Source organism: Phoenix dactylifera, chromosome 12 (genome assembly GCF_051530095.1).
Source record: "Phoenix dactylifera cultivar Ajwa chromosome 12, Ajwa_hap1_PhDact_Kaust_v1.1, whole genome shotgun sequence".
Classification (NCBI taxonomy): Eukaryota; Viridiplantae; Streptophyta; class Magnoliopsida; order Arecales; family Arecaceae; genus Phoenix; species Phoenix dactylifera.
In genome coordinates, this window is record NC_143201.1 from 21776070 (window position 1) to 22060390 (window position 284321).

General features: G+C 39.7%; 24 protein-coding genes and 1 pseudogene across 44 annotated transcripts in view; 10 read left to right on the top strand and 15 right to left on the bottom strand.

Annotated features, from left to right (window-relative positions):
- The first annotated feature begins 244 nt into the window (after nt 1-244).
- On the top strand, nt 245-14271 carry LOC103701917 (Di-glucose binding protein with Leucine-rich repeat domain-containing protein). The gene is made up of 9 exons (XM_008784135.6): nt 245-531; nt 614-1666; nt 1762-1912; nt 3729-3800; nt 4725-4793; nt 10322-10390; nt 11819-11896; nt 13084-13292; nt 13673-14271. The coding sequence occupies exons 1-9, from the start codon at nt 456-458 to the stop codon at nt 13792-13794; spliced, it is 1899 nt and encodes a 632-aa protein (XP_008782357.5). The 5' UTR covers nt 245-455; the 3' UTR covers nt 13795-14271.
- A 667-nt stretch (nt 14272-14938) lies between these two features.
- On the top strand, nt 14939-15698 carry LOC103701866 (large ribosomal subunit protein uL24z-like). The gene has a single exon (XM_008784078.6). The coding sequence runs from the start codon at nt 15011-15013 to the stop codon at nt 15464-15466; it is 456 nt and encodes a 151-aa protein (XP_008782300.1). The 5' UTR covers nt 14939-15010; the 3' UTR covers nt 15467-15698.
- Nucleotides 15699-20457: 4759 nt separating this feature from the next.
- Nucleotides 20458-29901, bottom strand: LOC103701867 (lipid phosphate phosphatase 2-like). 10 transcript variants are annotated; one of them, XR_015972231.2, is made up of 10 exons: nt 29550-29828; nt 28908-29467; nt 26725-26949; nt 26523-26610; nt 26318-26427; nt 26093-26186; nt 25251-25439; nt 25113-25172; nt 21309-21520; nt 20458-20979 (listed from the first exon to the last, which is right to left on the bottom strand). XR_015972231.2 is itself a non-coding variant. In XM_088709078.2 (9 exons), exons 3-9 carry the CDS (start codon nt 26938-26940, stop codon nt 21372-21374), a joined length of 906 nt encoding a protein of 301 aa, XP_088565204.2. In that variant the 5' UTR covers nt 26941-26949; nt 28920-29467; nt 29550-29901; the 3' UTR covers nt 21130-21371. The 10 variants fall into 10 exon arrangements, 5 of the variants coding, with proteins under 5 accessions (XP_088565204.2, XP_088565205.2, XP_088565202.2 ...); XR_015972230.2 differs by having other exon boundaries at nt 29381-29467; nt 29550-29732; XR_015972233.2 differs by having other exon boundaries at nt 26725-26944; nt 29381-29467; nt 29550-29725.
- A 2405-nt stretch (nt 29902-32306) lies between these two features.
- On the bottom strand, nt 32307-40781 carry LOC103701868 (lipid phosphate phosphatase 2-like). 5 transcript variants are annotated; one of them, XR_015972234.1, is made up of 10 exons: nt 40536-40680; nt 40320-40392; nt 37101-37322; nt 36903-36990; nt 36689-36798; nt 36476-36569; nt 35816-36004; nt 35645-35704; nt 33991-34095; nt 32611-32744 (listed from the first exon to the last, which is right to left on the bottom strand). XR_015972234.1 is itself a non-coding variant. In XM_008784086.3 (9 exons), exons 2-9 carry the CDS (start codon nt 40353-40355, stop codon nt 32587-32589), a joined length of 957 nt encoding a protein of 318 aa, XP_008782308.3. In that variant the 5' UTR covers nt 40356-40387; nt 40536-40781; the 3' UTR covers nt 32307-32586. The 5 variants fall into 5 exon arrangements, 3 of the variants coding, with proteins under 3 accessions (XP_008782308.3, XP_008782307.3, XP_008782309.3); XR_015972235.1 differs by lacking the exon at nt 32611-32744 and adding an exon at nt 33790-33915; XM_008784086.3 differs by lacking the exon at nt 33991-34095 and having other exon boundaries at nt 32307-32744; nt 40320-40387; nt 40536-40781.
- An 8460-nt stretch (nt 40782-49241) lies between these two features.
- LOC103701918 (uncharacterized) lies at nt 49242-51845 on the bottom strand. The gene is made up of 2 exons (XM_039130123.3): nt 50450-51845; nt 49242-50361 (listed from the first exon to the last, which is right to left on the bottom strand). The coding sequence occupies exons 1-2, from the start codon at nt 51676-51678 to the stop codon at nt 49593-49595; spliced, it is 1998 nt and encodes a 665-aa protein (XP_038986051.3). The 5' UTR covers nt 51679-51845; the 3' UTR covers nt 49242-49592.
- Nucleotides 51846-62217: 10372 nt separating this feature from the next.
- LOC103701869 (reticulon-like protein B1) lies at nt 62218-64135 on the bottom strand. The gene is made up of 5 exons (XM_008784088.6): nt 64000-64135; nt 63133-63313; nt 62841-62985; nt 62671-62740; nt 62218-62578 (listed from the first exon to the last, which is right to left on the bottom strand). The coding sequence occupies exons 1-5, from the start codon at nt 64091-64093 to the stop codon at nt 62409-62411; spliced, it is 660 nt and encodes a 219-aa protein (XP_008782310.1). The 5' UTR covers nt 64094-64135; the 3' UTR covers nt 62218-62408.
- A 6115-nt stretch (nt 64136-70250) lies between these two features.
- Nucleotides 70251-70859, bottom strand: LOC103701870 (non-specific lipid-transfer protein 2 pseudogene; annotated as a pseudogene). Its single transcript, XR_015972236.2, has one exon. The product of XR_015972236.2 is annotated as a non-specific lipid-transfer protein 2 pseudogene (transcript).
- A 6007-nt stretch (nt 70860-76866) lies between these two features.
- Nucleotides 76867-91405, top strand: LOC103701871 (uncharacterized). The gene is made up of 3 exons (XM_008784090.6): nt 76867-77121; nt 77220-77425; nt 90654-91405. Exons 1-3 carry the CDS (start codon nt 77029-77031, stop codon nt 90949-90951), a joined length of 597 nt encoding a protein of 198 aa, XP_008782312.2. The 5' UTR covers nt 76867-77028; the 3' UTR covers nt 90952-91405.
- A 1-nt stretch (nt 91406) lies between these two features.
- On the top strand, nt 91407-94383 carry LOC103701873 (putative glutamine amidotransferase GAT1_2.1). The gene is made up of 4 exons (XM_008784091.6): nt 91407-92489; nt 92639-93363; nt 93503-93709; nt 93846-94383. The coding sequence occupies exons 1-4, from the start codon at nt 92399-92401 to the stop codon at nt 94083-94085; spliced, it is 1263 nt and encodes a 420-aa protein (XP_008782313.4). The 5' UTR covers nt 91407-92398; the 3' UTR covers nt 94086-94383.
- Nucleotides 94384-105690: 11307 nt separating this feature from the next.
- LOC103701919 (LEAF RUST 10 DISEASE-RESISTANCE LOCUS RECEPTOR-LIKE PROTEIN KINASE-like 2.1) lies at nt 105691-122433 on the top strand. Its single transcript, XM_089926785.1, has 6 exons — nt 105691-106300; nt 106454-106548; nt 110531-110698; nt 118591-118647; nt 120105-120229; nt 120966-122433. Exons 1-6 carry the CDS (start codon nt 105691-105693, stop codon nt 121783-121785), a joined length of 1875 nt encoding a protein of 624 aa, XP_089782911.1. The 3' UTR covers nt 121786-122433.
- Nucleotides 122434-126274: 3841 nt separating this feature from the next.
- Nucleotides 126275-127203, top strand: LOC149751560 (uncharacterized). The gene is made up of 4 exons (XM_089926845.1): nt 126275-126391; nt 126476-126577; nt 126665-126982; nt 127089-127203. Exons 1-4 carry the CDS (start codon nt 126362-126364, stop codon nt 127143-127145), a joined length of 507 nt encoding a protein of 168 aa, XP_089782971.1. The 5' UTR covers nt 126275-126361; the 3' UTR covers nt 127146-127203.
- A 3844-nt stretch (nt 127204-131047) lies between these two features.
- Nucleotides 131048-134581, top strand: LOC148700485 (LEAF RUST 10 DISEASE-RESISTANCE LOCUS RECEPTOR-LIKE PROTEIN KINASE-like 1.1). Its single transcript, XM_088709081.2, has 4 exons — nt 131048-131887; nt 132149-132181; nt 132706-132975; nt 133190-134581. The coding sequence occupies exons 1-4, from the start codon at nt 131101-131103 to the stop codon at nt 134122-134124; spliced, it is 2025 nt and encodes a 674-aa protein (XP_088565207.1). The 5' UTR covers nt 131048-131100; the 3' UTR covers nt 134125-134581.
- Nucleotides 134582-135639: 1058 nt separating this feature from the next.
- LOC103701876 (16.9 kDa class I heat shock protein 2-like) lies at nt 135640-136371 on the bottom strand. The gene has a single exon (XM_008784095.6). It carries the CDS (start codon nt 136281-136283, stop codon nt 135813-135815), a length of 471 nt encoding a protein of 156 aa, XP_008782317.3. The 5' UTR covers nt 136284-136371; the 3' UTR covers nt 135640-135812.
- Nucleotides 136372-138259: 1888 nt separating this feature from the next.
- LOC103701877 (putative calcium-binding protein CML18) lies at nt 138260-139060 on the top strand. Its single transcript, XM_008784096.6, has one exon. The coding sequence runs from the start codon at nt 138352-138354 to the stop codon at nt 138886-138888; it is 537 nt and encodes a 178-aa protein (XP_008782318.4). The 5' UTR covers nt 138260-138351; the 3' UTR covers nt 138889-139060.
- A 2728-nt stretch (nt 139061-141788) lies between these two features.
- Nucleotides 141789-142621, top strand: LOC103701878 (18.1 kDa class I heat shock protein-like). The gene has a single exon (XM_008784097.5). It carries the CDS (start codon nt 141936-141938, stop codon nt 142404-142406), a length of 471 nt encoding a protein of 156 aa, XP_008782319.2. The 5' UTR covers nt 141789-141935; the 3' UTR covers nt 142407-142621.
- A 1820-nt stretch (nt 142622-144441) lies between these two features.
- Nucleotides 144442-146769, bottom strand: LOC103701879 (uncharacterized). Of its 2 annotated transcripts, none has more exons than XM_088709082.2 (5): nt 146596-146769; nt 146412-146515; nt 146202-146327; nt 145796-146118; nt 144442-145016 (listed from the first exon to the last, which is right to left on the bottom strand). In XM_088709082.2, exons 1-5 carry the CDS (start codon nt 146714-146716, stop codon nt 144878-144880), a joined length of 813 nt encoding a protein of 270 aa, XP_088565208.2. In that variant the 5' UTR covers nt 146717-146769; the 3' UTR covers nt 144442-144877. The 2 variants fall into 2 exon arrangements, with proteins under 2 accessions (XP_088565208.2, XP_008782320.4); XM_008784098.6 differs by having other exon boundaries at nt 145796-146079; nt 146596-146766.
- A 3897-nt stretch (nt 146770-150666) lies between these two features.
- LOC103701880 (nicotinamide adenine dinucleotide transporter 2, mitochondrial-like) lies at nt 150667-163174 on the top strand. Of its 5 annotated transcripts, none has more exons than XM_088709089.2 (9): nt 150667-150982; nt 151091-151186; nt 153917-154023; nt 155979-156027; nt 156160-156272; nt 158681-158775; nt 158874-158962; nt 159054-159148; nt 161861-163174. In XM_088709089.2, exons 1-9 carry the CDS (start codon nt 150913-150915, stop codon nt 161864-161866), a joined length of 720 nt encoding a protein of 239 aa, XP_088565215.1. In that variant the 5' UTR covers nt 150667-150912; the 3' UTR covers nt 161867-163174. The 5 variants fall into 5 exon arrangements, with proteins under 5 accessions (XP_088565215.1, XP_088565214.1, XP_088565213.1 ...); XM_088709088.2 differs by lacking the exon at nt 161861-163174 and adding an exon at nt 161811-161834; XM_088709087.2 differs by lacking the exon at nt 161861-163174 and adding an exon at nt 160494-160992.
- A 133-nt stretch (nt 163175-163307) lies between these two features.
- Nucleotides 163308-171139, bottom strand: LOC103723598 (uncharacterized). The gene is made up of 5 exons (XM_039130126.3): nt 170700-171139; nt 167443-167479; nt 167078-167314; nt 166931-166978; nt 163308-164058 (listed from the first exon to the last, which is right to left on the bottom strand). Exons 1-5 carry the CDS (start codon nt 171005-171007, stop codon nt 163591-163593), a joined length of 1098 nt encoding a protein of 365 aa, XP_038986054.3. The 5' UTR covers nt 171008-171139; the 3' UTR covers nt 163308-163590.
- Nucleotides 171140-172320: 1181 nt separating this feature from the next.
- Nucleotides 172321-176101, bottom strand: LOC103718841 (protein SAR DEFICIENT 1-like). Of its 2 annotated transcripts, none has more exons than XM_088709084.2 (8): nt 175752-176101; nt 174979-175045; nt 174572-174624; nt 173878-174371; nt 173246-173406; nt 172956-173150; nt 172728-172853; nt 172321-172648 (listed from the first exon to the last, which is right to left on the bottom strand). In XM_088709084.2, exons 1-7 carry the CDS (start codon nt 175838-175840, stop codon nt 172752-172754), a joined length of 1161 nt encoding a protein of 386 aa, XP_088565210.2. In that variant the 5' UTR covers nt 175841-176101; the 3' UTR covers nt 172321-172648; nt 172728-172751. The 2 variants fall into 2 exon arrangements, with proteins under 2 accessions (XP_088565210.2, XP_026664995.4); XM_026809194.4 differs by having other exon boundaries at nt 172757-172853; nt 175752-176099.
- A 6023-nt stretch (nt 176102-182124) lies between these two features.
- LOC103718827 (delta(7)-sterol-C5(6)-desaturase-like) lies at nt 182125-190340 on the bottom strand. The gene is made up of 3 exons (XM_008807816.6): nt 189940-190340; nt 185683-185988; nt 182125-182657 (listed from the first exon to the last, which is right to left on the bottom strand). Exons 1-3 carry the CDS (start codon nt 190160-190162, stop codon nt 182365-182367), a joined length of 822 nt encoding a protein of 273 aa, XP_008806038.3. The 5' UTR covers nt 190163-190340; the 3' UTR covers nt 182125-182364.
- An 18494-nt stretch (nt 190341-208834) lies between these two features.
- On the bottom strand, nt 208835-211292 carry LOC103718828 (putative leucine-rich repeat receptor-like protein kinase At1g68400). Its single transcript, XM_008807817.5, has 2 exons — nt 209766-211292; nt 208835-209671 (listed from the first exon to the last, which is right to left on the bottom strand). The coding sequence occupies exons 1-2, from the start codon at nt 211162-211164 to the stop codon at nt 209016-209018; spliced, it is 2055 nt and encodes a 684-aa protein (XP_008806039.4). The 5' UTR covers nt 211165-211292; the 3' UTR covers nt 208835-209015.
- An 11400-nt stretch (nt 211293-222692) lies between these two features.
- LOC103718829 (glycosyltransferase BC10-like) lies at nt 222693-229150 on the bottom strand. The gene is made up of 3 exons (XM_039130127.3): nt 227445-229150; nt 225981-226792; nt 222693-223666 (listed from the first exon to the last, which is right to left on the bottom strand). The coding sequence occupies exons 2-3, from the start codon at nt 226527-226529 to the stop codon at nt 223022-223024; spliced, it is 1194 nt and encodes a 397-aa protein (XP_038986055.3). The 5' UTR covers nt 226530-226792; nt 227445-229150; the 3' UTR covers nt 222693-223021.
- Nucleotides 229151-230546: 1396 nt separating this feature from the next.
- LOC103718831 (Metallo-hydrolase/oxidoreductase superfamily protein) lies at nt 230547-261177 on the bottom strand. The gene is made up of 12 exons (XM_039130129.3): nt 260805-261177; nt 259371-259518; nt 257305-257459; nt 255892-256074; nt 254191-254266; nt 252869-252940; nt 251198-251283; nt 244205-244278; nt 239788-239833; nt 236435-236544; nt 235654-235828; nt 230547-230963 (listed from the first exon to the last, which is right to left on the bottom strand). The coding sequence occupies exons 1-12, from the start codon at nt 261060-261062 to the stop codon at nt 230802-230804; spliced, it is 1545 nt and encodes a 514-aa protein (XP_038986057.3). The 5' UTR covers nt 261063-261177; the 3' UTR covers nt 230547-230801.
- A 1062-nt stretch (nt 261178-262239) lies between these two features.
- On the bottom strand, nt 262240-268375 carry LOC103723590 (ribonucleoside-diphosphate reductase large subunit-like). Its single transcript, XM_008814547.6, has 17 exons — nt 267878-268375; nt 267715-267776; nt 267498-267585; nt 266505-266768; nt 266181-266421; nt 266022-266098; nt 265273-265443; nt 265100-265192; nt 264871-265020; nt 264692-264778; nt 264452-264616; nt 264255-264374; nt 263371-263573; nt 263135-263284; nt 262891-263038; nt 262676-262759; nt 262240-262566 (listed from the first exon to the last, which is right to left on the bottom strand). Exons 1-17 carry the CDS (start codon nt 268103-268105, stop codon nt 262462-262464), a joined length of 2436 nt encoding a protein of 811 aa, XP_008812769.4. The 5' UTR covers nt 268106-268375; the 3' UTR covers nt 262240-262461.
- Nucleotides 268376-270315: 1940 nt separating this feature from the next.
- The window catches only part of LOC103723589 (plastidic glucose transporter 4-like), a 14875-nt gene continuing 869 nt past the window's right edge, over nt 270316-284321 (bottom strand). Inside the window, exons 2-14 of the mRNA XM_008814545.6 lie at nt 283894-284187; nt 282740-282851; nt 282448-282515; nt 282003-282135; nt 281812-281911; nt 281607-281719; nt 279995-280088; nt 279722-279875; nt 275845-275991; nt 275659-275732; nt 271975-272063; nt 271754-271868; nt 270316-270980 (exon numbers count right to left, since the gene is read on the bottom strand). Coding sequence (XP_008812767.3) covers nt 270798-270980; nt 271754-271868; nt 271975-272063; nt 275659-275732; nt 275845-275991; nt 279722-279875; nt 279995-280088; nt 281607-281719; nt 281812-281911; nt 282003-282135; nt 282448-282515; nt 282740-282851; nt 283894-284170 — 1659 coding nt within the window. The 5' untranslated portion in view covers nt 284171-284187 and the 3' untranslated portion in view covers nt 270316-270797. The remainder of the gene's footprint in view (nt 270981-271753; nt 271869-271974; nt 272064-275658; nt 275733-275844; nt 275992-279721; nt 279876-279994; nt 280089-281606; nt 281720-281811; nt 281912-282002; nt 282136-282447; nt 282516-282739; nt 282852-283893; nt 284188-284321) is intronic.

The window sequence follows — 284321 nt, forward strand, 5'->3', positions numbered from 1 at the left end:
TGGGCCCCGCCACCTTTCCTACCTCCTCTCCCTTGGTAAGCCACTAAGCCCCACATCGCATCTTGGGCCCAATACATTGGCCGAGAAGTCTGGCTGGTGTTTAGGACCCAGCAGCTAGGATAGCCCCTCTTTCCCCCATCACGAATCTTGTAGCTGTCATTTCAATCACAACCGACCATCAACACATGATGCCACGGCTACTTCCGTGTCGTTATTACAAGTGTGCCGTGTCCAATCCTAGACAGCGGATCCTCCCTCTCATAAAAAAGTTAAGCTCACGTTAGACCTCGTTGCCTGCGCCCCGCCCTCTCCTTTCCCCCCACCGTCCCCAGTCGACGACCTCCGCCTCCTCTTCCTCCTCCAATCACGCCTTGTCCTTCTCTCTAGTCCGCTTTCTCTCCTCCCTTTTCTTGCTTTACTTCTCTCTCGCTTCACATCGCCCCACCAAAGCCGAAATGCCTCTCTTCTTTCTCCTCTCCCTCCCCCTCCTCCTCCTCTCCACCCCTCCCTCCCCCGATCCCTTCATCTCCGGTAAGCTCACCCTATTCTCATCGTCGCCGAAAACCCCGCATTCCTGTCCTGATGTCTGTTTCTTCTTTCTGTCGGGCTGCAGGTGTCTCCTACAACATCGACTGCGGTGGCGCCGCCAACTTCACCTCCGAGTTCGGCCGCCACTGGCTCGCCGACCGCTTCTTCTCCGCAGGCTCCCCGGCGGTGGTCGCCGAGCCCCACCGCTTCCCCCAGCCCCAGGAGTCCACCCTCCGCTTCTTTCCTCCCAACTCCGCCGGCAAGAAGAATTGCTACTCCGTCCCGGTCCCTCCCGGCCGCTACTACCTCCGCACTTTCACCGTCTACGACAACTACGACAGCAAGCTCCGCTCCCCCAGCTTCGACGTCTCCGTCGAGGGCACCCTCGTCTTCAGCTGGCGCTCCCCTTGGCCCGAGGTCGCCTCCCGCTCCGGCGCCTATGCCGACCTCATCGCCTCCGTCGCCGACGCCACCCTCGACGTCTGCTTCTACTCCATCGCCACCGACCCCCCCGTCGTCGCCTCCCTCGAGATTGCCGCCGTCGACCGCTACGCCTACGACGGCGCCGGCACCGGCACCGATCTCATCCTCGTCAACTACGGCCGCCTCTCCGCCGGCTCCGCCCTCTTCGGCCCGGGCTTCACCAACGACTCCGACGCCTTCTCCCGTATCTGGCAGTCCGACGCCGACTACCGGAACCGCAATGTCAAGATCAAGGCCCTGTCCGCTGGCGGGCACCGGATTCTCGGCACCAACCATCCGCCCAATTACTTCCCTGCTAAACTCTACGAGACCGCCGTCACCACCGTGTCCCCCGGTGCTGCTCTCGAGTACCTCCTGCCGGTCGACACGAGGCTCGACTACATGGTCTGGTTCCACTTCGCGGAGATTGATTCGGGGGTCGCGGCGGCTGGGCAGCGGGTGTTCGACATCTACATCGATGGGGAGAACGTGAGTCGGATCGATATATTCAAGCAGGTCGGGAGGTTCACTGCGTTCAAGTGGCAGTACATTGTGGAGAATTTGACAAGCTCGCCGCTCAGCGTGAAGCTTGAGCCGGTCGTGGGGAAGCCAATAATCTGTGGGCTGGAGAACTATGCGATGGTTCCATTGGATCTGGCTACTGTCCCAAGTCAAGGTAAATGGATCAGGTGACTGCTTTAGTTTGAAGGGAACTGATGACTTGAATTGGTGGTTTTGAATTTTTTTCCCCTTTTGTTTTGATATCGATAGTAACTGCAATGAGGGCGTTGAAGGAATCGCTTCGGATACCAGACAGAATGGGCTGGAATGGGGATCCTTGCGCTCCTTCCACCTGGGATGCTTGGGAGGGGGTCACTTGTCATCACAGCGAGGATGGATCGGCGCTCGTTGTTACCCAATTGTAAGTAACGCAATCTCTTTTTAATAGTTTCAGTTCATGCTCCTTGTTTTTCCTGTCGTTTGGCAGTATTTGTTTGCTTCAAATCTCCAGGAATGTTAATTCTTTGGTATCGCTGGTATCACAACCATCCATCAAATGATTCTTTCTCTTGGATACATATGCGAAGCACTAGTATCTGTAACTGAAACAAAGAGGTCTAGCTGCCAATGGCTAAGCACTACCCGACCTTGTCCTGAAATAATTTTTTTAAGGTCTGGCGTGCATATCTTCACGAGCAAACTGCATTGACCTTGGCTAGATTTAATCTTGCTGAAATTTTCTGACCCCAAGTCTTAAGCATGGTAGCTGCTATCAATATTATCAGCTGAAAATTATTCTCCATGTTTATAATCAGAGCAACATCTTAATTAGCTTCTGCACCTATCTGGATGGTATTGACAAGGTGCAAAATTCTGATGGGGCATTCAAACATTAGTAGTGGGGCTCTTTTAAGAAGAGTGTCCAAAAGGCATTAAATTCAAACAATAAAATAGTCTCTTCTCATAGCTCATTTGTACTTTTCTTGACTACTCCGTTGGTCAAATTTATAGCAATCGACTTGAGAAGTTAATCCAAAATATTGATTTCATTATAAGCTCTTGCAAAAGAGAGCCTATATGTCTTTTAATGCTTCAGTATTCACGTAAAGGAGCTTTGCCAATGACATGTCTTCCCACATCTCTCTAGATGATAGATTAAATTATTATTTCTTTTGGACTTTGCCCAAATGAGAATGGAGTGGGATAAGTCTTTGTTGAAACAATAAAATCTGCTCCAGAAGTCCATGGGCTGCTCTCTAAGATTCTTTGAATATCTTCAGTTATGGCAAAAAAAAAAAAACCCCATTAGGCCTGAAAAAAATAAGAGCCCCTCCCTCTATTGTATGCCCCAAATAGTGTTAGTAAATTTTGCCAAGAATTCATGCCTGGTCTTACCGCTCCAATGTCCTCTAAAGTCCAATTGTATCGTGATTGCACCAAACCTTGTTTTTGTTGACTATGAATTCTTGCAGCTGTGTGCATATGTTGGCATTTCCGGATCCTTCCTATCATCTTGAAAAACTGCCATAAGATGGGACTTCCTTTCCTGCCACGTTTGACATCTTTAGGTAGTTTGTTGCTAATTGGCACTGCATGCGTGCAGATTCCCACATCATTGCCCATGGTATTCAGGCCAGTTTGGCTTGTGTAAAAGCAACTTCATCCACTGAGTCTACTTTTTCTGCCAGTATATTTCGCAGGTGTTTTCTCTTTATTTCCAACATATGCTGGGAACAACTTGTAGTTTTACATTAAAGGCAACATTCTAAAAGTTCACCTGTCTGTTGTTGTACGGTGAAAGGCTTCCTTTGTAGGTCTATTGCTATTTGCTATGACTTTTATTAGGTTTTGTTCATCATATAAGCTACTAATACGTTTTTTCCTAAAGTAAGTTCTACCTCTCAATACTATGTCAACTTGCAAGTGTCGCACCCTTTTAGCTCTAGTCATCAAATATTGGTATTTCTCCATTTATTAGTTTGTTTTTGATTTGCTTATTAAATTTGTCTTGTTGTTTCAATTTCTCACGACAACATATTCTCGAATTTGAAGCAAGAGATGTTGGAGAAAGCATACTTGGCTACTTATGGTATTTAATTAATGACCAGAACATGCATTGTGTGTTTCTCAGCTTGTATAGTTTTTCAAGCGGATTGTCTAGCATGACTTTTATTCATGGGTTCTATGGAGGTATCTTTTGGTAACATGCTTTAATTTTGTGTTTCTGGCCTTTACAGGGATTTAGGGAGTCAAGGCTTGAAAGGTTATATTAGTGATCAAATAAGTCTTCTGACAAACTTGGTAAGCTTGTAAGTATCAATTTAATTTTTCTTCAACCTATCTGTGTTTGCTATTTTAACTTTCAAGGTTGATATTTCCTATTATATAATGTTGAAATTCATTCTTGGCCATAAGGTCGCATGATGTGATAGAACTTGGCATGCCTCTAATGTTGAAAGAAAAAGGGATGGCTCACTGATGCTAAGCTGTTTCTATATTGTATGGAATTGAAAACTAACATGAATTAAAAATAGAGACGCACATACAGATGCCCATTGAGTCTTTAATTTTACCGTCTTTGTGAATCTTACTTAACTGAAAAGTTTAGTGGAAGCAGAACTAGTGAAATGCAGGCAAGTAGAGACTCATGTTCAAGTAGAATCAGGTAGGAAAGATCTATATAGCTGAGGCCACCCAATCCATGGCTTATCCTGTATGATGATTTACTTAGATGTCTATAATAGTAGAACTTACTATTTGAGGATGAACAAACTTTGTTCAGTTTTTTTTTGCGTTTCCAGTTCTATCATACATGAATTTCAGCTTTTATAGAAGAACTTAAATACTATTCTCTGGTAGTCAGTGTGAGCAGTTACAGTTATAAATAATTCTACTAGGCCTTTTCTAGTTGTATCTATCTGTTCAGTTCTTTACACTTTGTTCCTTGTATAAATCATTTGATATGCTTTTACCAATTTGTTTCTTTTGCCCCAACCTAGTATCAATTATTGATTTGCTGAACTTATATAAATTCCTAACTGATTCTTTATCAAAATTACCTCTTAAAGTTACTCTAGTATGGTGTTTAGCCGAGCTAAATATTTGAAATATGATTGTAGTTGTGGTACCATAGATTGTTGCTTATAATTTTTTTATATTATCTTATACTTATTGGTTGTTTGGCCAGCCATTATGCAAACAATGTTTATGCATGTATTGTTTCTATTGGACAGGAACTTAAGCTCTAATTCTTTGGGAGGAACTTTGCCGTCAGGTCTCGGTCAAGGATCTCTCAGAAAATTGTGAGTACATATTTGCTTTTTTATATCCTAGTTAAAAAATCGCTCTTTTTTCTTTTCCTCCCATGTATATTGCAATTTCTTCTTGCCAAATGTTTCTTTAGAGTAGCTCCTTTATGTTATTATTAGAATATTGGTTGTTGTTTGTGATGTTTATTCACTCAGCTTTGGCACGGAAAAAACAATTTTCTACAACAACTACCTGCCTCCCCCTGTAGAGATGAACTTAATATATCAGTTTGATATTTTCGTTTTGTAGGTATAAGTGATTGGTGTTGAGTGTAGACTCAGTCTTCTTTTAATTTTTCATTTGGTACACAAAGTACCTTAATAATATTTATAGTCTGGTGATGTACATATGAAACACATCATGGTATTGAGCGCATATTTAATGCTGGTCATCAACATGGTGCAATATGAAACTCAACTAGTATTCTGTTGTCATTGTGACAATCTTGCTGGATAGAGGTTGAAACAAACTGAACTCAAGCATGCCGGGCTTAGCTTGAGCTCATAGCAAGCCAGGGGTACACAGCTTGAGCTTGACTCATTCATAAATCTACCTAGCTCGAGCTTGGTTCTCTAGCTTATTACATTTGCTTGAAGGGATGGCTAATGAGCTCGGCTTGCTGGCTTGTTAGATCAGACAGAGGTGAGTCCTGGAAATACCATAATCATCAACATAGATGACAACCCAGCCTCACCTTAAATGTTGTTGTTAACCTCCATTTGGTCACCATTGTTGTCTTTCACAAGGAGAAGAATGAAGGGTGGGAAAGTTGAGACCACCTTTGAGGCTTGAGTGATTGGGGCTGCGGACGAGCTATTAAGATTTGGAGAGGATGGTGAGATTAGAATTGGGAGGAGGGTGGTGGGGTTAGGCTTCTAGGGATCAGGAAACAAAAGGGTAAGAAGAGAAGGAAGAGGAGAGGTGTCATAACCGATCAAGAAAGATAGTGGTTTAGGGAATGAAGATTCAGGTCATCAATGGGTCAAAAAAGTAGTTTTTCCCCTCAATTTGGGCCATTAGATCTTGTTCTAACAGCTAGAATGGTTATCTATAGGTATGGAGCCATCAGGTTAAGATCTAAGATAATGTAAATTTTTATTATAAACATTTAATATTAATAATTCTAAAATCTGTTTATTGTGGTAATAAAAAGTAATATATTACATTATTTATATATTTATTTTATATGTTTCAAGCTATCTTGAGCTGCATATAGGTGAGCTGGGCATAGCTCATATTCGGCTTTTCTACTAGCTGAGCTAGCCAAAATCCAGCTAAATTTTGATTTAAATGTGAGCTGCTTACGAACATCTCATTTGTTTAGAAGCCCTCCTGCTGGATAGGCAGGTCAAAGATGCTTTATATTCCCATTCAAATGTATTAATAATGCCATATGTATTTATCTATACGTTTATGCATTTACCCACTCTTATCAGATATTATACTCTTTGTTGCTGCTGCATGATATTTTACTGATTTTGGCTTATATAATCTTTGATATGTTCTGATCTGTCAACCAGTTTTTTACCCTTTCGACAGTATATAACAATTACCAATTCTAACATCACTGATTTAACCTTCACTGTAATTACCGATTCAACATCGACATAGAGGATGATGACATCATGCAAGAACAAAAATTAATGATTTCCTTTCTATGAAACTTACAGAGAGTTATTGCCCTGATTAGAAATCTTATCTTATACACATGGCTGATGTAACATTATACAATATCAAAGAAAAACTGCGAAGCCTGAACTAACCTTGAACATCTAAGAATGAAAAATTGCTTTGTCAAGGAAAAGCTGAAGATTTTAAAATCAGGAAGCTCAAATTTCCTTATGTTAAAGAAATTAGGCAAAAACTTTAACAAACCTTTTATGGAAAATTGTGGGGGATCATGTATGGGACTGTTTAACAGAGCATAACTTGTTCATGTGTCCCATTCTTTGTAGAATCAGTATTATCACCCAGATATCCTCTAAATTGACAAAAGATGCAAGTCATAAAAAGTTGGTTACTATAACAACCTAGGACCTCATCCAAAAAAGTTAACTGAAATGTATTATGTGGAGTCCTTGGCCTTGAATAAGTACCCCAAATTTATCTATTGCATAACCGATGTGGAATTAAATATATGCCTGCATGGATCCTCATATACTCCCCCCATTTAAGCCCTATTGTCTTCGCTAAGCTAAGAATATCACAAATTTAGTCACAAACACCACGATCAACCTATAGTCAATCTAAATGGGTCCATATTGCAGTGTCCTCTAGTCCACATAGCCACGGGCTAGGTCCGTTCTGATACCATTTATAACAACCTAGGACCTCGCCCAAAAAAGTTGGCTGGAAAGTGTTATTTAGATTTTTTGGCTTTGTATAAGTATTCAGGATCTGCCCATTGCATAATTGATGTGAGACTAAACACACGTCCGTATGGGTCATCACAGACAAAATTGTTGGTCGTTGGTTATAACGATAAAAAATGGAAAATAAGGGCTCCCATATGGTTTGCTTACCGTTAAACTTACATGGTGCCATAGGGTTGTAAAAAGCATTGCCTTTTGAGTTATGAGTTAGAGAGTGGATCATCATCGATGAGGCCATGCCGTCTTTTGGACATAAGGTTAAATTATAAGTACATTGTCTATGCTGCTATTTCTAGAGCTGGATAACACCTAGCTTCCTCTAATACACTGACTTCAGCTAGAACTAGTATAGCCTTAGCTCATGCCAAATGAAGAGGATTGATTAACAATCTGCTTGTTGAAGAGAAGAAAGACTAAATGTTTTTGAGCGGAGATAAACATGACCAGGTGTAAAGTAATCAAGTCCAGCCTGTGTTGGAAGGGCCCGGTGAGAAATCATCACATTAGCAATGATTTCAGAATAAAGAGAAGCGAAAAGACCATCTGTTGCATGATATAACGTATGAAATTCATATATAGGATGGTAAAAACTAGATTGATGTGTATATATCAACTTGAGTTTAAAGTCTGTACTCAACATCAGCGTATAAGATAACATCAAAACCTATGTGGGTCTAGAAGACTTTATACCAGAGGACCTGGAGTCGAGTATGAGACATACTTAATGTTGTTTATTAGTTTATTTTCTGTTTGAGACTTATTTTGTGTCACTAATTTACCATTCTTCATTAATTTTTGAGCTTAAATGTAAAGTCTTGAGGGATCTTAACACATTATATATTCTGTAAGGGACTTCTTTTGCAAAATATGTAATCAAGCAGCTTAATTTAACCTAGTTTCTTCCCTTTTCACTGGTGCTGGAGGTGCAAGGTGTGCGTCTGAGTTCAGGAGAGTGATTATCCATAACCTCATTAATATCTATCCTTCTATTTTCTTCTCTCTTCTTTCTTTCCATTGTTATCTTCTCTCCTTTTCTTGTGCTTCTTCATTTTTTCCTTAACCCTACACAAGAGAAATCCTAGATTAAGAGACTGCAAAAGCTAACACTTGTGGCCGCCAATACCTACCTCCCTTATTGGATTGGTGAGGCATTCTGCAGCAGCTGTCTGTTTTGGTTGCTGTTCCTAAAAGCAGCAACTTTTTAAGGAGCTATCTCAATGTGGAACAACTTAATTGAATCTTCAAAATTTTGCTGTGATGTTGCTCAAAACACGAACAAATACCAGCCCTTTTCTCACAAGAAAGTCTGGATTTATCTGAAATCTCGGATTGGAAAACTGCTTCATTGTCCTTAGCTTCTTGAGATTATTTTTTTGAACTCTTTGTGATTCTTGAGGCAGAGTCCTATGCACTTTGACTTCGGTGAGTTTTCAACTCATTGGTGTTTACTATGTGCATCAGACTGCAAAAGGAGCATAAAGACTACTCTGAAAGCGATTTGCAATGATTTCTCTTCAATTGAACTTCAATGAACTGCCACTGAGCCTTCTTAGAATCTCTTAGTAACCTCTTAAACAATGCACTTGAAGATTTGCTGCTTAATTGGCTGAAATTTCTTGTGATGATATATCGGCACCTAGACTTTATAGATCTGAATGTGTGCTTTTATGAATTTGCAAGTGTACTAGTTCCAACCTGCATTCTTGCATCTGTTGCTTTCCCATTACTATGTTTCATTATTGTGCTTGTGTTTGCATATTATGTCGTTCCCTAGGTCTGTCCTGCATCAGACAGTATGTAAACAAAGAAAAGTTCATATGCCTGAGACATTTACATTTTGAGTCAGTTGCTTTATTGCTAGTAAATATTTCATTCTTTGGATTCAGTAGATCATTGACAATGTTTTGAGGGATTAGGCTGCATCGGCTAACAAATTGGGAAGATTTTTTACCAGGAAGATAAGCAGCAATATTGGAAATAATTTGTTGGACCAAAAAAAAGCAAGTTGACCCATAGCATCAAGAAATAGACTTTAGAGTGGTACAGAATTATAGGCTCAATGAGTTGTCATTTAAATGTGCAGGCCTTTTTTAAACGGAGCCTATTCATGGCAGCAGTCATCTTGTGTGAACACAATTAAGATTAGTTGAAGTGCAAAAGTACACACAAATGGGATGAGTATCTTATGCTTTGAGGGATTTTGGTCTTTTCTGCTTGTTCTTTGTTGGAAGCGGGGAGATTTTGTTTAACGGAAAAGAATAAACAGTAGCTGACTGAACATATTTAGTTGAGGAGAACATTGGATTTGCAAAATCCTAGAATCTAAAGCTAATATTAAAAAATGAAGCAATTGTTGAGGGAGGTAATTCTGTTTAAAAGATGCTATGACACACCCGCAAGCTTTTTGTGATATTGTTAGCATGCATGAAATCGTCTAATACTGACTGCAGCTGTTATGCTGAGCTCAAGGTTTTAAGTACCGATCCATACTTTTTGGTTGGGGTTGTACCATACTAGATACTGGTATGGTAACAGAGGCTTGGTATGTCACCATATCAACACATGGTATGGGTGTTGTGCTGACTCCATCAGTGTACCATGTATTGGTTTGGGGCGGGGGGGGGGGGGGGGTGCTATATGGCTCTATGAGCACTTTATATGAAGAAATTAGGAAATGATGGTAAAAGAAAAGAAAGATATAACTATGAAATAAATTAATAGTTATAATAATAGAAGAATAGATTAAAAAACTTACGAGGTGAAGAAAAAAGAGAATAACTTGTGATGTTATTAGATGTCTGAGTAATGAGATGCTGAGGACAGAAATAATCATTATATGCCAAAAGGATCAAAGAAAAAAAAGGAAGACTAGAAAAAATGTCTTGACCGTTCATAAGATTTTTTTTTTTTTTTTTTTTGTTTGAATGCATTGACTTGAAAGACTATTTTCCTGCCACTACAAATGTCTAAAAAATGCCTCCAGCAATTATGTGATGTTATTTTGAAAGTTTATAAAGCTGCCAGATGTTCTTGATGTTAAAAATATGAAAGCTTTTGTTTCTGCTGATAATTAATCATCAAGCCATCTCAAGTTAACTGTTTTCATCTTATACTTATTAATCCATTTTGTTTTTCTTTGGTATGTTCAGGGATTTGTCATCCAATTTGTTTTCTGAGAGTATTCCAGATGGCTTAGGCTCATCCAGTTTGCAGCTTGTGTAAGTAGATTCATTTGTTATGTAGCAGCCTTTTGGCTGTTTATTCACTATGGTGGTTATAGGGTTTTTTTGAAGAATAGAAATTTCGTAGTCCTCGTTGATAGCTTGCCAATATATAGTTGTTCATGGAAATGTAACCATTGGAATTCATTATCATATCTTCAAATTCAAATTATCAGTTATTGTGATATTCAACTCCGTAGCTTAGCTATCATGTGGTATTACACAAAGGTTAAGCTAGAGAATTCTCATAGGCAATAATAAACAGGCAGTAATTTTGTTATTAAATGAAAATTTCAGGTAAGTATGATTCGTATGCTGGTTTTGCTTCAGCTTTGATCATCATCATTCTTAATATTTGCTCTACTCTGGGTGCTAAATCATCGAATGCTAGCTTTATCTGTTCATGTTCTTCATGAAATTGTTTGCTTATCCGATTTGGTTTCTTGAGTGCCGGTTCTTTTTTGTTCTTTTAGAGAAAAAAAATGTTACCCTTTATACAATATGATTCAAAGATAAAATAGGCTACCCCTTTATAAAATATGTTTGAATGCTAGCGAACAACTATAAATAACACCTCTTTGTATATGTATGAAGAAAAACCATGAAATACATATCTTAATATGCCTCCAAAATAATTTGTCCATGAGAATGAAGCTTCTTGTATTTGATGTGATATTGAGAAAGCAAGATAGGCTAGTGGAATTCTTGCAGTGGGAAGACGAGATCACTTGCTAGCAATAAGCTCATTAAAAATGTAATGGTTATTGTACACTATTGTTAGCACGGTCAAGTATCTCCAACGCCTCATCAATTTGTCATCATAAATTAAAATTTTGAAGTACAATGACTAAGCAGGTACAGTTGACAACTTTAAACACGATTGCTCCTACAACTTCTCATTAGTTCTTTTCTGGGGACCACTGCATTCTGATTCTTACAATCACCATATCCGGCTGATGAAACTCCTGGTACTTGCTGTGAGACATTAGCAAAAGACTTGCAAAGTTCATTGCTAATATATAATTTTCTTTGAATTTCTGTATGCAAGTTGAGACTGTGATGATCAAGGGATTCAGGAATTTCACAATGCCTAGATTAAGGAGATAAAAGAATATGGTCAACGGGTTTAGCAACTTAGACTGTATGACCTGGTGCTCAAATAATAAGACCAGCCAAGTTGAGATTCAAATGATATGCAAATTGAAGAGACATTAATTTAGGAAATCTAGTTTTGAATTCAGAATATAGTTCTTTGTGGTCAGACATTAATGTGTGTGATTTTTAATATTCATTTACACTATGATCTTGAGACTTCTATGAGGTAGTGCATAAATTATTAGAATATGAACTTCTTAAAAATACCATAGCTGAATATAATCTCTTTTTATTTGCAGAAATTATAGTTATATTTGTTTTGTGTTGCAGTCTACTAAACAACAACCAATTGGAAGGACAGGTTCCTGAAAAACTCTACTCAATCGGTGTACATGGTGGAGTAATAGAGTAAGCTACCTTCAAATGCATTATTACATATTTCGAGTTGTTCTTGCAAAAGTATTTCTTGCTTATAACTTGATGGATATTTGTTATTTACTTTCTCTAGTAAGAAGTTGTAGAAACTTGGTTATATTCCTAGTACTATAAGATAGTATCTAATTTAGTTTAAATATTTAAAGAACTGCTCTCTTTTTTTGTAAATTTAGGTCCAGTCGCTCGAGTATATTATTGTAAACTGACAAAACTATTACTGATTTTAAAACAAAAAAATGTTTCCATGGTGACATTGATCTAACAACAATGTCACTAATATTGTAAATCAATCATAGTTGCCCCAAAGTTTGGGGGCTTTTTCCTCACTTTCACTAACAGCAGCTGTTAAAATGGGGGAAAAAGTGAGAGAGCTTCATTTTATTAGAGCGTTGCTAATTAAATCCTAAGCCTTCCAAACCTTCTCATGCATTTTAACTTTATTTGCTGGGGTCTTAACAATTGTTTATTTGGTATTGGAGACCATGTTTAAAGTTTGAGAAGCTAGAGTAAAACCCACTTATGGAAATGGCAACCTAATGGGCCAAGATTTTTTGTGGAATTTCTGTAGTGGGATTAGAGCTTGGTTACCAGAATTGAGGGTTGTGCAGTAGTACAGAAGTGCTTTTAAAATAAAATGTGTGCATGAGAGAGAGAGAGAGAGAGAGAGAGAGAGAGAGAGAGAGACCAGGAAGTTGGTGCAAGATGATGATTTTCAGTAGAGTTTCCTCAGTAAATCCAGTGTCCTGGCTAGATGATTCTGAGTTCTAAGCGATAAGTGTACAGTTGATAGTCATTGCATCAAAACACATAGAGAGCCATCACTGACTGACTGGATTGCCCAGGACATGTATCAGGATGGGGCTGTATTCCTAAAATACGCATAGAATCTTGACAAAGTGCAAGTTCTGCCTTCTGCAGTGTTCTTCAAACAAATCCCATCTGTCCATGAAGGAGCTATGCCTGGATTATGGATCCTTCCAATCAAATACACACACACACCCAGATATATGCGTTTATATGTGTATATGTATTCATATACTTAATTCGGATTTTTCTGCTCATGTAACATCAATACACAAGCGAGTGAAGACTTTGCCAGCGTGCATATAATTTGCTTTTCTTTGTGCATTTTTTCCTTTCATAATTTCGTATATTTCCAGTCTCTCAGGTAACAAAGGCCTGTGTGGTGTACCTACTCTACCTGCTTGTCCTTTCTTCTGGGAAAAAGGTGGTTTGTCGATGGCTGGCAAAATTGCAGTTGGTGTTTCATGTGGTATTGTTGTCGTTGTGCTACTCCTAATGAGTTACATATGCTGCATTAGAAGGGGAAGCAATGACTATGATTTTGAGCTTCCTCAAGATTTAATCTGTGAGTATAATATCTTGAATGATGTTCTTCCATTTTTCTTGCTTTATCCTTGCTTTGCTTTGAGATATAAGTTATCACGTCTATCATATAACTTACTCTGTTGCATTAATAATTCATGACTTGACAAGATCTTTGCTCCAAGTTGATCTAGGATTTAGCAGTAGAGAAGATAATAATTTAGATAGGTTTGTTTCCTTAATGCATTCTTCAAAATAGGCAGCCTTTCTTGGACAGATTATTTTAATTGAATTAATCTGGTTAGCATATGTGCCTATTCACATTAGATTTCTTGCAATATAAGTAGGCCAAATTATAAATATCTGAATTTTGTGATGTCTTCTACCTTTCCTAATATTTGCTCGTGTCTGGCTCTTTCTCAGCAATTGCATCAAAAAGAAATCGGTACCAGAGGCAGAAGTCACTGATGCTTCTTGAGATGGAGACTCAAAATTCTAATGGATTCCCAAATACTCTGAATCCTATCAGCAACCTTTCAAAATGAAGATGCTCAACCAACTTTTTGTGCTTCTTCTTTCAATTATAAGAGTTTTAATCAGATGGCTTTCATCTTTCCCAAATGGAGCATCCAGTGGCGTTAGCATGGAATTGATTGGTTCAGTGACCAACGTCCTTTAACAGGATGCTCGCAGTTGATGTACGAGACGACCACATTCTGGGCATTCCAGTATGGCAAAAATATTTCTGTTAGAAAAAATGGCATAGGTTGTAGGATGAAGCATGTGTATTCATAACATGTATCTTTCAGTGAAAGAAGCCAAATTTTGTTCCAATCAGGTATGTATGTTATTGTTATGTACATTAATCCAATTCTCTCGATATGGCCAAGATGAAGACGTTGCTGGATGAAGTCCTCTAGTTAGCAAATGCAACCTTTGGATATAACATGTAATGAGCATGAGGACTTTCTGATATGCTGTAGAATGAACAATTTTCATAATAAAGACTGTTTGAATTATCATTATTTGTTGTAATCACATTCTGCCTTGGGAAGCTTACTGGTTGGTTGTCCTTAAACCTGGAAGTTTCCCAATATTTTTTACTGTCTATATTCTCACATTATGTATATATATATATATATATATATATATATATATATATTTCTTCTTCTTCTTTCAATTGCTAGATTGGTAGTCATTTCTTGTTGAGATCTACAAAAGGGTTGCAAAAATAACTTGTTTGTCAAAAACTATTAGTGTCCCCTGCAAGTGTTTTCGGCTCGATCAGCTCAGGAGCTGTGTATACGCATATGGGCTGCAATAGAAATAGTATTGCACGTAAGTAGGAAAATGAAATACAACCAGTAGAATTACCTAAAGGAGTGTAGAAATAGATGGGTGGGGGTTGGTGAAAAATGTATTTGGTTTCAAATAGGATTTGCATTGCATTGCCACTTGCCAGGCATATTAGTCAGAAGTCATGAAACAAATTACTTCGTCACTATTTTATATGGCCCGCTACGAAGGTGTTAAATATATTTAGTAACCTAGGGAGGGGCTAAACTTAAAATTTTCAGAGCGGAGGACTCACGTCGATATTTCAGGGAAACGTCAAGGCTATTATAGTCATGACAAAGTTCATATTCCATCAAAACCCTAGCCCCCTTTTTACCTCATCTCCCTTTATATAAGGGATCCTTTCCGCCGTTCTCCAAGAAAGAAACCCTAGGTCAGCCGAGCCGCCGGAGAGAAGAAGGGACGATGAAGTACAACCCGAGAGTTACGAGCTCCCGGCGCAAGTGCCGGAAGGCGCACTTCACGGCACCGTCGAGCGTCCGGCGGGTGCTGATGAGCGCGCCGCTCTCGTCGGACCTCCGCAACAAGTACAACGTCCGCTCCGTCCCTGTCCGCAAGGACGACGAGGTCCAGGTCGTGCGCGGCACCTACAAGGGCCGCGAGGGCAAGGTCGTGCAGGTGTACCGCAAGAAGTGGGTGATCCACGTCGAGCGCATAACCAGGGAGAAGGTGAACGGCGCCACCGTCAACGTTGGCATCAACCCCTCCAAGGTCATCGTCACCAAGCTTAAGCTCGACAAGGACCGCAAGGCCCTCCTCGACAGAAAGGCCCGCGGCCGCGCCGCCGACAAGGCCAAGGGCAAGTTCTCCGCCGACGAGGTCGCCGCCGCCGCCGCCCCCTCCCTCCAAGAGGTCGACTGATCATCCGATCGTCCTATTCGTCAGAGTAATAGATCTATCAGATCTCGTTCTTTATCTGCTTGCCTGGTTATCAGCTGTTAGGGTTTTTTCTTTTCTTATTAGTGTTGAGAGATTTTGGCTCTGAGATGGGAAAAGTTAATGTTGCGAAGTCTATGTTATTTCTGCTATATCATATGTTGATTTAAGACGATATTTTTCTTATTCGTCAGGTCCTATTCGGATTTGGATTTTATGGTTTTGATCTGCATCCTTCTATGCCTCAATCACATACATGGGTTATTATATTTGTTGTGTTTGCTTTTATATGCTGTCTGTTGGGAGATTTGAGTTTTATCCCGCTTTGATCTAGAAACCTCATATTTTGATGCATTATAGATGAGATTGTGGTTTAGGGATTCCACGAATATGAAGTTTGATAGAAAGATAATTGGTGATGTCGGACAACGAATATGCTTGTATCGTACTAGTCCTAAAATTGGCCTGATGAGATTACTTTGCTGGAGTTTTATTTTGTGTTTGAGGTTAATTCTGTCATGCAATTTTTCTTTTTGGATCTTCTTTGTGGAGGAGGAAATTGAAATATGTATGAAAATGACAGGATGCAAGTTTTAATGCTACTTATTTTGATAAATTTTACTTTGAGAACTAGTTTGTGCATAATTAAAATACCAGCGATTCCTCTTTGAGTTGCTGTCTCTAGGTTCTATAACTATTTTTAACCAGGAATATATGTTATTAGCAATCAATGTTCATTCACATGGACCAATCTATCAGGACTGTTATGAAACTAGTGGTATTATCATATGAAGCCAGGTATATAAGAAGGGAACAAGAAGTCAGGCTGCAGTTAATGTCCTCAGCATGTACTGTTGATCTGGTGCTAGAGTTGGAATCTGGATGGTGATCGGCGATTCTTTTTTTAATAGGTTTATCTTTGTCATAGGATAGTACGTTACTTGTTCGTACCAGTGATCAATTGTTTTTTTAGATATTACATCTGGTGATATCTAGTTGATCATTCTGTTATATGCTTAACCGACCAAATAAAATGATTAACTGTTTCCAGGGATATGGATCTCCACATTGTGATATAGGGGCCTACGATGTCCAACTTTAAATACTTTTATCTATTGGTTAGTGTGATTTTTATAGGCCATGTTTTAGCATGTTGATTGTTGCATATTTTAAGTTATAATCCTCTATTGGGCCTAATGTCAGTTTTGTCCATTTCTGTTTGGGAGAGCAGTGGGTGATGTAATTCATTCTTTTAATTCCCATTTGCCAACCATGGTATTCATCCTCTTGATAACTAAGGTGGCAAAAGAGGTGAGTGGATAACAAGTATAATTTGGATATGAGTGGGAGCGCCTTTCTTCATTAACGTGTTGAGTATGTTGGCATGTAGAAAAATGGGATTTTGTTGTCATGTATTAGTTCAATTTTTGCTTGTATATCCACTGCTACTTTTGCTGCCTCCATCTTGTTGATCTACATATACTGAGGGCTCGTTTGGTTCGCTAGAAAAGAAGGGGGGAAAGTGTGGTCAACGGGAAAGTAATGAGATGCCTCTTGTTTGGTTGGAGTTTTCAAAGGAGAAAGATGGAAAAGTTGTATTTCCATGGGATTATGATTCTCATATTTTATGAAAAAGCCTTTCCCATGAGAAACATGAAAAAGTTACTTTTCCATGAGGCGGGAATCATTCCATCGTTATTTTTTTTAAAAAAGATCCTTCAGCATTAAAGAGACATTAAAGACCTAATTTTTATTAAGAGTATAATAGGAATTACACATAACTTTTCTAGAAAAGTGGATGGTCAACCAAACATAAGCACTCTGAAAATCTGTCACTTTTCCATGTTTAACCAAACATGCCAAAAGTTCATTTCCAGGCATTTTCTTCCTAGGAATTTTCTTCTTAGAAATCATATTTCTAAGAGGAAAAATGCTTCCTGCGAACCAAACGAGCTCTAAAAAGCTTATGTGTGATGGATGGGCCCTTTCTGAGCTGGGTTTATATGCCTTACTACATGTTCATGAGCTAGGTAAATTTTTTGATTTCTTGATATTGTATAATAATGTAAAACGAAATTTTGCTTAACTATTTTGTGCTCTATAATCAGTGTTTTAAAACAAGGCAGGTAATTGTTCCTTCCTGGGATTTCATGGTCATGTTTAAAAATTAAAATAGTTGAGAGGTGCTTCGCCTCTTCCATTTTAGACACATCCCAGGTTCGAGAAAGAAATTGCTGGGATCAGTATTGCTGTGAGTGAGATCAATCCGTTCTGTGGCTTGTTGAATCTTCATCCATATTGTTAATCCTCTGTTTGGGGCTATTTTAATTTTAATGCGTATATATCTTTCCTTGAGGGGTTGCTTTCTGCTGTGATTCTGACTTTTGATTACTTCTGACTGGCACATATCACTTACGTTATTCTATTCAAATTGCATTGACTCTAGATGATATATTTGCAATGTTTTAGTTTTAATTTTCATGCGTATATATCTTTCCTTGAGGGGTTGCTTTCTGCTGTGATTCTGACTTTTGATTACTTCTGACTGGCACATATCACTTACGTTATTCTATTCAAATTGCATTGACTCTAGATGACATATTTGCAATGTTTTAGTTTTCATGAACGGTGTAATGATTGGCATATGGGAAGGTGTTTTGAATTATTAGGCTTTTGAAACACCAGAATGTTCAAAAGCCGTTCCCTAGTGTCTCGTGCTTGATACATTCAAGATGAAAGTAAAATGACGATCTTGTAATATAGCATTCTATAGATATTGATTTTTGTGAAACATGGGCTTGAACTTATTTAGTCCATACGATCTTTTATCGAGGTGTTGGTGGATTGTTTTGTGTGTTTAGCTAGTTTAATTTATATAATTCCGGGATCTGGATTTCATGCCATAGTAGAATAGTATGAGCACTTATATTAAACTTTTTCATATAAACCCCTGCAATCACTTCCATTAATCATTAGTTTATTCCCAGTTTAATCTCTCTTCAGGAACCTTTCCCCCTTCCCCTTCCGACCCCCTGCATCGTACTTTTTGAGATATAGGAAATTGCATAACCTTTTGTGACATGGGCAGTTGATTATGTGATCTCCAAGGGTCACACTTGTACTGAAAGTACTTGATGCTCGATCTGTGGATTAAGCTAGTGCGCTTTTCATTCTTTCGAAAAAGAGCACCCACCTTATGATTTCTGGATGATGGCATTTTGTGGATAGGTAATTGCATTTTTTTTGTTAATCTTCAAAAAGAATTTTCTCTATTTTGCATGTTTGTACACTTCAATTAAATAAAGGGGACTTGATATTTCATCTGGGGACGACAGGTGTTGTACAAGTCCCTGGCTTTTCCTGCTGATTAAAGCTGCATTATCTTAGCACGGTAATAGAGCTACAAAGCTTTTCGCATGCTGTCTTACAATGTAATGTTAAACCAAATACCTAGTCAAGGTTTTATACCCACTTTCCATGCTTGTCTTGAGCTGATTAATCAGGCAGATATAGGATGGTCATATTTCTGGAGAACTTCTGAAATAATTATGAATGTCTCTAGTGCCATGAGATGAAACAACCCGGATTGAAAATAATCTTTTAACATGCATAAATCTCAACCAAAAAAGATCTTTAGTCATATTGTTTTAGTATTTTTCAGGCTTACACAGGTTTTTCCTCCTGCACATGCATCCACTTGATCTTTCTCATGCCCGTTCTCCCTTACTCCTAGGATGTTTGAGTTGTATTGTAATGCTTATCTATGGTTGTGTAAGTATTGTATTGTATATGTGATCAACTGTGTGATTCGCTGATGCATTTTATTTATTTATTAATTTATTTATTTGGTACATATGCGTTGTATGTTGTTGAAGTGGGATCGTGTCATTGAGTGGGTCCTCAATATTATGTATCCGCTTTCTTCGGCAATGGGCATTTTGGGTTTAGAAATATTTGATATGAGCAGATTTGTAACATCATTCGGACAGGCTGGGGTTTTAGAGGCGTCCATAGGATTACTTTACACTTTCCAATATCAAAAATTGATGCAGCATGTTTCTTGATGCCATGATGCGACGAACTATAGAGTTTTATGTAATAGGTAACGTGGTTTCTCGCTCCCTTGATCCCCACCAGAGAGGGAGAGATGGGGAACTCGGGGGGTTGTGGTTTGGGGTTTTGGCAAGAATCAGGCTGATTGTATTTGTTTTTTCCGTGAGAAAACTGCTGTTCAGGTATGGAAGTGTAGGATAAGCACAATATTTGATGATTTTTTTTGAAATTTTGTAAATTATTCATGGTATCATGCTACAAAGAATTGGTCTGCGATTTATTCGCCGGCTCGCAAAACGGATTGTAAGTTAAAAATTTGTTGGTGGCAAACCACGTGGACTATATAAATGGAAATAAAGGGCGGAAACAGACTGATGAAATAAAAGGCTTGTCTGGACTTGGGCAGGGATAGGAAAAATCTAAAAGATCAATGTTCTAGGGCTTTTTTTTTTTTTTTTAACATCTTCCTCCCGAACATATTCAAGGGAAAGTGACCGTGAAATGTTTAAAAATTTTAAGTTTTTATCAGCTTTTTATATATGAGGATATATTTGAAATATTTGTAATTTTAGCAGTATTCATAAATTTAGTTTTTTAATCGTTCTGAACTCGTGATTATGAATCTTTTATGAATGTGTGCAAGTTTGTCAACAAGTTAGCTTTGGACTCATATATTATCCTCTAATAAATTATAATATATATTTATTATTGATTAATTATATAAGCTAGTTATCATGTTAAGTGTAATTTTGAGTTGTCGTTCCCAAATTTATGTAAATCCTTTTCAGAACCTGTATAAAAGGCATTAAAATCGTCTGCAGGTTTTCAACATACCAATATAACAAAGGCAAAAAATTCGAGCTGTAAGGGGTACAGGTAATTTTGTCCTAGTTTCAAAAACTTATAAAAAATCATAAAAGAAATTTAAACAATACTGAACTTATAAAGACTGCATTTTCTTGCAAAATATTCTGAAAAATATCCGCCATTGCACAACTTGTAAGAGCATTCAAACAGGCCCTAAGTTCATGAAGTAATCTTAGCCAATTTCAATCGTCTGCTCAACATTCGGCAATGATAGATCATGGTGGGTGGGTATGCTTTCTTTTTGTCTGGCGGTGGGTTTTAGGATAGGGTTGGCGCTCAAAACAGCGAGTTTGCCAACTGATGTTTTTTCCCTTGGTTATGTCCATTTACAAGCAAGTTTGAAGAAAATAGTATTTGTGAAGTAAACAACGGCATCCCATCCATATTTCTTTTTGGCTGCAGAAGCATGTAGAACTTTGTATATTGCACACATATAAGGACAACAGGCTTTTCTTCCCCCTTTTCTGCTCTACTTTTTAGTCCAATACAAGCTGCTAAATCAAACTCATCCGTTGAAAGAAGGTCCCTCTTTCAAATCTGCCCAGCTTCCAGCCCTCATCAATCCAAATTTGTGTACGCTGAAAAAAGTGAGATCCTTATAAATGCCCATGGATAGGAGAGAAGAAGGGGTACACCAGGAAAGACTATTATCTCATGTCCACACCTAAAATTTGATGAGGTACATATCCTAATGGCTGTTGTAAATGGAGAAGACTGAAGTCTTTAGATGGTCGGAGACTGAATGAGGTATCAGTCATTGCAGCATTTATTATAGTTTTTTTCAATATTTGAGATGCTTACCAAGGAACCAACAAGCACTTCATACATTGTGAAACGAGAATGCAGGACTGGAAAAATTTGTACATTGATTTCTAATCCACACTGTCAAGAAGGGACTTCATATTACCTCAGGTGTCCAAAATTAATCTCTCCTGCCAGCTTCCACTATCTAGAATTGTGTTTGCATCTCTCATATGCGGATCCCAACAAGATGTTCAGATGAGATGTTAAAAGTTCCAATATCTGATTGGCGCGAAGCAAGAGCATTTGTATTAGTTGATCCATGAATGCTATTGCGTGTCTCTGCCAACATCTGGAAATATGCAAAAGGGCCCCAACCTGCACCAAGAAAAATGAAAAGATGAACTACCACACATAACAAAGCTAATGTGTCAGGAGAGGTCTTGAGCACAAAATGAGAGTGTAACAATTGCTGCATCAGTTTCTTTATTTCTGATGTTCCAGACTATCTTGTGACAGCATTGACAAGGTTATGACTCGAGCTGTGGATGTCCTATAAGTACTAATAGATACAAACATTTGATGATGCTGCAGTTACTGAGCAACTCAACAAACTATAAATACGAAAACAGCATGGATGAGTACATACATTATTATTCATCAATTATGCAGCTGTCAGAAATTATGCGCGTGATGCAGGAACAAGCTGCAAATTAACAATACTTCCAACAAGAATTGACAGAAGACCTATGTTCTTTTTTGTTCACTTAATTTTGTTTTATTTATTGTCTTTGTAATTCAGCCAACTTGTTGCAACATATGTTCCTACATATGCTCCCTCCCAAATCTAATAACTCATCATCTCAATAGGAAGCCAGATTCCCAACCACGTCCAAATTCTTTCTGCAGTTTTCCAGTCAATCAGCCATGCTATTTTCTTCTCCAACAGCATGCAAAATCAGCTTCCAGAATCAACTTGGAAGGTCATGCAAAATCTCCATTCAGGAATCTAGCAACTCTTTTAGCATATCCATTTCAGCTCATACTTCCTACACCCCACATTCTTTGCCCATCCCAATACTTTACCTAGAGCTGATATTTTAACATCCATACGTCTTTACCTCGGACCGGCTATGCCTCAGAATGAATTAGCCACCTATCACCATCCTAACATGCAACTCACACAACTGGAGTCCCATTATGTATAATAAATCACACAACTGTAGCCCTGTTATATATAATAAATCAAGCACCTCTAAATTAACATTGCGATGTTTACACTTCCAAATGGTCCAACCACTTGTCTAGTTTCTCGTCATCGATAAACTCCATATACAGGAATTTGGTTCAAGCTTTGACTTTGAAGGTTAAAGAAGGTGACTAGTACCTGCATGTTGCTCATCTTCGTCGCTGGATGGTTGATCTTCATTTTCAAACATTGGAGACAGCTTCATCACAAGAGTTGCTAGTGCTCGAGTTGAAGGTGCCAGTCTAGACACAAGCTCAGTGAGCTAGGCAATCTTTTACTCCAATTGTGTGAGATATCTCTTACATCATCATTTGCTAAAGTAGAAGTAGGGGCTAATCCCATCTTTGTCCTTTAATGTACTTGAAGCACTGAAAATTATTCTCTTATCTGCTTGTATTGGTTGTGGTTTGGACCACAAATTAGGGCCTCCGCTCATTAAAGTACCAAAGCTTGGATAATTAATTGATACTATAAGGAAAAAAGTTTTATTTAACCCGTTCAACTTGACTATGTAAAAATAAAAAAATAGAAAATAAGAAAATTTTGAAAGTCGGATACTATAACCTTTTTCATTAATGAAACAATAAAGCAAATTATAATCCTTTGATTTATTAGTGAGGGTTCCTCTAATTGGAAGAGGTCATAGCTTTTCCAAAAAAACCGTGAATAATGAAAATAATCATGAAAATGCTAAAGTTTCCACAAAGCTAGATCTCCACTTCTATATCGACTTTGTCTTTAGTAACTTCACTTAATTCTTTCCGAATTGTGAGTTATGAACAGTCAAAGTTTTGATTAGCCCGTTTCAAGACCCAAACATCGTCATATGCCCTCAACCACTAACTGCACATTTAGGGATGGATGCACCATTGTAGTACTTGTCTAGAGCTTCATTTTGATGCATGGCACATCAAAATAGGATGCTGAATGAATGTTATGGCCTCCAAAAGTTGGGGCTCACGATCGTGTTATATGGTGAATATTGTTCCAGAATCCTATTTAGACCTATCCGAAGTGGCCCGAATAGTCCATTATGGGGCCATTAATCCTCCTAAAGTAGCCCTCCCGCTCCAAATCACCTTCTCTCTCTCAATGCCCCCCTCCCTCAGAGTGATCTATCTCCATCTACATTTTTTTCGTTTTTATATAATAGTACTTTTTTATTTTTATTTTATATGGTATTTTTATACTATTTTATAGGGCCTCCAAAAAAATTTTGGCTTAGGTCTAGGTGCAAGCCCGAAAATTTTTTCAGACCGAGACTCGAGCTGTAAGAAAGCCCAGCCTAACCTAGCCCAATTTCAGCATTAAGGTAGGAGACCTCCCAAAAATGGGATTCATGTATCTGATTTAAGGAAGCACCATCTGATGTGTGGTTGTGATTTCATGAAAGGCTTTAAGTAAAAGGAAGGGAAGGCATTTGGGCTTTAGAAGGCGTGAGGATTCACAGCATATCAGATGGGAGCAATGGCTTTTTGACACTAGAAATAGAAGCACATAGGCTCCAGATATCATATAGAAATTTAAGAATTTTAAAACCAGGAGTCACACTTTGTGGGAAAAAATGAAGGCACGTGACATAAGAGTCATGCACAAAATTTACATGCTCAAAGATTTTTCTTAAAAAATTATGTAACTTGTTAAATAACCCATTTTTGGCTGGTGCCATGCTCTTATTTGTCTCCCTTAGAGACCAAGGACTAAATGGATGCAGCTCAAGAGATGCGAACAGCATAGTTATGCTGAGATGGTGAATGTATACAGTGATTTTTGATTCCAAGGTTAATTGGATTAGGGTGGAAAACTGTAAAAGCCTCTTAGAAGATATAGATTGACTCAAGGCAGGAAGCAAGCTCATCCTTAAAACTATATAAATGATCTGTTGATCATAAACACAAGTTCATAATTAAAGAATAAATTCAGCTACAAGTATCCCATCTATGTCATTTAATTTCTTTCTACCATATATTTCCAACTAGGCCAGCTACTTCTTGCTATTATGAGCTTTATATACTGCAATCATTTCCTAACTATTCCAATTTTCTCCACTTATTCAATATAGCAGCATCTCACCTGACTCTCCTCTTCCTTGTTTAACATATAAGTTGGGTGGTCCCATGACTACAAAAGTGCGCATATTCTCATCAATTGAGCTAGAGAACAAATTATGCTCAAATAATTATTTCTGCTGCTGCACAAAGCAATTCCTGTCTAATAATCCTCTCATGCTTTTTTCCTTTAAGCCTCTATTAATCGACTATCCCACAATGGTACAAAAGTGCATATATTCTTATCAACTGAGCTAGAGAACATACTATGCACAAATAACTATTTCTGCTGCAGCACAAAACAATTGCTGTCTGATAGTCATCTCATGGCTTTATCCTTTAAGCCTCTACTAATCCACTACCCCAAAATAGTTACATGCATCTCTAGTGCATAAGACCAGCCCTCGTTATATTGAAATTGAGATGCCAAAAGTAATTACACAGCAAAGGCATTGCCAACAAATTAACAAGAAAGAATTATAGTTTTAGCAGTTCTATTCAGAAAAATAGTATTCACATAATTATTTTTTTAAAAAATAATTCTGGAAGAACTCTTCAATGTTAATCATTTAAGTTCTACTTGGAGTGGTCCCAGAAGGAAGAAAAAAAGATCAGCATATTTAAATCATAAAGAAGCACAACGATGGGCAAATCAAAGATATAGGAAACGTACCATCTGCATCAGAAGGTGGTGGGAAGAATTGCAGATAACAAAATGAAGCAACTATTAATCCTGCAAAAAAGAATAAAATTCTTGACAGATGATAAAGTAATGTAAAAAAGATGATATGCCAATTGTGAACATACAAACCTAAAAGGCCACCAGCAAATACGTCTTGCCAATGATGCCAATAATCATCCACTCGAGAAATTGCAACAAGTGCTGCACCTAGTAGAGGAAGAAACACAATGCAAAGTTTGGCAATGTGCCCTTTGCGATCAAAAGCTTGGATTTTGCCTGAAAGATACCAGGCAAGAAAACTGAGGCCTGCAAATGACCCTGCATACATATGGATGAGAAGCATGGGTAATCATTATTATAGAAGACAAACGGAAAAGACCTGATATGGAAATGATCCCATAAAATTCTAAATTAAAAATGACTAGCGTTATGAAAAACAAGAGGATCCTCTTGCCGTTTCAAGCATTGGCCAGGTGCAGGTACAGAACAGACAAAATCAATGCCTACAGAAATATATTTGTGCATTCATACTTCACCATTTTGCACATACAGAACAGACAAAATCAATACCTTTAACATTCTCAAGACCCAAAGATGCATTAAAAGACTTAAAAGCACATAGTGAAATTGCTCTATGCAACCAATACATTAGACTGGCATGAGTTAGTCATGACTAGGACAAAGCATGGCTCTAATGGGCTAGAAGCTCCAGACACTGCAACTAGATGAAATGGATCCACATGCAACTTAGACTCCCTCACAATGCACATTCACTAAGCAGCAACATAGGAGACAGGTGATATACATGATGTTAAGATATCTTGTGTTAAATAAATGAAATAACAGATGATCAGATATTGAATATGGCAAGAAATCTCCAAAATGTGAGCCAAATTGAGATTTACACAATCAACAGTAAAGATCACCAAACCAACAATATACGATAGGTGGATGATTACTGTATCACTTACATGAAGAATGCCCGCTTGGAAAACTTTTGTGCCCTTCCTTGATAACACCCTTCTCTCCATGACATATAACATTTCTTGTGGCATTATCGTAAACCTATAAATGACATGTGGATCAACAGTAACTTGTTAGGCTATTTGATGCAGAACAGAAAGAAATATAAATGGATTTCTGGAATAAGAATTTATATTCTAAAAAAAATGATGACCACAAGAATGCTGACCCACCTCTTTTCCATCAGGAAAACAGCGCCAAAAGAAGTCAGGCCGAGGTCGACCAACAGCATCCTTGATTGCATCAGTTATCACCGCAGTTATAAGCACAGAATACAAAAGCCCTGCTTGCAAATGTCAATGATCAAGTGCTACATCCATCAGTATATTACAAAAATGCACCTATCTAAAAGAACAGGGACCATAAAAATAGATATACCCAGTATTGCATGATGCAAATCATATACATCCCTCCTTCTGAAGTATACTGCAATGAAAATAGCAGAAGGCAGTACAATTCCAATCACCTGTGACAAAGAAAGAGGATATCGTCATGGTACACAAATTAAATACAATGACTAAAAGATACAGATCCACTTTCCAGGAGAATTAATATTAGTGGATTAGAAGCAAAAACATACTGGAACAGCCCAAAATGGCACTGTGTTACTCTTCAGTGGGTACTTCAGATCAGTCATCATGTCTCTCCCCACAAAGCGATAAAATGGATCTATAACATTCAGTATCACTACTATCACCCCAAGGACTAGTAGTATAATCCAGTCACGCATGTGAAACCTTGCCACCTTTACTCCATGGGATTTTATAGTATGAGCACCCAACTGAATATCGGCCATAAGCCTGTACTGGTAGGCAAATAAAGTTAATTCAGTAAAGAAAAGCCTACAGGTGTCGGAATGGAATATTAAACATGTTATCAACAGCAAAGAGAACAAGAAAACGATGGTCAAATAAAGATGGTCATAGACCAAGGACTTTCCGTTTTACCTTATAAAAGACAGTGTAAGAATACCATAGAACTATCGAAGTAAACTCTTCAACTGACAACAGAGATGACATTTACAATACCATGATCTCTTAGGATCTTTGGCCCATTTGATGCTAAACGCTCAGAAACTCAAAATAATGTTTTAGAATTTTGGAAACACCTAAACAGTGAACCATATTTTTACTCTAATATATAAATAAAAAAACTTCAGAATTTTCCTTTTCATTAGGCACAAGTCACATCTCTAATTCCTATTAGTTTTTGGCCAAGAATGTAGTTCCTTTCTTAGAACAATCATCCTATGTAGCCTAGTAGCCAAAAGTTCAACATTCTTAACTAAATGTTTATAATTCTTGAAAAATAAACTATGCATATGTATTCATTAAGTTTTGAATTCCAGAAAAAACCATGAAAAAAAAATTCCATCAACTCACTATCTCCAAATAGCTAACTGTGCTGTACGAGCCTAATCCTTGTGCTTTGTGCATAGACATAACACATGAGAGGCCTGAAAGCAAAACATCCCATCATTCCCCAAAACGACCCAAAGGAAAGAACAATTGTTAACATCTCAAATTCTAAATAATAGAAGAAATACTATCCTAATTTACACGCATTAAGGATACATGACTTATCTCAAATTACTACGTGGCACACCAACAGCAACTACAACAAAGGGTAATTTTTAAAACTTGACATACACAGTCACAGCCTATGACTCTCCTTCAATGTCAAAATATTTTAGTAAGATCTTTAGATGATCAAACCACCATCAAATTTCTCTTTGGAATATTGAGCATAATCATTCTAGTCTAAATACTTCTCTGAAAAAAAAAGATGAATAACCCCATCAATGATATTGGGCCCAGGATCACCTAAATATGCCCCATCCAATGTTGTTAAAACCAGGCAAGATGTTAAACCCAAACTGCATGTAGTCCATTTTTTGGGGTTTAAATACCACTTCACCTAGGCCAAGTGGATCACGACTTTGGTTACATAATTGTCATTTATAATCATCCTTCTTTTTGAGTAAGAAGTATATTGAATAAAAGCCTCTGATTACATTTAGTTCATATATGTCACAATAGAAAAGCAGTCTCAGTAGCGTCAAGCATATGTCAATGTTACTAAAGGACCACCTCACAATACAAGAAATCAACAGATAAATAACTTACTATTCCATTTGTCTTTATCCAAGAGTACTTATGATCTTCTTTATATTCCTTTAGGATTTTTTTTTTATTTATACCTTTATAAATATGGTTTATAATGTATTTATCCTTTGAAAATCAATATTTGCATATCAACCTGTCAAATCGTTCTGTTTTTGCAACAATAACCCTCCTGTTATATTTTTAGTTGACAGTGCAAATAAATAACTGTTTTAAGCGCAAGAATGATTTTATTACCCTTATGCATTAATAGCCTTGAAAAATTACACAAAAATATAGCTTTTACAGCATGACTAAATGCAAAAATTTTCAAGGATATTAATGCAAAATAGTAATACTTTCATTTTATACTTAAAATGGTCCCTTGGTACCACAGTCAACCAAAAATGTAGTGGGAGGAGCATCATTGCAAAACGAGAATGATTTAAGGGATACATACGTACGTACATACATACATACACAAATACATATATAATATGCAAATAATAATTATTGGAGGATTAATATGCAATAAGCCAACTTTGCAGGGGATATACATGGTTTAGAAACAAACTAATTCCAAGACAAATGCAGTTGAGACAAGAATTCAGTTTAAATGCCTTGTGAGAAGAATTTCGCAACATGAAACGCAGAGTCTAACCCATTTCCTTACTGCTTTGCCGAAGTTCTTTAAAATATGCTGTCTTTGTGAGCCAACAATTTCACTTTTGAGACGACTCAACTGAAGTTCCAATCATACAGTGCCAATACCCACAAATCTAAATCCTTTTTCCGGGTGCGCTATCTATTTGTTTTTTAAACATCTGGAGCATCTCATGGAGTTTTTTTTTTTCAAGCAGGAAAGCAACTCATGTTAACAATAATAACAGAAATGAATCAGTAAGTTTAGCCAACAATATATCCAAGAAAAAATTCCAGAACACAGAAAACACACGCATCTAAATAGCCGTAAGAAATTAATTCACAACATATTCATGATTTTTAAAAAACAGGAAACCTAGATTTTACTTGACCCAATCAACCAGGCTAAAAAGAACTCGATGCATAAAACAATGAGAATAGGTTACAAGGGCGAGACAAGAAAAGGATTAGGAAAAGAAGAATCATAAGTACAGATTCCAATAGACAAGTAAGGGATTCTTGGAGTAATGCAGCAAGGAACCAAGATCACAGCGATCATTTCTTCATAAATCTAAAAGACTGCAAGAAAAAAAAAAAAAAGAGTAGATGGATGAGAAATGAACTGACCCTTACAATCCTGGGAGAGAGACTGTTTTTTTACCTTATTTGGAAGGAAAGAGAGAGAAATATCTGGCCTCGAGTGAAGTAAAAGATATGGGAAAGGAGGAGGTGGAGGCACGGCTTCACCAGGAAGTTGGAAGATAAAAAAAGTTCGTTGCAAGCGACGTAGCTGGACTTTGAGTTCCGTGCAAGACGATTAGGAGAGAAGAGAGACTCTTGTCCCTCCCTAGCGCGGATCGGAAGACTAGATAAGGAGAAGAAGAGAGAGAGAGAGAGAGAGAGAGAGAGAGAGAGAGTTATATCAAGGAAGGAAGACGACGGCGCCACGATGGAGAAGAGTGGGTGTCTTTATCCATCCAGGCGCCAGCCGGCTGGCTTTCGATTTTATCGACACTTATTACTCTTACGGCCGGGTGACCATAACGCGGGCTTGAGGGAGGGGGGCCGTGGGCGCGAGTGGGAGGGAGGGAGGTCGTTTTTGTGACGGTCGATCGAACGAGACCCGACCGGTTTGAAATTTGAAACCGGATGAGATGGGATCAGGGCCCTCTCCCCGCCTTAAACTCTGCTTTCAATGTTGGAGCCATCGTATTCGGACCGTACTCGCCAAAAACGGAGAGAGGCATAATGACATGACATGTTACTTTACTTTATTACTTATAAAGTGGATATGGAGATAATAATATGATATATTCCTCTACTTTATTATTTATGTAATTGCTGATATATGAATGCTTCATGGGTGTCGCTGGGCTGGAACTTGGGACGGTCCAGATGCCGGAATTTTGTGTCGGTCACTTTTTTCTTTTCTTTTTTTTTTTGTGTGGCAACAGAGAATGTCTAAGCACTACCACAGGCATCTGCTGTCATCAGATGAGCCAACGATGGGGGAAAGTCTTCATTCCAGAATGTTTCAATCCGGTTGGTACTCGCCATATTCGCCAAACGATCAGATTTGCCTCCCTTGAGAGTATGGGTACAAGAAAACCGTGAGAGAGAAGAACACCTTCTCCGGATATTCGTTAAGGCTTGCCATTTATTAAACTAACCGCAGTCTTTGAATCCTCTTCTAGCAGAATATTATTATCCATGTGCACTCTAATCCATTGCTATTCGAAGTGATAAACCTCCCCTACCTCTCTTTTGCGCTTGAAATTGGATCCCCAGCAAAGAATATCACCGCTTGGCTCGGTCAGTTAAACCTCAGGTTGCCTAATCATTACTTGGGCCCGGGGCTCAATCCTTTTGAGGAGCTCAGTTGAACCAAATTTGAAGTCCGGCTCAGTGCTCTTGAGGAGCCCAAGCTGGGCCCAGGGCAGTACTTGGGCCTAGGATGTTTGGGCAAATTCAATGCAGACTCGGCACGCCCATGCAACCCCGACCGAGATGCCTAATACTGGAACCAACAAATTTACGTCTCGCTGAACAGAATATCTAGAACCTGAAAAGGCCTCACCGGTAGTGGTAGAGCTCAGGATGTCAGCTGCGACTTTTTCTTCTTGTCTGAAAACAGCGAGAATAAAGACATGAATGATGTGTTTAATTACCATAAAAAAAGGGCACAAAATGGAGCTGTGCTTGCCAAAGAGCTTAGGGGCTCGTTTGGTTCGCAGGAAAAGGAGGGGGAAAGTGTGGTCAACGGGAAAGTAATGAAATGCCTCTTGTTTGGTTGGAGTTTTCAAAGGAGAGAGATGGGAAAGTTGTATTCCCATGGGAATATGATTCCCACATTTCATGGGAAAGTCTTTCCCATGAGAAACATGGGAAAGTTACTTTCCCATGAGGTGGGAATCACTCCTTTTTTATCTTTTCCCAAAAAGACCCTTCAACATTAAAGAAGCATTAAAGAGGCATTAAAGAACTAATTTTTATTAGGGGCATAATAGGAATTATACATAACTTTCCTAGGAAAGTGGATGGTCAACCAAACATAAGCACTTTGGAAATTTGTCATTTTCCAATGGTTAACCAAACATGCCAAAAATACTTTCCTAGGTATTCTCTTCCTAGGAATATGATTTCCAGGAATCATATTCCTAGGAGGGAAAATCCTTCCCGCGAACCAAACGAGCCCTAGGTGATAAGCTCGAGGCAATCTGCTGGGGCATCTTCATTAGAATGAAACAAATACAAAAAAGGCATTAATTTCATAGGATGTGCGATTACCATGCAACATATATGCTTCGTGATGCTTATTCTACCAACTGTTCCTACAAGCAAAGGTGCAATACGAACTACTTGGTTGATGAAATCAAGGAAGGCAAGTATTCAGTTAACCGAGAACAGCAGAAGCAATAAAACCAGTTAAATGGTTTATCACCAAATTATGTTTGGCACGGCAAGTCTACGTGCTTCTAATGGAAAAACATACTTGTTGGCAATTTCACTCCACAAAATCATGGATTCGTTGACTCTTCAGCAATCGCAGAACAAAGCTCACTAACCAAACCAAAGCCCAGAGTCCACGTGGTTAAGTTCCCTCTAGGGTATAGAACACTGGGAGGAAAAGAGACTAGCAAGATTTTATTGAAAAATAATTAAAAAAAAAGAAATAAAACTGCCAAAGGAATGGATGAACACCGATGCTTCTTTAGGACAATCAGATTCCAAGCTATCAAGATCCTCTGTTTCCCGCGTCCTCCAAAAGCTTGCAGAAACTTATGACCTTGAAATTTGGAATGATGAGCAATTTCATGACTGATTTCCATCCTCATCACAATAAATATTGAATAACCATAAACTTAAGACGTGGCTCTGGAAGAGAGCTGTAAGGACATTTCGCTACAGGGGAATCAACTTTATGCATAAGAGCAAGCACTTCATTCATTTGGGAACTCTTTACAGAAGCAGCGGCTTGAACAGTAGTTCCACACTAGGACCATGACATATCCTAAAGTTGTTGGTGGAAGTACCAACATTTTTGAGTACCGGTTCATCGGAATTCATTAACTTATTCACGACTACATGACTAAACACTTCTTGTTCCAACATTTAGCCTTGTGAACATATACAAGAGACAGGTTGGAGATGCTATCTGTAAACATCAGTAGTTCTACTTGTCAGAGTAGAGCGTTACTTCACATTCTCCCAGACTCCAAGTCATTTGGTTCTGTCCTATTCTGATGGGTTCTGGGTAATCCATTGTTGTCGCTACCTTCAGGTTGCTGGTTTGCTGCATTAGTTGGATTGGCTCGTGACTCCGCCAACACCTGGAAGGATGCATACGGTCCCCAACCTTCATGACAAGATAATGGAGTTGTTAGATGATCAAGGATACTCTCAAGAAATCACCCACAGAATTAGCTTAGCTTTGTCAAGTATAATGAGAAAGATATTCTATGATGTCAGCGCACAAGATCTTACTCAAGATGATTATGGTCATCTGATGGAGCCTTGCTCCACTATAAAGAAGATCCATCCATGTAATAAAGAAATTTCCTCACATAACACAAACTATTAGTTTAGTCATGTCTCATGTTAATTTACTTTATGCTTTCAACCAGTACACGATAGTGAGAGAGAGAGAGAGAGAAAAAAAAGGGGCGAGGGGGTGGAGAATGATGAGCACACAGAAGAAAGTAATTGAGCCACAAGTAATTGAGCCACAAGTAGTTTTTTTCTCCCTTCATGGTTGGAGTTAGCATTGGGCTAGACCCACAAGTAATTGAGCCACAAAAGTAAATGGTAGAACATCAAATAGAATTATAAGAAAATAAACAATTCTAGAAATAACTCTGTCCTTGATGATAAGCCTAGAGAGCAGTGTGAAGAATTGCACACTCCACATTTGAGGGGTTGTCCCTGGAGGAAAGCAGTAACTTTTTCTTGCAAGCAGGATTATAATTCGCATCTTCAAAAATCTCATGCGCGCTGATGCTTATTCTTTTTCTTATCATGATGCTTTATTTTTTCCTTGTAAGGCTTCTTTATTTTCTTATGTATAACATATAAGCACATACTGGATAATTATGTCTTGCTCAATACTCCTCTAGAACTCTCCCCTAAACAATAAAGAACCCTGCTCTCGGTATGAATACCAAGTCACAAAACAACCTTTGGGACATGAAGGGGGGAAAGATGAAAAAGAGGAAAAAAGGTTACGCAGAGACTCTGAACATCAAAGTGAAATTTCACCAGGTATAAGTGGCTAAGGTGCAAGGTATGGCAGTGGTGAAGATTAGAACTCATGATCCTGTTGAAAGGTTTAAATGCTACCAATATGAGACTTTCTCAAGATATCACTGCTGAATTTAACTCAAGATAGAATCCCCATACAAGAAAACATTAGATCTGGTGCTTGACATGGATTGAGTAGTTAAAGATTTCTCAGCACAAACCCATGGCACCGGACTAACCTCACTTTCCTGACCAGACATTCCATCCTCCTATTGGGTTGTGCTGGCAAACTAATAACCAGAAACAATTCAAATTAGATGCTGTGCCAACTGGCTTTCCAATGACAAATGACAGTAGTGACTTACTGTTACAACGTTATGATCCTCGAAAGTGAAGTTGCGTGGACTGGCTTGATCTCATCTAACCCAATCAGCAGTTTCCAACGACGAACTCCACAAGGAGCAGTGATTCTGATATAATGCCTAAACTTAAGTAAAAGACTCATGTTTCATATGGAAAACCATTTTATCTAGCTTCTCCAAACCACAAAATAAACAACTCATGTAAAATAAATCAACTCATGTAAAGTTGGCCGAGGAACTCTACAAAGGACCTCGCAACAATAACGAAAATACAACAACAGCATTGCAAGAAACCTTCAAGAACTACATAAGATCAAACTGAAATGGTAAACATTATAACAAAGAAACATTGTAAAGGGGCTCTATTGTAGGTACTACATTGTTTAAATCTTAGGAAACTGGTGAAACTATCTATTTTGTGGCAAGATAAGAGAGGTCAATGCATGAACCCTGGCCAAGAAATTCTCTCTGACCACCATGCAGATCTTATCGAGCCAAAGTAAACTAAACCAATAATATTTTTTACCATAATAACTGAGTACATATTATAAGTTAGTCGAGGCACTAAGATAATACTATGATGAATACCCCAGGATACTAAGGCAGGCTAATATCATACTGGTGGTGCAAAACAGGTACAGATAAACTAATTAAATATGATACAAACTAATATTCCAACCACGTAATGAAAGAGAAACAAGCAGGCATAACAAAGACATCACTCAAACATTACATGAGAGATTTGAGAACTTCTCAGAGATTGTTGTGGTGGTAGCCTAGATGCTGTAAGAAGAACCAGTGAGGCGAAACAAGATAAAATCAAAGCAAACCAGCACCAGATATATGCATTATAAATTTGCACCTTTCAATTAAAGAGTAACTAGAGGCACAGATATAACAAAACATAATGTCCAAAGACCTAGGTAATCTGTTATTGTTGAATGGATATTATAAATTTGCACCTTTCAATTAAAGAGTAACTAGAGGCACAGATATAACAAAACATAATGTCCAAAGACCTAGGTAATCTGTTATTGTTGAATGGCAATCCCTCATCTGATTATGCCATGCTTGATGCTTGCACCATCCACAGTGCAGACATGCATCATCCACATGCATAAATTAAGAAATTAACATAAATTGAGGGCTGCATGAAATAGTTCTACTATGCATCAAGCAAAGCATGTATTCGTAATTAAACAAAATTTGCAAAGGAATATCCTGTAAAAAGCAGTTACAAACTCAGTGATAAGTACCAGTCTGTCAACAGGGGATGGGCTTAAATCAGTCACAAAACTTCAGTTACAGGTCTAAGGGCATGTTTAATGTTGCTTTTACTTTTCAAAAAGCTCTCCCACAGCCCGAAGCCAAGTTTTCTAGCTTCTCCTAAAAGTCTTTTTTGAGTTTTTCTTCCTGTAGAAGCACTTATCAGCTAATATTGGTCAATTTTTTTAAGATTTTTTTTTTTTTGTTTTAATAAAAAATACTTGTTTTAAGCAACACCGAGCACACCCTAAGCGAACTAGTAATCAGGATATCAAAAGAAAGCACCAGTAAGTTTTTTATAGTTAAATATGCCCGTGTAACTGAAAATATGAATAATGCAAAAACAGTGGCAATTACATCGACATTTAGAGTTATGCATATAGCTTATTACCATCAGCATGATAGGGGGCAGGGTAGAACTGCAGATAACAAAAGGTAGCCACTATAATACCTGCAGGAATATGTTGTAGGAGGTAGTTAGGCCAAGCATGAAGGAGCATTATTTCTTATTTACAGCTAAAAGTAATTGAATTCACAAGCAGACTAATTCGGGTACACAAACCTAGAAGGCCACCAGCGAAAACATCCTGCCAATGATGCCGATAGTCATCCACTGCTGATATTCCAATAAGGCATGCAACAAGCAGAGGAACAAATACAATGCAAAGTTTTGCCACATGACCCCTTTGATCAAATGCTTTAATTTTTCCTGACAAATATAATGCAAGAAAACCAAGACCTGCAAAGGACCCTGAATAAAAGCATATTATTGTTGGGATCTTCTTTCTAATTAATATAGGTGTTCAAACCAAGCATACAGTGACTGAAAACCATCCAACATTCAGATCCAAGTAAAAAGAGCAGGAAAGCACATATATATCTAGATAATTGAATTTTGTATCATAATTGTCCCATGAAACACTTCCTTCATCTGTATTATCTTTGTTTGATAGAAAGTGCAGGTACCAATAATTTCCCATTTGAAATAAATATTCAAATCGAACTATTAATAGCAGTCAGTATGCACCATAGACTAATCAGCAAGTTTCATTCCCATCATTTCAGGTTGGGTTACCTCTGGATAGAAAGACACATATGCAAGGTATTGAAAGTGCATTATCTAACACTGGAATAGCATTTCCATTGCACAGTCAACAATCAAGATTCGCTATTTATTAAATGTGGCAAAGAAAGGAGAGGATTTAAGTACAGTATTGCTTACATGAAGTATGACCACTAGGAAAACTTTTGTGTCCATCCTTTACGAGATTTCTATGTCCATGACAAATAACATTTCCTGTTACTCGATCATACAACTGAACAAAATGCACACAAGTTTTTTGATCAAGCACCCTGATGAAAATGGCATCAACGAAATACCAACCAAGAACAAGATTATATATACGAAAAATATAAGATGGTTTGAGAATCAGACCTCCTTTCCATCAGGAAAACAACGCCAATAAAAGTCAGGACGAGGTCGCCCTACTGCATCCTTAAGTGCATCAGTTATAACTCCAGTTATCAGCACAGAGAAAAGGAGGCCTGAATTTCAGATAATTAAAATCCATGAACCGAAGGTGTAATCTTTGCCATCAAATGCATCACAAAAGAAGAATTTCTTAGCATATCAAGGAGAGGAGAACTACCTAGTATCGCATGATGCAGATCATAAACATCTCTCCTACGAAAATAGACAGCAACAAAAACAGCGATTGGCAACAATACTGAAATCATCTAAAAGTATAATAACAAATAAAATTAATATGAGGATATATCTGTATATCACAATGCTACACTGATTTTATGAAGAATAGCAACTTGCGAAAAGATATGGAGAAACCTACTGGAACAGCCCAAACTGGCACGGTGTCACTCTTCAGTGGGTATTTCAGATCTGTCATCATATCTTTTCCAACAAAACGATAAAATGGATGAATAATATTCAAAGCCACCACCAGCATCATAAGAAAAACGACAATAAACCAATCATGCTTATGTATTTTTGCCACTTTGACTCCGTGAGATTGCACTGTGTGAGAACCTAGTTGAATCTCCCCCATATTGTCCTGTCATGACATATACCCAAGTAAGAGACAATCAACATGATGCCTTTAAAATTTTGCATGAAGCATCCAATGGACTTTATCTTATCTATCTACTAATATCCAATACCTACAAAAGTAGATTTCTGAAATCTGAACACAAAGAAAGGTCCCAAATGTGCCTTTGCAAAGTTTGGATTATGACAAAAACTACTAGTACTTTCAACACGAGTTCAATAATGCGAAGTGAAGGTTGAAATTAAGGAAGTCATGAAAGTTCGGACTACCTGAACAAACAAATTAAGTACAAAGGATTTCATGTTCGCCGGATAAGTCACGTTGATTGACTATAGATGAATTCATAGAGTGAGAGCAGACATTGTGGCGCAAAGATGTGTATCGACAAGTTATGGAGGCCTAATCAACAAAATCATTAAGAGGAACACATTTGAGGCTCTGCTAGCTCCCAGCACTTATAATACCCCTGCTCTCTCTCTCTCTCTCTACATCATATATTATGTAGGGTGTCCACATCATCACACAGGTTGTCACTTAATAGTTAAAAATATGGTCCACAAGCAAGACAAGCATACCTTTAAATAAAATCAAGTTTTCAAGCGAGCTCCATGAGCAGACAGAAAGGGGACAAAAAGGCACCAAAAAACCTAATCCTCCCCCAAGACACCAACTATCCTCTCTGCTATCCATGATAATTGCAACACCCCACCCCCCACCCCTCCTCCCACTTTAAAATTGATATTTATGATTTGAAAATTTTCATGTACAAATGAAACCTTCAATGTTTCTATAGCTAAGAAGTGCAACAGAAGAGAAACAATAAGATCTAATAGTCACTACTCAACAGTAGGGCTAAAAATGGATCAAATACATAGGGAATATATCTCAATGCTCAACAGTATGCTGAAATTGTATCATCAAATAATATGTCCATATCCATATCCATTTTTATTTCGAGAATATGGATATGAATAAGGATATTGAATGGATTGTCAAATTCACACACACACACAGACATATTTAAGTAGATATAGATAAAAATCAGATGTTCACAATATGGATATGAATACAAGCATAAATCACATAGTTAAACTTTTTGAGCCACCAAATTAAAAATACCATTGCATGGAAGGCAAAAACATGTCAAATTTGTTGTTTATTTTTTCTTCGAAGTTTACAGGCACTATATAAGACTAAATAGAATCACAAACAAAATCTGACTTTCAGAATCTCAGATACGGACAAATAGTTGGGCATGCATATCCATACCCTCTTTTCTTTGACAAATACAAGTATAGATATGGATATTAGTGGATGCTAAAATTTATGTCCAATTCCTGGATAGTTTTGGATACAAAAACAAATCCAGATGAATATTATCTGATACATTTCAACCCTACTCATAGTCCCTGGGACCCCCCCCCCCCCCCCCCCCCACCCAAACTTACCCCATTGTTAAAGTTATTTCTTTAATACTTTTTCCCCAGTTGTATTATGCCATGGTGGAGACACTCTAAGATTCACCTTATGCCTTATGGCATAACTTGCCAAAGCATCTATTAGCTTTAGTATTTGGGTTTTATGTGCACTTGCCTCCAAAATCCTTGTCTTCCTTTCATTCCATTTGGGCCAAATCAAAGCCGCTTTGGTTGAATTCCACATTTACTTACAAGCCAGGATGGCACATCATCTCTCCTTGCTTTCTCTCTTCTCTTGTTTCCCTTCTCCACCTTAATTCCTTTAGGGTTGATAATCCTGACAAGCCTTTTCAACTCACCAACCCTTACTCCCCTCTCATGGTTTGAAGAAGAGCCATTGTATACAGTACAGGCCACCCTCCTTTACGTCCATAGTTAAACTGCTACGATGTTGCATATTTGTTTATATCCTTTCAAGCATTTGATTCAGTTTTGGAAAACAGAACACCGACTAAAATAATATGAATGTGCATGACATTAAAAAAAAAGAACCTGCAGATTTTACACAACAGTTCCCCTAAGTGTAGGAACATGCGTCAGCAACCATAGGTTACATTCATTAGAAAGTAAGATCTGTGATTTAAAAGAAAGTAATTAGAAACCTGAAGAATAAGTGACAATTTGGGTGAGAAAGCTTGATTCTTTCAAAGCTGCAAACAACATTTGGAGCAAAGTCTGACATTATAATATATCATATTGTTGCAAAGGTCAAGGAATTACCTTTTAAGCGGGGGAAAAAATGGAAAACTTTCGTAGTGATAGGCATAGGAATGAAAGTCACATAGGATTATGATGTGTTGCTAGACTGACAATAGGGAGAGGCAAAAGTTCAGGATCAATTAATCAAAGAATGATGGCGAAAATACGAATTGCTCAATGGGAGAAGGTAGATCTTAGAGAAGTTAGGGCAAAAGCTAGAGGGCACAAAAAAAGGCGTTTAGGTCTAAAATAGAGAGAAAATAAGGTCAAGTTCCAGTTGTGTAGTGCGTGCTAAGAGTCCTCATTAGTATACTTTGCTAGATTTACGTCCTCCTCAGATGGACTTATTATTGTGGATACGAATGGAGAGGATTATTTTCAGAGAAATGTACAAGAGGAAAAATCAAGAAGCCAAAACCCTCTCCAACTACTGGTTAAGTTCAAGAATAATGCGGATGATCCTAGCATCTGGACTTCGAAAGGGAAGAGCAAATCCTGAAAATAATCCTCTCCATTCGTATAAGTTGTCACCGTTGGAAGAATCATCCTGAAAAAAAGATTTTTTTTATTTTTTTTTCCTGCGACACCTGAGCATCTCCACAGTAATGTAGGGGGCAGCAACATATCCAAGGGATTGAAACAAGATCTCTAAAACTGGAAATCAACCACCATAACCACTGCTACGCTAAAATCTAAGCATATTCCAATCCAAAGAAAACTATTAATAACCGAGTCTACAAGTCAAGATAATCGAATAGCCCAAATACATCGCGTTTATCATCGCATAAGAAAGAACACAGATAAAGACAGTCCGTGAAGACTTTACCCTTCGACGAGAATTCAGCAACCAACAAGATGGCATTATGTCCTTCCTTCCACGAAGTTTTTCAAATGCTGCCCTTCAATCCAGCACAAACAAGAGCAAGAATAAAGAATAACCAAAATTAACAAGAATAAAGATGTAGGGAAAGAAAAGACACAACGGAAGCATTTGGACATGAAGCTCTAAGATTATGGAGCCTTTGAAGGGAGGAAGGCAAACCCTTTGTCGGTCGGACTCCAAGAACCTCAAAAGCAACCGCCCAAGGATACCGAGAGAAGTGGAGTGACAGGAGCCCGATTTATATTTATTTGTTGGCGCTTAAGCGGTTCGAATAGCTGGAATCCGTCCCCCATTTTTAAACTTCAGAACTCGATCCTGTTATTTATTTATTTATTTATTTTTTGGTTACGACTCGATCCCCATGACATCTGGCCTCTCGCCTCAGTAACGTACAAGAGGAGCGGTGGGCCTTAATATTGTTGCATAATTTTTTAGAGCTTTTTTTATAAATATCCTCTTAAATATCAAATTTTATATAAATATTTTTTTTAAAATTAATATTTATATAAATATCTTTATAAAATACTTGTTTTTGCCATTTTATTTTTTTTATTTTTATTTTTTCATATATACCCATACCATCTAACATCATTTAAATATTAAGAGTTTCAAATTAAAATAACTAAAATATCTTTAATAGATAGATCTACAAAACGAAACATTTATAAGACCATCGCGGTAGTAGACAAAAAAATAATTTCAAAATTTTATTTTATTTTTAATTAAAATAAATATAATTTTTATTAACAATATTAGAAAAATTGTTATATTAGGAGTATTTGTGCAAAAACAGAAGGTACAAAAATAAATATATATCATAAAAGGATATTCATGCAAATTTAAATTTTTAGAAAAATATTTATGCAAAAAATCTAATTTACTGTATATTCCTACTTTGGATTTAAATCTTAATTGTACAACTGGTTTTTTTTTTGGGGGGGGGGGGGGGGGGGGTATTTTGAATACAGCAATGTTCAAAATAAAAAAAAATAAAAAAAAAAACTCTTTTCTACAGATACAATTGGATCCAAAAGTTTGATGACTGGGACATAATAAACCAGTTAGCAGTTAGCAATAAAGTACGTCGTTTCGTTATTCCTTCTTTTGAATAACAATCACTTAAAGGTGCTTTGGCTACATGCCTCCACCATTCTCTAATGACTTGTCTTACTTCTTCCATTCACCTCGCCACCCGTCGTTCATCACTCTTCTTGTTAACAATGAGTCCAAAGTGAGCGGACCAAGTATGCCCCATATACCGCTAAAAGTTGGCGCTCTAATCTGTAAGAATTGAAGAATTATAGGCCTGTTGGGATAGAATCAACATGTCCCAAAAATGAGAAAAGAAGAGTGCCAAAGAAGAACAAGACCTTCCAAAGCAAACTTATACTTCGAAAGTTCCATGAATCATGAGACACTAGATCATGCCCTTCTTGCACTTATGATTCTTGGATGCTGCAATAAACTACAAAATAGTGAACATGGAGGGAACAAGGAGAAGGGGGAACCCAAACAAGGGAGCCCAACTCCTCCCATCTCACATAGCCCCTCCCAAGAAACAAGAACATGCTTAGCTTCAACCCAACATAAAAATGAAATCTTAGCATCCACTTATCCAAAACTCGTTACTTACATACTTACAAAGGTCACCAATGGCACAATCCACAATCGATATAAGAACTGTAATCCTTTTTTAATACAAAACATCAACTGATATCAATAACATGTTGTCTCACAGGTTAAACTTGTTAGTTAAAATAGAACAATGTCATCATTTTTATTGGACCAGAAACAGTTTTACACTATATATAGAGTTGTTGAAGGATGCCACGACGATGTCATCACAGGTTAAACTTGTTGAGGGATGATAGACTGATGAGAAAATGGTTTGGAGGGAAAGAATGATTAGCCCAACATCTTCAAATGTAGCTAGGGTTGTCATCCTGATAAGAGGGATAAAGTTATCTATCTTATTGCTAGTGAGGTTTGTTTTGTCCCAGACACTAAAGCAGAAAAAAATCCAATCATCCTTGTCATCGATAAGGAGACCTTTTGGCTTTGATTAAAAAGGGGATTGTCTTTTATCACCACCACCGAGATTAGGGTGCCACGGCGATGACTACTATTCAACTAGCAGCCAGACAATGTTATTTTCGCTCTTTGACCACGCAAAACCCCTCGTTCATCCGTTGTAGGACATCAGCAATAATAACATTAAACTATATAAATTCCTTTAAAAATAAGAACTACATCTACCCCAATAAGACCCGATACAAATATCATCCTTCACTGATTAATTGACAATGTTTACTTCATTTTCTTTTACTTGGATATTTAGAAAGTGTTTGGTGGGAGAAAGTGACAAGTTGGAAGCATGGTTTCAACGGAACTTCCCATTTTTGCATGCTTGTTGTGACAGAATAAAGATTGAGATGTTGAAATTAAACTCCAACTCCTCCAAGAAATAACAGGAAGAGAAACACTATTATAAGACTATTAATTCTGGTCGAACGACTCTGAAGAATAAAATTATTCTCTCGTCTTACATGACTAACTACTGCAAGTAAAGTCGAAAGTGCTTATATATTTAACATGTTTTTGTCTCAATGTCGTGGCCTCTTTAATGCAAAAAAGAAGGAATGCAGATGGAGTCTCCGATTTTGAAATTTTGCTCGGAGCTTTACACCTTTTTTTCCATGCATGGAAGCCGGAGGGTTACAGAACATTCGAAGAGTGGAAAGAAAAGAGGTCAGCCACTAAGATTGTTGCTGTTCCAGAATTCCGGATGAAGAGAGCACATGCCCCATTTTTATAATCACCAAAGAACATCCTAAAGCCTTTAGGATCCATAAACATTAGGTTGATTACAACAACCACTATCCATGTATGGAACAGTAATTCCCACCTGCAAACCAATTCTTCTTATTCCATCACCAAATAAAACTTCCATAATGCATGCACACAACTGACTTCTCACAGTATTATTTTAAAAAAATATTCATTAAATTGATGGCGACTAAAATGGCCAAGTCATTTTTGGGGAGTGGATGGATGCAATTTCCAGTGACTACATCCAAAACCCCCAGAAAGCCCCGTTGGTTTTTCTAGTCAGAGAGCAATGTGGCAAGCTCTGTTCTCGCTACCTCAATTATGATAAATTAATAGCCGTTATGTACCCCAAAAAAAAAAAAAAAAAAAGCCACCGCGTCGTATTATGGAACGATGGAGGGCTGAAATCGTGCTCTCAAGCATCTCTTCTGAATGGAATAAAGCAGCAAGCGAAAACCCGATAGGAAAGAAAGCATTGACGTGGCCTATGCGTTAAAATATTTCTGCATTTTTTACACACAGATCCGGCACCAAACCGGCCTGCTCGAGCTGGTAACGAAAGGACGGTGTTACAACGACCGTGAGGTGACGGGATGCCGATTAGGCGAGCGGTCAGTCTCGCCAACAAGCGGACTGAGAGGAAGGCGACACGAAGGCAGTCCCTTCGACACGTTGCATGTGGGACGACTGGGACGACAGATACAACATTTTCCAAGTTACGATGCAAAGAAAATGGGCCAACATTTTCTGTTCAGACCGCACCCATCTGCCTTATCACGGGCCTAGCATGAGGTCCGGCTAAGTAGAGGACCGTTTTCTTTAACCAATTCCAAAACACCCAATTAATCGATGAGGTAAGGTAGTGTTGTGGTTCAAATCTAGCAGAGGGTGACCACGTCCGAGGAGTCGGAGGAGCTGTCGGTGAGTGGAAGAAGAGGACGAGCGCCATCTCCTGCGCTGCAGTGGGATTCCGGTGAGAGCTCTCATAGAGGTGTCTAGGTGGCGGAGATATGGCCCGTTCCTATCATGAGTGAGGATGGCGCGCAGGCAGAGCTTGCTTGTAGCGCACGGTGCAGTCCGTTCTTGGGAACGATGAGGCGTTGACGGTCGTAGCAGGGTATGGTCCCTGGTTGATATGTCGTGATGTGGCCGGCAAGCAAAGCGTAGTGTGGTGAGGCTACTGCAGGGTATGGCCGCAGCATGTGGACGACGAGGTCGGCCTTCAAGGCTTAGCCTTCTGAGCTCGGCCTTCTGAGGTGGACCTTCTAGGTGGGCCTTCTAAGGTCGGCTTTCTAAGGTCGGCCTTTTGAGCTCGACCTTCTAGGATCGGCCTTCTGAGATTTGCCTTCTGGGCTTGACCTTCTAAGGTCGGCCTTCTGAGCTCGGCTTTTTGGAATTGACCTTCTGAGCTCAGCTTGGCCAAAACTAGACGACTTTATGCCGAAAATAGGACGATTCATTTTGTCCTCCATAAGGTAGCATAGGTCCCAAGGTTTCAAGTTAATCAAGCTTCTCATGAAGCTCAGAAGTTGTCTTAATTAAATGGTTCGTGAACTAAGATTGCACAGATAGGGTAGATCTCGGCAAGGGTTGTGCCTTTCGCATCAAAAAAAAAAAATTCTTTTTTTTTCACATGAATTCGCCATTAGATCATCTGCCACATAGATCTCAAAGCACTTCAATCTTTAATATTTATTTGTCTGCATAGATCTCGAAGTAACTAGTAGATAAATCAATCGTGGATTCGCATGAAGGAAGATGAATCCTTCTTTCGAGCAAAAGATACGCCCCGAATCCTACCATGAGACGTGTAAGACACTATCTAGAAACAACCACTAATTGACAACGGCTTTGATCTCAGTTTTAAAAGTTGAGCATTCACTTAATTATCCCCATTCCTGATTCTCAATACAAGACATCAGTTGCTGGTCTCGAAAAGATCCCATCCCGTGGGTGTCAGGCTGTCAGCGGACGTTTTTCATTCTTCACCTGGTCCTTAGTAGCGTTTCAAAAGCTACTTGCCTAGGTTTACTTTGGAAATCACTAAAATAGGCAAGCCTATAGGCTCGTCTTTCTAATAGAAGAAAGAGTATGACGTATGTATACAAATTGAACGACTAAGATCGTCTTCAGCATGAAAAGAATAACCTTTATTCTGAAAGCCTAGCAAGCGAAGTCAATCACTTTTTTTGATGGTCAAAGCTACTTTCTTTGATGACTCGATTGTTCAGTACTGCTAACTATTGTAGGAGGATACCATCCCCCCTTCCTACCAATAGCTTCAGTTGTCTTACATCGTGCAAGTTAGGTTGTTGTATTGGCTACAAGAGAAAACATAGGCGTTGTAGGTGTGTGTTGACCATACACTCTCGCATGGTGTAATGTCGTGTGTATGACAGGGTGGTGTGGTGGTTGATTTCAATGCTAATGGCTATCCTCTTTGTTCAACGAATGAATGACACGTTGATCATACCAGGATAGAGACGACGGTCTTCCTTTGATGTCTCCAAGTCGGCCGTATATGGTAGAATAGATAGGCGAAGCCACCAATAGCAATTTGTTGTTGCCAATCGATAGACAGCAGGTTGCTTCTAAGCTCAAACTATTGGAAACAGAATTATTGCTTTGTATTCCTTTTGTCACTAATAGAGTGGTATTCTCTACCCCTATCAAATAAAGAGATAACAGGAAGAGAGAAGAAGAAAAAAAAAAGCAAACAAAGGATTTACGAGTCTAATAAAAGAAGAATATTGAACTAAATCTTCAACCAAAAAATCTCACTTGAGTGGTCTAACCTTCAGGCATCAAAAGATGCTAGAAGTGGCAAGCAAAATAAAGAAAGCAGTTGCATTGGACTGCCTTACCGTATGAGAGTCTTTCTCTAGTGATAGGCTGTCTTTGGACAAGACAAAAGATAGGAACTCGCCCTTTGACATCGAGGCATGAGAGCAGATTGTTGGCGATGACTTGGTAAAATCTATAAAAGAAGGTTATGGTACAACTTGGTTATCAAATGAGAGCGTCCTTTATTATGTGCTCGCCTCTACCGGTTGTTGGTCCAATAAGGATGGGCAATGAGAAGCAGCTTGTTTGATGTACCTAGTGGCATCCATCATCATTTATATTATATTAAAAAAATTGTGATTTCTACCAACAAAAAAATGCGACAGAAGCTTGAACACATAAATGTTACGAAACATAATACTTCTCTCTCTTTCTCCTCTCTCCTTCTCTTTCCCTCCATACATATGTGTACATATACATAGGTACATATCCATATATCTTTGCTCTATTTTCGGAAACGTCTCTCTCTTTTTCTAGAAATAGTCTTTAACCACTGCAACTTTTGTTAACCAAGGTTGGTTGCAAAAGTGTAATTGGTTAGTGAGCGTCTGCTTTTTGTCCTTGCCACTGGGCGTTTGCTCGGATGATATCGCCTCTTGCCACTCAGAAGTTTGATATTCCCAAGAGTAAGGTGGTATAGGATAGAGGATGAGAATTAGCTCCTCCTAATCGTAAAAAAATCTCCTATTTATCCTCATCAAAGGAAAAACAGGGCCTGCTTGATGGCTGTGCTGGACTATTGGCAGTTATGCTGTCTCAACTATTTGAAACAAGTTGGGAGGGATAAATTTACAAAATTTGAAAAACAAATACACAAGATTAAGTAGAGAATGGAAAAAAAAGGCAGAGAATAAAAAAAAAAATACAATTAAATAATTAATAATTAATGAACCTGTAGTCATTTATATATTTTAAAACGATTTTTGTACAAGAAGTAAAGGAAAGCAAAGACAGAGAATATAGCAACTTCATTTTCATTAATGACAAATAGAAAATACCCATTATTTGACACCCCTGGACATTTTTTGAATGACTTGTGAATAATTCATGAATATTCTTGTATAGTTCTCAATTAACCCAATTACTGAAAGAAAGTTTCTAAAATCATACTTCCAATTTAAAGAACATAAAATCTAAAGAACGTTTTATAAGTTCAAAGAATCTTATCACCACGCACGGAGCATGGTGGCAGACAAATCCAAATGGGCTCCAAGTTGGAGAAGATGCGAAAAAGGTTTAGGGAAAAGATATTCAACTAAATGTCTGATGATTTTTTTCTAACGTGGATGCTACAGAGGATCATCTTTGAAGTATTCTACGCTTTTAAAGTGATAATAATGAGTTTGATGCAGGTTCTACTCCGAGAAATGAGTATCACAGTTAAAGCCACAGTGAAGGCAAAAGTTGCCTACATGTGCATGCAAATAAAGCACACCTGCTTGTGTTAATGTCAAGCACCTTCAAATCTAGACTGCACGTAGAACACTGCCGTGGACCCATCTTGGATCGTATCAAAAGACTAAAGACTAGAATGTGACTTACCGTGACAACTACAGTGTTATAACATACAAAATTGTAGTACACGGTTCCTTGTGTCAAAGCATGCCACGTAGACCTTATTCCAAATTGAACCAACTGGAGCATAGCCACAATAAGAATCTCGCTCTAGATTATCCTATATATATATATATACATACATACACAAACCAATGCTCAAAAGACTGTATCAAGACAATGCTAAAAAAAGAAGCTTAAAGCAATGCCTGGCTATTGCCGTATCTACATCAGAGACACCATGATCTTGTCCCCGTTGCCAAGATTAACTTTGCTTTACACTTGATCAAAGGGAAAACGTTACCGTTGGCCTGCAAAGATCGAGCGCCGCAGTTGGTTCCCTCATCACATCAAAGCATGGCTTGCTTTTTGCAAAACAGAAAACATCCCACTGCATTCATCGATCCTAGTCATCCCCTAAGGCTCGTAAGCAGTCAAAAAGGTTTTGAGAGAGTGGTCCAAAGACATATCATTTCATTCCGGGACTAATTAAAACTTTTTAAATATGAAGCACGCCCACTCAGAATGAAGAACACTACTGGTCAATCCAATGTGGCACCATCTGTCAAGAGATTAGATAGATAGAGAAGGAGGGGGTAGGGGGTGCATGAGCAGCGAAGCTTTCCTCCCATTTGGACCAGAAGCACATTCCATCTCTGTAGGCGATCATGGTTGAAAGCGAACCAAACCCAGCTCTGTCCGAAAGTCATGGCACAGTTCCATCTCACAATTATATGGAGTTGTGGTTGATAGCAACTTCAGATTTAGGCCAAAGAGATCGCTTGTATGAGGTCGTGAACAGATCCATTTTATGCCAAAGATGGATGGGAGGAACATGAGATGAGAAAGCCACCGGAAAGTCCTGACTTCTACGGATGAATAAACTACAGCATCCACGACACATTTCATCCTCCCATAAATATTTGGGGCCCTCCTTGCAGATCGTGGAACACTCGACCATGTCATCCTCTACAGCAGCCTGGTTAAAACTTCGTCATGTGAAATAAACAAATTCCCCCGACTCCAGGCTGCTAAGTGGTCCTTCCGTTTCTTAACCATCCATGGAACCCACCTAAGGGGTGCTCGCTTCTCAATGCAAGCCAGGTTGGATGGAACCAACAGCAATCCTACCCCCCCGCATCCCAAAGTCCTCGGGAAAGGCTGGAAGAAATTGTTTACAGACAAATACGGAATTAAAGAGAGCAAAGCCCAAGAGATCTAATGCATAACCTAGGAAAACATGTGAACACATCACACAGGAAGTTCCTTTTTAACTAAGAATACCAGATCATCGTCGGATCCCACCAAATAACATCACAGTCACCTTTTAACTCAAACCACGCAAATGAAACACCTTGGACATTGGGGACTGGCTACTCAATACATTCACAAGATCTTTTTCCACGCTTCACAGCAGCAGAGATAGCAGGAGGACTCACAAACAGCTAAAAATGTTCAGCCACCAACCCGTCGGCAGGGCTAGATATCAAGCAACCTATGTTTAGAGTTTTAAGACTTGATTTATAAGAGTCTCCAGGATGAAGTTTATTTCAGAATACCATAACTTATTTGTTGATTGTCAGTAGAGTCACAAGTGATCCTTCTGAAACGTAGCTGTTTCTTATATACATAAAGAGATATCATTCAAATACTGCCGCATATTTATTCAAGACACAACAGACCAGCATCACAGTTTTCTGCTTCACAGAGCAGAACAATGACAAGATAAACACAACCAAAGGAGACTCTTTGACACCCATTACCCTTTATTCCTATCACAACATAGATAGACATAATACGAATACTTTCGACGCAAGACATAATACGAATACAGGACATTATGACCAACACTAAACAACACTTCCCAATATCAAAACCGAGTAATGATAAGAGTTCACATGACTTTAAAGACAGAGAGAAAGAAAGCTTACTGTAGTTCCCCGCGCCACCACCAAAATCTCCCTCCAAGAGCTCAATAACAACCAGAGATCACGATGCTCTAGCCTGCTTCCCATCCCCGGGGAGTGAATCCGGAATTCCCGCTGCAGAGCTCACTGCCTGATACTGCGGGGCCAATGCCGGCGGCGAACCAGCCTGAGAATAGTACATCTGGGCATGGGCAGGGTCAACGTATTCATAACCATAATTGGCCATTGCTGCTGGGGCCTGAGACGGGTGGTGATGCATCACATGATATCCCATTCCGGCATACTGGTGGGGGACTTGATCGGCCGCCAAATGGATCAGAGGAGGCTGCAGTGCAGCAGGGGGCGGGGCAGAGGTGGCCGCAGTCCTATACAAATTCGACGGCAATTCAGCAGGCTTTACAGGGGTTCTGAGGAGCGGCACGGAGGGCTTTGCGGCAGAGGGATCCGGCATATTGGGCGGCACTGCCGAGAGATTGTAGGCCTGCGGGTTCTGGGGGACAGGAAGGTAGTACATGGGGATCTGGTGATCGTAGGGGTGGGGCTGCTGCGATTGCTGGATCTGATGATAGTAAGAGTGGACGGGGACGACGGCGCCGGTCACTGGGTGGTGGATGTACTGGGGATTGGCCGAAATAAATTGCTGCTGCTGATGGTGGCGATGCTGCTGCTGGAGCTGTTCCGGCGGCATGGGAGGCAGCATATACCCGGAATCGGGTACCTGCATCGGAACTCTATAGCTGGGATCGACGGAGGCCGGCACTTCACGTTTTGGTTCCGATGCAGGGTTGACGGCCGCTGCGGGAGAAGCCCTCTCCTGGTAGTACATGGGTCTGGACGAAGACGAGATCAAAAGAGAGAACTTTGTTAACAAGTTAGGAAAAAAATGAAATCCCTAATTAATCTCAGGAGAGAAGGTACCTGGTGGTAGAATCGGAGATGGGGGCATCGATCGGGGTGGGCTTGGGCTGGGGGGCGGGAGGCGGTTTGCGGACGCCGCCGTGGTCGGACTTCTCGTCGTCGGAGAAGACCCGGCTGGAGTTCTCCGAGGGGGAGATGGTGGGAGTGGAGGCGGAGGCAGTAGGAGGGGGATTAGAAGGGGGAGGAGGGTAGTGGGGAGGAAAGTTGGTGTCTTTGTAGCCCTCGTCAGGCCGCTGGCCGGCGATGACGGCAGCGGTTGCGGCGGAGGAGAGGTTCATGTAGGCGAAGTGGTCCTCGAGGCCGCCGATTCGCTGATCGGGGGGACGATCCTCGGGGCGTACGCGGATCGGGGGGAGGTTGGAGAGCGAGGGGGCCGAGGAGGTGGATCCGAAGGAGGAGGTGGTATCGAGCATCGGGGAGTCCGGGACGGAGTGGACGTCCTGGCCGTGGCGGGCGAGCTTCCCGGAGGAATCCGGGCGGGGGAGGATGAGCTGCTCGGCCTCGGAGGCGGCGGCGGCGCCGGGGCCCGCGCCGCCGACGATGACGCCGCGGGAGTGGGTGGAGGAGTCGTCCTCAAGGCCGAGAAGGCAGTTGACGGAGGCGGAATCCGCGGAGAGGCCGCGGGGTAGGCCGTCGATTCCGATGCCCATGGCGCTGTTGAGGGCGTCGACGAACCAACTCTCGGACTTAGAGTCGTCAAGGATGGATCCCATCGAAGAGGGGGCGGACTCCGGCTTGGAAGGAAAGAGGAAGAGGCGGAGGCGGTTGGAGCGGGTGGAGCCGTTGTTGCTTCCGCCACCGGCGCCAGCGGAGGAGGACTGGATGATGCGATCGTACTCCTCGATCATGTTTTCGAGATCCTCGTCGGTGGTAACGGAGATGAGGGAGTCGAGGTCCTCGTTTGGGAGCTGGTACTTGAGGGAGAAGGGGAGGCCGCCAAGGACGCTCCGGGACAGCTTGGCGGAGAGGTCGGCGAGTGAGGATTGGCGGTCGACGACGACGATCCGGGTCTCGCCGCCGAGGTAGCAGAGGGACTTATCGGTTGGGCGGGGGACGATACGCCCCCCGTAGCTGCACATGAGGCGGAGGCGGGAGGCCGCCGCGGCGGCGGAGGTCGGGAAGGGCTCGTCCCAGGACTCGCCGCCGCGGGAGCGGGGCGAGGAGTCCACCGAGTCCGCGTAACCTACCCCACCAGCGCCGCCGCCGGCCGCCGTCGGCACCGCGTCCATGGTTCGATCGCCCCGCGCCTCGCTTGCGATCGAAAGGTTTTGGGTTTGGGGAGGGGAAGAGAGAGGAGGGTTTGGGCCTTTTGGGTCGCTTCCTTTTTCCTATCGCTTCTTTTAGTTTTTTGTTTTGTTTTTTTTATTTTGTTTTTTTTTCCGCCCATTGGATGCGGGAAGCTGTAAGGGGATGTGGAACCCAAAAATATAAAAAATCGGAAGGAAAACCACCAATCAGCTTGGAGTGCCGTCACCGTTTGCTTATCCCACAAAAAAACTATAGCCCGTTTGGAGGAGTTTCGAAGGATCATAAGTGCTTTCTAAACCTCTAAAAATATTTTTAAATAAAATAAAAATATTTAATAAAAATTTTGTAAAGCTATTTTAAATTTTTAGAAAGCTAAAAAAATATTTTTTGAAATGAAATTTCATTTTGGAGCTTTCCTAAAAAAACACTTTTAGATCCGGTCGAAAAATAATTTTTATCAAAATACCTATGATAAAATATAACAATTACACAAAAAAATTTTAATAATTGTTTAACCAATTTGATCATATAGCTAGAAAATTTATAATATTATAAAAAAATTAATTCATGAAAATAATTGTAATATTTTATATCTTTATTATTATATTATACTATAAATATAATATTATATTATATTTATCATAATACATTGATATGTTATGTTAAATAATTTAATATTATATTAAATTATTATGTTATAATAGTACAATATTATATTACTATATTATAATAATATTATATTATATTATAATAATATTATACTATATTATATATTTATGTATTAATACATATTATATTTTATTATATTATGTTGTATAATGCTATGCGATGTCATTTATGATCATTTTGTCATACCAAAAGTATTTTGTTAGTTTGTTTACCAAATACATGTTAAAGTGGCATAGCACTTTAGAAATATAGTTAGCAAAAAGCAAACAACTTTTTATAAAAGCTTTTCTTCAGAAAGCTCTACTTTCAAAAGCTCTACTTCCAATAGCTCTTTTAAACGGAACCTAAATAGTAGTATCGCTACTGCAAATTAATTTTTTTGAAATAAATAAAATAATATTTTTTTTTAGAAAAATATATCAAGAAAATAGAAACGGAAGAAAAGGTAGAAACTATTTAGATCACGAATCAACTAAAATTTTAGTTAATAATTTGCATAGTATGGCCACTTTATCACCACTCAATTTTCTAATCTGACATGGCAACAGGGCCTTGGCTACCACTAGCTAATCACTAATTTCAACGTAAAACTCATGAATTATGACCAATGGAGGAATATGTAAAACTCCAAAAAAAAACTAGATAGCCTGACAAATAGAGGTGAATAATGTAAAATTTGCCCACATATTAGCATATCCACATCCTCAAATAATATGCATAGTTCAAAGCTAAAATTCAATTATTCAGTGTTTATTTCTATATGCTGTACACACACATAGTAGTTATATAGGTGTTCTGAAAATGATTTCAGAAAATTAGAGGATAAAGGATTTTGAATTTTTTTTGAGAAAAATTAGAATTCTTGACCTCCAATCGAGTAGTATAAAATTTATTTATAAATTTCTTGATAAACAATCGCATCATTTGTTTGTTAGTATAAGAGGCTGTTTTTAAAGTTTTATTGATATCGTTGTAAATATTTTATTATTATTATTATTATTACTTGCTAGACCGAGTGATCTATATAATACGTGTATGGATGCATCCAATAAAATCGGAAAACAAAATATCATGGAGCTCCTGAGGCAGCTCCCCATCCCCTGCTCATAGAGTACTATTGGCATGGTTAGCCACATACGTGGCCACCCAATCCGCAGCTCCGTTAGCTTTTCTAAATACATGCTTCGCCTGTACCACCCCTCCGTCCCTCATCATCATCTAGATATCGCGAATTAAGGGATGGTCATTAGCACCGACCCTCGGATCTCCTAGATCCAGCTGATGACCGTAGCCGAGTTATCCTCCAAAATGACTGAACTAGCTGAGAGCACACGCTGAGCGAAAAATAAATATACATAGGTACGAAAATGTTTTATTTGAATACAAAAATTATAAAAAATTTGAATTAGCTAATTCAGTTTGATATTACTAAATTGAGTGATGCACATAGGACTCGTTAGAATTGGCTGTTAAATCGATCCGAGACAGTTGGACTTGGTTTAGCAAGAGTTGCCCTAAAACCATTTTTTTTTTGCAATACCCATTTTGCATATCCCACTAGTTTTTTTTTTTTTTAAAGAAAAGAAATAACAAAATCCCACCAGACTTCATGGAGGCTATGAGGGTACAAAAGCTTTCTCAAGGAGCAACCACTAGGATATACATTAGGCGTTTATATTGAGGAAAGAGCGTAAATCATTACAGAGGAGACTAAAGCCAAAAACCTGTCTTTCAGGGACTATAACGCTTCGAGATCAGGAAAATTTCTTTCTGGAGCGTATGGCACGGAGGATCTTCTTTTGCCGGGAAAAATTCTGCTGCTTCTTCGCATCCAAATGCACCAGGAGACAGCACCAATCTCAATTAAAGGATTAGCCGGAGTTCAAGGTATGGAGAGCTCCGGATAGTTAAAAAGGGTCAGCCTCGAGTTTTTTCGATTTTACGCAAGCCAAGCCGTTTCTAAAATGCCCTTGATTTCTATAGAAAATTGCTCCAACATACTAAAATAATTGTGATGTCTTTCTCCATTTCTAAGTAAAATATATAAGAAAATATAAAATATATAAATAAATCTATTTTATTCCATCAGCTTAAGCTTTGAAAATAAGTGGTGATTTCTTAATGTGGTATCATAACAGAGGTTCTGAGTATCCATCACCATCAGGTATAACTTGTCCAGTTACTATTTTTTTTTTTTTTGAAAGCTTGAATCAGAGCCCTCCATGGAGTGGAAGCCGAACATACAAAGCCACCATCAGTGACTCAGACTGGCCACCGGTTTTTCTTTGCTTCTTTTATATATATATATATATATATATATATATATATATATATATATGTAATTTTCAAAGGAGATGATCGGGTATGTAGTCAGCTTCCAGAGAATGGTAGGCGCGGTTCTTTTCCTTGTGGTAACGAGCAACTGCGGAGGCCAACCTAATCCTAGTTTTCCTATTTTTTTAATCTCAAGGTCGTCTATGAGATATCACGAATCTGGAGAGAGTAGGTCATGGTTTCGAATCCTATTAAGATGTTCTTGGACTGTCGAATTGAAACAAGCCGAGTGCGCGTGGAGTTAAGGTTATTCGGATTATTTGCAGTTATCAAGGGACCGTTATGTCCATCCTGTAACTAAATTGAAAAATAAAAAGAGCTCCTTGGCCCTCCACTCCTAGATCTTTCGTGTAAGATATGATTAGATAAGCGTGATTGAGGTGAAGAGTTGGAGGTATTCATATTATTATATGATTGGTCTTCTCCCAAGCCATCTCCTGGAAAGGCTGGCGTTCACTCTCCCTGGAGCCTGTGGGAAAGGAACTCCCATTGGCTCCTCCTCCTCTCACGGTGCCAATAGCTCCTTCTCATCATTACGTCTTCAACAACCTCCCTGAAATAATTGTTGTCATTGTAAGGGCTCTGAAAGTGACCTTGTTTGGTTCTTCCTCGTCTTCTCCTTTTTCTTTTTTGCTGGAAGAGAGATAAGGGAAGAATATTGTAGCAGACGGCCTCAACAAACTGTTGGTCCTATGTCACTATGGCGAGTCATTTGTCCAGTTGTGCTCTCTGGTTGCTACCTTCAAAAGGGATCATAAGAGGTGTGGGAAAACAAAAAGGGATCATAAGATGGTGAGTATAGGAAAGAATGGATAGGGATTACTAGGTTTGGCAGTGACCAAGCAAGCCATTCGAAGGAGTGCATCATGCGGAGGGCCCCTGCTCGGAGCTGAGGCCAGACGTGCATTTATAATGAAATATCTAGCGTACGATATTATAATGATTCCATATCAACATCATCGTAGTAGTCTAGCATTATCCTTTTTGGAGCTGGTATTCAAATTATTCCATTAATCCTATCTGTTATTGACGAGGCTTGGCGATGTTGTATGCTTCTTTCAAAAGGCTGCTTAATTGATGGAAATGACCCGAGTCTGAGAATTAAAAGAGTGGTGACCTCATGGTTGCACCTCTTTTCGTTTGAGAGTTGCATCCCGTTGGTGTCTGCCAGGATTTTGTTGCAACAATGATGCTGGTTAGGCACAATCCAATTCATGAACATGTTAGTATGGTTTCTTCGGCCCATACGTAGGTATTAGAGTTTGGCTTAAGCAAGTCATCGGACCTAGGCACGGTATTATCGGGGCATGGTTACGCTATTAAAAAGCTGGATAGAGCATGTTTAGGCTAATAGAGCCATCGTCTATAATTGTAACAACCATTAGAGTATTGGACATTTACAGGCTGCAGCAGGTTGCATACAGATACAGAATATGCCCATTTTGGAGAAATTATATCTTACCCGAGCGCATGATGAATAAAGCCGTCAAAAACAAGATAAGATGATTATCGTGGTACACGACCACATGATATACGCGATGTAGGGTATAGTTTCCTCCTTGCTCGAGGCATGAATCCGACAAATCTAGGTTCAAAACCAAATAGTTGCCTCTGGCTTGGGCAACTACACTAGAGGCTTAACCATGGTTGAAATGGGTAGCCCTCATAATGCATTAATGCTGCAACCACGTTGCTGTAACGGTTGTCACTGCCCCTGCCAAATTGCACATATACAATTATACATAATTGCAAATTTAGTAAGGATGTCATGGACAAGACTAGCAACTACTATTGCTGACCTTTTGTAGTTCAATTATTTTTCCTATTCAACTCTCCACATTAATTCAATAAATAATAACACGCTTCGCTCATCAACTAGAAATATTATTTCCAATTCCTTATTAAAAAGAAAAGAGAAAAAAATGTCAGATAAATAGAATTCCACCCCATCATTTCACACAGTCTATGGTCCGTTATCTTTCCTCCCTGCAGGCTGGACTGCCAATGATGGCTATTATTTCGGTTTAAGCAACAATCATGAAAGCGGGATTGTGGGTGGGCCGGAATCGGTTTGAGACCGAGACCGGCCCGCTTCGTTGATTCCGGTCGGATCCAGCGGCATCCGGCCGTGCCGAGTCCGTAACAATCACGTGTAAGACAGCGCAGCCCCTCCGGCCCCACTCTGCCGTGGTCGCGTGGGTCTTGGTAACTGGTTTGGGCTTCCTAGATATTTTCTTCTGGATGCGGTCAAATGTCCATTATGATGACTTCCGGTGACCCGAACCAGAGCCGTACGCTGGTGACCCGCGTACCTTGCAGCACGTTCCTCCACAGTAACCAGAAAAAGTCCAAAAAACAAAAAAAAAATCTCTGATCGGGGCGTGGAAGAGCCATAAATTGGATGCTTCGAGCCTCGCGATTAGGATGCAAATGAATCGGATCGACCCGTGGTCTAATCCAACTCGACTTGCATAAGATTCAATTCGATCAGAATTTTAGAAACCGTGGAGCTAGATCGGATCCTAAATTTGGTCCCGTTCTATTTTTTAGATCAGGTCGAATCTATCCAATCTCGACTCAGACCTGAACCCAGCTCTATCTTTTTTTTGCTTGATGTTATTTACTATTATATAGTGGAACTTTGAATATAAAAATACATAGATCCGAACACGGATTCAGATCCGACCCGAATGACCCGTTGAGTCAAAATTTGTAGGCGTGGATCCAACCTGACCCGATCTGAATGTCCGTCGGATCAAAATTTGTATGCATGGACCCGATCCGACCCGATCTGATTTTCAACTGGGTCGGATCTGGGTCCAAAATTAGGATCCAAAAAAGAAACTAAGTCGGATTAGGGTCACTTAGGACCCGACCCGGCCCATTTGCAGCCCTATTAATCACGATCGAACCATGGACCTAATTAGATGGAATTCCATCAAATATTGTGTGGTCTTGTGTATGCTAGTAGAACCATGGTCCTGTGTAGGGTCACTTAGGTCCAAAATTTTATATTTTTTGTTTAGTATTTGTTCTAGATCTTGTGCCTGCATGGTCAATCTGCTCTGTATAGCGTACCATTCTACAATTTGTGTTGCTTTAGAGAAAAAAATTGAATTCTTAACATCCAATGCATTTTGTATAAAAAAAAGCAAAAAAAAAAAACATATTCTACAATTATAATACCTAGGTGCACAAAACTGAATATTTCCTCTTAAGAGCATCTACCCAAAGCCGACCAATATGATCTTCCAAATGACAAGCTCTGCACACAATTTGTCGATCCACAACCCATCCTAAGCAGACTTATTCATGGGCCGCGCAGCCTTTCTAGCCCACTCAAACCCGAATCCTTTCGGCCCAAAAGTTTAGGTCTCACCAAGCTGGGCTCAGGGTTGGCATGATCGGTCCGGCCTGAATTTTTTTTAACTATAGGTTTTTATGATTGAATTGCAGGTTTTGTTGATATGCTACTTAATGGAGAAAATTTAGAATCTTAGAGAGTTATTAAGTATTGAAATCGCCGTTTAGTATTTTAGTATTTTTAGAAATTTTTTTAAAAAAAATATTTGGAAAGTTCGAGGCTGGACTCCAGCCTGAAGTCCGAGATTTATAATATTTTATCCAGAATATTTATTTTCTAACTTACATGGATGTATCTATTCTTTTTTAATTTAAATCTACTGTTTTGCCCCCCGGAGAGAGCCGGGCTGAAGGCATTAGTTGGAAAGAGGTGCCATTACGGTAGAGATGAGCTCACAAATCGACAGCGAGAGGTATGCAAATACTCATGCTCAATGCATTTGCCCTGGTGCTGTACTGCTAATTCTTGCAATTAAGCTCGTTTCTTTTAAATGCTTTGAAAGATGATAGAAAAAATGCACAAAAAGATGCATAAATAATGTACATTGCTCCATTCTTGTTGCTACTTAATTATGGCGCTTGGGTTTCTCTTTGTCCAGATTTCTTTATTCTTGTTTGCCTTCAGCATAAAATGGTCCGAGTTCCAAAGAAAGGAAAATCTGTTTCTAGAAAGTTTCTAAGTATTTTGTTCGTTAATCGTTATTCTGTCAGCTGTAAGCAGCCAGAGGTGATCAAGCAATTTGCTTAAGCAGAAATCATTTGTATGTTTTGAAGTCTGGCTGTAGAGACATGCTTAAAACTGCCCATATAGCAGAAAGATTACGGAACTAAGTCCATTTTCCCTTCTTGTTGGGTTACAAAATATAAAATATATAAATAAATCTATCTAATCCTATAAGCTTAAGCTTTTAAGATAAGTGGTGAATTTCAACACGGTATCAGAGCCCAGGTTCTGAGTTCGAACTCTGTCTCCGCACTCTTTAATCCCACTATTAAAAATTTTACATTTGGGCTTTTAGGATAAGTGATGAATTTCAATAATTGGAAGGAGGACAGAAAAGATTGTCCGAGGAGCCTATATGCCTTCATAAAAGAGGCAGTGAATTCCCCATCTCCTTTCTTCAGATCTACTATGGGGCTTCGGCAGGGATGCCCGCTATCTCCATACTTGTTTATTATTTGCTCTGATGTCTTATCTCGCTCGCTGCGGGATGTATGTGCTGCCGGTGAGCTAGGGGCCTACGTCCCAGCTCCTGGGGCCCAGCCGATATCACATTTACTCTTTGCTGATGACTGCCTCCTCATGACTCGGGCCCGCGTTGTGGATGCTCAGACCATCAGGAGGGTTTTGGCTGCTTATTGCTTTGTATCTGGTCAGAAAGTGAATGTCCAGAAATCCTCCATTTCCTTTAGCCCTGGTACGACACTCGTGGTTCGACGGAGGATCCGGAGGATTCTGGTGATGCCCGAGCAGGATGGTACCTGGACCTATCTGGGTGTTCCGATCTCGGGCAGGAGATTGCGTGTGTCCGAGTGTACTGGACTGGTGCAGCGGGTTCAGGGTAGACTAGAGGGGTGGCGGGCATCATCCCTGTCGATGATGGGCAGAGTCACGCTGATTTGATCAGTTTTGAGCTCTATGCCCGTCTATCTTATGGCAAATACGGTCGTGCCAAAGTCTGTTCTACTGAAGATTGAGCAACTTTTTCGGGGTTTCCTATGGGGCTCACATGGAGGAGGTCGGGGGGTGCACCTGGTGGCGTGGGAAAGCATATGCCTTCCCCTCAGCGAGGGTGGTCTAGGGGTGGTATCTCTCCTCGAGAGACGAGAGCTGCTTCTTGCCCGGCATGCCGCCCGAGTCATTCTGGAGCCGCGGGGGTTCTGGAGTCGGATCATCACTAGCCGCTATGGACGGGCGGGCCCAGAGGGCTGGGCCCGAGGAGGGCGGAGTTGCTCCTTTCTATGGCGCGAGATAGCGCGGTATTTGCCGCTAGTGTCTAGTCACACCCGATGGTTGATCGGCGACGGGTGTAGTATCGATGTTGCCAGGGACCCATGGGTCGACGGTCTTCCTTTGCGGCTTCGGCCGACTACGGTTAGTGTTGAGGCTGGGGAGGGTCTTCGAGTCTGTGATCTCATGACTCCCGGGGTGGCTGGCTGGGATGAGACTCGGTTGGCCAGGTTCTTCGGGCAGTATTTGGCGGAGCGGGTTCGCTCACTCCCTCTACCACAGAGTGGCGGACCCGATGTTCGTGTGTGGAGCTCCTCGACCAGGTCCCGGGTTAGGATGGGCGACCTTTCCCATCTCCTTAGGCGAGGTAGTGAGCCTGGTCCGGATTGCGCCTGGATTTGGCGATTGGGGCTCCATCCGAGGGTAGCGTTGTTCCTCTGGAAGGTGGCCTGGGACCGTCTTCCTACGAGTGCTGTTCTCGGCGGTCGGGGTGTGAGGATCCCACTGCTGTGTGGGGCTTGTGGTGCCACCGAGACGGTGGACCACGCCCTATTTCGGTGCACATGGGCTAGGGCTACTTGGCGTCTGGCAGGGGTCCCACATGGGGTATGGCGTTGCAGGGATTTGTTCCTACAGGCCATGCGTCAGGGATCGGGGTCCCCAGTGCTTCGTCAGGCGGCTATTCGAGCGAGTTGTCTTGCCTACCAGATTTGGCTGGCCAGGAACGCTCGCCTGTTTGGTGAACGACGCATGTCACTGCGATTCGTGGTCGAGAGTGCTTGCGCTCGGGCGGCTGAGCTGTGTTTTACTAGTCCTGTTGGAGGGACCTTGACAGCTCGGGACATCTGGGGTTCCCACCCTGCCTCGGCAGTATCCCGTACGGTGTTTTTCACCTGGGAACCCCCACCCCCGAGTTTCCTTAAGGTTAACTTTGATGGATCTGTTCTGGATGGTGGTTTGAGGGGAGGCGCGGGTTTTGTTATTCGGGATCCGTCTGCTAGGGTCGTGGCTGCTGGTGGCAGGCAGTTATTTGATACTTCGGTTCCATGTGCGGAGCTGAGTGCAGCCTGGGCAGGCGTTCGCTATGCCCGATGCGTCCTACGGGCTAGGTCTATCATCCTGGAGGGCGACTCAGCCACCGTTATTAGTTGGATCCAGGGGGATCCAAGGGGTGGCGGGTGTGACCATCCCCTGCTCCGGGACATCTGGGCCATGGCGAGGGATGGATGGGCTTTTCAGGCCACGCATATTTTCCGTGAAGGTAACGGTGCTGCGGATTGGGTAGCTGCGTTTGTAGCTTGTCACTCCGGAGACACCTTATGGCTTGGTGATGGGGAGTTGCCCTTGGCACTCCGAGGTATTTTATTTTTCGACTTTATTGGGTCTATCCGCTCTCGCCGGGTATGATCGACCCGCACTAGCCAAAAAAAAAAAAAAAGAAGCTGATAAGCTTGTGGAGGAGGCTTGAAATGCTTATGTGAGAGACGCAAAGCTAATCCACTGTTTATGGATAGCCTAAAGACCAAGGCAGCAAAAATGCAGGGATCCCGTTCAGTTTCTCTATAAGGTTTCTTGTGAAGCTGTATACCGGATGAGAATTTTGTGCTTTCCATTCGGATGGCATCTACTAGCAATGATGCTGCACAAGTTGTTTCCGTAAATTGGGCGTTGTTCTTAGAAACAGAGAATTTGAGTTCATATGCTAAATTTTAGTAGAATCCATGAGGTTGCAGTTTTGTAATATTAGTTTCTTATGTATCCCTCTCACGGGTTTTTCTTCCCCCCACCTTTCTTCTGGTTAGAGTAAATTGGCAGTTCTTGCACCTCTGTCCTTACGTTGTTACTATGTTTTAAGCTTAAATCTTAATGAAGATGCATTAATCTTTTTCTGATGGAAATGAAGGTTCATTAATCAAACATAGGAAGCCCTTCACATCCGTGTGTCTCATTACATGCCCCACCACCCACCGAATACTAGTTATCATGCAGGACTTACCTGATTCCAATAACCTTGGGTCTCACACTGCATCAACTCACTGACCATTAGCTCTAATCAAGTGGTCTAACTAGGTCTTCTACATTTTTCACCCACCAAATCTTTCTTTTACCGAGAGCTTTTTTATTCCCCTTTAGCTCTATTAGATGGCCAATCAATTGTGATTCACATTATCCATGTCAAAGTAAAAGATGCGACACCTCCATGTTCATGGGAAGGAGGAGAATGCAGCCAATATTACCATGCATTTCCTTTTAACTATATAACATCTGGTGCAAAGTCACTTCACAATTTAAATTTGGCACGTTCACAATTTGACATCTTCTGTAAAGAAATTAATAAATATTTCTTGCTATTTGCCAACGAATCTTCGTCCTCCCTGTGAAACCCTGAGATGTTCATTGGACTTTCTTTTCCTTCACCGGGCCTCGGGGAATTTTTTTGAGAACTTCCTGATTAACTTTAGCAAGCAGTTCCTCGAGTTCACGCCTTGCCTTGGTAACTAGGTTATCCACTTCATGCTCATATCGCTTGTATAAAGCCGGCAGCGTCTGAATGCAGAGAAAGACTACAAAAAAATGCAATGCGCTCAATGAGATCTCCGTTATGAAATTGCTTCATACAAGGATTTGGATATAGAGGTAATGTAAAAATGCCTACCAAAGTATAAGAAACTAAGGAAGCTACAGCAACTCCCTACCACTGATAGTATCCAGAGAGAGGCGATTGCCTGCAGAAAAAGGAATAGAAACAGGATTAAAATGTCACTGTATATTTGGAAGGACACTACAAATCACAAAGAGGAGCCAGGAAGGAGAATAATGATTTACCACGAGGAACACCTTGAGATCCTTTCCACATGCAATGCCATGGAGGATGGACCCAAACTGACTGAGCTTGGAGTGGAAGGTCACCACGAATTCTTTGAAGGCTTGTTCTGATAAGAATCGAGCTTCAGGGATCTTGGGAGGAGACCTGTAACACATCAAAAGTAGCAGCTAATTTGGTGCTCATTATCCTATGCAACAGCGTATCATCTCATGGTGTATATATATAACATGTCTACTTCCTTTCGGTTTTGAGAAAGAATTAGAAGAAGACGAATGGGACCAGGGAGATTACAGGCCAAGTAGAGCTGCTCCATTTGACCAAATGAAGACCACCACAATAGCTGCGATAGCCATGTGGCAAAGGAGTGTGACAAAATGGTATTCCACCACCTGGAAGAGCAGCCATATCGCGGTAACCCCAGCAAGCATCCCAGCTGATAACCACTTGTTTTCCCATAGAACAACATCGGCAACTGTGCAACCAACCATGCAGAAGAAGAATTTGAGTAGTTATTGCTATTATTTTATGATTTAAAGATAATCGCAGAGAGAACATTCTAATTAACATCATTACAGTTGATGGTTTCAAAGACTTCGTCATGCCAGACAGATGGAAGATTACAACGAGTAATGATTTCATCCACGAAGTAGTGCATTTATCAGATGGAAGATTACAACGAGTAATGATTTCCCTTCACAACGGTCGGCCACTTACCCAGGACTCATCCCACTACAATGTCAATTATATAGCAGGAATAGCAGCCATAATTTAATCTTTTTCATTGTTTATCTGCTAAATCTGATAGTACTTAATTCGAGAGTCAGTTTAGATATACTATTTTATTGTATATGAGGTAATATAGATCTATTAGACCAAACAGCTTCATGGTATGGAGAAACAGCAGAATAACAACATTAATAGATTATGTTACTTTTTGTACGAAAAAACAGTAAGATAATCAATTAAAATGCCATGTTATCACTATTCTTGGCTCTTTCCTTGTCATTATGCTATTCCCAAAAAAAAAAACTGGGTCAAAGACTCGACTTGGCAAATATTGGCCATTGTCTCGATTATAATGGCATGAAAACTTGATTTTATTCTTCTAAGCATATCATTTTAAAAGTCCTTCGGCCTTGAGTGAGGCAGAGATGGTACCTTTTCCTCCAGCTAGAAGATCATGAAGAGGCTTCTGCCGACCCGTCGTTTTGGTCGATGATTGGCCACCACGGCTGGACAATAAACTTAGCATGGTTGCGAGTTCGGGTTTTTTTTTTCCTTCTGCTGGCTTTGGAGAGGAAGTGGGCTCTTATGAGGACTCGGATCCTATGCCTCGTACGCAAGAAAGCCAGAGATGGAAGGAAAGGATAGCTTCGGTTTTGGTTGGTCCCTGGAAGATTCTTCTGGAGGTTTAATACGACGGCTAGACGTGAACTCGATGCCACCTTTTCTCTGATTCTGCGGCAGTGCTGTGCTGAGGGCCCTGCCGATCCCCCATACGCATGCTTTAATAAATTGGAGTTGGCTCCACTGATCGGTAAAAATGCAAGTCTCCAGTGGCTTTAGTAGGAATTTTCTGCACCAAGGATGTAAAGAGGTTTCAAAAACTTTGTCACGAGGGGCTCGTACTTGGCCGAGCCTACTATTTGCTTTGCTACTCGGACCAATTGCAAATAGGATCATGCCCAACTATGGGCTTCTATTGGGTGTTGTACCATGCTTAGAGCAATGGTGATGCCCTCAAAAGTGCAAAAAAGATGCAAAATCTATGTTGCAGGGAAATTTCTGGGTGAATGTTTGGCAATTTTTCTCCTGTAACTCCTTGGTGAATTTTTGAAGGAAAATGGAGCGGACGAACAATACTTGAGTCCCACGTTAGCAACTATATACTTTGAATTAGTAAAGGAAAATCCTCAAATTGTTTGTCCTTTTCTCATTTGCCAAATGACCTTCCATTATTGTCGGGTGACCATATTACTGAGCATCACTCATTCTAATATGCATGGTACAAATTAATGACTCTATTTTTTTATTGCTTATTCTTGTTTTTAGCTTTTGAAGGTCAGTGTTTTTAATTGGCCTAATTTATGGCTTTTTAGATATTTTTTCTTTTCATTTTTTGCAAAAAAATTTCGTTGTTGCTTCTCTTAACTACGATATTGTACCCAACCGGGAATCTAGTTCTTGAGCGTGACTGTGGGATAAACATTATTAATATTGATGGAACCATTCAATGCAGCCATGCAGGTTTGGTATCTACATGTCGCATCCCGTATGGATAACATTTTGGTACAGCATCAGTATATCCTTGATAATGAGGATCTATTTGATATACCAACCTTAGTACACTATAGTTGATTGGAGGGAAAAATGGATCGTCCAGCCCATAACTAAAAAGTCGCCCAGTTTCGGCCCAGTAAACGTCAACGACAATCAGCTAAATCTTCACTTCGGTCCAGGGTCAGCTCGTCTTCGGAACTCCGCCAAAAGCTTCACCAACTTCAGACATTTGCCGACTCCCCCGATCAAGCTCGGGATACCTCCAGACATTTGCCAACCTGCTCCGACCAAGCTCGGGGCGTCTACCCCAGCGATACGCTCCGACCCTCGAGCTCGAGGCGCTCCACCAAGCACGCCTCGAAACCTGCGAAGCTGAGCTACTCTTAGCATCCGCCAAGCTGACCTCATCAAACGCATGACGCGACTACTTAACGAGCTCGGCCTCGCCAACGACCACACTCATGTGCCGGCCTACGCCCACCTACGTGGTCGTATTTCACAACACTACCATATCACGTCTCCATAACCGGCCTTCTTTTAGTCAGACGGCATCTTGACTACTCCGGCCATACCCTGCTGTGATTGTCAACACCCTACCGTTCTCAGAAACCGGCAGTACTGCACGCTACCAGCTAGTCTAAGCTGCGCGCCATCCGGCTCAGAGCCACGCTCCCTCATGATGAGGGCTGACAGTGCCTCTGACACCTGGTCCACTCCATCGAGACTATAAATAGCTCGGTCAGGTAACTTCTAAAGGACTTTTCGGCTAGACCAAATTTACTCCACTCTAATTTGATCGTCGGAGGGCTCTCACCGGAAATACCGGTGAGGCTTTGTGCAGGTTCGCAGTCGTCGCGCAGGAGGTGGCTCCCGTCTTTCCCTTTCAACCACCTACGGCTCTCTTGACTCCACCGGCGTGGTCACTCTCAGGCCAAATTTGAACCACAACAATAGTATATTTGGTATGCACTGATACCGACTGATACAACATGCCATGCAGCCAATACATGATACTTCTTAAATAAAAAATATTAGTATTGCACACATAAGATTATATAACTATTCATTCAATAACTCAAATCTATTATTGTTTGATTTAGATCTCTTATAGAAGGTGCAGTAATGATGCATCTTGGTCTAATTCACATCATGATCCAACAAGACTGGCCATTTGAGAGTGCTCTGAACTAGGAGAATTTCCATTACATTGTCTGCAGAGTACAGGAGGCAGGTAAACTTAGGTTGGTCACAGCTGCCCTACTAAAACAATTTAGTAATTAGTTACATATTAATTGGTTAAAATTAGTCAGCCATCATCGGATCGTCACATGATAATTGGTGTTATAAAATAGAAAATAACTATCACAATTTGGGCTTTTAATGGTTCATCTAATTAGACCATATCCATTTCAAAATAATATTTTATTTTTTAATGACAATAAAGAAATACTAATACTTTATAAACTATTCCAATATAATGTTTTGTTGGTATCACCAAAAATTGTCATCATAGTGGTGACTATCTTACTCCTATGTATCTAGTTAGATGTTTGATTGAGTGAAACATGGTTCTTATTTGTCTTACAACAAGAGAAGTATTTTTTTTTCTGAAAGAGTCTGTTTTCAATGTAAATATATCAAAATAAAATGTAATCCTCCTATCATAACTAATAGACCGCTATACTTTCTAGTATTTAGCATATCTGGGAGTCTCGACTCTTAGAAAGGGCAAAAAACAAAAATCTCCTCTTGTAGTAGAGGTGCATTCTCGAGTTTGCATTATAATGGTAGGTTTTTGTTTTGAAAAAGAAAGGAAGGTGCCATCGATTCATTTCATTTTTTTGCTACAACCATCAATTCATTTCATGAGAGGGAAATAAATATAAAGAAAAACATATAAAACAAGCATGCTATACAAAATCTTCTAATTAAAACAGGCATGCTTAACAATAGGAAGGAAATTAGAAAAATTAGATCGAGCCAATCTTTCCCATCAAGACTGGTACTTCTCAACGGTAATTTTTTTTGCTAAGAAAAAAATCTGCGAGCTCAAAAAGGATGGACTTGAACTGTTGCAGTGGAGATGCATTCCCGAGTTCACGTCATAACGGTAGATTTTTTTATAAAAAAACAGGAAAGTGCCGTCATTTCATTTCATAAGAGTGAAATAATAAGCATAAAGGAAAACAAATAAAACAAGAGCGCTGTACAAAATCAATGGAAAGGAAATTAGAAAAATAAGAGAGATACAGTCTTTCCCACCACTGAAATAGGCATGCTTAACAATGGAAAGGAAATTTAACAAGAATTAGATAGAGCTAATCTTTGCCACCAATAGCAGTATCTGGTAAAAATTCTCCCATTAATTGTTGAAAAAGATCTTTAACACTCTAAGCTTTCAATTTGGAGATTCAAATGTTTCTTTTCCTCCAAGCCAATCACCACATAGCTAGAATTAAAAGATCCCAACCTAGTACACGGTACTCTAAAGCTCTTGCCTTCCCACCCCACCCGTGTCTACATAAATATCCCCGTCTCTCCCTTCCTCTCTCTCCTCATGGATGCCACACAATTTTAGTGTGAACCCAACTTCTCTGTCCTCGCTCGTCCTTCAATCCTTTTCTTGCTTGATCACTGATTGAGTAGTGGTATTTCTGCAAATTGAAAACGAGAGATCACTAAGAGGATCCATGGCCGGGAAGGAGATGGAAGGGGCGGCGCCGATCAAGTCAGTTCAAGCACATGTCAATTAGATCCAGTAAGAGAAAAATACTACAATTCAAGAAATAAGAAACTAAATCTCTCATGTTTTTTCCCTTGTGCCTTTTGGATTGCAAAAATAAATCATCAAATCATTCGTTATACTCCTCCCAGCCCCAAAAGCAGAAAAGATCAGTAATAAAGAAAAAAAATACAAGTACAATGGCAACTGAAAAAAATTCTTTTGATATCAATCTAATATTATTTAAAGTCTACTGTTTATTCTACTTATATTAGGATTTTATTTCTAGTTTAATTTTATTTTTTATTTTAGATTGTCAAGCGTTGAGTCTTATGTTTGATATATATTTGAGTTTTATAGCAATATTTTTAACTTGTAGTAGATGAAAAATTATGATTTTATAAATAAGGAGAGAGGGTTATCTAAAAAGTTGAGAGAGTTTGGTGAGATGTTTTTTAAGCAGAGAAGAGAATTCTTTTTTTGGTGAAGTGCAGCATTTTAAAAACTCATTATTTTGATTTTTATTTTTTTAATAAATTTATTTTTTTCTTCTATTTTTTAATTATTATTTTTTATAATTTTATATAAATACATTGATGTTTAGTATTTATTTTGAATCTTGGTCCGATACGGTGGATTTACTCCGGATGGCATGCTGTTTTACCGACTTGTTCGCCGCGAATCGACTGTGGGAGTTTGTCAAAAGAAAAAAAACCAGCTCTTCCTTAGGAAAAAATAAGTTTTTCCGGCTACATGGACCCGCCGCCGGCGCCGCTGATCGACGGAGAGTAGCTAGACAAGTGGTCGTTCCGCTGGATGGCCATGCTGCTCTTCCTCTACATCACCATGGCCACCGTGATCGAGCACAAACACCAGCCCGCCCTCGCCCGCCGTGGGCGCTGCGGATGCTGTCTGCCACGACGTCGGTGTCCTCGGCGTCGCCTGGGCTTTCCCTTGTATTCGAGGAGTAAACCATTTATCGATACAAAATTCTCCTCTGTTTTTTTTTGCTAAAAAAATTCTCCTCTGTTCTCAAGCGAATTAATGAAAGGAAAAAGGAAACACTCTTGCTGCTGCAAAGGATGCTCCAGCTCATGGGATGAGGTCTCCCGCTGCCCCTATAATGACGTTCCCCTCCTCTCTCTTGCCGATTGGCTTGACGACCCGTCTTTGCTCTCCAACACCGCCACCAAGTCCCCTTCTACCATGACTTCAAGAAGCCCACCCCCCGCCCCTCCCTCTTCCTCGTCTGCCTCTCTCGCCCTCCCCATGCGCTTCCTCTCCCATGAAGAAGATCAAGACTCCAATCCACCCCAAACTAATACTAAGAGCATTTAATCATACAACAGCAAGTTTATATTATCATGTGATGCTCGCGGGTGCTACCATTCCCTTGACAGAGATGAAGGGAAGGATCGCTTCGAGTCAAACTAAAAATTTGAAAGATATATTTGAAAATTTTTGAAGATGAGAAGATGTGCATGAGAATTGCTAAAATTTGAGAAAATAAAATTGTAGTTTTTCTAAAATTTCTGGATTGTTCCTAGTGAAAACAGACATACATACACAAATAAAAAAATATTTACAAACCAAATGGAAACAATTTTAATGTTCAGAACTAATAGCACCCCGCTGAGGAAGTGGCCAATTTCTTTTAGCCAAATTTCTGTGAGGAGATTCCCAAAGCAAGCAAAAATTTTTGACTTTATAATGACCAGACTGTTGACTTTCGAAGAGACTAAAATGCCAGACCATCTCCAGATAACTCTTTTATCTTTTATTATTTCAATAAAACGGGTAACTTACCCTCCTTCTAACCTTTACATAGAAAAGAATAAAAAAAATCTATACGTCTTAGGATAAATTCCGAGGATTCTGCGGTATCCCTCCGAAATCTAATATTGTAATTGAAAGCGTGATTAGCGCACCGAACAACTCAGCCACCGACACTCTTTTGTCCCAACACTAGTAGATGGATGGATAGATGGTCTTGGTAGCGGTAGAAGCTCAATGAATAAATAATTGGATTAGTCGGTGGCTGGTAAATGGCCGAGCTCTTCAATCATCCAGAGCTGGAGAAAATAATGACCAGAACCCTCCATAAAACTTACTAGGAGCTTCCTGCTCTACTTTGTGTGCCAACCGGTGCTTATCATGAGATCGAGGGAATGATGCCGAGCGCTATTGATCAAAAAGGAACATTCATAGAGGCGGTAGGAGAATGAAGCAGGGCAGCCGGGTACCAGATGGAGCAAGGGAATTTGCTTCCTCCGCCACTTCTCAGCTTCGTGATCTGCTGTTCAGCTGATGCCAGGATGTATCTTCACCTGATAGGCTTGGTACATCCGTCTCAAACAACAACAACAACAACTACAACAAAAAATGAAGTTAAGAAAAGAAAATCCAGTTCTCAAGAACAACACCAGTCGTTGTTATTATTTAAGATAGTCCATACTATATTAGAGACAAGGCGCAAGCCCTCCTCACCAACATCACATGGAACAGACAATGAGGAGGCGAGGCCTACGACACTTAAAAACCAGCACCCACCAACACATGGCAGGCACTGACACTAGAGCCACTCCATCACCTTATAGTTTGCAACCATAGCTAAAGTTCTCTCTCTCTCACTCTCTCATTCAACTCTCCTGAGATAGCGAGAAAGATCGACCAGATCAACAGCGAGGAATCGATACACCGCAGGCAGCAACCACTTTCCGGCTGTTGGGGGAGTTGATGTAGCCGCGCAGACTTGGATTCTTCGTATACTGGCAGAAGCAGGGCTGCTGCGCCTTGAGCTTAGCACAGCAAGCAGAGGTCGGCGGCGACGAGCGCAAGATCGCGCCAGCGCACGGGCTCAGCTCGGAAGGGTTGCACGTCGCCGCCTTTGTGGTCGGAGCCTGGTTGAGGAGGAGGCCAAGGAGCACAACACACAGGAAGAGGAAGGATGCCTTCATCTTTCTCAGCACTGGAAAGAGATGGCTAGCGGAGGATGGGGAAGAGAGGAGGGAGACCTCTATTTATACAGGGGCCATGTGGAATTTGAGTGGACCAGAGGCCAAGGAAATGCCATGGTCGTGAACTGTGGGTGTACATTTAGAGCGGTCCTGTCAAACTCAGAGATCGACTTTGGATTCGGGGGTGAATGCATTGTACCGTGGAAGCCCGGGCAACCATGGATGGCCGCCACGTCATTCGGACGTATAAACATGATGCACCGTTATAGACCAACAGCTGTCTGTCTTTGGCGCGATGGCTATCCAGTGATTCCAAAACGTGTGTCACGAAAAAACCTGACCCGACGGACATCTGTCAAGAGAAGCCCGGCCTGCTTTAATTCTGGAACGGTTGCCCGCCGAGATGTTGGTTGGACGTTACGGGCTCGAATTCATGGACGTGACGGAGTGAAAAATGGCAGGGGAAGAGATGCAATCCATAAACTAGCGCATTATTTTGATAGTGACAGAGATAGGCAGCTCCGGGTCCCGCTATTCAACCATGGGTTACGGACCAAATAATTGAATTAGCGAGGTGAAAACTATTAGAGGCCCAATAACCCCGCATCGAAAAAATTTATTTTAGAATTTAAATATATAAGACAGGTATTTTTAAATTTTGTAGACGCATTTTGAAAAAAAAATAATATCTGATTCTCTCTCATGCGGACAATATCTGGCTTCCCTCTCATATGGCTTCTATGTGGGCATTGGGCACCTCACGTGCCCTACGGAGATGGGGGCATGACAGTGGCCGAGGAAAGACACCACTCGCGAACCATCTAGGATTAGTCTAATTTAAAAATTACATAATAAGCATATATATATATATATATATATATATATATAATGATTGGTGTTTGTAGCTTGTAGGTGATTTTTGTCCATCAGATTTTTGCGTGCCATCTGGTGCTTGAAGGACGATAATGTGATGCCGGCCACTATTCGAGGCAAATGTGGGATGACTAAAACTTGTGAATTGATACTGACCGCAAAGCTGTCGGTGACAAGAACCTAACCCACTCCAAGAGTGGTGGCCGATGGGGAAACAGATGATGGGTATGGTGGGGTCGCCAATGCTGCTTGGCATGGACACCTTATCCATCCCACGACTTGAGTATTTTTCAAGCAAATAGGTGCACCGGACTATTCTCATATACTAGTCAATTTCTAAGATGGTATTTGGTTGCGGAATAAGTAGGAAGATATTTTTCCAAGTATATATGAAACACCAAAGAATTGGAGTTTATACATGGCAATGGATATCTCCTCACATGATATTAATCCATTCCACCAAAGTAGTAGAATAGACTCGTACCACAGAATAAACTTGTTCTTATTCTCTTCGGTTACCACTTTACCCTTATTCACTCTATAAACACTAAAAAAAATTAATCTTTATGGTAACATCCAAATTATTATGAAGTTCGATGCGTATTAAGTGCAACTTATTCTCTCTATCTTTCCTTTCACTTATTCCTTAACCAAATACCAAAACATGTCTCTTCCTTGGAATAGGCTTATTGCTCTAACAATGCAAGGAATATCCCTCCCCACCAGCTATATGCTATGGCAACATATACAATAAAATATTAAATTACCAATTTCCATCTTTCTCATAAAATGTCTGCCCAATTTGGCCCACAAGTTAGAACATCCGGTTGTGTAATTATTTAGAGGATAATGCGGCCATAATTCTTATTAGGTCTGCTTTTTTATATTATAAATCTTAAATTCTAAAAAATAGTAGATAATTCTTTATTTATATCCTCCTAATCCTTTTTTTTTTTTGAAAACAAAACGACCAGGGAGGGTTCTAACGTCCTCCATCCTCCTATATCCACCCTCCTCTCCATTTGTGTCGAAAACTAGGTACCCGAACAGGCCGAGCCTAATACTCGTAGAACTAGGATATTGTACACTAGGAAGTCGAAAAAAAAAAATATCATTCGGAATCAAATCCCCATCCTTAACCTTAGGTGACAAAGGGTAATATTAACCGAACTAAAGTTTGGTGGGATGCCCATACAGCGGTGATTGTGGATTGGGGTGGGTATGGGAGAGTGATGGTAGGCCCCATCAACTAATGCATCTACCCACAACTAATGCAAAAGCTCTACAAGGACGCGTAACCACCAAGAGCACATAATTAGACTAGTAGAAAAATATTACTTGAGTACTTTGACACTATATAAGTATCGAAGAGCTACTTAGTGCATAGCCTAAATAGGATTAAACATATGCACGTACAGATCTCACATACTTATTTTGTTTAAGCTTCGACATCTTCATTAGACTAAAAATTTAAATCTATTCAAATCTAACCACAAACAATACGCTGCAATGTCTCCAAATTTATATGGGATATAAGTTGGATCTACTCTGATATTATTTGTAACAATTCAAAATTTTACTAAAAAAAATTAGTCGAAAAGTATTATGTAAATTTTTTTTGGTTCTATATAAGTATCCATGATTTACTTAGTACATAACCGGACTAAACATGTACATACACAGATCCTCGCAATTTTCATGGGCTTCCCATTGATGTCACCATGTTCCACTGAAAATGAAAGTGCCTGCCAACTGTCTGTCCAGCTTATGACTGTAGGAGCTTGGGGAACAATAATGCAAAGTATTTGACAATCATGCGTTTGAACATTTTTAAGACAATGATGACACTCAAATGTCCTTTTCTCTTCTTAATTGGGGAGAGGAGAATGTGCACCCCAGGTAAATTATCCACCTCCTAAGACTTCCAAACGAAGGAACATCCAGTTTTGGAGAAAAATTTTAGTAGCCCAACACCTGCAATGGAGATATTTTTTAATTGCATGATAAATAAGTAGCAGTTAATTTTCAATGTATGACTACGAAAAGTACATTGTCACAGACCACTGAGGTTGGGAACATCCGGAGAATTACTGCAGAAAAACTCCCATAGACTAAGAATGTTACTGCATATGGGCGAAACAAGAGGCATGCTTCGTCCATCTAAAACTTACCGTGTTCTCGATATAAAGGTTTTGTATTTGGCGGATTCGTGAAATTCTACATATATATCACACCTTTTGATTATCAGAAAGGTCAATCCACAACCTAACCAGCAAATCTTCATTTATTTTGGTGAACCAATAACAACATGTATATAAGACGAGGCAGGAAATTCAGTATATAAACTATCCTATACTAATATCATAAAGGCTGTGTTTGGTATAGAAATATGAAAAATTGAGACACAAGTAATTACTCCTATTGAGATAGTTACTGTACAACTTATTCCTGTTTGTTATTTGGCATGACTCCAGACTCTGGGTGTTTTTAGGAGGGAGAAGATACGAGGCAGGCCTAAATGAGGGCTCTAAGCAATGAGCCTCTTATGACTGGCAAGGAAATAAAATGTTAGCAGGGACATGCAAGCAGTGAACTTACTGTGAGCAGTTTTATATTTGTATCACTACTTAATATATCCTTCCATTCAAAGGTGCATCTTACGGTTCTGATCCGATAGACTCTCTACTTTCTGTAACTTATTCTTTCTGTAATTATCAATTCTTTTAATAAAGTCTTGGGTGGCTTTTACCTTCTTAGTATAAAAAGAAACTATAATTAATGATGGTATATGAGTTTTCAGGCTTATAGAACAAAAGCATGGTCAAGATTTGGACAGACCTTGTCAGTGGAATTGGGCCTTACTTCCAACCAAGTGATTCCGAGTTCGAAACGCGCGGGCGTCGATTAAATTATGGAGACCGGATGCTCCCTACTCAGATGCGGGGTTTGAGATGGCTTATTGATCCGCTGATAGCCTCGATGGTGCTAGGTGCGACGTACTCACAAGGAGGGTAACCATGCCGGAGCCCAAAGGAGTAACGAGCCGGGCCCACGAGTGGGGAGAGCATGAGTAAAACCGGCCGGCGTGCCCAACACACGGTCATTTTTACCTGTATCAAACATTCTCCTAGCGGGGTGGGGGCTGCTACGCGGGGGTGGGCTTGTCCCTTCCTCCCCTTTCCCCTTTTTCTCTAGCAAAAAAGAAAATAATACTAGAATAGCCTTATCTCATACATATACATATGTATATGCGCGTGTGCGCGCGCGCACACCCACACATATATATATATTTATACACAAAACATATCTGAGTTACTGATGATTAGGGCTATTAACGAGCCGACCGGAGCCCGAGCCTCCGCGGGCTCGGCTCGGCTCGTTCCATAAAATTTTAGGCTTAGGCTCAAGCCCGAGCCCGAGCCCGCCCCATCCCTATCCCCATCCTCATCCCCAACAAAGGAAAGAAAGAAAGAAAAGAAGAAGAAGAGAAGAAAGAAGGGGGTGGTCGTGAGCACCGCCGGCACGAGCGTCGGCAGCGGGCACCGTGGGGGAGGGAGTGAAAGCTGGGGGACAGGGAGAGCCTTGGCGTGGGAATGGCCAGATAGGGCGTGGGGGTTGGGGCGGCGGCGCTTGTTGCCTCCCCCGCTGGGGGCGGTGGCATCAGGGGCAGAGAAGGGAGAGGAGGAGGCGTGGGAAGGGTGTCAGAGGCAGGTGCAGAGGTGGAGGAGGTCGCAGTCATGCGGAGCGAGGCAGGATGGGTCCTGGTTGCGGGCGATGCGGCTGGACATAATGCAGAACTTCTTGCGGAGGCGGCGGAGCTTCTCGGAGAGCTGGGATCGGGTGTACGGCGGCGGCGGCGTCTTCGTCGTCGTAGCCGTTGTCGGAGGGGTGGGCGGGGAGGGGGGCATTGGCTTCAGGCTTGGGGGCGAGGAGAACGAAATGTGGGTGGGGGTGGAGCCGTGGAGGTGGAGGTGGGGTTGGGAAGGTTCCGGAGAAACCGAGAAGAAAGGAGAAGAAAAGAAAAAGAAAGAGGAGGAGGAGGGAATAGGTTAATGGATTGGTTCGGGTTACAATTCGATTTAAAGAAATTAAATGGATTTAGGTTAGCCCGGGTTGGGTCTGATCTAAATCTAACTGGGTTCAATTAGATTGGAATTTAAATTGATTAAGCCAAATAAAGTTTAATTGGGTTGAGTCCAAGTTTAATTGGGACCCAATTAAATTATTAATTGGACTGAGCCCTTATTTGGGCTCGTGAGTTGCTCAGGCTCGATCTCGGGCTCGGATTTAAATGGGCCTTATTTTGGGCTCGGGCTCGTTTGACTAACGAGCCGAGCCCGAGCCGGACTTTTATCGAGTCGAGCCCGAGCAACTCGGCGCGTTGACAGCCCTAGTGATGATAAAGAATGATGAGGGAGCAGACAGGAGGATGGTTGCAAGTTTGTGGGAAGAAATGCAATGTGCAGCAATTCCTTGACAGCTAGATCCAACTGGCAATACAATGCACCTACTATTAATATCGTTGGTATTTAACAAACTTGATGCATAGTTCAGAGGCTCTCAAAATATATACATTTTTTAATATCTATCATATCCAGTAGTTTGGGTCTTCAATTTCAGTAACCTATCATTTATTATGAAATTTCTCCCTTCTGTCAGGTGCTTAACTTAAAAGTGTTTGGTCCAACTTTCATAATTATTATATAAGAATCAAACAAATTTTAGCATACACCTAACATATTGAAAAGCTGGAACAAATGTCTAATACTACATACATGAAATTTAAATAAGATTTACGGCATAAAATAAAATATATTTTTAATAATTTTTTATTATATCAGCCGATATTCTGATATCGGCTGATATAATAAAAATCTTGAAGAGTCTCGATAGAAATCCAAGTTTTTTCAGCCTTCATAGCCGACCCCTTGGGTTTATTAAAAACCAGGGATGTGCGGCATCTCGTTTGCAGCATTCATCTAATTCTATATTTTGGCGTAATAACTCTAGAGCCGCTAAACAAAGAAACTGTCCCTAGTGGCACAGCCTGGCAAACAAGGAAGCAGATGTGGGAGTGATCAGACGGCGCAGCAGAGTCCTGCACGGCGCCTTCTGATTTGCCAACGCCTTCCCTGCCTGCTGTCGTTTACCACACACCCGATCATAGCAATAGGAAACCAATCAGACGCAGCTGTCTTCCCTTTCGAAGTTTTTTTACCTTCCGCTCCCCTCCGTTCCGGCGAAAAGCCGAAAACGCAAGATAAAATAAAATAAAGGGAAAGCAGCACTCGCTGGAGAAGTGTGGAGGATTTCCAAGGAAAAAAAAGGGAAGGTATTGGGGGACCGGCAGCGGCGATGGGGATCTCGATCGCGGTGGTGGCCGTGATCTTGTTCCTCGACCTCTTCGCCTTCGTCCTCGCCGTGGGTGCAGAGATGAGAAGGAGTACGGTGAGTTCCCTCACTCCTTTTTCCCCTTCTTCTAGTTCTCTTGCCCTTTGTTTTCTGACTTCTCTCCTCCTGTACTCTCTATTATTATTAACCTAAAGGGGAGGGTGGTGCCGGACGAGTATGATGAGCGGACGTACTGTCAGTACGACTCCGACGCGTCGACGGCGTACGGGCTGGGGGCGTTCGGGATGTTGCTGGTGAGCCAGGCGGTGGTGAGTGGCGTCACCCGCTGCCTCTGCTTCGGCCGGGGGCTCACCCCTGGTCGGACCAGGGCCTGCGCCGTTGCTTCCTTTGTTCTCTTCTGGTAAGTTGGTCTCGGTCCGATCCGTTACCTATTACTATTATTATTTATTAATACTACTAGCGGTCGTATTGTTGTTCAGACTTTCCACTGCCCTTTTTAGTTCTTAACTGTTACATGGGGAAGCAGACAAGTATGGGAGAGCGGATGGTGGCTAATTTGTCTATATGCGCTCTTTGATTAGTAGTTTTCTTTGACTGTTTTTAATAGTAGAAGACGCAAGCCTGCTCACAAGCACCCACAGACATACTTCGCAAAAAGGGGCGTTCGTCGTAGATCTTGTCAATGGATTCGATACTTTATTTATAATTCTTTGACTTGGAGTAGTTTCGTTTATTTTCAAGTTAAGAAGGACAGTAAAGTAGTTCCGAAGATTTTTTTGAGTTTCCGAAACTTGTGCATGATCTTGAAAGAAAATCAATTTAAACGAATTATTTCATCTGGAATATTTTTTTTTTCTTTTCTACGAGTGAGATGGTAGATAGTGTATGGCAAGGTGGAGGAATCGGGACCGCACATTGTACCATTCTCTGATGGCATGAGTCGGTACGGCTGTACCAGTCTGTATCGACAGAGGGCACGGTATTGTGGGAGAGATAGAGAAAGAGAGAGAGAAGGGAGAGAGGGATCGGGAGGCTGGCGAAGGGCAGAGGGTGGCAGATGCCGGGCGGAGGACCACTGGAGGCTGCAGCCTGTGCCGGCTCTCCCTTCCTCTTCTGTTCTTTCTCTTTTCTTCTCCTTCTCCGGCTTGTTGGAGCCTGTAGCTCACCGGTACAGCTTGGAACGACTCAGTTACCTTTCATAGATGGAAAAAGATGGCAAAATTAATGACATGATAAGAAATGACTTGATAGTATTACCTAACGACTTTTCCTGGTTGTCACAGTCTAATAGTGGAGATCCTTGTGCGGTCTCCATCAAACATTCATTCCTGTCAAGTATCACTCTGGGTTTAATTGGTTTACATACAATGTTGATTCTGGATTGCATATCCTATGAGAGCACTAACAGGCTGAAGGCTCAAACTGATAAGCCTTTGCCACCCCAATCCACTATGTTCTAGTAGTAATGCCTTATGACAATGCATTCGCATTGGTGTCATCATGCTATCCCTGATCCTCATAGTTGGTTATTTTGAGTAAAATCTAGGGCGTCCGCTAATGTATCCCTTGGCTATATTGTCTCATCATCCTTTTAAGGATTTGTTCGGTTCTTGTCCTCATGGGTTTTCTACAACAAAGCACTGTACTTAGCCATTGATATCTGGTTGAAATTGTCACGCCCCGAACCCAGCACCCGGGTTCGGTACGCGACCGGCCGCATGAGCCCTAAAGCAGTGCCTTAAAGATCATGCAAGGCCTATGATTAACAAAAATTTCAATAAATCCACAAGAAATTGATAATTTAAATAGATAAATCCGACATGTCCAAATAAACAAATTAGTTCAATTACAAGATCTTCAAATGTTCATCAACATCAAAGAAGGATAAACAAACTAACTAACTAATGACTCTGGTACTTGCACTCTGCGCCCATCCCATCCAAATCTATGCATCCTGCAACTCTGGTAAGGAAAAAGAAGAAGAAGGGGGTGAGCTTTACAGCCCAGTAAGAATCCCTACACATCCATACCAACACAATAATAATATTAATTTGGAAACCATGACAAACCAATGCACATATCATAAAATCATATACCAGCTATCGAAAGCTCGAATAATCAGTATGAATATATAAGTCAAATGTCAATAAAAATCCAGCCACTCAAGTGTGATACGCCATACGATATCTCAAAATCTTCAATTAATGTTTTCAATGCTTTTTCTTTCTATTCTCTATTAACTTGATCCGGATCAATTATCTTTCCGACTTTGGGCTACATCCCGGTCACGTTTCCGGTCCGTGACGGGGCAATCGATAGTATCACATTTTCGGCCTGTGACGGGGCAATCGATAGTATCACATTTTCGGCCTGTGATGGGGCAATCGATAGTGTCACATTTCCAGCCTGTGACGTGGCAATCGATAGTATCACATTTCCAGCCTGTGACAGGGCAATCGATAATATCACATTTCCAGCCTATGATGGGGCAATCAATAATAACGAGATAAGCCCAAAGTCCCTGTTCATTTAATCAATTCACAAACACACATCCATTCCCTTTTCCACTTTATTTCCAACCTAGACTAACCATGGTCACGTTTCCAGCCCGTGACAGGGCAATCAATGTAACATGGTTAGTCCATACCACCACATCCATAAATTCAATTATGCAGATATAGGTTATACACATACATGCATCCATCATAATACCAATCACAAGCCAACACGATCAAAATATAATTTAATATAAACTATTTTTGCTTTGTCTGGATCATAGCATATCAAACATATATATAATGCAAAATATTTATATCATGTAGGATTGGCGTACAAGGATTCTTACTCTTTGTTGAAAAACTCAGACAAACTATTCACCCACCCTCACGGCGATTTATGAATCGGAATGCGCAAGACTCCGCTCAGCGTCCTCTCGTCCAATAGATTGTTTCCCTACAGAACCCAAATCATCATTAAAATTTATCAAAGATATATGATGATCTAGGACCCTTGTTTGATCCTCCAAAGGGTCCTCTAAAATCTAACATCCCAGGACTATCTAGAGTCCACAAAGCAATGCTCTCTCCAGATTCAAGTGTAGAGAGAGAACCCCACTAGAGACAAACTAAAGAGAGAGAAAGGAAAGGCAAAGAAAGAGGAGAGAACCAAGTGGCTCTCCCTCCCTCCCTCTCTCTCCTTCCGTCTATTTTCTCCCCGTGGGCATGCTCGGTGGTAGTCCCTGTGGGCGTGCTCGGTGGCGGCAGTCCCTATGGCGACGACCCTAGCGATCGACGGCCCCAACGTGGTGCCGGCCATGCGCCGCCCGACGACGGCAGGCCACGCGCCACCCCCGGCAATGAGCCATCGAACGGGAGGAGGAACAAAGCAACCGGGGACTCCTTGTCTCCAAAGCAACGGTTCGCCGGCCGGTTTCAAGAGGAAAAAGGACTTAGAGATCGAAGAAGGAGGGACGACTCACCTTGCCTCCGGCGAGATCCTTCTAACCGGATCGACGACGGTTGCTCCGATCCCTCCCGCGGCAAGGAAGAACTCCAATCTCCCTTTTCTTTTTTTCTTTTTTTTTTTGTGTGTGTGGAAGGGCTCTCGGTTGATGCCCTAGGAAGAGAGGGAGGAGATTTTGGTAGGGTTTTATCACCCTATAACTCCCTCCGGTGGATTCGGGAGGAGGGGGGAAAAGATTTCCGAAACAGGGGAGGGAGGGCGTTTCGATCGGGAGACTCCCTCCCCCGTTTTCACATGTTGGGCCGCCCTTGCTTAGAGGCCGGCCCAACTTCAAACGTGGGCCTCTACAGAAATGGCTCTTGGGCTTGGGTCACTTGAAACAACTTGCTTCTTCAAATAATGGTTGAGACTTAATATGATTAGACTGTGCACCTGATGAGTTATATTCCAGTTTAGTTTTTAAGCACAAATAGTTGTTTAGGGTACATCAAAAAGGACTTGCTTTATGTCCATCCAAGAGCAGTTTACGTTTCCAAGATTGTATTTTGCGGATAGGTTGTACATACTAGTTCAGCTGGTTTGTTCTTTTTCAGAATTAATTAGTTCCGCTTCATTGTAATCTCCTTGCTTTTTTGGTTCCTGAACATGCAAATGTGTGCAGCTTTTTTTTCTCCTGCATGGTTCTCTTTTCCCTTTCCCTCTAAATTACCAATTGGACATGGAAAAGAGGACAGTGGGTGCTTGAAGTGACTAGTTTTAGGTTCTTCTTGCGACAATAGAAGTCTTATTCCTTTCTCTCTTATTATATTCTATAAGAATTCTTCAATAGAGGCTTCTTTCCTAGATTGTTATGTAGAATAGTTAAAAATGATCCAAATGACAGGATATGCCTGTGCCATGTATGTTTATCTTGATAAGCTAGTCAACTGCATAATAATTCATGTGAGAACATGCCTAATGGCCTGTTATAGTCTAACCTGGCATCCTTTTAAGAGTTTGGTACATGGGAAAATGTTTGTGAGTAGATGGAAATTGCTGTCTTTGATTCTGCATGAGATGGCTAGTGAGATTTTATTTTTCTTATTTATCTTGGAAATGCTAAAAGGCTTGACTTCTCTTGTTAATCTCCTTACATATATTCATCTTGGATGGGGACATTATAAGCTGCCTCAATAATTATTCATTAAACTAAAGCTAATCATCATCTAGATAAGTTATCTTGTTGACCTTCCATTAAGGGTTTATGAACTTGATGTTTTTTTTCTGGGTGCACTTGTGTCTCTCATTTCTCATCAGTCATAGATCTTAATAGAGCCTTTGCATTAGTTTTTGTTTCCTGTTTTATCATGTCTTCGCCTTTCCTTTGTGGAGCCCTAGTGCATAAAATAGTATTTATACCTTTTTATTCAAGTTTGAAGGAGCCTACATGGAATAGTAGACCTTGAGGCGAAGGTTTAGGGTTACAAAGGACTTTATTGCTTGCTGTCTAGGTTCTGATATTAGGATTATCCATATGAAACTTGAAATTTTGTGCAGTGGCTATTCAAAAGAATGTTTGCTTGCCATGTCTTATACATGGGAAGATGAACCAAATCACAGTCTAGAGCTTTCTTAGATAATCAAAGATAAATCTGTAGTCAGATTAGATCAAACAATGCCCACAGAAATCTGTTGACAGGAATATGATCTATTGAAAACCCCAAAGAAGCAGGGTTAAACGGTCGAATTTGAAAATAAAGAAGAAGATTGAGAGAGAGAAGAGAGGAATGAGAGCAGATAATAGAGAGAGAAGAGGGGAAGAGAGAGGGAGGAAACAAGATGGTTAAAGCTTCAATTCTCAATAAAAAAAACCAGTATACAAATATTTTGCTCTACCCACTTTATGAAGATTCTCAAACTCGATCTGCCCACAAATTAATAAATTTTAGTCCTTCTGGGACTCTTTACAAAGATTGAATCCCCTAAAGAGTTCCAAAACGAAGTAGTTGTTGACTCCTAACAACCCATAGGTACTGTAGTGCACTATTCATGCTACAGTGACATGAATAATGGCAACCTCTTAACCAAATTGATTCCTTTTGGATCTCCTAAAATTATGGACTTATGATACAACCTTGATTGGCTATTATTGGACTTCAAAAAATTAAAGAACTTTAAATCAGCAAAAAATAGGCTATTGAATGTGATGCAAATCAGTCCCGGATCACTAGGGATGGTAGTCTCTATGCCTTATCATGTATCTTGATCATTGTGATTTGCCATATTTTAGTCATCTACAAGGACTTGAGATTCTGGTTATCTGTCTTTGAATATGAATCGGTTGCTTAGAGAGAGAAATATGTACTCAATTTGCGGTTGAAGTGGTTTAAGGTTCCTTGAGAAGTTCCAAGGCATGCTATCAAGCTGCACTTTCATAAGGACATGTTTACCTTAATAGTGCACAAGTTCTAACTGGTTCACCTCCATGACATGATAGGCCAACTTGGTTTTCTATGGCACATACCTAAGGATGCTATTTTTATGGAAATCCTTCCTGGTCCTTTTTTATGCTTGTTACACATTAAAATCTTCTCCATTCTTTTTAGTTCATGGCTTTATTAAAGAAATGTACAAACTAATTCAAAACTCTTATTTCATGGGTTCTGCAAAATTTACTCCAACTAAACAGGACTACAGATCAAACTTGCACAAGGTCACACTTCAAACATACAAGATGCATGATTGGTCTTGTTTATGTTTGATCTTGCATACAAAATTAGCTTGAAGGTTATGTGGACTAAATGTTGACTCTGTCAAAAGATCAAGGAGGTAGAGCTCCTAAAAGCAAAATGAGATGTTTTTTTGGTACATAATGTGATCACGTAAGAGTCATATGAACAAAATTTTATTATACTTGATAAATCATATTGAGCATACTTGGTAAATCGTAATTGAGTTATATTTGTTGACTATATATATGTTTTATAGAGATCCATTTATGGGGTAAACTTAACGTGAAGTTAGAATGTCTTAAAATTGATGTAGCTATAGTTGTGTAGCAACATGAGCAATAGGATTGCTTGAATCACCCATTGCTGAGGATGGAAATGATGGCAAATTCCAAGAGAAGGTTGAGGGTGCATTTGATAGGACCCAGCTCTCCTTCACGTCTCAGATCAAGGAAAGGAGAAGTAGCAAGGGAAGAAAGGAAGGGATCTTTATTTTAATAGGCTTCGGAAGCTAGGAAAGATAGATACAGGCTCTACTTTTCTGGGTGAGAGCAACCCGATGCATGCAACTATAAAATACTCTACTTCGGGCGAGAGTAACCCCCAATGCAACTAAGAGACAAGAGATAATACCACACCCTCAGCTACCATCTCACCCCCTCATTTATTCCCCATGGGTGACCTCTTGATAACTGACGTGCGGAAAAGCCGGATGTCACTTCGGAGGACTGTTTCCCACTTCCGACGTCGTGGCCTCGTGCATGGCGTTCGTTCCCTCCTTCTCCTTCGCACCCGAACTGCAAGTGGCTGACCTCTTCTTTTCCTTTACCAGGCTCCCTGCGACTCCGGCGTCTTCGTGGGAAACGTGATCGATGGTCGCGAGATAACGTGGGTTCGGCCTCCGAACTCGTCGTGGTCTGTCGATCCCATCATCCCTCCCCCCTTCAGCCAAAGCCTTGTCCTCAAGGTTGGTTCTTGGGTACTGTTGCTTCAATTGTTGATATTCTTCCCAGGTAGTGTCTTCCCTCGGCAATGATCGCCATTGAACGAGAACTTCTTCGATGATCTTCCCTCCCTTTTTAACCCATCGATAGTCCCTGATGGTGGCTGGTTCCAGTGCGAATTGTCCGTCCTCTTGGATGAGTGGAGACCCTGAACAAGGAACTTGTCCCTCTCCTAGCTTCCGTTTGAGAAGTGATACGTGAAATACCGGGTGAACTTTTGCATCCTCTGGTAAGGCTAGCCTATAAGCGACTGGCCCGACGCGCTGAATAATGCGATAGGGTCCGAAATATTTCTGAGCAAGCTTCTGGTGCACTCGTCGGAAGATCGTCTGTTGCCGATATGGTGGGAGTTTTAAAAACACCCATTCCCCTACTTCAAAAGTAACTTCCCTTCTGTTCTTGTCTGCTTGTTGCTTCATTCGTCCTTGAGCCTTCTCCAAGTTGCCTTTTAACTCCTTTATCAGTTGGTCCCGGCTAGCCAAAGTTTTATCAACTTCATCCACCGCTGTGAGCCCTTCCATGTACCGAACGATTGTTGGTGGGGCTCGTCCATATAATGCCTGAAAAGGTGTCATCTCGGCAGTGGAATGGAACGTAGTGTTATACCAGTACTCTGCCCAAGCCAAATTTTGCTCCCACGTCTTCGGAAACTGACTGCACAAACACCTAAGGTATTGTTCGACACATCTGTTAACCACCTCGGTTTGGCCGTCGGATTGAGGGTGGTACGCAGAGCTCATGCGAAGAGTGGTGCCTTGAAGCTTGAAGAATTCGTGCCAGAAATGACTTACGAATATCGGGTCTCGGTCGCTGACAATCGACCTTGGCATCCCATGCAGTCGAGCCACTTGGTTGACGAAGAGTGTTGCCACTTCTCTTGCAGTGTATGGATGGGATAAGGCCAAGAAATGGGCATATTTGGTGAGCCTGTCGACGATGACCAGGATGACATTCTTCCCTTTAGACCATGGTAATCCTTCAATGAAATCCATGGAAATGTCCTCCCACACCTGGGTCGGCACCGGCAATGGTTGGAGTAGTCCGGCCGGGACTTGAGTCTCATATTTATGCTGCTGGCAGACCACGCACTCGGCCACAAATTTTTGGATATCTTTCTTCATCGACTCCCAGTAAAAAGCCTGAGAAATCCCTTTGTAGGTTCTTAGCGTTCCTGAGTGTCCTCCAATTTTTGTATTATGGAATTCCTCCATCAACCTTGCTCCCAACGGCGAACTGGGAGGGATAACGACCCGATCTTTATAATATAGAATTCCTCCTCTGAACTGGTAGTTCTTCATGCGATCGGGTGTAGCTTCGAGTTGCTGAATTTTTTGCTGCAAATAGTGATCTTCCTGATTAGCAGTCCTTATCTCCTCCCAGATGTCGAATACGGGGCGACTGAGAGCATGAAGTGCACTCTCTTCGGGTAGTCGGGATAAAGCATCGGCAGCTGAATTATCCTTCCCCGGTTTGTACACTATTTCGTATTCGTAACCCAGCAGTTTGGTGACCCATTTCTGTTGCTCCGGTGTGCTTACTCGCTGCTCTAGGAAATGCCGTAGACTCTTCTGGTCGGTTCTTATCTGAAACTTCTTTCCCAGCAAGTAAGGACGCCACATCCGCACCGCTTCCATTATAGCCAACATCTCTTTAGCATAAGTCGACCATCCTTTCTTTGTTACACCCAAAGCCTTACTCATATAAGCAACTGGTTTTCCTCCTTGTGTTAACACAGCGCCAATGCCTTTGTCTGAAGCATCTGTTTCAACCATGAAGGTCTCTGAGAAGTTAGGAATGGCAAGCACAGGGGTGGTCATCATTGCTTGCTTAAGAAGATGGAATGCTTGCTCAGCCTGAGGGTTCCATTGAAACTGCCCTTTTCTTAGCAATGTCGTCAAGGGTGCCGCAATGACTCCATAGCTCTTAACAAATTTTCGGTAGTATCCAGTTAATCCCAGAAATCCCCTTAGTTCTGTCACGGTAGTGGGTCGCGGCCATTCCTTCATGGCTTGTATCTTGGTGGCATCAACCTGTACCCCAGCAGCGGATATAATATGACCAAGATACTCTACTTGTTGTTGTCCAAAGAGGCATTTTGAGGGTTGTAAATAGAAGCAATGGTCAGCCAAAATCCTTAGTGTGGTGCGGAGATGGGATATGTGAAGCTCCCAAGTAGGGCTGTATACCAGAATGTCATCAAAGAAGACCAAGATGAACTTACGCAGGTAACTCCTGAAGATGGAATTCATGGCTGCCTGAAATGTTGATGGGGCGTTACATAGTCCAAAGGGCATCACCAAGTACTCAAAATGCCCGTGGTGTGTGCGGAAAGCCGTTTTATGAACATCATCTGGATGAACTCTGAGTTGGTGGTATCCGGCCTTAAGATCCAGCTTAGAGAAATAGCAAGCTCCGTGCAATTCATCCAACATATCATCGACAGTGGGGATCGGAAACCTGTCTTTAATGGTGACCGCGTTGAGAGCCCTATAATCTGTGCAAAACCTCCATGTGCCGTCTTTTTTCTTTACCAGCAAGACAGGAGAGGAGAAAGGACTCTGACTCTCCTGGATAATCCCGGCCTCTAGCATCTCAGTTACTTGGCGCTCGATTTCATTCTTCTGGTAATATGCATATCTATAGGGCCGAACGTTGATTGCCGAGGTTCCCTCTTGCAGCGGAATCCGATGGACATAAGGTCGCTCTGGAGGTAATCCTCTAGGTGCCTCAAAAAGTGAAGAGTACTCCTTTATCAACTGCTGGAGGTCGGTGGGCCATTCCTTTTGCAGTGTCGTTGGTTGATGCTCTTTGGTGCCTCGGACCATGATCGCAAAGAGTTGGCTACTCCCCTTGATCTCCTTCTGTATTTCCCGGAAGTCTACAGCTCGGGTGGGTCTCGCCGGTTGCCCGGATAGCCCACACGCTTGGCCGTTCCACCAGAATTTCATGGTCATGTGCTTCCAATCGCAGAGCACAGGTCCAAGTTTCTCCAGCCACTGTATGCCTAGAACGGCATCCAACCCCACCAGCGGCAATGTATAGAAGTCTACCAGGAATCGCTTCCCTTGCAGTTCCAGCTCTACCGACCGGAATATCTCTTGGCATTGTAGGACCTCTCCGTTAGCTACTCGGACTCCAAACTTGACGGTGGCGTCTACGGGCAGCTGAAGTAATTTGGCAACACGGTCACTCACGAAGTTGTGGGTGGATCCGCTGTCTATCAAGACTGTCAAAGGATGTCCTTGGATGCATGCCACCACCCGCATCGTCCGTGGCCCATTCCATCCCGAGAGAGCATGGAGAGAAATCACCGGTTGCGCCTCTTCTCCGGTCGTATTTTCGTCGTAGCGCTCGATGTCGCCGTCTTTAGATCCTTCTGCATCTTCCAAGTGATCGGCTTCGATTAAATAAGCCTGAGGGGTCTTGCACCGGTGTCCTGGGGAGAACTTCTCATTGCATTTAAAACAAAGCCCACGTTCCCGGCGCTGTTGCATCTCCTCCCAGGTGATGCGTCGGATGGGTGTCGGAGCCTGTAGCCGCGGTGCAGTTGTGGATGGGCCCTGGGTTCTCGGAACATTGGTTACTCGGGATGCCACGCCGCGGAATGCCTTCCGCTTCTGCTCCAGTCTCTCCTCCCGCATTCGGGCTATCGTGACTGCTTCGCGCAAGGAGTGAGGTCTCCGCATTCGCACCTCCTTTGCGATCTCCTCCTTGAGTCCTCCGACGAACGTGCCAATGAGTGCGTCTGGCGGCCATCCCCGAACTCGGTTAGCTAGTTTTTCGAACTCCTGTTGATACTCCCGCACAGTTCCATGTTGCTGAATTCGGGATAGCTTCTCGTTGAAGTTAATATACTCGTTGGGTCCGAAACGGGCCAGAAGTTCCCGTTCGAACACCCTCCAGGTGATTACAACTCCCTCATCCTGGGACATTCGCCGTAACCACTGCCACCAATGGTTGGCTTCCTCGTCCAAGTAGAATGAAGCGGTGGTTACCCGCCGGTTAGCGGGTACTCCTTGGCCATCGAAGAACTGCTCAGCTCGATCGAGCCAAACAATCGGATCGTTACCAGTAAACCGTGGGAAGTCCATTCTGGGATGACGTTGGATCCCCACGATGTCCTCCGTTCGCCCAAGGGCTCCTTCTCGTGGTGATGGGGGTAGTGATGCCGTTGGTTCAAACGGCGGAGGGGACTGCGCTGTAATTTGGAGGTGACGGATAGCCTCCAGGACCTCAGTGAGACGCTCCTCCATCCGTGCTTCTAAGCCGTGCAGCTCTTCTCGCATGGTGTTCACGTCGACTTCCAGACGCTCGATCCTTTCTTTATTTGACATAACCGGCTCTGATACCAGTTGATAGGACCCAGCTCTCCTTCACGTCTCAGATCAAGGAAAGGAGAAGTAGCAAGGGAAGAAAGGAAGGGATCTTTATTTTAATAGGCTTCGGAAGCTAGGAAAGATAGATACAGGCTCTACTTTTCTGGGTGAGAGCAACCCGATGCATGCAACTATAAAATACTCTACTTCGGGCGAGAGTAACCCCCAATGCAACTAAGAGACAAGAGATAATACCACACCCTCAGCTACCATCTCACCCCCTCATTTATTCCCCATGGGTGACCTCTTGATAACTGACGTGCGGAAAAGCCGGATGTCACTTCGGAGGACTGTTTCCCACTTCCGACGTCGTGGCCTCGTGCATGGCGTTCGTTCCCTCCTTCTCCTTCGCACCCGAACTGCAAGTGGCTGACCTCTTCTTTTCCTTTACCAGGCTCCCTGCGACTCCGGCGTCTTCGTGGGAAACGTGATCGATGGTCGCGAGATAACGTGGGTTCGGCCTCCGAACTCGTCGTGGTCTGTCGATCCCATCAGCATTCCCAAAAATAAAAGATTCCCGCAACTAAGCAGCCCATATCATGGACCTTGTCTTGAGCTGATTTTTTTAGTAATAAGCTCTCAATCCTGTGGCTTTGGGACAAACTTCTACTTCTTGCTTCTCAATGTGATATTTTTCCAGATTTTGGTTGCTCTGTAAATTTTCTTTCTTTCAATAAATTAGTTCTCTTGGGATAAGGGAGGGTAAATGTCAAACTGCATGGCAGATATGCAATAAATACCACTTAGAAGATTCGACTGAGAATATTTTGCCATGTATATAGTTGGTCTGCTTGCCATTCTATTCAGAGTTTATTTTAATGGGTGAGATGCAACGATATCTAATTCCTTTTGTTGTTTTAATTTACTTATTTTGGAATGAGCATCTTTTAGTATTTCCTACATTAATGAATGAAAGTCATATTATCAAACCAAGATATGATCTGCTCAACGTTGGTCTGCTCAAGGTTAGGGCTCCCTCTCGCCTAACCTAGCTCGGGCTACCCTTCACAACCGAAAATAAGATCCTATAAACCAACCCTTGGACCAAAGAGTCTCCTTTGGGGAAAACGCTAAAAGCCCCAGCTTCTGAAATTGTAGGTTATCTTTATTAGTTCAGCGTGCCATCTCTTGGTGACTTGGAGGATTAAGAGCTTTTCAATTTTGGATGGTCAAGTATATGCTATATTGGCTTCCTGCAGTGTCACTGGCTTTGTCAGCGTATTCTTTTGTTTATGATTCTAGTTTATTCTATTACCTTCATAAAGAAACATCAAAGTGTAAAAATAACAAAATCAGTCTTGCATCGTCAGATAAATTTTGATGACATTATTGAAATATACAGAATACATGCATTATTGATTACATCTTCAGGTTTATGTGTATGTTTATACTGTTCTCTGATCACTTGGCCAACTAAGCATAACCAACTTTCAGCGAAAGGATTGTGATGTCTGTTTTGTGTTGAAAAATTTATTAGAAAACAAATAGGACAAGGACATTTAGATTTTTGACTGAATTTTGAATTTTGTTATATTTTCATTTGACAAGTCATTCACAAGATCTGTGCACCTCTTGGTCAGGCAATTGACTATCTAGCGTATCTGTTTATACAGGGTTTCATTATCATCGTATCTCTTTTATGTCCTCTGCTAACCTTGGTCGTTAGATACTAATCTATGAATAATGAAATTGGCACATAATTTTTTACAAATAATTGAGTTTCTCTTTTACATTATATGTATGCCATGTTAAGTTAGTAATGGGATTCTGAAAGGTTATTTTATCAATTAGCTCCTGTCCCAGAAATACTATTCTGAAACCTTGTGTAACAGTCATCAAAAGCCCCCTAATTTGCTGGATGCTACCCTTCTCTACACGATTAGTTTTGATTAGTAATGGGACCTTGGCCGTTAAAAATAAAACGAACACAAATCGTGAAAACTGATAGAAGAGACCTTGCATGGGAGAAATTTCTGTAACGACTATTAGGAACTGCAAAGTCAAAATTTCGTTCTCTGATGCGTCGTCCCTTGACATGCGAAACAGATCAATTTTATGATGTTGATGCTGATCTCCAGGTTTAGTTTTGTGGTGGCGGAGGCATGCCTCGTGGCAGGGTCAGCTAGGAACGCATACCACACAAAGTACCTGGGTTACTATGCCAAGCAGGACTTGTCATCATGTGTAGCACTGCGAAAGGGGGTCTTTGCAGCAGCAGCTGCATTGGTGTTGGTTTCCATGGTGATGTCGCTCTTGTTCTATTGGAGCTACTCCAGGGCTGACACTGGAGGATGGGTGAAGCACCAAAATGAAGGTGGCCTGGGAATGGCAGAGTATGGTCCTAATAAGGGCGAGTTCGGACTGCCCAAGGCTTAAAGATGTTCTTGTTGTATAATTCTGTTTGTGTCTCTTCCTCTGGGGAACTGCGAGAATTCTTTTGCTGTCAATATTATTAAGGTAATGCTGGTAAAATATGGTGATCCAGGAAGAGGTCAGCCCTGAAAAAAGTGTCATATTAGGAATATGACCTCATCTCTTTCTGAGGTCAGTAGTTTTCATCAAAGAACGTATGCAGTTGGCCACTGCTAATTTCTTCTGGAGCCCTGTGTCTTGCCAGTTTTATGTGAAATTCAGCCCTGAAAAAAGTGTCATATAGGAATATGACCTCATCTCTTTCTGAGGTCAGTAGTTTTCATCAAAGAACGTATGCAGTTGGCCACTGCTAATTTCTTCTGGAGCCCTGTGTCTTGCCAGTTTTATGTGAAATCTATCCATCTAAATGAGTGTAGTGCCATAATTAATGAATGTGTCATGCAAATAAGTTTTGCTACTTGGGACTCTCATACAATTTAGTGTCATGTCTGACTGAAAATGTAAGTCATCAGCACTGCTTACGGGTGGGTGGAATCAAGCATGAACACTGGCACTGGTTTTAAGATTATCGTGCAAAACAAAGATGAGAGGCTGCTAAAATCTATCGGCATTGCTGCAGACAATCCACATCCTAAAGTCACTCGAACCATTAATCTGAAACACCTTAGACCGTAATTTTAAACTCCTTTAAACCAGCAGCAATTTGATCCAAATTTCTCAGGGAATTAACTAAGAGAGCTTTCCAAATCCATGTTTCCTGCGAAAACATCTGTGCTCTTGCTATTTTGGACCTCCATTCATCATTCATCTTAGTCTCTCTCGTTCATGAAATTTTTCGCAGCGGTAATCCCATATGAAATTTATTTTTATTGTCAGAACCAAACCGGCCCTTAATTCCATGCCTCGTGAAGCGTTATTACTACTAAAATATATTTGGTCAAAGATCTCTTCGGTTACTCGGAAGCAATTAAAAAAAAAAAAAAGCATATGCTTTGGTTCCTCGGAATCAGTTTCCCGATTAGCGGTTTGACCGACCCAAGATAACGACCAACAACATGTCATCTCATCCACCCAATCCACTTCAAATCTCATCAAGATGATATGCTCCACTATTAAACACGAATCATCAGTAACAGCTTATTATCATCCGACACGTAGCATCAAAGTATTGTCATCCCACACGTGTTCTTCTTATCGGGAGGAAGAAAGCAGGCACCTTATTCTGACGTGTGACGCGGCGCCTAGATGGACGTCTTCTCCATTCATCTTTTTCCTTGTATGGCTGTAAATAAAAATAAGATAATCCTATCAAAATATATAATTAATTAATTAATAGAACAAGAGGAGAGAAGAAACGGAAGGAGAAGAAATAAAAAAAAACCCGATAAGGCTAATGCGTTTTCCTTTAAATAGTCATCAGAAAAACTCGAGATCCCTAACGCAACATTAGATGGCTTCTTCCGAGCTGTCGCTGATCCTCCCTAGAGTACTCATTGTCTCTCGCCGGACCGTCCGCAAGAACAAATTCGTCGACTTTGTCGGTAAAAGAAAATCCAACTACACCTAAAATTCTCTCTCTTCCTGCCTCTGTTTCTTATTAGATTTCTTTGTTTGATTCTTAGGAATAAACTGTTATATATGTAAGCGTCTGTAAATATTGCATGTGGTATCATCGTTTTCCTTTTATCAGGGGAGTATCATCTTGATCTCATCGTCGGCTATGGCGCCGTACCGGTGATCGTTCCTCGTGTCTCCGGCGTCCACATGCTGCTCGAAAGCTTCGAGCCGATCCACGGCGTGCTTCTCTGCGAGGGGGAGGACATCGACCCCTCCTGCTACGAGGCCGAGATCTCCGGGCTCTCCCCCGAGGAGCTCGACGAGATCCGCCGCCTCCACGCGAGCGACACCGCCATCGACCGAGAGAAGGACTCCATCGAGCTCCGCCTCGCCAGGCTCTGCCTCGAGCGCAACATCCCCTACCTCGGCATCTGCCGCGGCTCGCAAGTCCTCAACGTCGCCTGCGGGGGCTCGCTGTACCTGGACGTCGAGAAGGAGCGAAAGAAGGATGGCAAGGAAGCGGCGGTGCACATCGACTACAGCAACTACGACGGTCACCGGCACGCGGTGAGGGTGGTGGAGAGCACTCCGTTGCACTCTTGGTTTCGGGAATCGTTGGAGGATGGGAAGATGGAGCTCATGGTGAACAGCTATCACCACCAGGGGGTTAAGAGATTGGCCGAGCGCTTCGTCCCGATAGCCCATGCGCACGATGGATTGGTCGAGGGGTTCTACGATCCCGACGCGCACAATCCCGAGGAGGGCAAGTTTATCATGGGATTGCAATTTCATCCCGAGCGAATGAGGCGGCCTAGCTCGGATGAATTCGATTATCCAGGATGCCCAAAGGCTTATCAGGTATGAATCATATAAAATTTTTCCAAGCTAATCAATCTGAAGTTTAGTGACAGACGCACCCTAAAGTGAATGGAAATGTTACTTCTGTCGCAAACTCACCTGTAGGATTCTGATAATTTGCAATGGGGTTTTGGTATAGGAATTCGTTAAGGCGGTGATTGCTTATCAGAAGAAGGTGAACAGCTCTGCCAATCTAAAAGACGAACCCAGGCTGGATCAAGAAATGGAGAAGAAAAGGAAGATCATTGTTCGAAGCTTTTCTATTGCCAAGAATTTGTATGATGGGAGGCCAGACATGCCTCCATCCAAAGAGTCAGAACTCGAAGCTGGAGCTGAATTCCTTGAGGTAATTATAATGCCAAAGTAGAGAGACCAGAAATTTTGAGAAATTAAACAATGCACTAGGTCTCAGTTATGCACACAAAAAAAAAAAAAATTGCGTGGAAAAATCTTTCTTATGTTAGTTTATCTTTGGTTCATAGTTGAACACAGTGCTGAGCTTGCAGCAAGAGAAGAGGTTGAAGCAGATGGGTGCGACCGTAAGGAATGCATCATCCTATCTGCAGAGACTTAAGATGAATGAGGAGAGGGAGATGGCTGCGAGGAATGTAATGGGGAAGATGTCTATAGAGCAGCTGTCCGAACTTCTTTCCTTCTACCGCATGATGGGGCAGATTTGCTCAGAGGTGTTGGAGAACAAACTCAAGGCTACATCAACTTGAGGAAGGAAAACATTCTTAACGTTTTTTTATTTCTTCATCATAAAAGCTCCTGTATTTGTTGTTGTAAACTTGTGTGGAGTTCCAACCATGTTTGTTTCTTGTTCCCGTCATGCTTATTTATCTCTCTTTTCTTGTTAGTTTATATATGCTTCCCAAAGAGAATGATGACTACTAATGTGTATAATTCATCCACTTGTACTGTCAGGTACTGAATTTATCTTGTATGCAATTTCAGGGGAGGATCTAAAAACAAAATATGTAAAAGTTAAGATACTTCCCTCAGCTTGGCTCCTTGTCTTTTTTTTTTCTTCCCGGAATTATATGGTGTTAATGTGCATTCTTAGACCTCCAATGCATATGTCATGGACTTTGCTAACATGTAAGCTAGTTCTAGAAGGGCTCCCAAAATAATCCTGCAGATCTTATGATGTCAACATAAGTTAGAGATCTTCAATTTTTTTTTTTAAAAAAAAATATATGCTAGGGACCTTATCCAATCAAGCAATATCAAGATAAGTCAGAGATTTTATCCAACATCTTGATGACTCAATTGATTTCTATAAAAAAGAATATTATATGGAATATTCTTATTTTTTCCTTATTTGTAATAACCAAATGTGAACAATTTTTGTGGGAAGCGTCAAAAGATTTTATAACTATAAATAGCAGTGCCTAGTCATTGTAAATAGCATCTTGAATTGAATAAAATCTTCAATTCCATTCTCGATCATTCTGTGAGAATTTTTTATAATTATTTCTTCCTTCTAACTTGTTATTGAATAGTTGGGTAGATTCTCTTCCTCAAAAGACCGTGTGCGCTCGACTCCCCAAAGGACAAGCTCTTGGCAGAGAGGTGCCAACTAGTTCTACCTCCCCTTGCCTTCACGAAATTTTTCTCTTGTAAGTTTTCTATTTGAAATTTTCATCAAGATAGTTTTCCATTTGAAATGCTGTCCATTGAGTGAGTATATCTGTTAATAGTGTTTGCAATGTACTTTGGAAGAGACAATATTGGATAGAATTATGAATGAAAAGAAGATAATTGAGTCATGCAAATGAAATGAAACATGAAAAGCTACATACTCAAGCCTTCTATTTCACCTCTGGCCACCTATCTCTTGAAGCTTCTGCACATCATAATGCTTCTTATCATCTGCAAGTCTGTAGTAGCAATCAGCAGGGACATGTTCAAGAGAAAAAAATATTTGATCAATCAATAAGGCGATCAACCAAGAAGCCTCATTCCATCTAATCTGAGTCGACTCTAGATAACAAATCATGATCCACTGAAGTCAAAGAGAGGTTCATGCATGACATACTTAATCTGATATTGATTTCTGATTTGGAGCTAAACCATCTTGGGATAAGAGTGTGGCCTCTGATAAAACTGACAAATAGATTAACTCAGCTTTTCGGCTATGTTGCATTAGCTTATACATAGTTTGAATGATGGGTATGGATCAGGCCCAAAGACAATTTTTGGCTGCATGACAGAAACATGGCCATAGCATTCCAGGCCCGTGCATATTTACTAAGGACTTGTTTGGTTTGCAGAATTTTTTTTTTCTTACTAGATATTTTTCTAAGAAGATTTCTGAGAATATGACGTCTGGAAAAATAGTTTTAGCATATTTAGTTGATCATGGAAAAGTTGCACATTTTAGAGTGACTTATATTTGATTGGACATCTACTTTTTTAGAAAAATTGTATAAAATACCTATTATGCTTTTAATAAAGGAAAAGACCTCACTCATGGATTTTGATGGCTTAAGAGTACTTTTGGAAAAGAAAGGGACCTTTTTTCCAATTGCCGACCAGTGGGAAAATAGTTTTTTCATATCTCTCATAGATTTTTTTTCTATGAAATATGAAAATCTTATTTCTATGGGAATGCTACTTTCTCATCTCTCTCCTTTAAAAACTCTAACCAGACAAGATGTATTTCTTTGTTTTCCCACTGACCACACTTTTCTTTCTTCTTTTCATGCGAACCAAACTAGCCCTAAAAGATTTTACTAACAAGTCGTGCTGCCATGTTGTATGAGCTTATTCATCATTTGAATAATGGACGTGGGTAAGACAATTTTTGTCTCCATGACAAAAACAATGACAAAATGGCATCCCAGATGCTTAGGGATATTTACTAAAAGATTTTACAAACAAGTCGTGCTGTTTCTTTTAAAGGAGAAAGCAAGATTGAAGCCATAAGTCACAACTATCTAAGAGGCATAATTCATAAACCAAAGAATCATGCTTAAATTCAAATGGATACAATTCTTGGATATTGAATGGTCCACAAATTTGCTTTTAATTGAGCCACTTTCTCTGGAAAAATGAAGAATTATTTTGCTGCTCCTGCAGTTTGTCTCCAACTCTAATGACACATCCCCTAAAATTTGTGGCCAGCTCCTAAACTCGCAACAATAACAGCTGAAAATGGAATAGCTATCTTCTAGTTACCAGCAAGGGGTCAGTACCAAGTACCATGCTGCAGCAGTTGCAAGCTATCAGGGCTATACACAGAGCGGACATGGATGCTCTAGTCTTGCAGGAAGTTCATTTTTCACTTTTCATATAAACAATGACACTAAGTCAAAAACAAAAAAAATGAAATCAGGTAAGATGGCTGGGACTGGACATTATGGTTCAGACAACAGACACTACCATAACGATGTACAAGAATCCTGTCTGGCGATAACTGCCATGGCCTTCCGCTAACAATCTGAAAAGAAATCTATGATATCAAGAACCATAAATAATACAAACAGAGAAGAGTACAAGAAAAATCGAGCAATATCATGACAGAAGACAACTCTTAGGCAATCACATTTATCTCCTCCGAAATAGATCTAGGCCTACCACCCTGAAATGAAATATTCGATTACCCTGCAGGGCCTGCTACTTGATGATAGGTTTTAAAATGTTAATTCAGCACTGGCAAATGCATGGGACAATTTGCCCCTACCTCCTGTTCAAGAATCAGAACCCAGCAGGACTGAACTTTAAGCGCAGGTGGTTAATTCTGAGAATTTGACACCAACCAATATATTTTTACATCAGCCAACACTGTCAAGCTGTAATAAACAATGCTGGAGAGCAGTGTCACAGTCCGGCCCATGCAAGAAAGGCTTATCCTAATATACAGCAATATGAAACCAGGCCATGCCATATCCAGAATAGATGATGCTCCACAATTTCATCACATCTCTTACGGAGGGTACACGGCTGAGTCGCTCCCCGTCGGCGTTTTCATACATTCTCCACGGTCAAAGGCTTATTGTCTATAACTAGCCAGATGAAAATCTTAACGAGCCACATGGGATAGACGAGTCCTCCATGATTAAGAAACTCATAGAAGGTCTTTAGGGTCGGGTTGCATCTCTCCCGACCTCAATCATTGGATCTCACCTCGCATGGATGTTAAAGCATTCCAAATTTTTCTTTCTCCATCTGCAAAGATCTCCAAGTGGCTATTATGCGATCCAATGGTTGATGTTCTAAAAGAAAGTGAATTATTCTTTCGCGCATGGAGGATACAACCTGACCTAGGTCATTACTAAGGCCCTATTTGGCAAAGTTTTTCGCAGGGTAGAAAACACTTTTTGCCCCTCTAAAAGTACTTTTGGATAGTATAGTGCTACTTGGTAAAAAATTGAAAAGCTTTTTTGGCTTTGTTAGAAAGCTGAAAATGTTTATTTGAAAAAAAACTATATTTTGGAGCTTCTCCCCAAAATTACTATCTGGCCAATGTCAGAAAGTTGTTTTGGTCTTAATAATTTTTTTTATGACCAAAATGCCTACCAATAAATCTTATGATTACATCTTATATCATATCATAATACATTATTATACTATATATATAAATAATATAATAATAAAATAATGAAATATCATATTATATTACTATATTATAATAATATCATATTTTATATTATTATAGTAATACATAATTATAATATAATATATTCTTATAATAATAATAATATAATATAATATTAATAATATAACCAAATAATATATTAGATTAGATTACATTATATTATATTATATCATATGAATATTATTATATAAAAACATATAATATAATATAATAATATTACAATAATACAATATAATATATTTAATAATAATATAATATTATTATACTATAATATAATATATTATTACATTAGATTCTAATTCATTATATTATATTACAATAATTTTATTTAATATTATAATATATATTATGTCATAATTGTAATAATATTATATTATATTATTATCATATTGTAGTAATATTGTACTATTAATAATAAATTATTATATCATATCATATCATATTATGTTATATTATTATGCTATAGTATTCAATATTATATTATAATAATATTATACAAAAAAATATATTAATATATAATAATATATAATATTATATTGTATTATATTTTACTATGCAATACTATACAATATTCTTTATTGTCATTTTATCATACTAAAATATTTTTTTATTTTGGTTACCAAACATATGTTAAAGCTTCACATCATTGTAGAAATATAATTAGCAAACAACTAATAGCTCTTTATAAAAACTTTACTTTCTAAAAGCCCTACTTCAAAAGGCTCTACTGCCAACAACAAGTCCAAACAAGGCTTCAAGTGGGCCTAGGCCAGGCTAGGTTTGAGTTGAGCCTTGGATCAGGCCAGAGATTGACATGCATTAGCATACGAGCATGTAGGTATAAATATTGAGGCCATGTTGTTTTTTGAGTCGTTCCCGAGTTTGAAGCTAGATTAGGCCCAAATGGTTGGACTTTTATTCCATCTCTCCAAACCAATCTTCCTAATTTCATCTAGGAAATTCAGATTTCGATCAGAAATAATTTTCTAACCATTGCACACTTACCAAAAATCCAAGATAAGGAATAAAAAAATGGGATGGCAGAAATCCCAAACAGAAAAAATGATGGAAGGGAAAAATAGAGAGTATTCTCCCAAGAACTATCATTTTCATCTATTAAATGCATAAAGGCTTGAAACCATATCCAACCCTTAACACTTAAATCTATTCAAAAAATCCACATTTCTAGATCTCTTCTGGTGAAGCCCACCGCCATCAATCAGTCCTGAGCCAATGAATAGTTCTCTCTCGTTTATTCTTCTCTCTCCTGCAGCAGAGGAGAGGAGAACACCTTCGTAGGAAAGGAAGAATGAAGGAATGGTGGCCGGACCCTAACAACTCAATTAGAGGGTATTTTGAGGATGGGGTTATGTCCGTGATAGATGGGAGGACTATTCATTGTGGACTTAGGATGTCGTCTTGCGGAGAAAAAATGGGATGATTTCGTCCTTGGTGGTCCGCCTAATAATTTTTCTCGGTGGGAAGGGACTGGGAAATGCAATGGAGCTTCGTCAACTGAAGAATAGCGGATTGACCGAGCTCTTCGCATTGCTTTGTTTTTCTCTCCTTTTCTATCAACGAGTTAATAAGTCCTAGACAGGGACTAATAATCATCATTTCCCCGAAATTTGAAGTCCGTGGGGGTGATAAAGTCTCAGTCAAGAGGGCTTAATAATTATGAACTGGTCCCCAAAATTTAACGGTCAGCAGATCCTTTACGTTCCTTTCAAATCGCGCCTCGCTTCTGGGTTCAAAATAGAAATATTGCGGAATAAACTAAGTCAAAACTAAAACTAACTAGAAGCAATATTCACACAGGTAATATATTAAATACATTAAGAGCAAAAGAAGAACACACCAAAATTTACGTGAAAAACCCTTCAGTTTAGAGAAAAAAAAACACAGGGCAAATCCAATCAATCCACTATAATAAATATAAAGTTTACAATTCTCAAGTTTATGTCCAAAACTTGAGTTCACAATAAATTGAAAAAATTTCAATATCACCTCCCTAAGAGTAACAATGATCTCACCCAAACCACCACAGTGTGATGAACCCAAGAATGTAATGAGATCCCTAACAATAAATACTATAACTCCTTATAGCATCCAATACAACTCTTAGATAGAAACCCAATTTGTTAAATCTTCGTGTGAAAATCACATCCAAGAAAAAGGACAAGAAAAAGAACCTATTTCTTTTTTCGCACGGCACGCGCAAAATTTTGGATTTTCCGCTCACGCTCTCCTCCTTTTTTTTTTGTTTTTTTCTTCTCTGCTGTCTTTGTTTTGTTTCTCAGCCGCAAGCTCCTCCCAAGTTCATGTGTCCCTTCTTTTTCTTCACGCGCTCTCCCATTCGGTCCTACAAAAAAAAAACAAAGATCAAGCTCTAATGGGCTATTGGGCTATTGGGCCTCCTCAAGTGGGTTGGACCCACTTACAATCTCCCCCTCCAGCTCACAGAGGAAGAAAGCTGATTCTAACTTGCTAGTTAGAATCCATGCCAGCCAATCTGGCACAAAGTTTCAGCTTCTTTCTTGTCACAACTTTTGTCATCATATCAGCAGGATTTTTGTCAGTGTGAATCTTCTGTAGTAGTACTAACCATTCTACAACTATCTGACGTAGCCAATGGTATCTCACATCTATGTGCTTCGTGCGTGAATGATATGTAGTATTCTTGCTCAAGTCTAATGCACTTTGACTGTCACAATGAACTACGTACTCATCTTGCTTCAAATCCAAATCTTGGAGAAACCATCTCATCCAAAGTATCTCTTTTCCTGCTTCACTAGCTGCAATATACTCAGCCTCAGTGGTAGATAAGGCAACACACTTCTGCAGTTTCGACTGCCAAGATATAGCTCCCCCTGCAAAAGTAAATAAATATCCTGAAGTTAATTTTATTCCATCAAGGTCACCTGCCATATCTGAATCTGTATAGCCCTCCAAAATTAGTTTTGAGCCCCCAAAAGTCAAGCACATCTTAGAGCTACCTCTCAAATATCTGAAGATACACTTCATTGCTTGCCAGTGATCTTTCCCAAGATTTACAAGGAACCTGCTAATAACTCCAACAGCATTAGCAATGTCTGGACTATGCAAACCATAGCATACATCAAACTTCCGACTGCAGAGGAGTAAGGAACTACCGCCATGCTATCTTTATCTTTCTTTGTAGAAGGACAAGTCTTCTTACTCAGTTTGAAGTGACTACCAAGAGGTGTACTAACTGGTTTAGCCTGCTTCATGTTAAACCTTTCAAGTACCGGCTCAATATACTTCTCCTGTGATAACCACAGCTTCTTGGTTTTTCTGTCACGAAAGATCTGCATACCCAAAATCTGTTGTGCTGCACCAAGGTCTTTCATGTCAAAGTACTTGGACAACTCTACCTTTAAACTGCAAATCAACTGAACATCTTGTCCTACTATCAACATGTCATCTACATATAACAGAAGAATAATGAATTTACCACCAGAAAATTTTCTGACATACACACAATGATCTGCCTCTATCTTGGTATAGCCATGACCCACCATGAATGAATCAAACTTCTTATACCATTGCCTTGGAGCCTGCTTTAACCCCTACAGATTCTTCTTCAACCTGCAAACCATATGCTCTTTCTTTTACCTCAAATCCTTCTGGCTGAACCATGTAGATCTTTTCCTCCAAATCACCATGGAGAAAAGCAGTCTTCACATCTAACCGCTCAAGTTCAAGATCCAAGCCAGCTGCCAAACCCAGAACAATTTGAATGGAACTCATCTTAACAACTAGAGAGAATATCTCATTAAAGTCAATATCTTTCTTCTGCTTGAAGCCTTTTACCACCAATCGAGCTTTGTACCTCACTAGCTTTTCACCATCCATCTTTAGCTGGAACACCCATTTGTTTCTTAAAGTCCTGTTACCTTTAGGAAGCTCTACCAACTCATAAGTGTCATTCTTTTGTAGAGAACTCATCTCTTCCTACATAGCCTTCACCCACCTCGGCTTGTCCTTATGAGTCTGTACTTCCTGAAAGCTCTCTAGCTCGCCCTCTTCAGTAAGCAAAACAAACTCTGATTCAGGGTATCTAGTTGATGGACGATGCTCCCTGGTAGACCTCCTAACCTGAGGCTCTATCGCAGTAGGCTGCTCCCTCCGCTCAAACAAATTGTCCTCATCAACAACTGGCTCATCACCTTGGTCTTCAACTTGCATCTCTTCTCCATCAGTGGCACTTTTTGGAGGCAAAGAGATAGATGTAAAGTCAGGAACACCTTCAACTGTTTGACTGGGCTTCTCTACTTTTTCAAAGTCTGCCAGAGTCTGGTCTTCATGAAAAACCACATTTCTACTTCTAATGATCTTCTTTTTCTCTAGATCTCATAGCCTGCAGCCAAATTTTGCATCTCCATAACCAACAAATATGTAAGGAATAGCCTTATCATCAAGCTTTGCTCGTTGTTCCTTAGGCACATGTGCGAATGCATTGCACCCAAATACCTTCAAATGAGAGTAGGAAACATCCTTCCATATCCACACTTTTTCAGGAATATCAAAACCTAAAGGAACAGATGGAGACCGGTTGATTAAGTAGCACGCAGTAAGCACAGCTTAGCCATCCTCAACATACATCTAACCTTTTCTATAATGGTGTGATTCATCCTCTCTGCAATACTATTATGCTGTGGGGTATCAGGAACTGTCTTCTCATGTCTAATACCATTCTCTAAGCAGTAATTCTCAAACTCATTAGATGTGTACTCACCTCCATTATTTGTACGAAGATACTTCAATTGCTTCTCTGTTTCTCTCTTCTCCAAGGCATGAAACTGCTTGAACCACTGAAATACCTGGGCTTTTGTTTTTAAAACATAAACCCACACTTTCGTGAAGCATCATCGATAAAGGTAATAAAATATTTACGGCCACCTAAAGACTCTACTTCAATGGGACCACACACATCAGAATATACCAAATCCAATATATTGAGTTTTCTACTAGAGGCTTTCTGAAAAGAAATTCTATGATGCTTGCCAAGTAAACAGTAATTACAGGGATTCATGACATACCTATATGGAAAGGGATAAGAGACTTTCTTCCCAAAATCTGCAATCCCTTCTCACTCATGTGAGCCAGCCATCTGTGCTACAGATCTGGTAAAGCATCGTCTTCAGTCATATTCACTATACCACCGCACAACTTTACTTGTGTTTTATAAAGTGTGCAACAAAGCTGTCCTCTAGCAAATACCATTGACCCCCTCAATAGTTTCCATCTCCTATTGCTAAAATAATTATCATACCTAGCTATATCAAGAGCATTAGTAGAGATCAGATTCAAATGCATATCTGGAACATGTCGCACATCCCTGAGTGTAAAGGAGCATCCAACATTGGCAACAAAACAGATATCACCAATTTTCACAATATCAACATAATTGTCATTTTCCATCTTCACCCTGCCAAATTTACCTGCTTTGTAAGTAATGACGAGCTCTCTCCTTGGAGTGATATAACAGGAACATGCTGAGTCAATTACCCACTCCACATCGGGATCTGTAACATGACAATACTGGTCCTCTCTCACACAGAGAACTGCTACTGCTTCATCTGAAACACAAGCAGTGGTGTCTTTATTGTTGGCCTTCTTCTAATTCTTTTTCTTTTTTAATTTTTTTTTCCAAACCTTGCAGTGTTTCTTCATATGACCCTCTTTATTACAGTAGTAGCACTTGATTTTTCCTCTTGTACTAGACTGACTTCTGGAAGTATTGCGCCCCTTAAAATCTCTGCTCTTACCTTTTCTTCTGTTTGTAACAAGAGCCTGTGCACTGTCCTTACCCATGTCTCTTCTTCTTGTTTCTTCATTAAACAAGCTATCTTTCACCAGAGTAAGTTGTAGCACCCCATCAGGAGCAGAGTTGCTAAGTGACACTACCAAAGTCTCATAACTGTCAGGCAATGAACTCAACAGTAATAATGCCTGCAACTCATCATCTAGCACTATCTTCATTGCGGTCAACTGATTTACCAAGTCTTGGAACTCACTCAAATGCTCAGCAACAATATCTTCCCTCTTTCAGTTTCAAATTCACAAGCCTCCAAATTGCAAAGGCTTTGTTTTGGGCCGTCTTCCTCTCATAAAGATCCTCTAACTTTATCCAAAGACTATAGGCATCTGTCTCTTGAGATACGTGATGGAACACACGGAGATCAATCCACTGTCTGATATACCCAATAGCTTTCTTGTGCATCTTCTTCCAGTCACTATCCCTAATATCCTTTGGCTTAGCATTAGCACCTTCAATGAGCTCATGTAAATCATTACAGTAAAGGATATTCTCCGTCATAGGCTTCCAAATAGAATAATTAGAAGCACTAAGTTTCATCATGGTACTAAAAGAATTCTCCATCTACTCCCACAATATCTCCACACCCACACAACCTCAGCTCTCATGCCACTTGTTGGGTCTAAAATAGGAATATTGCGGAATAAACTAAGCCAAAACCAAAGCCAACTAGAAGCAATATTTACACAGGCAATATATTAAACACCTTGAGAGCAAAAGAAGAACACACCAAAATTTGCATGAAAAACCGTCCAATGTAGAGGAAAAAAAACTACGGGGCAAATCCAATCAATCCACTATAATAAATATAGAGTTTACAATCCTCAAGTTTATGCCCAAAACTTAAGTTCACAACAAATTGGAAAAACTCTAATATCACCTCCCTAAGAGTAACAATGATCTCACCCAAACCACCATAGTGTGATGAATCCAAGAATGTAATGAGATCCATAACAATGAATACTATAACTCCTTATAGCATCCAATACAACTCTTAGATAGAAACCTAATTTGTTAAATCTCCGTGTGAAAATCACACCCAAGAAAAAGGATAAGAAGAGAACCTATTTCTTTTTCCATACGGCGTAGGCAAAATTTTGGATTTTCCGCTCGCGCTCCCCTCCTCCTTTTTTTTTTTTCCTCCCCTTCTCCGCGTCTTTGTTTTGTTTCTCAGCCGCAAGCTCCTCCCAGGTTCATGCGCTCTCCCATGTGGTCCTACAAAAAAAAAACAAAGATCAAGCCCTAATGGGCTATTGGGCCTCCTCAAGTGGGCTGGACCCACTTACAATCCGTGGGGGTGATAAAGTCTCAGTCAGGAGGGCTTAATAATTATGAACTGGTCCCCGAAATTTAAAGGTCAGCAGATCCTTTACGTTCCTTTCAAATAGCGCCTCGCTTCTCTACTTCCCTCGCAGCGAGGCTTCCTCCAAGCATCTCGTTCCAACTCCCTTTCCGACGCCTCCAGCGGGTTTGCGTGGAGATCCGGCAATCGATGCTTATCGTCGTCACAATGCACTTCCAAACAAACTATCGCACAAGTCAAGAAAATCTGCTTTGAAGAGTCTGCACTTGCCGAGTTGCCTCTTCAAGAGAATGAACCAGAAGAGTCCTCATCGTTATATATCCTCATAATGCTCCTGATCGGCTTACCAAATGTGCACTTGCGCTAGCTTATTTGTGAATGAGGCGGGCTCTCCCTACAATGTATCCAAGCTCTTTCTTTCCATCCTCTTCTCACCTTCTTCCGCTAATCCTCCACTTCCTTGCGTTATCTTCATTGCCCCCTTCCATTTCCGAAACCACCTACGATCGGTACATCGATTGCACTCCTACTCGGTACACCTGTGGAGCCATCACGTTCAATATGACCTTCCCTTTTCGCATGGCTGATCGGCACAACTACTGTGGTTACCCGGGGCTTGACCTCGCCTGTACCAATTCCACTCTGATGATCCACGTTAACAACAAATGGTTCCAAGTGAAGAATATTGACTCCATGAATCAGGTCCTCACCATTGTCGACGCAGATTTCGTCCAACAGTCATGTCCCCAACCGCATGGCAGCACGATCATCAATCTTGACCTCTTCGAGTACACAGACCAGGACCGGAATCTCACCTTGTACAGCAACTGCACCTCCTCTCCCTCGACTTCAATACTTCATGGCGTTGACTGCTCCTTTAACACAAGCAAGCAGCACTCATACTACAAGTTCGATAATGGCAGCACTTTAGATCTGTCGATGGAGTGCAGCTCGACTGCAGTCATACCGATAGATCTGATGGCGGGGGACCGGCTGGTGAACGGTGACCTGAGCTTCAGGGGAGCGATGCAGGAGGGGTTCTCCCTGAAGTGGACTGTGGGGAGCGGGTGGTGCAGCAGATGCACCGCCTCCGGTGGGATATGTGGGTACAACGAGGAGTCCCCAGATGAACACACCTGCTTCTGCTCGGATGCCAAGATGCTTGACTCGTGTTCTTCATCCGATAGAGGTATGTGGTTATTGATCATATAAATCTGAGGCAACACTTGCATCAAAAATTACAAAAAAGAACAGGAAAAAAGATCTTGGGCAGTCTCCAAGTTAAAAACCAGCGCCCTGCACCATGGTATTGCATGACGGTGATGAACTGATGATGCATCAGACCGAGGCTGCTGGCACATGTATGGCATAGGCTCCGATGCATCAGTGCCGTCATGCAATATATGGATGGCTATGATGGTGGAACCAGACCGTCAGGTTCGGTCCTCCAACTTGAGAGGATTTGGACTCGATCCAAAAGCGCTATTGTCTATTCGTTTATTGGATTGTTTGTTATTTTTATTTATTTATTCTTCGATATAGTTGTGGGATTTCAGGGGATGCTGGGTGAGCGACAAGGCTTTTAATTGCCTATATTGTAAATAGGTTTTCCGGTGGGTCAGTTCTGATGAGATTAGGCCATACCGTATCCAATCAAGAATATATTTGTTAGATCCAAATCCAAACTCAAATTCAATTCAATTTCCGCCGATACTAACTATTGAACCCAAGAAACTCGCGTATCAGATCAGTATATAGGTAGAAATAGTGTAGTTAACAATTATGTCATTAATTTTTTTATTTTTAAAATTATTTAATGCATCCAAAATGCTACCTCATGAATTACAAAAAAAATAATGATATAAAAATATAAAAAATTCTATATAAAAAAAGACATTTTTTTGACCAATATCTGGAACTTAAAGACATAAAGTATAAAAAAGTTATATAATAATTAAGCTTCAAATAAAATTTTAAGCCATAATAAGTATTTATTGGAAAAAAATATCACAAGTAACACGGACATGAATTTGGTGAAGCCAAATACGTTATGATTTCACTACTCTTTGCTTGAATTTTTTTATGATTAAAAAATTTACAAATACACACAGAAATACCTGTATGTGCGCGTGTGTGTATGTGTGCGAGCACACAAAGATACACACACACACACACACATATATATATATATATATATATATAGCAGAATCAACAACAATAACGACAAGAGAGAACGGGATATCAAAGGATGATGTCGATCTTGGTAAGTTTACTGAACTTAGAATTCCAACCGATTGTTTTTTTTTTTTTTTTTTTGATATTAAGGGAGGCAAAAGCCATCCAAAACTTTATTAAAGGAAATGGTATTTACAAAGATTGTGAGTTACAGGAAGAAAGTATAGAGTCGGTCAAAACAGAACTATAGGTATCAGCTGTAATAAATAAAACCCAAAAGAAGATGAGAAGATATCAATCTGTAGCTGTGTAAGAGTCAAAACAGAAACAAAATACAAAGGATTATATCATCTTTTAAAGAGCTCTCGAGCCAATGTAGCAAAACCAAACAAATCTTTCTGATAGACCTATCCTTAAACAAATGCAACACTTTCAAAAGCATCTTTTCTTCCATCGAGCTTTTGTTGAGGAGCATCCTTCAGTTTCTTTCGTCCCAGCAGCACCATATCGTTGATGCCACCAGCATAAGAATAGCCTGGCGAAGATCTGATTTGAAGTGTTGTTTACATCATGAAGAACAGATTTGAGCTAAACTTGTAGGCACAAGAGGGAGCTTAACTTGTCACAAAGCCAAGACCAGACCTAGAACATGAATTCCAATCGATTGTGTCTAGAAACGTTCTTAGCCATGACCTGGAAGGCTTAGGCCCTGTTTGGGGGAGCTGTTGGCAGTAGAGCTGTTGGAAGTAGAACTGTCTGAAGTAGAGCTGTTATAAAAAGTTGTTTGTTGTTTGGTAACTACATTCGTAAAGTACTGTGGTACTTTATTTTGTGTTTGGTAAATAAACTGAGAAAGTACTTTTGTATGACAAAATTATCATAAAGGACATTGCATAGTATTATACAATAGAACATAATAAAATATAACATAAATTAATACATAAATATACGATATAGTATAATATTATTGTAATATAAAATAATATTATGTTAATATAGCATAATAGTAATATAATTATTAGAGCAAATTAATATTTGGTAATATAACATAATATTAAATTATTTAACATAACATATTAATGTATTATGATATAATATATTATATTTATAGTATAATACAATAATAAAAGTATAAAATATTATAATTATTAGTATAAATTAATTTCTCATAATATAACATAATATTAAATTATTTAAAATAACATATTAATGTATTATAATGTAATGTAATATAATACAATAATAAAGGTATAAAATATTATAATTATTATTATAAATTAATCTTCCATAATATAACATAATATTAAATTATTTAAAATAACATATTAATGTATTATAATATAATGTAATATAATATAATATTTATAGTATAATACAATAATAAAGGTATAAAATATTATAATTATTAGTATAAATTAATTTTTCATAATAGAACATAATATTAAATTATTTAACATAACATATTAATGTATTATGATATAATATAATATTATATTATATTTATAGTATAATACAAAAATAGAGGTATAAAATATTATAATTATTAGTATAAATTAATTTTCCATAATATAACATAATATTAAATTATTTAACATAACATATTAATGTATTATGATATAATATTATATGATATTATATTTATAGTATAATAAAAAATAAAGGTATAAAATATTATAATTATTAGTATAAAATAATTTTCCATAATTTTCCATAAAATAATTTTTCGCGGTCCAGGGGCTCTTCTTCGTGGTCCACGCTCGAGGAGGACCTCAGCGTGGGCCGCGAGGTTGATGTAAAAAAAAAAATAATAGATTGATTTTGGAAGGTATGGAAAAGGATTAAAAATTTTTTCTTCTAAAATGTGGTTCAAGAGATATATACAAAAATTGAAAAGAAAAATACCTTTTCTTATAGAAGGGAGTGTGACGGCTAGGGTTCTTGGCTCCAGCAGATTTTTAGGTTTATAAAGGGACAAACTATGTAATTATGTTATTTTAATATGGGCATTTTTGTCAAAAATACAGCTTTCGAAAAAGCTGAAACAGCTTCCTCCCAAAAGCTCCAAATTGCAGCTTCCTCCCAAAAGCTGTTTTTAGCTTCCCGCAAAAGCTGAAACAGCTTTTTGAAAAATTTATCAAATACAGTTTTTCATCTAAAAGTACTTTTGGAGGGCCAGAAAGCACTTTTTCAAAAAGCTGTTTCAGCTTTTGCGGGAAGCAGAAAACAGCTTTTGGGAGGAAGCTGCAATTTGGAGCTTTTGGGTGGAAGCTGTTTCAGCTTTTTCGGAAAGCTGTATTTTTGACAAAAATGTCCATATTAAAATAACATAATTACATAGTTTGTCCCTTTATAAACCTAAAAATCTGCTGGAGCCAAGAACCCTAGTCGTCAGACTCCCTTCTGTAAGAAAAGGTATTTTATACCTCTATTTTTGTATTATACTATAAATATAATATCATATTATATTATATCATAATACATTAATATGTTATGTTAAATAATTTAATATTATGTTATATTATGAAAAATTAATTTATACTAATAATTATAATATTTTATACCTTTATTATTGTATTATACTATAAATATTATATTATATTACATTACATTATAATACATTAATATGTTATTTTAAATAATTTAATATTATGTTATATTATGAAAAATTAATTTATAACAATAATTATAATATTTTATACCTTTATTATTGTATTATACTATAAATATTGTATTATATTACATTACATTATAATACATTAATATGTTATTTTAAATAATTTAATATTATGTTATATTATGAGAAATTAATTTATACTAATAATTATAATATTTTATACTTTTATTATTGTATTATACTATAAATATAATATATTATATCATAATACATTAATATGTTATGTTAAATAATTTAATATTATGTTATATTACCAAATATTAATTTACTCTAATAATTATATTACTATTATGCTATATTAACATAATATTATTTTATATTACAATAATATTATACTATATCGTATATTTATGTATTAATTTATGTTATGTTTTATTATGTTCTATTGTATAATACTATGCAATATCCTTTATGGTAATTTTGTCACACAAAAGTACTTTCTCAGTTTGTTTACCAAATACAAAATAAAGTACCACAGCACTTTACGAATGTAGTTACCAAACAGCAAACAACTTTTTATAATAGCTCTACTTTAGACAGCTCTATTTCCAACAGCTCTACTGCCAACAGCTCCCCAAACAGGGCCTTAGTCATGTTAGCGGCAAATCACTGTATGTGGATGAGCAGACCACTAGGAAGTTGCGGTTGGCTCTTAGCCAGGGTGGTGATGAAGTGAATGCTGAGGGGGAAATACCAGCTTCGATTAAGATTGGTCCTGGTGATGATGAGTCGGAATGGGTAAGCGAGAATGAAATGCTGAAGGGGGACAACGATTCTTGTACTAGAGATTGACTTTAGGAAATGAGGCCATGGTGGCATCAGGTTATGAGAGCAAGGATTTAAGAATGAAGGAGAATCTTTCCACTTTGGGAACATTGTTGCTCGAGGAGATTTGCAGCGGGCCTGCTGCCACAGGGGAAGAGAGTTTAGATCATACCCAATCTTTTGAAAAGGGGCAGGGAGTGATATGTCTCTTTTGGACAAAGTTAGAGGCCTTTTGTCACACCCCAAATTTGGGCATGGCTATGCTACCGAGGGGTACTACCCATGATGACACAAAGCCAAACATTTAGCTTTCATATTTATATCAACCAAATATAAAAATTTAAATTCATTATCTTATTCAAATAACAAAGTCAACATCATCTACTTTAATACCCAACTCATACAATATTTAGAAAATTTATGAAGCTACAAATCCATGACCAACTAAAAATCTAAAGCTTCACTACATAATCGCCAAGCTTGCTAGTGCGTACTCCAAGTCTAAACCATCATAATCCTACTCGTGCGAAAAGAGAAAAATATAAATATATGAGCGACACCATTTAGTAAGTAAAACTTACACTACCTTATCGAATAGAGCATAAGAAAATAATAGTTATTGCAAAAGTAAAATATTTTATAGTACAATATAATGAAACAAGCCATAAAGCCAAACATGCATATATAAATTTTTAATATTTCATAAACATGGTTATAAAATCAAATACATTTATAACCATTCTTCTATTATTTAGCCATGTCATAATTTAAAATATTGCTCATAAATATTTATGCTACAATCACTTTATATCCATGACAGGGCCATATTTCATAATTAATAAAGATTCATATTTCGTATGCCAAATTTATATCCACTGACAGAGTTATGTTTCATATGGATGCTAGCTTTGGGCGTCGATCTTCCCAGTTCTTGGAATCATACAGCTATCCGAGAGCCTTTTCAAATACTTATATCTTTTTCCTAAAAGATACACATATATAGATTAAAAATACTAAATAGAATAATTAAATTTATATTTAATACCAAAGCTATGTTCATTAAAATATTTATGAAACTAGTTTTCATAGTAAAACATGATTTTTATAACACATATGCCAATTCATAATTTTAAGAAAAATATGATATATTCACAGATAAAATATAATAATTTGAAAAAAAAAGAAATATAAGACCTGCTTACTTCTTTCGTTTATCAGGCTTCGCTAGGCCTATTTAAAATATTAACGGTAAAATTAATTTCTATTTGATAATTTTAATTAAATTAAAAATAATAATAAAAATTTAATCGGATGGTTTTTGATTCAGACGATACGTTTAATAAATCAAACGACACAGACTCAATCAGAGCTAAACTCAATTAACAAAGTTCATCAACAAGGAGATCGGAATATTCAACAAGGTCGGGGCAGATGGTCCGAGCACTGCAGCGATTTAGGATGTCTCCGGGTTCGTAGGGTAGACAGTTGGGAGCCTCTTACTGGTTCATAGGTCTAGAGAGATGAGAGAGAAAGAAGAGAGTAAATAACAGAGAGAAAAAAAATGATGGGCTTTCTCTCCCTCTTCTTCTGCTGAGACCCGAATCCTCGACTCATGAGCGAATGAAGAAGGAGACGGACTGGGCTGATCAGGGTGGTCCGGCGAGGAGGCAGCCGGATGTGGTGGCGGGTGGCGGAGAGCGGCCGGCGATGGCCGATGGGAATGGCCGTGCTCGGCCGAAACGGGGGAAGAAAAGAAGAGGGCAGCGCGCCTAGCTGCCTCGGTGGCAGCCCACACGGCCCAAGGGAGTTTCGATGGGGAAGGGGACTCACCGGCGAGGGGCGCGGATGGCGGCTCACGGTCGGCGGTGGCGTTTTCCAGTGGAACCCGGCGAGAGGAGGAAGAATGGTTCTCGGAACAAGGCACCCGAACTAGAGGGAGAAATGGAGCGCGGGCGGCGGTGCTTGGTCGAAGTGGCACGCTGACAACCGGAGATGAAGAAGGAAGGAATAAGGAGGTGGGGAGGTGAGCGGCAACGGGTCGATCGAGGGAAAGAGGGGTCTAAATAGGTGTTTGGGAGAGGGGATAAGCTCGGACGAATGGTGGCACCGGCCGGCCGTCCGTCGGTTGCAATAACCCCTAACGGCCGCTGGCCGTTAGCACCGGCCCTGGGGGTTTTGCGCCGGCCACGCCTCAACGGCGGCCGTTCGGGCCGATCGAGCAGGGATCGCGATCCCCTGTTTCGATTTTTTCTTTTTTTTCCCCCGCTGAGGGGTTTTGGGCTTGTCTCAAAGATGGGCTGGTCCAGTGGACCAGGCCATCACACTTGTAATCGGTGCGTGCCCCCCGCTACCGGTTCAATCTGTGGTCTCTGGGGCTGGATTTTTGCTAAGAAGGGAAATGCCCGTGTGCTTGGCTTACGACTTATGCCTAAGCCGGCAAAGAGCTTTGGTTCTTGCAAGACAGGGGGCCGAGGGGCACTTGATGTTTTGGATCAGGATTTCAAAGGAAAAACTCTGATAGATACTGAAGTGCGAGTATGCATAAATGTTTTTTGACCTCAAAGGTCCTGGTTGAGGAATCAAAGAAATGGGGGCCGATTCAGAATAGTTCTACTGAGGGTGTCAAATGGCTTGCTTGGGGATCCGTGTCTCTTAAGAAGCTTGACAGAATTCAATGTAGTAAAATAGTGGATGAAGTTCATGATCAGACTAAATTTTGGAGCCAGCAGAAAGCGACAAGAAGGGAGCTTTCTTGATCAACTGCTTGCTTGTCATTGCTAGATAGATTGGTACCAAAGAAGTCATGAGACATAAATGATGCTACTCTTCTGAGATTGTTTCTGCAGGTGCTAATAACAAAAGGATGAGCGTTCTCTGTATCTATTTCTCTTTTTGACCCTTAAAAGACATATTAAAATAAATCTGATAGCATAACTATTGACATGCCTAAGTTCATTACAGTTCTCCAAGTTATAATACGGAGATAAACTATTGATTGTCAAAAAGCTTGCTGTGTGCTCATGAAAGGCTCTTATTGTGCATGAAATTAAAAGTCTTACAGCAGTCATGAAGACATATGCCACTATCTGCTCAACTTATGTAAAATGTTTGTAATTATATGCTTCTAAACTAGGATATTGATTTAATGACAAGTTTATAATCATAAGAATCATTATAAAGTTTTTGTCATCGATCTACATTCATTTTTAAAGTTTAAATCAGTTGGCCCATATCCACAATGCAAACTAGTATGTCAACTATATTTAGGTGTGATGACATCTTTGTCCTATTAGAATAATGGCATTGGCAAGGAAACAAAGAGATCTTGATTCCATAGATAAACAAGCTGTTCTAGAAAAGTATCTTGTAAACATTGTATCAATTGTTAAAATAACTTGTATAAGTATTGGCCTTCTAGTAATCTATAGTGCTTCATGTCTAACATAAAAGCCAGCCAGTTTGTTCCTCGGTCTGTAAATTCCTAAAGCTGACTTCACTATCTATTGCCTTACATTGATCATCATTCACAATACTCTGTTAAACATCTTAGTTCATGTGTCTTGAACGCGTTATTTCATATTAGTTGTTATTACTCATATAAATAAACTCACTCAAAAATTATCAACATTCATTGAATCTATATGCATGCCATGTGAAAAAGATGAGTGGACCCTATATGGAACCAATAGGCCACATCCCTAATGTTCAGCTTTTCAAGATACATCCTTCACTACTCTGTCCATGTTAGCTTATTCTTCCACCTCTTTTTTTAAAAAACAGATCCAAGGCACCATGTTTACTGCAGTCAGCTCAAATCCTCATTATAATGCTCTGAGACAATCTCTAACTGTTATCCAGCATTCAATCAATCTGTGCATTTGCTAAAAACCATCTCCAGCATCAACTCCCTAATCTCCAATTATTTGCGCTGGACCCTTTACAATTATCTTTAGAAAAATCCCCAGTGAAACCTAAACAAAACTCAAAGAGAGGAGCATCGTTTTACAAAACGAATAGACCGTTACAGCTTTATTACATCGTCCAGAATTGGTTAATGGAATTTACATCTTATATTCACTTGAACTCTTGTGGCACTGATAACTAATAAGTTCGTGTCTGTTGAGTTGTGATGATGGCATTCATCTTAAGAAATTTTCAAATTCTGCCTCCATGATTAGGCATTTGATTTGATGCAGGACTTGATAGAATATATCAGATTCTCATGATCCTTTATTTATAATCTGCAATCCTTGTTTACAAATCCAAATACTTCAAAGGCCTAGGGCTTATTTATCATTACGCTTTTAATCTAAACTTTCACTAGAACTCCCTTCTGCCTCCATGCTAACCTTCATTAGGTTTCCCAGCTTTTTTCAAAATCAATATCTAGATATGTTGTATATGGAAGCAGCATGATCTGCTCAATTAATTCAGGTCAGAAACAAACTGCCATAGCCGTGTTGTTTAAATGTTCTGAAAGTTATGCACACTCTTTCTTCCTTGAAATATGAAATTGTTGGAGAAGAGTTTACTTAAACAAGATCTTACCACACTTCTTTTTTGCCTTTCTATTTTTTCTCTTCTTTTAGCTTGTCAACTGATCTTTTTAAGTAAACTCATATTTGATTTTATTAATTCACCACATAATTTTTTTTTACCAAGATTGAAATTCATTTTCTCACACACACACACACACACACAGAGAGAGAGAGAGAGAGAGGAAACACACTCTGGACTCTCAAACCGTATCCTAGTATGCAATGCTACTTCAAGCAATTTGTAATTCAAACGAACACTTCTACATAGTCACGTATACCTTAAAAAATAAAAAAAAAGAAGAAGTAACAGTATGATGATTGGAAATACATAATCTATGCAATTTAGTAGTTTACCTACATCTACAGGGTAAGGTCTTTAATTTCTTCCATTAAATCAAAGGGAACAGTATATACCGAGCTAACAGAAAGATATAAGCTTATATAATAAAGTAGCTCTTATAAAGAACTCCCTATCTTTCATATATAGCAACAAAACTAAACCAGTCCTTAGTTTGGTCCTTGAAGATTCTAGAGCTTTTCCAATCCCTTCAATGTTCCTGTTCTTCTAGGTTGATGAGGGAATTACACTCCTGACTACTTCATTTTCCCTGATTCAATAGTGAAATATCATCGTATTGTCAAGTCAAATATGACCAGCCACAGCTCTTCACTCCTAAGAATTAAGATCATGTAAAGGAATGAATAAGACAGCTAGATTTATTGCATTTCAATGACTCTTTCAGTCTTCTGCTAATTTAGTATTTTTCTTGCAGAGATCAACATATCCAACACAGAGCTGATCCTAGTAGGTATGCTTCTGTTTTCCTAGTCAACTTCTTGTAAGAATTTTACATCTGAAATATTAATGGAAATTATATTTACTTTATGAACTTTTTGAGTAATGCAATTCAGCCCCCCTTCCCCCCCGTTTTGTGTTGTAGCAAATCCTTGTTGTAAATGAGCTATAGTGCTATATTATGATGAACATCCTCATATAATATCCTTCAGTATTTCAATCATCAGTGTTGTAATTTTATCATGTTACTATACCAGTTTGGGAAGTGGTGTTAATAGCATAAGATTGATGTCCTGCTTTCCCATATCATCCTACTGATCTTCTCCTATAAATTTCTGGGAACATATCAAGTGTACAGTAAAGAATATATGGTGCGAGAAAAAAAAAATCCATGATGAACTCCTTAAACATATCCAAATTAGGTTGAAAGCTGAATATTCATATTACACCTTACATTCAAATATAATGGGCCATTTATGGATCCAACCCATTAGGGATGGTTCATACATTTTCTCTACTTCTTGTATCTGAGACGACGAAGACCAAAAGGAAAATCTCTAGATAATTTAAAAATCTTTATCGGTATCCTTTTATAAAGAAAAACAGGTACCTATTTATCTTTAAACCTCTTCTACTCCTTGACATCCTTTGGTGAACGGGATGATAATGGCCATGCCAATCCATGGTGGCAACATTGCAGAGGCAATGCATTCCTTTGGAAACGAAAGGGCTTCACCTTCTTCATGGAAGTTTCTAAATGGATGCTTCAAATGTGAAGCTTTCTCAATCAGTGTTTAACCATGAAACCAGTTTCAGTTTCTTGCTGGAACATCTACAAAACAGCCACTCCAACAACATAAACCTAAAGCTTCATTGAGGGAGTGAAAAGATGGCTTCAATTTTCGTGAAGCTGAAAAAGGTTTCACAGCTTTCACACAGCTCTAAAGTCATCAAGCTTTTAGCTTTGTTTCCCTAAAGTCTTAAAAGTTTAATGTTACAAAGAAACTTGTCTTTATTTAATAAAATTCAAACTAAAAGAATTGGTAATTGATTAATAGATATCGGTTTCTATAGCTTCTCCTCCACTCATAAGGCCAGGATGTATAGTGTCCTTAATTTTTCAACAACATGCAATGCTTGTGTTCTTAGGCATCATTTGATTGAGAAATAATGATGATAAGATACCATGTGATTCGAGGAGGTGCTTAAAGTCCATATTTAAATATTTATCACATGAGTCAGAATGAATCTTTTAAATGATTATTGAAAATTGTATTTTGGGTAATGGTTCTGAAATTATTATAAGCCCAAAGAAGTTGGAATCTGAAAGGTAAAATAGATCTAGGTATATCATGTGAAAAAAAACAAACTTGCCATTTTTTAATTGACGAGAACAATGTTATGCCAACTTACAACCGATGAGAGTAGACTTATCATCACATAAATCTGATCCTACTATAATTTGTCATATATGGGAGGGCAGAAAGACACTTTATCTGATCTACGGTGCATAATAAAAAGGGAGAAATTACTCAACTTAACCAGCAGATTAAGTGATAAGAGTACCGATCGACATTAAGTTTATGCAATAAATAATCTTCTAGACAAGGAAAAACAAGATTAAAATCTTTTCCATATTGTTTTATGATAGAAGCTGAGTTCTTGCAGAGTTTAGATGATAGGAGGGCTCTTGAAATAGATATGACATTTGAGGGGGGGCCTTGAGGGATCTGATTGATTAGCAGTCAGAGTTGAGCAATTAATTCTTGTAGGAGATATCATGATTATTGTACTGCCTTTTATGGGGAAGTTATGATTCATGCGTCCCATGTTCTTGTAATAGTGAAATTGTACCTGAGACACATCAAATCTTGTACTGGTGGAGACACCAGATTGAGGATGAGTTTGATGTCAAGTTTAGGTATATCAGCAAGCACAAAGTCATCAGGACAGACTCAACTATTCCTGTTCAGGTGTTTCTCAAGGATCTATGCTCTTCCTGTTTGAGGAAGAAAACCTATGCCCTTTCAAGTTTCTTCTATCGTTGTTTCAGCTTGTGCCCTTTCAGGTTTATACCATGGTGAAAATATTCCTGTTAAGCTTCTTCACCAGACCAGTATAAAAGCTAACATCAACAGTTGAATTTTGCTGCATCAGTTCCAGTTGATCCCACATCACCGTTTAGCTTTAAAAATCTGCAACACATGGGTCTCTCTTTTGTTTCATAGACCCGGTATCCATTTCAGGTGGCAGATTGGATCCTACTTAAGCCTGAGCCTTCAATACCTTGCTCAGTCTGAGCCTAGGCCAGATCCAGCCTATTGACACCCCTAGGTATACTATCCATCTCTACCGCGTCAACCCAAACATGGACCCTACAGTAGTTTCATGCTTATGATGGCTAGGTTTCTAGAAATCAACCATTACAAGCATAGATTGATATTTGTTATGTCATAAGAAAGATTCAATTTTTGTATTGTTGGAACTATGAAAAATTAGCTTTAAAACCTTTTACTGAATTGTATGTTCAGGACTTCCCTGTGATTTTGGTTCAGAACAACTGGGCCATGTTATGTCCTCATCTGGTGGTTAGTATTGAACAGATAGAATAAGTGATCACATAGTTTATTAATGCAAGTTTGCCAGATAGGCAAGGGAAATTATTGAAGATAGTTCTGTTCTCGACACATAGTACTTTTGCTTGATATTAGCGGTAGTTGCAGGAGCCAAACAAAATCGGATATTAATGATTGGTACTTAGGGAAACTGTGAACACAACTTTCAAGGGGCAACTGTGGGAAAAGAGGCCTTTTTAAGCAGACGTCATTCACGGACATTACAATGATTCTAAACTGGTACTATAACCTAACAACATCTAGGAGTTTTCTCCATGCCTTTAGCGAGTGTTTTTTTCTGTCTGCACGTGCTTGTGTGTGTTTGTTTATGGGTGCATGCAAGGTCTGCCGTAGCGCCTGGTATGGGACGTACCATACCATACCGGAAGAAAACTGGTACAAAACACATATTTAAGTCGGTACAAGCCCTATACCGTCCGTATTGTCGCGTACTGCCCCGTATCAAGGCATACCGACCTGTACCTAGATGCGTACTAGTCTGCACCAAGGCTTACTGAGATGAAAATTGAGAAAATAGATAAGAGAGCTATTTCGATATAGAGGTGTACTATACCATACCGTACCGAACCGATAAGGTACCGATTCGTTACTCGGTATCGAGATTGCGGACCTTGGGTGCATGTGTATTTTGATGGAAGGGCTTTCTAGGATTATAGGGTATAGGCTTCAAGCAAAGATTAAAAAAAAAAAATGGTACACTTGACTAAGGTTCACCATACCAGTACCAGACCCCGTACTGATGCCACACTAGCAGAGTATCGATATGGTACGATATGGAGTTTTTTTAGCGTATCGAAGGTCTGTACGCCACCTGTACCGGTACCGGTACCGAACTAGTACGATACGACATACCATGCACTTGACTTGTGTTTAGAACCTCTAGTCTTTTGCAGCTACCACTCTGGTGGTTTGGAGTCAATCTTTTCCACTGAACTTCTCAATTGTGACATCAGCACCTTCAAGTAGTGCCCTTAATCACAATATCAGTTTTATGTCAGCTTCCTCATAACTTCAGGTGGTCTTCCACCAGACAAAGGGTTTCTTAAACTCTGGGCGGCAATAATGATTACTCAAAGCTTCCATGGGTGGTGAGCTTTTTGGGCTTTCCAACTATTACTGCTTTGTATGTGTGCTGCAGATAAAGTGATCTGGATAAAGGGTTTGATTCTGTAAATTCAGAAGTTAGAGGGAACTTAATCAGAAGAGAATATGCTGCAAATTTGTTAATTTTCAAATGATTGTCTCCATAGTGGTAGGTTTAGTTTTTATAATTCTATTTTCAAGGAAATCTTGACCGAGAAAGCATAATGACAAAATTGTAGCTTCGAAATGATTTAAATTGTATATAATTTATGTCTGGTAAAGCTGCATTTTTTTTCCTTTTTCTTTTTTCTTTAACTGATTAACAGACACCACCTTTTTTCTTGATATGGTCTACTTTGTCACTTTTATTGTTATATGACATAAAGAGTGTTGGAGAGGATTTTAACAAAGAGGAACACACTGATGTTGGGATGTATGGTAGTTCTTCAAGGTGAATATACCATGCCATGGTGGCATTTTGTCTTGAGCTCATTGGAATTCTAGAAAAATCTAAAAGAAAACTTGTATTGAGGGGGTTTAATTCACTTCGTAGATTCAAAAGCTATAAACACAAGGTTGACTGCTAGTACAATGGTGATCTACAGTTATAATGGCTTAGCTAGTTAATTAAAAAGAAGTGGATCCCTGATCACTCTGCTTCTCTTAATAAGAGGGATTTTCGAACTAGTTGAGTTTTGTGAGAAGTGGGTGGGTTTGAGTATCTTTGCTGATAATGTTCAATTGAAGGAATGAGAGGAAGGTTGATGCATTGAAGTATTCATCCTTTTTCTGAAGAAAAAATAAGTATTATTTAATTGCCTCTTTTCTCACAAAAAAATATTTAATAGCCTCAATCTTATTGTTATTTTTTGTAGTTCAGAAAGTGAATATGACTGCTCAGACTTAGTAATGGTAGAAAACTAACTTGTGAGAATAGCAACATAAAACAGTGGAAAATTTTCTTCAGGAGTTTGAATATTAGTTATTAAGCGCCTTAAAAACTTTTATTCAAATCTCTATCTCTTCCTCTCTCTAGCACAAAATAAAGTTTAAAAACCTATCAAATTTATGGCTTTTAGGCCCTCAATTTTTTGTTATTTGGATCATAGAAGTCTGAGAGTTTAAATTTTAAAAAGCTCTTTATTTCTTGCCTCAAATGTCTGACTGTGTGCATAACAACCTTTGAGGTTCCAAGCATTGGCATTTTCAAGCTATATTTATGTTTTGAATGAAGTTGCCAGCATTGGTAGGACCTCCCATGTTAACGTTGTTAGTCTAATTGGCTTTTGCTTCGAGGGGTCTAAAAGGGCTCTCGTTTATGACTATATGCCCAATGGATCACTGGAGAAGTACATCTATTCAGAGAACCCGAAAACTACTCTTGGCTGGGAAAAGTTGTACGAAATAGCAATTGGCATTGCCCGAGGGCTAGAATATTTACATCGCGGGTGCAACACACGCATAGTACACTTCGACATCAAACCCCACAATATCCTTCTAGATCAAGAATTTTGTCCTAAAATTGCAGATTTTGGGTTAGCTAAATTATGCCCTCCGAAGGACAGTATCCTTTCACTGACAGGTGCTAGAGGAACCATAGGGTTTATCGCACCAGAAGTCTTCTCTAGGAACTTTGGAGTTGTTTCTACTAAGTCAGATGTCTATAGCTATGGAATGATGGTTTTAGAAATGGTTGGAGGAAGAAAGAATGTAAAAGCAAGTGTAGAGAATGCTAGTGAAATTTATTTTCCACATTGGATTTATGATCATTTGGACCAAGTTGGAGATTTACAGGCTCTTGAAGTGACAACAGAATCAGAAGAATTGGCGAGAAAGATAATCTTAGTTGCTTTGTGGTGCACGCAGATGATGCCAGGGAATCGACCTTCAATGAGCAGGGTAGTTGATATGTTGGGAGGAAGCATCAGTGACTTGCAAATGCCTCCAAAGCCGTATCTATGTTCTCCTTTGCATTCATTCAGAACTTCATCTAATCCTATGAGTTAAGATGATTTAACAAATGCTATTATCTGCTTGTGCAATGCTGGGGACTATATTATTAGACCTGGTGCCGTATCTAAGACAGTCAAAGAAGTATTGAGTCATCTGGTGATTATGTTACTTCAAAGCTCTGAAATGGAGAGTGTCAAGCTTAGTTTGCAGTGCGAGCATGTCCGAAGAAGAATTCAAAAAGAGAAAATCAATTGTGTGCTTCATTCAAGTATATGTGCAACCCTTGATAGGAACAACAATTGCAAAGATGAATCTAAACCTCTATGGCATATGCTTATGTTCATAAAAGCTATATGCAGGTAGTCTTCCAGCTTTTCGAAAAATGTGATGAGGCTGAAAGAAGGGGAGATGCAGGAGACTGCACAGAGCCACCATGTCAAATGAAGGCCAGCTCACTGATTAACCGAAGATAATTAAAGCAACAGCTAAGAGCTTATTTTCTAAAGTCACTTTATGTTTACTTCTGATAGTTCTTCATATGTACCTTTACACTGTTGATAGCAAATTTTTGGAGGATCTGTATCTTTTCTTTTCTTGATGGTGTAATTGGATATACTACAAAATCATAAAATTTTGTAAATTTTGAAATTTTTAATCATGATTTTGTCATGTGGAGTGTTTAATTGTGGGATGGAATTCAAAAAGGTCTTGAAATCAGAACTGAAAATGGCACATATGCGCTCTCTATATTTTAGAGTAGTTGATGATAGATCCTTGTGGCCGCATGGAAACCCCTACAAATAGGCTTGGACGAAAGGGATCATCAATGGTAAATAACTAAATATGGATGCTCTCACTTGGAAGTTTTCTACATGCGAATAGCCAAAACTTTTGAGCCACCAACAGAGAAACTCTTACCATGGTCTAGGATGACAGAATTCCCACGTCACAATCCCTAATATTGCAGATCCTTGGACAATAAAATGACAGATGAGACCATTCGATCACAAAGAAGTGTGATCATCATGGAATAAATCCAACAACCTCTTATCAATTGCATCAGTGCCTCATGATTTGTGTCGCCATGTGTTGAAGTAACATGGTTCGTATAGGTTGTTGGATGCAATATTGTGCCATATTTTTGTAATTACTTATCCCTGGATTTGGTAAACATTATACCTTTTCTAACTAGATTTAAGCGGTTGCAATGCATGTAAAAGAATGGTATGGATGTGGTTACATATTAATTTCTAGTCTTCTCTCCATAGGAAATGATATGCAGCCAACATATGGTTCCTTAGATTTTTGTTATTTCTATTTTCATAGGATTTTTCTTTCTTATATGATTGCAGATGGACTACCAAATGTTATTGGCGATGGTTAGAATGGAGTTGATCTTCTACTATCTTGAATGGAAACTCTCAAGCTTACACTGTTAGTACAACGACCTCATGTGGTGGCATGTGAGGAAAGATAAGAATTAAATAAGAATTTAAATGTTTCAAAGGAAAAGCTATTTAACCATTATAATTATAGAAGAAATCCATGAAAAGAAAAATCTAAACTTATTAGGGTTCCAAACAAAAAACTACTAACAAATTTTATCTTAAGCTTATATTGCAAGTTAAGTCTATGTTATTTTAAGATTCCTCTATTTTCTCCTAGCAGTTCGAAACTGAGTTTATCATTTGTCCTGTGGAGGTGAGGGAAGCCTGGGAAGGCATTGTCTATGTAGTGATGATCTTGAGAGCCGCCAACATTATCCTTGAGAGGGATTTGAAGATGGTTATCAGTTAGTTATCTAGATTGTTGGCCTATCATTGTGGCTCCCATCATACTCTGGAGGACTTGAGAAGGATGATCTCCACTCCGCAGTCATTCAGAGCTACTTATATTTTTAGGAAAGCTAACATGATTGTAGATTTTTGGATAGCTTTCTTTGTAGCTAATCACTCAGTTTCTATTATTTAGGATTCGACTTAATGAGCTCCTTCTCAGCTGCACGATGTGTTATATGCTCATGCTATTGATTGTATTTATTCTAGCATTATATAATCATACTATCTAAACAGAAAAAAAAAATGATGAAAGAAATATTTTCGTCAGCATGAGTCTTGCATCTAGATTTCTCTTGCTAACAAGTCCAAGATCTTTCTAGCCCCTTTGTCGGTCTTTCTAGTAGACCGTTAATATAGTTTCCTCAAAAGAGAAAACCGATCCATTTCCTCTTTTGCAGTAGTTAAGCCTGTAGCTCCTCAAAGAAAAAATGGAAGTGTTTTATTTGAGCAAAATAAGAGTTTGTCCTTGAAGTCATGCACCTAAAATCCCTCCTTTCGCGCACGGAAGAAGGAATGCAAATCCACTGTTGGCTCATTCGCTGGTGGCTTTCAAGATCTATGTAGATGGATAAATGACAAAGTTCGGATCACTTTGATATATGTGCAGTGGGTGATCAAATAGTGGATTCATGTGAAAGGTATGACCCAGACCGCTTGTCTTCTCCCATTCATCCTCATCACCTTGCCATTTCGGACGCCTTCTTTCTCCAAGACAAATTGACAATTCTAGAACTTCGTGCCGGTCCAATTCATGGGGAGGGTTTGTATCTCTAGTGTGAAAGAAGGATTCATCTTTCTTTATGCAAATTGCCGTTGGATTGTGCGATGACCGCTTCGAGATCCATGCAAGCAGGTCAGTGGAGTTGGAGTGCTTTGAGATTTGTGGGGGATGCGATGGAATGGTTGATGTTTTGTGCGAGAGATACAACCCGAACTCCAATTCATTCGCGGAACATCCCTTCAGATTAGATCTCCGTCCCAAATTCTCTCAAGTTTCGATCTCTGTCCCGACTATCTCGCATTAGCGACAACTCCACCATGACGATCCACCTGAACATATGAGAACGCAATCTTGCATCTCTCCCTTTCGAGCACACTAACGAGACAAGAATATCACCTTGTTCATTAACTGCACCTCTTCCATCTCAATGCATTTTTGTCACGCCCCGAACCCATCACCCGGGTCCGGCACGCGATCGGCCGCATGAGCCCTAGAGCAGTGCCCTAAAGATCATGCAAGGCCTAAGACAAACAATTAATTCCAATAATTCCATGATTAATGTAATTAAACCAAACCAACCAAAATGTACTGAATGATTACATAAATTCAAATGTCCATAAGCAAAAAATAAATTAATTTCTATCAATCTAGCAGTCAGACTCCATGCTGATCTCATTTCTCGTCCCACCCGATGGACTCTACAAATCCAGTGTCTCTGAAAAAGAAAGTAAGAGTAGTATGAGCTTTTCTAGCCCAGTAAGAATCCCAACAGCCACACACAGTAATAATAATAAAATGATCAAAACATCAAAATAATATCATTTCATCATTTCAAAGGCTCAACAAACAGCAAATATATGTAACCATTTCAAAGGCTCAACAAACAGCAAATAATAATAAAAGTTGTGGCTCGCCTACACCGACGCTTTAAAGCGTCGGTAAACTGTACGCCTACGCCGACGCAAAAAAAAGCGTCGGGAAAGATACATTGCCGACGCTTTAAAGCGTCGGTGAAAACCCAGAACTGGGCATGCTTTGGACTTTCCTGACGCTTTAAAGCGTCGGAGAATGTTGTTTTTGCCGATGCTTTTAGTAGCGTCAGGGAAGCCCTGTTTTTGCCGACGCTTTATCTTAGCGTCGGCAAAAATTTTTGCCACTCCGGTATCGCTGACGCTTTTGCGACGCTTCTGTTTACGTCGCGGGAACTTTAGCCGACGCTTATAAGCGTCGGCAAAGATTATAAAAAGCGTCGGAAAAGATGAATTTTCTTGTAGTGGTACCTATGCTGTTTACTACAATAGCAGTGATACGCCAATGTTCTTTCCAGCAAACCTAACTATTTTAAATCATTTGCCTTTAATGGACTTCTTATTTTATAGATGGACTAGGAAAAGTGAGGAGAACACGAGGGCCCACTCGAGCACGAGACGTATGGACCCTACCTGAGGATGAGAAGATTGTCGTCCATTGCAACGAACTAGGGCAGCCCATCAAGAATGCAGCAAGCATTTTATCCACTTTTTTAGGATCGGTTGCGCGGAAGGAACAATTGTGTCCGCTCAACTATACGAAATGGAATGAAATGCTTCCTTCGTATAAGATTGAGCTTCTTAGAGTTGTTGAGGTAAAGAATTGAATTTGCTTACTATCTTCAATTATTTTTTGATTTAACATTGATATAACATTTTTGACTTTGATGTAGACAAAGTTTGTCCTTCCTGCAAATAGCCATGATTGGGTGCTGAAGTCCGTCAACCGCAAATGGAAAGAATATAAGGCGAAACTAAAGGCGGATTGGAAGCACGAGGGCATGACTGAAGAGGAGGTGGCCCGTGTTTGTCCTCCAGATGTAATCTCTCATCAGTGGAGGGAGCTTGTCCACTACTGGTTTTCCGAGAGAGCTCAGGTTGTGTATATTTTTTCAATACCTTAGATTATATTTACTATTATTATAGATTAGAAATTTATACATTGTATAAATTACATTGTTTATTGTTTTGCGGGGAAGACATATTCCAATATTGGTAGGGCTGCTCGAGCATCACAGACTGTTCCTCACACTTCAGGCTCCATGAGTTATGCGAGGCGTAGAGCTGAATTCGTAAGCTTTTTTGAAATTCTTTAAATTTATCTTAAATTATTCTATCATATAGCATGTATACTCAAAATATACTTTTTGTTGTAGATGGATGATAATGGGAGGGAGCCTGGTAGGGTGGAGTTTTATAAGATGACTCACACCCACCGAGATGGCAGCTTTGTCCGGGAGGAGTCAAGAGATATAGTTGTATGTATTCATCTTTGGCTTGTGCTGTATTTTTTTTGGTTCTATTATTGGCATACATTAATTTGAATTTTTTTTTGAAAGATATAGGATAGGGCAACAAATCTTATTTCAGAGCGCGTCGGGGGGTCATCATTATCCGACGCGACCAATCATATTGAAGCTCAAGTGCTCGCTGAATTGATGGGCCCAGAGCGTTATGGTCGAGTGAGAGGTTACGGCGTTGGAGTTACCCCCACTCAGTTGTCTTCAGTGGGCACATATACAAGAAATGCCAGAGAATCTAGTAACACTGCAGAAGTTCGTCATCTTCAAGCAACTATTGAAGAGCTGAAGCAAAATCAAGCAAATTTGCAGTCTCGGCTTACGAATATTTCATCCATGTTACAACGATTTCTTCCTTCTCAGGTAAATAACTATATATATTTAAATATTTTACATATTATCAATTATGATATATGAGTTAATGTATCACATTATTCCTAACTTCTAAGGTTTTTTTTTTTTTTTGTAGATTCCTGATACTTCAAACGCTTGTAGAGATGATGATGGAGCTGAATCCCGTCCCTGATGCATTCTAGATTATCTTTTATGAGTTTGATATGTATATGTTTCTTATTTTTTAGAGTACATTGTAATTGGAAACTTATTAAGCAAATTTTTAATCAGATATGACAATATTCATATTTTGAATGATCTGAGTGTTTGTGTCAATGTATCAATGTAATACAGGTTCATATTGTTATAATGTATGTTTTGTAATTTGTATTTTATAATGTGGATTGGTGTTTTATTTTATTTTAAAAAAAATAATTTTCGACGCTTTTAAGCGTCGGTAAAAAATGTCATGGCACCACCGGCACGCTTATGCCGACGCTTCAAACGCTTATGTTAGCGTCGGCAAATGAGGAATTTCCGACGCTTTAAAGCATCGGCAATTTACGACGCTACAAAGCATCGGGGAAAACCATCAGGAAACCCGTGACGAAATTGTTCGTCGGGTTATCGCCGATGCTATATAAGCGTCGGTAAAGCCAGGTTTTTGCCGACGCTTTCCTCCAGCGTCGGCAAAAACTTTTGCCACTCTGGTATGTCCGACGCTTTGCCGACGCTTGGCATTGCATCGCAGGTAGTTTAGCCGACGCTAAATAGCATCGCCAAAGGTCCAAAAAAGCGTCGGGATAGGTCATTTTTCCTGTAGTGTACCCTCAACAATTTATAAATATATTTAGATGAGACAAACAAAAAATAAGACACCTTAATATGAGTTAATTTCTGAGGCATACTATGCATTTACCCAAGAACTAACAATGCCATGCCTTAAACCTAAGATAATACTCGTGAGGGACTAATTTGCCTAATATTGCTTGTCTTTTAATGTTTTTGGTATTTTTTAAAGCTCTCGGGAATTCCTTGTAGTTGTATATTTATCCTTCAAAAAGTTGGCAGTGCATATATGCCCTTTCAAAATACCAAAGTTTACATATATGCCCTTCATTTGCGCTGCTTTCAATTTTGTCTATAACTTGGTTTCACTAAGTTACGATTGACTGTTTATCCTCTTGAAATTTGAAGAGTGTCTAAAAATTTGTTTGCATGTAATTTTCCTTTTCTGACATGTAAATTAGGCTATAAGTATTTTTGAGATGTGTATTTGACAAAATCCTCGAAGAGGGGATTAACTAGTAAGATAATATGGCAATATTAACTAAAGGAGATGCATGCAGAAATATTAATGAATATGGGACTAAAGACATAACCACAAAGAGCACATAATCAATGTGAGAGTAAAATCATATCTGTAGGGGTCCTCATAACTCTTCTCTCGGATCATTCTTTCCATTTCTTTCTTATCTTACAGCTTCACCGAAGACTTCGATATCCCTTGAAGGTTCAATGAACAGAAACCTTCTTATGGTATTAAATTTTCTTTTTTTCTCCTCACTTCAAGTGGGAAGACGAAGACTTGGATTTTAAGGTGACATTAGTCTAGGCAAACTTTTCTGTCAGAGAAAATGGGGTTTTTCCTTTCTGGAAAATGATGTGAGGAGGCTTGGAGCTTATGGACAACCAGGAAGACTTTGACTCAAGACTTGATGCACGCACGGATCATCTCTCATGGTGCTGTTCTGATTTGTTTTTATGTTTGGTAGTTCTATGGATAGCAAAGTGTTCCTCCATAATATCTGTTATGGGGGAATTGAGCCGCCATGCCCCACGTGATCGGCACGCGTATCCAGGAAAGCTACAGCTGCTCTATGATCCAGCACTCCGACCCCGAGTCGGACCTCCTCGGCTCCGCAACCCGACCCCGGGTCGGCTGCCCTATGATCCAGCACTCCGAGTCGGACCTCCTCGGCTCCGCAGCCCGACCCCGGGTCGGCTGCCCTATGATCCAGCATTCCGACCCCGAGTCGGAGATCTTTTGATAACGACAGGCTATTCTCCAGAGGCACGCCGCGGCCTCCTGCTCCACTACTCCCTGCAACGGCTGTACCCGATGCTGCCCACGATCTCCTGTATCAACCGTACAAAGCGGAGCTCCACTACGCCCTGCCATGACCGTACCCAGCGCTGCTCCACGACGCCCCGTAACGGCCATGTCAGTGGCCATTCTATCGTGCCCCACGACGACAAACCCCCCTGAGAGACCTCCCAGCCAGGTATATATGCGGCTGGGGGGAGAAGGGGGGGTAAGCAATACCTCCCAGAGCACTCTCTCCCACTTGTGATTATCATCTCTCCTCCTCCAATCTCCTCTGACTTGACCGTCGGAGGGCCATCACCACCCTGGTGGTGGTGCAAGGCTTGTTTGCAGGTTCCTTGGCGGAAGGTGGAGCGCAACCAGCACCAACCAAGACAACTCAGGCGGAACCCCGTTCACACCGTCGTGTCAATCGTTCTCGGTTTGGACCACCAGCAACAATATCCATGCGTTCCTTGTATTGTTGTGTACTGCTGTCCTTCTCTATTGACGCGAAGGATTTTGTTATTTTCCAAAGTCTTCAGTTGACTAGAAACCTGCAGCGTTTCCGTTTATCTTTCCTTATCAAACTTGAAGAATATTCTTTAAAAGCAGAGCCGAAATTTCCAGGAAGCTCCGAAGCTCGCCTTTTCGTTTTAAACCCGACTCCCCAAGCAAGAAAAAATGTTCACGGTTTACATCAGCCTTCCATGCCGCTTTTCTCCGACTACATGGAAGTCTCTTGCCCTCCCAACGGGGTCGGGTTGTATCTTTCGCGAGAAAGATGGATTCACCTTCTTTCTTGCGATTTCACCGTTGGATCGCCCAACGCACAGCTATCAAAGCACCAAAACTCTGCAATGCATCCGCCTGCACACATTGGAACGCGACTTCTTTGGCGCGAAAGATGCGACCCCGTCAACCTCCCAATATGTTTCCACATGGCCCTGGGGCCCGACCACTTGGTTTTCCACGCGTCTTAGTCAGTCCAAGTCGACAATTGGTCTTGCGAGGAGAATATAAACTGGTTAGACTTCTAGTCTTTGTTGGGTAGGGGTGCAAATGGATCGGATCGGGTCGAGTTCTAGGTGATCTCGATCCAACCTGATTTTTTGTTCGGGTTCCAATTTTGGACCCGGACCCGTCCTGGTTGAAGATCGGGTCGGGTCGGGTCCGGGTCTGAGTCGGGTCGGGGCCGGATCCGATCGGATCCAATTGTGCTTTTGAGAAAAAAATTTGGGCAAATCTAATTTGGTCATATCATAATTATGAGGTGCTGGGTGGCCGATGACCTGAAAGACTTGCAATTGAGCTCCGGTCTGAACAGATGACCCATGACTTACTAACTAAGTCGGTCTACAAGCCAAATTTCATATCACACTATTTTTTATCTATATGACTGATTGGACGGAACTCGGTGTCTCCCAGCTCCCCTCTCACGAGGACAAAAAAAATCCCAGACCTTCTTCCAAAATCCAATTCCATTACAGAAAACTGGCTCATGACCCATATTCAGCTGCAGTGTTCCCACACTTTCTCCCTTCAAAAGTTAAAAGAAACAAAAACCAAAAAACAGAAGGAAAAAAAAAAAAAAGCAGCTACCGAGACACCAGAGGTATCAACAGTGTAATAGATCGAGAGAGAATCCTGACGGGCCGACGTTCCTTTGGATTCTGTGAACCTATGCTTGTTGCTAACTTGCTATCCTCCCACGCTGACCAACAGTACCACAACCCACGCCAAAAAAAAAAAACAAAAAGAAAAAGAAAAGACACTCTTTTGCTTTCCTCTCTCTCTTTGGATCCATTCGGGTCGGATCAGATCCGTTTGGTAAACCCAGATCCGACCCAAAAAATGATTTGGATTCAATTTTAGGACCCGATCCGGATCCACGGGTCCTAAAATTCGGATCGGATCGGATCTATACGGGTCGGATCGGGTTGGATCGGGTCATGGGGCGACCCGACCCATTTGCAGCCTTATTGTTGGGTAAATATAGAGCTTAAACTGGGGTGGGGGTTGCTGGTGCGGTGTGGTGCAAGGCTCGTAGCGTTAATTTCTTATGGCTCTTTCCTTTTCCTGCCTTATCGTCCCCTTCTTCATCTTCTTCGTTTTCCCCAATCTTTCTTGCCCATGCCCATGGAGTCCACCATGCGGTAGTTCTCCTCCTATTGAAGTAAGACCTCCTTTCTACACAAACAGCTCTCCTCCTGAATGCAGTGGGCTTCATAGGAGTTCTCCTCCTATTGAAGTAAGACCTCCTTTCTACACAAACAGCTCTCCTCCTGAATGCAGTGGGCTTCATAGGATCTCCTGCGAGGACTCCAGAACATTAATCGTCCAATTTTATGGGCAAGAGCTCTCGTATATCGTGAAGGACATCGACTACTTCCATCACTCAATCATAATTGAAGTCCCAGGGTTCGGCAACCACTTGCAGATACCAGATTGCATTTTCCTTTATAAATTTGATCCTCCTATTGCCCTATCCCAGACTCCATTCCTTCCCCAGTCTGTAAGCCAGAACCAGTCCCTCTTCGACTGCAATCCGAATGGTTATGATATTAGTACCGACATCTTCCTCGAACTCTACAATCTTAGTCTTTGCAAAGGATGCCAGCTCTATTTTTCCAACAAATTAAAGGATAAAGGATTGGGTCCGGATGAGTGTTGGGCCGTTCCAAGCCCATCGTTTGGATGGAAGTTATTATTCAATTACAAAGGCGACCTTTCTCTACAGTCTGCCAGTTCCAACTGGAATCTATTGCTGCACATTGACTTGGATTCGGGTTGCTTCAAGCATAATTGCACAGGAAATTCCATGTGTCCTGGCGACGACGAATGCCAAGGTAGATTTCTGGAGCCTTCTATTTGCCAAATTTCATGATATTTTTAAGCATCTACAGCATCGTGCCTCATGTGATGGTTGGTAGCAACTTGCTTCTACCAATCAATTTATTTTAAGAAGTTTTAGTTAGAAGTTCAAGGTTATAAATCAGTGGCAATTATGTAGGAACCTGTAGGTTTTGCTAATCTGTTTCGGTGAAACTTGTTAAATTATTTTAGTTCTGTACTGACCTCTGGCTGGGGTGCTTTATTTGATGCTGCAGAAAAAAGCCATACGAAGTGGAAGATTTTAGCAGGTAATGAACATGTTACTCCAACGCAGCTAATCCCTTCAAATGATTGCAGTTTTCCACACATCACGGGATATCATTTGTTTGGTAAAACGATATTTGGAATGTCTAAAGTTAAAGTTTCGGCAGCCGTATCTTGGGATTTTACAAAACTTTACTCTACCATCAGTTCTTCTGAAACATAAGCCAATGTACCAAAGCCTCCAAATTTATTATATTTTTTTCTAAAAAATGTCTATAAATTGTTTATAACGATCGTAATGCCATAAAAATCCTCCTGTGTTCAACTCGGTGTAAACAATTTATTCTAAATGTTTAAACTACAATTTTTTTCTCATAGTCAAAAATTTGTGAAGCAAAGGAGATACCATCATACCAATCTGCTTAACTGCGTTGCATCATCCTACTTATGGAAGACAGGAAATATAAACTTAAGTGATTTTTCTTTGAGCAAAAATTTTCTTCTAATCAACGTTTCTCCTTTTATTTTCATTTACTGATCATGTAGATATTATTATTATCATGAGCAGGAGTTGGTGCAGGCGTGGGTGGCTTCGTTGCTGTAGGCTTGCTCTGCCTTTTAATATTGTACGAGCACAGGAAGAGGAAGCAGCATTCGACCTCTTCAATCCTGCTCGGCCCAACTCCCTCTTCGGAGCCATCCTCCTACAGAGACCCTGAATTGAGCAGCTTACAATACCAGACCCCCATCTTCTCATACGAGGAGCTTGAGGAGGCCACTAATGGCTTCAGTGCCTCCAGAGAACTTGGTGCTGGTGGCTTCGGTACTGTTTACCAAGGTACATATTACATTGTTCTCAATAAAATCTGAGCGGCAATTTCCTGTTTCCGCATGCTTTCTGGCGTTGCTAACTAAGACTAATATGGCTGGCCTTGTTTGCTATTCGAACTAATGGATTTCCCCCCTGCCTCCTACCTTCGGTCCATATATTGCATAAAATGTATCCATTAATTAGCTCTATCAGCACAAACTGATGCTTTGCCTTTCTACAGGAAAGCTCCGAGATGGGCGTGTAGTCGCAGTCAAGCGACTGTATAAGCACAACTGGAATCGTGTCGAGCAGTTCATGAATGAGGTTGAAATCCTCTCACACCTTCGCCACCAGAACCTTGTCTCCCTCTACGGCTGCACCTCGCGCCACAGCCGTGAACTCCTACTTGTGTATGAGTACGTGCCCAACGGCACTGTCGCGGATCACCTCCATGGCCCCCGTGCGCACAACCGAGCCCTTACATGGCCCGTCCGGATGAGCATTGCCATTGAAACAGCTGATGCACTCGCCTACCTCCATGCTGTCGAACCACAAATCATACACCGGGATGTGAAGACCAGCAACATCTTGCTTGACCGCGGCTTCCATGTGAAAGTTGCTGATTTTGGGTTGTCACGACTCTTCCCACTCGACGCCACCCATGTGTCCACCGCTCCTCAGGGCAGCCCTGGTTATGTCGATCCTTTCTACTACGAGTGCTACCAGCTCACCGACAGGAGTGATGTGTATAGCTTCGGGGTGGTACTAGCAGAGCTTATTTCATCTAAACCGGCTGTCGACACCAATAGGACCCCTGGTGAGATCAATTTGGCCAACATGGCAATTAGTATGATCCAGAATTGCCACCTGGAGCAGCTGGTGGATCCAAGTCTCGGATATCAGTCGGATTGGGAGATGAAGACTATGATCACCCTGGTGGCTGAGCTAGCATTCAGGTGCTTGCAATTAGACACGGAGATGAGACCATCCATTAAGGAGGTTCTGGATGTGTTGAGAGACATAGAGAGTGGAGAGTACAAGCCCAAGAAAGTGGTGGAGGCTGATGTTCCAGTGAGGGAAGAAGCCACCTTACTGAGAAATAATCTACCTTTTTCACCGGATTCTGTTACGGGGAGATGGGAAAGCAGTTCGACGACACCTCACACTAGTGATTGAGGTACCACTCTTCTCCCCGGATACTTGGATTCGCTTCATATTGTACCACTGTATTGATTACTATAGAGAGAACGGGAGAGGTTCTATCCATACGTTTAATAATCGACGAGATTGTACATAGGATATATAGTTTCTTATGCACATTTCAAGGGATAGCATGTCATGGATTAGGTAGTTAGTTTCTTTGTTCTTTATATTCCAGTATATTTTGTGATTTCTTATATATATTGCGGATCAATTGATTGCTTCTATCTATTGAAAAATATAGAAGAAGTAAAATACTCGGATTTTCTTAAAAAAATCAAGTTCTATCTAGTGTATTCTACAAAAAATCTTATCAACCTTCTTCAGTTGGAAGCATATATGCTCAAAAAAACTGCTAGATCTTCATCTCAAACTTTAAAATAATCTCGCAATATTGGCGCTGCACATTGAGAGATATTGATTTATCTTATTTAGAAAAAAACTGACTCACATCAAGATACAGAGCTCATATAGTTGCATATTAAAAATTGAAGATATAGAGATCCTTCAAGTCATTTATGAGATTGTTGAGTATGTTAAATAGTTTAACGGGTCAACTTACATGCTACCATCTTTTATAATAATAATAAAAAATATTGCTCTTTTGTATTTTTTTAACAAATATTTTGTAAATAGTTTCTATGAACTCTTTGTTCTAATAAAAGCTGGATGGCTTTACCTCCCCCTTCATTAATATATATATGTGTGTGTGTAAAGATAGAGATATATAGATAAGCCTGTTTGGCTAGGATTGAAGCGCCATGTGAAGGGAGTGAGAACATAGAGGTCAGTTCCCTGCTCCCAACAACTGAACTATCCCACTGGATTATGCGAGAAGCTCCCAAACAGGCCCTGAATAAGCAATAACATCACTATTGGGAAGAATTACATGAAGAATTTTCATCCTGTGGAATATGCAGTTGCCTTCGGCTTCAATCCCACTAGAAATTAACAGAAAAAACAAAGGATTTGTCTCGTTACAGTCTTGGGATCATCAGTTCATCACACCACAAACTCCAGAGCACAACCACATCGTTTATTAGGTTTGATTATATTCTTCCCTCGAAAAATAAGGTTTATTTATTGACAGTTGGCTGTCACCTCACACAGCAATAGTTTTTTTGGTGCATCAGAAAAGTAAGCTTTTGGGAACAAATAAATCTCTTGCTTATTTTGATCTCCTCCACAATATAAACCCAATATGCTTTCCAATATTTTTTTTTCCGGTCAGCATGGTCCATAATTATCCGCATTTTGACGGAGAGATCTCCTTGTTCTTTTTTTTGGGTAATAGGAGAGATCTCTTGTAAGACTCAGTTTGGATGTCCAGCTAGCATGCACTTCCGTTTTGAGCATGACCACGGATTACGTACGTTATATGATGGAAAACAGAGGAAACAGAGAAGCGTCGAACTGCCCCTTTAAAAATCTTATCCACCCTGACGCACCTCGGTCTAGCCATTGATGAAAGAAAATAAGAAGACAAAAATGTGACTTAATCTGGAAATACAATATTTATTTCATTGGAAAAAGGTAAACAGCTCCACCAGATTCACACGAAGTTCGAAACACGGCAAGACAGGCACATACATACGAACACCGGAACAAACATACGTTAAGGATCACCTTTCTGTAATAGACCTTAGGCTGGTACTGGTACGAATTCAGCTGGAGATCTCAATGGCTTTCACCTCTGGCTTCTTGACTTCCTCTTTGGGCACGGTCACAGTTAGCACCCCGTTCTCCATGGATGCCTTCACCTGATCCACCTTGGTGTTCTCCGGCAGCCGGAAGCGCCGGAGGAATTTGCCGCTGCTCCTCTCGACACGGTGCCACTTGTCGTTCTTCTCCTCTTTCTCCCGGCTGCGCTCGCCGCTGATCTGGAGGACCCTGCCCTCCTCCACCTCCACCTTCACCTCCTCTTTCTTCACTCCCGGGAGGTCGGCCTTGAAGACATGGGCCTCCGGAGTCTCCTTCCAGTCGATGCGGGTGTTGGCGAAAGCGGAGGTCTCGCTCGCGAAAGTGGGGCGGGACTCGGTAAGCGAGCGGAAGGCGTCGAAGGGGAAGCCCTGGAAAGGATCCCAGACGTCGAGGGAGAAGGGGTCGAAGATGTTGCTCCGCCTGACGATCGACATTTTGCTTGGATGACGGTGGGAAATTAGCTGGAGAGTTTGAAAGCTTTCGTGATGGAATTGCTCCTCGTTGCCGTGGTCGGAATCCGACCTCCATTATTTATAGATTCAGAATCGACAGGCCTCGAAGTGTCTAGAGTCCGCATCCGTCTCCTTTTCTTCCCTATGGCGAGAGCGTCGATAGCTCTGGAATCCTCGCACGAAACCAACAGCTTTCCAGAAGCCTCTTTCTCACTGGTTCAGTCCAGGCCCATGGGCCTGGAGATGGGTTCTCCCGAAAGGGATCCAACTCCGAACACGTCCTCCCCATATTTTTTTTTTGAGTTTTTATTTTTTTATTTTTTATTTTATTTTCTGGGTTCCGAAGAAAAATCCTTTTTATAAACATGCAACACTGATGGGTCAGCTAGATTATTTTTAGTTTTAAAACTCTAACGCCTGATATCCAAGTGTTTCTGGTGGACCATGGATCCTCCAAGGTCTTGGTTTCTCCTAATCCAGATGAAGCAATAAATAAAAATCCAACGATACAACATCGAAAAAGAGATTCGGATGACTTTGCCGATCGATTTTTCTTTTGGGGAGAAAAACTTTGCTGATAGAATTAATACCGCATTAATGAAACATTTTAGGATTATTGTGAATTGACATTGTCCAAAAAAGTTTGAGTATCATATATGTTGGATGTACACTAAATGTTTGGTGTCAGTACATATCGATGAACAAAAAATCAAGTTGCTTGGAGATAATCCATCAACGATTTGATCGCTGCTCTGCTTTGATTTCAGATGGTTTACCATTGTGCTTCGAGATTAAATAGCATCCCTGAATGATCAAGATGACATGTGGATTATCAAACATATATCAATGTGGGGAACTTTTCTTCTTTGTAGAAAGGTCATAGAAATTCACTCAACACTGAATCTTAAGTCCCTCGATACATTCTACATAGATATGCAGCATGAATTAAGATATGCCAACATGCCAACTTGCAGACATATATATTATACTATTTAAGTTGATAGATGATTCTTAAGTAAGGGATTAATATCTGAACATGGATGGTAAAAGGAGATAGATGAAGTCATTCTAGCATAAGTATTCATTAGATATCACTCTAATGATAAATCCTTCTTTCACCCTGATCCAATTGTATGAGTGTCGTGATTAAAATACCAAAATGCAATTGCATAATAAAGGTTGGAAAAAAAAAAAGCTTACTAACCATGCCATACTATTTTGTGGTCTTGAAGCTCCTTTCATGGCACCCTTATATATAACATTTTTAGAAAACTAAATCATAAGTAGTTATCATTCTTTGAGGAGAGATAAGCATCTACTAGTTGAAACTAAAAGTACATCTACTTGAGTGGGACCACAACCAACCTAACTTGCAATACATGTGACCAAGAAATAGTGCAGAATAAATTACAAATTTTTTTTAAGATTTACATTTATTACCATTGCACTCAATAGTTTATAAAATCTACACTTATACCAAGTTAAATTAAATGCATAGATGAAACCATTTATCTCATATAAAAGTTGAAATTATTCTTAGATAGGGAGGAGGATGTATATATTTTTTTTATGTCCTTAGATGGTTATTATGTCACTTAAGGTTAGGTTATTTTTAAATTTTTTTTTTGGCATTTGAATACTATTTAAAATTAATGATTTGACGAATGTTTATTAAGTTATTGATTCAAAGATAAATATAAATTTCAAGAAAGTAAGTATAGATTTTTATAAACTATTAGATAATTTACCTCTAATCTCATAAAAGCTTTTTTAGGTTTACTTAATAGTATACTATAATCTAGTTTTAATCTAATGTAGCAATAAGTTTTCATCTCAGCCGAGATGTTGGCTGAGATATCGGTAATATTTTGAGCTATATTTTAATCAGTAATTATCCGATCTCCACCGCATCGAGAAAGCGAGGTCAATATAATCTTGTCCGTTAGCCCGCTACCATGAAAGAAAAGGACAATGGGAAACCGATGTAAGGCCTACTAGCGATAGACATCAAGCAAAAGCTTTCGCCACGAAATAGAATAGAAATCTCCTCATGGCGGAACCCCAGGAGTCGGAGAAAACCTCGAAAATCGTCTCCACGAACGACGTCGAGCGGGTCTTCGCGCGCTACGACGCCAACGGCGACGGCAAGATCTCGCCGTCGGAGCTCGCCGACGTGCTGCGCGCCCTCGGATCCGAGGTCTCCGACGAGGAGCTGAAAGCCATGATGGCGGAGCTGGACTCCGACGGCGACGGCTTCGTAACTCTGAAGGAGTTCGCGGCGTTCCACCGCGGGCTGGGCGGCGCCACGGGAGGCGGCGACGGAAGGGAGGGAGAGCTGAAGGACGCGTTCGCGATGTACGATCTGGACCGGGACGGGCTGATCTCGGAAAAGGAGCTCCATCTGGTGCTGAAAAGATTGGGGGAGAAGTGCTCCGTCCAGGATTGCTCCAGGATGATCCGGTCCGTCGATTCGGACGGCGATGGAAGCGTGAACTTCGACGAGTTCAAGATGATGATGGCCAACGACGGGGAGAGGAAGGGCTCTGAAGTCGATACATCTCCGTTGCCGTCGCCGTCCTCCGGTTGATGTGGGATGTCGTAGTTCTAATTTCTTTCACAAGGGTTAAATTTCTCATGTCATTTTGAGACGTCTCTGTGGTTTATAGCTTTGCTCTAAAATAACTGCCTTCACCATGTGTATTTTGGGGTGCCCCTAAGATTTGACTGATTAGTTACATGAATGAATGTTTGTTTCAATACCTTCCCTTTGTAGAGAAGGTGAGCTGATACTCGATAGCTTGGTAACGTTTTCTTTTTATTGAACCAGTCTTCAGAGTTTTTTTTTCTTGTTTTTAATGAGGATTAGAGTTGCGCCATCCTAAATTCGCCCCACAGAGGCTTCCATATCCACCCACTCAACATATTCAAAAATTGATAATAAAGAAAAATAGAAGTACTGCTGTCATAAAATATTCATGCCATATAGATACTTTTGTCAATATTGCGATACTTGCGCAAATAAAAAATTTAGTTATAAAAATTAAGTATATTTCACAATTTTATGAAACAATTTGCAACAATGGTATACTCTAATAGACAATAGAAGAGCGCAAGCAATCCCATCTTTGAACTAAGCCACAATCATATTTAGAACCCCTAATAGGGTATCGGTATTATTTCATTTTCAGCTCAGTATTTGTAACATGTGATAAGCATCAATATTGTTATATTTTCAGCCCTTGGTGGGGTATCAAGATTGTCACATTTTTAAAATTTGATGTGTCATTGATAAGTTCAATCTTCCAACTTATGGTGAAACAACAATAATATATGGCTAGTCAAAAAAGCTTCTAAGTAGAGAGCAAAGGTTCAGTTTGTTGAAATTTTAATTAAAAAAATATTATTTTTTGTCTCCTAAATTTTAGTTATTTTATTCTTTTAATGGTTTAAAATATTTATTTTTTTTAAACGTCTCTTTCAAAGAAAGCGGTGACTCTTAAAGAAATAATTTTTTAAAGATAAAATATTTTAAAAATATTGTGTACCTTTAGAACCGCGGAACCAAATAACAATCAGGTTCTGTCATGCCTGCAGCAGAGTGTACAGGCGATGGTCCCTCCTTTCTATCAATGGCAAGTGGGATTGGATCAAAAACCCTGGGAAAAAAAAGGGTCCTGCCCAACTATAAACGAATTGAGAGCAAGTAAATCGCGATTTCATAAATTTTAGAATAATGCTAGGGTCTAGGGAGACGCCCATGGGGACAGGGGTTGTCTTGTCACGACGACAAGTGGATTGGTGTCGCCAGCAGCAATAAATACGATAGTTGAATATTATTTAGCCAAGCCAACATTAGACGTTGCAATAATTTTTTTGCGCACCCGCAAACACTGCAAACCTTCGCGATGATGGGTTCCCACAACAGTGTATTAACTGGGATTTTGCTTGTATCCCATCGCCATCATTTTTTCTTTGAATTCAATGGCAAGGAGGGCCCTTAGAATTTCGACACCTCGATTTTTGAAGTAAAATTGTGGGCGGCTTGGATAGGCTAAAGTGGTGGGCAGCTTGGCTTACATTATGCACCATAGGTGCTCCAGACTCCTGTAATTCTATTAGAAAATAATTCGGCTACTGTAATCAACTGGATCCGAGAGGAACTGAGTAGTGATAGAGAGATTCAACTCCTGCTCGAAAATATTTAGATGATAGTGAGAGAGGAAATGACATTTCAGGCTATATGCATTCCGTGAGGTCAATGAGACGGCGAACTGGATAGTTGTATATATAGCGAGCCACTCAGAAGGTACTCTGTGGGCTTGGGAAGAAAGAGTTGTCCAGGGCACTTGGAACCTATTATCTGCCAATTCTATTGGGTTTGAGTATATCGGTACTTGTGATGTATGAAATAAAAAAAAAAAAAAAGAAAAAAAAAAACACGGCATGGTTCTCAGGCAAAAGGGAATTTGTCGAGGCGACCCATTTTCCCCGTATCTTTTTATAGCGTTGTCCTCACGTTTTAGCCTCATTGCCTAATCAGAAGAAAGAACAGCATTTGACTGGTTTCAATTTGAAAGATGACGGCAGAGTAACTTCTGACCTTCGTCCTCATGCTAAGTATATTTTACAGGTACCGTTTGCTGGTCTTCAGGCATGGCCGGTAAGACCCTCGGTTGCAGTTTCCAGTGAGGGGGTCTCCTCTTGGTGGAGACTTCTTTACTACTGCCGGCAAGATTAGAGATGCCCACCCTCCGTCGTAGCCTGCAAACCTTCTTATTTTAATGTTGATGCTCGTATTCGTCATAGCTATATCTCTGACTTTCTTGTTGGCGGTGCATGGGATTATCAGAAGCTGCTGCGGATTTTTGGCGAACGGTTGTCAAAAATTATTGTGCAGATTTCTATTTTCAGATTGGGGATAAATGATCTTTGGGTTTGAATGCCTAATACGCATGGGGAAGGTTCTCTTAGGTCAGCATATTCATTCTTTTCGAATAAGGCTGTGACTCCATGGCTCTACAGCGAGACGTAATTTACCATTAAAATATTCAAAAAAGTTCAGAATGTGACGAAGTTACCGTGACCTCGGTCTGTACACCGTCCCCACCTGATTTCAATCGGAGTTTCTCCCACCCTGGTACTGTAAAATAAAGAAAAATCATAATTTTCCTCTCTTCTTTTATGAATGAGATGAATCGTCGCAAGCTGTTAGAAGTTTCTCGAGAGCAGCTAATAAACTGGACCGGGCACTAATGGAAGGCCCATATAACCAGTGCATGGCCCTTATAAATCTTACGGGCCTGGAACCATCTCCGGGCCGAGAGACCCGAGGCCTGACTTCCTCATCAAGTAGAGGGGTCTGGAACTCTCTGGCGGTCTCCATCCCTTGCGCCAGTGCGGTCCCACAGGCATCGATATTCTCTCACCAGGAAAGAAGATCGACATCTGGAAACTTCAAGACCTCTCCCTCTCCTCGGCTATAAATTGTTCGACCCCTAGTCCCGAACCCATCATCGAGAAGCACTTCCAATCGCCTCCGTGCTATACGCTAAGAGAGTTCCTCGAGCGAAGTTTTCCAACTTTTCAGGTTCCCAACGCATCTTTCCTACTCGCCAATCATCAGAACCTAGAAGAATGTCGATCGTCAGGCGGAGCAACATCTTCGACCCCTTCTCCCTCGACGTCTGGGATCCTTTCCAGGGCTTCCCCTTCGACGCCTTCCGCTCGCTTACCGAGTCCCGCCCCACTTTCGCGAGCGAGACCTCCGCTTTCGCCAACACCCGCATCGACTGGAAGGAGACTCCGGAGGCCCATGTCTTCAAGGCCGACCTCCCGGGATTGAAGAAAGAGGAGGTGAAGGTGGAGGTGGAGGAGGGCAGGGTCCTCCAGATCAGCGGCGAGCGCAGCCGGGAGAAAGAGGAGAAAAACGACAAGTGGCACCGTGTCGAGAGGAGCAGCGGCAAATTCCTCCGGCGCTTCCGGCTGCCGGAGAACACCAAGGTGGATCAGGTGAAGGCATCCATGGAGAACGGGGTGCTAACTGTGACCGTGCCTAAAGAGGAAGTCAAGAAGCCAGAGGTGAAGGCCATTGAGATCTCCAGCTGAGTTTTGAAGTAGTTTTTACCAATCAGAAAGCGCAAGCCTTGTCGTGTACTTTTCATAAGAGACGTAAAAATGTCAATGGTGTGATCTGCTACTACTGCTCACCGTACGTATATACGGTGCTAAATTGTGCTCGCTAATGTAATGGTGTATTTATGTAATCGCTGTATCTCTAAGTATATAAAATGTACTTGGCTTTTGCTACAGTACTCTTAAAAGTTTTTTCCGTCCTTTTACTTCTGCATATACCTGGCTGTCCGATTTTCGTGTGGATGGTTTTGATTTATCGTTGCTATGTATATCCACATCTCTTTTGAGAACAAAAGATATACGGATATCTTATCCACTTTATGAGACACCGCTATGTCGTGGATGCTATCTCTTCCCTATGTTTCTTCAACGTTCCAAGTCTCAGACATTTTTATTAAAGCAATAGCATGGAGACAGCATAACTTTCTTCTTAGCAAATTAATGCTTATGGATTCGCATGAATTTGAGAGGGCATGTTTTCGACATTCTCGTATGTATATAGACTTAAATAGTTACATTGTTATTTGTAAGGGGAATATTGTTGAGTATTTGTACCCCTAAAATTCTGGATGTCCCTGAAGGATCTGGCCCAAGAGAAAAGGATAAAATTCCAAACTTGGGCCATGCTAGGGCCCAGTATGACTAGGCCAATTTTTGCTTGTGTCGCGACTAAATAAAGATCAGTAGCAGTGATGGCTTACATGATTTACAAAAAATATATTTCTTGCAAATCAATTTTCTTTTCTTCCAAGGGGATAAAGTTGATGCATGAGCTTGCGAGTAGGGCTAGCGACAAGCTAGTGGCCACAACCATCTTATATACATAGGGAGGAGGCTTCAAGTTCAAACACTGAGGGGTGTATTTACAAGTATTTATGGGGATGGTTATTTTCTCAATTATATGTAGTAGTTGGTAACAGGTCCAAAAAAATATGATTACAAGTTGAGTCATCTAAAACTAGTGTAAATGTTCATTTAGGGGCTGTTTGGATGCATGAATAGGTTCTATATGCATAACCATTCCATACTAACAAAAATTTAGGATATTTGAGATACCTAGAAGCACAATGTGAATAGCCCATGGCAATTTGCTGACACCCACCATTCCCAAAAGCTAAGATGATTTAACTTATTCCTAAAATTCAGGGATAAATGGTTTCGCAATCTCATCCAGTTGTTGAAAATGTAGAGGACCATTATTTTAAAACCCAGATCATTAATCAAATTGGAAACGGAACTGGGTCATAGGCTACTGGTTGTACCTATCTATGAGTCATACAAGCAGCAGACAAAGCAAGAGCCCACTGATTGAACTTGTTAGCATTCAAAACATTGAAAGGCATATATTCGTCAAGTATTCTTGGAGTACTTCTACTTGTATAACGTATCGGATAGTGTTTTTTTATTTGAGAGCTCCCATTCTCCGAGTTTCCTCGAGATCAATTTCGATTGATGCGTGCTAGATGACGGAAGGAGGAAAGGTGTGGGCTTTGTTATCAAAGGCCCGAATTCTAGGATGGTTGTAACTAGTGGTTGCCAGATCTTCAACATCTCGATGATGGGGGTTGAGCTGAGGGCGGCGTGGGCCGAACTGGGCTATGCTCGGTGTGTGTTGCGGGCTAGAGTAGTACTGCTTGAGGTTGATTCGGCTACGGTTATTAGTTAGATCTAAGAAGGCATCGATGGTATGGGTGGATGCCCTTGTTTCGAGACATCCAGAACATTATCTATGGCAATGTGGCCTTCCAGGCCAAGCACGTCTACAGAGAGGCCAATGGAGTTGCAGGCTGGTTAGCCTCATACGTGGCCAACCACTTCGGAGATACCCTTTGGCTCGGGAAGGGCTCCAGAATTTATTGTCTTTTGACCTTTTTGGATGTATCCGTATTAGAATTGTATGAATCATCCGTTTTAGCATAAACAAAAAAAATATTCTTGGAGAGGTAATTTTCCGCCATTTCTATAAAATGCTTTCTGCAAATCAGAAATTCTCTCCACAGAAAAAACATTCTAATGAGGAAAAAAATTCTTTTCGTAAACCATATGAGTCCTAAGAGTCATCTATCATTGAGATAGATCATATAGCAGCTAAGCAAGGCAGTAGTGGCATAGGATTTTGTGGCGTAGAAGTTGCAACAAACCTTCTCATGCTTACACATGGCAAATGTTTGGCGACCCCCAAATTTTGCTAATCTTCTGAAGCAAATCCACTAAGAATTTTTAGAAACGGTTCACCCTAGTTTCCATTAGAATCCTTGGTGCGCCCACGGAACCCAATGAGGTGCAATCCTAGGAGGCCAGCCAGCTAGAGGACAGTCCACCTTATTTGAAGGTGAAATCGCCGGCCAACTTCCACTCCTCTGACCTCCGGCCTTCCCTTATAGAAGTCTTTTATGCATACAAATTTAACCACTTGTTTTTTTTTTTTCTTTCATGGAGTGTCTCTACACTTCCAAAGCCTGTTTCACACCTAATTCCTGCATGATTGTCTCCAAAACGTACTTGATTTGATGTGGCAACCGACATCTCACGGCGAACCTTTTCAGACCATCCACGACAGTGTTCTCATCACCACCAAATATTCTGCAAACCAATGCGAAATAAAAGAAATATAAGTAAGATGTGCTTCAGGGGTTGAAGAACATATCTTATTCTAAACATTTCAAAACTTCGAATCGTCAATGAATAAAAGGAGTATATTTTTTGGTTATTCAAGTATGACATTTGTCCCCATGTCATTGTCACTTATCTGTGAAACTTATCTTTTAGGCCTCTCCAGCTAAGCTTGTTTGGGATTCTATCCTTATGACTTCACCAAAGTCCCCTGTGGCTGCATACGACTATTAGGATCCCCCATTATTGGTTTTTAACTTGACTTCATCTCTCTATTCTAATTAATAGAGAGATGAAGGATCATAGAAAGTGCTCCATCTAAAACATGTTTAACTATTAAACATTACAAAAAGCTTATTTACCCCCTACTATGTATTTCTTAAGGAATCACATGTAATGAACTGTCTTCTATTATTCAATCAGAAAAGAAAAAAAAAACTATCTTCTATTAAATCTACCATGTACTACCTTTGTAGCAATCCATACTGGCGAAAACTAGTATTAACTAATAACTACAAAGATATAGTAATTCTTTTAGCATTTGCATTATACTCATGAACTGACTACTTTCCACTTTCTTGTTCTTTATCTTCAATGTTCTACCTTTATCCCGAAAAAACAAAAAGAAAAATCAAGATCCAACTTTAGAATAAAACGACCAAGATGATACCATACGGCTGGAGTGCAACAATCAGCTGCATGCTTTCACTGCAAGGATTAGAAAGAATGATCAGAACCGTGAAACATACCCATTTAGCTTGCAAGCAAGGTGGGAGCCAGCGAACTGCTCGGCGCTGCGGAGGTTGAGGCACTCACAGAGGCGGAGATGGCAGCTCTGCAAGTAGTACTTCTGATGGTGGCTCTCCGCAAGATAGAAGCCAGAGTTGGTGCTGGACTGGCAAGGCAATATTTTGGTGACTATCCTCCTGTTCAGCTGCATCTGCTGCTTAACCTTCGATTCTTGCGCTTGCTTCTTCTCCTCCTCATTCCCGTAAAAGATTGCTGATTGGTAGTGTGTGTTAACTCCAAAGTTCTGACAAGAAAAACAGCTATTTTTCATGCACCATCGATCCTAAGCGAACGCAAGATAATTTGTAGAACAAGTTAACATGGTCATGATCTGATTGTTCTGAAAAAAAAAGGTGGTATATATACCAGATATTCCTTGTTTGTTGGATCATGGCTTGCCCAGAAGACCTTGCACAGAGATTTGTACGAAGTATTCCTCGTGTCGTACGTCAACTTAACAGCCTCGGTGTGTCCTGTGGTTCCTTCTGATACCTGTAAAACTTCTCCAGATCCTAATTCATGACCATCTTTCTTTCCAATGATTAGGATTCTAAGAAGTTAAAGAAAAACAACGACCTCTTTGTAACTAGGCTTCACACGGATTCCTCCATAGTAGCCCACAGCCGTCCTTACGACACCATCAACACGACCAAACGCAGCCTCAAGTTCCCAGAAGCTACCTATGATCATCATATATCTTAATGAAAACTAAGATCGATAGGAGGAAAAACGATAAGAAGACAAAAAACAGAAACTTCACCTGCAGCAAATATGGCCTCTTTAAGGAACTCCGGTGGTGGAAGATCATTCGATGTCATCTCCTGCTGGAAGGAAAAATCATCATGCATTTGGGCACTAGATTTGGGAAGAAGTTTATACATCCTAAAGGGTTTAAAAGGATGCTAACAAGTAGAGAAATGAAGCTTTTGAGCCCAGAAAAGACTCTGATGCTATATATATAATAGGCCCGAAGGTTTGATAGCATGAACAGGGAGAGTCTGGTCCTTGGTCTTTCCAAAACCACAGCCTGAGCTAAAATTTCGGGACCCACGCGCTCAATTGGTAGGAAAATTTGGAAACAGCATGTGGATTCCATTCCATTTCATCTATGGTGCTGGAAGTTGAGTCACCTGTTCAGACTGTGATAAGCGTCCACACTCCACACTGGGGCAAAAGAAAGGGGGAAATTGGGCCCATATCCACAAGTACGTACGTGAGAATGCTTGACTTTGGCTTCATGAGCTGTCCCTTGTTTGGCATCACCGAAGGCTAGAACCGTTCCGTTGCTAAAAAACAAAATGATACCAAATCAATTGAGAGTACCAACAATGAAAACACGACGACATATAAGTCCTCAGCCTGGTTAGGTCTTTCTATATTTGATTTTCTAGAAATGAAAGGTGATTTTTCTATCTTCATTTGATTGACACCTGAGGGGTAAGTTGAATGGACTTTGCTACGTTTGCCCAACAATCTCCCTGGAATGGATTATGGATGAGTTCATTGGAGCATGACATGTAGCTTTAGGGGTGGCAATCGGACTAGATTGGATTAGATGCAAGTCGGATAAAAAAATTATCAACTCAAACTCGATCTGTTTATTAAATAAATCAAAATTTTAAATCTAAATCCAACCTGTTTATTAAATGGGTAACCCAAAGTTAAGTCATGTTAAACGAGCTAAACATGTTAGACGGGCTTTAAATGGGTTAAATGAATTTAAGTAGGTTAAGCACCTTAAGCAGGTCGAGTTAAATGGGTCCAAAATAGGTTAAGCAGATTTCAAATAGGTTAAACAAATTTAATGGGTCATATTATAATCCGACCTAATTATTAAACTGATCAAAATGGGTTAAATGAGTCAGAAGTTTAAACTTGAACCCAATCCATTTAATAAACAGATTTAGACGGATTAAACCATTTACGACCCAAACCTGTTTATGCTAAACTCAAACCTGTTTAAAGTGGGTTGTTCATGGGTTGGGTCATAAATTGCCATACCCACGTAGCTTACTTTTTCACATTATTTCTTTCAAATGAATAATGGTAGCCCCATCATTTGTTTAAAATGAAAAAGGTATATCAATCTTATGGATTCCATGGCCTATGGTAATCCTTATTTTGCTAATACACTACGATGGAGCATGGTATATAAAAAAAATTCAGGGATCTAAACAGATTTGAGATGAATGAGAGAATTCAAGACTCCCTGGTTGGTTAAAAATGCAATTGCAATATATGGGGCAAAAGTTTAAATAATATCTATTAATTAGTCTTTGCCGAGCAATAACCGTATCTTCTTCATTTGGTTAAATTAGTATTTTAAATTCAATTTTTCATATTATCCCAAGAAAGAATATATTATTGCACTAGCAATGATAAAAATCACATAATGTACTATTTTCCATTGGAATGTCTAATGAATGATGGTCATTATAACAACCAACTTTCTATTTCAAAAGTTCAATTAAGAGTTGGGCTCAAGAAGGCCCATTATTTATGCATAGCAACATTGTTGAAACTCTGAATGGGGGCCCATTGTCTATGCATAGTAATATTATTGAAACTTTGTAACTACTCAAAACAATATACCAGTATAAATTTTAAATAAAATATATCAGTATAATTAATGGTAAAACTCTCGGTTGAACATATGACATCTCTACTTGTGATGGCCTCGTATATGACATGCCAAAGCACTTATTTGCAACCATGCTTGAAAGACAATTTCCAAAGGACGGTCTGGATGACTAAAAGCAAATATTATTGGAGTCCTCTCACAGCACAATTACAATTTTAGTCAGAAAAAAATCCGTACTGATATCTGATTTTTGATCTTCTAACATGCCCAGAGTAAATTGCCCACGAAGGTGTATACAACATACTTGGCCAATAGTTATGATTGTATTCATTGAAATGTTACTTCAGTCCCTAAGCTTGACTATTAGTTCATCTTAGAATGATTTGCTTTCTTTTTTTCTTAATTGATAGTTAAAAGAGCTTATCACTTGATTTTGGACAATTCTTCTCTTCAGATTCTAAAAGTGCATGACTTTTTTTCCTGCTTTTTGATGATGAAGTGCATAAAGTTTCGCATCACACATCTTAGAATTTATTCTACTAAACTTATCGATCTTCTTTATCCAAGATTTTTAGTTCTTAGATTTTTGTTTTTGAATAAAATATTTGAGGAGGTCAGTACGTTGTTTTTCTTCATTTTGAGCACTCATGATTTCATGCACGGTCATCTGCAAAGACCAAACTATTTTCATATGTTTTAATAGTTATTTGACATATTATCCACAATGTTTTAATCAATATTTCACATCTATCAATAATTTTCAAAAAATCTTAAAGAATGGATTAGAATTGGGGATCATGGTTGAAATAATTTTGCATAATTTCATCATCTTTTATGACCAGGACATTGCAATTGTAGAGCGCTGGTTAACTTGTTATCGATCCAAAATTGCTTGAATACAGAGTTATTAACATTACTTAGTATGTATAAAGTTTTATCTGGTTGTTTGTATTTGAACTGTTAAAGAAAACCATCAAAATATCAAAGCTCAACAAATAAAGGAGTCAGTCATATTTACCTAAGGCTCGTTTGGTTCGCGGAAAATATTTTTCCTCCTAAGAATATGATTTCTGGAAAACAAATTCCTAGAAAGAGAATGCCTAAAAAAGTATTTTTGGCATATTTGGTTGACCATGAAAAAGTGACAAATTTCCAAAGTGCTTATGTTTGGTTGGCCATCCACTTTTCTGAAAAAATTATGTATAATTCCTATTATGCCCTTAATAAAAATTAGATCTTTAATGTCTCTTTAATGATTCTTTAATGCTGAAGGGTCTTTTTGGAAAAATATAAAAATGGAGTGATTTCCGCCTCATAGAAAAGTAACTTTTCCATGTTTCTCATGGGAAAGACTTTCCCATGAAATATGGAAATCGTATTTCCATGGGAATACAACTTTCTCGTCTCTCTTCTTTAAAAACTCCAACTAAACAAGAGGTATCTCATTACTTTTCCGTTGACCACACTTTTCCCCCTCCTTTTTCCGCGAACCAAACGAGCCCCTAATGTCGGAGTTCCCTCCTATAGCAAGCTATTTGCTGTTGACTATATATTTGAACTTGGTCATCCAATGAATTAATTCACCCTTAGCCATGTCATGACCTTAAACCAAGTTAGCCATGTCATGTCAAAATTCTTTCCTTTGATTTGAAAACAAGTTGAATATTTCTTCTATGCATCAAAATTGAAACGCACCACCCAAACCCTAGAACGGTATGCAGACGGGCCTTCGAACCTTTTAGACCGTTGGGAGCCCCGTTTGATCAAAAGGACAAGTAGACCTGCCGGTCAAGTCCATATTGACCAAGTCCTAGACGTGCCCAACGGAACGGACCGGTGATTGGTTACGTCAGTTATAATTAAATCAGACCGTAGATTCCTTCCTTTGTGTGGATCTGCCGTTAAGAGATGATATAGATCAGATTTTTTTTTTTTATGATAAGATAAGACTTTTTCTTAAAGAGCAAAAATCCTCGCGTAAAACAAATCAAGAAGTAAATCCTTGCCAGTTGGGGTTGTATCTTTGACGGGAAGGAATGATTGATATTCTTTCCGATGTAGACCGTCGGATCTCTCTCCACACAGATCGTAAAGCATTTCAAACCTTCCACTCATCGTCTGCGCCGATCTTGGAGCAATCATTGCGCAAGCCAACGGTGGATTCGCACGAAGGACGGTAAATCCATCTTTCTCGCAAAAGATTCAACCGGGTCCCACAGTCTCCCAGAGGGCGGTTCTAGATTACTTTCTCGCCTCCTCATCAGTTGATAACTTTTGACTCCGGCCCAAAAAAAACGCGAGAGAATAAAGAAAGCGAGAGGTCCAATTTCTTTCCCTTTTGCCCTTTATTTTCTCCCATCTTTTGTATAATTTAAGCTAGAGCTCCAAGCTCCGCTGATCCCGCCATGCGAGCACACCTGCGTCCGCTCCCACGGAAGTTTTTCTTGGAACGAAGAAGGCAGCGGGTTCTTGGTTGGGCTTCGTAGAGATATCGGGATGTCTCAAGAATTCCATGGCCCGAGCACCCGCGATCTCCTCCGTAATGCCTGCGCTGGCGCCTCTGCTGGTTAGTTCTTGTTATTGATTTCAATTTGTCCGGATTTTTATAGTAATATTTCTGTTAAGTTTTTCTCCCATTTTTTTGGATCCCTTTTCTGAGAAATATGTGCTGCAGGGATGATTGCGGCCACTTTCGTGTGCCCGTTGGATGTGATCAAGACGAGGCTTCAGGTTCATGGGCTGCCCAGTCTTCCGTCCTCGGCTCGTCGGGGTATGCCTTCCTTAATTTTCGTTTTTTTTTCTTTAACTTACGGCATAAATTAACTGTTTTTCCATTTACGATATTGAGAGAGATGAGTGGATGAGTAATTAGTAATTATAGTAATGAAAAAGCCGGTTGATTGAATTCATGATGTTAGAAGGTGAAATAAGTTAGAAAATTTTCCTTGATTTCCTTCTTATAGATCCACGTAAAACTGTCCTCTCATTCTACTCTCACATATGGACAGCTCGAGAAAACCTGAGCAATACTAACATGGCTTATCTCGTCAATAGATATTTATCAACATTTTTGAATGTTGGATGGCAACTAAGTTGAAGTCAACCCTGTCATCCTAACAATGTAGAAGTGGTTTTGTACATGGTTGTACGCATTGTTCGTCAATTTATTGCCTTTTTATCGGAGACTTTTGCTGCATGTAGCTCAACTTTCAACTCTGTCATTGCTTCGTGCTTGCCTTAAGTTGTTCGGATGAAATGCTTAAAGCCCAGATGCAACCCAAGATGCTAAATTGTTTTCAGTTTGTATTTTATTCCTAATTTGGAAAATAACTGAAAGCACTTTTTTGGCCAGGCTTAAGATGTAACATACTCAATCCAAGTTCAGAGAACACGCATATTTTATTCCCCTATGTGGTTGACCCATAAGACATGAATATTAATATGCTTATGGAGCCTTGGCATGTTAAAGAGATGTCTGTTGTTTAAATATGAAATTCTATAGGATTGAGGCTATGTCCCCAATTTTTCTGTAAATTTGAGTTGGTTGTGTCTATGGAGGCACATCTCAAAATAGCAATGTCTATTTGAGGTATTGGAAGCTGAATTGAAGACCTAAAATGATTTAGTGATTACTTTTGGTTAGTTCTGTTGATAGATGCCTAAAAGTTGGCTTGAAGTCCAAAAACAAAATTGCAGTGGAGTTTGAATTCTTCTAGGATTTGATTTTGCGGTTTTAGGATGGGCTGACTCTTAAGAGGATTATCTTGGATGTTAGGTTTTATGGGAAGTTTTATAGTTATTAACTTGTTTTGGTGATCTGTAGAGATAGCCTCACCCAGAATTTAAGATAAGGTTTTCTAAATTATTGGTGAATCACTTTCTCATGGCGAGTTTCACGAAACCCTATGGTAGATTAAACTGACAAACGTTAAGATATAATGAATCAACATGCCTATAAAACATAGATGTATTATTTTGTTAATGTGTTGGACCTGCACTTTTTTTAGGGCCAACTTGTACGAAGTTCTTTGTCTTTGTAATCTCGGTATGCATCATATATTAGAGGAGAACAACAATCTGTTCTTGATTGCAAGTTTCTTTTTCCAGACAAATGAATCTTAGAATGAGACCGTATCCCTTGCCCTGGTGAAATTCATAAGTCACATCATTGTCATTGCATTGTTGATGATGAAAGATTTATTCAATGAGTACTTTTTCACCCAGTTCTCCTCATGGGGATTGATGGTAAAAACTGTTGTATATTTCATTATATGCAACTTCCTGTTATCATTATTATTAGTGGTGAACTCAGATCAGCTATTGAAGATCTATAACCCATATCAACTTCTGGACAATTTTGAAATAAAAAAGGATGTAGTACATGCTTAAACTCTGCAGCTTTAATGGAGGTCGACAAAATTGAGGGAATAAAACCCTCAAAACTATAAGTCTAGCCTACTGAAATCACAGGTCAGTGCCTTATCTTTAATACCTGTTCATGAAAAAAGGACATATGTTATCTCAATGTTTTGATGACCTTCTAGGAGAATTATGACAAAGTGTAGGAATTGGATGACATAGGAACTCACACATCTGAATCAACAACTATGCCATGACAGAATAAAAGAAGATGCTTAACCACCTCCTAAAATTCAACTGTCTAACAGAAGGATTAGAGGAATTGACAACTGAGATGACTCTTCTTGCTACTTCTTCCTCAAACTGAACAAATTCATACATATACACATACATTTATGCATGCATACATGATACACACATCGAGACACAGATATGCATACACACCTAAATATGACCCTTGGTGTTCGTCCTACGAGCATGGCTCTGTTGAAGACCATGGACTTCACGGGATCAGTTCTTGGAGAATTCCCATTTCAGCTTGGAAAAGTGAAGATGAGTACACCGTTCTGAATAGAATTAATGAATAAACCTAATCTACCTTGTACTTGTCCTTAGAAAATAATAATAGAAACCCTAAAATAAGCATGCTTGAATCTTCACTCTGCATTTCCAATTTGAAAACCAAATTTAACTGGAATGGATTTCTTTCATGAAATTACTTACAGGCACGAGATATTCTTGGATGTGTCTCTTTGTACTGGTGCTTCATGCTAAGCCATCACAATCCTGCATCATTTAGCAGACACAAACAATAGCATAGAGTTATAGAAAGCATCTGTGTTGCCTTTTTATTTTATCCACACGAGTGTAACTGCATCACATCTTTTACTGTTCTAATTATCTCAATGAGTCCTACATGATCATGCTCCTGAAAAATTGCAGCTAGTCCTTGTATTTATCACCAATTTAAAGAATTAAATGCTTCAAATTTGTTTATTTGTTACACTGCATCAGACTATAAAATAGACTTACACCAACAATATATACTTGATTTATTAAATTATTCTTTGGTTTCTAGTCATTGATTTTTTTTCAATTATTTAAGGTTATGAAATGCTTGTATTTTTCCCCCTTAAATCAGGAAGTCTTATTGTCTCAAGCTTGGAACAAATAATAAAAACTGAAGGCTTTAGAGGAATGTACCGAGGTCTTTCTCCAACAATTTTGGCATTGCTTCCAAACTGGGCCGTGAGTAATTTTAGCTTGCATGCTAGTTTGCAATTACTTTTTGCTTATATGAATCCAGACATATGAAATATAACTATGACCATAAACCAAGTAACGTGTAGACATCTTAACCCAGATTGCACCTATTCTATAATTGTGATGAAATATTATGCTGAGTATTGTCAACCATAATTTCCATATGTGTAGCTATTAATGGCTATATTGTCCCCGTCTTATGACAAATTCATGGAGACAAAGCTTGTTGTTGCAAAGAAGTGGGGAAGCTAAATTCAAGACTAGTTTAAGAGAATTTCATCTTTCGCAGATCCTCCTTCGAAGAAGTTGTTGTGTTAATGTCTTGCAGGTTTGCTTGTAGCAATAGCAGGAAAGTCTTGAATGTTTTTGAGTGACTTTGCTGGCTAAACATTTCCTTACACGATCTTTATATCGTAATGTAATTGTTAGAAGCATTTAATATCAAGTAGAATCAAAAGCCAGTTTCACAAGGTAATTAATTGCAAGAATCAAAAGAAATATTGGCCTAGTGTTTTTTAAAGTGCTATTGATTTGAAATAGTGTTTTCAGTAAAAGTAAAGAAAAGTTATATATTTAGTTAGTAAAGAAAAAAGAAACATTGGTTACTGAATGTAACTAACAAGGCACGGATGTAATAGAGTTGATTTGCAGGCTGAGTGGTTTTACTTTTAGTCTCTTGATAGGTTGTTACAGCCATATCAAATGCTATCGATACTTAAATTTAAGGTGTTTTGCGGCTTGTTTCAAAAATTTCTGGTTCAGTTGCATGATAAGAGGTCACTTATTAACAAATAAATAAATATGTGAATGAGAAAATATCTATATACATTTCATGGCACCTTGCAAGATGAAATTTAAGAGTTGAGATTTATTTCTTTGGTGCATTTGGCCATGTTGGGAGCATGGCAATAGCAAAATTGCAACAATAAGTTTTTAGATTATTGTTCCTTCTAAGTTCCATAAGGAGGAAAAATCCATACTTGAAATCTTCATTTTGCTCAAAACAAGCTCCCCAAGTTGTAGCAGGATGCCAAAAGTGACAATCACTTGCTTCAGCTTTTATTTCATAAAACTGGTATGACATAGTTTAGATCATGTTACTTTAACGAAGCAGTGTATTAGGGTTGTAATGATTTTTCTTTGTGGAAGTTCCATATTGTGCCTGTGATGATTGAATAGATGAAATTGCTTTCTAATGCATCTATCATGGCTTGCATTGTAATTGTGGTGTCAGACTTGCATGTATTTCAAGGATTGGATTATTGATCATGCATTTTTACTCAAAAGAATTCGTTATGTTGTCTCAAAGTATCTGTCATTTAGCTAGCAGGAGTTAGGTATGAGGACCCCATCTTCATGGCATTTATGAGGTGATTTGATTGACCTAAATATTAGGGTCCATGGAATCTTTGGCTTCTCTAAACTCTCATTTTTTTCCTTTCTTGTGTTCTTTTCTTCGAGTACACTGCATTGGGATAGACACCATATGAATGCATTCTAGAGTCACAGTACGGTGCTGCCTCTCATTATCAGGAGGATTATCCCGAACAATACTAGACATCGCACTATGAACAACAGGGATAGATTCAGTATCCAAGCTACCATCATATTGAAGGACCTGATTATGACGGGACCTAGAAATATGCGAACGCCATAGACATTCTATGGGGGATTAGTAGTGAGTTTGATATATATAAACTCATGAATCATATACATAGTTTCTCCCCATAGAGTACACTAAATAGGGTCAATTTATCATAAATGATTAAATGATTCATGTTATATCATTTAAAGATTAAACGATTTCTAAATAGACCTGTGGTAAATATGTTGATTCATGTTATATCAGGATACTCTATTAATTCTGCTGTGGTTTTACTTTGTGGCCCCAGTAAAGATATACTGTCCATTCTTATAGACAATGTGATTTCATGTTGCAGGTATACTTCACTGTTTATGATAAGCTCAAAGGGAAACTTCTTTCACATGGTTTGGATAATTCTTTAATCATTTTGGTTGAGTTATAAGAACATGTATTATGCTTAGTCTCAATATTTTATGTATAATGACATGCAGTAAGGTTGGTGTAACCCTGATATGCTTTAACATGTGGACATGCAGCTGACATAAATAATCAATTATCAATAGGAGCAAACATCATTGCTGCCTCAGGTGCAGGAGCTGCAACAGCCATTGCAACCAATCCATTATGGGTTGTTAAGACCAGACTCCAAGTATGTTTTGTCTCCATGTCTTTTCTCTTCATTAATGTAAGCCATTCTAAATCGATGAAAAATTCATTTGTAAAGCTGTTTAACATCAACTAATGCTTTTATATTTTATAGAAGTTTTATTACTCTTTGCCATCTGAGCATTTTATGCTCTTTTCTAGGAGAAGGCATTATGTATTAGTGATATAAGCTTTTCTTATAATAGGTATCTTATTTACAAAGAGAACTGGAATGAGAGAACTAGCAGGTGGATTTTTTTCTTTTCATTGATGAGAAACTTTTATGATTTTAACTTCTTAGATTACAAGCAATATAAAAATCATTTATTTTCATTGCATCTGGTTATGTTCAAAATAGTTTATTTATCTCAAATAGTGCTACATTGTTAAGAAGTTAAGTACAACATGTGCCAGTGGATGTATCCTGCCATGTGATCAGCAGAAACCTAACAAGGGCAAATAAGCAAGCAATTTAAATTTAAACATTAGAAAGATGCACATGTTTGAATGCCTTAAGTACAATAATCTAGCAATGAGGAGCATTAGTCCAATATAAGGGAGCCCCTGTTAGAGTTATGCTTCATAGTCAAAACTCATTTTGATGGGGCTTGGAAGATATGCATTTTGGTATTGGTAGAATCATCATGCACATGCTCAAACTATTGTTGCTTCTCTGCCACTTCATAATCTATAGCTTCAACTCTTTCTGTGTACTCATTTTCAACCTTTGTCTTTATTGTTGTACCTCTACTTGAGCATCCTCATCATCATCATCATCATTTCCATTCTCATTTTATGTGTTCTGGCCTTTCCCCCTTTCTATCTGCCTGATCCATAAAGAGTTCTTAACAGCCATTTTCTTATAAATATTCCATCAACTCTCAAAGGCATGTGATGATTAGACATCAACTTAAAAGCACTTCACACCTCATCCACCACCTTATATTGTATCAGTCATGTCTTTGTCTATCATTTCTTTTGGAAAAATTGGTCCAAGATAATGTAACAGATGGCACCTACTTATCTACTTGCTATATGATTCAGGTTTCATTTCCCTTTTGATTTTCACAAAATTTATGTTGCATTTATGCTACATTAGTTGTAAAAGTTAGGCCCTTATCCTTCAGCTTTTTTTTTGTGTGTTGTCGTCTCAGGTTTCTGTTTTTTTTCGGTTATGGGACTCTTTTTACAACATCAGTCAACAACATATCACATGCAAAAAATGTACATCTTGGTGCCTCCTTCAGAATAGCATTCCTATAGTTACAAATGACATGTGTAACATGTCTTGGGGTTGACTCTTGGTGTAGAGTGTAGACCTGCATCAATATTGAGATATCTCACCACAACCATCCCTCCTTTGCATACATCCTAGGTGATATTATTATATTATTTAGTATTCCTTCATGCCTGGTGTGTTACTTCTGGGCTGCTCTGTCATATTTATGTTCCAAGTTGCTAAAGCAGTGCATGCATTCTTTCTTCTTCAGAAATATTTCCTTTAGTTGCATAACCTCATTATCTTTTAGCAAACCATATAAATCTCTGTTATTGCACCTAATCCAATCCATACTTCTAAAGTTGTTCCACCTCCAGGCTAATTTTAAGGTTTTTCCCTCACTTTTTTGGCCTAAGCTATCTAAATCGCCATAGGCTTCAGAATTTACTAGCTTTATTGCCTCTCTTTCCCAATGTCTTCTAAATTGTATTTTACCATGTATTGAAGCATTCCCCCTTTTCTTTCATCAACCTTTTGCCCCGCTCCTCCATGCTTCTAAAAGTTTGATGTCTCTTGATTTCAAGATATTATAATGGGTGCATTTTTCAGGTCATTGTTTCTCTCTAATCATTCTTTATTGGAAAAGTTAGTATTATGTTTCTTAAAAAAAAATTCGAAGTTGGATCAAGATGTGTTGATGGCATGCTAAATCAAGGAGTATTTCACATATTGCAAGATTTCTACTTTAGTACGTGTAACTGATCCTTGAGCGGCTGACCTAGTGAACTAGCATTCGACAAAACTTGGCCATGTTTTCATCAGTTTTTGGAGTATCAGATGGGGAATTCTTCAAGTTGGATAGTCAGATTGGAGGGGTAGATTGATGAAAGCATTTATCATAGCTAGAGGGGATTTGAAGGGACTGTAATTTTCTATATGGGAACTTTATATTTTGGACACCTCTTCTGCAGATGGAAACCAAGTGGGGTATCATCTATAAATCAAACCTAAATACCTAACATGGCACACACACTTCTGACCTAGATTAGACATGGTAGCTATTCATTCTGAGTCTTTTAGTCTTGTGCATTTGCCATTTAAAGTCCAAACAGAACTGGAAGTTTGTAATAACAGGCATGCAGAATGCATATTATGGTCTTCTTAACAAGGGGAACATTTTCTTTTGGCAATAGACACAGGGAATGAGACCTGGAGTTGTGCCATACAGAAGCATAATGTCTGCACTAAAAAGAATTTCACATGAAGAGGGCATCCGAGGTTTATATAGGTGAGTTGATTGTCTCTAGTTTAACTTGATCACACTGTTACCTTCTTTTCAAACCCATTGAGTAGTTTCTTTATATTCTGGTTCTCCATGGTTGACAGTGGTCTTCTTCCTGCCTTGGTGGGTGTTAGCCATGTCGCCATCCAGTTTCCAGCTTACGAAAAGATAAAATCATACTTAGCAAGAAGGGGTAAAGGAATTTTCTTTATCTAGACAATTATCTTTTTTTTTTCTTAAAAAAAACATTTTAATATTATACTGAAGCTTTTTTATATGCTCAGATAACACAACTGTGGATAAGCTCAGTGCCGGCAATGTAGCTATTGCTTCCTCACTATCTAAAATACTTGCCTCAACAATGACTTATCCTCATGAGGTATGCACTCTCATCATTGTTTTCATTATGGCCCATCAAACTCATGTCATTGAGGTCATGAAATGAACAAGAACAGATATTACATGCAGACAAAAATCAAAATTAAAATCCAAAGCGAAGATGTTTGAAGAATTTAAAGTTCTACCATGGAAGCTAGCAGGGCCGAAAATTCTACTTGTTTTCAAGCTCCTTCAAAAGAGTGAGCTCTGTCTTTTCTTCAAATCTGAACGCCCTTGCATTACTCTCTGACCAAATTCCTGCTAGATGACCATTGATGATAGATCCCAAGCGATGCTGGCCATCCCATAATAGATTAGTTGCACTTAAATGCCAACTATATTTTTTGCACAAAAGAACAATGTAGAAACATATGGAAAGCAGTTTCTTCATCTGCATTATGGAGGGGGCAGGAAGGTTGACATGGCTAAGATTGCTTAGGAAGATTGTCAGAAGTTAATAATTTAATTTTCACAGCTAACCCGAGGAAAAATTTTGACCTCCCCAAGCAGAAGTCTTCCAAATGATTGGTAAAGCTGCCAACAACAATCCACCAAAGTTGAAGAATCTGTAGTACAATTTACATCAAAACACTGCATCGGCTGACCATCGCCATCTGACCTGATCTAAAGAATTTGGTCTTATGTGGTCTAGAATTTGTATGAAACTATGCCATATATCAATATGATCTTCATCGCAGTTATTCTTGAGTCAATTGGCAGCCTGAGAGAACCATCCTTGTTCTTGAATTGAGAAGCCACTATCACTTGCTTATCCATAGCTTTATTGAAAATATCTGGGAATAATAGGTCACATAACAGGTACTCAGCAATCCATCTGATCCAGAATCTATAGACCTTTTGTTACCAAGAATGAATGAGATGCCATATACAAAAAATCTCTGGCCTTTAGGACATGCTTTCAAAAGGAAGAGGGAGAAGATAGTTGATTATAATTTCCTACAGCCACCTTCTCCTGTAATAGGATTACAGGGCCAACCTGACCCAGATGAAATCACCATTGCCAAGAAGCTTCTGCCACCATTTACCAAATAGTGCCAGATTTAGATCTCGAAGATCCCTGCGATTTAGACCGGCAAACTATGTTCCCAATTGACTAAACAAAAACTTCCAAAATTTTATTGGAGCCCTCCAAGAAAAGACTACATAGTTTTATTAGTCCTATTCATTACCCAACGAGGCATCCAGAAAATGGACATTTAATATAAAGGAATGCTGGACAAGATAGAGTTGGTGAATATTAGCTTTCCACCAATAGATAATTGTTTGCTTCATGCATTCATTATTGTTTAATAATCTTTTTATCTCAGCATGTAAACTGCATGCAGACTCCAAGTGGAACTGGGTAGTTCACACAAGACGTAAAGGATTGTTGTCTCAAATTTGTGGAGAGCATGCTTAAAACTGGTTGTGGCTGGTTAATTGACAAGTTCTGGTATTTGTAGTTTGTAAATGTCGAAGGAAGGTTAGACTGCTCTGATCTTTCTATTTTTACAGCCATGGATGATTGGGGACATGCCTATTAATCTATTATTTTCAGACATGAGGCCTAATCCTGGAGTGCAGTCATTTATCTTGAAAACTAGGACTTGGGTCATAAGCATGAAATTATTTCATGTCCCAAATTAATAAGAGAGGTGGGGGTGTTGCATAAAAGTGAGGAAGTGGGATAGGGAAAGGAAAAGAGCATAGGTTGCAGGCCCAATCCCGGCGGGATTGGAAAAAGGTCTCTTGGCCTATCCGACTGGATTCGCTGGGATTCTGCCAAACAGGCTCTAAATCATGTTTTCTGTTCTGTTACCGTGTCTCAATTTAATTTTATTCCTTCCTCAGGTTGTAAGGTCCAGGCTGCAGGAACAAGGCCATGCACGCAGTGCTGTAAACCATTATGCTGGTGCTCTGGATTGCACTAAGAAGGTCTTCCAAAAGGATGGCATCCGTGGCTTTTACCGTGGCTGTGCCACGAACTTATTAAGAACCACGCCAGCCGCTGTCATCACTTTCACCAGTTATGAAATGATTCAAAGATTTTTGCGTCGAGCTTTTCCACCTATGCAAAACCACTCAGGAGCTTGCTCAGAACCTTTGAGTCATACTAAATCAAAGCAAGTTAGCGTTAGTACTGGAGAGAAGAAAGAGGATAGTAGTGCCCAGACACAACAAAACCAATTGGCAAAGAGAGAACTCACCGCAGGAAGCTGATGGTTCCTGTTCCTGACAAACTTGTTTGGTAAATGTAATGCATTTTAGTGGAAAATGAGAGAAGTCCTTTAGAGGTGTAATTTTTTTTAAATAAGTCTAAATTAAATATTTTTTTTGTCATTGTTATATGGGAGAGGAGCCCCCAATCTTGTCTGTTTCATAACTCTTCTTGAATAAATAGCCTTGAACTAGTCTATTCTGTCTTTCAGAGTTTTCTTGTACATTTACGAAAACTCAGATTAGCAGCCTATAGAGCCAATCATCATACATGAACAGCTTGATGCTTGCCTACCAGAAATGAATGTGCCCGACTTTGGAAACAATCAAATTCTGTTATGCAGCAACTTTAAAAGAAAACCTTTACCAGTTGCGAATTGTGATTATTTTTCTTTGTTACGATTTAGTTTATATACTGTAGAATTGAGATTTGATTCTCTGTCTAGACTTTCTAGAGAGAAGTTGCATGCCATCCACTATGATTGGATGCTTTCAGGCATGACATTAGAGCTCATGGAATGGAACCGTACAAGGGTTGTTATGGTCTCAAGTATGGGGTTGAATCCGGCGACTTGCTGCTGGTTATCAGGCATTATGGTGGCTGTCGCTTGCACTATCAACCTGTCGGCTTTGTAGTTTTTAAACGAGACGGGAGCATGGGAAGACCCAAAGCGGCTCCGGCTAGAAAGCTTAGAAGGTCAGATGCTGCTCCTGGAGAAAGGCTTGTCCTATCTGTCGGCCTCTAATTTTCGAAGCTTAAGAGGGAATTGTATCTACTTTACCGACTATTTTGATGCAGTGGCGATTTAATCTTCCTTAGTTTCAGAGGACAAAATGTACAGCCATTGCTGAGTTTTCCACCACATAAAGAACTGTGGCATCTCCCGACCCCTAGTCTTTGCTAAATTAATGGTTTCTGACAGCGAGAAGTGACCTTTCAGTATAACCTCTACGTCTTTGTGACGAGGGAGGATGGTTTATTCTATGTTAGCTGCTTGGAGGTAAGAATTGAATAATTAATTAATAAGCTTGGATGTAATATTAATTATGACATTCTGAATTCGTTTATAAATTTGCTCTTTGTTATGCTCCTCTCAAGATGCTGACTCATATTTCAGTTTATTCATTTTGCAATGCTAGGTTTCGTCTGCCATAGAAGATGGCACCAATCCGTTCAAAATGTTGATCATCATGGGTCCTCGAATCTGAGATACTACCTTTCTCCCATCCATCAGGAGCAACATTGAACTGGTAAAGGTATGCATCAAATTATAATCAAGATTGCATCCGATCTCAGATCCTGATAATTTTTTTCCGACGAAGATGTAAACTAGTTGAGAATATGCGTTTATATGTCTTCTTTTGTTTTTCAAATTCAGAAGACCTGAAGGCTTGAGGACCAGTTAACAACATGGATAAAAATTCTTCCATGTAAAAGTTGTTTTAGATTATGCAGATTACATTGTTGTCAAATCTGTCGAACTTTGTAAGATTTTATCTTGCTGCCCATGCTGAATTTCTAGGACCCTTAATCCATTTGTATTATACAAGAATACTTGTATGAGGGTTTTGGGGAATTTTTGGACCCTCCAGTTGGGTGATTTGCTACGCCAATTATTAAACATTTTTAATATCATTTTTTTTTCTTTCTCAAACGCTTGTTCACTTCACCACCACGGTATCCTTTGTACGCTTTTTTTTTTAAGACCTTTTTTTATTCGGAATAGCAATGGGAAGCACCTCCCAAGGTTCAAACCTAGAAACTTGTCCCATGTGGAGGAGGGTGCAATCGCCAAGATACATCCCAATTTACGGTTTCATGTAAATTTTAATGTTCTTGCTTTGTAGAAGTCACTTGTATGATTTGTTATGAAGATCCTCCCTGTATAGGATTCAAATCTATGCTTTACTTATTTCCTGGAACTCTTTTGAGAAATTTATGGTGGGAAAAAACTCTCAAGAAGATACATGCAAAATTGGGACTATGTTTGTCAATATACAAATAAATTACCATGATCATCAGATCATGGGATCACATTCATCCATTAAAATACCCTTTCCGCTTGAATCGGTAACATGCACAGCTCCAGTGCAAGTTCCTATCAATGAAACCATCCTTTCTAACCAACAGATTCGGACATGTACGAACCTTTTTTCTCTTTTGATCATGGTAGAATGCAACACTCAGAATATGTTAAAGCTAAGTTATTACATAGATAGAGAATTTTATGCTGGTTCAGAAGGGCCTTCCTTAACTGTACGTGGAAGCTCTTGAGCTATATTTACTTGGCTGTGCAGTGGCCATCGCCATAGTAAGACTTTCCCTTTCTTCCTGTCAACACTCATCCGCGATTTCTCAGGCTGATCTATGTTTCTTGGTTTTGCAATCTGACTGTCCAAACTCTTTCTCGAGATCTCAGAACAGTTACGGGCATTGTGTATATCTTCTGATGTTCCAATTTCAGTCTGCTTGCTCTGATCATCATCTTTTGTGTTTATGCTTGCTGAACTGTTCTTTGTAGCATCACTCTTTGCAACTGTTGACACAAATTTCTTCAGATGCCTAATGTATTCAGGGAAAAACTCCAAATTGCAATGACCACCACCATTTAGCCAAAGCGGTTCGTACTTCTCTTTACAAAGCTCCCAGAGCTGCTTTCCGTGGGAGCAGTCAACAACTTCATCTGAAGTTCCCTGGGTTAGAGAGAGAGAGAGAGAGAGAGAGAGAGAGAGAGAGAGCTTGCATATCAATATTAAACAACCTCAAAAAATTTCAACAAAGTATAATTCATTTACCCTCTATCTTCAAATAGTTCCTAAATAATTTCTTGACAGTTGGGTAATTTCATAATCGACTTGAGAATTTTATCACAGAACTAACGAAATTCTCTAGCAATCTTTCATAGAAGCAACTATTCCACCAGCACTTGAACACTTCCTAATTCTAGCATTCATGAAAATTAATCTCATTTCAGTTCACAATATTATTCCTTTTTTATCTACTCAAACAAAATGAATTAACCAAAAGATTGCCATTTACCTGTATGAAGTGGTCAAGCAGAACATATGATGACCCGAACCCTCCAATAACATACCAGAGTTGTTGATGTAAGAAAAAAGATGGTATGTAGATACCAGAGATGTTGATGTAGAGATAAATATTTTCATCTATCTAATTTACCACCATCTGTAACATATTGTTTATGTTTTGGAGCGAGCTGTCACCTTAAGAAACTGACTTTGGACTTGCACAATTTTTGTATAACTTCAAAGCATATGTGGCGAGCATGCCCTTGTGTTGACTACCTCCCCCACCTCCCTCCCCTTCTTCCCCCACCCTAGAACAAATGCAAGGATTTAAGGAGGATATCCCATGTACCATTAAGAACAAGGTACTGGTAAGGCACTCATGAAAAATTTGGCATGCTGCACAAGTATTTGCTCTTTCCACATACAGCACATCCTAGCTGTTTATCTCTACTATACCCAAACACTCCCAACATGCAGTGAGACCTCTACAAATCACTAACATTCTAAATTCATGTTGGTTACTTAACTAATTTTGAGTGACAATGCTCAAGGGCTTCCACTTTTGGTCCATTCCCTTTTCTTCTTCCTTCCTAGGCATCCATTTCTGCCTTTGGGCTCTTTTTGTAATGCAAGAGAGAGGTTATCCTGTTCTCAGTGTTCAAGATAGCTAAAATCGACCAAACTTGTTAGGCTCCCTTTTTTATGCTGGAAATGCAAGGAATATTCACCTCATTCTTGTTCTTCCAAATCAGATGCTTTTGACTGTACTTTTGCACTTCTTGTAGGACTTAATGTCTGTATAAATGGCAATTAGAAGAAAAGGAGGGAAGGCAAATGAGAGAGAAGAGAAGATAACTCCATGAGGATCCGGCCTCCAAGCAATTTTTTCTATTGCTTCAATCAATTGAAAGATGACCCACAGGCATCATATTTTACAGACACCATAAAACTAACAAGAATAAGAAAAATAAGACCAACTTAGTCCTAGTTTAAAATATAGTTTCTAACTCCAAAATCACACACACACACAAAAAAAAAACAAGTGAAATCCTCTGCTGAAGCAAATATGAATTGGCCAAATTCTCTTGGCAATACATGGTAACTACCTTGGTCGTGTCCATCTGGCTCATCTTGACAATGGCTCAATAAACACAGATTGTTTCCTGTTTGCAACGTTATTCTTTTTTTGCCACTTTTCACTGCAATTCCAGCATGCCCTTTTTTTCTAGATCAGCCATACAAGCAATCTAATATGATGTTACTAGTCGTCTAATCGAATGAGCATATTGCAAAGCTTCAACTTGCTTATTTTTTCCTCTTTTATGAACTTCTACTATCTCCATTAACTCTTTCTCCTATAGCTATGCAAAAGCTAAAGATGTTTATTATGAGTTCTATGCATCTGCATCTTGACCTCCAGAGAAATATTTTAATAAAGTGCATCAACATAAGTTTCCACCAGTAGCCATTCTGTACAATCTCAAATTTTATATCCTAGACCTAGATGCTTAAAATGAATCACATCTCCAAAATGGTTGACAGATTTTGCACACCACCACCAACATTCTCGCACTACAAAAGGTGCCCAAGGAGATATTCAACAAAAAACCTTTAAATATGTCTCCCAAGCCCAAGTTCATAAGACCAGATGATGTCACCCTTGAGGTTCAGGGAAACCACCACAGTACTCGTTGCATCTCCAATATGATGAAAGCTTAAAATAGAAAAAGAACCTTAGAAATTGATCCAATTGCATCTCCCCCCCGGATACTTCACCTCTACGCAAGGAGACCAACATCTTAATTGCCGTATAGTCCTCTACCAATAGCATCCTTTCCTACAAAGTTGTCAGGTTAGCAAGTCTTTGATGCTTATTCAACCAGCTTTAGCATTAGTTATACCAAGGACAGGTCATGGAATCATAACGGGGTTGCTTAAAATCTTGAGCAACTGTCACCTGAAGGTTTCCATAAGGGAGATATTAGGTAATGCAATTTCTTTAATTAAATTGTGCCTCTAACCTTGTTTCAAGCGTAGCCTCAAGCTGTGACCCCCAATCATCCTTGGTTTTAGATGATTTCACAAGCCATGCAGTCTGGCTCTGGATCTAAAATGCCAAGGTTTTGCTTTTGGATACATGTAAAAGCAATGCACCAAATAGCCATTCCATTACCAGCATGTTAAGACCCAAAATCATTACCAAAAGCAATTAGAATAAAACAGGAAAGCAAGAGAGTAATCAAGGTAAGATATTAAAAGTTCAAGGGGATTGAATCTCCAGAAGCCTTAGATTATTGCATCAATGGCTTGAATAGACAGCACCCGGCATTATAATTACATATTCTATTACTCCTTGACTTCCAATATGAAACAAAAACAGGAAAAATGACTCCGTACTCTAAACCTTAACAGTATTAATGAACATGTGTACACACAAATATATAAGCACATACATACACATGAGTGAAAAGTTTGCAAAACAAACTGAAGATAAACAAAAGAGAAATAGAAGGAAATATGGATATCGAGTGCTTACATGAATGACTAAGATCGGGCAATTCACGTGGCCAACCTTGTCAATATTCTGCAGAGGGAAGAAAAGTCATTAACGATATTTTTTTTAATAGAAAAGTCATTGGCAGTATTAAATGAGGATGAGGTGCAGAATTGTTTGAACTCATACCTTGTAAATGTCAAACCAATATGTTCTTTTCACTGGATATAGCACCCTTAATCCAGAAAGGATAGGACTATGTAGAACAACAGCTCTTAGGTTTGGGAGACGGGATGCCAGATCAAGAGTAGGACCACTACCAACAGACTGACCATACAGAATTAGATCATCATCTGCTACTCCATATTGTTCCTTGAGGCAATTATATGCTGCCTCTATGTCTGCATATGTATTATATTCAGTGGGCTGTTTCATGAACAAATAAACAGTGTCATATCAAGAGAAATTGCCAAAATTAATAGCAGTAGTGATGCATTCCTCATATGACCCAAATGGCATGTAAACTTAAATAAAAAAAACCAATAATATCCAACCTTCCCTGTAGATTGCCCATAACCAGAGTAATCATACCTGTAACACCCATAATCAAGAAGTCAAAAGGAAAAAATTATGAAGGAAAATATGAGCAAATAACTCAAGTTCTAATTAATTCTGATTCTTTTAGTGAAACATTATAAAAGGTAATGAGAGACACATAGAGATAGAGAGAGAGAGAGAGATGAGAGGAGCACAATAAGTTACCATTCACACTAAATGGCACAAGCAATGGTAACTTTGTATCAGCATTCACTTCCTCTCACATTTACATAAACAGATACACTGTAGAACTAATGATGATGAGTAAGCTTTAAGACAATCAACCAATTAAATAAATTGTGCTATGGAAATTCAATTGACTGAAATTACTAGAGAGGTATAAGAGGAATACAGAATACTGGTAATAAGGATTACTTTCTATATATAGATCTAATGATCGGTACGCATCACAGCATTATAACAGTTATTGGCATGAGGGCACTATATACCATGTAAAGATAATTTTGTTGTTTAGTAAAAAAGGGAAGCATTAATTTATTGAGAAAATTAAGACATATACCATGTAATTATAAACACAAAAAGATACAAGCAAAAATGATATATGATCCCTATATACGGACTTGTCAATATAGTTAATTAAAGGCAAGCACAAAAATTTAACAGAATGCCCATAGTGTCTTTTAGTGCAAATATAATGTCATGCACAAGTTTTATTTTAAACGGTGAATATTGAAAGCTAAGACTCATTTATACTAGCAAGAATTACTTTTATCCCTGATGCTCCAAGAATGAGCGTAATGAACAAGAATATAATTGCAACACCAAAAAGTTTTGTTCATAACATCTTTCAAGTATGATACCAAAACAGTAAAGCAGTTAGTGCCAAAACTATGTTGTATGCTAACAGGTTTACAAATGTGAATCCTCACATGGGTCAAGGATTGGAAAAGTTGGATTGACATATGGGCACAGAAAGAAAAGAAAATGAGAAAAGTATAAAACCGATACTGGATTCATCACAAGAGGGGAATCAGGATCTCAACTTCAGCAAAAACATAAATTCAAGCAACCCACCATGTAGATGATTAAACTTTACATAGGCATCCTCAGTTCAACATAAATCTCTTCCCTCGCATTAAACGACATTTGAAGAGAGCATATCATCCATAAAGCATTTTAAGCCAGGTTGCCAGATTGTGGTCAGCAAACTGGTGTCCGAAATGCTATCCAGTTCTTGTATCATGTTTTCTGTTCTGCTAAATTTTAGTATCTGAACTCTCTCTCACACACCTTTTCCCCTTCCGCTTAAAGTTTTGAAATAAAATTCAGCATGTCCTTCCTTCTCCTAGCTTCTATTCTCCAGGACAATGTTTTCTAATACCAAAAGACCCAAATAAATAAACTTATTAGGATTTCCTAGAAATTTTTTTGACTCTAAAGTAGACCCCTGAGAGAATCCCTTTGTATCACTAATATCAGTCTGTACATATCAGATTTAGGCCACATGGTCTGAACATTTAGTATTGCAACAATAGCATACAAATTAATATGGAGTGATGTTTTATGGCATTATTTTTATATTCTTCACAATTATGCAAAGAAACATTATTTTGCCCTATTAATTCCATCAACTTCTCCTTTTGACCATAGTACCCTTTCCACCATCCCCTCTATTAAGTTTATGCTTAAATAGATACACTTTAAAAGCACTAGTAAGTGACAACAACAACAACAACAACAACAAAAATTAGTGCTTTTTTTACCCAAAAGAACCATTTTTGGGCATTCTTTTTTGGAAAAAGGAGTCAATTGCTTGGAGGTGTTCTGATAGAATGCATCTCAATAACAGAATTTCACCACAAGCACTCATACTTCAGAACAGCAGTTGCTAAAGACAACTTTGAGCCTACTGAACTTACATTAGCGACCATACTCCTTAACCATAAAACTCTCTGACTAAGATGAACTCCATTAGATAAATCCTTCTTTGCTAAAATATGTTGTTAAGGCTACATCTAATGTCATAACAAGTTTTCAAGTCTTTACTTCTGAATTCTGATAAATATTGGGTCTCTTCTCCCCTTTCAAGCAACTCTCCTTGCCAAGACATCCTTAGATTTTTCTTGTGAATGTCTATATCATCCCAGTCAGCACTCATCACTTTGTTTCAAATGGTGAAAATTAAGTGCTTCCTTTAATGTACTCAACCTTCATCCAATCCTTCTCAGTTGTACATACTAATAATCTCATCTGATTCATGTTCATGTTAAGTTCTTAGATCAATTTATTGGCATAATACTCTCTTCCTTAAGACATTGAAAATTTGCCTTCAAATTAGGTATGATAGAGCAGAAGCACCAGTCGTCTCTGAGGATGATTCTAGCAAAGGTGGTTTCTAGTAAAGATATTTTCATAAAGTTCATATTCTCAATCTTCAATGTTCTATCACTTTATTTATTTTTCCCTTGATAGTATGAATTGCAAAGATCTATTTGTTGTTCCATCTGTTTCATTTATTAGTTATAGATGAACCACTTTGCAAACTAATAGAAACAAAGCAAGGACATTGCAAAATCTAACATGTAAACAACACTTCAACCTCTAATTGGATAGTGACACCTTGTTTAACATAAGGGGGGGCATTATTCTGTAAGAATGCACCAGGTATATTTGGTTAGCAGGATGCAATAAAATAAGCAAATTTTAGAAGGTAATCAAGGAGCTCCAGATATTTAAACTTCTGCTCTAGAACTAGTAAAACTGCCTCAATAGGTGTGAAATTCCCTATAACCATACGTCAAACAAAAGTCTAGTTTCTCATTCAAATCAACAATTTTATTGCCTCAGAAGCGGTCTACTTTCAACACCACCTACCCAAAATTTCTACCAATCATTTCTGCTACTTGCGATAGCAACAACATTGTGAACAAATAAAACAACATGTAATTTGCATTGCTGCATATATATATATATATATATATATATATATATATATATATATATATATATATATATATATATATATATATATATATATATATATATATATTATTTTTTATAACTTTCTTTTGGTAATTCAAAGTAAGTTTACCTCAATTTTCTCAAGGTTCAATTTTTCTACCAAGCTTTACTATGAACAAGACTGGATCACTTCCAAGCAAGAAAACAAACGTAATCAAACATTAAACATAAAAGAGAATTCATCCCAAAAGAAGAATCACCGAAAAGAGGTATTCGGGCATCGACAACGGACCCCATGAGATTGATGCGGAGGCGGGCGCTGAGCTCGACGAAGAGGTCGAACATCTGGCCGACGTCGGCGGCGTTGCCGTGAGAGTACAGCAGCGTGGCCGTCGCCCGGGGATTCCTGACATGTACGGCGACGATCTCGTTCCCCCGCCTTGTGCGGAGCCGGAGGACTTCGATGTCGCCGCGGCGGCCGGAGGCGAGCTCGGGGATCGAGAGGCGGCCGCCGGGCTCGTCGGCGGTCACGGTGTAGGAGGGGGGGCTGGGGGGGAAGAAGGCGAGCCTGGCGGCGATCGACGACGTGACTCCGCCCATCTTCGTCGCCGCGGAATCATAAAGCCCGGCCGAGATCCCTCTCTCTGGCGCGGCCTTCTGATCAAAGAAATTAGAAAGCGGCGGAGGAGGTTGGGCATAAAGAACGATGGGGGAACGAGACGGGTCGGGGGCCCGCGCGGCGTGGAAATCGAGGGCAGGTGGCCGTACGGTTGGGAGAAAAGGTGGCGGGGCCCGCCACAACCGAAGATAGGCGATCCACTCGGCGGCGAGGAAGGGATGGGAATGTGCGTCCTAATAATTGACTGGATTCTGCCCCTCAAGCTTGTGGATTCGGATTTGGATTTGGTTCGTGGCAAGCCGGATCCGGTTATCCCCTGCCCGGCTTCGAACTGGATCTCAAAAAAAGGTCCGTGGGTCTGGTTGTCCCCTGTCAAACAGGCGACAGCATGGGAAGGTCCTGTGCTGGTATCTGATTGGCCTATAAATTTGGTCCACATAGGCAATTTGAAGAAATATTTACTGGCACAAAAATTTGGAAAAAAGAAAATTATACAACTGATATATAAAGCCTAGCCTCGTAGGATGTGCCAACTAGTTGAATTGGTGAGTCATTGTCCGCTGGATACGAACGACTCGGGCTCAATCTCGCCATGCTTTTCTTGATCAACTTCTCTTCATACTGCTTGATTGATACCAAGAGCACTCCCATGCAAAAAAAAGGAGAAATACCAAGTGCTGTTGGGAAGAGGGATAGGTCCTACCATCAGCTATGTAACATTCTCGTTAGATATATTTATGATACATTAGGAATCCCAAGTGTTTCCTTTCGGAAGTCTTGGCATATGACAAGGCCTGCTTGGCTGTCATGTCGTTACATCCGCATGCCACTATCACAAGCTAAGAGGCTAATTAGAGGAAAAGAAGGCAGTAATCAAAGAGACAAGTTGCGAAGGATTGAGGAGACCGATTTAGAGACGTTGATATTTCTATCTTCTTAAAGTTTGGAGAATACCATGGATCAGCATGATTTTCTAATCACGCGTGGAAATAATGATTGCATTAATGGATTAGATGATAAAAAAGATAGAATAGCTAAACATTCTTCGACAAGGAAATGGTTAAATCAAATTGGCGCGAGAAATAATGTTGATAATCTAATTTTCATTCATACAAAATGGGAGAGAACAGCACACTAACGTAACAGATGTAAAGGACATAACTCTACTCCACCTATACCTTGAAACAACTTCAAATCTCATCTTCTGCAGGGAAAAGAAAAATACAAAAGGGGAAAAAAAAAAAAAAAGGTAAACACAGAACGGAAAAAAGCCCCTCTTCTTGCATGCTTAGCTTGCTCTTACTGTATGCAAGCAATCAGGGCAGCTGACAGGATCTTCTTATACCCTTGTTAATGTACATCAAGACTGCTACTTGACAGCTTCTTTCCAGCTTGACTGCCAATTTAGAAAGGATGAACAAGAGCTCGTGTCATCTTCAATCTAAACCTCACATATCTAGATTCCACGGAATCCGAGGACCACTAAATGCAAGATGGAGATTGTTAATTTGGAGGAGCTCCAGGCTCATCAAACCCCCCCATTTGATAGGCTAATGCGGCGGTTTCTTGCTTTATTGGATACCAACTCGATGATTCCATCCCACCCTGGTGCACAGGTTCATCTGTCAAAAAAACAATAGCGTTACAACTACTGGCCTGGGACTCTTAAGAAATATTAGTACAACGTTGCAAAAATATAACTGTATTTGGTTCACTAATCGTTTGCTAACTTTCAAGTAGAGGAACGTCGGCATCGAGCAACCCATCAGCTTCTTCCAACTTATCCCAGTTTTGATATGCCTCTCGGACCAGCTGCTGTACGTAGGCCTGAGAAACAATTGGAGGACACCAACGTTAAAAAAATTGTCTGAAAGGCAAGAAACAGCCATGCGAAATAGAGCAAGATTTTGCAATGACTTGAATGCTTACCTTCTGAGATAGGTTAAGATCCTTTAGCGTGCACGTCACGCCATGAGCCATAATCCCAACAACTTCACATATGGGGTTCAAGAGGAGGGTGCAATCGTGTCCACGGTGCAAGTAAATCTTGGTACCCAAGTCGCAGGTTCTTGCATGACTATATATTCCCTCCCACATCCGCTCTGACATATTAACTCCCAGTATCTGTTTCATAGGAAAAGAAGACCAATCAGATAATATGGCAATCTAAATATCATTGTCTCCTTTGGCATATTCAGCTACCAAGTTTGTGTCTCTACCCTGCGGAGTTCATCAGGGTCGATAACCGAGAGCTTCAAGAAGTCTTGGACTGTCTCGATACGTGCAGCCGATAGCCTCTTGTGAAATGCCCCATCCTTTCCAATCCTATCCAGTCGCCATACCTCGTCGCCGAGAGATGGTGGATAATGCTTCCTGTACGCTGCATAGGAATGTGATATTAGCTGAGGCAGCCAATTTTTCTCGGTTTTAAGATGTGTGAAAGCGTAAGAATGAAATACTGAAGTTTTTGTTCAGAAAACATATGCCATGAAAATCTTTGTTGTTCGCATGTTATTTTCAAATTAGTAGCCCAAGAAGTTAATTAACAGCTGGCTGCAAGCACCTCGTAAACCTAGTCTTCCATGACCTTTGGTCATGGAATTATATTAAAGGATGTGGGCAACTACTCTCTGAACATGACCCAGGCTGATGGACCTTTTAGACACTTCGCTTTCAGTAGGTATCTTCGGAGTTTGTATGAAGACCCACAAACTCCAATCGACATGTCTTTCAATTTGACCGTCTCCACTTGATTACCGTGATCATTTAGTTTAAAGCTTCCATAGGAAAATTTAATCGATGGAATGATATGGATGATAATGAAAAGTGCTAGCGAAGATGGTATACTTACATTCGCCTCGGTGATCTTTAACTGTGAAAGGTTCGGTCATGGCTTCTTTAATTCTCGGTCCATCATAGCTCCCTGGCACAATTCTTGCACCTATCCTGAAGTGCCTACTTCTTATCCAACTCGAGTTATCCGTAAATGTGAGATCCGAGATGAAAGCGGTCCCATCTCTCAGTGTGAGGTTGACTTCTCCGGTAATCAGTGGCCTCTTTCCTTTCCTTTCTTCCACTATGCTCTTCTGGAACTCGGTGCTTGTCCAGTCTTCGCGATCATTAGAAGGAAAATCGCCATCAAGGACCACTACTTCTACCTTGAGAGGTGATGGGAGCGAGGACAGGTGTATTTCCCTGTTATGGGTGTCTACAAGGAGGACCTGGAGAGGGTTATTATCCTCATCCTCAATCCTGCTCCCTGTGAAGATTGGGAGTGATGGTTGTCTTTTGAAGATTAGTTTCATGCTAGGCGGCTCTGCTGCTTCAATATGCATTTGCGAAGGCCTGTAAAGTTCATAGAAACATGGTTAATCAATTTTTACAATGAACAAAATGTTAAAAGTTAGTCCTTTGGATTGGGTCGTACCATGTTAAAGTTTTTTACACCTGAGGTAAATAAAGAAAGACACTAACGAGTACATGAAAGATTCTACTGTTGTCTTTTTTTATTTTTCCAACATATAGAGGAGTCACAAGCTATCTACCTTGGAAGCAGACGCGTGCTATGAAGCAGTCCACGATCCACCTCTTCTTGCACCTAGCGAAATGCAATAAATAGATTAAAACAAAGGTTGCTGAAGAAAATAAATATTGATGCGCCTATATCCTCTACTCTTTTGTCATACTCATGATTGTTTTAGTTCCTGCACAAACTGATCAAGGCTATACTATTTAAAGTTGTATACATTTTATATATAATAACAATAGATGGTCCAAATGGGGTCCCCTTATTTCATCAAAAAAAATGGGGTCCCCTTTTTTTATAGAAGATGTCGGATGGATGATAACAAAATCTAAAGTTTCAACTAATTTATAAGCAACAAACATGACTCATTAATTAATGCAAAAAGTTTTGATAATCTAAGCATGCCTTGTAAGCGAACTGTCGTACCACTTTTCGGAGCAACGGTTCGAAGGCCATAAAGAAGTTTTGCAATGACTTCGCCATCGTAGCTTCTCTGATCACATTGTCAGAAGGACAAGGAGGAAAAGTTAGATAAACCTTAGGCTGATTTAACTGCTATCTTTTAAAATTTCTTAAGATACCATATATAAAACCTCGGTATTGTCACTCACCAAAAGGATTCCAGAAAATTGTAAATTACTTTAGATTATGACACAATACGAAACATAACAACATGCCTGGTGTCGTACCGTAAACTACATATAATTTGCTCATAAACCCTACGATCTTGTAGAAAAGCTAAATATTTCAAGCGGATATGATCTTTACTGACGGGTTTCCATGCAGTAAGATTTATATGTAAGGTATCGAGTCATGCACGAATAATATGATAACTTTTGCATTACAATAACATCATAAGTTACTCCTCATGCAAATACATCATTCATAAATATCAAGTTATTTTTTTCTTTTAATCACAACTTAGTCGTTAAATCTATCCATGTGCTAAGCAAAGATCGATGCATCAAAATTTTTTTTCTTCTCATGAGAAAATATACTACATAAAAAAGAATGATACAAAAGGAGCTTATATTTATTGTTTCAATCGGAAACCTCATGAAGATACGGATTCTAAAAAATATACCGTATTGCCTTTCAGATTCTAAAAGGCTCGCTCTTTTTTCTCTAGTACAAGAAGAAAACTTTAAGCAAACATAAGAAAAGGAATTGAGCAAAGAAAGGCTGCTAGGATTACGAACGTTGAGAAAGAAGGTAGGCGCCGCATCCGTTTGTCCTCCGATTGATCCTTGTCATGATCAGAGTCATCATGAAGCCTTTTAGCTTCCATATTTTTCCTAAGAATGGAAGGGATAGAAACTCTGGGATATTTTAGTGGCCGAAGACGAGGTTGGAGTTGTCGAGGTTTGGAAGCTTATCAGGACAATGAGGAGGGTGGCCGACGTCTTATAAACGACAGTGGCAATGGGGTCGTTTTGTTTGATCTTTTTCAGAAAGCTCCTGGAAGGTGGTTGGAAGGTGAAGGGAAGGATTATTTAGTTCTAAGATGAGAATGAACCCTGATTAGGTGATGCGATTCCTTCTGATGTCCCCTCCTCAAACGGTCAACTACCACAAGTCCCTCTCTCTAACTTAGTTGCGATCCAAAAACCAATTGGTGAGCATACCTCTTCCCTGATTTCTTTCTCTTTTTTTTATATTTCTGAAATTGGTCTTTTGAAGGACATGCCTAACATTTTCATCGAGAAAAGAAAGAAAGAAAGATAAAAAGGGCATGCCTAATGCATAGACAAGGAAATAGAATAATAACATCCTCATTGGAAAAAAGATGTTACTCTTACTTTTCTACAAACTCCGGGCATGTACAATGTATGGAAGAGGAAAAGGGTGGATAGTTGTGGTCCATATATCTGATTAAAAATTTATATTTTATTTTTTTCCTAAAAAGATTCTGTTGAGACATGAATTTCTTAAAATCTAGAAATTTTGATTTTCTAAACGTTTTTTTTTTGTTAAAATGTTTCTCCTATGTGACGGTAAATAAGATTGTTAAATATCGCCAACAATCATCAAGTAGACTTTGCTTTCTATAATAACTATAGAATAGTGTATTAAAATTTAATTTGGTCATTTTGAGCTCATGCTTCTTTAGCCCTTGTTAATGCAAATAGAGATATGCATGTACCATGATCTTTGCATCTTCCAAGTATACATGTAGATGCAACTATTAGATTTGGTTATAATGCAATAAATTCCATCTAAAGTTAGCTTTTCTTCTAATATATACAATTTATTTGTTAAAATACTTATAATAAATTGTGCATAAGATAAACTCAATTACACGTACAAGTGTATGTGTTAGTTATAATTTGCAGTACAAAAGTACATACAAATCATCATTTTCCTACTTTCTAGAAGCTTTGAACAAAATATTATAATTAAATCTGCCCCATCCATCTAAAGTTTCCATCCAACATTAAATGCTAGAGAATGAGAGCATTTATGACATACAGTCAGCATAATTTCATATCTGAAAATTCATAAGAATGTTCATAAATAAAAAAACTTTATCCTTTTTGTAAAATGCAAAATGAAGTCTTTTAATTTTGAAAGATCTGCCGAGAGGATTGTTTGTGCTTTTTCTTTTTTATAAAAAGATGGTTGAAAGCTATTCTTTAGATATAAAGATGAGCAACTTTTTTTTTAAAAAAAAAAACTCAAAATTTTTATATATGCATCATCACTGATAATCATCCGTCACTAGCCTTGAAGTCATCGAGCACTCATATATAGAAAGGCAAAATAAATAGCGTTGCATGCAAAAGTACACATGTTAATATATATATATATATATATATATATATATATATATATATATAATGACAATTGCTAGAAAATATCTAAATAAAAGAAACATCAATTATTTAATCAATGTAATCCATTTCCTTTCTCTCAACCGGCGGTGATCAGAATCACAAGTCCCTTTGCCTCATAGGATATTAATAAAAGAGAGAAGGAAAAGTGAGGGATTCCTGAAATATCCCACCAACGTAAACAAGCATTCTCTGGGTATCTAAACAAGTGTTCATTCGGTATCGAAGCACATATAAGAGGAACATCACTCGTTTAATTCCCTACCTACCATCATAGAAAAATCCTATTTAAAACAAAAGGACGAATAAAACGGAGCTCCAGGCGAGCCCAAGGTGACGGTGGCCAAAATTAATAAAAGGAGGACCTTTACCAGTCTTTGGAGAAGGACTGGTTGGCGATTCTTCTTGGGGACACGGTTGCTTCAAGAGCCTCCCCGCGTTGAGGGGGATCAGCAGCTGACGCGGGACACGCGGGACACGTAGGGGATGACTTGACTCCAGATTTTAATAAGGTTATTTTGGGCTCATCCACAGGATTCAATCATCTACGCGTCCCCTTCTTTGTTTTCTACGCAAATTTTAGTCTTTAGACGAGTCGTTAGCATCGTGGCGTGCTTATGAGATTTCGTTGTCAGAGGAACCCACCAAATAGATCTCCATGTGGTCTCTTTCGGCGTGGACTTTGGAGTAGCATTTAGCATAAATATAAACAGAAGATCCGATTCTTATGAATAATTATACCTGCCCCTCGGTTTCTGCGGAGGCTGCTAGAATATTGGAGCATTGAATACAAGTCAAGCAGACTTGATTCCCAGTCGCTAATAATAACAATACTATAAGTCTCACCATTAGTTCGGGCCATGCTTGTACACATTATACGTGTGGAATTAGTCTAGCCAACCACGGATGCAAAACCAATGAGCTTTAAATTGATTAGCAGCAAGTGATGGAATGGTTGCTTAAAGAATTTGCATGACATACATGTGGTAGGACATATAATGACTTTTTTATTTGGGTAGAAAGTTTAGTGCATGATTTCTTGAAAAAGAAGATCAATATCACACTATTCCCTTCATAAATGAACCTTACCAAGCAATCAATATTTCAGCAGTGCTCCTGCACAGAAGTCGGCAATGGCCAGAAGATCGCATTTTGGTATGACTATTGGAACGCCGGCATTAGGCCTCTTAGACGAGAATTTCCAAATCTACTCCTATTTGCCGAATGCCAATCGTATTCTGCAGCTAATTTGATACTGAAAGGTGACGGGGTCACTAAAGTGAAAGCCCTGATGACCTCCGCAGCTCTAACAGAATTAATCCAATCCCTATGTTCCTCATTTGCAGCAAAACATTGTTATATTTATTCTCTCATGGAGGTGTTGCATCTCATTTCAACGCCATCATATGGAAGCTTTCGATCCTTTAAGATTCGAAGCTCTCTCAACCATGGAATCGGAAGAGTAGACAGTAAACAACCTATTCAAAGACTGGACGTCTACTATCAGTAGCGACGTGATCGGCAAGCTATCGTCCTGTCCAGGCTCATCGTACAATGACACTCAAACCCGGTCTACAGGTCTATTCCAGGTTCAAGCGTCGACCTTTCTAAGCACGTGCATGGCTTTCTTGGTCTTAGTTCAACCGTTCAAATAGGGTGCCGCGGTTGGCCGGTGAGTTATCTTTTGATTTTTTTGGTACGTATTCATACTATAAATATATGAATCTATCATTGTAGCCATTGTAACAACTACTAACTCCTACATACTAAATTCTTAACTTCATAAAATTAATATATATATATATATATATATATATATATATATATATATATATATATATATATATATATATATATATATATATATATATATATATATATATATATATATATATATATATATATATGAGCTTTGAACATTTCTGGTAGTATCATGAAAGTCCACGAAAAAGTTGGTTGGAAGTAGCATGAGATTTAAATAATTGAGATAATTAATAGTTGCTAAATAAATGAGATATTATATATTTTATTACCAAAAAGCTTTTTGCATGTTAGGATTATTTCATAACGAATTTTCTTTATCATTTTGTTCCTCCAAAGTAACCTTGACTTTTTGTTCTTAAAATACTTACGACTTGTCATAACTAAAATTTTTTATGGTATTAAGAAAATTATGTAACGTATTAGACAAGAAACCACTAACTATATATTTAAACTTTTGTGTAGGCGCCAAAAATCTCTCACAATCTTTTTTTTATTCAACTTGGAAAGATAATCATTTTAACAAATAAAAACCTTCTGAAAAATCTTAACTTTCAAAATTCATAAAGTTTGAATCCCAAAAATTCATCATTTTCTTGTCAGCTTTCAAGGAACAATCTTTGGTGATTTATCTATTGATGTAAGATATTGATTGTTTTTTTTTTGTGTACAAACCTATTGATCATTTATCTATTTTTACATGAACAACCACAAATATAACAAAATTTGATACTTTAAATTTATCATAAATAAGTTATTATATTTATGTAGGATGATTTAGACTTCAAGCAGCTAATCTCTCGATCCGTACAAAGCCGAGGAGTACACGGCTATCAGGATGTGGGCACTTGACTCAAGCGTTTGGGCTGTTATATATAAAAATAGTTTTCAGAATTTGACTTTGAAAATCAAAAGAGAGACCCAAAATTACCTAGAACTCTGGTAGGAGAAGAATTCAACAAAAGCTTGACCATCTATGAGGATTACCAAGACTAAGACAAGACTTGGCAACTCTAAAATTTGCTATAGACATTGCTATGAAACTTCATGAGACCACCTGGGTAAGCTACGCATGGTGCAGTCCTAGAATGGTCTCCAGACAACTTAGTTTTCATGTAAACTTGTACGCATAACCAATCGAGTTACTTCTTCCAATCAGACTTTATGTGGCCAACTAAAGTCCAGCAGTCATATTGAAGGTGCTACGAACTGCTAAGCATGACAAGGTAGGTAGCTAGCGACAAAATTTCTCGACAACCCATGTTCTAAAGTTTTCAAAACTAAACTTTATCACTCCATGGGGCCGAGCCACATAACCATCCCTATCAGTGGCCTCATGTGAAATAATTAATCCGAGATGGACGATCTGGCCGGCTTATTCAATAACCAGCAGTCAGGCATTAAACAAGTTAAAAAAATAAATATAACTAAGTATTTTCATCGAGAAAATAATTAGTCACGACTATGATAAATGATCAAAAATGTTAGACTGATCAAGATTTGATTAATTATTTACGAGATGCTCGAAGAAATTTGACCATTTGTCGCTTATACAAGAGGTTGTGTATATATATAGTTAATTGCTAGAAGAAACTACCTAAAACAAGTTATATAGATAAGAGAAGTTATTAATGTAAGAAAAGACTAGTAACGATTGAAAAAGAAGTTACTAGGATATAAAAAAAACCCACCAATTAGAGCAAGTTATTATAGAAAATAATTTTCTATCTATACGGTAAAAAAGAAGAAAATTTTATTGACTCTTCTGAAGACAACTTACACTACAACAACACTACTATTAGGCATCGATCACCTTCTACTTTATATTACATTCTATGGAGCGTGGTCTGATGGCCTCATTTCTACATAAGATTTGGGTGGCAGAGGTTGTGAAGTATATTGTATATTATCTTGTTTATATTCAGCAAGCAATGCATTTCACTTGCCTCCATCTCTCTCTCTTTTTATTTACCTTTAATCCTTTATAGTCGCTCATCAAATAAAGTCCTCACTTCAGAGGCAAGATAAAGGACTTGGATCACTTCCATTGACCATGTCCATCATCATAGTGAGATCGATGGGTGGTTTAAAGTGTTGAAGAACACAAGATAGCTTTTGATCAAATTAAAGAAAGCCAAATCCATTTCCACGGCTGAAATCTTTGATGATTCCACAATCTGCCCTGACTCAACTCCCGGATGCGAATATATGACTTGGGGCCCAACTCATAGCAATTTCCTAAGCAGTCAAGTTGTAGGCTACTATTCTCTGACAGGATCTAAACCACAAAAAATATCACTCATTCCGCTGACCTTCCCCAGTTGATTACTAACCGAAGGATGGTAACAGCTCATATTCCTATTCTTGCTTGTGTTGTTCTTCCAGTTCATATTGCAGGATTTTCCCAACAATTAATATTTATTAGTTATTATTTGTCGTTACTGACCAACTAAGAAAAACTTGAATCCTTTCTATCAGAAGAAAATCTCAGTAATTAGCAACTGTTCTTAAATCAAAAGGATTTACGTCTGTCTATTTTGATTTAAGCCGAACTCATAACTGTTAGAATTGTGTTCCCTCCAATCACTGACATTGGTAACCAACCCAAAGCTATTTGATTGCAATTCAATCTGTGGCGGTCAGAAGTATATTTTTGGAGCATTGGTGAACAGGCTGACCCCACACTGATAGTCGCCAAACAGTCTTTAAGACTCAATCAGTAAGGAGAAGCCAAAGCCAAAGCCAAAACCTGTCGGGGCTCCCCGCCATCACCCTGTTTAGATCCAGGCGCGCTTGCGTGCGCGCGAGGGATGGGTCGACCCGGGCAAAAACTGTCCAAATTCCCTAGACTTCAAGCATAAACTCCTCACGATAAGCACCATCAATTAAGGGTAGGAGATCAAACAAAGAGAAAACAGAAACCACATGATAACCACAGTCTTTATGCCCAAAAATTTTTAAAAAAAACTTCAGACGGAAATGGGTGCATGGTTGGTCTGCGGTTCGTCTATAACCTCTTATTTAAGTTTTCTCATCAGTCCGAAACACTTCAATCAACCTTTTCACAGCAAATTTAAAAAGTTCCTGAGTAATCATACAACATCAACTAAAGATGCATCATGTCGATAAAAACGACTCAGAACTTTAGATATTAGAACTTAGCAGGTCTACCTGGCCTACCTGATCATAACGAGGGCTACAGAAGTACACCGCACCTGCATTACTCTGCCTTCTTGGGGTCTTCCTCAGGATCACGAAGAGTTCCGAACATCCAGTCCATCCATATGGTGTAATGACCGTAGTTGTGGCGGTAGGTGGTGTGGTGGATTGTGTGGTAGCCAGCGCCCATGACAGGCCACACCTTGCCATGGATGCAGTCATGAATGTTGGCCGTCCATACAGCCTCACAAAACAAGAGAAGTATGTGAGTCATAAACTGGGTCGGGATAAGGAAGAGGGCTATCACATGCGGCACCGCCTGCAGTATCCCATCCAATGGATGGAATGCCAGTCCTGTGAAAACAGAAAAACTAATTGCATCTTGCTTTTTTTAAACCTTTAACAGCATGTTACAAAATGTCGACGATGTTTTTGAATGAAATATAGCTCAAAGTTCATTATTAACCAGGGACTCTTGGACGGACATTTGTCTACTGAATTATAGGAGGGGCATCACAGGGACATTGTCAACCATTGAAATACAATAAACTAAGCAATGCAAATTAATTAGTAGGGTTATCCATGCCAAAATTTTACATTGATCGAGCTATAAGCTCATATTCTTTTGCTTAATCTACCATTTAAATTTTTTTATCTAAGAGTCAGAAGGGACACCTCTATTGCTGAGAAAATTGTAAAAGATAGATACCACCAAATTATACTAATGCACCTTGACAATCTACTAACCCAATTCGAGGAGCAGGTGTTTCCATAGGACAATTCCCAAACAGTGAAAAATGGCTCCTTTATCATGGACATCCATCAACTCAAACTTTAACCAGGGCATGCATTACGGATAATAACCAGGGATCGCGATCCTCTGTTCTATTTTTTATTTTTTTTTTTATTTTTTTTTTGGGCCCTTGGCTGAAGTCGGCTAGGCCTGCTGGCTTCAGCCTTTTCTCACATATTCCAACACCTTATTCAATTGTATTTAGCTACAAGATTCAGTAGGATTCTTGATCCCTCTGTTTGCTAGCTGCATGAATAAGAATGGCTTGATAAGAGGTCTCCGAAGAGAATTATAATATGCACATGTCAATCATTTTTAATTTGCAAAATAAGCATGTCCATTAGCCTTTTGATAGAAAGATGCTACAAAGAACCATAATACAATATATCTGCAATTGGTTTCACTTTCGCATGACTCAAACTTGTACTTCAAGATGCAAGCATATACATGCGCTAAACTTTATGATACAGTTTGTGACATTTGAGACCATGAGAGCTTTCATCTCCACATTATTAATTTGGCTCATTATCCTAAGTAATGCTATAATGTACGCTCATTCAACTAAACACTTATTTCTTATAATCGAGCCTCACAAGTTTTATGTGAGAATCTTAATATTCAAGGAGAAGCTCTTTTCCAAAATGAATCATGAAGGTTCTTACACAATTTGACAATTTATAAATATTACCCTCTATTGAATAGAAAATACTATGTAACATGATATGCTTCAACCTTAAACATAACAAACAATAATAACACTATCATAAGGAATGGCCACTATAACATATATATGCACTTCATGATTTTTTAACATTTATTTTCCTCTATATATTCAAAACTTCTAAGCTACTGTTTTTTAAATGTTAATGTCTATCAAAGAAACCTCAGCTTTTAAGTAATAAATTCACCAATATCACGATATGTTGTGTCTTGATCACTGTTATGATGGCACTACATAGCTTTAGATATTTAAAACCATTTGAGTAATTGATCACTTAATTTTAATTCCTAATCAATTTTCTATGCAAGTAAAGAGAAAATGTATCGTCATCATGTCCATTGCCAATTGATGTCCTCATATAGTCCAACTATATTAATATACCTACCAAAAAATTTATTGTTAAGTACTTGAAACTTGTCCAGACTGAGACATGAAAACTGTGAAAATAAATGCATTATAAAATATTTGTGCACACCCTTTTTGTCAAAATTAAGTCATAAAGGCTATAAGAAAAGCCCTCTGGCCTAAACAAGGATAAGGCCTATAACTTCCTTGAGTAGCCCTACCCAAATAACTTCATGAGCCTCCACATTTCCCACATTACGATTCCCTATGCTTGCTATACAATTCGAATGAAACCTTACAGAATAATTTTTATTGGAGAGCGTATTTACTTTTTAGCTCTGGGGAACAACATATACGCATAAATGGTGCTACTCAGAAATTGAAAGTCCACATATTCTCATAGAATACACACTAATACTAGATTCCACCATTATAGTTACTCAGTCGTTCTAGTAATAATTAACAGCAGTTGCTAATAAGAATCCACCATACTCCCGGAGTAATGTTACACTAGTAACCAAATTTCTCTGTTCACCTTGTCTATATAATATTTATCAATTTATATTTCATAGTTTATGATAAGACAACATGAAAGTCTTCTGAGCTTTAAGCGCCATTTTATTAGTGTTCCAATTTAAATATGTTTGATGAATAAGGGTTAGCATTTTTTTTCATACCTACAAAATAAGTTCTTCATCAGTATACCAGTGGAACTAGCATTCAGAAATATACCTAAGCAATTAGGTAATATCATAGCTGGTGAGACTACCTACCTATCTACTCTCAATATAGCTTCAGGGCCACTAATACATCCGTCTTACACCCAGATATGTGGTTCGATATCAAACAAGATCATGTGCACACCCTTTTGGATGCACTGTGAAGCATGGATATATCCATGCTATTTGGCCTCCTCCTTCTAGACATATGCCTAGATAAGTGCTCAAGGCATTAAGGATGGTTGTCATTAATTAACATGTCACCTCTACCTACCTTTACCTCATTCGCTTAATCCACCGCATCCCCCCCCCCCCCCCCCCCCACCCCACCACCACCACCCAAAAAAAAAAAAAAAAGATATCCAGGTTTATTCTGAATTATTTAATTTTGGAAGGAAATGTCTTGCTATATTGTCTTCCCTCAAATACCACAAGAGATTATTTTAGAGTCAAAGGGTATTTAGACAACCTACTTCCTGAAATGTATGTGTGCATGTGCATGTGTGCATGAGCAAATTAATCAATTCATGATTGATTTGCTTATAACAGCATAGCATGCAGATTCCAGAGGACATTGCTATATGCTGAATATACTTTTAATGGGTGATAATTAACAATTAAGCGGCAATACAAGATTAAAAGGCAGCAAAACTATATCATGATATTGTTAACATCAATTCTGTGGATAATGACAATGCAAAACACATAAAACAATAAGTTTGACATGCAGATAATCACACACTCCTAACTTTCCAGGAAATTGGTTAAGATAGTTCAAGGCCCCAGACAATGTAAACTTACCAGCAAATGGTGACAGTGTATTCTGCTTATTGTAGATATGATGTGTTGCATGAAGATATTTGTATAACGGCTTTATGTCATGCAACTCTCTGTGCATCCAGTAAATTCCCAACTCCACAAAGGCCATATATATAGTCAAATAAGCAATGTAGGTTGGCCAACCAACTTCAATTATACTAGAGAAACATCTGGTCCATCCTCTTTCAACCATGTATTCTGAAAGTGATGGAAGAGCACAATACCAAGGCATAGCCTTCATTGCGACTATTATTTGCAAAAGCATGGCTTTATTTGAAGGTATAGCATCTACACGCACACACAAAAAAAAGAAAAAAACAAACTCAATAAGGCCTTAGAAATTGCTGCAAAGCATTATGGGATAAGAAAAGTTATTACTTTAGTGTGTTAAAATCATGTTAATAATAAGTTGAAATCCCAAAAGGAATGACTCTTTTCGATCAAAATCACATAAGATCGCTCATATGCTGACATTAGGAAGTAAAAGCATTTATCAGAAAGAAAGGATAGAGATTTAGCATTTTGGAATATTTTCAATATTCAGGTAAGACAAGATGAATGACAACTCTAGTGAAAATGTTATATGCGAACTTCTATATCAGACTAAAGATTAATACTAAGGATTTGAATTATTATAGCTAGTGTTACTACTTGACTAAAAGCTGTAAATCACTTGGATGTTTTTCCAATGTGCCACATCAATGAGCATTACTTCATAAAGATGCAACCTTTGGTCAATAACCTTGTTAAAACACATAAGAAGGGTTTGCAACAATGATTTCATTATAATCACGTGACCTATCAAATGGCAGGTTAAAGATACAATAATGCCATTTTTTTATAGTCAGTACAAAAAATATACAGCTTATAAATAGCATAGCAGTTTAATGATTAGGATATATTATTTTTTATCAGTTTTCTTTGCGTATGTTGAGAATGATAGATATTCTAATGCCATGATGATATGGGCTTTGACAGTTATCAAAAGGTGAAAGAAGCAGCAATAAGGACACATCTACTGGGCTGGATCCTTCCGAGAAATCAGAGGCATTACCTTACCGAAGATTGTAGAGAAATATAGAGTCTGGGTACTTAGATTAATAGATTCCCTTTTTGTTTTTGGAAGGTAGTAGTCCCCAGAACTGATTTAAATGGACCAAATCTGTCAGATCAACATGCATGGGGAACTGCAGATCGAAGATGCATCAAAAGTAAAGCAAATGACAAAGCAAATTACAGCTAGTAGACTTTAATCCTCTTCGATAAAATGTACTCATCATTTGGTCATGTCCAACCTTTATGAGAATGTAATAGAAACAGGTAAGATATCACCTTGTACAAGCCACATGAAAGTGGCAGGTTCAAAATGTAGTGGATATAGAATTCAATAATGTACTAGACATTATTGGATTAGCTCTTCTATTACCTCTTCTAATAGAACAAAGTGAAGGATTCCAAAAAGCCTGGCCTAACATCACATGGATGTAGACTTCTAGGGGCATGCTTCCATTTGATGAAAAGGTTTGGAATGAATGAGACTGATGGAAGGTATTCTTCATGACCAAATGGGAAGTCATGAACCCTAACATTCAAGAAAGTATTTATGACATAATAAATCACATCAATTAAAATAAGCTATGAAAATTTTTGCATAAAAATTTTAAATAATGCCAAAAACTCTAGTTAGAGAACTAACTTGAGACACCCCATACATCTATAAATTTAATATTATATTTTATTTATTTTATTTTTTTATATGCATTCTTATGTGAAAGTAGGTGTCGGCTTTGGAGCAATTGTAAGGTTGCTTCATTGTGATTTGGGTGTCACAAGTAAGAAAAAATGAAAATAACCTCTCCGCATGCCTGACCCTCCACAAATCTCGCAGTAGAGAGAATCTCATACACTAGGACGTCCTTGTTTAAGGTTACTAAGAACTAGCAGCAATAGAATAGAACTTGAGGTTTAATGCAGAGGATTCAACCCAGCAAGCTTTGATAGATAATAACTTGAAAACTGTGTAGAATTTTTGAGTGGAACCAAATTTATATGAATGTAGACTTCAAAACTTCAAAATGTTTACTAATTTTGGTATATTTGGACTTCAGACAACTAAGTTATGCATTTTTGAAGTTGGGCCTGCTGTGCAGACCCAATACACTGGGTTCTGACAGGTTAATGGGTTGTCATCGAACCCAACCTGAATCTTTTGATATTTTGCACGAATTTTAGACTTAAAAGAATCCCTAAAGAACCATATTTTTCCGTGTTGCATTAGAAGAGAAAGAGCGAAGGAGCACTTGGCCATCGAGACAAGAAAGAAAAGAAGGTACAAGGATTGCAAAGGATTTGAAGGACAAAATCTTGGTTTTGGGGAGAAGAAAATCTTGAAGAGGGTTTTGCTGATTAGGGTCCGCATCATTTCATAACTTATTGAGAATTTATTCTACTGAAATTTCTTCAGACAAAAGAAGAAAGGTTTCAGACATTAGGATTCTCAAGTGCAAAATTAGATGGGTACCTATTGTAGGCAATGCTAAATTTATCCAATTGAACCTCGAGTTTGATTTTTGCCATGATTCTCCTTCAAATAGACTGGAAATAAAACCTTTCGTGTCCTTCAAAGTGAGAAACAAAATAACAAGATCAATGGTGCATGCACAATCTGTTTTCTCCTAGACCGATAACAATTCAAAAATTTTAGCTCATCTATATTTTGAAAAACATCATAGAACTCAACTAAAATAATGCAATCATAATCCTAAGTGCATTCCTTAATTTTCGTGCCATGATTAGTGGCAGCTAAAACCAGTTCTGCTATTTTGAAGAATAATCCTACAGAACATCAAGCACATGCTTTCTGCAACTACAAAAATTTATTAGAAAAAAGCGGGAAAGACAAAATGGAAAACTAAAGGCGAATATCTTATGGATCAATCATAATAACTTAAATCGTCCTTATAGTTCCTTTGATGTAGACACAACCAATGCAGGGCATTGATTATTTCAGACTTCTAAGAGAGGAAACTAGGTCAGTGACCCTTAGACAGAAAGATTGAATGCCGGACTTTTCTGATCCATGTAGTTTTGATAGTTTAACGGAGTAATTTTGGGTACCACCTGTGAAGGCATTAGTCCCATTAGAAATTGTTAATATTCTCATGAATGTACACAAATAATGGGCAGTTAACAGTTGCAAGTAGCAAATCAACTATTAGGGTAAGAATATAATGATTTCGTTACTAGTGGAAAGGTAATGAAGTATAAATTCTGTGAATCTTTACTTCCTAATTGCCAGCAAGATTTCCATCATGACGATGTTTACAGATCCATTCTGCCCGATCAACAATGGCCACAGAATCATTGAATTGACTACTGTAGCAACATCACGATGTTGAAATCCATGCCATTGCAGGCCCTGATGGTGGTACTGGGCTGCGTTCGCAAAGTCTCATGTATCAACACAAGAGACCTGGTTTCGACCAGCCCTCATTCCGATATTCAGTAAATTAACATCTACTTAGAAGAAATCAAACAAATATGTCAGCTAAACAAAGCTACAAACAGCCCCTAATTTATTCTAACCCACACGCAGGCATATTAGATCAGCATGACAAATTATGGAAAATCAAGCTATAGATAACAAATCGATGCTGATTTGACCGCATAATAAGTTAATAATCTTCAATGGTCATCCCTACAGTAGCATGGATACAAATTTTGGCAAATCCAAGCATTCATTCCATATCGAAGTCCACACTAAACCAAAATGAGGTACAGCCACTCCCGGCCCAACATAAGAAACAAAACTGGGTCTGAAGGCAGCCCATGTGAAGATTCGGGACCGATAAACACAAGAAAACTCAAAATCCTCCGTAAGAAAGCACTATTAATGGGTGTGAAGAGACATCTAGCATTCCCATCAGGTAAACCACCTAACAAGGAAACCGCGCAAAATAACATTTCAAGAAAAACAAAGGGATTAATCAAGAATAAGAAAAGCACGGACAGAATCTTGCATTTCTTTCAAATAAAAGAAAAGACGGCTCCGATCCCCAACCGACATGTTCCAAACGCCCCAAAAGCAGTGATCCAATCAAATGCAACAAAAAAGAAACCAACCGAAACCAAACTACGAACAGAATCTTCGTCAGAGGTCTTCACCAAGAAACATCAATAAAACAGGATGGGTTCAAAGATTACAAAAAGGGAAGGCGACGGAGAGAGACAGAGAGAGACCTTTGGGGACGTAGACGTTGCGCTTCCAGTGGTAGATATAGAAGCACCAGAGGACGCCGGAGACGAAGTAGAGGATGGTGCCGCCGATGTAATTGCGGAGCCACGACTGAAGAGGGCGGGGGAGGCGCTTCCAGGCACCGCCCGGCATGAGGGCATCGAGCACAATGCCGTTGTACCAGTCCGTCTCCTCCACGAAACGGTGCAGGTAATCCGCTTCCTCCATGCCGGCGACCACCACCACCACCACCACCGGCGGCGACGGGATCTCGATCTTGGATGTAGCAGAGAGGAGAGGTGTCTAAAGGGCCGTGGAGCGGACCGGGGGGTCCGAAGGTGCCCGACGAGAATCTCAGACAACCGCCTCTGAGGCTTTGGAGGGGGGGTGGGCAAGGGTGGGGGGTTCTTGGATTTTAAATCTCCGTGTTTGGATCCGCTCACCGGAAGGTCATTCACCTTCATCGTAGCAGAAATCTCGGTTCCTGGTTTAACATAACGGATGTTATTAACGTTATAACGGTTTAGGAGCCCGTTACAGGAAATCCTGCGCCTCGCATAAAACGTTGCCGTTCAGCCAATCATGTCCATCCGGTGGATTGGATGGTTGTTGAAATCACCGATTATTCCAAAAGCTTAAGCTAATAGAAGGAGGTAGATTTATTTATATATTTTAGATTTTTTTACATTTCTTCTGTCGGACTTTTCTTTAATAGGTGAGCGATACCATGTTGAAATCACCACTTATCCTAAAAGCTTAAGCTGATATGATGAGGTAAATTTATTTATATATTTTATATTTTCTTATAAAGGTTATCATTATTTGAAAAAGGGTTTGAGTCACCATTAGTAACAACTGCAAGGGAGTAGCTATTTGATATTTAGTACCTCTCGGGATAGCAATATTTTTGTGCAAACTAAGAGAAGAGATTTAATACATAGAATGGTATTGGATATCAATTTTCTTAAAAGTTTCTATGATGTGATGACATCAGTATTTTAAGTGATGACATTTTTATTGTTTGGACAAATTATATATTTCTATATTATTTTCATTAGAATGTTAAAAAAATATTAATATATTAAAATTTTTAAATCAAATTTTATTTTTGGTGCAATGAATCGGTCTATGCAAATAATAATAATTTAATAATAATTTTCTGAATACTTAATGCAATTAATTTTCATTATCACCAATTGTTTCATATGATAATGTCTAATAAAAATTGTTACTATAGCTATCATGTTGCCCTAATTATTTAGGCCCAGTCAAGCATTGATAGCTAAACATATTGCCAATATGAAAATGTTGAAATCCAAGGCCTATTTGTTATTGTTGTTTATTAGTGAAATACTTCGTGGAGATTAATATTTGTTGTAGTTGTTAGAACAAAATTTATATTATTACTTGCTCTTAATTTTACTTTTTCAGAAGCAATAAATCTTTGCAACCAAATATTTAAAAAAATATAAATAATTAAAAAATAAAAAGTTTTATCTTACATGTTGCTTAATCTAGCCCACATTTTTTTTTAAATTTTTGAAAATAGAAACATAAATCACAGCTACTACAAAATGGACCTCAAGTTTCTAGCTCCAAAGGTTTGACCTATCACATACAATGCATTTTCACTCTAAAGCACCACGCATCTACAAATATTCAAACTTAATTTATTTTCAAAAAAAAAAACATAGCTTAACCCAGCTCTTACCGAGCCATGAGTGAGATTCTACACATTCTTGCCAACCCCAAGAGTCCGGCCTTGACTCGTTTATGATTCACCAAGTCTCAAAAACCATTTGAGCTTCTTTGCGCCACCAGCCGGTGACGAGAGCAGGGAGCCGCGAGGTAGTTGAGACATTTGATTTTATAACTTCTATATTTTACGACATATTGATTGCTGGTATCCGGACTCGCACGTGATCTTAATCGTATAAAGACCTAGGACCGTCGATCTTCCCTAGGGCGCGAATCGCAAAGCGTCCGGCGCCACCTACCCGCCTGCGTCTCTGACGAAGTGCGATTCTGGACGACAAGCACAAGGACGTGACAATCTGGCCATCAAGGCTTATACTGAATCAGGTATTGGTATTCTAACACGAAAGCAGGTTTCTGACCCCCCATTGCCTGACTCGTGTAGGAAGAGCTAGTGGGCCCTACTTAAATTCATGAAAGGATGAGGCTGATTGGTGCCTTGTAATGGAAACAGTTCCTTGGACGTGAGTCCACCCATGGTGACCACTACGTTCTCGGCCAGTGGTTCCCGTTGGACCCAAAAATCTATGTGCCGGAATCGTGCCACGTCGTTTCTCATGCCCCACATCACGTGACCACGTTTCCCTCGTCGAAATAATTTTATTGCACCGGCAAACAAACAAGCCTGGTATATAATATTCATGGCTAAATGGCCTGATATGGTGCAGGTTGTTGGCGTAGATCCCAATACCACCATTTTTTTTTTTTTTTTTTGGTAAAAAGATAGGAGGGGAGAGGGAGGGGCAGAACGCCGCCCGAGTAGCAGCCCCTACAGGGCCCTCATTCCACCAGAAAATATTCAATACGGATTGCAAGTTTTCGCGCGCTCTCCCCAACTCGTGGAAAATCTCACTGGGCCATCCACGTATGAGTACGTTACCCCAGCGCCACCTCAGTATTGATGGAAGGAAAGCATTTCTACACAGAGCCATCCGGACGTGGGGCATGCGGTTCTTTGATTTAATCGACGTCCGCGCGTTTCGAACCTGGACAACTTGGATGGAGTCCAAGTCCCTTTACCAGCAGGCTACCACGTTGGTGGCAATACCACTAGTTTTCACGGTGTGATGCGACCAGTATCCAAGTTACAAAAACTAGATATATGTGCGTGTCAAGCCTGATTTCCACCTTAGGGCCTCATTTTTTTTTATTTAGATATAGATTTTACAAAATCAGACCCAACAACCAAAGTTTAATGAATCAAATCTAATCTATAGAAGTTAGAATAAATCAATATCTAACTTCAGCAGCTCAAATCCAATTGGAACTCTATCCAACCCAATTTTGTTAATAGCCTGGACTTTGATCTAAATCTTAGATTAAATCCCGTTCAGATCAATACTCAATCAAGATCAAGCTGAACTCAGCTTTAATTGGCCAATTGGAACGTGATGAACCCCTTTGACAGGGGGCAAGATAAAATGAAAACCATGCACAAGAATTTGTTGGCTGCAAGTAAAGTAGGTAGAGAAGTTGCAAGCATCAATGAAGACAATACTTTAACAAATTAAGAAGCACACATCTAGGCACATGTAACGCACATATATTGTGTATAAGAAGTATTTAACACATTAGTTGGCAGGAGTGATAGTTGATATAAAGAGTGGCTTCATGTCTATTTATATGTACATATGGTTATGAGATGATTGTATGCAAGTCTATATTAGGCGTTGGACAAATTGTTTGATGTTTTGTTGGATATCAAAGATAAATGAGACATCGAATGGTTGCAAAATCGAAGATGTTGCTAGTATTATATCAAATATAGTCACCCTCTAATGAGATAGAGAGGAGGGTTGTTTAGAGGAATTCTACCACAGAGGTGATCCGATCGGGAAGAAGAAAGATTTTTCTCAATCCGCTAAACTCGAATCTCTTTAAAGAAATTTAGATGAAGGTGGAAGAATTGCAAAAATAAAGCTTACATCTTTTTTTTTCTTTTATTTATGATCCACACACCATAAATTGAAGTATATAGTCTCTATTTATAATAGTAGTAGGATCTTCCCTTATACAATTTGGATCATATTTCTCTCCTAGTTCTAATAGAATTATTTTTTCAAAAATAAATGATTACTAGAAATAATCGTAAAAAAAACTAAAATTCTACACAAGATAGATTTTGACTTCTACATCAACTTTGCCTCTTATCGTTTTGCCTAATTATTTATGGATTCAAATATATACACGATGAAAATATTTTGTGGAAAAAAACTTTTAGTTTGATCAGCTCGTTTTGAGGCTAAAATGATGGAATTTTAGCCTAGGTTAACCTCTGCCCACTTCAATCCGATAAAGGGTTAACCCTAAGTTGTAGATCTCGAAAAATTACATACTTTTAAAAGACAAGATCATCTCAATCTAGTGTCATATAACTAAGTTATGGCTTTTGAAAGTTTAGCTTGCAACTCAGTTTCTGATACGGCGACTTTTGCTCCTGGATCTTGTCTAGTCCTACCCATAGTGATTAAAGTAATCCACATTAAGTCCGATGATTCTCCTAAAATAGGGCTTTCCCTATTTAAGGGATTTAGCTCCTGCTAAATTAGAACCAAAGATAGAAAAACACCTGCTTCCTCGCCTCGCTGCTGATCCACTTAGTTTTGCTCAGAAATAATTTTCGATCTTATTCTTCTTTGCTAGATGACAGATCCTCATCTCCAAACGTGGAAGACAAATTTGTAACAAGTATAGTTGGTTCTTGTGCTTAAAGCATCGCCAATTGGAAGACAATCTCAGTGAGTTGGGCAATCTTCTTTTTTGTCTCTATGAGACATCCCTTCATCTCATTTTTCGATTGAGTTAGAGCTAACAGCTATTCTCACCTTTATCCTTTGATATATTTCAAGCACAGATAGCCTTTCTACCGTCTGCTTGTATTGCCCTTGCACCTAGACTATAAACTAAGGCTTCCTTAGATGTAAAGTATCAAAGCTCTGATACCAACTTGATCCAATTGGAGAGAATAAAGAATTTTCTCAACCTACCAACTCGAATCTCTTCAAAAAAGTATAAAAGAATATGGAAGAATTGTGAAAGTAGGATTTACGTCCCTTTTTCTTTTATTAATGATCTATGCACCATAAACTGAGATACATAACTCCTATTTATAATAGTAGTGAGGTTCCACTTGCATAATATGGGTCAAATTCTTCTTCTAATTCGATTAGGACTGATTTTCTAAAAATAAATATGACTACTATAAACAATCATAAAAAAATAAAATTTTACAAAAATTAGATTTCAACTTCTACATCAACTTTGCCTTTGTTGTTTTATCTAATTCTTCACAAATTAGAAGATAAACTTGGTCAAAATCTTTTTCAAAAAAAACTTTCGATTTAACTGGCTCATTTTGAAGCTCAAAAGATAGAATTTTGGCTCATTTTCAACGCCATAGAGGATTGGCCCTAAATTGTATATGTCGAAAAGTTAGCTAATTTCAAAAAAAAACCTTAATGAGGCATTATGTGATCAAATTATGGCTTCCGAAAGTTTAGCTTGCGACTCCATTATGATAGATCTTGCTTGTGCATCCTATCAAGTCCTATCCATAATGGTCAAAGTAGTTCATGTCAAGTCTAATGATTTTTTTAGAAACTAGATATTTACCGACAATTTTTTTTTTTATCCGAAGGCGATACACTCTCCACTCTCCACTACTTAAGGATCTGTTATTATAATAATAGAATAATGAAGTTATAATCATTGTTGGATATAGCGAGATAAAATAAAAATAATTATTAGTTGAACAATAAAGTTTATTTTATCTATTTATCAGAAATTATATTATACGACTTTTGAGAATAGTGAAATATAAAATTTTAAAAGTTAATTAGTAAACGAGGAGTCCAAGAATATCCGAAATCGACACGAGTAAATGGCCTGTGACTGTGAAGTCTTGGCCTTACGTAAGAATAAACCGGGGACACAACCGGACACAACCGGGGACGACGCGGCAGGCTCGAATATCGAGGTTGGATGGACATGTGAGCCTTTGGATCGTGGTGAAGCCACGTCCAAATCGCTATCCCCTAGTGAAGTTGAGCAAGGGCACGTGGACGCGTGGACATGCGTAGAAAATGATGTCTCGATAAGAAAAAATTTATTAGATGGATCATATCTGTCATGGATGCAGTATGAAATCATCCTAATGTGTTGCTATTACAGTAAAAAAAAAAAAGGAAAAAGGAATTCATTCCACATCCACATTGGATTGTCTCATCTGAGAATTACATCCCAATAAGGTTCCAGACCCCCCTATTGCTGGTGTTTGGCAATGATGGAATAGTTTTCCAATCACCATACGTGGTGTGCTTGTTTTTAAAGAGGTTACTGTTACCATATTAAAGATTATAAGGAAGGATTTTCACACAAATCATTTAGATGTACTTTATTATATTCCTCAATGGATTTAGATTCCAATGCTGTTATATATATATATAGAAAAACTAATAGTACAACTGATTAAATGGCATGTTATGTGGCCAATCATATCTGAACTATATTATATGATTCTACAATAAATCTTTTTGACCCATTGTTAAATATTTTATATGCCAACTCCCACAGAAGTATTTACACTCAATTGATTTAATTATCTCTTTCTTTTCCAAAAAAAATTAGGAGAGCTTCAATTATAACCTCTCAAGATTTGTTTGCCAATTAGAAGTATTTACACGGGCCAAATAAATGAAATTATTTTGCACATAGCTCAACTCAAGGCATAGCTATTACATGCATTTATCTTGAAACTTCTTAAGAACAAACTGTTTATAGCCCACTAGTATGCATTGGCTTTTGTAGAAAAAATTCTCCCCTCATTCACTATTATCCAGTCTGACCTGTGAATGAATTAGAAGGGGGAAGTAGAATGATACATGTCCATAACCACAACTTGTAAATGCCATATGAACCACATTAAGGGACAAAATTAAGGCAAGATGATTCTGCATGGACATAATCTAATAGTCCTAGCAAAACTTTTGTTCTTTTCCTCTTTCTAATGAATACACCAAAAATCATAAAATACAAGGACATGATTCCTCTGGTTCGGTAGGAGCATAAAAGAAAGTTGTGCCTTTTTAAGATGGATTTATGACAGTGGCACTATCTAAATGAGACAGAATTGGGGAATGTTATATGGTCCTAATTTTAGTTTCCACTCAGGTTTAATGACACAGGCCTCCAAGCAGTTGCACATTCATTCAGACTCGGGTATTTTCATCATAACATCGACTCCAAGCATGGATTGGATATTCCCAAGTTCAGCAATTTTTCATTTCAGCAGCAAACTTTGCCCATGTTCGTTTAAACGGGCCCAGTGCCATGGTCTGGTTCTAGGACTATCCACTCAAACATTAACCAAAGCCCTTGGAGATTGAGTACGGGCCGGGCTCAGTGAAACCTCCCTTCCTTTTCTCTTCAGAAGAGGAGCATTGGAAAGGGCTCCGAGGGCATATGACATGCATCTATATTTATCATATTACATTATAGTAATATTACATTATATCATATATTTATATATTAATATATATTATATTTTATTATATTTTATTGTATAATACTATGCAATATTATTTATGGTCATTTTGTTATATCAAAATTACTTTCTCAGTTTGTTTACCAAACATATATTAAAGTGCCACAACACTTTAGAAATATAATTACCAAACAACAAACAATTTTTTATGAAATCTCTGCTTCAGAAAGTTCTACTTCTAATAGCTCTACTTTCAAAAGCTCTACTGCCAACAGCTTTTCCAAACAAGGCCTTAAGCCGCAAGCCAATGTGTTACGGGGGAACTTAGCCACCATGCCCCACGTGACCGGCACGCGCGCCCAGGAAGACTACGGCTGCCCCTTGATCCAGCAATCCGACCTCGGGTCGGATATCTTCGGCTCCGCAGCCCGACCCCGAGTCGGCTGCCCCTTGATCCAGCAATCCGACCTCGGGTCGGATATCTTCGGCTCCGCAGTCCGACCCCGAGTCGGCTGCCCCCTGGATCCAGCAATCCGACCTCGGGTCGGCAATCTCTTGACAACAACAGACTGTTCTCCTGAGGCACGCCGCGGCCCCCTACTCCACTACTCCCTGCAACGGCCGAATCCGGCGCTGCCCCACGATCCCCTGTAACAACCGTACAAAGCGGAGCTCCACTACGCCCTGCCATGGCCGTACCCGGCGCTGCCCCACGACGCCCTGTAACGGCCACGTCAGTGGCAACCCCATCGTGCCACACGATGACCAATCCCCAAAAAAACCCCCCAGCCTGATATATATGGGGCGGGGGGGAAGGGGGAGGGTAAGCAAGATTCTCCATAGCATCATCTTACCTGCTACCTCTCCTTCTCCTTCGATTCCCTCTAACTTGATCGTCGGAGGGCCCCCACTACCCCAGTGGTGGTGCGAGGCTTGCTTGCAGGTTTCCCGGCGGAAGGTGGAGCGCAACCAAAGCAATTCAAAGGGAACTCCGTTCACACCGCTGTGCCAATCGTTCTCGGTTTGGACCCCCAGCAACAGTTGGCGCTAGAGGAAGGGCCAGATCTCAGAGCGATCGTAATGGCACGGCGAGGTGGTCGTGGAGCTTCCAATGCTTCCGGTCGCGGGGCCTCTCGCGCCACTGGCCGGGAGGCCGCTGCATCTCCAACACGCTCTCAGCAACACTCCACCGCCCCACCGCCCATTCAGATGGTCGAAGCCGCCCAGTTCGACCAGCTAACCCAGCAGGTTCGCACCCTCGCGGAAGCGGCGCAGAATCTGCAGGGTGCGATGTCCCGGGCGCCGCAGCGGGCTCAGGAGCCGCCGCTGCCTGAGCGTTCGCCTGTCCTCCTCAACCCGCGCTCCTTCCTCTCCCATGGGGAGGAGCGCCGGCGCGAGGAGGATTCTCGAGCACGCTCCATTCTGCCGGGACCTTCCCACCGGAGCTGCGCGGGGTACGAGAGGCGGGCCCGGGCGCGTTCCCAGACCCCCCAGTCCTCGAGGAACCCGCGCTCCAGTCGGTCCCCCTCTCGCCGCTCCTTGTCTCCCACCCACCGGTCGCGCTCCCTGGACCGGCGGGTGGACGATCTCCACCGACAACTCCAGGTCCTGAAGGGCCATTCCAAAGATCCCTTCGCCGACTTAGAGATCTCCTCCCAGCCGGCGCTCGCCTCGAGGATCCTGCGGACCCCGAATCCGCCGGGGTTCAAAATGCCGGCGATCGAGCCCTATGACGGGGCGGCGGATCTGCGGGATCACGTCGAGAGTTTCAGGACCCTTATGCTCCTCCACGGAGCATCAGATCCCCTTCTCTACAAGGCTTTCCCGGCAACCCTCCGTGGCCCGGCGAGGGCATGGTTCGCCGGGCTGGAGGCTGACTCAATCCGGTCCTTCGACCAGTTCACTCGCCTCTTCATCACTCATTTCGCCGTCAGTAGCCGGCGGCGACTGGTCTCCGACTCCCTCTTTGATGTCCGGCAAAACGAGGGAGAAAGCCTGCGGGATTATCTTACCTGCTTCAACAGGGCTATGCTGGAGGTCCGGAACCTGAGTCAGGAGGTAGCTCTTTCAGCCCTGAAGCGTGGCTTCCGAAAGGGCAGACTCACCTTCTCCCTGGACAAACGCCTGCCGCGGAGCTTCCCAGAGCTGTTGTCCCGGGCGAACCAGTATGCGGACGCCGAGGAGGCGGCCGCCCACCGGAGCAAGGAGGCCGCCGAGATCCCTCAAAAGCTTGGGAAGAAAAGGCGGAAAGAGGCACGCCAGAGGAGGAGCCCGACGCCTCAGCGTCGGCGCAGAAGCCCGTCGCCGGCGAAGAACCACGGCGCCCCACGCCCTCGTTCTCTGCCCCGACGTTTTCACCGGTACACCCCTCTCCTGACTCCCCGGGCCCAGATCCTTATGGAGATCAAGGGGCGGGAGGACCTCCCGGCCCCGAGACAGATGCGGAGGATCCCTGGGAAGAGGCCCTCCCGGGCGTACTGTGAGTACCACCGAGACCACGGCCACGACACGGAGGACTGCTTCCAGCTTCGGGACGAGATCGAGGCTCTCATCCGCCGGGGCGTCTCGGTCGATATGTGAGCGACCGACGTCCCCCCGCAGACCCGCGTCCGGCCGACCCGGCCCCTCCGGAGCCTCGGGAGCAGAATCGACCCGTTGCGGGCGTAATCCACACTATCACTGGGGGCTGCCCCCGGCCCGTGAGGAAAGCAGGGGGCTCGACGGAAGCGTTAGGGGCGGCCGTCGCAAAGAGGCAGAGGGTCGGCAATGTAATCACCTTTTGTGATGAGGATGTAAAGGGGGTTCAGACCCCCCACGATGACGCCATGGTGATCTCCCTCACTATGGCAAACTATGATGTAAGGCGTGTTCTTGTGGATAGTGGAAGCTCAGCTGATATCTTGTTTTACGAGGCCTTCCAAAAGATGGGCTTGTCCAGACAATTGTTGCACAAAATATCCACCCCCCTCATAGGATTCACCGGTGACGCTGTCCCGGCGGAAGGTGTCGTTGAGCTGCCTGTGACTGCGGGCGTCGCACCCGCAGAAGCCACGGTGCGACTCGGGTTCTTGGTCGTCCGTGTTTCCTCGGCCTACAACGCTATCCTCGGACGATCCGGACTGAACGCCCTTCGCGCGGTGGTCTCTACGTACCACTTGCTCATGCGGTTCCCCACGGCGGTCGGGATCGAGGAGGTCCGAGACGACCAACCGACCGCACGGCAATGTTTCCTAGCGACCCTCAAAGGGAAGAAGCCCGCAGAAGTCCTAAGCGTCGTTCTCCTTAATTGCATTCTTCATGCAGGACACTCCGGGCGGCGTGTATCCCACGGCACACGTATCTCCGCACGCGCCCAGGCCGCATCCGCCTCGAAGAACGCGCGTATCGCGGCCGCTTAACTGGCACTCCTCGCAAGCAGCAACTGGCCGATCCGATTTCCCAGGTAACGCCTCAATTAGCATTTAATAGCCTTCTGGTGTTCCCCAGGCGACGCGTCGAGAGGAGGAGAAATACGAGCGCAGCTGGCCACGGAGAAACCCCGTCGAGCGGCAAGTGATAGGCGCGCGACCAACGAACGGAATTCCCCGAGGCTCGGCCTTCGGATGCCAGGCTAACCCGATGATCATCCCGGGAGCAGACTAGCCTGAAGCCCCGACCGGTCGCCTCGGCTTGCGCCAACCTTGGCCGACCAACGAGCGAAATTCCCCGAAGCTCGGCCTTCGGATGCCAGGCTAACCCGATGATCATCCCGGGAGCAGACTAGCCTGAAGCCCCGACCGGTCGCCTCGGCTTGCGCCAGCCTTGGCCGACCAACGAGCGGAATTCCCCGAAGCTCGGCCTTCGGATGCCAGGCTAACCCGATGATCATCCCGGGAGCAGACTAGCCTGAAGCCCCGACCGGTCGCCTCGGCTTGCGCCAGCCTTGGCCGACCAACGAGCGGAATTCTCCGAAGCTCGGCCTTCGGATGCCAGGCTAACCCGATGATCATCCCGGGAGCAGACTAGCCTGAAGCCCCGACCGGTCGCCTCGGCTTGCGCCAGCCTTGGCCGACCAACGAGCGGAATTCCCCGAAGCTCGGCCTTTGGATGCTAGGCTAACCCGATGATCATCCCGGGAGCAGACTAGCCTGAAGCCCCGACCGGTCGCCTCGGCTTGCGCCAGCCTTGGCCGACCAACGAGCGGAATTCCCCGAAGCTCGGCCTTCGGATGCCAGGCTAACCCGATGATCATCCCGAGAGCAGACTAGTCTGAAGCCCCGACCGGTCGCCTCGGCTTGCGCCAGCCTTGGCCGACCAACGAGCGAAATTCCCCGAAGCTCGGCCTTCGGATGCCAGGCTAACCCGATGATCATCCCGGGAGCAGACTAGCCTGAAGCCCCGACCGGTCGCCTCGGCTTGCGCCAGCCTTGGCCGACCAACGAGCGGAATTCCCCGAAGCTCGGCCTTCGGATGCCAGGCTAACCCGATGATCATCCCGGGAGCAGACTAGCCTGAAGCCCCGACCGGTCGCCTCGGCTTGCGCCAGCCTTGGCCGACCAACGAGCGGAATTCTCCGAAGCTCGGCCTTCGGATGCCAGGCTAACCCGATGATCATCCCGGGAGCAGACTAGCCTGAAGCCCCGACCGGTCGCCTCGGCTTGCGCCAGCCTTGGCCGACCAACGAGCGGAATTCCCCGAAGCTCGGCCTTTGGATGCTAGGCTAACCCGATGATCATCCCGGGAGCAGACTAGCCTGAAGCCCCGACCGGTCGCCTCGGCTTGCGCCAGCCTTGGCCGACCAACGAGCGGAATTCCCCGAAGCTCGGCCTTCGGATGCCAGGCTAACCCGATGATCATCCCGAGAGCAGACTAGTCTGAAGCCCCGACCGGTCGCCTCGGCTTGCGCCAGCCTTGGCCGACCAACGAGCGGAATTCCCCGAAGCTCGGCCTTCGGATGCCAGGCTAACCCGATGATCATCCCGGGAGCAGACTAGCCTGAAGCCCCGACCGGTCGCCTCGGCTTGCGCCAGCCTTGGCCGACCAACGAGCGGAATTCCCCGAGGCTCAGTCCTCGGATGCCAGGCTAACCCGATGATCATCCCGGGAGCAGACTAGCCTGAAGCCCCGACCGGTCGCCTCGGCTTGCGCCAGCCTTGGCCGACCAATGAGCGGAATTTCCTGAGGCCTAACCCTCGGATGCCTGGCCTAGCGCCGGAAGAATTTCCTGAGGCCTAACCCTCGGATGCCTGGCCTAGCGCCGGAAGAATTTCCTGAGGCCTAACCCTCGGATGCCTGGCCTAGCGCCGGAAGAATTTCCTGAGGCCTAACCCTCGGATGCCTGGCCTAGCGCCGGAAGAATTTCCTGAGGCCTAACCCTCGGATGCCTGGCCTAGCGCCGGAAGAATTTCCTGAGGCCTAACTCTCGGATGCCTGGCCTAGCGCCGGAAGAATTTTCTGAGGCCTAACCCTCGGATGCCTGGCCTAGCGCCGGAAGAATTTTCTGAGGCCTAACCCTCGGATGCCTGGCCTAGCGCCGGAAGGATTTCCTGAGGCCTAACCCTCGGATGCCTGGCCTAGTGCCGGAGGAACTTCAAGAGTCAGGAGTCGGCGAGACGCTACCAAGAGTTAAAAAGAGGAAGGACGAAAGTGAAATGAGGAAACACTTTGTTTGCATTAACTTTCGTTGCATCAGGGCCGAGACCCATACAAGATGGCAAAACGCCAACATACAAAGAAAAGAACAAAGAAAAAGTACAGAGGGTCAGCTTGGAGGAACCCCCGGATCGGGAACGGCGAGCACGTCCGCGAAGGGTAGGGAGACGGTTGGAGAACCGGCAGGCAATGGCATCGGAGGGGAGTCGAGGAGGGAGACCCCACTCAGGTCAATTCCGGGGTATTTAGTGGACACCCTTGCCAGACCTTCATCGAAGCCTAAGGCAAAGGAGTCGGACCCCGCATCCGACATGTCACGGATGAACTCGGCGGACTGACGATAGGCCTGTACCGCCTGAAGCCCGATTTCTGCGCTCTTCTCGGCCAGCGCCGCCTCCGCTCGCTCCGTAATCTGAGCTTTCGCTTCCATGACCTTCGCCACAATTCGCTCGTCCGCCTCGGAGGAGACCCTCAGCAGATCGGCCCGAGCCTCCATGTGCTTCGCCTCGGCAGCGACGCGAGCAGCCTCAGCCTCCTCCAGGCGCGAATGAAGCTCCTGGTTGCTCGCACGAGTCCCCTCCAAGGCCGACTCCAATTCGGCCATCTTGGCTTCAAGAGATCGGGTTCGGTTGCGGGCGTTGTCGGCCGACTGCTGGGCCTTCTCCCACCTCTCCCGGAAGTCGGCAGCCTTCCGGGACTGCCTTTCGGCTCGCTCCTCCGCCTTCCTGATCTCGCTTTCGAGACCCGAGGCAACCTTGAGTTGCTCCTGAGCCTCCAACAGTTGCCTCTCGAGGGCGGCGAAGCCGAGTGCCCGCTCTTCGGCCACCTGGAGCCTCGTCTCGAGGTCCCTGGTCGTTCTCCCCGCCGCAGCCTAGCCTCCCTCCTCTACAGCTTTCAGTCGGCTCTCGGCCTTCGCCAGGAGCCTCGCCTGTTCCTCGTGGCTCTCCTCCAGACGGATCATGTACTGGGCGAGCTAAGAGACAGGAAAAATGAGAGCGTCAGACGGGGATCAATAGAGCCTATAAATGACGAAAGCGACCAAAAGAACACTCACCGACATGAGGCAGACGCAGCTGGCAGCTCCGACTTCAGGGATCCTCATCTGCCGGACCTGCCTACGGTCACCCTCCAGCAGCACCGTCTCGATGAGGTTTCGGGCGCCGGCGAAAGTGAAGGCCGACCCCGACTTCGCCCCGGAGCCGGACGGTGGTTCTGCGGCCTTACCCTTACCCATTGCTTGAGGGAGAGTCATGCCAACCGTGCTCGGGGCGGGGGCCGCGCCAGAAATCGACAGGGTCCCGCTCGGCCGAGGCCTCAGCGCGCACCTCCTCGTATCATCCGAGGCCGACCAAGTCGAAGGCCGGGCTGGGGACCGACCGCGTCCGACCCGGCCGTCTCGGGCGCGCCCGGATGACACCTCCGGAAAAGCGGCAGTCTCATCACCGGAGGGCTGATACGGCGTCAACTGTCGGTCCGAGCCCGCGGCGTCCCCCTGATCGGTGGGCCCGGACCCGTCTGTCGGCGTCGGAGTCGCCTGCTGGCGGGGCTTCTTCGCCGGTGGGACCCCGCTCGGAGGAGTCCGTTTCTTCCTCCGGACCGCTTCCAGTAGGGACGCCCTACTAACAGCCATTGCCCTGTCCGACTGCATGATGTCGTCGATTTCTGCAAAAAGAACGAGATGGTTAGAAACTGAGAAGCTGATGGAAAGAAGAAACGAAAGAGGAGAAAAGAGCTAAAAAAGAAGAAGTGATGGCGGGCTCACGGTCGGCGGGGACCGAGCTCAGACCGACGTTCACCAAGGCATCCTCGGAAGTAAGGCGAGCCACCGGGGGGAGCCGGCCCTCGGCAACCAACCCCCTCAAAACGGCGACGCCATCGGACTCCTCCCTTGACAACCTCGATAGGCCGATCGGGGACTTCATCGGCGTCTCCCAGGTTGTCCCGATTCCCCAAGAGGGATCTACGTCGATGAAAAAGAAACGCTCCTTCCAACCATGAATGGAGGAAGGAGCCTCCTTGACGAGGCCGCACCCTCGCCGCGCCGCAAAGCACCACCACCCTCTGTCCCGGGGGTGGCCGTTCAGGCCGTAGCATTCCCAAAAGACATTCAGGGTGGCGGGAACCTCGTGCATGCGGCAGAGAACCTGGAAGGCCGTCAAGGTACGCCATGAGTTCGGCACCAGTTGCGTCGGCGCCACTCTTAAACCTCGAAGCACCTGCACGACTAAGTCCGAGGGGGGAAAGCGGAACCCAGCCCGAAGAATGTCCTCATTAATGGCGACCTTCCCTGGAGGAGGATGGGACATCCTCTCCTCAGGCCCCGGGAGCGTAACGTTGCAGGCTTCGGGAAGGTGGTACCGGGCCACGAACCTATCTAGGTCTTCGGGGACCAGCTCCGACTGAATGCGGTCCGCTCTTACTTCGTCCATCCCTAACGGCCAGAGAATCTACGGTCAGGACGGGGTCAAGAGGGGAGAAGGGACCGGAACGACTGGGGTACACTAATACGAAAGGAGAAAGTACGGAGAGCCCTAAATTAAAGAGTGGGGCAACTCACCGGAAGGGAAGGAAGAACGGCTCCGAGAGCGTCAAAGGAGGAGCGAACGAACAGTCCGACGGCAACGGCAACAGCACAAGGGAGAAACTCGAGGATGCCTGTGAAGAGAAAGGCGGACGGGGGAGGGCCCCCGGTTAAATAGACAGAAAGGCGGGTGACGCCTCGGTGACGCCAGAGGACGCCTGGCTACCGAAGGATCGTTCTCGTCCCAAAGGCGAATCGACGCCATTAAGGAAGGATGTCCGCCGAAATCCGCAGACTGCCAGATCAGCGACAACCGCCGTACGCCATAAAAAAAAAGCGGGGAGCTCGGAGCGCGCGCGCCTTTCCGAGGGATGGCGGCAATCTCGAAGCATCACTCCCTTCACCCGTTCCCCTCCTGGTTCCAGGCTCGGAAGTGGGGGGCTACTGTTACGGGGGAACTTAGCCACCATGCCCCACGTGACCGGCACGCGCGCCCAGGAAGACTACGGCTGCCCCTTGATCCAGCAATCCGACCTCGGGTCGGATATCTTCGGCTCCGCAGCCCGACCCCGAGTCGGCTGCCCCTTGATCCAGCAATCCGACCTCGGGTCGGATATCTTCGGCTCCGCAGTCCGACCCCGAGTCAGCTGCCCCCTGGATCCAGCAATCCGACCTCGGGTCGGCAATCTCTTGACAACAACAGACTGTTCTCCTGAGGCACGCCGCGGCCCCCTGCTCCACTACTCCCTGCAACGGCCGAATCCGGCGCTGCCCCACGATCCCCTGTAACAACCGTACAAAGCGAAGCTCCACTACGCCCTGCCATGGCCGTACCCGGCGCTGCCCCACGACGCCCTGTAACGGCCACGTCAGTGGCAACCCCATCGTGCCACACGATGACCAATCCCCAGAAAAACCCCCCAGCCTGATATATATGGGGCGGGGGGGAAGGGGGAGGGTAAGCAAGATTCTCCATAGCATCATCTTACCTGCTACCTCTCCTTCTCCTTCGATTCCCGCTAACTTGATCGTCGGAGGGCCCCCACAACCCCAGTGGTGGTGCGAGGCTTGCTTGCAGGTTTTCCGGCGGAAGGTGGAGCGCAACCAAAGCAATTCAAAGGGAACCCCGTTCACACCGCTGTGCCAATCGTTCTCGGTTTGGACCCCAGCAACACAATGATTCCTCTATCACCGAGCATAACGAAGGCTAGCATATTGTAAGAATGATATGGCACAACATGATCTTAGAACTACAGTAGAAACATTGAGTTATACCACCTATGGATTAGTGGTTGCAAGTGGAACTCATGGGTAGGCAGGAACATTGAAAGCGACGTAATAAATTAGGTTATGCATAGCCTATTTCTACCTATCACTCTTTAATAGTATGTCAGTTCACCCACTTGTACGAATGTTAAATGCCGATTACTTGAATTATGAATATTGCTTCATAAATGTTCTCTGCATTCAAAAAAAATGGCACGTCTCATTATATGTACTCCTCGACTTGCTACTTTAGGTTACCAAAACAATTGTTTTTTTCTTTCTTACTGCTAACAATTTGGGGCCAGACAAACAGAATCTTGAACAAGTGGCCAGGAAAAATATTTAATGTAGATATAAAATCCAATTGCCCATACTCATAGCTTGCAGATCGAGTGTGCTCGGCTTATTTTAGATCAATTCATGCACTTTATAAATATTTAAAGAGCTTTTGTAACAATTTAAAACCTCATCCAAAAAAAATAGCTAAAAAATATTATTTGGATTTCTAAGTTATATATAAGTACCTAATATCTACCCAATGTATAATAGATGTGGGACTAAAAATACATCCGCACAGATTCGCATGATCCCGCATTTGAATTTTTAGCATCGAAAGAATCTAAATCTATTCAAATTTAATCATAAACACCGCAATAAGGATAGTCAAATAAGCCTATGCCATAGTATTTTTTAATCCACATAGATTATGAATCGAGTATGCTCTAATACTATTTATAATAATCTAGAATTTTATTTAAATAAGTCAGTCAAAAAAAATTATCTGAAGTTTTTGATCCTACATAACTATCTAAAATCTATCCAAGTGGATAACGCTTGTAGATCTATAGATAGATCAGTATTGGTCCTCACAGCTTTCGTTTCAATCTCTTACAAACTGAGGGGATACTTTTCTGGCGTGGTAGGAGAACCTCAACAGAATGTACTCATGTATGCAGAAAACCCTGCATTAGTTCTTTAAAACTTCTGGAAAAGGAAAAGGAAAAGGAGAATGATGACTGTGCGGTCCGTGCACAGTGTACGCGATTAGAGAGACACCACAGCCAGATACATGGAGTAAGACGAATAAATTTCAATTTTGAGAATGTGAAGGTGTACTGCTTCAAAGGGTTACTTCATAAATTCACTCATGTGCAAAAATCTTTAACAGCTAATAAGTATTATTTCATGATGCTTTTATTGTCACATCATTGGATGCCCTGAATGAGTGTCAATGGCACCTACGTACCCTTGAAAAGTAATTACATGAACCGCCATTTCTTTCCCGAGGGTCTCTCAAGCTCCTGACTCTCATATATATTGGCATCAGCCGCAAAGATTAACAAACGAACTGGTGGAATTAAATGAAGATTTGCATGCATGATACTAAATTGAGCACTTTACCATGGTTTTATTACTAAATTAGTACTGAAGAGTTCTCTTTCTTGAGCAAGGGAGCCCGCAAGCAAAGTCACTCAAGAAATTTTTAAAGTATCATCTGTTGACTAGTGATATTTAGCACCGCATCTGGACACTCCAACGAACTTATAGCTACAAATGTTGGCACTCCCATGATATTGTAGCTATAAATGGTTAAAGATTCCAGCATGTGATTATTGGATTTAGATCATATTTTGTGGATTTCGATCGTATTTCGATCTAAAGCATTTTTACATCTCTTAAAGCACTCTAAATCTTTCCATTCATCATCTAATAATTGTGTGATTATCGTGCGAAGGAAGATGAATCCTTCTTGGGCGAAAGATACAACCTTGTCCCTTGTTTGTTGGCATGTCCGTTTGTTTGGCTTCTCATCGGCTGCAGATGGGTTTCCATGGGCATCAGTGGTCGTAATTTGTAACCGCAGCAGATGAAATCAATCCAATAGATAAGTGAGTAAGATTGTTATATAATGATTAATTAACAATGCAGTTAATGCTAGATAAAATCTAGAGGTGACTCAAGAAAATGCTTCAGAGCCTGACTGACTGACCCGCATGCAGCCCTAGCCGCTGTTTAAACCTGCCATTATTTGGAGCCTTGACTTACCAAACCCCAATCAAATTCCTAACCTTCGCACCTTTCTCCCCTGGGGACCGTCTTCTTGTCTCTTCTTCCGTACCTACTACGCATCACCAACGGCTACCCCCAGGGCCCCAGCTGTACAAACCAAGCTGTGGGTCTAAAACTCTGAGTCTTATGCAGCCACGGAGAGCCCATCCAACGGTCTGTAAAGAATTGCCAAAGATGTACAAATTCCTCAGATTGCTTGGTACGTTTTGAGACAAGTCACTACCAACGAAACCCCACACCGCCCCCCATAACAAACGACACTCCCGAGGACAAACCAAAAAGCAAAAGTTCCCACCCTTTACACCCTCCATCTCACATCCAACGGCTCACAAAGAAACACAGTTTTTAACGGCTCCCTACTGGCTACCGACGCCGACGGTGGTTGCGCTGGCGTCCTCAGACGTGGAGGGAGAGTCGGTCACCGAGTCGAAGGACTCGAGCGAGGGCGACACCTCCCCGCGGATCTCCTCGATCATCTTGACCACGTGGTCGATCCTGGGCCGTTGATCGGACGCCGTCGCAGTGCACCGCAACGCGATCTGGAGCATCCCCACCATCTCCTCTTCGATCCCCTTGTACCGCATCAGCTCCAGGTCGAACACCTCCGCCGTCCACTCCTCTCTCACCACCGACTGCACCCACCGCGGCAGGTTTATTACTCCGCCGCCGCCGGACGCCGGCTTCCCGGTGAGGACCTCCAGCAGCACCAAGCCGAAGGCGTACACGTCCGCCCGTTGCGACGACCACGGTCGCCGCCCGTATGCCGGCGCCTCCGGGGCGCGGTACCCGCTGTACCGCGCAGCCGCCGCGGGGCCCAGCAGGGCCAGCCCGAAGTCGGCGAGCCGGGCGTTGCCTGTCTTGTCGATGAGGATGTTGGAGGATTTGACGTTCCCGTGGGCCAGCTTCGACGCCTTGCTCGCCTGGTGGATGAACGCTAGCCCCCTCGCCGCCCCCGCCGCGATCCTCATTCTCCTCGTCCAGTCCAACGGCGACCGCCCCGGCCCTCGATTCCCTAAAAATAGTACGAAAAAGAGCATGGCATGCATGAGATCCAGTTATTTATGCCACTTTTTTGAGGTCATGGCATCCGGGAGAGGTGGGGTTACCGTGGAGGAGGGAATGGAGGTTGCCATTGGGCATGTAGTCGTAGACCAGGAGCTTCTCGTCGCGAGCGTAGTAGTAGGCTTTGAGGGGGAGGAGGTTGCGGTGGCGCAGCCGGCCGAGGGTCTCCATGTGGTGCTCGAACTCGCGCTTCCCGGCCACCTGGACATCGCGGAGGCGCTTGACGGCGACGACGCTGCCGTCGCCGAGAACGGCCCTGTAGGCGGTCCCATAACTGCCCTTTCCCAGTATCTCGGCGGAGGCCCGGAGCAGGTCCTCCAGATCGAACTTCTTCGCGTCCTCTAAGAACACAATCCTTCCTCGCTCGAACGCCCCTCCCCAGCCGCCGGGGGCGACGCCTCCCTGGGAGGCGTAGGGACTGGAGGAGTAAACGATCTTCTCCCCCTCCTGGAGCCGAGACGGGTTCTTGCTGGCGAATTTCCGCCAGAAGTAGGAAAACAAAAGGCCGGAGACGATGACGAGCACGGCGAAATCCCCGACCACGATGACCACCACGGCGACCCGGCTCATGCTTCCGGGGGTCGGCCGGCCGGGGGGCGCTGCCACGGGTTTGGATGACGGGGAGGAGGCGACGACAGCGGCGGCAGGGGGGACTGGAGCGGCCGCGGCGGGGGAGACGGGAGCGGCCGTGGTGGCGTTGGCGGCGGGGCGGCTTGGTTCGCTGACGGCGTCGCGGCAGCTGGCGAGTGGGGCGCCGCAGAGGGCCGGATTCCCCGCAAATGCGGCGGTGGGGAAGGCGGCCAGAGAAGGAGGGATAGCGCCATAAAGCATATTAGAGGACACATTGAAGTCCAGGAGGTTGGGGAGGGCGAGGCCGAAGATGGGACCGGAAAGGCGGTTGGAGTCAAGGCGGAGGGTGAGGAGACGTGAGAGCCGATTCAGCGTGGCCGGCACGGAGCCGGAGAGGTTGTTATAAGAGAGATCGAGGCGGTAGAGGCGGGAGAGAGAGGAAAAGGAGGGTGGAATGGGACCGGAGAGGTTGTTGTGGGAGAGGAAGAGGAGTTTGAGGGCGGCGAGTGGGGAGAAGTCGGGGATTGGGCCGGAGAGAAGGTTGGTTTTGAGGCTGAGGACGCGGAGCTGGTCGAGGCGGGTGAGGGCTGGTAGGCCGTCGGGGCCGGAGAGGGAGAGGTCCTCGAGGATGAGGCGGGTGACGCGGCCCTGGGCGCAGCAGACGCCTAGCCACGTCTTGCACGGGGCCGGGTCCGACCAGTTCCAGCTCGCCAGCTTCTGCGCTGGGTCCGACAAAGCGCGGAAGGCCAGCAGGGCGCTCAGGTCCCCGTCCAACGACGACGAAGAGGCGCTCACTAAAGAGAGCTCCAAGAGTAGTAGTAAAATGAGGGGAGGTGGGAGTAAATGTGCCGACTGGAGCTGCTTCTCCTCCATTCTCTTTTGCTCGTCCAGATGAGAAAAGAGAGTGAGGAGAGGAGAGGAGAGAAGATAGGAGAGGAAACTACGGCATTTTGTTGTAGGGTTTGGAATGTCTCTTTCGCTTTCACTTTGTACTGGCTCTGGATGTGATTGGGGTGAAACGGGTGTGTTATTCTAGGTAGGGAAGTGAGGGAAATGGACCTACGGTTATACTCTCTCTCTCTCGCGCGCGCTGTGTCCGAAGACCCATGGTTACGTTGAACGGTGCCGAGAGGTGGTTCAGATTGTACCTTCGCGCGACAGAATGTGCGCCCTTCCAAGCCGATCACACGGTCGGTGCGATCTTGCCGCCTCTATTTTAAAATATTTTATTTTTTATTTTTTTTATTTATATTAGATATGTACGATCTATTCGTGATAAAGGAAAAAAATCATGAAATGCACCATTGGATTGTACAATAGCTTCTACATGCCGTGCAAGTAGATAAAAAAAAAAAATTCAAATTGCTTCGGGATCTTTGCGACGTATGAAGCAATGGTTGATGACGTAAGAAAAAAAAAACTACCATTCTTTCGAGCCATATTTATTTTATTAGATGAATATAAATATAAATTTAAATATGAGTTAAATGTAAAAATTTATATTTACATTTATTTGAAATAGATGTAGATGTAAATTTAATATCAAAAATATGTATATATAATGAGAGAAATATTGGACACCTTGACTTCGGTCCAAACAAACCTTTTTGACCTTGAACATAAACCGAGAAGAATAGCTTCGGCCCCAGTCGAAAAGCCGATTAGCTGAGATGCGAATTAGCAAAGAAAAACAATCAGCAAGTATCGACAAGGCTGGACAATCCTAACAACCTACAGTTTTGGTAGCTTACTGTCGTATTAGCATCACAACTTGTGCCCGACCAGTATTGCACGTCACCCACGCGGACTGACTCACAACGCTGCAACCGTTACCTCATCATTAGTAGACGCCACATCAGCCTAGGTAACGACAAAACGCGCTTCCCTATATGAAGGGATAGTTCCGATGACTTCAGTTATGTAGGTAATATTAATTTACGGAGAACGACACTCTGCTGAAATTTCTTCTTTTCACACTGTTGCCTTTTTATTTTAATTTAGACATCAGAGAATCCTCCACCAAAAACTTTTTGCAATCCATTTTCGGAGAAGATCTACTTTCTTGTACCTCGGCCAGCCTGCTCAGCTCATCTTTAGCTAACTTCATAGTCGTTCGAGCTGCATTCTAACTTCGGTCCCGAATTCAGTGGCAACAATATAACTACGGATATAAGTCAGATAATTAAACTTTATGACCATAAAATTAAAAATATTATTAAATAGATAATAAACTAAATTAATAATATATTAATATGGTCATTAAATTTTTTTAAAATTTATAAATATTATATAAAATTAAATAAAATTATAAATAAAATTAAATATTCAAATATGGATCGAATATTTATCGATTTATATTTATTTTTATTTATATCGGGCGGATACGAAAATGAATTGCTTTAATCTGGATCCTCGGTGGGATGACGGTGGAGCGGAGAAAGGGCTTGCTGATTTCGAAGTCAAAATAAATTTTAAAAAAAAACTCACGATGGCAAGTATTAGATAATGCAAAATGCGAGATAAGACATTGCGTTGGAATCCCGTCCCCTTCAAATATTTTCAGGGTGGCCTCGAGCTAGAATCCGGCCCCCCAGCTCTACTCTGTCTCGACCCTGGGTTTCTTATTGGCACTGCAGGCACAGGGTCATGTTCTTGACACGATTGGCATTTTTGCTCACTAAATCAAGGTGCAATGAATTAGAGCCGCAAAGCTACAGCTCAGCTCGACGACAAAAGTAAAATGCATGCAAATGATCAACGTACATTAACATTGACTCGACAAAAGGAAAAAGCTGATGGTAGCGGACAAAGTGTCACACGGGAGAAATAATTATTGTTTGATGGGTATCTAGAAGTTGATTCGAGACCTGTGAGTGAAACAGATGGCTAGATATGATATAAACATTTTACGCAGCCTTTCAGCATCCATAGTAGTTTCCTTTTCCAATGCTCAGAGTAAAAAATAGGTTGCCTTGAACACTGCCATGGCCCTCCTCCACTGTAACATATCTTTCAGTAGTAGGTTACCTGCATGGTGAGAGGATGAAGAAGAATTAATCCATGCTATAATAGATGCAGAATCGCCCTCCATCCAAGCCTGCAATAGACGACCCTGCTCATCTCTTCTAATAAAACCTGCTGTTGCCTTTCCATCAGACACGGATCCATCAAAGTTAAACTTGTTAGGAAAAATTTAAATGCGCACGCGGCCCGAAATTTGGCCGCGTGCGCGTTTGAGAGGGAAAACAAAAAGGTAACGCCCAGCGGGCGTTACGCGTTTGGTTTCGGAAACAAAAGAAGGAATTAAATGCGCACGCGGCTGGTCTCGGGCCGCGTGCGCGTTTGAGAAATACCGTTTGAATTGGAAACGCCCAACGGGCGTTTTTGGTTTAAATGGGAACACGCCAGCGTTCGCGTGAAGAGCGCGGACGCGTCCGCGGAAGGCGCGGACGCGTCCGCCAAAAAGACCTTTTTGCCCCTGCGTAAAACCCCTATATATACCCCCTATTTCATCTCTTTTGATACACGAAAAAAAATTGAGAAAAACAGTAGAAAAATTCTGGAAAAATTCTTCTCCCTCTTAGCCACTTCCAAATTCTGTTTTTACATTTTTATTAAGTTTATTTAGTTCTTTTCATTCCGTTCTTTGCTGGATCTGCAAGTCCGATCGGGTTCGCTTTGACTTCTTCCGAGACGTGCCGAAGAAGAGGTTGTAGGGTCGTCGTATCTCCGAGAAGGATTGCCGGGTGACCCGTACGTGGGGGCAAATACTTCTTTGGGACAGCGTCTACGCGCTTCGACCTGCTTTCAATCAGGCTATTTTCTTCTACCTTTATTTTTAATTTAATATTAGTAGATTGGTAGGATTTGAAATTCTATGATATAAACTTATTAAATGCATAGATTTACTTTGTGCTAGAATAGATTTATTTTGTATTAAAATAGAATTATTTGGATGCCGAATGATATGCATGTATATTATTTCCTTTAAGATTTTTTTTTATTAATTGAATTTATAGATTTATTTATTTAGTTAGGAGATATATTGCTAACAATCCAAAGAAGTATTTATTTTTGTTAGTAATATATAATTAATTAAATTCTTTATTACAATTGTGGCATATTAGATTTTAATTGCAATAATTGTTTTTTGCTAGCATATCATTAATAATAAATTATTCTAAAGAGTTAATAATTTGGTTAACCTCCAAGAGGTTTATTATACCTCCATTTGGACTCTTCAAGGAGTAATTTTCAGATCCCATTCAAACGGAAAATTCGAAAATTGGTTGATACATAATAGTTAATCTATTGAATTGACTTATTAGATCTCAATAAATTATTCTAATAAAGGAATAAATATTTTAATTCGCTGAATTGACATTTTAGATCTTAATTACAATAATTGATTTGCCATAAAATTAGTAATCAATTATTTCAATAAAGCAATAATTCAAATCTAACATATAATTCATTAAATTGACATTTTAGATCTCAATTAAAATAATTGATTTGCTACTACTAAATTAGTAATCAATCATTGCTAATTCGGAAAGGTCAAACGAAAAATTCAGAAATTAGTTAATCCACAATATCTAATTTAAATTTGCATTTAGGTTATTTTAAATATTGAATTTGTGTGATTTCTAGTGATTATATCCACTAACTAATAGTGTCTAAGAAAAGCTTGTCAAAAAGGCATACGTGCCTAAGAAAGGCTGGTACTTAAGTGAGCCTAGTGCTCCACCACCGATCTGGAGCTGATCTGGCTATTAGTTTTTTGGATATATCAATTAGACATCTAAAGTTCAATATAAATATTACTGCAATCTTTTGACATAGATTTTTTTTTGATTTCAATCAGGTTTCTGTCACTATTCTGTAACCCTGATCCTATGGCCTCAAACACTAGTGACCATCTTAGTGCCAAACCTGAAAAATTTGATGGCCATAACTTTAGGAGGTGGCAGAACCAAATGCGGTTCTGGCTCACCACATTAGGGTTAATCTCAGCCATAGGTGAAAGTACGATCGAAGTTGATAACGGGTCCAACCCAACTACCTCTTCCAACACTGAACATTCTGCCTCCACTAGCACACCCTCTAGGACACCTGATGAGATAGATTATCATTGTATCCATAGAATTCTAGGTGCTCTTTCTGAGAGGCTGTATGATATCTATTACACAGCCAAGAGTGCCAAAGAACTCTGGGACACCCTAGATAGCAAATATGGTCTTGATGATGCTGGGGTAAAGAGGTTCAAGGCCTCCGATTTCAATAAGTTTAGGATGGTGGACTCAAAGCCTATGAATGACCAAATTCATGAATTTGAAACCCTGATCCACCAGCTTAGGGCTAATGGAACCAATTTGGATGAATCATTCCAGGTAGCCTGTTTGATAGATAAACTACCTACTTCCTGGTCTGATTTTGCTAAGACCCTGAGCCATACCCAAGGAATTCTCACCCTAACCCAAGTCTTAAACTCCATTAGGATTGAAGAGCAGCATAGGCTCAGAAATAATACCTCTACTGGATCTAAAAATAATGCATATAATGTAGAAGCTCCTCCTAAGAAAAATCAGAACCGACCCTTCCGTAAGAATTTCAAGAAGAAACCCTACAACCCTAGAAACCCTAACCACCACTACAATGGGAAGCCTATTCAATCCCAGGAGCAGAAGAAGAAGAAAGAGGAAGGTGGTGCTCGTTTCTGTTATGTGTGTGGTCGGACCAACCATTTGTCTCCACAGTGCTTCTATAAGAAGACTGCACCTCTTCAATCTAAGAAGAAGGGTCCACACACATCCAGTGCTCAAGTCAACATGGTGACTTCCGGCGCTGGCTCCTCTGAGACAGCTTTCAGGTCTGTTTTCTTCACTCCTGAAGTTAACATGACTTTACAAGCACTAGATTGGTGGATTGATACCGGAGCTGGTATTCATATTTGTTCGGATCGTTCCTGGTTTTCTTCTTACCAGATCTCAAGTGGAGGAGCTGTGATCATGGCAAACAGCTCGGAGGCACGTGTGTTAGGAGTAGGACGTGTGGACTTAAAGCTTACCTCTGGAAAAGTCCTGTCACTGCACGGCGTCCAACATGTTCCAGTTGTTAGGAGAAACCTCATTAGTGGTTCTTTGCTTGTCCAGCAAGGCTTTCGTCTTGTCTTTGAGTCCAATAAGGTTGTAATTTCTCATGGTGTTATGTTTATTGGAAAAGGATTCCTTAGTGAAGGATTGTTCAAATTGAATGTAATAGCTCCTTCAATAAATGAAAATCCTTTGATTATGAATATAGAGCCTCCTTCTATTTGGCATGGTAGATTAGGTCATGTAAATTATAATTCAATTAAGCAACTTATGAACCTAAATCTAATACCAAAAAGTGATCTCAAGAACCATGAGAAATGTCAAACTTGTGTAGAAGCCAAACTCCCTAGGAAGCCTTTTAAATCTGTTAATAGGGATTCTGATCTATTAGAGTTGATTCATAGTGATGTTTGTGACTCTGGTAGAACTTCTAGGGGAGGTAACAGATACTTTGTAACATTTATAGATGATCTATCGAAGTTCTGTTACATCTACCTAATTAAAACCAAGGATGAGGTGCTCAGCAAATTTAAAATTTTTAAGATTGAAGCTGAGAACCAACAGAAAAAGAAAATTAAAATTCTTAGATCAGATCGGGGAGGTGAATATACATCAAATGACATAACTCAATTCTGTGAAGATCATGGAATCATTCATGAAGTGACTGCACCCTATTCTCCCCAATCAAATGGAGTAGCAGAAAGGAAGAATAGGACTTTAATGGATATGGTGAACTCCATGCTTATAAGCTCAGGAGTACCAGAAAATTTGTGGGGGGAAGCTCTTGTTTCAGCCTGTTATATCCTTAATAGAATTCCCTCTAAAAATAATGATCTAACCCCATATGAAGTTTGGAAACATAGAAAACCTAATCTTAGCTATTTAAAAGTGTGGGGGTGCTTGGCAAAAGTAAAAATACCTGATTTTAAGAGAAAGAAAATAGGCCCTAAAACAGTGGATGCCATATTCATAGGTTATGCAGCCAATAGTAATGCCAATAGATTTCTGGTAATAAGTTCAGAAATAAATGATATTAGTAACAACACTATCATAGAAGCCAGAGATGCAACATATTTTGAAGACACCTTTCCACTTAAGACTAGAGTAGATAGCGGTATAGCTAGTAGCTCTAGTAGAATAAGGACAAGAACAATAGAAGTAGAAGCAGAACCTAGGAGGAGTAAAAGATCCAGGATAGAGAAAACATTTGGAGATGATTTTTATACCTTCCTAATAGAAGACTCTCCAACTACCTTTGAGGACGCAATGAAATCTTTGGATTCACCTTTTTGGAGAGAAGCTGTGGACAATGAGATGCAATCAATTATCCAAAACCATACTTGGGAATTGACTGAACTTCCTCCTGGTTGTAAAACAATAGGATGCAAATGGATCTTTAAGAAGAAACTTAGGCCTGATGGCTCTGTAGATAAATTTAAGGCTAGATTAGTTGCCAAGGGCTTTACTCAGAGACCTGGGGTAGATTTCTTTGATGTTTATGCACCTGTAGCTAGGATAACTACTATTAGGGTCCTTATAGCATTAGCCTCCATTCATAGATTAGTGATTCATCAGATGGATGTTAAGACAGCTTTTCTAAATGGAGACTTAAATGAAGAAATTTATATGGACCAACCAGAGGGATTTAAAACCCCAGGCCAAGAAAATAAAGTTTGCAGACTAGTCAGATCTCTTTATGGTCTTAAACAAGCACCTAAGCAATGGCATTTGAAATTTGATGAAACCATAATGACATTTGGATTTGAAATCAATAGCACAGACGAATGTGTATATCATAAGAGAGTTGGACACAAATTTGTGATCTTGTGCCTTTATGTAGATGATATACTGATCTTTGGGACAGATCTTCAGATAATTGATGAAGTAAAACAATTTTTAAGTCATAAGTTTGATATGAAAGACTTGGGACAAGCTGACTTAATTTTAAATACCAAAATAATTAGAAGTGCAAATGGAATTGAGTTATCCCAAAGTCATTATGTTGACAAGATACTCAATAAATTTAATTATTCGGATTGTCAGCCTGTCTCTACTCCCTTTGATCCCTCTACACATCTTAAGAAGAACTTAGGAACTCCTATCCTTCAAAGCCTATATGCTCAAATCATAGGCTCACTAGGATTCCTAACAAACTACACTAGGCCAGACATAGCATATGCTGTAAATAGACTTAGTAGATATACTGTTAATCCAAATAGAGATCATTGGACAGCATTAGAGAGAATTCTTAGGTATCTTAAGGGTACCAAGTCCTATAGTTTGCACTTTAGTGGGTTTCCTGCTGTTCTAGAAGGCTATAGTGATGCCAACTGGATCAGCGATACCTTAGATGTTAAATCCACCACAGGATACGTCTTTCTCCTAGGAGGTGCTGCTGTGTCTTGGAAATCCACCAAACAAACCTTAATATCTAGGAGTACCATGGAGTCTGAACTGATAGCTTTAGACACTACTAGCACTGAGGCTGAGTGGCTCAGAGATCTACTTATAGACCTTCCTGTAGATGAGTCACCTTTACCACCTGTCTCCTTACATTGTGACTGTAAATCTGCAATAGATAAGTGCAACCAAGAAAATGTCAATGTAAAAATGAACAGGCACTTAAAAGTACGTCATAAATCATTGAGATATAAATTGAAAAATAATGTTATTGCCTTGAATTTTGTAAAATCAGAAAATAATTTGGCTGATCAGCTTACAAAAGGTTTGTCTAGAACAGTAGTTCTAGAGTCGTCGAGGGGGATGGGGCTTAGCCCATAAAGATAGATCACCACGGTGGGAACCCAACCTTAAAAGGTTCAATGGGTAGAAACATACCGGAGTGTGACTAAGAGGAGCACTATTTCATGTTTTCCTCATCCCTATGGCACTAGTGCTCATAAAAGCAAGCGGTAGGATGAGTTCGTTTGTATAACTCTTAATGAGTCCGAAACCCAAGAGGCAGGAGCTTCCTTGCTAGCTTCCTTATTAGGACTCACCTATATGTGCAATCGTGAGGCCGCGATTATGGGAAATGGGCGATTCCCTAAAAAGCACATGATAGATACCTGCGCATGGCCATAATAGCGCAACCCGCTTAGAACCCAGATCGGGCTATATTATGTGTGCTGTTGATTTAATCTGAGCCATGGACCGAGGTTCAAGGTTAAGACCACCTTGGCTCCACAGATGTAATCAATTGTCACTAAGTGAAGGTTCAAACCGAAAGGTACCTACACCTATTACATAATATAAGATATCCAGCATTTTATTTTGATTTTAAAATTATTTAAATTTTTGTGGGGGATTGTTAGGAAAAATTTAAATGCGCACGCGGCCCGAAATTTGGCCGCGTGCGCGTTTGAGAGGGAAAACAAAAAGGTAACGCCCAGCGGGCGTTACGCGTTTGGTTTCGGAAACAAAAGAAGGAATTAAATGCGCACGCGGCTGGTCTCGGGCCGCGTGCGCGTTTGAGAAATACCGTTTGAATTGGAAACGCCCAACGGGCGTTTTTGGTTTGAATGGGAACACGCCAGCGTTCGCGTGAAGAGCGCGGACGCGTCCGCGGAAGGCGCGGACGCGTCCGCCAAAAAGACCTTTTTGCCCCTGCGTAAAACCCCTATATATACCCCCTATTTCATCTCTTTTGATACACGAAAAAAAAATTGAGAAAAACAGTAGAAAAATTCTGGAAAAATTCTTCTCCCTCTTAGCCACTTCCAAATTCTGTTTTTACATTTTTATTAAGTTTATTTAGTTCTTTTCATTCCGTTCTTTGCTGGATCTGCAAGTCCGATCGGGTTCGCTTTGACTTCTTCCGAGACGTGCCGAAGAAGAGGTTGTAGGGTCGTCGTATCTCCGAGAAGAATTGCCGGGTGACCCGTACGTGGGGGCAAATACTTCTTTGGGACAGCGTCTACGCGCTTCGACCTGCTTTCAATCAGGCTATTTTCTTCTACCTTTATTTTTAATTTAATATTAGTAGATTGGTAGGATTTGAAATTCTATGATATAAACTTATTAAATGCATAGATTTACTTTGTGCTAGAATAGATTTATTTTGTATTAAAATAGAATTATTTGGATGCCGAATGATATGCATGTATATTATTTCCTTTAAGATTTTTTTTTATTAATTGAATTTATAGATTTATTTATTTAGTTAGGAGATATATTGCTAACAAAACTTAGAAATACCAAAGGGAGGGAGGAGAACCCGCATTAATATGTGTGTTGTAGGTGAAGACCTATGAGTGTTAAAGGCTTCTTCAGATCCTTGACTATGTTGTGAAGCCTCCTTTAAACATATTAATATTCATGTCATGGCAGAGATTACAGAGCGTTGCACTGTGACAAGTAACCCTCTTAGAAATATATGAAGATAGGGTTCTAATTCAGAGCTTTGGTACAGGCACTAAGAGATTTTACCATCTTGATATATTAGTAAAATGCAAGATTATAGGCATGCTTATCAATTTTATATTCTTTTATATTAATTACTCGATATCTTCAAGATAAAAAGAGTGATTTCTTATGTAATGCCATTTTTCTTTTTCCCCTTTTTATATAAAAATGATTTAAACAAAGTAAATGGGAATGGTTTTTTAACACAATTATAAAACCTGTCATCGCATTTTAGAGACTTGGATGAAAACTAGTAAAGCAATCGTAAACAGGAATTTGATTAAAGGTTTCCTTCATATAAAAACAATTTTGGCATGAATGTCCATTTTTTTATTATCATCTATGCAATTTTTAGAAGTCTTTTGATCATCATAAAACCAAAATTACGATCTCCCACTTGTTTGAATTTTTGCTGCTATTAAACACAAAATCCTGTTACCCACTTCCACATCCATTAAATTCTCATCTTGAAGAATCAAGCTAAGCACTCTAGAACACTATCCTTCGCAGCCTTTTATCAAGTATGGACTTCCCTTGTTTTGCAAACCCACTACTAGTTGTGCATATTGTAAGAGTTTTCAATTCAATTTTCACCTAAATGATAGAAATAAAAATGTCTAAAATAAAATCATAGGCTTTCTAAAATTATCTTCTTATACCCTCTTTATTAAGTGAATTTAACCTTAAAAGGAAGCATATAGTCAAACACTTTTTTTTTTATTTATCTAAAATACTTATTTTGATTGATTCTATATTGTTTGCAAGAGCTTGTCACTCCAACCCGCAAATCTGATACCCGACCTGGACCTGAAAATGAATGGGTTAGGTCTGGGTCTAAAATTTAGGCCTAAAACTTTCAAATCAGGTATTCACGTTTAGGTTTAAGGTTTTTAAGCCCGACCTAACCCAACCTAGACCATAACCTGCATAATTATCCAATTTATTAGATACATAGATACATACATACATATATAGATGTATAGATATATAATTTTAGCTCTCTATGTATATCATTCAATTTCTAAACTCTTAGCATAAGAAACTTTATTTTATAACTTAAAGAGGCACAAGGAATACAATATAATGAATTTTAGAATAAATTTGGGTCTTTATATTTGACTTTAAGTAGAGTGTATTTTTTCAGCTTTTATGAATCATTGCTGTACAGACAATCATCAAGTCCTTGTTATTTATGATTTAATTTTTTGTAGTATTATTTGATGTTTCATTGATAATTCCTTAAATTATGTTTTTTTTTAGCTTGATTAATCCTTCAAGACATAATGTTTAGTACATCATGGGCAGCCAACCCAGATCTCCACCAGACCCAAACCCGATGCACACTTTTATTACCCAAACTTGAACCCAGTCTGATCTTGCATGGAGCAAAGTTGGACTTGAAACCCCAATGGGTACGAGTGTGGATTTGGCGAAACCCAGACCTCACCTAACTAGATATCACACTAATTAATTATTTGTGTTACTCAATAATGTCCTTTGAAAGTTGTATTATTTCCATCCATACCTTCATTCCAGTAGAATTAGTTTTCCTTCTATTTGATTACTCGGTTACAAACAAAAAATAAAATTCAGTAAATCAATATGCAGCTATAAAAACCTCATAAATTTTACCCCTTTCAAGCTCATTTTTTTTAGTTTTGAAATTGACGAGAGTATGATTTTAAATTAGTCGACACTCGTTGGGGCACCTTTCACCCGAGAGCTTGCCTTGGAGGAGGTCCAAGATCGAATACATTACTACTGCTCTATTGTCTACAAAAGGTATATTTAAATTGATTTCTTTCGGGGAAAAAAAGATGATTAAAATCACCACCATCTCATTAATAAAATTGAAAGATGGCACGTCACAAGCATATCCACATATTAGCCCACCCAAAGCCCAAGGAGGAAATCAGCTCCGAAGCACATTATTGATTTGGAAAAATTGCTCAACAAATTAGCCTACAACATGGGACTTGATACAATGCCAATCCCATTTATGCATCAAATAATTTAGGTAAAAAATCAATGGCATGCCTTGCGGAAATTTTGAAGAAGAATATCTTTCCCGCGAGAACAACCTTCAACCTTCATTTAGGTCTCAGATGCTTTGTACACTTTTCCCTTTATTCCAAGAATCCCATAAAAAGTGGTACTACTTAAAAATGTCCCTGAGAAAGCTTCTCTTGCTTGCAGAGAATCTTTATGGATCCCACATCCTTATAATGGATCTCTTAAGTCTGAATGCCCATAACTTTTGGAGCAAATCTCATCAACCGAGTCAAGGAGTTGGGTAAGAACTTCCTCGCAAATAGGAAGCAAATGCTAGTAGTCCTACCATTGTAATCGCATGTACTTCCATTTCTCATCCCCTTCAAGAGCTCAATGGTCACATCCAATCTTCCAAACCTGGCCGGGTGTGGCCCCCTTTTTGACCAGTCGACCCAAGTGAGGCTCCGATTTGCATTTCTCCACCAAAACCTCATGCTCACAAACGTCGACAGATAATGTTCATCGACGTAGCACGAGGGCTTGCAGTATCTCTTGAAGACCGGAAAATATTTGTCATCAGAAATTATCTCAATTGCAAGGTTCCGGTCCACCTCAAACCACTGGGAGCCTTTTCGCCATTGCTGCAGCTTCACATGCGGTTTCATTCTAATATTGTATCGACCGCGGCCGTTGGGCCCTGGATCATCGTAGGAACTGACGTAGGTTTTGGTGGAGTTGATGAGGTAGGAGTAAATGGTGGAGAAGTTGAAGAGAGGAATGCATGACTCGGAGAGGAGGATGAAGCGTTGGTTTGAGAAGTCGAGCAGGGCATTGGCTAGTAGGCGGCGTTCAGCTTCCATCATGCTCAATTGCCCCCATCGCACCAGCTGCATCAATTCAAAAGTAGCATCTTATAAGAATCGATAATATTTTGAATGATCGTCTTCGCATGAATGTCTTTTAGCCAAAGTCGTAAAATATAAAAATATAAATAAATCTACCTCATTCTTGATTTCAATATGGTATCATAGCAGAGGCCTTAAGTTTGAATCCTGCCTTCGCATTCTTCACCCATTAAAAAAAAGTCTAATTTGAGATAATAAATTGACAGTAACGTGATTTGATAGAGCCGTTAGAAAACTGGAACGGGGGATTTGAAGATGCTCTTGCTACTGGGAGAAGAGCTTTCCTTTGTGATATGATCTCATGATCTCCCACGTTACGTATAGATTTCTGGTCGGTGCCTTTTTGTTATCCCTAAATCTATATTCGGTTGGAAATTTTTGTCACCTAAGATGGAACAAAAAGCTTGAGATGCCTCTTAAAATGTTGCCATCCAGATTGAACTTTTACAGATCCCTTTCTTTTCAAAAGGCACGCGAACATGGGCAAAATTTTGTGGAAGAAAAGAATTTATGGAAGCTGGGACAAGAAGAATCAAAGCAATGCATAGATGCTCTCTCCATATGCTTCAATCAGAACAAAGATCAATTAACTCAAAAAAAAAAACAAAAGCACAAAGATCAAGACCTGTGCCACTTGCTGTTCAAGAAGTTGACACCATAAAATAGCTAAGTGCAACTTCGGTCTCATTGTTGTTTCTATGTTTTTTTTTGCATCTCTAAGTGAGTAAAGTAGGACATGGAGATCATGCTGAAGATGGTATAGGCAGAAATTTTCTAGGTTCTCTAAGATCAGAACGGTGCTGATGATGAGGTCGGGGATATCTCCCGGCCTCAAACCTTTAGCCCCCACCGAACTAAAATATAAGAACGACAGCGTCCCTTACAAGGTATTGTCCGCTCTAGAATTTCTGTGGCGCCCCGAGACGGTTTTGTCCTATAAAAAGTGCCTCGCAAGGAAATGGATTTTCTCCTCTATTTAAGGCACAGACCTTTCTGCTATTCAGTCGATGTGAGACTAAGTTCGAGACCCTTTATCCCCACAACATCAGCCCTCCCAGCGGGAAGGTTTGTGCCGAGGTCAAGGCTCTCAACGAAAGCACCATTGATGAGGTCGGGAGTATCCCCCCGCCTCAGACCCTTAGCCCTCACTGAACTAAAACAGAAGAACGACTGCGTCCCTTGCGAGGTATTGTCCGCTCTGGGATTCCTGTGACAGCCCGAGATGGTTTTGCCCTATAAAAGGTGCCTCGTAAGGAAAAGGATTTTCCTCTCTATTTAAGATACATACCTTTCCGCTATTCAGTCGATGCCAGACTAAGTTCGAGACCTTTTATTCCCACAACATCAAAAAATTATTACATGCACTGCATGTACGGCCGTATTGGTGCACACTGCCCATCACAAGATGGGATGCTCTAATGAGCCAACCGGAATACACCTCAGAGATTGATGGTATGTACCTGCAGGACTATGCATGAAATAATTTTTCGTGATACCCCATGCATGCCCTCCAAATTAGTGATCCTATCTATTTAACTGATGTGGGTAGCAGCATGGTTGTTTGAATGGAGAGGAAAAAGAGGGAACGTTTAGCAATGTGAAATGCCTAGGACAAGGGGAGTTTTATTTTAGCATCCATAAAAAAAATATAATTTTAATATTCTCATAAGTAGTGCTAGGGAATGTCTCTTCAATGAGAAATTCCTCTTGCCATGTGGCTTGACAAGGGGATTGGATAATTTGTGGAAATTGATGCCACTCATGGAAATTAATGGGATACATATAGAAAATGTGGTTGAATGCTAAAGTTTTCTAGTACCCGAAAGTCCCCGTCCTTATTCATGCATATAGAATTGGTTTCGTGCATCAAGATTAACAGCTAGTTAGCATTTAATTCCGGCTTTCTTTTGGCTGTCAAAGACTGAAGCGCCGGTCTCAAGACAAGGGACGGTGGCAAATATCTGCCAACCACGTCACACCGAGGGAGCAAATGGCTTGTTTCCACCAAGACCGACTAGTTTGATTCAAACTTGGCTATCCATACCCACAAGTCTTCCCAATATTTTATATATACTAAATTAAAATTTCATGCACTTAAATAGCATCCTTGTCCTACCAGAAACGAGATATCCTCGTCAATTTAGCGTCAAATCCCATGGACAACTGGAATGATTATGATCGCAGAAGCTATCAATAATGGAGTAAAGAAATGGAAGGCTTGGAATTAAGATGATAGGTGGTAGGTACTGTTGACGTAAAAAATAAGAACCATGATAGCTAGGATTAATTAACTGACCTTGCTCGGGACTCTCCGGCCATGGAACACCGAACCCTCTGGCGCAGACTCGTTGAAGGAAGGATCGGCGTGCACGTAGATCGAATACAATCCTTCATGTCCTTTGAAGAACTTCTCCCATAGCGGAGCGAAGGCGAGCGATCCCCTGGCGAGAAACAAGAAGGCAACCTTAGGAACTCGGTCGAATGGGTAGTCTTTGATCCTCGGAACCATCGACGCCCTCCACAGCAACTCCTCCTCGGTCATGTCATGCATGGCCTTGGCTGGCTCCACATATCCCTTTAATCCCACGCGCTCATGAGCAGTACTGAGGGTGAGATTTAGGACTGGCTGCGGCGGCCGTTGTGGTGGGGATGGAGGAGAAGAGAGCAAGGAGAGTTTGGATGTCTGGAGAGGGAAAGGAATGGTTTTGAGGTAAAAACTGGAGATGAACCCAAGGGCCAGGCCGAGGCCAAAGAGGAGGAGGTTTGGGAGAAATTGGAGGAGTTGGGAATTGGAAGGGGAGAGCATGCAAAGACGTGGAGGGTGATGTTGCTGCTGGTTCTTCATCGATGGTTTTATTAATTGTTCCGATCACTAGAATAAGAGACTTAATAGACGAAGCAGGGTGCAATTGATGGGTAGTTGGACGTTGAAAGACCGGGAGGATGCAGGCCTGTGGGATATGCAGTAGGAAATAGGAAGATGAAGGAGAACGAGTCTCCTGAGGCCACTTGTATGGACCGTAGGCATCTATGGAGGACTTGGGCTCTCAGTTTTCCAACCGATTCGAAGTTTCCTTGGACTTGTATCCAAGAATCAATCGTCAGCTTCTGTCATGTACACAGAAGAAAAGTATATATATGTCAGTATCCGATGGAGTGTTTTAGTCAATAGAGTTGATGATATATGCGGCAAATGATGAATTATTATTGCTATTTGTTGGTGTGGTCTGCATAGCGGAAGAGGAAAAAAATAGATTGGAGAAGAAAAGTGCTGGATTTGGTTAAAATTTGTTGTTTTCAACATTAGGAGCTACAGATTAAACGGTTTAAATTGTTGAAAAATCTTCTCTCTTTTCTATTTTGCTGTTTATTATTGAAATTCGTCTTATTGTGGAAGCAAAGATTAAATTTTATTGATGTTTATGCAGCCTTGATTTAGAGAGGATCTATTGTAATCTCATTATTCTAAATAGTGAAATTTTTTTTCTGGACTAGATTTCGTGATTTTTTTCTCTATATAAAAAAAAAATTCATGTTAAAAATTATGTTATCTCTTGTTTCTGGATTGCTTGATTATTTTTTTTATTAATTACCTAAGTAGATTGTAGTGCTTGGTGAGTGATATCCTATTTAATTACACAAAGAAAGCAAAGGAGTTTGTAGCATCATTGTTTCTTGATTTCATTTTTTTTTTCCAACACTATTCAACAAAATATATTGAAAAAAAAATTAACAAAAGAAAATAAGGAAGCAGACTCACCCTTCATGTGTAGGCTTTTTCAGTGATCACCCTTAATTAATTAGAGATGAGTTGAATCCCCGACGAAGGCACCAATTCTCCTGATGAGCATGTATCCGAGAAGCCCTCCATAAATCCAAGCATGTTTTCAGGCGGGCAATCGGGCAAAATAGAGAGCAAGCAAGCATAGAATCAAAATAAATCAATAGATGGAGGGCCAAGTAGCAACCTTTTCTTCACAGCTTACAGGTGAGGAAAACTGTAGCCATGAGGTCCAATAATTGGCTCCGGCTTCGGGCTGCTGGTGGCCCACAGCTAATCCCTCCGCTCTACGGCAATTTAATGCTGGCTCAGAAAACGTCGGTCTGGATACAGACCCAATAAATGGCCATTGTACCATGTTCTTTACGAAAATTACAAGCCTGAGCAGGCCACTAATCGTTACAAAGTCAGCAAATACAAGCTTTGCTAAATCCGGAGGATAAGCATCACCCAAGGTTTAGCGACCCTTCCAAATGGTAAGAAGCCAACGAATGGCGGTTGAAGAGTCCAGACTCAGAGAAAGGCATCCTTTCGGTAATAAACAGTAACTTTAACTCCCTCTCATGTAGAAAGTTAATTCAAGGTTAGGCAAGACCTCAGAAAAGTTAATTCAAGGTCCGGCAAGTCCTCGTTTTGCCCGGTGCATTGACTAGTATGAAGACTGACCAAATTATTATTCTCTACATGCGGAGTCCTGGAGTAATTTAAATCAAATTTGGCTTCTCCATGTTATCCATATCTAGACATCCGTTCTATATCAAATCTCCATATTTCAACTAAATCTTTTTGATAAAGAAAAAGAGAGAACCGTTCTTTTTTCCTGGAACACAACGCCGTACTCACCACGTTATCGACTTTCTGAAGAAAAACTGTGGGAGCACTAGTCCTTACACGGTTAATCATTTCGTGTTTAAGCTTTTATATTCAGTTCGACACCTGTTCTCACACTCGGGACTTATTTTCGCGCACAAACCTGTTTCATAAGAAGCTACTGGGCTACACATAAAATGGTCATCCAAACCAGAAGTAAGATAGGAGGTAAACAGGACTAAATTTTAAATGACAGTCAAATCACAAGGCGGGTTTTTTTTTTTTTACTCATTTTCTCCTCTATACAAAGAACCATGCCACATCAAAGTTCAAATCGAATCAAATTTCTGTACACTTGAATGATATCTTTTTGTTTAGGATTAGCAATATGAATCCTCCAGGAGGTTATTAGTTTCTATAAGGGATTTACGATGGCTGCTGGAATGTATATGATCGCGTAAACCATAAACCAACATCTAAATAAGAACCCTTGCAGCACAAACATTCTCTTGAAAAAGAAAAGATCCAAAGGCATGAAAGAAGGCAAGCAAAGCGTGCTAGAAACTGGCCTTACTGGGGATTAAGCGGCCTTGGAACCCCGAATCCTCCAAAAGACACCGACCACTTGAAGGAAGGATGTGGGTGCTCGTAGATGGAAATGAACAACAGGACGGAGAAGGCAAGAAAGACTTGCGAGGATTTGATCTGGGGATGCCGTGGTTTTGAGACAGGAACTGGGAAATGAACACCAGGGTGGAGAGTTTGATCATGTGGGAGTCGGGAGGGGAAGGCAAGGAAGGTGGTGGGGAAGGTTGATTGGGTTCTTGAGTTGTAATTCAAGGCTTCTTTCGAGAGAGGGAGAGATGGGGCCTTCACTTATATGCTGAACTTGGGAGCGTCCTTGGAGAAGTCTTCAATTATAGGCGATCAGCTTGTATGAGATACAAAAGAATTCAGATATCGAGGAAATTAGAAACGTACACAAAGAAAACTTAAGGTGAAGAAGCAGCTTTCTAAAATACATGCATACATACACACACCCACATATATGTATATATTTATAATGAGCCCCTCTTAAAATATTCTTGAGTATAAGATAGAAGGTTGCAAGCCGAGTGGAGTATTTTGCCGCCGGCGGGGGAAGCGGAAGCCTCCACGGAGTAAAGAGCCGATAAAGCAGAAGAGTACATGATTAAAGAGGAAGTATGTACCTGCATTTGATGTACGGTGATCTCGTCAACAACGTTTCGTTTATTCCTGTCCTTTGCTTTTTTACCCTCAACTTTTCTAAAGCGGCCCCAAAACCGTGAAGGAGAAAAAAAATCAAAGCTTAACAAATCTTTCCTTAAATTTTTTATGACCTGTAGGAGTGAAAAGAATCGAGTGCCTTTTGACTTTCACATCATGCAATTGCATGATCCCAAGCTTACGGATGCTTGCAAAGGATGCAATTTGACGGATAAGAATCGCAAGATTCATCAAGAGCGATGATCGTGCCGCGTCAGCATTTTGCTACCTTACTCTTCGCTGGACCTAAGCACAAGTTACCTGTATAATGCTGGATCCAATTAGAATAAATTTCAAAAATTAGATTTCTTACAGTAGTTCAGCAACTTCAACTAAGAAGAGCACAACGTATTGCATATACAACATTTTACAAGATTTTATAGTAACATCGTCCGGAAATGCCGATCCTGACACCTGGCAATAAACCTTGGTTGTGCTTGTTTCGTTATATGTGATGTCTAAAATTTTGCTTCCTCTAATATTTTAGAGTAAACAAAAATTTGGATGGCTTGTGCAACAAGGAGGAGCAAAATAAGTGAGCGCACATACGATTATTACTGGAAGAAAAAGCTATAGACGAGTGGATTTCTAATCAAGGTTTGTTTTAATTTCACACCATAACTGCTCATCAGCAATTCAGGAGCCAGCATGCTCAGGCTCTCATAGTTTCGTTTTTTTGTTGGTGTGATTTTTTAAACCGATATGATAAGGCTCATCCTGCAGATGAGTCGACCCAAAAACAAAGGGCCAGCTTGAAGTAAACGATCAGGCTGTTCTCATAACTTAGCCCATTAATAGCGATGAATCAACCATATAAAAATATCTATGAGCCCAACTTGAGCCTAAACTCGTATAGAAATTCTCCTACTGCGAGCAAGCTTGACCTCACCAACCTCGGCGCAAAGGAAGCCCCCCATAATGGACAATCTTGACATGTACAAAGAACCTATTAACCCATTATATGGCCCTTCCCATGCAATAATGTGAAAGAAAGTTTTAAAATTTGAATATTTTAAAAAATTCTCTTCCACACTGGGTTGTCAAATTCAAAGACAACCAGGTTACAAGGCTGCTTGACTTGCAGATGCTGCCGAGAGGCTTTAATGCAAGGCTTCCTTCATAGGTCCTTCAACGAGTCTAACTGCTCTCTTTGATCTCTGGTTTTACCGTGTAAAGATGCAACTGCCGGCACTCCAAGTTCATAATTTTGAAGTTGGCTTTGCTGATTGTGTGGATATTTCATCCACCAAACTTCCCTTTCCTGCTAAAAGCCATGGCTAAACCTCCAACCCCAATAATTGCGAGCACTTTAAAAATGTTTCTCCTCTTCAAGAAAGTCCAAATCCATCGAGATATAAAATGGACTCCACAAGTTGCTTGGAATTTTTTCATTGAGAAATCCTGCACAGCTATGCAGATTTTCAGTTCTAGAAACTTAAAAGCAAGAGGACAACCCAGTCTAGGCACAAATTTTTGCAACATAAACCATGTTATGGGCATCATAAATCATTATCACACAGAAACTGAATTTTAGCTGATGATGAGCTTTTCTTTTATCATACATAATGGTGTTTACACCCAAAATTAATTAATCATCGACCAACTATAATGAAGTGGTCAATAACATTACATCAACCAAGATTGGATTAATAACTTACATCCTAACACTAGGAGAGATCATGATTGGCCATTTTTCACTTATATAAGAAGCCATATTTAAGCAGTTGATCGCTGGAATTGACCACCTAAGAGGAGTTATTAAGATAATAGAGTTATTCATGCAAATAACCACCGGCAACCGCCAAGACAGAAGTTACCAAGACAAGAAAACACCTAAAAGATGGTAAAAGATGGTAATTGTTGCTGGGAATAACTACCAATGTGCACATATAAGAAGAGGAAGAAGGCTTCATTCAGAGTCTCTCACACCCTACACATGGATATTTGACTAACTCAATATAGACAAAGCTTCCACACCTCTCCTACATACCATGATGAGCGTCTAGAGGATTCTGCATCCCAAATACTGATCCAAAGTTCTTCAACGTGAAGTCTCATTCTACCTGGAGAAGATTGAGCATCGAGAGGATTTTGTACATTTGGCCCTTACCAGTTATCCAGTTCTCCAAACGCGACGATCATTCGCCTTCAAAAATATCTCTTGTACCAAATTACTTTCCTTCCATGTAATCAATCTTCATTAGATAGCTTCTTTGTTTGTGAGTTATTGCGTTTCTTTGTTTGAGTTATTACTCCATTATTTGCTTCCTTTCGTAGCAATATTATCATCCTATTTCAAATTTTAAGTCCTACTAAGGCAAAAACATTGTCTCCTAATCAACCGATCGATTTGGCATGCAAACGACTCCATCCACCACTAGAATAGTTTCTAAGAAAATATTTTTGGCATGCCCGATGGACCTAATAGGATAGAATGCCAAAGAAGAGCACTAAGATGATAAGCCAGGATGAAACTTTCCAAAAAAATGATCGCAACTAAAATGTTGAAACCACAATCAATGAGCCATAAAAATATAGCAAAAATACCCAAGGGTTAATATGCAACTTGATTTCACAAATTGATTAATTTATAGCAAAATTACCCAAGGGATATCATTCACATCGGCTTGGAAAAGCTAATCGACTAAAGAAAAAAATATTTGAGGAGTATCAATCAAATTGGCTTGGAAAGGCTAATTAACCAAAAATAAGTATGGTTCAACCTAGTCAAAAAAGGTCAACTCACCAAAAATGACCAATTGACCTAAAAAGATTAGTTGATCAAAGAAAGTAAATGGCCTGAGATCTATATTGATCAATAATAATGATCATAATCTATCATTTATATTAAATCATGGTCCCACTAATTTCTACTTGCATCAGATATTAGGGGCATATGCACAAAAAAACAAAGTAGATGACCAATAATGATCAATCTTTCAAAAGTTAATCTTTGTTGGCTAAACAAAACCTCAAGTCGACCAATATCATGATCAATGAATATAGTCAATAAGAACTACAATGGTCAATAAGTATGGTCGACCTACTCAAAATTTTGACTATTATCATAGTCAATAAGTATGACCGGCTGGCTCAAAATTTGACCGCTATCTTGGTCAATAAACATGGTTGACCTGCTCAAAATATAGCCATTATCATGGTAATAAGCATAATCAACTTGCTCAAAATTTTGACCCTTATCATGGTCCATAGACATGATCAACCTACTCAAAATTATGGCTCATGTCATGGCTGATAGTCATGCTCGGCCAATTTTAAAAGTATGATCTATATCAGGGTTAATAGGCATAATGTATGGGCTATATATTATGGCAAATACTATAGTCAAAATATTTGATTGAATAAATCATGTATAGTAGCCTATTGCTATGACTAACTTAGCATTTCTTATAGTTGTTGATCAGGTGATAACTTATGCTTATCCAACTCAAAAAAAATATTCATTTTCATTGAAAAAAGGTTTTTTTTTTTTTTTTTGGGGGGGGGGGGGGCAATATTTACATCAAAAAATTAACTAATCATTGATCAAATATAATAAAGTGCTTAATAACAGTATATCGACCAAAATTTAATTAATAATTATGTCCTAGCATGGTTGGCCACTTGTCACCTATAAAAGAGGTTATATTTTGGTAGTTGATCATTGGAATTAACTATCTAAGAGGAGTTATTAGAATAATAGGGAATTATTCGTGCAAGTAATCACTAGCAACCACCAGGAGAGAGTTATCAAGACAAGAAACTACCTAAGAAATGGGAGTTTTTGATGGAAATAGCTACTAATATGCAATATAAGAAGAGGAAAAATGCTTCATTAGCAATCCTTTTTCACACTCTACACACACATTTGACTACCCTAACATGGATAAGGCTTCCACACCTCTCCTATATACCACAATATGCATTGAGAGAATTATGCATCTCCGATTCTGGTCCAGTGTTCTTCAACATGAAGTCTCATTCCACCTTTGAGAAGTTGACTAAGCATCAAGAAAATTCTACATCCTTGGCTCTTATTGGTAATCCAGTTCTCTAGTGTGATGACTATTCCACCCTGAAGAATATCTATCTTGTACACAATTACTTTCTTTTCATGTAATCAATCTTCATCAGATAGTTTCTCTACATGTGAGTTATTACTCCTTTATTTGCTTCCTTCCTTTGCAATATTCCCATCTTGTTAAAACTTTAAGTCCATTAAATAAGGCATACCGAGCCTTGTCTCCTATCGACCTAATTTTACTCGTCGACTTGATTGATCTAGCACACAAATGACTCTATCAATCATTAGAATAGTTTTCCAGGAAACACATGGTGATGAACATTTAGACATATCACCAAACTCTAATTGAACTTAAGCAAAATGATTCTACTGCAACAATCTAGATCTTATCTTTCACCTACCTAGCAAAAGGTTTCTCTTTTCTGATGCAAGTGATGTGGGACATGTTTCTAAAAATATCAATCTAGATGCATGTATTTCATGGTACTTTTATCTAAGGTCCAAGCATTTCATGGTTTCTTCTCATGCTACTTTTATCCAAGGATCCAAGCATTTCTTGGTTTCTACCGTGGATCAGGATTACAAAAAGCAATGACTTCTTTCTAACCTGATTCATGATGAAACCAAACATCAAGAACCTAGTTGCTTATAGACCACCAAAAAGAAAAGGCCAGGCTTCCCAAAGTTTTAATATTCCATATCACTGATGCCTAACTTGGCAACGAATGCATCATAACTTCGAGTGAACTCCTCTAGTGAAACATGTTTAAATGTTGGAATTCAACAATGATTACCTAGACATAACAGCAACATGGTACATAATTGAAGCATCAAGCATTAAGCAAGGTAATGCTGCTTTTACCATAAAAAATAATTACTAGCAGCATGTCCAGTACCTGATATTTAAAAACTAGCACAAATATTTCATATAATGCAAATTTCATGCCTCTGTATATTTATCAACACAGTAGCATTTAAAAAATAATATCAAATTAACAATAAATGTTAACAATAATTAGAACAATGTTGTCAAAAGGAAAATCTAAAGAAAATGTCCATCCTCATTTGTTCTGCTTTTGTCAAAAATGTACAGGTTCGATTATAAAACTCAAGATAAGCATTAAAATGGCAGCCACACTTATGTAAAATGTTTATTTCTCATTTTTACAGTGTGTGTGTGCATGCAACTTGCTAGTCAACCCTTCTAAGATTTTACATTTCTAAAAGTTAGACCTCTCAAATGTGAGTTCATTAATAAAGAACAGTGTGGTTATGCATTTTGACCATTCCATGCCAGGAGCAATGAGCTGACAAGCCAAATTCAGACCTTTGTAGCTTGGAGATCATGCATTTATATCCACCAAGCCAGCACAAGCAGATGCACATTATCATGCATTAAAAGTATGATGCAATTATGAGACTTCATAGACCAATTTGCTTTGAAAAAGCAATTTCCCTTTAAGCTTTGCTTTCTAACAACGTTATTTGATGTTAGTTTTTGCTTTATAGTTGCTAATATGATGACTGGATGTGTTTCAATGATCTTATAGTAAAAACAGTGCATATGCCAGAGTTTTAGCTACTGCATGACAACCAAAGATGAAGCTTAGAAGTTCCCAACATGCCAGATCATCATAATATAAATTGACAATATATAAAAGAATTAGATTTGAAGAAAAAATTTTCTTGCAGAAGTTTGAGTATTATTTTAATGTCCAGTTACCAAGCGGTGTTATCTATCTTTTGATGTATGTCAACTAATGCATCTCAATACTTTATATGGTACAGCATGCTACATTGCTGTCAAAAAAAAAAAAAAAAAACCTTGATAAATGCATGCATGATACACTGTAATTCAAACCCTGTCAGCAGTTAAACTACCACAAAAATTCATATCTACAGAACAGGATCAATCAAAAATGGATATCTTAATTTCCCTCACAATAAAAAATTAATGATTGAAAGAAATTTTATATAATTATTTCACCACTAGTGCACACGTATGTTTCAGTGCCTACAAATTGCTATGTGGAGAAAAGGTCAGCATAAACATTATTATTATTTTACCTTTGGTAGCTTCTGGTGGTGGGCTAGATGATCCACATGAAGTCTCACATTGGATGACGCTGGAAGCCACAGTTTGATGTCCAGACCTGGATATGACTTGGCAATTATATCAAATAACGTTTCTGCCCCACTTTCAATGGCTTTTAAAATGGATGATTCTCGGTCTCTACGATGCCTGTCAAAAATGTTCCCAAAATTAAACCTTGGGAAATGGTTAACATGTTCCCGTAATTGTAATAATTAACCAAATTGAGATCATGATGCATGGTATGCTTAAACCCACATCTTTATACAAGTCATGTGAAAGAGATCATGAATCTATAGGATGAGTCAGTCAGAAACAATTTCTCAGATTTCGATGAAATCAATATTTCACCTTCTCCGGTTCTAAAATATCCACATAAATTTCAGCAACCATGCATCAACTTTTAAATAAAACAACTGCAGAAAAGCATCCAAAGGTAACCTCATGCACTGTTTTGTTTATAATTAATAAGAATATCACTTTTTACCAGAAAAAAGGAGATCTCATATTGGTTTTCAAGTTGATAAGTAATCTACAGTTTATTCTGGAAGGATATAACAACAGAAGCAGAAAAATTTTATTTGCAGTATATATTGTCAAAGTTTATCATTTATTCTCTATTAGTATCAGACACATCTAACTTTATTCTGTATGTGATAATGTTAAACAAATATGATCCATTACTTAAACATGGTCTCCAGAAATGTTTTAAAAAGAAATTTAATATGATTTAAAGGGGATCAATGTATATCATACTTGAGATATCCGCAGAGCATTTGCTTCGGCCAAAGGTTAATTCTACCATGCATGGGAACTAAAACATGTGGTGACAGATCCAAGAACTTGTATGTTGTCTGGAAGTAGTCCTGCATATGCAAAAAAAACTTACTTAAACAAATTGCAAACTTTAAATGACTTATCCTACTGACACAAACAAAATCAATGTTCTACTCAACTAAAACAAATTTGGTCATCAAGATCAAAAATAAATAAACAAATAATAAATTCACAAAAATGTTATTATGATCGAGTGAATCTTAAATTTTTTACAAAAAAAATATGTAACTATTTCAATGCCTTCAAAGTCAACATGAAATTAATATTTTAGGCTCTCTGCTTATCAATCAAAAAGCAGATGTGTATGCTGCACAACTTTTAAAGCATGCATAAGCACACCGTATCTTTATGAAATAGGTGCAGTATACTTTTAAGTCAAAGGTATTATTTGTTGCAACTGCAGATAAATGCTTCATGAATTCATTATTGCAATTGGAACATCAGATAGTTGCTGTAAATATCATCATACCACAACTGAGTTTGGAGACCGTATAGACATTGTTGTTTCAGCTGGTCACCTACCTGCATAACACATCCAGCACACTTGGGCTACTGTACAGCTACCTAGATGCCTGCTAGTCAGCTAGTCCTCTTATAGGGACAACTTAGCGCCCAAGTGGGTCAGTTAGGGGCCTGTCTTAGACTAGGATGACAGCATTTGGAATACTTGAGGCAAACTATTTGTTAGCAAAATTCCTATCTATATAAAGAATTTAACGATCAAATATTGCATTTTATACCGTTGGTTCATAATTATCAACTAAGTCTCCGAATGAAAAATAGCAAATTTTCAACACAAACTACAGCGATGGTAAAAGAAAAACAATTTAACATAAGAATCTGGTAAAAGACTGGGAATGCTATGAATGAGCATAATTTTTGTGTTCCATATCTCAAAGAAAGTATACTTTCCTGCATATTTTTGAATTTGTAACAATTTTTGGTCTTAATCAGGACTAGAAGTGAGTTAAATTTAACCTGTCACATGCAATAGAAAATTTTGAACATACGGCCATTGTATAACAGTATGTAGTTACGTACCAACATATCATGTCTATCCATGTCTGTATCATGAGCTCATGCCAATTTAATGTGGCTAGAGACCACAAAATTAACACCTCACCCCCCCCCCCCCCCCCCCCCCCACACACACACAAAAAACTCTTCCTGCCATTTGGACTTCTTTTGGCTGATTTCAAGTGTAAAGTCTCCCTTCTAAGGTTATAGACCAAAAGGGAGAAATCAAGCACAAAATATATTCAGGACACAAAATCACTGTTCAACATCAAGAAAGGTTAAGAAACATCTATCTTTAATGAGGAGATAACAAGCATTTATTAGTTCATGTATCTTCATTTCAACAAAATTTAAATGTGTCATTAATCTGTTAGTTCAATAAACTCCTAATTTATATATGTTTCTCACTAATTCATAATCATATCAACATGCTAACAGAAATGTATATCTATTATTGTGCATGTGTTGTTAATGTGAATATAAAACAGAAATAAGAATCCAAATGGAAACTATAATAAAATAAATGTATATGAAAGTCAAGAAGACATTTCTAAGTAGTTGATGTCTTTGTTCCTTGGGAAACTATTCTGCTAGTCGATGGAGTGGCGGCATGCCAGATCAATTAGCAGAACTAGGTTGATCAGGAGACAAGGTTTAATTTGTCTTAGTAAAAGGATCTAAAATTTCTAATAGGATGAGAACATCGCAAAGAAAGAACGCAAAGGGAATAATAACTTAGATAAACTATCCAATAAGATTGATTGCATGAAAGGAAAGAAATCAGGTATACGATAAATATTCTCCAGGGTGGATCGATCGTCGCATTGGAGAATTGGATAGGCGATGAGGGCCAAAGATGCAGAATCCTCTCAACGCTCAGTCAATCTTCTCCAAGATGAAAGACTTCATGTTGGAGAACTTTGGACTAGGGTCAAGGATGCAAAATTCTCTAGATGCTCATCATTGTATATAGGAGGGGCATAGAAGCTTTGTCTATGCTGGGATAGTCAAATGTTTATTATGTGTAAAGCCTTCTTCCTCTTCATATATTATAGCTTAGTAGATATTTTCAGTAATAACTAATGTATTTTAGGTAGTTTCTTGTCTTGGTAGCTGCCTCTTTAATGGTTGCCAATAATTACTTGCATGAATAACTCCTTATAATCCTAGTAACTCCTCTCAGGTAGTTAATTCCTTTGATCAACACTCCCAAATATGACCTCTTTATAAGTAACAAGTTGCCAACCATGATCTCTCCAACCATCAGGATATAAGTTTTTAATTAAGTCTTGGGTGATGTAATGTTATTGACAACTTTATTATAGCCGGTCGATGATTAATTAATTTTCAGGGTGAAAAGAGTCCTGTATGTTCGTCTGAACATCACACAATATGTTATTTATTTATATGATTTACGTGTGTACATTACCCATTAGCGATACATTATTTAATGGCGACTTGCATTCAAAATTCATCAATTTACTAATACCATAATACACCTCTTTGTACATTTTAACTTTGTATTGCAGCATAATGAATTTTTACATCTTTTTTCTTGACACAAGAACATGGTTGTTTAATGTTATTCTATAAAATAGGTGTTCGGAATTAAATATAATGATGCCTAGGAATGCATGACTTAATGTAGTTTCTAATTCTGTAATTGTAATTTGTAACATAACGAATTTTAAGTGTATTTTTTCTTTATAGTCCCTAAACATCAGTTTAAGTAAATTTATATGGTAACTTACTTTAAATAATGCAATGAGCAAGTTAAGAAGCAAAGAGCTTATATGCATTTGGTAACTCATGATGCTAGATAATATTGATCACTTAGAAAAACTATGATTCCTTCCATAAAAAAAATATAAGAACTCAGAAGTAAGTTAAACATGGTTTTTTCTAGAAAAAGTATGATGCAACCAACGCATGCCATCCCACTGGATTGCATGCCCATGAGTGCCAGTTTATGCTGATGACCAAAATAAAAAACAGTATTGGATATGTACATTGATGACCATGGCCGGCAAAAGTACAGCACACAAAACCTTAACCCTCGCATGAAAACAAGGGGAAATATTGAAATTCTAGACAGGTCACAAAAAGGGGAACCAATTATACAAAGGCAACAACAATTAAGTGAAATTATGAGAAATCTCACATGAATACCATGTTTCTATATTATATCTAGATATAATAACTTATGCTAAGTTATCAGAAACATTACTTAGTGAGTATGGTATAAGAGGAAAGACCTTCATGTTTCCACCGGATGTAACATCCAGAACAGCACTCCCTTGACTGGAAAAAAAAGCATAAATTGCTAGTTAAGAAAGTTAAGGCAAAAGATAATATAGAAAATTAATCATCATTTGGGACCAAGAAAAAGGATAGCAAATATAATATTATTATTTTCCTATATAGATACCAAATACAGAATCTTCTGAATTTTTTTAAAAACAAAATCTCAAACATGAATATATCAGCAACACATAAGCTGGTTCTCTATAGCATTTTAGGAAAACAATTCCTTTAGAGTTTGTTTCACAAAAACCTACAGGATCCAGCAAGATTGGTAGAGAGAGATAGAGAGAGCATAGAGGAAGGGAGTGGGAGAAGGGCGAGGGATAGGACAGGGGGTCCCAAGCGCAATCACGGCGGGATTTTAGAGAGAGAGAGAGAGAGAGAGAGAGAGAGAGAGAGAGAGAGAGAGACCTCGACTCGGATCCAACAGGATTTCACCAAACAAGCCCTTAAAAGTTTTGGAAGTCAATTTTGTAAGACACCGATACACCTTTACCAATCGTAACATTAATAAAGTTCTATCATTTCTTAATTAATCTATTAAAAACAACCTTTTGAGCTTGATAAAATGTAAATAGCATATATCTAGAAACACTTCATCAATAAAATGCCAGATTTTGCATAAAGATTTCACCTTACCACCTACAGTTATATTGTGAGATTAAATGGTTAGGTGGAAGCATATATTTAATATACACCACTCCTTTCTAGCCGTATGATAATGTTTGTCTGATGCATCTGGAAAGGCAAAAGGTAGGTGTAAGAGGTGTTCCTTGATTCATATTATCAGTGGCATTTGACGTTATGTCACATTCTGTTGCTACAATCAGTCTCATCATGATCATTTCCCAAGACATGATAGAGAAGAAGGTAAGAATGTGGAATTCTAAGAGAGTGCACCAGAGATGAATGCACCTTTCACCCAAAGCATTATCAATTCCAAATGCTTGAAATAATCCTCTGACAGCCAATCTAACATCATGAGAAGGTAGGGGTATTCCAAAAATGGCAACCATGCTAGGATTTCAAAGGAAGATGGATGAAGAAATGGAAATAATCATCCTTATTCCAGCAAAGGAGGAAACGATCCTTTTGCTTGGCCTCCTAAAAAAAGAAAGCACCCCCGGATGAAGCCCCATTTCGGACTACTTTTTGGAGGGGACAAAAGCGCTTTCTAGAGTCCAAAAGCACTTCTAGGCAATATATGGGTGGGTGTTTAGTTAAAAAAAAACTGAAAGAATTTTCTGGTCCTCCCAAAAGCACCAATTTGGAGCTTCTTTCTTAAAGTGCGTTATGAAGCCCGTCAAAAAGATGTTTGTGTGACCAAAATACTTTGAACTTTACACTATATTATATTAATATGAAAATAATATTATAATATAATGCTATTGTAATTTTATACTAAATAATATCAAATTAATATATTATGATAATATTATATTAATATAAGGATATATCAATATGTAATAATAATTGTAATACTTTAGACACCAAAATATTAAATTATGGGCATGTTTGGTTGGGCGAGTTGGGCACTGGAATGGAAATGGGAATGGAAATGGGAATGAGTGACTACCATTCTAACCGTTTAGTTGGGGTGAGTCCCATTCCGATTACAATTCCAAGGAAAAATGGGGAATGCTCCAATTCCCCAAAAAACCCAATCCTGTATCTTCTCTGGTATTCAAGTCATATTCTGATTCCGATTCCGATTTCAGTCACAAACCGAATACATCAGGGAATATAGCTATTCCAATTCCCATTCCAATTTCGATTCTGGTCATGAATCAAACCCTATAATTATTAACTAGTATTAGATGCATCACATTATATTATATTATATACTAATATAATATATCATATTATTATAATAATATAATAATGGCTAAATTTTCACAAAAAATCCTGAATCTTATGTCCCAACTTAATTTAAACCTTGAACTTCAATTTCTCATAATTTGACTTCCGAACGTATAACTTGTTAACAATTTGATCCCTTCGTCACTCGGTCGTTAAATAGATAACGGAAAATATCACGTGCCTCACACGTTACCCCTCAGTTTACTTATGTGGCACAATCTGGGGCAAAGCTGTATTGTTTTGATCACATATGGCCTTCATTTACCGCCAAGATCGATTCATTTCCCACCAAAATGGTGTCTCTCGGCCTTGTTAGAGGCTTTATTTCACAAAGCTGAAAACAGAGCAATAGAAGGAGAAGAAAGGATCGATCATGGAGTTGTAGGGAGAAGTTGTATGGAGAACTAAACTACTATCAAGCAAAGGATCATTCCAAGGATGCAAATAAAAGTACCATAAATACTTTACAAGATCCTTCCTATTTACCACCATAATAAAAATGTGCAAGAAGGCTTAGTTCATTTAAGAGCAGACCTAGAGTATCTTATATTACTTGTTAGGATTAAAAGGACCCAAAACATAAAAAGAACCAGCATCTACAGATGCATCTAGGATATCCTCAAAAGTATCGAGATTTAAACTTTTTGTTTGCCTGCCATCTTTCATCAATTGCTACCTAATAAACTACTCAATAGATAGCCTACTAGCTACAAAGAATATAACCATGAAACACCAAAGCATTGGAAACAACTAAAGAATTAGTGTTCACAATTGCTACCTTATTATATTTTAATAATCATATTTCCATACTTTATAAAAATTAGTGTGAACAACTAAAGACAATTCATTTCACAAGAACAACATCATTTTGGCACAAAATTAAAAAAAAATACTACATTCATTTGATTAAATAGCCACATAACCTCAAAATAATGAGAAAGAATGGCCAAATTCAACACATCTGTAAGTGCTACTAAAAAAATAATAATTTGCACTAGGCACTAAAAAGCTTCGCAATTGCCAACATAATGAATTTTTGACCAATTGAAGTAGATATATAAAAAAAACTAGTATGTGTAATCTTACTTATATGCAACATTAACTTCACACTGAGAGATCTAATTAGAAAAAAGAAAGAATTTTTTTCAACCCGCTCAACTCAAAATTCACCAAACAAAATAATAGATAATATTAAGAATTTTCGAAAATGGGGTTCTAAGCCCTTTACTTCCATAAAAAACGAACAAAATTGTTACACATATCCTTTAATTATACTATTGAGGTATGCTCTTAAAAAATTCGAGTCGGATTCCCCTTCTAGTTAAAATAGGTTACATATTTCCTAAATAGCCAGTGACAAGTAGAAATAATCACGAAAAAGCTAAAATCTTTCTGAAGCTCGATCTCGACTTCTATATCAACTTTGCCTTTTGCCGCATCATCTGATTCCTCCCAATTTGGAAGATATGCCCAATCAAAGTCGATAAGTAAATTTTTTACTTTGATAAGCCTGTTTTGAGGTCCAAACGTTGTCAGAACCGTACATCAATGGGATGAGATAAACCCCAAGCATACTCAAAAAGTTGTTCAATTTCGAAAAGAAGAGCCTTGAAATCGGACATTGTACAAAAAGTCTTATCTAAAAGAAAACTTTTACTTTGACCATCCCATTTCGAGGCACAAACATTGTCAAAACCCCACATCAATGGGTGCGACAAAACCCAAGCATAGAACTCGAAAAGTTAATTTTAAAATGTAGTTACTGAAAACGGGCCCTATACAAGAAAATTATGGCCTCCGAGAGTTTTGTTGTGCAAATTAGCCTTGGATACGGTGGATTTCCCTCCTAGACCCCATCCAAGCCTTTCCAAGGTGGCCAAAGTGATCCCAACAAGTTTGGTGATCCTTCTGGATCACTAAGATTATCAATGTAGACATATAAAGAATCTATTATAGCATAATATTGTCTAGTAACTTTGCCTGGCTTCCTTTGTTTTTTTTTACATTTTCAAATATTTTTCTTATTTTTTGACAGAAACTTCAAAACTTCTAAGACCGCTAAAACTATTGCAACCAAAAGCATGAGACCTACATAATCTTTGTAAGGGCACTGCCATAAATTTGCAGTATTGATGGTATCATCATATTGACAATCAAGAAAAGGTCACTCAATAAGATACCAATGATCAAATACCTTCATGAAATTCATGCAAGTCCACAAAATACTAATGCTCATATCCTCTTTGTACCTTCATTTTGAAGTTTCATCTTGAAAGATTACATTTATAATTTGCATTATACCAAGTAATTTAACTAAAAGCAATCCCCATAACTATTGACATAATATTTAAAGTTCTTAGCACTATGTATATTACATGGTTTGACACATATAATTAGACATCTAAGCAATAGCCTTTCATTGGGCCATCTACTATAGCTATCCTTCTTTGTTTGTATTTAGTTGAAAATTATAAAAACATTCTTCATATCTTGGATTAAAATTCTTACCCTACACAATGATCGCCTACGACAAGCGTGTTTGTACTAACATGGAGCAGAGCAAGATGACCATCTGTATGACCCTGAAAGACATACATATTGCCTTGTAAGTATTAAAAGAAAAAACAATGAAATCGGAACCACATACTCATGGTTAGATTACATAAGGATGATATAGTGGAAATGTTGGGCACCAAAAGAGAAAGAGCATGGTATGTGCCCAATGATTAATTTGTTAAAAAAATGGATTAGATAAGGTACAAAATTATCAACATATTAACATACTATTGCATATCACTTGATATTTTTTACACAAGGTTGGTGGTTTAAGTTGCTAATGTAGGTTGGTGGTTTAAGTTGCTACTGAGCCGGGTCACTTTCGACCGATCAGCCTATGTACCACTTTGTATAAGGCAACGGCGAAGATTCTTGCTGTCAGGATGAGGGACTTACTCCCGAGATTGATTAGTTTGGAGCAGGGTGCTTTCATAGGTGGTCGGAGCATCTCCGACAATGTATTGATAGCTCAGGAGTTCATGTTCGATCTGGGGAGGGCCCCGATGAGGAGGAGCTTGATGGGGGTCAAGCTTGATATGGAGAGGGCCTATGATAGGATGCGGTGGGACTTTGTCCACCAGTCTCTGCAGGTGTTTGGCTTCCCGGAGACTTGGATTCAGTGGGTTATGGGTTGTGTCAGGGCTCCTTCTTTCGCCATCTTGGTGAATGGCACACCCTCCCGTTTCTTTGTGTCGTCAGGTGGTTTGCGGCAGGGATGCCCGCTTTCTCCCCTATTGTTCATTATCTGTGCGGACGCTTTATCCAGACTCTTGCATCAGGCTGTATCTTCTCCGGAGCTGGATGCTTACAGACCGGTAGTGGGTGCCCCCGCGATCTCTCACCTGCTGTTTGCGGATGATCTTTTGCTACTGGCCCGGACGACACGACAGGACGCCCGAGTGCTGGGTAGGGTTCTACGGGACTACTGTGCTATATCTGGTCAACGGGTTAATTTTTCGAAATCTGCAGTTTGCTTCAGCCCATTGACCAGACGAGAGGAGAAGAACCCTATCATGGAGATTTTGGGGGTGGCTGAGCAGGATGGCTTGTTGAGGTATCTGGGAGTTCCGCTGTCTGGTCGGCGGCTTCGCGGCAGGGATTGTACTTTTCTGGAGGCTAGCATCCGGCAGAGGGTGGAGGGTTGGCAGAGGCACTCACTATCCATGATGGGGAGGATCACGCTGGTTCGGTCAGTCCTTTCCTCGATCCCTACTTATCTACTTTCTACTACATTCATCCCGGTGGCGGTTTTGAGGACCATTGAGCAGCTTCTCAGATGTTTTATCTGGGGGAGGCAGGGTGGTAGAGATGGCATTCATCTGCTGGCATGGGAGGTGGTGTGTCAGTCGACGAGGAGGGGTGGTTTAGGGGTACAGTCTTTGATGGTGAGGCGGGAGGCTCTAGCGGCGCGACATGTCGCTAGATTTGTTATGGAGCCCGATTGCATGTGGTCCTCGTTGTTGAGGGCTAAGTATGGAGCTTTGATTCCTGAAGGAAGAGCAGCCCGTCACCACTCTCCAGTGTGGAGGGAGATGTGTGCCAGAGCTGGGGCGGTACTGCCGGAGATCAGATGGACTGTTGGTGATGGACGCTCGATTGATGTGCTGGAGGACCGTTGGGTGACTGCGCAGCCGATCAGCCGCTTGCCCACCATGGTGGACTCCGGACGCTTAGCCGGTTGTAGGGTCAGCGATCTGATGTTCCCAGATGAGGGCAGGTGGAGGGTGGGGTTGGTCCGAGAGGTGTTTGGGGAGCAGCTGGCAGAGTTGATCTTGGCTATTTCGGTGCCCTCTAGAGGGGAGTCTGATAGGCTGATTTGGGTACCATCGGGGCGGTCACAGGTGCGGGCTAGGGATCTTATGGTACTTTTCAGTGGGGAGCCAGTCAGGCAGATCGAGGGGGGATGGATTTGGAGGACGCGTATCCATCCGCGGGTGGCACTTTTTATCTGGAAGGTGGCCTGGGGATGCCTACCTACCAGAAGTGTGCTAGTCAGGCAGGGAGTGCGGATCCCCCAGTTTGTGTGTTGTGCACAGATGTGGTGGAGACCATTGAGCATGTCCTTCTGCAGTGCCCCAGGGCTAGGGAGATATGGAGGAGGTCACCGGTTCCTCTTCCTTGTTCAGTGGAGTCGGCACAGGATCTGTTACATATGTTGCGGGCTTCCATGCGGAGCCCTAGGTTCGTCCAGGCGGGTATACTTAGAGCATATCTGGCCTACCATATTTGGTTGGATCGGAATGCACGTCTGTTTGAGGACAGGAGGCTCACGACGAGGATGGTGGTGGACAGAGCTGTACTTCAGGCTGGGGAGGTTTCTTCCAGCCTCGACTTGTGCCCTCCCGGGACGGCCAGGGACATCTGGGGTACTCATTGTGCTGTTCTAGCGCCCAGGTTTGTGTTTGCTTCTTGGGTGCCCCCACCCCCCGGCTATCTCAAGGTGAGTTTTGATGGTAGTGTTGCATTAGAGGGCAGGTCCGGCGGGGTTGGATTTGTCATCAGAGATCATCTTGGACGGCTGGTGTGGCGGGTGGCCGATATACGCCTGGGCTCACAGTAGTGGGTGCCGAGCTACGGGCAGCTTGGGAGGGTGTGTCCTATGCGAGACGGGTGCTTGGCGCTAGGCGGGTGCATCTCGAGGGGGATTCCTCTATAGTGATCGACTGGATTCAGGGTGCGGACAGATATGGTGATGGACATCCTCTCATTCGGGAGACCCGCAGGATGGCATTGGAGATGGACGACTTCGAGGCAGTACATGTGTTCCGGGAGGCGAACAGTGTGGCAGACTGGGTCACCTCTTACGTTGCACGACATTCAGGGGATTTTTGTTGGACTTCCACGGCGGGGCTCCCGCCCCCACTGTATTTTTTGCTTTCTTCAGATATGGCAAGGTGTACTCACGTTAGAGCTATATGAAATTGCCGTTTTCACAAAAAAAAAAAAAAAAAAAAAAAAAAACTCATTCAAACCCTAGATTGATCTTCGGGAGTGTTGCTAAGGGGTAGCATAAGCTTAGAATGCAAAGCCGGCAAAATATTTCTTCTCTTTCCAACCAACTAGCCATTTAGGTTTCTTGGCAAGAACTGGCATTACACTTGATCTTAGCAAAATATTTTTACTATGCTGTTACTACACTGGTTCTTGGCAACCAACTACAGTCCTTGGCAAGAACCGTTGCTAAGAGTAACATCATACAAGAATTAAAGACCAAATTATGAAGTCTCCTTAAGGTTGAAAGCTCATGATAAAAAATTCAATGAATCATAGTTAGATTCATAAAGTCAATCCCAAATAGAAAAGTGTTACCATTGTTAATGTAGAAAAGTGTGCTCAATTAAGCATATGAAAATTAATATGAAGACTTAAGGTACATAACTTCTTTTACACATGTCAATATACTCAATTCTAATGAAGATGGCGTGAAACGGTTGTCGGACAATCCAATTGACCCTAGACCGTGGAACTACCTTATCTGTCCTCCGAGGCCTAGGCAATCACCTAAGCGACCTACTTAGTACAAAAGTTAACTATCCTTTGGTTAATCAACATCATTAGTATTATTAGATTGCATATTAGTTTTAATATACTAACATTTAAAGTTGTATCAAGACATGCATGGTGAATGTTTTGTGTATCATTCACAATTATGGACACTTTGAGATATATTGTAATCTGGGGAAAAAAAACACCACACTAAAATGAAAATCTAAATGCATATATGTATGTACTGCGAGTGTGCATGCATTAATAGTGTAGTATATCGTGGTTGTCATAAATCAAATGGTAGAGAATGTTAAACCTCCTTGGTTATCCAATTTAGTGGGAGGTTGAGCTCATGTGAAGAGAATGGAAATGTACTGCATATTGGCATAGAAATGTTCAACAGAGAGATAGAAAGCTGACAAAAAGGTCCATTGCGAGGAAGAGCCCCGAAACAGGACCTAAGCAAAGGAGTGCCATTAGAGGGTCGACGTTTGCGGAGCACAAGATTCATCAATGCTTTGACGGATTAAAATAGACCATAAACTGGATATGGGTTCGGGTTGTTCAAAAGGATCCCCTGTTCTTCCATCAAATATTCTGCTTTTTTCTGGATACTTAGTACGAACGCACATCTCGGGCGTCAGGTAGCTGCTCACCACTACACGTCGAGCACCAGTTTGTCTTAGGCGATTTGTCATGCTTTTGTATAGAACAGAATCAGCGCTTTTCGCTTCCTCTCTATTGCTGACTTTCATTGGGGGCCTTTTTCTTCTTTATCCTTACGAACCGAACCGTAGAGGTTGACTCCCGTCTTTGCAAAAGACGACAAATGAGACCTCAGACCAGGAGTCTGAGGCTATGTCTTGCAGACTTGCTATCGCTGACTTGGGGAACCCCTGGCATTTCCACTGATTCTAAAGAAGGACTATTGACTCAATTCCAGATTAGATGGACGTTATCCCCCTGCCCCCTCGGGGGGATATCCGGTCCATAAATGGACCTGTCACCTGGGAATTGGTCGTTACCCCCCTTCGGCGAATAGCATGTGGAGTTGTTAATACTATTTTTATATTCGTTTTCACTTTTATTCAATGCAATCCGATATTTTGCTGGGTCCATTCTAATGTTTTTCATTCTTATATTAGCATACATGTGTCATATTTTAAAAAAGATTAATCAGAAATTATTTTATATCAGATAAAATATGTGTACATAGCAGGCGCATCTTGGCCCAGCAAAAAGAATGCTCCATCGTGACCTTGGTGTCACAGGTTAGAAAAATGGAAAAAGCCTTTTTAAAAAGTGGAGGTAAGGCTGCATACATCTGACCCACCCAAGACCCATCAGAGGTAGGATCCTCTTGCACTTGGACGCCCTTTAGACAAAATACGCACACATATCCATTTAGCTACAAGAAGTGGCTCTTTGTAAAAAAGAGAGCAACCAAGGCAAGGCAACCATCAGGGCTGATTAGCAGATAATCATCTATGCATTCTACTGCACATCCATCACCCAAGCACCCAAATGAACACCTATGAAAGAGCTAGATAACAACAATGACTATGATGGGACTACTAGAGGTGTTTGTGGTGTAGCACCAATACAATCCTTAAGGCTTGGAGACCTTCACTAAATAGGTAAGCTTCTGAGTTTTAACATTGATCTCGATGTGTTAATAAGGTTCTCTGTGCAAAGCAGATAGTTGCTGTACTCAATCTCTACCTGACAGGAATATAAGAAGCAAAGCAAGTAGGGGGAAGAGAAATGCCAATTTAATAATGATAGGAAGCATTTGGGTTCAAAGCCTTCAGAAGACATCATCAAGATATAGATACTACTAGTGATGGACTTCAAATGATTTATACAGGGAGCACTAAAGAGATTTTATTGCAAGCAGGGGAATTTCCTATAACTTTTGTCATCATATCATCATGTGCAGGCTGCCAGATTTAGTAAAGTCTTGTGCCCATACGAGAGACCTGGGTTCGATGGTACGCTCACTCTGGTTTTAGGTTGGGCTTCTACCCATCCTACTACTCAAGAATGTTTTTATTAAGATGCATCTTATTACTGTCCTCCATATGGTTGTATCATCCCATGTAGTGAAAGATTAGAATCAGGTCTAGTAGAATACATGCATGATTTGTACAGGTCAATTGCATCAGACCCTAAGGCCTTGTCTTTCCCCATGGGTCTGAGGGTATCAGTGCCCGTGGTGGTGGTCTGTGTTTGTCACAATGCTATAATGCACATGGTGTGTGTAGATTAATATGGCATGGATGCTAGTTCACTACATGAGCTTCTAAATAACATTAGCATTTGGTAGTGCATTTATAACACAACATTTATCAGATACTGGATGATGATAATGTGTAATCCTTAGCACATTCAACATAGACCTAAGCAGCGGCATGCTGACTTCCAGTTGTGCCAATCTTGTAGTGTATTATTCTATATATGCTGTATCTTACATGTAATATGTAGCATGTAGGTTAGTTATACATCATGATTATCAGTCAATGACTGCAATTTCCTACAGATCTTATACCAAAGCTACCAAGTCATCTTTTGCACATTTTGCATAGACTTTTATCAAGTCACCTTTGTCAACATATGTCCCTTTCTATGGTTATCAGTCATGCATCATTTAGTTTCCCTGAGTGCGATGTCAACATAATTGCAAACCTCCTTGGTCACCAAAGCCACATCTTTGTAGCTTCTGCCTCTACTGATTTGGTGCATGTTTATCATGCATCTTTAAGCACCACCCTTCTTAAAGCTGCACGTTGGTCACCTTTTGCATGGTAATATTCATACCACTGTTTCGCTACCTATTCCATGAATTCCCAACTCGAAAGACATATCTGCCATATTCTGTACGTTAAGTCTAGCTTTTCATGAAAAACTCTTGGCATGATTGTAGAAGAGACACAGAGTTGCTGAGGAAAGTTCATTAGCCTGTTAGTCTTCCATGATCATACGTACATAGGTACGCACATCACACACACATACATGATACATGTATATGTATGTATATCATACTTGGTGTGGTATTCATTTTGTATTTCTTCATCATCAAATTATGGGATTTTATATATGTCACCATCAGTGTGGTGCCTTGCTCAATGGGCATGACATCATCAAAATTTGGCTTCAAATCCTAATGAGATTGTTTATCCTCATGAACAATTACTCCTTAACTTTTGACAAATACCAAAGAGAGGCATCTTTTTATGATTCATATCATATAACAGTCACAGGGTGATTTCTTTTCCTAACAATTTTTTTTATTAAATGAAGCAGTAATTTATCATTTTTTCTTATTAAAGATAATATTTGTGTCTGCAAACTTATGTACTAAATGCAATGCAAGGATTTCCACTAATCTAAAAATCAAATTTATGCCGATGTGAAATGTTATGGTCTTCTTGAAACAGATTAAAATTGAATATCTCATACAGGAGCAGAAATAACTTCCAATTGCTGACCACCTATGCAAATCTTCTCCCCGCCAGTTATTAGGGAATATTTAAGAGTCCATTTTCCTGTCACATCATAACAAGTAAAGATGAAATTTAAAAAAAAAAACTGTATTTGACAGTAAAGTTCACCAGAAACTACAAAATAATGTCCAATTTTCAAGTAGTTATAAAAAAGAGAAGAATGCATCTGGATTATATCTACTCTGCTAAAGTACGGTATCTCAGTCATCATTTGCTATACAGGCGCTTGAATTATTAGATATTCATGCAGGTGCTTATGTATAACACATACCCAGAAATGGGTTGTTTGTCTGTTTGTGTTCCTCCAAGCATCAGCGACTGTCCAGTTGACAAGCTGTTGAACATCATACTAACTTTTGACTGAAAGGAAGTTGTCTTACGATGATAATAGACTCTATTGATCCATCTAAGAATTATTTTCAAGCCAAAGCCTTGTCCTTTCAGTCTAAATTTTTGTCCTTTAAAGCAGATATTCACTTCAATGAGACATTTCTTCATGGAATTGACACTCTTTGGCAAAGGACAATGGGTACAGGGACGAATATTGTTGTTCATAATAATCATTAAATGATTTGCGACTGCTTATACTTGAATCCTTATGGCACATAGATACAACATAGCTAATGCAAAAACACTAATCTGATGGCCAGAACAAGCCATTTCTATCTCATAAATTCTATTAATTGTGGCAACAGCAGCTTAAGGAACTGGAGAAGTGTCCCACAACAGCAAAAAGCTATAGATCTGTTGTCCTAGAACTGGATGTGCATTTCCCCCGAGCAATAAATATACCTAGTAAACAAATAAACTAGTAGCCGCCAGCATCTCTTAATGTTTTGTCAAGACAAAAACCTACATTGAGCATCAAAACACTAGACCGCACCTTATCAACACATATGTATGTAACATAAAAAGGTTTGCATCAACAGAGATACATCAATAACAAACTCTAGCTAAACAAATCTGATCTGCTGATTCATGTTCTATGAAATTTGATATGCTATCTGCAACACACACACACACACACAGAATTCTAGGTCAAACGTTTTGGTGAAGGTAAGGAAAATTTGAGATGATCACTGAAAAATACTAAAAGAGATCATGAAGCAACTTGTATTTCCAAAAATTGGGTCAAGCAGATATAAATGGAAAAGGGAAGGGCAAAAAAAAGACATTCTTATTTGAAATACATTATTGGAGACTGTCCTCTGGAGTCTTTCTTATACAGTTTTATCTGAAAATCAAAATAGAAACAAGACAGTTTTATATTTATGCATGATCAACAAGCCTTATCCCTCTCTGGATTGTTCAACTTTTTCCTATTCAGTGCTACATCATACATAGAACCACCAAATTTACTTTAAGGGTGCATTTACTTAGATATTCTAGTGTTGAAAAGAGAATTTGGATTCACTGCAGAGTATGCCTACTTCTTTTATGACCAGCAATGTCCAGCATCCTACATAAGATCAATTCTTCATTATCACCATTTAAATGTGGGACTGGCATCACAGAACAGTAAACATCAAAAAACTTGTAAAACTGGGGAATACTTGTTGTTCAGAGCATTTAAAAGCACAATTCATAAAAAAAATGCAAACTTCAAAGAAAGTACAATAGGAATTACCAATGCGGCCCATGGTGTTTGCATGCACCAATAGAGTAGCATCAGGATTGCATTTCTGGACGACTGAAAGACCTAAAATCAACCCAGCAAACCACATAACCACTGTTAAACAGTAATACAAGGTGTTCAGTTCAAATATAAGATTCAAACAACACCTTGAGCTAGTCTCCATAAACACTCTTCTACAAACATAAGATTCAAACGAGGTAAACATTGCACTATGTATATAACCTAGAGCTAGATTCTACTTGACTGCCCACCTTATCCTTATGCTTACATCTGTTTTTTGCCACTGCAGCCTGTAGACGTGCATGCATGTCCAGGAAGGAAGAAAATAATGTATTGTATCTATGAAAGAGCTAAGAATGCAATAATGTTGGTGAGTCTACTGGTTTGATCTCTTAATTGGCAGATAAGACATTCAAGGAGCTCAAATTTTGTACAATCCAAGAACTGGAAGCATAATTATTAATTGATTCAAGATCCATATTTATAGTTTACTCCATGTGAATTTCACCCCAAAAACCAGCCAAAGAAACCCACGTCGCCAGGACAAAAAAGGGAGCAATTCAAGGACTACTGGCACTCCACCACCGCATAATGATTTTTGCTATACTGAAAGCATCATCTGGTCTGACCTTATATGTCAAAAAAGAAGTAGAAATTGGCAACAAATAAGTAGAGAATTCATAATAACTTCAAAAAACTTTACATGAAGCCCAAAATTTTTTTTCCCTTTTTATACAATGTAAGGCCCGGCCCAAAAGGATCCCTAATGAGAGGCAATAACACAATATATACAATCAGAATAGGTCAAGGCCCCGACATAGAACACCCACAGATGATACTGGGATGTGAAGTCATTTTCAAACAAAGATGAAAGAACAATGATTTATACTCAGTAGACAATACAGCTATAAGCATTCAATATATGTAACACGTTAGATGGTATATTGAAGCTAGTAAAAACTAAAAGAAAAATATAAGGACAAAGAATTCTTGTAGGATATGATAATGGCTACAAAAGGTATCCATGCTATGCATTTTTAACATATAACTACAATAAGGACAACTCAGCAGAACCAAAAAAAGAACACTGGAGCTTTTAAAGTAAAGTATTATGCCATGCATGCCAAGTTACATGGCAGTGTACCTAATCAATACATCGACCTTTACATGCATTACAGTAAAGTACAGCAATGGCAAGTACATATATGCAGTCTTCATGTCACTTAACCTTCATGAATTTCATTAGCTAATAGCATAGGAATAAAAAAAGCTATATATAATTCATATGCAGCAGCATAAAATATAAAACATACCATCAACATGATCATAGTGATGATGAGTAACAAAGACCACTAACTTTCTTGGAAGTGCAGCTACAAGATCTGCTAGCTGATCACAGATGAAGTATTACAAAACAGGGAAGAAAAGATAGAAAAAGGAAAGGTACAGTAAAGATTTAGATATTAGGTAAAATGCAGGTCATTTGCCTACATGAACATAAGGATTAATGATATTCCATAATCTGACTTATTTGACTAGCAGAAAAATGTCTGGAAAAAGACAACAATCTCAAAAAATTATTCATCTAAATCAAATTCCTCAAGTTTAAGCACCTGACACTGTGCTCCACTGCCACCTGCAGACAAGTGCAACATCAAGTAATGTGATGCATGCTGTCCAAATTGCTGGCAGATATTATAAATAATTGATAATGATAATATTTTAAAATATATGCTACTTCACCTTTTTCCAACTTTGACTGCAGCAATGGCAGCCAGCGAACGGTTATAGGTAAAAGAGTAAGGGACTACTCAATGTTATGTAATATCAAGGCAAATAAGAGGGATTAAAAAATTTTATGTTTTAGCATTTGTATGTGTCAGCTATAAGAATTAGTTATTGCTTCATGGCTACATCACAAATCAAAATGTTTGAAGCAGGGGTACCTAATTCGCTGGCCATGTGAATGACTTACAAATTGGTACAAAATGTACCAATTCACAATATAGTTTGATAGCATTCGGAATTTAGCATTACTAGTTATTGTATTCCAAAGATTCTGGGTGCATTGGATTACTGAAAATTTAAATAGCATGGGATTTAAGAGGTCCATGTCAGCAGGATTCTCCACATAGAAGGGATAAGATTTTGGATTTTGGGAACTTGAGTCATCAGTTAGACTGTTAGTCTCACAAATGTCGGTAACATGTTGGGTCAAATTTATGTACAAATTAAATTATGCAACTACTATATAAAATTAGAGAGTGTTTGAACTTTTATTCCAATCATACATCTTATTTTCTTTTATTAACGATCTAAGGGTTCTAATTTTTCACTGTTTATTTTGTAAATTTGATGTCGGGAGGTGTTGAGCTTGGGCTAAAAGGCTGGTGGACGAAGGGTATGTTAGCGCAACCGATTGTGGCGAGGTAGAAACTCCACTAAGGCACATACGACATAGGGGTGGAAGATAGCTGGAACTGTAAATTGGTTCAAGATGAACCAATGTAGTTCACAGTGCAGTTCAATCTAACATGGAATAACAAGAAAATTATGAATTTTATATGGAGACTTATTCAAATATCGTATCAAATCTCCTTGTCTTTCTTATTCTAAACCTGTTCAAAAAGTATACTTTATTATTTATCTAATATGCATTGATGAATCTATGTCATATTCTCAATAGACTTACTAAATCAAAATAAATATTGACATTAAACAACATAAGTGTATAGAACTAAGTTTTTCTCATCCTACCCCACTTGAACCCAATTCACAAAGGAAGAGCAAATGGCCAATTATGAACCTGAACTGGGACTGAGCAAACTACTGAAAGGTGGCATGGAACATGTTTTTCCAGTTTATGCAGGACCTTTCAAAATGATGTTTATTCGGTCTTCCAGGCTTTGCATATCAAAATACCACACAGTAATGATGACTTCTCGTGCTGTCAAAAATTGATAGACACCGAGCATTGATAGATTAAAGTTAACTGAAAGTTCAAATGCCCATACCTCTCCATGTAGTTGCGAACAGCATCCAGGATCCATCAATAATGCATCTCCATAAGTAATAAAACTAGAATGTTCTGATCTATCAGTGGCATTATTTGGTACCATGACAACTAGATTTGTTGTATGGAAAGGCTCTCTTGTTCTACTCTTCATTGGTACAAGCATGATACCAGGTGGGTACTCCTGATTAAAATAAAAATGTCTTCTTATGTCAAATCTCTTCCAGTAATACTATTACTCTGGAAATAGGATATATATGTACCTGAAAAAACTCAAATCGAGCAAACAACAGAATAACATGAAGTATAAAAGCAATTAGCTTATATACAATAATGGATATCTTCAGGTAGAGTCTCGACCTTATTATGTCTCCCATAACATTGAAATAACACGAAAATATCACACATGGATTATAAATTTATTTGCAGATAAAGAAGGGGAACTTCCATAATGTATCACAGATGAACAGAACAGCCAAGAACCATATGATCATCCAAATGAGAAGGAAAATATTGTCAGACGAATATTCTTAATATAACTGCAGTTGGAATATTAAAAACAAAAAAAATCAAGCAGAAGCATGCCCAAAACCTAAGAAGAGTTAAACTAATGGCTTGACTCCACTGATGCTTAGGCTTAGCAGGCATGCCTTCAGGTAAATAATTTACTTATAATTCCATGGGCAGAATTATCCATATAACTAATTGTGAGTGGCTCGGATCAACATAAAAGATTTCAAGTTTATAGACACCCAACAAATAACAAAGCACACATATCTGACAGAATGACATGATAGGATTAGACAAAATTATCAAATGATCATAAAATTATGCTTTATTAACCAAGGTAACAAGTCATTGTTTTGAGATGGCAAAAAGGTTATATTTTTGCCACCAAGGTAGTAGCCTGGTGGTAAGGGGGCGATAATTCCGCCCAAGTTGCCCGGGTTCGAAACGCGCGGGCGTCGATTAAATTAGGGGACCGGATGCCCCACGCTCGGCTGGCTTGTTGGCGGTTATGCTTTCCTTCCACTTGTACCAAGGTGGCGCTGGGGTGACGTACCCACACGTGAGGCGGTGAACCCAGTGGGGTGAGCCCACGGGTCGGGGAAGGCACGCGAAACCTGCGACCTGTATCGAACATTCCCTAGTGGAAGGGGGGCCCAGTAATGGGGCTGCTACGTGGGTGGGCTGGTCCCTCCCCCTCCCCTCCTATCTTTTACCAAAAAAAAAAAAAGGTTATATTTTTTAAAAAATAGAAGTACATCCTATACTAACTAATGAAAAACAACCTTGTAGATCAGAAACAACATCCATAAAAAAGATAATAAAATGAATGTTATAGCACATTTAGAATTACTGGAACTTCCGTAACCCTTATAACAGAACATATTCAGGTGAAAATATAGAGAACCTGACAATGCAATGTAGATGTGGTCCTCAACCTTGATGTCACAGCTGAATCAGGGAGAAGTCCAATAACTACAAAAGGTCCTACACGATCAACACTTGGCTTCACTTCCAAAAGCAACTGTAAGGCGCTCTCCATAGACAACCACTTACATGACTCTGCATTTGCATGATTAGAAAGTATTGTATAAATCTTCCTAGCAACAGACCTCATGCATATTAGCATGAAATATGAATTAACTTCTTAACAATGAATGATTAGTTGCCGATAGAACATCGATTTGAATTGGACCATAAATTACGATGGCTTCCAAGAATATGTTAAATTTTGTAAGGAAGCTGTAGTGAGAATGTTAGCAAAAAATACGAACAACTAGCCATTAATGTTGTGTACATATTCTATAAATATAGCAGAACACATGACAAGAACTGGAGTCTTGTATCAGTAATGCTTCTTGATGCCAAAAGGACAAACTCAATACAATCAGTACAACCTTCACAGTAAAGCTATAATAAGATTTGAAAGTGCTAATGCTTTTGAATGCACAACAAAGCTTAGACAGCTTGACATGATAATCAGTCTTTTACACTAATACTCCATAGGCAGATAGAAGCACCTTGTTACTGAAGCCCAGCCAAATACAGATGTCCATATTCAAACACTTTTTTTCAAAGTGCCAGCATTGCAATCCTTTAAAATGCCAAAAACATGATTTGCCTCATCACTTTATGAATAAAACGACATAGGTATAGGTAAACTATACTTACGTATGTAATCAGAACCATATTCATAAGCTTTGTCCTAACTATTTAAGGTTAGCTTTATGAATCCTCATTCACCAATCAGTCCTTTTCAAGGTCACCTCATTCACCAATCATTCCTATTCAAATGTATAATAATATATTTAAACTATGATTGTATAGTTTGACCATGTATAAAAAAGGTATGGTTCATCTTGGATCACAACACCTTGCTAAGACTAACAGCCATATTCCCGAAATAGTTGGACATATCTCATTAATTGGTATAAACATAAAGTTTGCTATAGTCAGGCAATTTCAAAAAGTAAAATAGGAATTAGTTAAATAGTCATATGCCTCTATTGTTAGTATAAACCTTAAATTTGTTCTAGGGAAAAATCAAAAACTCTGTAAAAACAACCTTAATTTTTTCCATAAATAGAGGACTTCCATATATGATGGTATACTAAAACTCTTAATAAAGTATTTCTGATTTATTTGTAAACATTTTTTAATAAATACCACTGAATCGTCTTGGCTCACATGACAAATTTGCATACCTAAGATCCCCTTAATATTTGTTATTTTACAGTGATTGCATGCATTTTGACATTTGTTGGTTAAAGTAATTTTATTTTAGGTAGACCTATAACACTTAACAAAGATAGTTATCAAAAATGAAGATGGCATAAGATGCAAGCATCTTGTTTCCAAAACTGACTGTCCCAAAATATTTTGGGGAGTAATGTATGTATAAAAGAAAAAAAAATCATTTAGCATCTGCTAATAAGTATCCAGAAGTCATGGCTTCAAGATGCAATCCACCCTCCTATGCTCTTTTATCTTCAAGAAACTTGGAGTTGGATATTCAGGATGTTGTTCTTGGACTGGCCCATTAATGGGCCACATCATAAACAGAACCGGACATGACTAATTCCTAAGCCAACCCAAACCTAGGCCCCACTCAAGAAGATCAGACTTAGATTTGACCAGCACCACAAACCATCCAATCTCTTCCTCTCTCAAGGCAGCTGGGTGAGGCAGCAGGGGGGAGAGATACTCTCTGTCTAGCTTGCTTTATCAACAGGCCAATAGACCATGGCAATAAAATTACAAAAAGGTCCATATGGATTTATCTTTACTTATGAACTATATTGTAAAATAGATTTCCAGCCACTATGAACAATTTATTAAATTGTTGCTACAGAGTTGCGGTCCAACATGCACGCATCCATGTCTATGTTAATAGCTCAACCAACATCTTTAAACAGGAGATGCAGTTACCATCACACCAAAAAATGTTCAGGTATCATAAATATGCACGCTAACCTTGTAAAATTTCCTCTTCAGATTCCAATCTCCCTAGGATGAAAATAGTGTCCACTCGAGGTTCTGGACCGAAATCAGCTTCTTCTACATACTTCAACAGTTGCCACCTTCCACTGATTGCATTTACCAAACCCACTTGCCACAGAACCTAAATAAGCAACAGTATGAAGACAATGTTGGTAGAAAAGAACATGAGAATGACTGTCATGTTGCAGTGGTCCAGTTGTTTTCTTAAGTTCCCAATCACTTGTTGAAGCAAACAAACTGATAAAGCATAACCTAGAATCTATATATTTCAACATTTTTACCCTTTCATTATAGATAATCAAGCAAAACTATATGAGAAGACATAAGAAAGAAATATCAGAGGTAAGGTTTTATCATTAAAATGCCAGTAATTTGAACCCACTAGATTAGTTGGAAAAGGAATGTGTTTACCCACTTGAAAAGATAAATATAATAAAACCTTCTTCAAACTACCATACTTGTATAAATACTGGCAAAGAATTTTTAAGTTCTTGAGGAATGCACTATATCTACGGTAGTATATTACAAATAATATTAATGTGGAATATTAAACAAGCAGATTAGCACAAGGAATTCAATTTCTTACTGGAATCCATTGGCATTCCAAAAAAAAAATGTATATATTAAATGCGTAGCATCTCCTGGTTGGTCTCATTTTTCAGGTTTGGTTAACATGAGGCAAAGTTCAATGGATGTTTTAATTATGTGGTCTATATGTATGATTTATCCATGTATTCTTGAAATTTCTTGATGAATCGCATATAAAGTGATTCTTGAACTTGCTTGATGAATCATATATATATATATATATATATATATATATATATATATATATATATATATATATATATATATATATATATATATATATATATGTATGTATGTATGTATACATACATACATACATACATACATACATACATACATACATACATACATATATGTATGTATATGTATTATTTGAAACCAGAGTTTTAAAGCACCAGAACCCGACAAATGATGGATATCCCAATAGCCCACCCAAGAAGAGCATGATTGACGAGATACTGAATTAACACGCTATTGATTAACCAGTGCTAATTCCTACTGCTCCTAGATGTTTTAGCAGATCTATTCAATTAACGAACCCTAAGTCGACGTCAATTTACGAAATTCGTAGAAATAAGAGACAGGATTGGATGAGCATAATAAAGCGCGAAATATTTCAAGTTGATATCTTGTAATGAGATTGTAAACCAGAAATTTTCTTGAAGCAAGAGAAAAGAGAGGAAGAGCGTCAAAAAGCATGAAAGATTTCACATACCCTCAATTTTCAATGTTCTTGAAATTTATCAACAAGGTCATTCCAACAGAGATAACAAATCAAAGCGCGAATCCCAAAACCCCAGCAGAAGAGAAGCGAATCACCTGACTTAGAGCAGAATAGACGTCGAATCGCCTCAATTCAAGCTTATCTGATAGAGAATCGGCGCCTTCAATGAGCGGCTCGGTCCGGATCTCACCCTCCAGAGGGTTCAGCGACGCCGAAGGCAAGTCCCAGAGATCGGAGTCCACGAATTTCTGGTATTCCTCTTCCCGCAGCGGCGGCGGCGGAGCCTGCCGGGCCACCAGAAAATCCTCGCCGGATGGCTTCTTGATCACGGCGGCGAGCCGGAAAACGGCCATGGCGACGATAGGAACGCGACCGCTGCTGCTTCCCCTGTTATCAGTCCGAAGATTAGCTGCGGGTGTCCCAAGAAGTACGAACCTCGCCGGCTCCCAGCAAAGAAACCGTTACTGGTGTTCTTGACTTCATTTATTACCGTCTTCAGCAAGAGTAAGGATGAAACCGGACCAGGCCGGCCTCCCCTCATCCCGGCCCGACCTCGAAAAAAGTTCAAACTTGAGACCGAGTCTAAATTCCCAAATTGTGATAAGAGAGACCGAGTCTGAACCTCAGCCTAGCCCAAATTCCAAATGGATCTGATCCAAATCGAGCCCAAGAAGGCCCAATCCGACCCTGGACCCGAACCCGATGTCTCTGCCACTTACAGCCACTCATCTCTCAATTGGCATTTGGCAACCTCAAATCTCATCAGGGTCATCGCCAGGAGTTGGGGCTGCTCAGCATGGGATGGTGGAAAATCGGGGTTAATGAAAAAAAAGCATAAAAAGGTAAATGCAGTGATCATCAAACTAACTAAAAAAAGAAACAAAATCGGGGTTAATTAATATATATTTATATAATGTGGTGACTATATGATATGAACGGGTCCCGTTTTGCCATGCTCTCCCCAGTGGAGGCAAAAAATGATGCCGATATAGATGGGATCCGAAAATCCTCATGGCTTGCGGAAATGCTTGTGATCGATGCCCTCAACGACGTACATCCTTCAGAGATGCCTAGAATGGCACTCTACCTAGTGAACCTCTTACGCTTCACAATACCAACATCATCCAATCTGCACTCTTAACCACTATCATTTGTATAACTAATATCATGATTCCCCCTTGAATTCAAATCCAGGAAAGTGTTGAAAAACAATGTAATTTACTAGCAAAGAAATTTGAGGGACCAAGTAAAATAAAATGAGAAGAGGCATGGTAAACATTCAATATGGCTAAAAAGAAAATTAGTCGTTGAAAAATTTCTGGCCTTTCAAATACATTAAAGTCTTTATACACAATTAGCCTATAATGCAAGGCATTATATAATTTAAAAAAAAAATCTTTGTTTTCTAGCTTCTGTAACATGCCTAAATTCGCTATGCTGGGTCGAGCTTACATGACCACTGAATAAACCAAGGACTTTAAAATGGAGACTGCAATTTCTTTACGCAGGCCCAAACAAATTCTACAAGCATAGAAAACATTAAAACATTTTATTACAAAACAAATTATATAGAACAGCACATTTAGATGATTTTGGCAATAGTAGACTACATACATTGAAACAAAGCAATTGCAGAGCCATCACTGAAGTTATAGGTTCAACTTCCAGCAAGGAAAGACTGAAAAGAGGAGGCCTCAGGCTCCACTCAGTTAATCGTGTAAAACACTGATAGGAGCTCCAAAATTAAAGATCTCAGCTCCCACATGCCACACACTCCTCTCGATTATTCAAGGAGCAAACAACCTGTGCTTTTGCATCTGCGTCCTCATCCTCCACTGGCTTGGTGTTTTGTAATTCCTTCAATCATATTTTTCAGATCAGTATGCAGAAAAAAGCAAAACCATAATACTGAAGGTACATAACTGATCAAAAAATATGCACAATAACAGTAGCATCACGCATTTACCTTGAGAAGGGAAGTATCCACTGTAAACTTGATTGCATCAGCAGCAGCACGCGTACGCAAATAATACATCCCAGTTTTGAGACCCTTTTGTTAATAAAAAAAACAAAAATTTCCAAACATCACAACTTGCGTTTTCTCAAATGAATGACAGGCAAGCAGTAAAACAAGTAAAACAGAAGAACACTGGTTAAAGTAAAAAACTAATGCAAGAAAACCTTGGACCAAGCATAGAAATGCAGGGAAGTTAATTTTCCAAAGTTGGGCTGGTCCATGTGAATATTTAGGCTTTGGCTCTGATCTATATAGCATCCACGATCAATAGCCATGTCAACCAGTGTCCTTTGCTTAATCTCCCATACAGTTCTGAAACATTACCACAATGCTAACATTAGATATTATAGTTAAGAAAAATGAAATAAGAAGCTCTCAGAATTAGACAGCAGAGAGACAAATCCATACTTGTAAATTGCTTTCAGATGTTCTGGAATTTCTGGAATCTTGACAACTGAACCACCCTCATAAATAATCATGTTTTTGAGGGCCGGGGACCAGAGACCCATCTCAGTCAAGTCATGCAGCAGATGTTTGTTCACCACAACAAATTCTCCACTGAATTTGAAGAAACAATAAGCTGTGAAGACAAAAGCACTTGCTTGAATACTTAGCTACATTACTAAAAGCATATAAGAGCAGACCTCAGAACTCTGCGACAGTAGATATTCGATGTGTAGGGCTCAAAACACTCATTGTTGCCAAGAATCTGACTAGTGGAAGCAGTGGGCATAGGAGCTATAAGAAGGGAGTTTCTTACTCCATTCTCAGAAATCATTTTTCTTAGCGCAGGCCAATCCCATCTGTCAGATGGGGTTACATTCCACATGTCAGGTTGAAGAATTCCCTGCACATCGAAAGGGCAGACATTATGCTTGTTATCACAGATTTTACATTATAATAGTGTTTGAGCATGATAAAAATTAAAGAAGCAAAACCCGTCTTGTACAAGCAAACAAAATTTTACATTTAAGAAAGTATTGGCATATCATATCTTTGCACGAGTTTCTCCATGTTCAATTTAATGCATGTCAGTGTTGCCTTACGTATACCACCAGTGGTTTTACTTTTGAAAGAATGGAGCATGATCAACAGGATGTGGATCACCCATCCATTGGTCTTGATCGTTCAGTAGATGGACACCATCCATCTTCATATTTCAAATGTAAAAAATACTCAAAAGGCTCAAAGCAATGAGAAGATCCTTTCCAAAAACCATTGATTTTTCCAACTCTTTATATAGGCAAATAATCTAACAGTTTCAATTCCTCCAAACAGACAATTCAATACTTGTTTGAAGGATTAGTATCTAAAGCATTTTAAAGAATGGACCACAATAGGAATCCTTTCTTTTCTGACCCTTAGTCATTAGGTCATATAGGGATGCATTTCTTCCTTCTCGGTAACCATTGATGTGCAGGGGCTGAACTTCTAGTGAGAAGCTCTCACAAGATAAAATAAATTTCATGGGAACAAAAGCAAAACCACAAAACACAAATATTTCAGATATCCAGAAGGATACACAAACCTTACTGACAGGACTCCCTTGATATGTCTCATAGGTTCCTTCTGTTGCAGCAATCTCAGAAGAAGCTTTCAAGGCATGGTAATATATAGCCTCAAATATGTCCTTGTTTAGCTCTTGAGCCTGCAAAAACAATTACATTAGTAGATCAGTAAATCAAACACTTCAAAAGATGGTACTGGAAAGGGATTTGTAAACACCTCTGGGGAATCAAATGGCATGCCGAGTAAGATGAAAGTATCTGCCAAGCCCTGGACTCCTATGCCAATTGGTCTGTGCCGTAGATTTGACCTCTTTGCAGTTTCAACTGGGTAATAATTAACATCTATTATTTTGTTGAGGTTTGCCGTAACTATCTCAGTAACCTGTTAAATTAAGAACAGTGATGATCAATAGTGTGAAATATTCCATCCTACAAAAATCAAGCAATTGAAGCACACCTCAGCTAGCTTGTCAAAGTCAAAAGATCTGTTCTTTGATCCACTGCTGCCAACCAGCTTGGATGGATGTGACTCTATAGGAACCCCCTGAAGGACATAAAAAAGCCAATAATGTAAGCATGTCCTTTGTTATGGAAGCATATTAATTGAATTTACAAGATATGATCCACAGGGTTTACCTTCTCTCTGACAAACCGCGGTAAAGAAATTGATGCCAAATTGCACACAGCAGTTTCAGTAGGACTTGTGAACTCTATTATCTCAGTACATAAGTTTGAAGACTTGATAGTCCCCAGATTTTGTTGATTACTTTTTCTATTGCAAGTATCCTGTGGACATATAAAAAGTTCTGCACAGCCCAGCAAACTAATTGATATGACAGAAACTGATATTCTTAGTATATAATACCTTGAAAAGCATATATGGTGTTCCAGTTTCTATCTGGGCTTTCAGAATTTCAAACCATAGGTTCTGAGCTGCAACAACTTTCTTTGCCTTGCCCTAGAGTTTTAAAGAAGAAATCAGTGAAAGCCAGTTCAATTCAAAGTAATTCTAATTTAAAATTTAAAAACCAGGATCACCTCTCTTTCATGTTTCATATAAAGCTTCTTAAAATCTTCACCCCAACAGTCAGCCAATCCTGGAGCTTCATTAGGGCAAAACAGCGACCACTGTCCATCACTTTGGACCCTCTCCATAAAGAGATCCGGAACCCAGAGCGCATAAAAAAGATCTCGTGCCCTATGTTCTTCCTGTAAATACCTAGAAACTGAGTACTCATACTGCAAGGATAAATTTATCATTGGTAGGAACATATGCTTCATTGTTGGAAATAACTGCCTAAGAATATTATTAAATCATATGGATTGAGACTTGACATTACATATCTTGTGTATTTCTTGTACTGGCATATTTCTTTTATTAAATTGTCTACTATACTTATGACAGCATGCTTAAATAGACGACATGAAATGCATTTCTTGACTAATTCCCATTTGATTGTATGTTACCATTACATCTTGATTTTATAAAGTCGCATCACTACTTATAGTCATGGTTCAAGGGGGAGGTTAACAAAATTAGGTAACATCAAGTAACAATTAAATAATATCTTATGCTACCTTATGTCAGGCTAGCATTGACTGAAATTTCATGAACTGAAAATCTTGTATAATGAACAAACCATTAGCAGTTCAATAAAGTAACTAAATCAGTTTGTCATCCCCACTCGAGCCAATAAGAATACAAGGCAGAATACATCTCTAAAAAACTAAGCATAAGGATGTGATTGAACTACACCCTCCAGAGCTTGACAAGCTACAAACAATACCTTTCCGTGGTTCTTTCGAAGATTAAGGAACTCAAAAATATCTGCATGCCAAGGCTCCAAATACACAGCAAATGCACCTAAAAAAATATTTTTGCAATCAACAACTGTATGCATTGCTGATATTAAAGAAAACAAAAGAAGTTAACATGGTTAGCATACCCTTTCTCTTGCCTCCCCCTTGATCAACATAACGAGCAGTATTATTAAACACCCGCAACATCGGAACAATGCCATTAGAAGTTCCATTTGTCCCACGAATATAACTACCTGTAGCACGTATGTTATGAACTGAAACACCAATTCCTCCAGCAGACTTGCTTATGACAGCACATTCCATCAGAGTGTCATAGATTCCCTCAATACTATCATCTTTCATGCAGACAAGGAAGCAGCTGCTTAACTGGCACAACCCCATAAAGTAAACAAGCAAATAAGTTTTTTTCCAAATGATTTTGAGGGTTTGAAAGAGTTCGGAGATAGTACTTGAGGCCTTGGAGTGCCTGCATTAAATAACGTTGGAGAAGCATGAGTGAACCAGCGTTGAGACATCAAATGATATGTTCTGAGAACAGAATCAATATCATCCTTGTGGATTCCAACAGCTACTCTCATCAGCATGTGCTGTGGCCTTTCTACTACTTTTCCAGAAACTTTCAGGAGGTAAGATCTCTCAAGAGTCTTAAAGCCAAAATAGTCATAATCAAAGTCCCTGTCATAAATTATCTCACTGTCCAAGCGAGCAGCATTCTGAAATACATACAATTGGAACAAATTACACAAGGACCAATGGTTATATCATTATATCACATTTTAAATTGTAAGAATACCATGCAAACAGATGATAATTTACCAAAAATAAATAAATAAGTAAACCTAGGAGAAGTCGTGAAATGAATGTCCTATCTAACTAGGGCAACAAGAATACAAGTAGATACAATTAGAAAAACACAGCAAGCACCACATATGAAAAGAACACATTTTGCACAGCTATTTATAATCGTTACCATCAAACATTTTTCAGCTATTGAGGGTGCAAATTAAGATTTTTAAGTGTCCTTTTTTTTAATGTTATCATGGTGGATCCAATCTCAGACATGACAAATTACATCATAAATCATGGAGATATTTTTCCCGCGGGGGGGGGGGGGTGGCGGATGGGGATTGAGCTAGCATGTATAATTCAGATGTAGACTCCATCAAACCTCATGAATATGAAAGTGAAGATACAAACAAAATAAGAGTCCAAAATTACTTTGAGGGCCTAATGATGATGAACATTTAAGAATACGTTTAACAAACACTGGATTTGATTGGATTGGATGTACGGCAATCTTATGTTTCCTTTCTATGGTGATGTATAACAAGTTTCTAACATCATTACTGCTAGAAAGCAATCCAACGGCACACAGAAATGAGTTGTAAAGAACTCCAATTATCTTACATATGTTTAAACAGAGACTAGCAAGATTAGATCACCTTCATAATTATCTCATAGACATCATCGGCAATCAAAGGGGCCTTCTGCCCAGATCTTTCATTAAAATGGTTATACATATCCTTGATCCTGTGACCATAACCATCAATTCATAAGCCAACAACCAGAGATCTAAAATTATGAATGCACAATTACCAAATCTAAATCTCCCGAAGTAAGAAATATAATAAATAAATAAAGGTAAAACAGGCATCTTACGTCTCCGAGAACGACTTCTTCGTGTTCTTATGCAAATTCGAGACCGCGATCCTGGCTGCAAGCTATAATAAGAAAGAGAAGCATAAGATCACCCCCCTAAAACAAAACCATTTTTTTTCAAATGAGCGATCAAGATCGGAAGGGAAAGGGAGGGAGGAAGGACCGAGGCATAGTCAGGATGGTTTGCTGTCATGGCAGCAGCGGTCTCGGCAGTAAGCTCATCGAGCTGGCTGGTGGTGACGCCCTTGTAGACCCCGGCGCAGACCTTCTGGGCCACGAGAACCGGGTCGCAGTGCTCCTGGCTCAGCCCGTAGCTCAGCTTCTTTAGCCTGGCTGTGATCTTGTCGAAGTGGACCGACTCCTGCCGGCCGTCTCTCTTCACGACATACATCCCGGAATTGGAGGCGAGGAGAAGACCAAGGATTCCTCTGGGTGGGGAATTTCTTCGAACGCACGGAGGAAGAGACAGAGAGAGAGAGAGAGGTAAGGAAAGCAGCAAGGAGGCGATGGGAGGAGAGTGAGAGGGTTCTCGAGGTCTTTAAGGGGATCGGGGGTCTAGGGTTTGGAGCAACTGCTTGCCAACTTGGGGTTTCGAAATCTTTTGGCGCGGGCGCGGGCTTGCGCCATCACTTGGCGTGAGTGTTTTTGGAGGAGTCCCTTCAAACTTTTCCCGCGCGTTTTGAGGGTGAACTAGCCTGGTAATGGGGATGTTAACGGGCCATATCCGGGGACGTCGGCAGCGGCCCACAAAACCATTAAAACAGGCTCAGATACTGGGCCTAGTTGGCACCTTTGGTTCAGGAGCTTCTCCAATTATTGCCATTAGAATTTAGAGGTAGAGGAGTCATGTAATTTTATGTTTCTCTATTCTTGCATGGATCATCAGTAATGTAACTAAAAGAAAAAGATGTAAATTTCTTCGCAAGACTAAAATTCAATTATCACCTATGAACTGACTGTGTCCAACCGAGCACGCTGCCTCTCAAAGATTTTTTTCCCTTACTTCCTTTTTTTGTGTTTTTTTTTTTTGAGAAAATAATGGGCCTCAAGAGCATCACTTGGACTTGAATTGGTTATTTTGGTTGAGCAGCTCTTTTTTATGCACGTGTGACTGACAGTGTAGTACCCTATTTCTTAGTGAAAAAGACACAGGACATTAGCAAACTTTAAAATAAAAAAAAAAGGAAGGGGGCGCTAAGCCTAATCAAAAGATTAGCAAACTTATTGAGCGAGAGGGGCCCACGCACCCCTACCTCCCGGGCCCAAACTCCTTTAGTGATTGCCCGTCATTTACAATCTCGAATTGTCTGGATTAAATAAGTTATTTTTCCGTACTCTCTTGACGTATCCTTAACATACCTCAGGGTATATGTCAAGTCGCCTCAAGTACAAAGGGAAAGCCGCTAAATAATCTTTGTACGGGCGGAGGAATGGATAATTCCTTATTTTTTCCAACAGTTGCGCCTCTTCTCGTCCCATCATATGATTCATTTTCACTTTTCCAGCCAACGTTAGTTACCAAATTAATATATGTTTCCATCTAAGCAAGACAAACGACAGATCATTTCTCAGCAATACATTTGTTGTTATATGTTTAATTTGAATCCACGAAACCAACTTGATATGGATGTAATTTAGGGTATCAACAATCTGCTCGACCATCTTAAACCAAACTAGAGTATAGAATTCAGATGTGAAAAATAAATATTGAGGTCAGTTTGCGCACCAAAATTTGATCAAAAGTTAAAATTTAAGATACAAAAAATTCTAAATCCAACCTAGTTGTGCGTATGTGTATATACATGTGTGTAACTATTTTGTTTCACTGGATTTTTATCTAAGTTAGATATGATTATGGCTAATGACTGTTATTAAAAAATTTATCTTTCAAAATAAATAAGCTTGGAATTTAGTATTTACATTAAGCTTGATTATGGTATATTTTTTTCTTCGTGCCTTTTGATTGCATATGATAAAGTAACAACTCAACCACCTCTTAGAAACAATGTATTAATTTTTTCTTTATGTATGTATTTGTGTGTGTGCATCATATGTATCCATTTTGTTTCATTGAATTTCTATCCAAATCAAATATATGATTATGTTTAACAATTATTACTAGAAAATTTGGCTTTCAAAGTATATAAGCTATGATTTAAATATTTACATCGAGCTTGATTATGGTGGATCTTTTTTCTCTTCACATCTTTTGATTACATATGATAAAGTGACAACTCAGCCACCTTTTAGATGCAATGCATCATTTTTTTCTTTTTAACATGTTTCACAATTTATAAGATATCATTTTGGATCTACTGAATATTCTAAAAATAACCTAAAAGTGTAATAAAATAACTTAGTAAATACCTTATTTCTATTCAAAATCCAATCTAATACCCAATCTTTTTCTAGGTTCAATATCCGGTCCTGTCAGCCAAACCCGGCCCAAATGAAACCTATAAGAAAGGTCAAAAATTGGATCCATCCACCTCATCACCTAAATAGGTATGTAACCAGGAGTATCAAATAGACTGCTTTTGACTCGATTTTTACAAATCAAATTTGGCTCCGATTCTTATTGTTATACAAAGATTACAAAGATTTTCACAAATCAAATTTGGCTCCGATTCTCATTTCATTGCAACTAACACGACATCATACCATGGCAAGAGATGGAGATTGCCACCCATGACTTGGAATAGTCTGTCCATTGACGCTGACATCTTTATAGAGTTCGAGAAAGTTTCAGGAGATTAAACAGCTTTGGATCTTACAAAATGATGCTACAAGAGCAACCAATCTTGATTTTTCGCCAACAGAGCGACGGAGTTAAAATCTAAGAACAAATAGTCTTCGCAGTCTTCAAACTTCCTCCAAGATGTCATCACGACAAGCTTGATATTCGTCAAGATCGATTTTATTCGACTCATAACACCATAGTGGAAACGCCCAAGAAGCCTGTTGCAAGCCTAAAACTACTATGGTTCTTTTCATTATTCCACGGGAGAAAGGGAAGGTATATCACATTCCATTTGTTGGCTCTCCTTTTGACCTGCAAAATGCTCCAGTTACTTTTTAATATATCAAATTGCAGGGTTAAGAGCACGCTCAATTTCTTCCAGTGATCGGCCTTTGGTCTCCACCACATTGCCAGCTATATACAGAACTGCGAGAGAGCAGACTGCTGCGAATCCCAAGTAGACTCTGCTGATTCCAAATTTGTTCACAACGCTCAAGAAGTAAAGGCCAATAACAAAATTGGAAATCTGCAAAAATGGAAGAATCCAAGCTTAGTTATTAGTTATTTGCAAGTGAATAAATCAGGAAAAAAAAGTTATCAAATGCTGCAATTTTGCAATGTTGATGATGGTCCAAAAACAAATAACTAAGAAGACATCTGAAGGGCACTAAGAAAGACATCTGAAGGGCCTGGGGTAACCTTATCAGAAACAAGGGAGAATCTATTGGAGGTTTTTCGAAGTTAGCTGTCCCAAAATTGGGACACGAATATCAATTTTAGTCAGAATGTAGAAGCTCGTGGGGCCTCCACAAAAACTTGTCACCTAAAATAATTTTTGCCTCTCCAATCAATTCAGTGGAAAATACAGAATTAAATAAAGACACCCTGAATATATGCTCATGCAGAAGAAAGCTCCGGCTAAATTTCCAATGGACAAACCACCCGGATGATTTATACAGAGGTGGTATTTGAAGGCTTCGAGTAGAAGTCACGAAATTCCATAGAATGCCAAAAAATGAATCAATAAATAGTAATGTTAAATGATTTCAGCATAGAAGATGTAGGTCATTTACTGCACTTGAGACTACCGACTTTTTCCATGTGTAATAAAAAAACAAGATGTAATGTTATTTACAGATAGCGTGACAAGACAATAAGCAATGAAAATAGCGCGGAGGGGAAGTGGGGGTGCCTTAGAAAAGGCAAGAGCAAGAAAGGAGGAATTGGTCAGTGTAGAATTTGTTTTTACACATCTCCATGCCTAAAAAAATCATCTTTATAGATTTAGGCCTCACTTACCCAGTGCATTCCCAGAGATAATGCAACTGCCTTGGCTCTGATTCTGGAAGCAAATATCTCCGGAAGCAGAAGGGCTGGTACAGGGCCAGCACCAAGTGAGAAGGACAACACATACCTATCATCAAAATCGAGTAACATATCCAAGTTACAAGTGAACCAAGAAAAGTGAGAGAACAAACATCATAAATAAAATAAGCAGTAAGGGAATTATACAAACTTACAGGACCGTGCCCAATACTGCAAGGATTCCTGAATAAGGTGCCAGAACCTTCCAAGTGAAAGATAGCGAGAGGAGCAACATCGAAGTAGCCTTCAGAAAACACAAAATCATTCCCACATTATAAGAATGAAATTCAAAAATTATCCAGAAAATATGACATAAAACCAAAGACATGAATACAGGGGGGGAAATGATAAGCCAATGCTTTCTAACATTGTTGTCAAGGCCGGCCCGAGCCTTAGGCGACCGAGGTGGTCGCCTAAGGCCTCGACCCAAAGAAAGGCCTCCGGGAGGCAAAAAGAAGATAACCACAGAAGGAAGGAAGAAGGCAAAAAGGCACCGACTTGTGATGAAATAAAGAAAGGAGAGGAGAGAAAGAGATTGAGAGAGAGAGAGAGAGGGGGCATGGAGGGAGGTTCCTTGCCCTGTTTTCTGTGTCCGACCATGACCAAAAGGAAGCAAAGGCCCCATATAAAACTGAAACAGGAGTTGGCTACGAGTCTTTCCCCTTGATGGAAGGGGGGTGGAGAGTCCTGCAGAGGGGCAATTTGGGAAGTTGGGGACAGTAGTTTTGTTTTGGGTGGAGAGAAAGAGAGAGGAGAGATTTGGTTGGCTTGATACACATGTCTGAAGCCACTCTTTATCTTTCATCCCTTCTCTTTTTTGGTTTTGGTCTTAGTTTTCCTTCCTTCACATTACTCCTGATCCAGCTGGGCCATCAGGAAGAAAGATAGGGGGAGATGGACTTCTTGGAGGGTGGAGATTCTTTTAATTTTCTCCTCTCTGTTTCTTCTCCCCTCTTGGGTGGTAGAGAGAGAAAAGGAGGGAGGGGGTTGAATGGCTGCTGTGATGTGATGTTGCAGTTGCTGCTTGGGTACTCACTTGAAGGGGGAGATGGTAATTAGATGGAGTGAATTTCCCATGATGCCCCTACTTTCTCTTATAGAGAGGTCCCTTTCTGGACAAATTCTTTCCTTTGCCTTGACCATGAAATGCCATGGGATAACCTTTTCCTGTTCTGCTCTTGCTTGACATGGTAAACAGTATCAGTTTCATGGCCCTTCTTTTAGAGTAATTACTTTTTCGTGCTCCATTCAAGAATTATATTAAACTGAAGAGGTTTCTTGTCTATCTTTGTTAGATTCATGCATCTTTGTTGAAATAGTGTACTTAACAAGTATATATTTTCATATCATTTTTTTAAATATTTTATACTTATTAAAAAAATTTATTAAAAAAAAGGCCTCATTTACTGAATTCGTCTTAGGCCTCCAAATGTATTAGGCCGCCCCTAATTGTTGTGCTAAGATATTGGGTGATTACATTTGCCAATACCTTCCTGTAGCAGAAATGACAAACCAAAATGCTGCTTATGATAATTGATATAAATAGAATTTAATGTATAGCAAGAAATGATCATATGCATGTTGAGATTCTGGTCGATGTGATTTCGCAATTTACAACTTAAATCAGAATAACAGAAAATCAATAAACATAGAAACAGGCCTTACCCATAATATTTGGAAGAAGATAACATAAAACATGAACATTTGAAAATAATGAAAGGTTCTGCCAAAGATTAGGTTTCATATATCTTCATCGGTAACAACGAATTATTATTTGAAATTGCTGGCAGATAAATAGAAAGAAAAACATGATGACAGCAATTCACAAGACCCAAGCTAACACAAACAACAGATTAACAAAATGTGACTCCAAAGATAGTTAACACCTCATTAAATTGGAGATAACTTTTCCATTCATTAGCATAATTGATCCTATCAGACATTAATATGTAGTTCTCACTAAATGACAGGAAAATGACTAGCTTTAGTGGAAGCTGTTATAAATATATCGTGTAGAAGTCATATAATGTACATGTATTACAGCATACTACGCACTCATAAAGTATTCATTTCATTCTTTATTTGTTAATTTTACTTCATTTGTGTCGTGACACTCAACTTAGTGAATCTCCATAGCCTGCATGTATTTGAGCAAATCCCTTGATGGACATTTGTTTCGAACACATTTTCCCCCAGTTTCATGCTATCATAGCTCCAAAAATATGAAGTCGTAGTGCTTTTGAACACTTGGGACATGCCGCAACATAACACTGTACCCAAGAATGGAGTGTCCTGCCAAAGGAGACTAAAATTTATTCTCGATTACTTATGCACATTTATTCTTGATTATTTGTGCACATTTACTCCAGATTATTTCATGTATTTAGCAGAATGTGTCTAAATCTTGAACAATTCGAATACAATGCCACACATATCTCCCATTGTTGATTGCATTAGCGCATGAACTTAAGGTTTCAAAAGTGCCATTGGCTAGTAATTTTAGTCTAAGAATCCAGCATATGTTGATAGGTTTCTAGCTTTTAATTTTAGATATTTGTGTAGTACAAAATTGTCCTCATGTCAGATTTTTTGTATGTTGATATCTCACACTTTAGGACACCCAGCACTCATGCAGATTGTTATCTTACACTTAGAACACCTGGCGCTCGTGGGTTGTTTTGTTAACATGCATTCTAGGTTCCGTTCATTCTTGCTCATAAAATTCGAAGGTCCACATTCACAACTGCAGAATGAAGTCGCATTTTGATAATTTGACCGTTCGGTTGGATCTTGGCATCTTGATAATTATTGCCCTGCTTCGTCACTAAAACTTGGCTATCAGAGTTTCAACAACATTCGAGGAATTCGTAAAACTTTTGAAGCTCTCACCGCAAAAAGAAAAGACAGGAAAGTTCTTAGATTTGTCCTTGGATTGTCAGAATGTCACAACATTGGATAACTGGCAGCCTTTAGCGGTGTTTTGTCTGCCTGTCAGCCTATATTACCAGAAGAGGGCCCCACTTTATCACAGATGGTTCTGTTTCAAGCAAAGGACCTCCATTTTGTCAACAAATCAAGTGAACCTGCCAGACCTGACATATCTAACTCAGTTCAAGTCAAGATCATTGTCTCTACCATGCATAAAATGTCAAGCCCCTTAAGCCCTTTCTGACATCTTTCCTTTTCTTGGGATTCTTGTCTAATTTTGACAAATATACTTTATTACTTGTTATCACTGTTAATGAGAAAGATAAACCCTTAAAAATTCCAATAAACGACATCCTTTAGATGAAAGCACTAGTCCAGCCTATTTAGTTCTCTTTATTCCGACAAAGCATTTTTTTGGCTGTTTATTGGAACTGCGTTTGTTGAATGTTTTATACTTCTTAACATTTACATCCTTGCAAACGATGGGGCTTCAAGAAATGATGGTAAAGGGTTGGAATGACTGTCATGTCCTTTAATGCCACGGAATTAAGATAAGCTCATGTTTGTGTAAAATCAATAATGTGCAACCATAATGAACATGTGTTTGATGTCAAGAAACCAAAATGAACATGTATTTGATGTCAAGAAACCAGGAAAACAGCAAGGCATAGCTGTAGATTTTTCTTAATCATTTTCTATGTCTAGAATATGACCGAAAACTGGTGGTTGGGAGGGTTTCGCAAAACTGAGCTAACAGAAAGTTTCTAGTTACATAAGTTAAGCTGAACCTCAGAAAGTACCTAAATGCATTCAAGGTACCACATATAGTTAAAATTCTCCAGAAATACTAAAGGAAAAAAAAATCCAAAATGATAAAGATGGACATATTGTAAATTAGAAAAAGGAGTTACCATTCCAGTAAAGCTTGTGATTAGAAGACTTTTCCTTCCTTGCCTGTCCATCAGAGAAGATGCAATTGCAGTGCCTATAATTACATTACAAATCCAGTGAAAAATAAAACCATATACAGAATATGTAGTGACAGAAAGCAGAAAAGTCAAATCTCATGAGTTGATTTAGATATAGAAGAAACTGACCAAAGACATTTGATGCCCCGACAAGAGCACTTGCTGCAACATCAGAAGCAATTCCCGCACTCCGAAACACAGATGTAGAATAATATACAACAGCATTTATACCGGCCAACTGTTGAAACAAAAACAATGCTGCTCCTACACTCACAACTGCAGTTGACAACATTTTTTAGAAACATGTGTTTTACATGGGTTATTTCAGCTTAATACAAGTGAGTGCTTGAACTGTGCAGAAATACTGTCCATATGCTTCAAGAATTACAATTTTGGGACAAAGGTAGCACGGATGACATAAACATGCAGCATTAGAATGTTGTATGATCGGCATGCACATCTTACCAAGACTAGAAGAGAGACAAATGTTTTACTATTATGCAAAGAGGTGGATGCACATGTGTTGATAATAGTAAAGTTAATTATGTGTGATAACATTCGGCAGTTAAATTCAGCACATCATAAAACTTCAAAGAAAGATTAGTGAGCACATAGGCCATGGAGAACCAGCTGACTTAGTTTTAATTTGAACAATGTGTAATAGTAGAGGAGAGAAAGAAGTCAAAATGATGGTAATGGGATATTATGATATGGTAACATGATCAGAGGTGTCACATGATGTGCCAAATTTGACAAATGCACAATCAAGAAATTTGGCATTTATTGTTTATCCAAGATTAGCTATATTTTTTGTTATATATGTGACAAATATTTCCAGGGGAACTGCAAAGGATCCCAAAATATTCATATCGGTCACCCATTGAAAGGTTCAGTAGTCCTTTTTTTGAGTCAAAGCAAGTTCAATAAGTCATATAACCATTATAAGTGGCAGGAACCCTTAGAGAATTAAGAATATTATTTTAAAATTGTTTCAGTGCTTTTAAACAGGCAATTTACAGTGATGAATTGACACAAAATTACAAGTTATTTTCAATTAAATATCTTCTTGCATGAGATTCAAAGATCCAACAGCTTGTTGCTCATACACTTCCTCTTCTGTCTCTTATTAGCTGAGGAAAAGAATGGCAAGCCTAACCACTTTCATTAATTCTCTCATTCTTACTATCATGTACACATTATTGCTGAAGCTTAGAAATAATCATGTTTCATAAGCATGCAACTCTTAATTGTTTGCATCTAGTTGGTATGAACAAACTGGCATAACTCATATCTTAAACATGAAGGATAATAGATAAACATTAAGTCAAAATATCAAAAAAACTTAATTTTGTAACAAATTGTCAATGTGCCATCTAATGTTGTATTAAAGAAAAATAATGGCATTATGAAATGATATTTATAAAATATTACCATGTAATTCAAAAATAATAGGATAGATGTACCATTAATCGCAATTAATGTAACAAACTAGTATCGATTCTTAAAATAGTGATGATGTCAAACAATGGTCACTATGACAATTATATAAGACAGACAGTGGTAATATCACATACATAAAGGTCAATGTTCAAAGATTATTACAAAATCTTATAACAAGTCATGGTGATGCAAATCCTTTTTAACAGCAGTTAAAATGTACTAATGGTCATTATTCAAAACTATCATCATAACAATGCTCTAAATTCTTATCGAGTCTGAGAGATCCAAGAAAGAAGAAGCAAAGGAGATTCTCGCCAACCCTGGCAGTGCAATAAAATGCATCAAGAAAATAATCATGATTGGTCCATAGATCATTATCATGCTGCGGTGGTTCACAAAATGATAAACATTTTCCCTCGATCAACTCCTTCGAGACCCCATGAGATCCATGTTTAAATGATAATGTTCTCTTCTTCTTCTTCTTCCCACCACTCTTCGACAAATCTTTCATTGAGAGAAAGGGAGGTAAACCCATATTGTAGAATTCCGTAGGTCCAATGCTTGGAAAACCCCCCTCCCAAAATTCGATTTCAGAGCCTCCTCCACTTGGAACCCTCCTCCATAAATCATAAATCACAAGCTGGTATTTGTGCTTATGTAATGGTAGTCAATAGTTCTCTAATCCTTGAGCACATCAATTCAACCCTTTTGAACCTCCTGCTTCTCTATCCTTACCAAGAACTCTCTCAACAAAGTCCTTTGCAAGGAAACAAAGTACAATTGCATACAATAAACCTTGACCGTATATCTTAGTATCTAGGCCACGTTGATGCTTATCTCCTTATGGACATGAACTCCTGCAGCAGAAACTTGCTTGTAACTCAAAATTCTCTTCCCCCCGGCCTCTGAAAAAAAAAGGAAATGAGCTTGCATAAAACACTCACAATTCCAATGAACATCAGAACTTCTTTAGAGCTTTGTTAGATAGCAGTGAGTTACTTCCAAATCCTGGATAGTACTGCTAGTTCATTGGCAACCGGATGTGCTCATTGACCTTCAACCAAATATAGCATGACCTCCAAATGTATTGAGAAGTTCAATAATGCCTCACACACTGTTCTTCATACTTTGGTATTTTACATCCTTCTTATCTTCTTGACATCACAGTCAAATGTTCGGCATTTTCCTAGTATCAAAGACTCGAGTTTGAAAAAAAAAAAAAAAATAGCAAAGTTACCAAAAGTTTAGAAAGAATTTACATAACTAAAATTAGGAAATAAATAATCAAAATATAAAGTGAACTTTATAAAAACATTTGTATATTTATTAATGTAAATACATGCATTGGAGCTCTCATACTAAACAGGCAAGAATAATAAACAAAAGCAAAGACAACACCACCTGCAACAATACATAGCATCACTAGTTTAAAGCATATTAGAATGGAGTAAAGCAGTCATGATTAACTTGTGAATAAATCATGAAATTTGTGTATAATTCATGAATATTGAAAAAGACAGTATTGATTCATTTACGAAGAATAATTCGGAGATTCATTTGGCAAAAGGAAAAATCAAGAACAATTTAAGATTTTTTTAGTAAGTCAGAGAAAATTGTTACTATACAAGAACAATTTGAAATTTTATAGAAGCCCTTTAATCCTTGAGCTATGTTACCTATAGCACTGTCATCTTCCAATTCAGTGCAGTAAATGCAGCAGGTAAATGAAGACAATTAAACCAAAAACATTATGAATAATGTAAGGGAACTGAGATAGTTTTACAGCATACACTAGAGGCCTATGTGGACTGTGATAGGATCACAAAATACCAGCTAAGAGGTGGGAACTTGAGTGATTACCTAAGAAAGTACAGCTTCTGTTGCACGTACATGAAAACCAACACTTACAGTCAAGTACATAACATTCAATTGAATGGCCATCAAACTTGAAATGAGTGGTTGATTGCATCAACCTTTATGAGCTTTTCCAATATGAGTTTTTCCAAGACATAAAATTTTATGCCTCAAGATTTTATAAGATCTCAACAGGATATAAATGATTAAATTATGCGATATTTTTATCAAAAAATAAACATGTATCCTGATTATCCAGTTTCATATAAAAAAAAGGTAGGTACAATAAACATAACGACAAGCGTAGCAGTGACAGAGAATGTTCTTGCTATATGTAAATATAACTACTTTATAGGATCAAAACATATGTACCATTCAACTATATACATATATACATGTGCTCATCTTTGCTAGCATGTGTGAAAATGAAAATTTCATGCATGATTATTTGCGGCAGGTGGTTTATATGGAAATAGGTATAACATTAATTATATAAACATAAAAAATAAGATTTCCAACTATAAATCCCACTGCTTTATTAATTTAATTATGGAACATATACCTTATTCAAGAGATTCAAAACATGAAAAGAATGTTAGCTTCATTAGTTAAAACAGCCTAATTTATATACAGGACAAAATGATAAAAGTACTTGATGGTGTGAAGAACATAATACCAGTCCTATAGCATTACAAATAGCCACTTAAAATACCTTTCCTGTAGCGCTTATTGAAGAGATCAAACCAATTGGCATCAGGTTCTGTGGAACCTTGGCCACCAGCTTTTAGATCATGCATAACCTCAGCAACCTTTTCCTTTCCATAGAGTTTCTTTACAGCTATCTCTGCTTGAGAAAGTTTTGCTTGCTATAATGTAAAGATCAAAATCAGATGGGCACTATGAAAAAGAAAGATGCAAAACAAGACGTTTACGTAGATAAACCTGAACTTGCATGACATAACGAAGTAGTTCGGTGAACAAACACCTGAAATAGCCAACGAGGACTTTCTGGAGAAATAGCCATCCCCAAAGCCAATAGGACAGAGGGAACAATTGCAATACCAAACATTGTCCTCCACCTAGATAAAGGATACAAATATTATAAGAATTCTTCAAGATATAATATATATATATATATATATATATATATATATATATATATATATATAATCTGATCCATGTTTACTAGTAATATTTCTAAAACTTTCTATAAAATAGTAACAGTTATGTGGGAGGTTTGAACAGAATAACAACCACATCTGCATAAAAACGCTAAGCCCCCACTTGTAGCATGATTTTCGCTTATCCAAATCCACTCTTGAAATATGAGTAGAAATATTCTTTTGAACAGAGAAGCAAGATGTCCACAAGAAGTAAACTTATCTAAGAGTGGTTGAAGCTTAAGGAAGGTGTAGATATTAAGAAAAGCATCACAACTGAAGACGCAGTGGCACAAAGAAGCCTGGTTTAGATCTTTAATTTGAGTTGGTGTTTCATGCTAGACTTCTCTTATGGTAGTTCTCGTTAGGGGTATGAACTATGAACTGCATGATGATCATATGAAACCAAAAAAATCTTTCCAGGATCTAAAACCAAATGACGGACTAAAACACAGCAAGGTGTTCCCGCATCATGTAAAATTTATGATTACGGTAGGTTACAACTGGATGTGCAATAATGTCTGCAGCTAAGGCATCTTAACAGACAGAGCGCACAATTCGAAACTGCCAATCAGACGGACTTGATATATTAGTATCAGAGCCTCCATCAACCACAGATCTCAGAAAGCACTCTAATGCCCTATTCTAAAAATGATGTCATTGCTCAAGGACAAACTTTTGGGAAAAAGACTTGACACAATTAACAAGCTGATCTTTTGTACCACCATAAACATAAACGATGAGACAGCATCGTAGTGGCATAAGGTGGAAAGTAAATTGAGCGATGGTATTCTTGCACTCTCATGCTAGGATCAAAAGGCTACTACTTGGTGAATCTTAGATTATTTGAAGAAAACTAGAGTGCTGCCACTGTATAATGATCCTTAAGCATCTGGTTGCAAGAAATTGGGGGAAAAGATGATTAATTAGATGAAGGATGAGAAAACAAGAGGATAGAGGAGAGTTCTCTCTTATTTGGTTGTACTAAGAAAAATTGCATATAGAGAGTAACATAAGACATGGACGATGTAGCCTGATGCATTTTGCCTTTTTTTATTTCCACTTGGAGTAATTGACCTAACAGGAAGGAAAATTTGTAAGCCTCTTTCAAAAAAATTTGGCTCTTTAATTTCTCTCTCTTTTTTTCATGGTTAGAGATTCTCTTCATTCCAAAACATTTGCAAAACGAAGAACCTCACCAAATAACTTCCTTCTTAAGTGATATCTTTAGAATTAACTTGGCATGCACATATACAACATCAAAGAAGTTACACAGGAGCCAGTATCATTATTTGCTAAACACAGATATAACTGAAATTTTCATAGGAAACTTGATTAACAAGACACGTGATATATTACATGTTAATGAAATCCCAGATAAAATTTGGAGCCCTGCTGTTTTAGATATTACAGTAGAACCAGGAAAGGAAAACACACCATAAAGGATTTCCTGCCAAAGGCAATCCAGCCACCAAAGCTGCAAGAATTCCAATGCAAATGAAGAGTTGATTAACAGATCCAAGTGCTCCACGAATTTCGGTTGGTGATATCTGAAAATTGGTGGATATGTTAGCTATAGAGAACATTCAACTGTTAAAGATACAGTATTATGGTGACCAGGTAAACTTCCAAAACCAGGAACCTCAGATATGTAAAGTGGCACGATAGCAGAAGAGATTCCAATTCCAATTCCAGCAAGTATCCGGCCAATTATCATTGTCCGTACACTCTGGGATGTCGCACTGCAATCATTTTGTCCATGAACTCAGACACAATTATCTTCAAAGCTAAAATGAAGTTTTGCAGCCTAATATGAACTATAGCGGGCCACACCTAAGAAATGCACCAACTACAAGTGGAATTGCATCTAGCTGGAATGTTCGTGTTCGACCAAATTTGTCGGCCAATGCTCCTCCAGCGAAAGAGCCAAAAGTAGCTCCTGCAAGTAATGAGCTAACAACCCAACCTGGATAAAAAGAGAGCACAATAGGTAAAACACATCTTGTGTGAATGCAACCAAAGGTTAAAATCCTTGCCTTATAGAGTTCTATTAAGGCATAAACAAGCAATTCTGAAGTTAATAAACCAAAATGATATCTTAAAATGCACAATCAACTCCAGTCTGTCAGATGATTTTCAATACATTCAGAAAGAGAAGACAGGCTTTTTTTCTAATATATTAGAGAAATGGTTCCCATGCTCACAAGAACCATAACTAAGGATTTCAAGAGATTTTCTTGAAATTAAAATATTTAGTAAGATCCACTGATCTATATACCTTTTAGTACAGCATTTTCAGTAATTCCAAGATCCCTTGAGAGGTATTCAAGCGCTCCATTCACCACACTGCAATATATAATACCATTCAGCAAAAAAGACACTGCCGCCCCAGTTCAAATTTTTACAAAGATTTGAAGGGCCACAAACACCTCTTATACGAAACCACAATGACTACAATTGCAGCTTTAAATTTAAAATGATAATGAACATGACAGTAGAATGCTTCATGAACATCCAAATTATCTAAGAGAAGTAAACATAGATATAAAATATTATTCTTGATCACATACCCAAGATGATATCCAAACAAAATGGCCCCCAAGCAAGCAACACCAACATACGGCAAAACGGTCCCAGAAGATTTTGCTTGAAGTTTTTCAGAAGGAACATCCTCCGGATCACCTAAAATGAAGTAAAAGAAAAAGATCTTATGTCACTAAAAAATAGAGCATGTCGAACAGGAGTAACAGTATGATGGGTAAAAACAAATATCTAATATTGTAACAAGACTGGCTAAATATTAGAAGTTTTCATAGCGTGGGGGCTTCCACAGTATGCAAATGACTGAATAATTCCTCCAGAATAATATAAACAACTTAAAGTGTCCAAAAAGATGCACATTTGAAGTTACAACACCACCATTAAATACTAGTGAGACCTAAAGAAAGTTTTCAAGGCCACAAAAGGACCAACTTGTGGTGGGGATGGTGATCATATGACGTTACAGGTACAAGTAGACTTCTCACCCTTGTCCTAATAATTCTCCTTTGTCTATTTTAGTTTTATGAATCCATTATGGTTAGTAAATTGATGAAGTCATGTGAGGTTGTCTGAAAAGGTTCATTCTTACAAACCATATGTTCTGGAGCTGATAGTAAAGAAATGATAGGTCAAGGATGAATTTATGTGCCCTGCGAGGTCCAGTGTTGCAAGAAGCATTGTTTGACATTTTTTACATAATTTTCAAAAGCAAGAACCATCCGTCCCTTGACATAATCCACACCAGGATCTTCAAAACAAACATCTTTAAATAGCCTAAAAGGGTGATCATGCATCATGTTACAAAAAGAGAATTTCAAGTGGAAGCAATCATTATATTCCCTTTTACATCCCAAAGGGTTTTCTCATAATAAACATAGCAAGTTAAATTACATACAACCAGAAGAAAAATCTCAATCAAGTGAATAAGTAAGAACGCAGAGAGAGTAGCAAACTACGACAATCGTCAACATAACCCATCAAAGTGCGGAAGACATGGTCATAAATGCATGGCATGAGAATTGAGAGCTGACAGCAAAATAGAAGGAAGATATTCTTTGACGAGAACATCAAACCGCTCGCAAAGTTGCATAGCAAGATCGAAGAAACCCAGTCCAAAAGAATAGTGAAAACATCCAGCATGCAAGAATTAACGAAAGACCAAAATTATGGGAAGCAAACGAACCAGAAGCTTGGACCCTGACCCAGCGAGCTTTCTCTCTGGATCTAAAGATTCCTTCCACTCCTGCCCTCACCCGCGCCATCTCCACTCTCAAATTAAGCGAAGAGCCAAAAGGCGATCTCCCACAGAAGAACCCACTCTCCGGCATCCGCATACTATTCGGTCCCAAAGTTTTCCTTCGGAACGCACCGAGACCAGCGGAGACTCTCCTTTGATGACTCTGGAGCTCGGAGGCAGCAACAACGCTTCCTTTGGCAACGAACGCAGCGGCTTGCATCATCTTTTTCCTTCAATATCCTGAACTCCATATATAATTAATGAAATCTACAAGGAGAAATTAAATCTTGACTTCTTGGCCACAGAGCCCATTCAGATCTCTAGAAAAAAAAATCAAAGAAAGCCTTTTGACTTTGAGAAGATGACCGTTTGGC

What these genes read in the sequence shown, in the direction of transcription:
- LOC103701917 (XM_008784135.6), top strand. Translation starts at nt 456, where the DNA reads ATGCCTCTCTTCTTTCTCCTCTCCCTCCCCCTCCTCCTCCTCTCCACC. An exon ending in CCCCGATCCCTTCATCTCCG is followed by an intron (nt 532 to 613) that starts GTAAGCTCACCC and finishes GTCGGGCTGCAG; the next exon opens with GTGTCTCCTACAACATCGAC. An exon ending in GCGCTCGTTGTTACCCAATT is followed by an intron (nt 1,913 to 3,728) that starts GTAAGTAACGCA and finishes TGGCCTTTACAG; the next exon opens with GGATTTAGGGAGTCAAGGCT.
- LOC103701866 (XM_008784078.6), top strand. Translation starts at nt 15,011, where the DNA reads ATGAAGTACAACCCGAGAGTTACGAGCTCCCGGCGCAAGTGCCGGAAG.
- LOC103701867 (XM_008784079.6), bottom strand. Translation starts at nt 27,586, where the DNA reads ATGTCTATGCACAAAGCACAAGGATTAGGCTCGTACAGCACAGTTAGC. An exon ending in CAGTTAGCTATTTGGAGATA is followed by an intron (nt 26,950 to 27,526) that starts GTGAGTTGATGG and finishes TTTGCCTACCAG; the next exon opens with TACAGGCTTATGGCCGATAT. An exon ending in TGCCATTTTGGGCTGTTCCA is followed by an intron (nt 26,611 to 26,724) that starts GTATGTTTTTGC and finishes TCTTTGTCACAG; the next exon opens with GTGATTGGAATTGTACTGCC.
- LOC103701868 (XM_008784086.3), bottom strand. Translation starts at nt 40,355, where the DNA reads ATGCCATCTTGTTGGTTGCTGAATTCTCGTCGAAGG. An exon ending in TCTGCATCATGCGATACTAG is followed by an intron (nt 36,799 to 36,902) that starts GTAGTTCTCCTC and finishes TCTGAAATTCAG; the next exon opens with GCCTCCTTTTCTCTGTGCTG. An exon ending in TTTCGCTGGTGGCCTTCTAG is followed by an intron (nt 35,705 to 35,815) that starts GTTTGTGTACCC and finishes ATATTCCTGCAG; the next exon opens with GTATTATAGTGGCTACCTTT.
- LOC103701918 (XM_039130123.3), bottom strand. Translation starts at nt 51,678, where the DNA reads ATGGACGCGGTGCCGACGGCGGCCGGCGGCGGCGCTGGTGGGGTAGGT. An exon ending in ATCTCCGATTCTACCACCAG is followed by an intron (nt 50,362 to 50,449) that starts GTACCTTCTCTC and finishes GTCTTCGTCCAG; the next exon opens with ACCCATGTACTACCAGGAGA.
- LOC103701869 (XM_008784088.6), bottom strand. Translation starts at nt 64,093, where the DNA reads ATGCTAAGTTTATTGTCCAGCCGTGGTGGCCAATCATCGACCAAAACG. An exon ending in TCTTCTAGCTGGAGGAAAAG is followed by an intron (nt 63,314 to 63,999) that starts GTACCATCTCTG and finishes TTGGTTGCACAG; the next exon opens with TTGCCGATGTTGTTCTATGG. An exon ending in CCTTAGTTTCTTATACTTTG is followed by an intron (nt 62,579 to 62,670) that starts GTAGGCATTTTT and finishes ATTTTTTTGTAG; the next exon opens with TCTTTCTCTGCATTCAGACG.
- LOC103701871 (XM_008784090.6), top strand. Translation starts at nt 77,029, where the DNA reads ATGGGGATCTCGATCGCGGTGGTGGCCGTGATCTTGTTCCTCGACCTC. An exon ending in CAGAGATGAGAAGGAGTACG is followed by an intron (nt 77,122 to 77,219) that starts GTGAGTTCCCTC and finishes ATTAACCTAAAG; the next exon opens with GGGAGGGTGGTGCCGGACGA. An exon ending in GCTTCCTTTGTTCTCTTCTG is followed by an intron (nt 77,426 to 90,653) that starts GTAAGTTGGTCT and finishes GCTGATCTCCAG; the next exon opens with GTTTAGTTTTGTGGTGGCGG.
- LOC103701873 (XM_008784091.6), top strand. Translation starts at nt 92,399, where the DNA reads ATGGCTTCTTCCGAGCTGTCGCTGATCCTCCCTAGAGTACTCATTGTC. An exon ending in CAAATTCGTCGACTTTGTCG is followed by an intron (nt 92,490 to 92,638) that starts GTAAAAGAAAAT and finishes TCCTTTTATCAG; the next exon opens with GGGAGTATCATCTTGATCTC. An exon ending in GATGCCCAAAGGCTTATCAG is followed by an intron (nt 93,364 to 93,502) that starts GTATGAATCATA and finishes GTTTTGGTATAG; the next exon opens with GAATTCGTTAAGGCGGTGAT.
- LOC103701919 (XM_089926785.1), top strand. Translation starts at nt 105,691, where the DNA reads ATGGCTGATCGGCACAACTACTGTGGTTACCCGGGGCTTGACCTCGCC. An exon ending in GTGTTCTTCATCCGATAGAG is followed by an intron (nt 106,301 to 106,453) that starts GTATGTGGTTAT and finishes ATGATGCATCAG; the next exon opens with ACCGAGGCTGCTGGCACATG. An exon ending in ATGTATGGTAGTTCTTCAAG is followed by an intron (nt 120,230 to 120,965) that starts GTGAATATACCA and finishes ACAACCTTTGAG; the next exon opens with GTTCCAAGCATTGGCATTTT.
- LOC149751560 (XM_089926845.1), top strand. Translation starts at nt 126,362, where the DNA reads ATGAGTTATGCGAGGCGTAGAGCTGAATTC. An exon ending in CGAGGCGTAGAGCTGAATTC is followed by an intron (nt 126,392 to 126,475) that starts GTAAGCTTTTTT and finishes TTTTTGTTGTAG; the next exon opens with ATGGATGATAATGGGAGGGA. An exon ending in AACGATTTCTTCCTTCTCAG is followed by an intron (nt 126,983 to 127,088) that starts GTAAATAACTAT and finishes TTTTTTTTGTAG; the next exon opens with ATTCCTGATACTTCAAACGC.
- LOC148700485 (XM_088709081.2), top strand. Translation starts at nt 131,101, where the DNA reads ATGGCTCTTTCCTTTTCCTGCCTTATCGTCCCCTTCTTCATCTTCTTC. An exon ending in GAAGTGGAAGATTTTAGCAG is followed by an intron (nt 132,182 to 132,705) that starts GTAATGAACATG and finishes TATCATGAGCAG; the next exon opens with GAGTTGGTGCAGGCGTGGGT. An exon ending in CTTCGGTACTGTTTACCAAG is followed by an intron (nt 132,976 to 133,189) that starts GTACATATTACA and finishes GCCTTTCTACAG; the next exon opens with GAAAGCTCCGAGATGGGCGT.
- LOC103701876 (XM_008784095.6), bottom strand. Translation starts at nt 136,283, where the DNA reads ATGTCGATCGTCAGGCGGAGCAACATCTTCGACCCCTTCTCCCTCGAC.
- LOC103701877 (XM_008784096.6), top strand. Translation starts at nt 138,352, where the DNA reads ATGGCGGAACCCCAGGAGTCGGAGAAAACCTCGAAAATCGTCTCCACG.
- LOC103701878 (XM_008784097.5), top strand. Translation starts at nt 141,936, where the DNA reads ATGTCGATCGTCAGGCGGAGCAACATCTTCGACCCCTTCTCCCTCGAC.
- LOC103701879 (XM_088709082.2), bottom strand. Translation starts at nt 146,716, where the DNA reads ATGTATAAACTTCTTCCCAAATCTAGTGCCCAAATGCATGATGATTTT. An exon ending in AGAGGCCATATTTGCTGCAG is followed by an intron (nt 146,516 to 146,595) that starts GTGAAGTTTCTG and finishes TGATGATCATAG; the next exon opens with GTAGCTTCTGGGAACTTGAG. An exon ending in TGAAGCCTAGTTACAAAGAG is followed by an intron (nt 146,328 to 146,411) that starts GTCGTTGTTTTT and finishes GAAGTTTTACAG; the next exon opens with GTATCAGAAGGAACCACAGG.
- LOC103701880 (XM_008784099.5), top strand. Translation starts at nt 150,913, where the DNA reads ATGTCTCAAGAATTCCATGGCCCGAGCACCCGCGATCTCCTCCGTAAT. An exon ending in CTGCGCTGGCGCCTCTGCTG is followed by an intron (nt 150,983 to 151,090) that starts GTTAGTTCTTGT and finishes TATGTGCTGCAG; the next exon opens with GGATGATTGCGGCCACTTTC. An exon ending in ATCATACTTAGCAAGAAGGG is followed by an intron (nt 158,963 to 159,053) that starts GTAAAGGAATTT and finishes TTATATGCTCAG; the next exon opens with ATAACACAACTGTGGATAAG.
- LOC103723598 (XM_039130126.3), bottom strand. Translation starts at nt 171,007, where the DNA reads ATGGGCGGAGTCACGTCGTCGATCGCCGCCAGGCTCGCCTTCTTCCCC. An exon ending in ATGGGCAATCTACAGGGAAG is followed by an intron (nt 167,315 to 167,442) that starts GTTGGATATTAT and finishes TTCATGAAACAG; the next exon opens with CCCACTGAATATAATACATA. An exon ending in GCCCGATCTTAGTCATTCAT is followed by an intron (nt 164,059 to 166,930) that starts GTAAGCACTCGA and finishes TCTCTAACCCAG; the next exon opens with GGAACTTCAGATGAAGTTGT.
- LOC103718841 (XM_026809194.4), bottom strand. Translation starts at nt 175,840, where the DNA reads ATGGAAGCTAAAAGGCTTCATGATGACTCTGATCATGACAAGGATCAA. An exon ending in AACCGTTGCTCCGAAAAGTG is followed by an intron (nt 174,625 to 174,978) that starts GTACGACAGTTC and finishes GCATTTCGCTAG; the next exon opens with GTGCAAGAAGAGGTGGATCG. An exon ending in CGACGTTCCTCTACTTGAAA is followed by an intron (nt 172,649 to 172,756) that starts GTTAGCAAACGA and finishes TTTTTTTGACAG; the next exon opens with ATGAACCTGTGCACCAGGGT.
- LOC103718827 (XM_008807816.6), bottom strand. Translation starts at nt 190,162, where the DNA reads ATGGAGGAAGCGGATTACCTGCACCGTTTCGTGGAGGAGACGGACTGG. An exon ending in CAACGTCTACGTCCCCAAAG is followed by an intron (nt 185,989 to 189,939) that starts GTCTCTCTCTGT and finishes GTGTGCGTGTAG; the next exon opens with ATGCTATACCTTCAAATAAA. An exon ending in TACACTGTCACCATTTGCTG is followed by an intron (nt 182,658 to 185,682) that starts GTAAGTTTACAT and finishes CTGTTTTCACAG; the next exon opens with GACTGGCATTCCATCCATTG.
- LOC103718828 (XM_008807817.5), bottom strand. Translation starts at nt 211,164, where the DNA reads ATGGAGGAGAAGCAGCTCCAGTCGGCACATTTACTCCCACCTCCCCTC. An exon ending in CCTCCATTCCCTCCTCCACG is followed by an intron (nt 209,672 to 209,765) that starts GTAACCCCACCT and finishes TACTATTTTTAG; the next exon opens with GGAATCGAGGGCCGGGGCGG.
- LOC103718829 (XM_039130127.3), bottom strand. Translation starts at nt 226,529, where the DNA reads ATGAAGAACCAGCAGCAACATCACCCTCCACGTCTTTGCATGCTCTCC. An exon ending in GCCGGAGAGTCCCGAGCAAG is followed by an intron (nt 223,667 to 225,980) that starts GTCAGTTAATTA and finishes GAATTGATGCAG; the next exon opens with CTGGTGCGATGGGGGCAATT.
- LOC103718831 (XM_039130129.3), bottom strand. Translation starts at nt 261,062, where the DNA reads ATGGCCGTTTTCCGGCTCGCCGCCGTGATCAAGAAGCCATCCGGCGAG. An exon ending in TCACTATGATCATGTTGATG is followed by an intron (nt 252,941 to 254,190) that starts GTATGTTTTATA and finishes GGTTGATTTTAG; the next exon opens with GTCTTTCAGTCGTCCAGAAA. An exon ending in ATGCTCTGCGGATATCTCAA is followed by an intron (nt 235,829 to 236,434) that starts GTATGATATACA and finishes CATTTTTGACAG; the next exon opens with GCATCGTAGAGACCGAGAAT.
- LOC103723590 (XM_008814547.6), bottom strand. Translation starts at nt 268,105, where the DNA reads ATGTATGTCGTGAAGAGAGACGGCCGGCAGGAGTCGGTCCACTTCGAC. An exon ending in CACCATATATGCTTTTCAAG is followed by an intron (nt 265,021 to 265,099) that starts GTATTATATACT and finishes ATATGTCCACAG; the next exon opens with GATACTTGCAATAGAAAAAG. An exon ending in CGCGGTTTGTCAGAGAGAAG is followed by an intron (nt 264,779 to 264,870) that starts GTAAACCCTGTG and finishes TATGTCCTTCAG; the next exon opens with GGGGTTCCTATAGAGTCACA.